Here is a 288,358-nt window from a genome sequence, read left to right on the forward strand (position 1 = left end):
ACCAAAGAACAAAAACAAAAACTTCAATTCCCAGCAATTACAACTGCTAGAGTTCTTCCTGTTTCCATCCCTATCTTAATCTCTGTACTTTGGGCGACTAGAATTCCAAAGAGGAAATGTATCACTGCTATTTTCCCATGTTTCTCTTCCCAGTATTTTCTGTGAACTGCTGTCTGAATTATTACAGAAAAATGAGAAAGAAGGCTAATTGACTATTTTGGCTATCTGAAAAAGCAGTACCCTCTATGGTAGAAAGATAACTGTCCAAATTTCTGGCATGGCACAGATTATGGATCTCTTAGTCAGGAGAAGTAGTCAGGAGAAGCCAGTGGAAGAAGGAACAAAGCAGTTTCTCACCTTTTCTTCAGTGATTTTGCTTCATAAGGAAAAGCCTGAGCATGCTGAGGCCATTTTTCTCAATTCAGCTCTCTCTGTCTTATATATAATCAGCAGAAATTGTGTCCAGATTCTGGAACTTAGTTTTTGAGTTTTTAGCACTATGATTTTTCTTTTTTTTTTTGGTCTTTCAATGAGAAATTATGTGCTACTAGCCAGATACCATTTTTACAGAATTGTTTAGTTGTGTTTTTTCCTTTTCTTAAAACAAGCTAGAAACTTCAGTACAAATAGTTTCAGACATCTCACAAACAACTAGGCGATTTTAGAATATTTAAAAAGCATTCTCCCTATTTACATCAGTATTTAAAAAAGTAAATAAATTAGATCGGGGAAAATGTATTTTAAACTGCTTCACGATTATCATGCAAAGAAGGAACCATGAGAATGAGGAACAAAAATAAAAATATCCCTGGATAAAATCCACATGTACAGAAGATGATTCAGATGTTATAAATAACTCATATGAGGTTAAGCAAACATGCAATATTTATGTATCATTCTCTGAAGAAAGGGCTACTTTATTAATCCTCAAGTTCCTCAGCATATTAATAATAAAAGTTTGGAATATATTATCAACAAGTCTGACTGCGTGCCCAAAGAAGACTCAGATTATTTTAAGGTGAGTTTGCTTCTTTTTCATCTGATTCATCATCCATAACCTAAAACCAAAAACAAAAAGAATTTAAGAAACAAGAAAAAGATTGCTATTTTCCTGATTTTAATATTACTTGCTTACCTGAAATACTCTATAAAAATGCATGGCAATCCAATAAGAATAAATCTATCTACAGCCTCAAAGCACAAGGTTTGAATCATAACTTAGTATCCTAACAACATAAAAGCAAATTAAATATTTGCAAATTAATTAAAATACTAGTTTCTTTTTCATGTCTCAAAAGAAGCTTCTAGTCGCAGTCTCAGTTGCAGCTGGACAGAGAAGACTATACATGATTAACTTGTATTCTCTAGCCATAAGACTAATGTAACTGACTTTTTGTCGTTCCCCCCCCCCCCCCTGCAAAGCATCTTTATCTACTTAAATATATTCTGTGGAGCTATACCAAACTGTTATTTTAAAAATGAGTCCCTAGGGCCGACCCTGTGGCGCACTCGGGAGAGCGCGGCAATGCTCCCGCTGCGGGTTTGGATCCTATATAGGAATGGCCGGTGCACTCACTGGCTGAGTGCCGGTCACGGAAAAGACAAAAAAAAAAAAAAAAAGAATCCCTAAAAAAAGAAACAAAATGTTATACTAGCAACATAACTATTTTGGTCTTATTCAGATAAAAGATCATTTTAAACCTTAAAACAATGTGAAGACTTTCAGTTAAGAGCCATTACTAATGAACACTTGAAGAAAAAATTGAAAGATCAGTATCTTTCCATGAGTTAATGTATTACTCAGATAATAAAGACCAACTCTTTTGGAGAGGAAATGAGTTACATAAACCTAAGAATGTTTTTACTCTTCACCACACCTACTACAATTAAATGTCAATTCAAGATTATAATCTGAAGGCCAATTCATCACCCCACCCTGGACAAGTGAGTAAAAATGTTCCTTTGTCAATCCATTTAAGTGTCAAATAATGCAATTTTTTAAAAAGGCATATATGGGATAATGAAAGAAAAATAAGTTTTTTTTAAAAAATCTAGAAGAATCTGGTTCTGATCTGAGACAATCAATGGAAAAACAATTTTTTCACAGTTTCTCTTTTGGGTTGAGTAAAAATGAATATTTACTTCCAAGGAATTAATATTTTATATCCAATCTCAGCAACAACCAATCCAAAGAATTTTGTCAATCAATTCCTATTCTAGGCAGACTTATTCCTAAATTTGGAACATATTTACCAATAAGTATTTACCAAAAACTTATTTAATACAGAGTATGTATAGGACAGTTGTAAGACAAAGGGCTAGTAGTTACAGAGAAATACAAAGACCTAGACAAGATCTCAAGTCACTAAGAAGTGAGCTTATGCATAAACATAAAGCTAAAACAGACACACAAAAGGAAGTTTTAGACCAGTCAAAGCAGAGCATAGTTAATTCCAAGTGGGAGACTGATAAGGACTTCAAAGAGGAGATGGAATGTATGGGACCAAAAGGATAGTTTTTAATACTATCCAGGGATCAAAGTATTGGGAAAGAGCCCTCAAGAATTCCCTGAAATGTTCTTTGAAATTTCTAATTTCCACACATTCTTTCCCTCCTTGATAATCTTTCTCTATAAGGCCTCTTGGTTGAGAATCACTGCAGTGAGAGTCACTATTACTGCTGGGAAGGTGCTATGTTATATATTCCTCAGGTATGTTGGCAGAAAAAATTTTGACACCATGCTATACAGATAAAGCTCTAAAACCCTACTCAGTAATCTGTTTTACTGTACAACAAAGTATGATTTCTGATGAGCTTCTTGCCTGCACATTTAAGAACAAGAAGCGGATTAATCTGACATAGTGGTGCTCTTCCAATAAGAACTTCAAAATCTCATCTATAAAAAACTGCATGATGTTTTTTTGTTTGTTTGTTTTGTTTGTTTTTTTGTCATTTTTTCGTGACCGGCACTCAGCCAGTGAGTGCACCAGTCATTCTTATATAGGATCCGAACCCGCGGCGGGAGCGTTGCCGCGCTCCCAGCGCAGCACTCTACCAAGTGCGCCACGGGCTCGGCCCAAAACTGCATGATGTTTTAAGTCCCCTTTTCACAATTTTTCTATGATCAGAGCGGCAGTATGCCCTCTAGGACTCAGTTTCCTTATGTACAAAATGGAAATGATTTACTCAATGCACTGTGTTATGAGATGATTAAATGAGGTAATATTTGTAAAAATCCCTGGCACACCATAGGTACTCACAACACTAAAGTTACATCGATAAAAATTGCAACAAAAAGATCTAGCCATTGAAGAAAAAGTCAGGTCATGAATTTCTATTCTTTTCAAATATTTACCTTAATATTACATCTAAACTGTCATATTATATTGGCATACCTGTTCTACGCCTTCTACTTCTGGAATATAAAACTGCAGCATGTTCTGAATTCCATTTTTCAGAGTAATAATTGAACTGGGGCAACTTGTACAAGAACCTTGGAGTTTCAGCTGTACGATGCCATCTTCAAAACCTTTATAGATTACATCTCCTCCATCTTCCTGAACAGTTGGCCTGTGGTCACAGAATATTTGTGATGTATTTTAAAAGAACAGAAGTTTTTACTGAAAAGATTAAATACAGGTCAGAGCTTAGATTTTATATTGGTAAAAGTCACAAAGTTAGAGCTACTTTTACAATAGAGAACGATAACTATGGCTAATAATTACTTGTAATTTTAATTTATTTTACTTTCAGAAAAAATATCAAAATTCATTTATACAAATTTTTACTCTTCTTATTACATTTTATTTGCTTATTAATAATCTTTTTAAGTATTTAGATTTCAAATTTCCTAATAATTATTGTGATTACCTAAAGATACATTCCTTCACTTCTTTTGAGTAAAAGAAGATGGAGATTGACACATGTTGGCTTCTTTTTTTTTTTCAGGTAAACCTTTCATTGAAATAGGACATTAAAATACAGAAAAATGCATAAATCATGTATATACAATTAAATAAATAAATTTTCACAAAGTGAACATACATTTGTATTACCACACAGACTAAGAAATAGAAACCAAGCACCCCAGAAGTCTCCCTTGTGCTTCCTTCTAATTATTCCCCACAATCAAAGGTAACCACTATCCTAATTTCTATCACCACTGATTAGCTTTGCCTGTTTTTGAACTTTATAATTTATAAATGTGAATTCTACTTAGAAATCCCATATTATTTATTCTTTTGCATCTGGCTTCTTTTGCTTTTTGTGAGATTCATCAATGTTGCTGAATATAGTAATAGCTCATTCAATCTCACTGCTGCATAGTATTCCACTAAGTAAATATGCCAGAATCGATTTATCCATTCTATTGTTAATGAACATTTGGGTTAATACCAAGTTTTGGCTTTTACAAATAGTGTAGCTATGAAATTTTCTTGTAAATGTCTTTTGGTACACATATATCTTACTACTGGGGATATACCTGAGAGTGAAACTGCTGAACTATGAGTACGAATATGTTCAGATTAATAGATACTGCCAAATAGTTTTCCAAAGTTGTATAAATTTATATTCCCATCAGCAGTGTATGAGAGTTCCTGTTTCTCCACATGCTCACCAATAATTGGTGTTGTCAATCTTAATGGTTTTAACCATTCCAATGGATTTTTACTGATATTTCATTGTGGTTTAAATTTGAATATCCATAATGACTAATGAGTTTAAGTACTTTTTCCATATGTTCAGTGGCTATTTGGTTATTGCCTTTTGTGAAGTGCCTTCTCCAGTCTCTATTTGACTGTCTTTTTCTTACTAATTTGTAGGAGTCCTTTATATATTTTGTCATATATGCACTGAGCTTTGCCTTTTCACTGCAAATGGTATCTTTTGATGAAAAGAAAAGCATAATTTTACTGTATTCCTATTTATATGTATTTTCCTTGATTTTTAAAATCTGTTTTCTTGTGTCCTGTTGAAAAAAATACTTGCTACCCAAAACTCATGCAGATATTCTCTTATTTCAAACTTGCTATGTGATTTGTTGACCCAAAGGTCTTTTTGAAGAGCACTGCTTAGTTTCCACATATGTGGAGATTTTGTAGTTAACTTTCAGTAAGTGACATCTAGCTTAATCCCACTATAATCAGAAATATTCTCAATTATTTCAGTTCTTGAAATCTGTTTAGGGTTACTTTATGATCTAGCACATGGTCTATTCTAGTACCTGTTCCATGCACATTTAAAAAGAATAAATATTGTTCTTGTTGAACGCAACATTCTATATACATCAATTTAGTCAAGTTTGTTAATTATGTGTTAAGACTCTCCCATCTTTCCTGATTATTTTAGGTGCTTGTTCTACATGTTACTGAGAGTGATGTGTTAAGTCTCCAACCATGATTGTAGATTTTCTATTTCTTTTAGTTTTGCCAAATATTCTTCATTTATTCCACCCCCACCATCTTTTATATATTTGTCATGTATTGTAATTCAGGACATATTTAAAACTGTCTAGGACACTGTAAAACCTTTATTGCCATGTGCTATATGTCTCCTATGCTTTTTCCCTGTATTTTGCACACTCTCGTCTCTCTGTGCTTCAATCTGGATATTTTCTACTGGCTCACATTCTTCTTTTCAACTGTGCCCAATCTGATGAGTTTTATGAGATTAGTACATTAAACTAATCTAATGAGTTTTTAAGTTGAGTTATTATGCTTTTTAGTTCCCAAACTATTATAATTTTTTTAAATAGATTCCAGTTCTCTGATAAAATTTTTCTTATCATCTATTTTCATGAACATTTTAATCACTCCAATATCTAGGTACTTTGGATTGATTGAACTGTATACCCCAAAGTCCATATATTAGAAGCTTAATTCCCACTCTGTTGAAGGTGGGAAATCCTGTTATGGTCATTGAAAGGTGGGCCTTGAAGAGGTGATTAACTGATGGTTTAATGGTGGTCATAGGTGTGGTTCTGACAGCTTTAAAAGGAGAGCACATGAGGAGCTATCTCTCTCTCTCTGCTCCACCATTTTCTGCCATGTGTGACCCCTGCATTGCTATAAAGGCACCACCAATAATACCCTCAGCAGATGTGTTCCCTGGACTTTGGACTTTCCCACCTCTGAAACCATAAGCAATAAATTTTGTTTTCTTACAAATTACCCAGGTCCACGTACTTGGTTATAAGCAACAGAAACGGACTAATATACTAGGTTACCTGTGAATCTATTTTATTTTTCTCTTGGTACACTTTCTAGGTATGCCTAGTAATTTTTGACTGAATGACAAAGAATATATGAAACACTTAAGTGACAGGATTATACTACATCAGAAAGGATTCATCCTATCTTCTGGCAACAGCTCACTCTACTCTGGAATTAAGCTGACTCAATTTTGGACTCCAGTTTTGTAAGCCTGGTCTACCTCTGGTTTGCCCCTCTTTCAAGGGTATAGTTCTCCAGGGAGCCCAACCAAGAGCTTGGATGTTTCTCAAGGCCCAACCTCACTGATAGATCCTAAACTCCAATTTTTGCCCCTCATTCCAGCACCATAAGACTGCCAAAACTCTGCTCTCTTTTCCAACTGCTCTATTTTTTTTTTTACTTCTTAAGACTCTTCCCCTACACAGCTAATAAGGAAGTGCCTTATGGGGAGAACCTCTGAGTGTTAGGCTTACTTTTCTTTCTTTCTTAATTAATTAATTTTAATTGACAAAAAAATTATATATATTTATTGTACAGAACATGTTTGAAACATGTATACTTTGTGGAATAGCTAAATTGAGCTAATAAATATATACATTACCTCACATACTTATTTTTTGTGGTGAGAACCCTTAAAATCTACTCTCTTAGCAATTTTCAAGAATATAATACATTGTTATTAACTCTATAGGCTTGCTTTTCTTAACTTCCTGCTCTCTGGGATCTTGACCCTTTAGATCAAGATTTAACTGGTAACCCAGAATTTTAATTTTTGTCTTCCCATCTAAACAAATTTTCTGAAAGCTCAATGGTTTCTGATTCTTAGCAGCTGCCCTCTGCCCAGCTTCTCATACCCTAGATTTACACCACGAATCAGCAAATGCCCAAAGGGAAACCTCAGTGAACTTCCCTTTTCTCCAGGATCTTGACACCTCAAATCTTGGTTGCTTTGGCAGCTAATGCCTTCAAACAGATTTTTTAAATTGTATTTTACCTAGCTTTTTCTGGGAGTTTTCAGCAGGACTACTGATCTGCTACAAACAAAAGTAGAAGCCTGCTGTTATCCACTCATTTAAATTTATTCTTTATGGGCAATAACCTGAAAATAGGAACTTCTCTCTATACAATCCTCCCAAACACTTTTATTACTTTCTAAGAAATTTGGTATTATAGCAATATCAAACCTAAATGGCGACTGTGAAAGATAAATTTCTTCATTGCCAATGTTTAAATAAACTTTTAAATATTTGAGTAAATGGAGAGAAGATACAGACTTTAAATTCAATTATCATGTTTACCTTTTGTGGTTTACATTAACTTGTACTTATTTTAGAACTCTACTATAATTTCATGGACAACTGAAAGTATATTGTTATAATGAAAATTGTTTCTGCTGCACTTGATTTCAGGCAGAAAGAGGAGTACATACCGTATTCTAGTATCTAACAATTCCTTAATCATTGCCACCACTTCATCATCATCTTCAGATCCTAGAAACAGTTACAAATAAAAGAATATCAATAGTAGAAATCTTATAACCATGCAAATACAAGTATTAAAACACGATGATTTTAACTTCATGGCTCACTAAAACATAAAAGCATGGAACATGTAACTTGGTATGGTGCTACATTTTCAGGAAATGGAAAGCAAAGCATTCATTTGATTCTCTGAAGAAAAATTAAAGAATACCGATCAACTCAACATTTAGTGATAAAGGTTAAGTACACTGATATATTTTGATCTACTGATCATGGTAAGGTTTGAAATTTTTGGCCAGTAAATTTGTAAACTTTCATAGTTCTCAAGGATTGAAAAGTAGCAGGGAGGGAAAAGAAAAGCAGCAAAGAAAGGAGACTGAATTTTGATGGAAACTTTTTGAGACAAAAAGGCACACTGACTCTGTAAGTTAAGTTATATCTTTAGATTCACGATTTAGTGATTTTCAAAAAGACAACCATACTAAATATAGATGTCAGCCTTCCAGAAATTTCTGAAATGTTCTACAAATCTTCTAAAGAAAAAGTTGTTTTTCATTTTGTTTTGTTTTTGTTTTACTTTGTAATGTTACATACTGATCTTCACCAAAGGCCTTGTATGAGATTTTAGAGGTTTTTTTTTTTTGAGAAATTACCTTTGGGACAACCAAAAATGCAGAGAATTCTAATTACACCATAAAAAATACTAGATTTCTGGAAACCCCATAAATAACAACTACTAATATTAAATTAACTTTGAGTTTTTTAATAAAAGAAATAAAACACTATAAAGCTAAAGCTCTCTTTGTTTAGCAAACCTAAGCTCCATTCCCCATCATCCCTTATATAGACAACCACTATCATGAATTTAGTGTATATTTTTCTAGTGTGTGTTTACATTTATATGTGTGAATTTATACAAATGAGATCATAGTATACAAAGTCTTCTATACTTTGCTTTTTTCTATTCAATATGTCTTGGACATCTTTCCATATCAGCATGTACAGATATGTCTCATTTTTTAATTTAGGTACACAGTAATTTTTATATAGATTTGTCTTTGGCCAGTTTCTTGTTATTTCAGTTATTTATAGTTTGCTGCTACTTCCAACAATCCTCAACATACTTGCTTGTATAGATACATACATATCAGTGTCTACGAGATAAATCTATTGATGGAATGGGTCAACAGGCTTGTATATTTTTAATTTTGGTAAATGTAGTCAAATTGTTCTCAAAAAGTTATATCAATTTTATGTACATATCCATCAAGAACACATATGTTTCATATGTTTTAAAAATTTGCATAAATGGTTATTTGTAATGTATGTACACTTCAATCGTCCTTTTTAACTTAATGCTTTCTTTTACGTCTTTTCATGTTGATACCTCCCAATGTACTTCATTCTTTTCTGCTGATATAGTTAAAATATACTCCAATAAACATGCTCCCACATGTTGCCTTGGGCACATTTGTAAGACACTTTCAGGATATATACCTAGAAGTGGAACTGTATCATCCAAAGATGATTATACAAAGGTATGTACATATATAAATATTCAGTTTTTACAATAAATTCTTGTTTAAATTGGCCAATTATTAGAACTAATGAGAGTGTCAAACAGAACTGATAAATATACCCACCCCCCAAATTTAGAAAATATAATTTTGAAATAGATACAAGTAGCATGGTGTAGTGCTTAAGTTAAAAGCTTGAATTCTACAGCAGACGTTCATATCTATCTCTGCAATTTAGTAGCTGCCTGATTTTGTGCAAATTACTCAACCTCTCACTGCCTTGGTTTTCTAATGTGTGAAATGGAATAAAAGTACCAACCCCATAATGTTATTTTAAGAATTAAATGAGTTTAGAATTATAAAGTCCTTAGAACCATACCTGGAATATAGCAGTCAGTATATTTAAGTGCTTACTAAACAAAATTAAGTACCATTTATGACAGCAATAAAACCTATATGGTACCTAGAACTAACGAAAATACGTGAGCTCATTCCAAGAAAAGAACATAGAAGACCCAAATAAATGGAAAGATTTTTTTTGGATGAAAAGAATGAATTTTAAAGAAATGCCAATTCTCCCAAATTTAATCTATAAATTCTATGCAATTTCAGCCAAAATCTCAATAGGGTTTTTAACAGACTTTACAAGATGATCATAAAATTTGCAAAAAAGAATAAAGGGACTAGACCACCAGAAAGTTTTTGAAAAATAAAAGTGAAAAACTTTCTCTTCCAGATATTGTTGTTATTACTAATTGTTATAAAGGTACTGTAATTAAAACAATACATATTATTGGAGCAGGAAGCAGTGGGGGGTGGGGAACCAAACAAACAAAACAGATCTTAGAAAAAGACCCAATGTATAACATTAAAAATTCATGAGGAAAGAATGAACTGGGACAATTGATTACCTATGTTGACAAAGATGAAATTAGGTTTCTATTTTATACAGCAAATTATATAATTTGTTTTATAAGAAAAACAAATCCCATAGTGATTAAGTATCTAAATATAAAAAAATAAAGCTTTAAAAAAATAAAAATACATATACATATATACACATATACATACACATGACAATATTTTTATGACATCTGAAAAATTTCATCAACAACAAATATAATAGTGTTAGCTAACACTTACTGAGCTTCATGTACAGTTACTTTTCCAAGTGCTTTACACTAAATAACTTATTAAAACAAGGTACAAGTTCAAAACACAAAGGAAAAGATTAAGAAATGTTACTACATTAAAATGAAAATTTTCTGTATAACAAAAGACACCATAAGCAAAGTGAAAAGATAAGCCATGGTTAGGGAGAAGTTATTTGCTATAAATATACCTAACAAAGGATTAATAGCAAGAGTGCTTTTTTTTTAAAACCTGCTTAAATCAATGTAAAAAAGACAGGGCTGGCCAGTTAGTTCACTTCAGAGAGCAGGTGCTGATAACACCAAGGTCAATTGTTCAGATCCCTGTACCAGCCAGCTGCCAAAAAAATTAATATAAGAGAGAGAGAGAGAGAGACAGAGAGAGAGAGAGAGAGAGAGAGAGAGAGGAGAGAGAGAGAGAGAGAGAGGAGAAAGAGACAGAGACAGAGAGAGAGGAGAGACAGACAGACAGAGACAGAGAGAGAGAGGGAGGGAAGAAGGGAGGGAGGGAGGGAGAAAGGAACGAAGGAAAGAAAGAAGGTAGATATATTATTCGGTTTTTAAAAGTTGGGCAAAAAAATGAACAGAAAATTTACTGACAAGGAAAGAGCCATTGAACCAAAGAAAACCTTCAGGTTTAGTATTAATCAAGGAAATGTAATTGAAACAAGATACTGTGGACCTGAACCCCTTCCCCCACCCTTGAATATTAACTGACTAGCTTTTCTGCTTCTGTAATTAGCTTGCACAAGGTTTTACAAGCCCCTGTGGGTGGGACTTCCTAAACCGCCCAAAGTACACCCAGTTCCAGGAAGGGACTATGCTCACCCGATTCCAGGAACAGCATGACCAGTTCCTTATCTTTGGACACCAAGGGAGGAAAGAGGGGGGAAGGGAAGAGTAGACCATTGGTCAATACCTCAGTCCCTCCTTTGCCCGCCAAAAGCTAAAACCCAATGGTTTTAAAAATTGCTTAAAGTGGCCAATAAACGGCATACAACCCATCCTGTTACCAAAGTCTGCCTATCAAACCGTATAAAAGATGCTTGAGTTAAGAGCTCGGGGCCGTTTCTGTCCTGAAGACGGAGCAACCCCAGCATGCTGGAAATAAAAAACCTCTTGCTTGATTGCAGCGATCTCTGTCTCCTGGTGTTTGTGAGATGAGCCTTCCCAACAAGTAAGATTCGCGCTTTCGGGCCAGTCTTACAATACCATTTGAAACCCAACATACTGGTTTATAAAAAAAAAAAAAAACGTAAGAAACACTAAGTGATGACAAGAATATAAGAAAGTTGAAATTCTTATATGAGAGTACTTTTAAAAGTTTGTGGAAAGATTCATACTATCTTGCAATTCTGTTTTTCCACAACTTTTTGAAGTACCCTTATATACTGCTAGCATGTGTGTAAATTAGAACTTATGATACAGCAATTTCACTTCTAGGAACATACTCTAAAGAAACTCCCCACATATACACAAAAAGACCTGTACAAGGACACCTACTGCAGGAACGTTTGTGATAGAAATTGGTACAAACAATTCACTTGAACATAAGTAAAGGCACAAATTAACTAGCGATAGTTTATTAATATAATGGAATACTATCGAACACTTAAAATGAATAAACCAGAACTATATTTTTTTTAAATGAATATATTTCAAAAATATATACTCAGCTAAAAAGGCAATCTGCAGTATAATACAAGTTAAAGTTTAAGAACAAAAACCAATACTATATATTCTCTGCAGAGACTTACATGTGTAATAAAAATATAAAAACAAAACAAGTTCATGCTTCTTTAATAAACATCAAAGACGTTGATTCTGCATCTTTGGAAGTACAAAGGGAAAAAGGATAGGGATATAAAGTCTTTAACTGTTAATATTTTCTTTAAAAATGGATCTAAAGCAACTATGGCAAAAAGTTAACATTTGTGGAGTTTCAAGATGGCGGCGGCTGCGGCGGCTGGCGCGGAGTAGCTGAGGTGGAAAAGGTGGCCACTGGGCCTCAGGCAGCCGGGAAACTTGTGGACCTTCCTCTGGCCATCTCTTAAGGGAGGACTGCTGCTGCTGACCGGTCGTGGGGGCTCAACGCCACTTTGCCCCCGGCAGGAGAGGCTGCCTCATTTACAGGCAACAGCTTTGAAGTGTGGAGCAGGAAAAGAACTGATTCTTAGCTGCAAAAGCGAGTCTTGAAACAGGGAACACGGCGCCAGGGCTGCTGTGGATGCAGCCAGGATCCCGGAGGCTGGGGCCGCACTGAAGGCGGCCAGCTGCCCTATTCAGGATTCGAGGTTTCAGGCCGGCATTAAAGAAGATTCCTGGGAGCGCCCGAGCGGCGCCGCGACTGAACAGCCCGAGGCGGCAGCGCCAAGAACACGGAAGGCAACAAACCAGAGACAGAGCGAGTGCCCGACCTGGCACAGCACTGTGAGTGATCCCTGGCACAGCTCTGTTCGGGGGGTGGTTGCCCACCCGGCTCCCGCCTGCACCACCAGGCCACTCACTGCCCCAGTGCTGCCTCCATTTTCCCAGGTGCGGGCAGCTCCGCCCTGTTCGGCCATCACTGAGCCCATTTGCTTGGCCTGGCGCGGGGCTTTCCGGACCCTGCGGGCCGGCCTCCTCTCCCACTCCCTCCGCGGTTCTCTGGCGGGGCTAGGGGTGTGGGGCGTCCCGACCAGTGTTGGGAGGGCTAGGAAATACGGGCGGGCCGACTGTCACTCCACCGCACCCTGGACTCCGGCCCGGTAAACTTCCCATTACTGGGAGGCAGATACCATCTCTGCGAACACCAGTTTGGAAAAAAGCCTAACGAATTTCTGGTTGGGAATAGTGTGGTAGGAGAGTTCCCAGGTCCGCTTGAACCTGTCGGAGAGCAGGCTGCAGGTGGGCACTAGACTCGGTTTATACCGGGGGGATACAAAGGTGAACAAGACCCGAGAAAGATCTACACAGTGCTACAAAGGCACCCAGAGAGACCGGTCGTCTGTGCCTAGCAGAAACCTGGTAGACTTCCTGGGCGAGGCGGTGCTGAGCAGGGTCTTGAAGGCCCAGCTGATAGACGAGGGGTGCAGAAGACACACCCCAGCCCAGCACAGTGTGCACAGAGGGGGGAGACGTGCGGCCAGGGAGGCGGAGACTCGACAGAAACCACACACCCGGTGGGGTCGCCACTGCACGATCTAACAGCCTGGGCCAGAGCACACGGAACGGGGAGAAGTCCTGTACAGAAAGTGAAAGCTCAACAGAGATCACACACCCTGTGGGGCGTGATCCACCAGCCCAGCAGAGTACAAGCTGACCAGAAAGGTGGATCCCCGGAGAAGCCCAAGACCCGAGGCAACCACACACACAAGACACTAGAGGCCAACTGAGCTGTCACGGCGGGAGCCATACCAAATTGGCAACCACAGCAACATCCTAGTTAGTCATTAGTCTCAAACCGGTGGACTGTGAAACCCCCTGCCACAATGAATAAACACCAAAAAAAAGACACCAGAAATACAAAAAATCAAGAAAGTACACCACCAAAAGTTAATAAATCTCATACTCTAGATCCTATAGAACAAGAAGCTCTTGAAATAACTGACAAGGAATTTCGAGTGATAATTCTAAGGAAACTGAATGAGATACAAGAAAACTCAGCTAGACATCATGATGAAATGAGGAAAAGTATACAGGATCTGAAAGAGGAAATATACAAGGAAATCAATGTCCTGAAAAAAAATGTAGCAGAACTTGCTGAACTGAAGAAGTTATTCAGCGAAATAAAAAACACAACGGAGAGTTTAACCAGCAGGCTTGTCGAAGTTGAAGAGAGAACCTCTGAACTTGAAGATGGGCTGTTTGAAATAACACAAGCAGACAAAAAGAAAGAAAAAAGAATCAAGGACATGGAAGAAAATCTGAGAGAGATATCAGACAACCTCAAGCGCTCAAATATCCGAGTCATGGGTATTCCAGAAGGGGAGGAAAATGGAGATTCCATTGAAAACATATTCAACAAAATAGTGGCAGAAAACTTCCCAGGTATAGGAAAAATCACAGATCTTCAGATCCAGGAAGCTCAACGATCTCCAAATGTATTCAACCCAAAAAGGCCTTCTCCAAGACATGTCATAGTCAAATTGGCAAAACTCAGAGACAAAGAGAGAATCTTAAAAGCTGCAAGAGAGAAGCGTCAAATCACCTATAAGGGAGCCCCAATCAGGTTAACATCAGACTTCTCATCACAAACCCTAAAAGCTAGAAAGGAATGGGATGATATTTTCAAAATACTAAAAGACAAAGATTGCCAGCCAAGAATACTCTACCCTGCAAGGCTATCCTTCCGAAATGAGGGGCAAATAGTATATTTCTCAGACAAACAAAAACTGCGGGAGTTCACTACCACAAGACCACCCTTACAAGAAATCCTCAAGGGAGTACTGGGTTTGGTTCCTGAAAAATAACTACCACTGCCATAAAAACCTAAGAAAAATCTAAACCCGCTAGTACAATAAAAATGGCATTCATGAAGAGAAAACAAGCTAACAAAAACACTATCTACAACCTAAGGAACCAACAAACAAAGAAACCAAACAGTAAATCAGAAAGCAAGGAACAAAAGACACCTAAGACAACCAAACAACCAATAAAATGCTAGGAATAAATCAACACCTTTCAATAACAACTCTTAATGTTAAAGGCTTAAATTCCCCAATTAAAAGACACAGACTGGCTGACTGGATCAAAAAGCAGGACCCAACTATATGCTGCCTACAAGAGACCCACCTCACCCATAAAGATTCACACAGACTAAGAGTGAAAGGATGGAAAAAGATTTACCATGCAAACAGAAAAGAAAAACGAGCTGGAGTGGCTATTCTTATATCTGACAAAATAGACTTTAAACTAAAAACCATAAAAAGAGACAATGAGGGACACTACTTAATGATAAAAGGACTGATCCATCAAGAAGACATAACAATCATAAATATGTACGCACCCAATGTTGGAGCAGCCAGATTTATAAAACAAACTCTATTAGACCTAAAGAAGGAAATAGACACTAATACCATAATAGCAGGGGACCTGAACACTCCACTGTCAATATTAGACAGATCATCTAGGCAAAGAATCAGCAGAGAAACACAAGATCTAAACAAGACTCTAGACCAATTGGAATTGGCAGATATCTACAGAACATTCCACCCAACAACCTCAGAATATTCATTCTTCTCATCAGCACATGGATCATTCTCCAGGATAGATCACATATTAGGTCACAAATCAAGTCTCAATAAATTCAAAAAAATTGGAATTATCCCATGTATCTTCTCAGACCACAATGGATTAAAACTAGAAATTAATAACAAACAAAACTCTGGAAACTATACAAACACATGGAAATTAAACAGCATTCTACTTAATGACATATGGGTCCAAGAAGAAATCAAGCAGGAAATCAAAAAGTTTATTGAAACTAATGAAAACAATGATACATCATACCAAAACCTGTGGGATACTGCAAAAGCAGTATTGAGGGGAAAATTTATTGCATTAAATGCTCACTTCAGAAGAATGGAAAGATGGCAAGTAAACAACCTAACACTTCACCTTAAAGAACTAGAAAAACAAGAACAATCCAATCCTAAAGTTAGCAGACGGAAAGAAATCATTAAGATCAGAGCAGAACTGAATGAAATTGAAAACCAAAAAACAATTCAAAAGATCAACGAATCAAAAAGTTGGTTTTTTGAAAAGATAAATAAAATTGACAAACCATTAGCATGGCTAACAAAAAAAAGAAGAGAGAAGACTCAAATAACAAAAATTAGAAATGAAAAAGGCGATATTACAACTGATTCATCTGAAATACAAGGAATCATTCGAGACTACTATAAACAACTATACGCCAACAAATTTGAAAATCTGGAGGAAATGGATAAATTTCTGGACACACACAAGCTCCCAAAACTGAACCGTGAAGACGTAGAAAATTTGAACAGACCAATAACAATAAAGGAGATTGAAGCTGTTATCAGAAGGCTCCCAACAAAGAAAAGCCCAGGACCAGATGGATTCACAGCAGAATTTTACCAAACATTCAAAGAGGAATTGACACCGATTCTTTACAAACTATTCCAAAAGATTGAAACGGACGCAAATCTCCCAAACTCATTCTATGAAGCAAACATCATCCTGATACCAAAACCAGGTAAAGATATAACCAAAAAAGAAAACTACAGGCCGATATCCTTGATGAATATAGATGCAAAAATCCTCACTAAAATACTAGCAAACAGAATACAGCAACACATACGAAAAATTATTCATCACGATCAAGTGGGATTCATCCCAGGGATGCAAGGTTGGTTCAACATACGCAAATCAATAAATGTTGTACACCATATTAATAAACTCAAACACAAGGACCATATGATCATCTCTATAGATGCTGAAAAAGCATTTGATAAAGTTCAGCACTCATTCATGACAAAGACCCTCTATAAGTTAGGTATAGAGGGAAAGTATCTCAACATAATTAAAGCCATATATGCCAAACCCACTGCCAGTATCATCCTGAATGGGGAAAAGCTGAAAGCTTTTCCTTTAAGAACAGGCACTAGACAAGGATGCCCACTCTCACCACTCCTATTCAACATAGTGTTGGAAGTACTAGCCAGAGCAATCAGAGAAGAGAAGGAAATAAAGGGCATCCAGATTGGAAAAGATGAAGTCAAACTGTCCCTGTTTGCAGATGACATGATCCTATATATCGAACAGCCTAAAACCTCTGCAAAAAAACTGTTGGAATTGATAAATGATTTCAGCACAGTAGCAGGATACAAAATCAACACACAAAAATCAGTAGCATTTCTTTTCTCCAATAGTGAACATGCAGAAGGAGAAATCAAGAAAGCCTGCCCATTTACAATAGCCACCAAAAAAATAAAATACTTAGGAATTGAGTTAACCAAGGAGGTAAAAAATCTCTATAATGAGAACTACAAACCACTGCTGAGAGAAATTAGAGAGGATACAAGAAGATGGAAAGATATTCCATGCTCTTGGATTGGAAGAATCAACATAGTGAAAATGTCCATACTACCCAAAGTGATATACAAATTCAATGCAATCCCCATCAAAATTCCAAAGACATTTTTCTCAGAAATGGAAAAAACTATTCAGACATTTATATGGAACAATAAAAGACCACGCATAGCCAAAGCCATGCTGAGCAAAAAAAATAAAGCTGGAGGCATAATACTACCTGACTTTAAGCTATACTACAAAGCTATAATAACCAAAACAGTATGGTACTGGCATAAAAACAGACACACTGACCAATGGAATAGAATAGAGAATCCAGAAATCAACCCACACACTTACTGCCATCTGATCTTTGACAAAGGCACCAAGCCTATTCACTGGGGAAGGGACTGCCTCTTCAGCAAGTGGTGCTGGGATAACTGGATATCGATATGCAGGAGATTGAAACTAGATCCATACCTCTCACCGTATACTAAAATCAACTCAAAATGGATTAAGGATTTAAATATACACCCTGAGACAATAAAACTTCTTATAGAAAACATAGGAGAAACACTTCAGGAAATAGGACTGGGCACAGACTTCATGAATACGACCCCACAAGCACAGGCAACCAAAGGAAAAATAAACAAATGGGATTATATCAAACTAAAAAGCTTCTGCACAGCAAAAGAAACAATTAAAAGAGTTAAAAGACAACCAACAGAGTGGGAGAAAATATTTGCAAAATATACATCTGACAAAGGATTAATATCCAGAATATATAAGGAACTCAAACAACTTTACAAGAAGAAAACAAGCAACCCAATTAAAAAATGGGCAAAAGAGCTAAGTAGGCATTTCTCTAAGGAAGATATCCAAATGGCCAACAGACATATGAAAAAATGCTCAACATCACTCAGCATCCGGGAAATGCAAATCAAAACCACATTGAGATACCATCTAACCCCAGTTAGGATGGCTAAAATCCAAAAGACTATGAATGATAAATGCTGGCGAGGCTGCGGAGAAAAAGGAACTCTCATACATTGTTGGTGGGACTGCAAAATGGTGCAGCCTCTATGGAAAATGGTATGGAGGTTCCTTAAACAATTGCAAATAGATCTACCATACGACCCAGCCATCCCACTGTTGGGAATATACCCAGAGGAATGGAAATCATCAAGTCGAAGGTATACCTGTTCCCCAATGTTCATCGCAGCACTCTTTACAATAGCCAAGAGTTGGAACCAGCCCAAATGCCCATCATCAGATGAGTGGATACGGAAAATGTGGTACATCTACACAATGGAATACTACTCAGCTATAAAAACGAATGAAATACTGCCATTTGCAACAACATGGATGGACCTTGAGAGAATTATATTAAGTGAAACAAGTCAGGCACAGAAAGAGAAATACCACATGTTCTCACTTATTGGAGGGAGCTAAAAATTAATATATAAATTCACACACACACATACACACACACACACACACAAACCGGGGGGGGGGGGGGGAGAAGATATAACAACCACAATTATTTGAAGTTGATACAACAAGCAAACAGAAAGGACATTGTTGGGGGGGAGGGGGGAGGGAGAAGGGAGGGAGGTTTTGGTGATGGGGAGCAATAATCAGCTACAATGTATATCGACAAAATAAAATTAAAAAAAAAAAATTAAAAAAAAAAAAAAAAAAAAAGTTAACATTTGTTAAACCTGAGTGGAGAGCAAATGGGTAGGCATTATCTTATTTTTTGCATGCTTAAAAATTTTTATAATTGAAATTTTACTTTTGTATAATAGATTCAATTTATGCACTAGTTTTCAACATTGATGGATACATAGCATATATAAAGTTTAGTCCTTCTGAAATTGATTCCAGAGCTAAATATATTAAATGATTTTAAAAATCTGTATTCTTATGACTTCTGAAATCAAGGCAAATGTGAAGAAAGTGGAAAAGAAAAGTAAAAAAAAAAAAAAAAAAAAAGACAAATATTAATTACTCAACACAACATGTTACCTGCTTCTCCTGAAGATGTTTCCTCAGTAACTAGGGGTAAGCCAGATGCAAAAAAGTCCATAATCGTTGCATAAATATCTGGTTTCAGTAAATTCCAGTCTAATTCTTCATTTTCCTATAAACATTTGAAGAAAAATGCTATATTCCCAGCCAAGGGCAAATATAAACAGAACACTATCTTGTATCTTTCAAAAATATTTTCCTGTATACATCCTATACTACGCAACATCACCCATTACTGGAGAGTACATGTCAGATCCAGCTTTTAAAGTCAAAAAAAGGATATAACTACTTATATACAGGACATCACACAACTATTCTAAAAATTCAACTTACATGTACTATTTAAAGAGTATTGAAGAAATTCAATGCTGCAACTGCAGAACCATGACTACTCTGCAATGGGACTTGTGGACTACCAACAAGACTGGTATCCTTAAGAACAATTCAATAACTGTTTCACCTGTATATCTAGCCAACTAGTTGTTTCCATAAATAAAAAGACAGGATTACCAAATGCCCAGATAGTACTAACATCTAGAAAGAGAAAGGCAACATGTTTTAGTTTGTTAAAGGAAAGCTCTTTAGGAGGAAAACTACTCCATACAGTCTATTTAGACTCTCAGGATTCTGCTAGTCTATGCTTAAATACTATTAAAAATTGAGTCAATATGGATAAAAGGGACTATTTTTGTCATGGATAAAGAAGCAATTTAGAGACAGCACACCAAAGGTAAGATAAACTGGGCACTGCTATGGATATGAGTTAAACTAGTGAGATGTTTTAGTGATTGGGAAAGGAAACTAGTTCTAGTTAGTATTCTAATAAATTATTTGGAAGATGGATCAGAAAGCCATCTCAGATCTTCAGTAAACAGTGGGCTCTACTAAGTAGGGATATAATGGTCATAAAAAGAAGAAAAGTATTCTGAAGCTATCTGAATGAGATAAAAGGAATCATATAAACTGCAAATACACACATACATTTAGAAAAAAATAACACAAATGATGCATAATAGAAGCTTATGAATTCTCAATTACAAATCTGAAAGGGAAACAGGCAATCACTGAAGACATCAAGTAAATGTGATAATCCATGATGAGAAAGGTTACTGAAAGCAAACAAATCAAATTCACTATTCTATCTATTAAATATCAATGTGTACCTTAACTTGGAACATTATCTATTGATTATGTCATTTTGCTTAAAAAAAAAAAATAGTGGTGCTAGAGCAATTTCAAAAAGGGTAACTAAGTAATGAAGGGAAAGGGAAATAAAAGATGACTCACCAAATCAAATCAAGAAAAAAAGGAAAAGAAAGAAAAAATAAAGCCCTATGAAATATAATTATATTTTTCATCTATAAAAATGTTTATATAGTAAAGGCTATATTAAAAGAATTAAATAACAACTTTTAAAAATAAATAATTTCCCATATATAAAATAAAGACAAGAATACCTAGTTGTAAGAATTAAATTAGATAATATATGTAAAGCACTAGTGCTATATCTGACATCTTGGATATATTAAATAAATGTTTGTCCCTTTGTCCCTTTAAAAAATATGAAGGAAAGAAAACTGAAGAATAACAAAGATAGGCCAGAAGTCCACAAATTGATGAAGACTGAGGATCAGTTAACATAAATTTACTCACCACAACCCTACATTCGGGGAAAACTACTTGAAGCCTGATAATTCAGTTTAGAAAACTTTACAACATTGTGTCCTTCTACAAAAATTTCTTAAGAATGCCTACTACATGCTAGGTATTCTTCTAGGTGAGCTTAACAAGATGGGCACTCTTTATCTTCACGTAGTTTACATTCTAGTGCAGGAAAGACAGGTAATAAAAAATAGACAAGTGGGTGGAGCAAGATGGCTGACTAGAAGACCCTACAGTTTGTCTCTCCCACAAAGACTGACAAAACAATGAAAAAAACAACTACGTCTGGGTGAAAATAACTAAAGAAGAGCATATAAATGCTAGTAAGCACAGAAACTCAGGATAGTCATATAGAGGACAAAGGGAAACACCCACCCTCCACTACTTCATCGCCCAGCAAAGAGCAGCAGGGAACCAGGAGGAACTTCTCCCTGCAGGGAAAAGGTAAGCAAAAGGAACCCAGCAGCCCTAATCAATACCTTGGACACCTACCACGCTTACCACTGGGAACCCTGGTAGTCTTCACAGGCACTAAGCCCACCTAACGGAGCTACCTAGAGTCCACACAGTTGTACTCCCACAGAGGAGCCGACACTGTGCCCCCCCTTCTGTGGGCTATGTGGATATTCTTACATCTTAGAACTGGAAATGCTACTTCAAGGTGTCTTATTCTGGGGGTGAGTGACACCCTTTAATCCCAGAGGCTAGGCCACCACTGAATCAACTTCCCCAAGCAGCTGTTACACCCTACCCTGAAGGGCTAAGCAGTGGTGGAACTATTCCACCCACCCCTCCCAGTTAAAGGAATGCCCCTCCCCTCTCAGGCCAGAGCTGAAGCTGTAAAGTTGCTTACTCCCTCTGGGGGAATCTTTAACTACCCCTTCCATTCGTGGCTGTGTCCCATCCTCCTGGGAGTGAGCTAAAACTATGAATGGTGCCCTGGAGAACTGCTGTCTTGACTAAGAAGCTGCTTGGCCAAGAAGCTGTTTGGCCAGCTGAGCAGCTGAGCATCCTAGGGCTGAGCTGATGTACTACCCTGAGTCCCAAGGAAACAGAGCAGTGGCTGAGCTGAGACACCCTACCCTACTGACTGAAAAACTCTAGTACCCTGCTTCCTTGCAACTGAACTATTCCCCTAGAGAATGAGCTACTAAGACATTTCTTACCCCAGGGAGTGGAGTCAGCATTATGCTGCATCCTGTCCACCAAGTGACAGCTGTACCCCACTCTGGGATCTTGCAGCCACTGTACCAGACCTCGAAGAGATACAAATATTGCCGAGTCCCACAGTTTCAGGGACTAGAGTCACCACTACACAATACCTCACCCCCTGAAAACTGAGTGACAACTGAGGCTCATTTGTTATGTTCCAGAATCGGTGAGGTTGATCACAGCTGAAGAAACAGCCCACAGACTAAACCACTGCATCTACACAGAACCAGAATCACCACACCCTATTCAACAAGCATACTGCAACCCAATTGCAGTTGAAAGACTCTGTCTATGACAGACACTCTGTAAAGTTTGGAAGAGGTGATTGTTCTACCAGATATCATTGTTCTATCATATATCAATGAAGGGCCACAAGAAACATGAAAAAGCAAGGAAATATGACAACACCAAAAGAACACAATAACACACCAGTGATGAATTGACAAACTGCAAAAAAGAATTAAAAATAATGATGTTAAGAAAACTCAACAAGATAGAAGAGAATACAGATAAGGAATCTGATTAAATCAGAAAAATAATTTATGTTATGAATGAGAAATTTAACAAAGAGAGATAAATGTAAAAAAGAGTCAAACAGAAATCCTGTAGCTGAAGAATTCAATGAGTGAAATAAAAAATACAATAGAGAGCTTCAACAGCAGACTAAAACAAGGAGAAGACAAGATCTCTGAACTTGAAGACAGGTCATTTGAAATTACCCAGTCAGAGAAATAAAAAGAAATGAGAATAAAAAAGAGTAAAGAAAATGTACAGGAACTATGGAATATCATTATACAAACAAACATTCAAATATGGGCTTACCCAAAGGAGAAGAAAAGGAAAAAGGCATTGAAAACCTATTTAATGAAATAATAGCTGAACACATCCCAAGTCTTGGAAGAGATATGCTCATACAGATCCAGGAGGCTCAAATGTCCCCAAATATATTCAACTAAAAAGATCCTCTCCAGGGGACATTGCAGTCAAAATGTCAAAAGTTAAGACAAAGAGAGAATTCTAAAAACAGCAAGAGAAAAGTGTCATGTCACATATAAGGAAATCCCCATTAGACTATAACAGCATATTTCTCATCAGAAACATTACAGGCCAGGAGAATATAGGATGATATATTCGAGGTACTGAAAGAAAAAATTCCCAGCCAAGAATACTATATCCAGCAAAGCTATCCTTCAGGAATGAAAAATAAATAAAGTCTTTCACAGACAAGCAAAAACTGAGGGAATTCATAACAACTAAACCAACTTGAGAAACAATTAACAGAGACCTGCAGCTTGAAGCAAAAGGAAAATAACCACCATCAAGAAAACATGCAAAAGGATAAAACTCACTGGTAAAGCAGGTACACAAATGGGAAAGAAAAAGGAATCAAACATTACCACTATAGAAAATCACCAAACTACAATGATAAACAATAAGAGAGAAAGAAGCAAAAACATAAAAGACAACCAAAAAACTGAACAAAATGAGAGGAATAAGTCCTCACCTACCAATAATAACCCTGAATGTAAGTGGATTAAATTCTCAAGTAAAAGATACAGACTGAGAGAATGGATAAAAAAATGAGACCCAACTATACAGTGCCTTCAAGAAACCCACTTCTCTTGTAAAGATACACATAGACTGAAAGTGCAGGGATGAAAAACATATCCCATGCAAATGGAAAGCAAAACTGAGCAGGAATAGCTAAACTTATATCAGAGAAAACAGACTCTAAGTCAAAAACCATAAAAAGAGACAAGCATAAAAAGAGACATCATTATATATGTGTTAAAGGGGTCAATTCATCAAGAGGATATAACAATTGTAAATATATATGCACCCAACAGTGGAGCATCCAGATATCTAAAGCAAATGTTATTAGATCTAAAGGGAGAGATAGACTATAATAAAATAATAGCTGGAGACTTTAACACCCTACTGTGAGCACTGCACAGATTATCTAGATAGAAAACCAAAAAAGAAACACTGGATTTAAACTGCACTATAGACCAAATAGATCTTACAGACATTTATAGAACACTGCATTCAACAGCTATAAAGTACACATTCTTCTCATCACTACAAGGAACATTTTCCAGGATCAGCCATATGTTAGGCCACAAAACAAGTCTCAACAAAATTTTAAAAACTGAAATTATATCAAGTATTTTCTCTGATAACAATGAAATAAAACTAGAGATCGATAGCAATAGAAACTTTCAAAACAAATACATGGAGATTGAACAACATGCTCTTGAATGACCAATGGGTCATAGAAGAAATTAGAAAGGAAATTTAAATATTTATTGAAAGAAATGAAAACTGAAATATAACACAGCAAAACCTATTTGATATAGCCAAAGCAGTACTAAGAGGGAAGTTTACAGCAATAAGTGCTTACTTCAAAAACATAGAAAGATCTCAAATAAACAATCTAAAAATGCATCAAAAGGAACTAGAGAAGAAAGATTAAACCAAACCCAAAATTAGCAAAAGGAAAGAAATAATAAAGATCAGAGGAAAAACAAACAAAATTGAGGCAAAAACAAAAAAAAAGATCAAAAAAATAAAATGTTGGTTTTTAAAAAGAATAAACAAAATTGACAAGCTATTAGCTAAACTAAGAAAAAAAGAGAAAAGACTCAAGCAAAATCTGAAATAAAAATGTATACAATTGATACTACAGAAATACGAAAGACAATTAGGGATTTTTATGAACAACTATATGCCAACAAATTAGAACACCTAGAGGAGGTGGATAAATTCCTGGACACATGCAATCTACCAAGATCAAACCAAGAGGAAACAAAAAGCCTGAACAGACCAATTATGAGTAATGAGATTCAATCAGTAATAAAAAGTCTCCCATTAAAGAAAAACTCAGGACTGATGGCTTCACTGCCAAAGTCTTCCAACATTTAAAGAATTAATAGCAATTCTCCTCAAACTCTTCCAAAACATAGAAGAGGGAATTCTTCCAAACTCATTCTATGAGGCCAGCATTACCCTGATAGCAAAACCACACAAGGATACACACACAAAAATAAAAATAAACTTCAGGCAAATACCCCTGAATCCCTGATGAACACAGATGCAAAAATCCTCAACAAAATACTAGCAAACCTAATCCAGCAGCATATTAAAAAGATCATTCACCATGATCAAGTGGGATTTATCCCAGGGATACATGGTTCGTTCAACATACACAAATCAAGAAATATGATACAACACATGAACAGAATGAAGGACAAAAACCATATGATCATCTCAACTGATGCAGAAAAAGGATTTGACAAAATACAACATCCCCTTCACGACAAAAACCCTCAACAAATTAGGCACAGAAGGAATGTGCCTCAACATGATAAAGGCCACATATGTCAAACCCACAGCTAACACCATACTGAACAGGGTAAAGCTGAAAGCTAAAAAAAAAAAAAAAAAAAAAAAAAAGCTGAAAGCTTTACCTCTACGAACAGGAACCAAAAAAGGATGCCCACTCTCAGCACTCAGATTCAACATACTACTGGAAGTCCTAGCCAGAGCAATTAGGCAAGAGAAATAAATAAGGGGCGTCCAAATGGGAATACAAGATATTGATGAAAGAAATTGAAGAGGATGCTAAAAAATGAAGACATGCTCATAGGTGGGAAGAATTAATATTGTCAAAATGACCATCCTACCCAAAGCAATCCACAGATTTGATGAAACCTTTATCAAAATACCAATAACATTCTTTACAGAAATAGATAAAACAATCCTAAAATTTGTATGGAACCACAAAAGACTGAATAGCCAAAGAAACCCTAAGCAAAAACAACAAAGCTGGAGGCATTATACTACCTGACTTCGAAATATACTACAAAGCTACAGTAACCAAAACACTACCGTACTGGCATAAAAACAGATATACAGACCAATGAAACAAAATACAGAACCCAAAAATAAAACCATGTACTTACAGCCAAATCTATCTGATTTTTGACAAAGGCACCAAGAATATGCATTGAGGAAAGGACAATTTCTTCAATAAATGGTGCTGGGAAAACTGGATAACTATATACAGAAGAATGAAATTAGACCCCTGTCTCTTATCATATACAAAAATCAACTCAAATGAATTAAAGATTTAAATGTAAAACCCCAAACCATGAAACTACTAGAAGAAAACATAAGGGAAAATCTACAGGACACTGGGCTAGGCAAAGACTTTATGAAGAGGACCTCAAAAGCACAGGCAACAAAAGCAAAAATAGGCAGCTGGGGTTATATGAAACTAAAAAGCTTCTGAACAACAAAAGAAACAATCAACAAGAGTGAAGAGACAACTTACAGAATAGGAGAAAATATTTGCAAACTATGCCTCCAAAAAGGGATTAATATCTAGAATATACAAGGAACTCAAACAACTCAACAGCAAAAAAAACAATTTCTGATCCAAAAGTGGGTAAATGAGCCGAATAGACATTTCTTGCAAGAAAACATACAAATGGCCAACGGTTGTCAGAAAAAATGCTCAACATCACTAATCATCAGGAAAAAGCAAATCAAAATCACAATGAGATGTCATGTCACTCCAGTTAGAATGCCTACTATCAAAAAGACCAAAAATAACAAATGCTGACAAGGATGTGGAGAAAGGGGAACTCTTATACACTGTTGGTGGGAAAATCAATTGTACAGTCATTATGGAAAACACTATGGAGGTTTCTCCAACAATTACAGATAGATCGACCATACAAACAAATGCATAGTTTTAATTAGCTAGAAGAGAGGATTCTGAATGTTCCCAACACAAAAAAATGATAAATGTTTGAGGTAATGGAAAAAAATCAGTGGTTGCCAGGGTTTCAGAAGAGAAGGCGGGAGAGAGAGATGAACAGGGAAGCACAGAGAATTTTTAGGGCAGCAAACTATTCTGTATGATACCATAATGGTGAATACACAACATTACATATTTGGCAAAACCCACAGAACTGTACAACACAAAGAGAGAACCATAATGTAAAATTAACCCATTGTTTCATAACTGAAACAAATGTGCCACACTAATATAACACGTTAATAATAGGAGAGACTGTGTTTGTATGTGGGAGGAGGGTATGGAAACTATCTGTACTTTCTGATCAATCCCTCTATAGACATAAAACTGCTATAAAAAAAATAAAACTGCAGTAGGAAAAAAATATGATTAAGTGGTAAGTGTAATGAAGAAAATAAAACAGGTTAATGAGCTCCTAGAGGGTATGTCACTTTAACTAAGATGGTCAAGAAAAGGCTTTCTGAGAATTTAGAATTAACATTCTCAACAACAGGTAAAAACATTTTACAATTAGAATATCTGCAAGAATATCCATAGCCACTGGGATTGCCACCAAGGAGGAAAAACATATTTCTCTTCATTACATAAGTAGCTATAGGAGAATACTAGGCTAGATGTAACACATTACTAAGCCAGTGAGTCTACTTTTAAGGCACATCAAAAACTCAAAGTAATCCTTTCAAATTGCATAAAGGGAGTTCAATGAATACAATACTTTTGATTTTGACACAGTAGTGGGCAAATGATTAAGTTCAGTAGATATACAACAATTAACATATCTAAAAGGATACATAGTTCATTTCCCATTAATCTAGTGGATTTAAAAATGGAACAGCTTTTTCTAGCAGATAGCACCTTGACCGTTGGAATGGGTAGCATATTTATCTTGATTCTGTGATATTTAGAGGTTAAACAAGTGCTGCAGAACTGCACAGTCCACTATTATCTGTGAAGCTCTGAAGTATAATTGCAGGACGGTGGAATTTATATATATACATACATATGTAAATAATTTGTTATACATATCTTTATATATCTCAACAGAATAAATGAATATATATCTCCTTTCAAAGTAGACACTTACATCATGGCATATGATATATATACATAATGTGTTTTTACAAAATAAATACATGTATAATTTGTTCATTTATAATATTTACTTACTTCCCTTTTTACTCTATCAATTTAAAGTAAAAATTAATAAAAATAATACTTGGAGGCCTAAATTCTAGTCCTGCCAAGGTGAGTCTTGCTGTAGACCAGCTATATAATCGTGGACACTACATTTAACCTTCTGAAGCTCAAGTTCTCTTTTGAAAAATGAGGGAACTGAACTATAGTTAATTTCAACTTGAAAATTTTTTAAATAATTAACTTCAGAAATGTGAGAAGTAAGCTACATTTGAGATTTTTAATAACAGTATGTGCAAAATATATTAAGAATGAAAATTCTGCAGAGGAGCATTGGACTCAGAAAACACTAAAAAGTACTTCAAGTCTTATTTTACATAATCCTATGTTTACCTTTGTGACAGTGATGAAATCTGGTCCAAAGAAGACACTTTTTACTCCTTCAATCCTAAATAACTGTCTATGAATAAAGGAAAAAATAAGAGATAATAAGATGTCTTATCATGGAAAAGTTTAAACATATACAAAGAGTAGAGAGTAAAGTAAAAGAACTTCTATGTACCCATCACCAGCTTCAACAATTACTAACTCATGGCCATTTTGTTTCATTTTCGCACCCCACAATCCAGCACTATACCGCTCCTAGGTATTGACCAAAGAAAACTGAAAACATATGCTCCACAAAGAATTGTACATGAATCTTTATAGCAGCTTCATTTATCATAGCCACAAAAAAATCTGGAAATGTCCATCAACCGGTGAATGAATAAACAGACTATGGTATATCCATACAATGTAGTATGACTTGACAATAAAGAGGAATGAAATACTGATACATACTAAAATGAGGATGACTCTCAAAAGCCTTCCTGAAGTAAGATACACTAGTATTTATTTATTCATTCAATAATTACTCATTCCTTCAACAAATATTTGAACACCTACTGAGTGCCAGGCACTATACTAAGCACTAGAGATACAATGATAAGCAAGGAAGACTGGTCTCTATCCTCAGAAAGCTTATTTTAGCTTATAGCAAAAATATTCCCTAATAAAACAACAAAGAAAACAAGACTAGTTTTGCTTGACTGAAAATAATAAATTCTATGAATCCAGAAAAAAGGCTATTTTCAAAATACTAATTTGAAGAGGGCTTTTGCTGTGCAGAAGCTTTTCAGTTTGATATAATCCCATTTACTTATCTTTTCTTTTGTTGCTTGTGCTTTTGGAGTCTTATTCATAACGTCTTTGACCAGTGCTACTTCCTGAAGTGTTTTCCCCTATGTTTTCCTTTAGTAGCTTTATAGTTTCACGTATTATACTTAACTCTTTAATCCATTTTGAGTTGATTTTGGTATTTGGCAAAAAGTGCAGGTCTAGTTTCATTCTTCTGCATACAGATGTCCAATTTTCCCAGCACCACTTACTGAAAAGGCAGTCTTTTCCTCAACTTACGTTCTTGTTGCCTTTGTTAAAAATCAGTTGGCTATAAGCATGTAGGTTGACTTCTGGGTTCTCTACTCTGTTCCATTGTCTGAGTGTCTATTTTTATGCCTATTTCATGCTGTTGTGGTTACTATAGCTTTGTAGCATAATTAGAAGTCAGGTAGTGTTACGATTCTGGCTTTATTTTTTTTGCTCAGGATTGCTTTGGCTATTTGGGGTCTTAGCTTGTTCCATATGAATGTTAGGATTATGAAAAGACAACCTACAGAACAGGAGAAAATATATGCAAACTATATATCAAACAAAGGAATAATATCCAGAATATACAAGGAACTCAAACAACTACACACTAAAAAATACAAATAACCCAATTAAAAAATGGGCAAAGGAGGTGGATAGACATTTTCTGAAGGAAGACATACAAATGGCCAACAGATACTTAAAAAAATGCTCAACATCACTAATCTGGGAAATATAAACTAAAATCATGCTGAGATATCATCTCACCCCAGTTAGACAGGCTATAATCAAAAAGACTAAGAATAACAAATGCTGATGAGGATGCAGAACTCTTCTACACTGTTGGTGGGACTGTAAATTAGTATAGTCACCATGGAAAACAGTATGGAGGTTTCTCCAACAATTACAGATAGATCGACCACACAATCCAGCAATCCCACTCGCTGGTATATACTCAAAGGAACAGAAATCATCATGTCAAAAGGATATATGCACTCCCATGCTCATCATAGCTCTATTAACAACAGCCAAGATTTTGAACCAACCTAAATATCCATCAACGGATGACCAGTGCTGTAGATTGGATGCCCTCCCCAACCTCACTGAAGCTTAAATCCCCACTGTAACTGCTGGGAGCGGGAAATCCTATTACGGTAATTGAAAGGTGGGGCCCTGAAGAGGTGATTACATTATAGGACCATACTGTAGTGAATGGATTAATAATGGTGGTCAGGGACATGGTTCAGGGGGCTTTAAAATGAGAGTGAATACGGAGGTTAGTCTTTCTCTCTGCTTCACCATTTTTGCCATGTGAGACACCCAGATCATTGTTGCAACCACTAAGACCCTCACCAGATGTGTTCCCTAGACTTGGAATTCCTACCCTATGAAAATGTAAGCAATAAATTTTGTTTTCTTTATAAATTACCCAGTTCCAAGTATTTTGTTATAAGCAACATAAATGGACGAATACAACTGGATAAGGAAAATGTAGTGTATACACACACACACACAATGGAATACTACTCAGCCATAGAAAAGAATGAAACTCTGCCATTCACAGCAACACAGATGAGCGTGGAGAAAATTATGTCAAGTGAAAGAAGCCAGGCACAGAGGGAGAAATGTCACACGTCCTCATTCATAAGTGGGAACTAAGAGAGAAAGAAGGAAAGAAAGACCACAGTGGTGTGTTTGACTTGCAGAGGGAGAGAACAGACCTGAGGTTAAAATACACTAAAAATGCAATAGCTAAATAAGGCTGTCTTAACCCCAAAGTTGGTTATTTATGTTTCTTGGTAAAAGCAAATGAAAACAATAACATACCTAGCCAGAGGGGAGCGAAATGCTGCAGCTGGAGTGGGAAAATCCATAGTTCTTGTCTCAAGAACTGGTTTTCCTGGTATAAACTTTAAACTGTTTGGATTTGGGGTATCCTGTGTTTGAATAAACATACATCTCACTAAAAAAGAAAAAGAAGAAAGAGTGTTATTCTAGAAAAAACAGTAATTAACAAGTTCATGGACTATGAAGTGCTCCTTTTCAGAGAACCAGAAGTAAGAAAAATTGGAAAAAAAGAAAACTGGACATTATTGTCCAAGCTGACAAAATAAGAATTTATAAGGACAAGAAATATATTTAGCATAACTGCATAGAATTTTATATTAATACTCTGATTATTTAGTTATGTTATTCAACAGATTTCAGCAATATCCTACACTTAAGAAGGAAGACACATCATAATTTAGGAGTCTTATATGTACAAGTATTCTATTTTGTGACTTGGTACCAATGGCTAACATATTCATAATCTTAGACCATTATTGCTATGATATTAATAGAGTAAAATGTCACATTCACTTTCTTTCAAAGTGCTACCATTCTTTTAAAGACAATAAAGGTAGCAATTTATAATAATAATAATAAAAAATATTTATTATTTGCTTATTACAGGGTCAAGTGCTTTAAATGTATTTATGCCTTTAACAATCCTATAAAGAAGGTATTATTATTATTCCCGTTCTACAAATGAAGAAACTTAGGCTAGGAGATGTTGAATAACTTGCCTGATGGTACAGTTGGTAACATTATAAAATATCGCATACGTGGGAATCTATGTGAATTACTTTCTGGAATATTTAAAAATATCTTTACAGGCTCTTTTCCTATATGTTTCTTCTAGAACCATGATTAGATTGAGAATGAATTCATTAAAGCAATAAAGAGCGAACAGATTCTTTAATTTCCTACTTTGCTGGTATGACAACAACTTGCCGGACAAAAGGATAGCATTGGTGTTTTAACAGTTTTAAATCTATTAAACAGACTCTGATTATTTATTACAAAAATAAACCTTCTGAGCAAAAAAAAATTCTCCATCTTTAAGCAGTATATTTAAATAGGATGACAACAGCATATTATAAAAACTAAAATTTACTAAGTACACATCATGTGCTGGGCATAGTGCTAAGCACAATACATGTATTGCACCATTTAATCCTTACATCCTCCCAAGGAGGTACTGCTTTTATCCTATTTTATAAACGAGGAAACTAAAGCTAAAGGTCACTCAGTTTGTACGTGACAGAGCCAGGATTCAAGTGTGGACAATTTCCTAGTGCTTACTCTTAACCACTGTGCATACTGCCAGTCCTTATTTATTATTGCTAAGTATAGCAGGAAAATACATTTAAGATCAGTCTTCCTATCCTGTCATCATCTTCATACCACATATTTTAAGAGAGATAATAAAATATCAAAAAGCAACAGTTTTATTTTAAATCTGAAAGAGATTAAGTTTGGCAAAACATATGGCTGGTACGGAACTGCTTTTCTTAACCATTAGGGAGAAGGTTCTAATTCAACAGCTAAGTCGTTTTTGCACCTCGCCATGCAATTGCAACTTATAGATGTTAAACCACTTCCTGGGTGAAGTAGAAATTGAAACTAAACTCTCATACATTCTGCTTAAGCTACTGTCCTAATTAAACATTAGCTGATGACTTGGTGACCAGGCAAATCCTAAAAAAGGGAAAAATAAAAAATGATAACCTCAATGTCCAAGCACTTCATTTAAAATATTTATACCTCCAACCAAGACATTCTTCTGTAAATCTGTGTTTTAATTTTTCAAATGAAACATTTAAGAAAGGGCTGCCACCACTTTCTGTAAATAAAGCACACCAAGGTTCTTTTAACCCTGGTCTGAACCAATCAGTTCTTGCAGCCTTTCTTAACAATTTATTGATAACCAAAATCTCTATACACACTAGGCATATTTGAAAAATTAAATCTGGCTTTATTCTACTCAAGCCATTTGAGTAAAACTACGTCTACAGAAAGAAAAATTTTTAGAAATACTCGAAGGTAAAAGCTATAAATGTTTTTTTTTTTTTTTTTTTTTTTTGTCTTTTTCGTGACCGGCACTCAGCCAGTGAGTGCACCGGCCAGTCCTATATAGGATCCAAACCCGCGGCTCCCAGCGCCGCACTCTCCCGAGTGCGCTACGGGCTCGGCCCTATAAATGTTTTTTAAAAAGTCTTTTAAGAGCGTATAATCTATCTATATTCTCTGAAATAGAAATTATGAAAATATTATCATCACACAACTTTTCTCCTTTGACAATGAACAAAGCTATTTCAAAAGACTAATTTGAATAAACATTTACCAAAATCTTTCCAATTATAGTCTAAATTGGGTTTCATTAGGTATTTCAAAAATGACTCCCCAGGTCCATCAGCCAGAAAGATGTTCCAGAAAGTGTCATGAGAGTTACAACAGGACAGAGAGACTGCAATATAGTATTTTTTCCTCATATATATACTAATAGGTATCTAAACAAGTAGGCATAGGCTCCTCAAAAATATAGATTAGTGGTGCTTAAAATCAATATCCACGACTAAAATCAGTGGGTTTCCAATTTGAAAAGCCTAGATGACCTCATAATTCAGTGCTACAATGTTTAAAAGTCTAATTAAAGTGGTTTGATCTGCTAAGTTCTGCAATATTTATGACTATTCAATGACTCAAGGAGACAGGCAAGCCCACAGGAAAGCACTCCTCTTCTTGCCCCAGTCTACAGAACAGGTAAGGTCTCTACCCTGATTCAAGTCATGCTCTTAGCCAAAGTCAAGCACCTTCTAAACAAGAAGCTGTGAAGGAACGGGAGACAGACTGAATCCATACGCTCACAACTTCATAACCACATAGAGGTATGCATTTACAAACATATACACACACATGTGCGCACACACACACTCCTCCCATCAAGCGTCCGTAACTACATTACAGTGGTCACATTTCAAATTCTTTTCAAATCCTATCTTCATACTATTTCCAATATTAAAGAAAATCAAAGTATGTAATATCAACAAGATTGTCAATAAAACCATAGTAATTAATTTTGATGAAATAAAAAAAAGTACATTTAAACTCCTACGTTCTAAGGTCTGGATGAAAGCCAGAAGTTTATTGATTTTAGGGGTATTCTTATCCAAATAAGGAAAGCAGTAGTTTAAAATACATATGATTCTTTGAAACACAAACCCATTTATAACTTCTCTTTACAAAATTTTCATTTCAGAAATCATTTCTTGAGCAACTCTTATGTTCCAGGGGATGCGTTACACAAGATACTGAGATTTCATAGATCTATTGGACAATGTCCTCACAAATAACTAAGGTGTGGTATTACGACAGAAAAAAACCCAGTATGTTCTTCTTATGAGCTTCTGAATAGAAAAGTTACAAATTCTCCTCTTTTATGATCCACTAGTCCCACTAGTTTCAGAAACATAATTTGCTCTAAAAGAGATAAACTTTTACCTGTGTTACATAAGGCTGCAGGTAGTGGGAAAAGTGGTCTTCGTACAAATTGATGTAAAGGCTGTTTCTTAATGGTGTACGGATTCATCATATGACAGAATCTGCACTTAAAAACAAATAATAAATGGGATTTTAAGAGATCTAATCTTTTAAAGTCAATCTCTACTTCTCATATATAAAAAAAAGACATATGTAAAATCTAAACATAACCAGCAATAATTATACAGATAATTACAGAGTTGACTTTTCATTTTCCATCTACATTATTTCCTCTTACTTAGGCAAGCAATATCTACAAATGATTCAGAAACAGGTACAGCTCAAATGGAAATTCATAGCCTTGATAACCAGGTGTATGCAGGACAGAGTAACATCCAGGTATAAGAAACAGAAATGTATCTATGTTAGTGATTTATAACCTGGAGTCCCAGACTCTTTCTTATGCATGAAGGAGGCAAAGAACTATAAGCTTTTACTTCTTCTTTTAAAAAATTTTAAAACTAGGTAATAGAGTCACATGGTTCAAAATTGATAAGGACAAAAATTATACACAGTGAAAAGTCTCCCTCATCTTCTATCCCCTACAACCATGTTTCTCTCTCTAGAGAAAACCTATACTACCTGTTTTGAAAAGTATTTCAATACTTCAAAAAATTTAATAGAAGTTCAGATCTATACCAAGCAGCCACACACAAAAAAATTAAAAATAAATAAATTTTTAAAATCTAATAGAAAGTACACTATTGTCCTCCACACTGCTAAAACAGCCAATCATGTTTACATGCTTTTTGACTGGAAACATATTAACCCAGTGTTGTAATTTTACTATGATAGAGAAGCATTAATTGGCTATTTCATGGCTTTGACAGATTAAAAACAAAGGAGAAAGGAAACAAATATTACCGGAAAAGGAAATAAAAGGAGATTTGAGTAGTGAAAAATCTTAGAACCCTATCGCAAGTTACTTTAAGATCCAGTTTACTTTAAAGTATTGCTATCCATTACAACTGTCATTTCACAGGAGCCACTGAGGAATTTTAAGCACAGGAGACACTTTTGTGATCACACACGATAACTTAAAAAAAAAATTCTATGATTATTTTCCACCTAAAATAGGAAGTAACAGACTTCACATCACATTCTTTTCTTACAAAACCACAATTCTGCATGTCAAAGAGTGAGAACCAATTAAGTGGAAAACAGATTACCTAAAATTTTTCCTGACTTCAGTAATCTTTAAATGTGATTTATAAGCAAAAATCTACTTCACTGGGACACTGTAGGACTGTAAGCCATATAAAGTTTCTTAGATGCTACTGGAGAGAATAAAGGACCGCCCCGGAGGATTCAGGAGAATTAAGTAATCACTAGTGACATCGTTAGAAACAGCATTGAATGGGGATTCAAGGAATCTGTGAAGCCCTGACTGCCATTCCCCATACCAGAGTTGGTCACAGTAAGGTCTGTGACCACTTTAAGTTCTGTGACTCTATTACAGCACTCATGACTTTATTGTTATTTGCTAATGTCTTTCTTACTAGGCCGCAAACTTGTTAAGAGGAGAGACTTTCATTTCCATGTCCCCATCTGCTAGCACTGTGGCCTCAGTTTCTCATCTCTACAACAAGGCTAATATTCGCAGCTACTGGTCATAAAGACTGGGATGATGGGTCCAGATAATCCTGTAAAGTGCTTAAATCAGTGCCAGGCCAGGCAGTAAATGCTCAATAAATGATGGCTACTACCATTATTATCATGGAATAGTTGCCCAATAATTATTAAATGAATGAAGTTCAAGATTTGGGGTGAAAACACCTTTTTCTATAGCTCACTGTCTAAATCTCCCTGTGAATATTCTGGAATTTGGTAATACATTGGAAAACCAGTATTCTTACCCTTTCAGCCCAGGGAAAAGGCAGCAGGGTGGATAAATAAGATGCATATTTTGACAGAGAGATAGGTTTAAAGTTTAAAATAAAAGTATGAATTAAGTTAATTATTCAAGGAAGACATCTACTCAAACATATCAGGGGGAAAAGGGGAGTAACTAACCAAAAAATCTTTCTGCTAACTTAATATTTTTAGAAAATGCATTTAAACGTCAACAGCCCCATTAACACTAAAACCTCTAATATGCAAGATACCAAACTCTGCTAGGCCTTTTTTTTCCTCCAGAAGTAAAATCAGGGTCCGAGACCTCCATAAAGTCCCCTAACTAATGTTGACAGGTGACAATGGGAGGAAAGACTCAAAGGCATGCCTCAGGTAAGAAGGAAAGACAAGGGAACGCAGTAGTCTAAAGGGGGCGGGGCGGGGGGGTACTTAGGAGTCTGGATTCTCCTTGAAGTTCCATCCCTGAGAAGCTGTGTGACCTTGCACACGTCAGGTCCCCTTTGGGGGCCTCACTGGGAAAATGAGGAAATAAGACAAAGCATTTTCTTCCCTTCTGTGTGAAGTTCTGATTTTGTGTTTAATAGAGGAGGGAATGCAAGTGGTGAAAGGGCTAGGGGCCCCACGATTTAAAACCAGCTCCTCCGGTCTGTCTCTAGAACCGGTCCCTGCGACCTTCCGGACCGCAGGAATGCAGGCTCCGGGTCTCAGAGCCTGGCAGGAGGCTCCACTGAGTCCGTCAGAACTAGAGGCACCGAGTTGCCTTTCCGACAGCTTCAGGGATAACCCCAACTGCGGTGATGCGGCGGACCCAAGGGCTCCATCAGATGCACCGCCCCCGTCCGTCCTTAAGAGAAGGTCGGCGAGGCGGCAACCTCTCCTCTGGCTAAGCCCAGCGGCACCCCTATTCGGAGTTCCAGGCTCGTCACCTACCGCCTGCGCAGCCCCACGGCAGCAGCCGCAGCTCCCCAGCCCCTCCGGGCCGCCGCCGCCATCTTAGTCGGAGAGTGCGCAAGCGCCAACAGTTCTCGCCCCTTCGCAGAGCCTCCGGAGCCTCGCGCAGGCGCAGGCTGGCCGGAAGCTGAGCAGGCCCTGGGAAGAGCGCCCTCTAGCGGCCGTGGGCGACGCTGCTGTAGATCAGGGTCACGGGCTTGCGCCGCGCTATTTGCAACCATTGCTTACTTACTGCGTCAGCCTGAACGAGGGGGACCGGCGGAGGGGGAAATAATAATAATAATAATAAAATAAATAAAACAAATCTTTGCTATGCTTGCGCAGGCGCCCTCAGTAAGGCACTCAGCATTCCGTACGCTTGCACGGAGCCGTTCTTTACTTTTTCGTTTAGCTGGGGGTTCCTCGCTGGCTCTAGTCCTGCGTTTAGAAAGTTGTTCCCCACCCTTGAACCTGCTCCGTTTCCTCTGTGGGACCCTGCTCGCCCTCCAGGCCAGGTCAGGGACTGGTCCCCTAAACTTTCCGGAACATTCCCTCCGTAGGGTTCTTGCCTTTCTCCTACCCTTCTCCCATGGGACTGATGTGGCTCTGTCTTAATCCTTCCTTCAGGCTGGGCTTGTGGGCCACAGCTCGGACCAACCCGCACAGAGGACGCGCCTAGTTTACCGAGCCAAGTATAAAAGCCCATCAATTACTCTTTCAGAACCTTCCTAGGGTACTCGGCTTTCTGTAGGACAGAGGCTCTCGAAATGTGGAGGGGCAGGGCGGGAGGCAAAAAAAAGGGGGGAAACACATTAGAAATGCAAAGTCCCGGGCCTCACCTGGACCTACGGAGTCAGAATCTCGATAGGTGAGGCCCCAGTGATCTGTTTTAGCAAGCCCTCCAAGTGACCTTGATGCGGAATAGAGTTTGAGAACCACCGCCCTCGGAGATACACACAGGAGTACAGTACTGGTGTCTAGACCGGAAACAGCACACCTGTTGAACAGGTGGAGGCCACAGGAAAGACAACGCTAGTGGTTTCTAAGGCACGGAATTTGGTATATATACCATCTTAATTAAGGAAGGGGAAGGTGAGAAGGGCAGCTATAGGGAAACACATGATGTTTAGGAAAGGTAAATGGGCCTTTAGGCGAATAGATGTGAGATTTGACAGTTTTGTGAGAATGTCTGTTTAGGTAACTTCTAAATCCTGGTGCTGACTTCTCTCCAGTGATAGGAATTAATCTTTCCTGGTTGCAAAACTTCTGGGGAGGGGGTTTATGACAGCTGAATTCTTTCTGGGAGGCTTTGCTTTTAGGCAGAAAAGGGAAGTTCAGAGGAAAAACAAAAAAACCTCTTCACAGACATTCTCACAACCAAATTCTTACCATCTCCTTGGGTCATATTTTTCTGTGAATTACCATATACGTACATGAATAAAAATCGTTTTTTTCTCTTGCTTATCTGTCTTTTGTCAATTTAATTCACAGGTCCCAATTAATTCTAAAAGGGTAGAAGAAAAGTTTTTCCTCCCTAACACTGTATTAATCTTTCCTCCTCCTTCCCATAGCAGAAAAGGCATCTTTCTTACCCAAAGTCTGCTCTCCATCCACCCCACTCCCACTCCCTGCCATTCCTAGGGACTTTGCCACATTTCCTTTTGTAAAAAAATAAACTTTTTTTTTTTTTTTTTAATGATGAGTGGTAAGGGGATCTTTTTTTTTTTTTTTTGACTGGTAAGGGGATCACAACCCTCGGCACGGTGTGGCACCACACTCAGCCAGTGAGTGCACCAGCCATCCCTATAGAGGAGCAGAACCAATGGCCTCAGGGTTACCAGCGCTGCACTCTCCGGAGTGAGCCACGGGGCGGGCCTAGGGGACCTTAATCTTTGACTTGGTGTTGCCAGCACCACACTCTCCCAAGTGAGCTAACCAGCCATCCCTGTATGGGATCCAAACCTGTGGCCTTGAAAAATAAACTTTTTATTTTAGAGTATTTTTAGATTTACAGAAGAGTTGCAAAGATGGTATCGATTGTTTGAATCTTCCCTACCCATTTTCCCCTATTAATAGTGTTGGGGCTCAGAGGCTGATATCCCAAAATATGGTGCTTTGACATGCTGGGCTTAAGAAGAAACCTGACCTCCCTCCCTCCCCCCAGCCCCTGCCCTGTCTCAATTCTCTCTCTCCAAAGCATGGAATAAGGGAAGCTGTTCCCTTATCTGTCTCAAGTCCAGACCCTCCACAGAAGAAAATTTTTTCTGTTCCTTTCCCTGAGTTTTCATTAATTAAATCATACTGCAGGAAGAAAGACTGAAGTTTGCCAGCACACCTGGACAGACTTTTAACACAGACAGTTGTCTTCTATTTCAGTCCCATTCAGTATTTCAAAGAGAATCATTTGCTGATCATTGTCTGCTCTACATGCCCAATAGACTTTGTCCCAGGCCATTGTATGTTCTCCTGGCCCATTGTATTTCCCTAAGAATCGTTTACTCCTACACCCCATCTTCCCTTCCCCTATGAAGAAAGGTAAATAAGCATCGTATCCCATTGGGCAATTGGTTAATATACTCCTGCAATCACCCCCTGCTATGCATGTTAAAATAGAATCTAAATTCTTTTCTCTTATTAGTCTGCATTTTGTCACTTGATTTTCAGCAAACCTTCAGGGGGTGAAGGGGAAATTTTCCTTTGGCCCTACAATATCTCCTTACATTACCATGGTACATTTGCCACAACTAAGGAACCAGCATTACTATTTATTACAGCTAAGGAACCAACATTAAACTCCACAGTTATTTGGACTTCACTATTTTCCCCTCATGCACTTTTTCTGCTCCAGAATCTTTTCTGGGATATACAGTATTATGGTTAGTCTCCATGTTTCCCAGTCTCTCCTGGCCTGTCAGTTTCTCAGATGTTCGTTGTTTTCAATGACTGAGTTTTGAGGAGTATTGGTTAGGTATTTTGTAGAGTGTCCCTCAATGGGGATTTGTCTGATGTTATTCTCTTGGTTTGAATGGGGATGTGAGTTTGGGGGCAGGGAAGACCACAGAAGCGAAGTGCCCTTCTTATCACATCAAGGGTACAGACTATCAACATGAGTTATCACTGTTGATGTTGACCATGATCAAGTGGCTGAGGTGATATTTGTCAGTTTTATCCACTGTAAAGTTATTCCCCTATCCCCTTTCCATGTGCTACTCTTTGGAAGCACAGTCCACATTCAAGGTGTGTAGAATTAAACTCCATTCCCGGCAGGGAAGGCAGGGAGATCTAAATTAATTGAAATTCTGTGTGAGATTTGTCTTTTCTTCCCCACTTATTTAATCATTTTAATCATGGGCTCATGAATATTTACTTTATACTTTGTGTTATAATCTAACACTACAGTATTTTATTGTTCAAATTGTTCTAGCTTTGACCATTGTTCTAGCTTCGACCAGTTCTTTCAGGTTAGCTCATGTCCCTGTGACTTTTATTTTTTTTGGTGGTTGGCCAGTGTAGGGATCTGAAATTGTGGGGTTTTTTTTAGAAAAAGCACTTCTTTCTGGTACCACACTACAAGATGCTCCTGTATCATCTTGTATACATTCTGCTCTAGCCCTAGAATCAGCCATCTCTCCATGGAACCCTGGTTCTATGCATTAGAAAATGGTATTTAGAGGGCTGGCCCGTGGCTCACTTGGGAGAGTGTGGTGCTGATAACACCAAGGCCACCGGTTCGGATCCCTATGTAAGGATAGCCAGTTAGCTCACTTGAGAGAGTGTGGTGCTGACAACACCAAGTCAAGGGTTGATATCCCCTTACCAGTCATCTTTAAAAAAAAAAAAGAACATGGTACTTAGAAACTAAGAACTGAGTGCTAGGTGTGCTCGTTGTCCATTTACTTTTCATTCTCTCACTCCCTTTTCTTCATCTGCTCTGTCTCTCCAGATAGTTTCTCTTTGGTTGCTAAAGCATTCAAATATGCTCAAGTGTTTCCCCCATTAATCCTTCATCCATGTCCCCTACTGGCAAGCTCCCGTTTTCCCTTTCCAATTCTGTTCAAGCTCTCATATGGCTGCATTTTATATTAATTTGAAAATGTTACGTGAAAGATTTAGAAATTATCAAAATAAAAAATAAATGCAAACATTAAAAAATATCAGGTAAAAAAAATTGTCAGGTAAAGCACAATCTCAAAGCTGGTGGGCTGAGGTAATCGTGCCATTACCATACAGTGGTGCCACTATAGCTGTATTAGTTTCCTATTTCTACTGTAACAAATTACCACAAATTTAATTGCTTAAGACAAAAATTTTTTCTCTTACAGTCTGGAAGTCAGAAGTTTGAGATCATTTTCACTGGGCTAAAGTCAAGGTATCAACAGTGCTGGTTCCTTCTAGAGGTTCTAAGAGGAGAATCCATTTCCTTGTCTTTTTCAGCTTCTAGTGGCTACGTATATTCCTTGGCTTCCTCTACCTTTAACGTGCATCACTTGGAGAGGAAATAGGCAGGCTCTTCCTCACAGTATGAATTTTTTAAATTCTTAGGTTCATTTTCTTCTAAGACTTCTCTTTATATTATTGCTGGTCTCTCTCAAGAATATTAAAAATATACTACTAGGCTTTGTACTAAGTGAAAGATGCCTATAGATCCCTCTAACCCTAGGAAGATCTGATTCAAGAAGTAACACAAAGTGTAAATTATTTAATTAGGTTCATTTTAATAAAGTGTATAGGAGTTTACAACTCAAACAATTATTCATAAAAACTATCAGATACATAAGATCGATCACACTAAGAGTGCAATAACATAAATCCAACAGTCTGGAAATGAGAGGTATTGCAAAAACTAAGATTGACTTTATAGATGTTTTTCCCTTCCTTTCCCTTGTTGACAGCCCTTGAGATTGTATGCACATTATTTTCTGAAGCATGATGGCCTCAACACTCCTTACAGCTGGGTAGAACCTCCTCAGTCAACTCAAATAGTCAGAAGAGGGAGTTCACCTCTTCTCCATAGAACAAACGATGCTAAATGTTCCCTCATTCAAAGTAACATCTTGCAGGCCTTGTGGTGTTCTGGTCACTATTGCCCTCCCAATGCCACACATGAGCCTTTAGGACAAGCTCTCCTGAGTTTCATCTTTGTGGATGAGAAGATGTTTACTGGAGAATGAGGCTAAAGCAATGGTCCATTTCCCCCACCTTTGTTGAGAACTCCAGTTCCAACTTTGAGAGATTTTGGCAAAGGGGATCAAATTAACTTATGCCAAATACCTATGGTCATTTCTCAGTATTCTTTGGATGCCTTTATTTGGAGTGCTTGAATTAACAACATGGAAGAAAATATGACGATATGTGTGCATGCATGCATGCACACACAGACACACACACTCCATTCACACCCCTCAAACAGGAATCTTTGGTAGACTCAGAGACTACAACTGTCTTGCCATTTCAGAGTGCAAAGGCTGCACTGTCTCCCCTTACTCCCAAACTCTAGCCCATCCTACTTTAACTGACATTGATAAAAACCACTTATGCAGTATATATGGTTCTATTACAATGCAATACAGGTAACATTGACTTGATTTCAAGAACATTGTTACTATAAACTCAAAAATGGGGTCACACATACTTAATTAGTGATTGCTGGGATACAAGTCAGACTAAATTTATGGAATTACAAGTTATGGGAATACTGGACTAAGCCATGTATGGTTAACATTTAGCCATTTTTATCAGCTATTCTAGAGTCCCTTCACACACAAACTCGCCCTTACATTCTAGGCACTCTGGGCCTGTGTGTAAAATCAAGGTGGAGAGCTGCCTCTGTGTTGTGTCTCCAGAGAGCAAGGTTGGGGTCCTGCCAACCTTCCTTCATCCTTTCTTCTAGTCCATAAGAAATGGGCAATTGAGCCATTTCATTCATATTTGGTGTGATGGTCACAGGCTGGGCTGAAACTTAAGGAGGCAAATAAAAGTTAACATGATCATTCACCTTTACCTTTCACCATCCACATATTAGTGTGGTCAAAAAAGGGGAATGTGAAGTGAAGAAATGGGAACAAGAACAAGGGTGGTGACTCAGGAAGACTTTCAGGAACAGAACAAAAGCAATTCCCAACTTGATACTACTTTTTACCCTCAAGCCTTTTGAAACTCTTCTCTTCCTTTAGTAAAATTTTCAATAACAAGTTTGCAAGTGTGCTGGTGATTAAAACAAAACAAAACAAAACAAAACAAAAAAACTAGTATTAGTTGACAAAGGCAATGGAAAAACAATTTACATGATTCCCTTTAAAGTTTTCAATGTTTACTCCTTCAAGTAGGACAGGAAGCTAGAAATCAGGAGTGGTTGTGGACATTAACAAGGTGCTTCTCTCTCTTTAGAGGATGCAGTCTGCAGTCTTTTCTGCAGCTTTCCTATGTACCTTTCATCAAAATAGTTTGGGTTCCAAAATTCTCAGATAAAACCACATCTGTGTGACCAGCAGCCATTTCAGAGTTGACAGGTGGTATGTGTTCTCCAACTTCAACTCCAAACACACAGCAAAGAAGAACATCTTTGTTTATTAAAGGGACCCAAATGACCATCTTAAGCTGTATCCTTCCTGCTGAGTGAATTGGATCTCACCTTTCTTTAATTTCCTATAATTAAATTTCCTATTTGATTTACTGTTTTGACTATTTTTCTTTTGGGAAGCAAATAGAGAATTTCTATTGTCAGATCACTCAGGTGATTATACTTAAATCTGCTACTTTCCGTACACATCGGTGAAATGTCCACCAAATAGTTGAAAACACTGATGTACGTGTATTCTAAAACTTAACTAAATAAATAATGGGCCAATAAGATATCGGTATCTTTCTTGAAAGTTCAGAAAGAGATCTTGGTTGCCAGCTCAAACTCGGACCCAACATGGCCCTGTAAACACAGACACAGCAGCCTACACATATGAGATTTTCAACTCAACAATAAGTGGGCCCAAAATAAAATAGGGTTTATGATCTAGATTCCTTTAGGTCCTGCCCAGCATCTGCTTCAGCATCAAATTTTATTCACTCCATTTCCTAATCTAACCAAGGATTTGGAACCAAAGGGTTATACGTGAGCCCAAGAAACTATGTTAATTTTTTTTCACCACACATTAAGATAACTTCATTAATTCAATAGTGTCTATCAGTCATTTAATGTGGATTCTTTAGGAATTCATCAGTACATGTTGTGGTTCAATGCTTTATGCCTAAATATATTCTGGCTCATTGCTTTTCACTGAAATGAAAGGTCACAAGTTCCTGTCTTCCCTATCAAATGTGTAAAGTAAATAACACACAACACAAATTAAAACTAGAAAGTGCAGTATTTTGTTGACTATATATTTTCTTTTTCTCTTTTATGTTAACCTGTTGCAATATAGTTGTTGGAAACATGCATTTCTACTAATTCATAGCACCCCAAGCACTCGTGATTCTCCTTAAAACAAAATTTTCCAGGTTTCCAGATTCAGGATGATCTCTGGCAAGAATATCTTATCTTTAAATAATACATTTACCCAACATGATCCAAAGAACACCATTAGACAGGAAATAAAACCCTACTATAGTACAAGTTGGTAGAATTCACCAGGTATTAGCTAACAATTAATACACAAATCAAAACTTTTTCATGCATCACTGAATAAGATAAAAACAAAAGAAATTTGCATGTGTTTACAGTCATTTTCCTATTCAAAGAAGGTATGCAGAGTCTCCACTCATCATAGGTCTCCAGAGAGAATAAAAAGAGGGTTACAAGCCCATGTTTGACAAATTATTCAACTGCTTAAAATTTTATTCTGATTTGTACCTTGAGAATTAAAATGGTCTCTTGATTAGGAGGGAGTGATCAAACCCAAGGGAAAAATATTTTTCAGGGCTGTTATAGAGGTAATCCTGAATACAGTTGAGTATTCCTTTTCTGAAATGCTTGGGACCAGAAGTATTTCAGATTTCAGATTTTTTCAGATTTTGGAATATTTGCAGAATACATTACCAGTTGAGCATCCCTAATACAGTTCAGCATCATGTCTGGGCTCAGAAAGTTTCAGATTTTGGAGCATTTAGGATTTTGGATTTTCAGATTAGGAATGCTCAACCTATATTTGAAAAAGTGAAGCACAATGACCTCCCACTTTTAAGAGTTTTTAACCTGGGGTGAAAATTCTCTCTGAATACTCCTTAGCCTCTTAGCTCATTCCTTTGAAGGTTTCACTTCATAATGACCATGGATAGAGTTTAGAGTGCAAAGATCCATGTGCATTAGCCAAAACTATTATTCATCTGGAAAGATGATTTTGCATCCACTGTTGCACAGAAAAATCAGAAATGATAACTGGGAGAATGTGAATTCTTAGAATGAACATTTAGCATGTGAAAGACATAGGTTTCTGGCACAGTTGAGACCTCAGTTGGCAACTACTGCTAGTAGTCCTGACACAGTGCCAATTATTTAAGCTATTTTTTAACCTGGACATCTGAAATAGGTAGAGGCTAACCAAAAAAAGAAAAATTAGAAATGGTTGAAAAGTAGCTCTTTATATTTTACTGCTAAGTTCTCTAACTTTAAATTTAAAGAATATCACACCTAATCAACAGCAGTAGAGCTTGACATTTAGGCTTTATTCTTGGAAGAATTTCAAATAATTCTTAAATCATTAATCAGGTTTGGTAAACAACTCTCTGAACTTCTCCAGCTAATGGAGAAATCACTAACTTTTACTAGAAGTCATAGGAAGATTTCAAATTGAAACTTGATGCAGCAACTCTTTCTATTAAGTTGGACTTCCTCAGGAGAAATCTCCCCATTGAGATGCAGGGTTTATTTTAAGGCACTAATAATAAAGCATATGAAAAAAGCTAGGAATGAGTCAGATCTTTCCAGAAATAAAAGACATTTTCAAAAATGCAAGTCAGTCACCTGTCTGGCCTACTTCAACATCTAAAGAGGATACAGAATTTAAAGGTTTTCATGGCTAGCTGATTCAGCTCTTTTCCTTTCTCCTAGACAAACTCATTTACATGTCTCAGATTTATATTTCCTCAGTTGGCAATAGAGAGAGATGACGAAGATCTAGGGAAAAAACAAAAAGCAAGCAAACATAGTCTGTAGCCTAGTCTCATGATTAATGGGTTCCATAATGATGGCATTGAGTCCATATATCCAGTGGTTGGAACTGAAACGAGGGGCTCTTTTCTCTTGTTGTGAAGTGAAAATGTACAAAAACAATTTTTCACAACCAGGTAAAAGGAATTTGTTAATAGCAAAAAGCAAATTTTGGAGGAAAAAAATCTACTCTGAAACCTGTTTAAGTAGTATTTCCCTACACCTTGCAATGAATTCAATTCTGCCATGAGAAAAAAACTGAAACAAAACAAAAAAACAAACAGGACTCAAGTCAGTTAGGTCAGCAGATAAACACCAGTAAATGAGTGATTTGATAATGGAGTGGGCATGATGGGACAGGATTTACCTAAAAGAAAAATGCTTCCTGTGCACACACACACACATGCACACACATACCTGTGCACTTGTACTAATTTAAAAAGTGTGGATGTGGGGAAGGCCCTGCCAACACAATTAGACATGAGCAGTTATCCCATCTGCGTTCACATCTACACAGGAAAGGATCTGATGCACATTACACACCCACAGACATGCATGCACGAGGGCCAGCCTGGCTTGCACAGACTCAGAAACAGATCCAGAGAATCCTCGTAGAGCTGCTGGTTCTACAGGAATGGTTTGTAGCTGCAGGATTATATTTCTTGATGTGCAGGACTTTTATCTTGCTCTTTCCCCTTTTCAAAAGTATTAAGCCAAGTCCTAGAGGGACTATTTTGATTCTTCAATGGACATGACTCAGAAATGGAGCAGCAGGAATTAAAACTAGCAATAATACAGCCCCTCTGGGACTGGGGTAAACTATTCTTGAGTTTAAAACAGTTTCTCAGAAAAAAAAAAAAAAAAAAAGCAGAGTTCTGGGTGGAGGTGGAAGGCCTCTATGAAGGAAATGGAAATGCATGAAAGTCCAGAAATCAATATTAACAACAGCAAAAATGAGCATAACTTAAAGGGGATTCAACTAAATATCACTACAACTGAGTTTGTTGAATGAAATAATTCAGCTCTGATGCAGGGAACTGAAAGGTAATAATTGATAATATTTCTTCTTGGGAAGGCTCAGCAGGGAATGGGGTGTGGTGAGTATTGGGGGTGGGGTGGAGACAGAGGCCTAAGGCTCAGGTATTGCACCTAAGGTTTCTGCTTGCCTGATTTTGAAGGAAAGGGTGCCAAAGCAAAAGGATCAGCAGGTGGCAGCTCTGCAGTCCTGGAGGAAAGGGATGTGATGGAAACAGAGCCAGCTATTGACTGCTTGTTGGTTTGTGAAACAATCTTGTAGGCAGCAATGGGCTGGGCTTCTGGACTTGGCTCATCTTCTGGGCTATAGTGACGGGAATATTTGGATAAGGACTGGGGGCAGAATGGTTTGCCAGTCATGGGGCCTGAGACAGCTTCTTTCTGGGGCGGAGGTCCTTTGTTTCTGTCACTAGGATGGCCCCCAGATTCCAGGGAGGAACCCCTGGGGGAGACGCTGTCAAGATGGTCTGCCATTTGTACAGAAGGGGAAGGGAAGTTAGACTGTTGCACAAAACCAACCATGGAATACTGAGCTTGGACAGAGGTGTACACTGCTCTATCAAGGCCTGAGAGCAGAGGGACATCACCCGTCTGACCTAGGAGACTGGCCTGAGCAGGCAACTCTTGGGAGGTACTCTGGACAACTGTTAACTCCTCCATGCTTTTCTTCTTAGTAAAAGGAGCTCTCAAGAATACGTCTGCCTCCTCTGGTTGGGAAGGAGCCACATTGCCCTTGGAGACAAATGGAGCTTTGGAGAAAATGTCCATGTCATTAGCTGGAACCCTTGAGCTCCTGAAGGGGGCTGTGGTAAAAACATCTGGCTCACCAAGCCCATCAGCAGCTGGTTGTGTGAGGGCTTGGAACTGGTTCTTTCTTCTACCTTGCACTGCCTTTGCTTGCTCAGTAGAGACTTCAGGCAGAGCAGATGGAACAGTTCCTCCCAGCTTCCCCTGGGGGGGCTTGCAGCTCTCGTCCTCTTCTTCAGACTCCAAAAGAAGAGGTCGAGACCCACTGCAGTCTAGCATGTCTCCCTCAAGGTCAGTCCCTTCCTCTTCACTGCTGTGGAATGAGCTGTTGCTTGAAGGGCCATCTCTGGCCAAATAGTCGGATTCTAAATTGTTCTGAGTCTTTGTGCCAGGTATTCTGGAGGGGTGTGGATACAGGGGTAGGCCTTTAATACCAGTCGATTCTTTAAAGTGCTCTACAGTTATTACAGGACAAGGACTGGGCTCTCTCTGGAGACCTAGAAAAGCATAAAATGCAGAATTAATGTGTAGGTCAGTTCAACTCTTTTGGGAACATTTAATAGTCAAACCGCGGCAGAAACATTGTGGGACCAAATAATAAATGTTGAAAATGGAAAAGGAAAAACAGAAAAATAAAAGTCAGGCAAGGAAAGTGCACACAAACTAGAACACAACCAATCACTGTCTCACAGTTTGGAATATGATAGGCACAAGGTGCAGGAAAGGAGATGAAGACGTTAGGCACACAGACATTCTGCAGGACTACATGATGCTCCTACTCGTGGGCCAGGCACCGACACCTGCTCTACCTGGCACTGGATCATCATGGGATGGAAACAAATGCAGTTACTCATCTCCACATATACCATGACAGTTTCGGAATATCCTGAAACACTGTCTGGGGATGAACTCAGTTCAGTATCTGGCATGTGGTCATCTGCTCCACATGCAGAGGGACAGACCCTCTGAAAAGAAGCAGAATGTGGCTGCTTGATAAATGCACATTTACCTGATGATTTACATCACCAGCCCTACTCAAAGAGCACAAGTGTGCCCAAAACACAAACACTGAAGGCACTTTCTAAGGAATGGATACAGAATCAAAATTGTACTAAATAAATCACCTTCAGCTGGAGCTGCCCTGGAATTTTGTTTTCTGTCTTCTAAGTGGGCAAAGATCTCTGCTTAAATGAATCTGTCTTAAAGTTCTTTAAGCAGAAGGAGTAAAATGCATGGGTAGTTATATAAATATTAGCAAACTCCAATATACTAGTCTATTTCTGTCTAGGTAGAGGTGCCTCAGGGTGCTCTGGCTTTTAAAATCAAATAGACAATTATCAGAATACAAGACAGCTTACCTTCCAAGAAATATTAGCAGGTTAGAAGTATGTCATTGGGCACATGTTAGCAAAAGGGCAGGAAAAAGGCATATGTAACTAAGCAAGAAGAATCCAGAGAAAGGGTGGTTGAGGGTAAAGGTATCATTTCACCCTGGGCTCAATAAAGAGATACCACTGGAGTTCCCCAACCCACCGGGATAAGAATGTTAGGTACAATGATTTGGAGCCACAGAAGACTCAGAACCACTGTACAGATGGAACTCAAACACCCCTCCCCACACTGACCCTCTCCCCTCCTATGTAAACCACAAGCTAGCAGAAATTTCTGTGAAATATTATCCCATTAAAGTTTCTGCTTTAATTAAGCACACATAACACAGAAGAGGCATCAAAATCAGTTTATTGGGAAACCAGTAACTTAGCGACAATACATTTTAAAGAGAATGTAGAGAGAGGTCTGAACATTTTATAAGATACTGTACAAAAAAACTATGTTTCTCTGAATCCTATAACTTTTTAGCTTCTTTTTAAACAGTTCTGACTTTAAATTCTGTTTTCAGAAACAATCAAAAGCTGTTTTCCCCCCATTTTTACTTCCCTTTCTAACAGTTTGAATGCAGTCAATGAATTAGAAATTAGAATTTTAAGTTAAATTTTGTACTGGTGCCAAATGGTTTTCTGAATAGTATTTGAAGAATATAATTTTGGAGAGAATAAATTTGTCCCTGCATTACAACTTTAATATGTGAAGCTACATGGTGATGCAAAAGCATTAGTCAGCTTACAGGAAATGAATGAGACACCTTCTCCCTTGCAATGTATGTGGAAAGACATAATTCTAATTTCTCAGGTAAGTATATTGATATTAGATCTGTCTCAGTGATACCCAGATGATGGTTTCTGGGAGGAAATTCAAATAAAAGACAGCAAAGAAGTTTCCCAAAATAAAATTTGTCAAGCCTTAAAGAGGTACAAGAAGCCCCTAAAACTTGAACCATTTTCCTCACATAGCATCAGTTGGACAAAGTTTTCAGTTGCCAAAAACTGCACAATTTCTCATCTTCCAAAACTACCCTGAAATTTGATGTTATTAAAGCTGGTTCTGCAGTAGAGCACAATATCTCTTTGGAAACACGGAAAACTTAGTCAAGCCAGTGACTAACTCTGGCATCATACAGATCAATAATCAAAATGGACCCTAGTTTGACTGGAGTCAGTGTTTTTTGGCAATTTAAATTGAATTCAGTCAAACCAATTTGTGTGCAGAGACTGCCAATAAAGAACTATCTATTGAACCAGGGCACTTTGAATGCCTGCAGTGCTAGACTACATTTTGAGAACTGTGAAGTCCTGGGGGTGGAGCGGGGGGTGGGGGTTTGCCCATATCCAGAGTTGGACAGGATGGAAGAACATGCCTAATCCATCAAAACTCTGTTAAAAAGTGTTATTACCTTTCAACTCTGAGCATATTCTATAACGTTCACAGTGAGTAGTGGGAAAACCATCCTTAAAATTCCAATAATTTTTAAAAATTAACAAACACGATCACAAAAACACCATAACACATCAAGTTTAAAGGGAAAACTAGTCTCTTGTCCTTCAAAATAAAGACCAGAGCTATTTCCTATCTCTCTTTCAGAATCAATATGCTTTGTAGGACTGGAAAAGTACTTAAAGGGTTCTTCTGAGAAGGTCAAATCTCTCAACGTTTCCATTCTTTTTAGAGAAGGTGAAGCATAGCTGAGGCAGAGAGCAACAACCCTGGCACTCTAAAGGTCAAAGAAATGCCAGAGAATATGGTGGAAGGCTAAACATCCACATTCCCTTAGGGAATTCTGGTGGTGGTAGCACAAGAAACAAGGTAGTCAGGAAAAGGACAGATTCCAAATAACTGTAAATAAAAGGTAGACATTAAGTCTTGTTAGCAATAAAGATCTTTTTTGTGGATATGTTCTTACAGGGAAAGCATGTGTTTTCAGGGTGAATAGTCCTTGTATATGAACAAAGCCTTATACCAACAAGAAAATACGTTTGAAGCAGCCTGCCTACTAGTAATGAAGAATGTACACCAGTTTCCCTGGCCCAGTTCTTTTGGTAACCAATGGCAAGCATAGCAGATACCCTGGGACCACAGAGCGCAATAAAGCTAGCCTATTGTTCTGCAGGGGCTTAATCCCATGGCCTGCCCTCATAGTCTGCACAATGGTCTTACTTTTTGATGGAGCTTAAAGGAGGGTTTTGTTACAATTCTCTCAAACTGGGTCATGTCTCCTTCTACTTTGGTTTAGCACATCAAATTAAGCAAGAAGTCAGAACATACTCCTTTTTCTTGCTCTGATGTAGTACTGTATGCCAGGTTAAGCACACTCTTTGACACTTCCACCAGGGGTAACTCCATATTTAGGCTCCAAATTATGTAGATTTCACTAAGAACTCATGTGCTTTAGAAAGTTGAAAGAAGTCTCAGAAAACACTTGACCTGGCAACTATTCTCTCTCTTAACTTCCAAAGCAACCAAAAGGGCCAACGATTTGGGATGAGTTTACCCTGGAAATTTTAACTGATTGACATAGTGAGAGTCTTTAGAGTGCTCTCTAAAGAATCAAAATCCAAAGATTTAAATTTCAGGCTGGATATTTCTTAATGCAATATATCATGAACAACCAGAATTTTATTTTCCCCTATACTATAAACAAATAACAGTTACAAGGAGTATCAAAGACATAATTCTTGCCAAGAACTGAAAATGAAGACTTGGAGAATTCAAAAGACATCTCATATAGTTAATGAACAGAAAGCAAAATAACCCTTCATAAGAACTTTGGAAATGCAGCACCAATTGAAATTTAAAGTCTTGGAATCAAATCAGGGAATTAAGAGATGTACACCAAACTAATAATTTCCATAACCTTTTGGCTCAGATAAAATTAAACATTTGGTTCTGTTCTATCATATGTTGGGGAGCTGTATTAAAACCCACGTCTGGGAAATAAGGGACTTGACGGGAGCCAACACTGGCTAGTGATGCTGTGCCTCTCAAGCCGATGAGGGAATTAAATGAGAGAGATTTCCCACGGGGCATAAAATTATTCTTGCCAACATAAAATGTTTAATTAAATTGGCCTGAATATATTAAAGATTAAATCAGAGGAGGGTAGCTGCAAATCTGTGCTCCATTTTACAACCCCATGTCTGGTCATATAAAATGTTTTATTCTTCTTGACTCCAAGGGGTTTTGTTCTCCAGGGTAGCCATGACTCTTAAAATACCCTCAGTGTTTTTCTCAGGTGTCCACTTTTCTTGTGCACTGGTACACACTGGTCACTCAACAGTGTGTTTAAATCCGTTCTGCAATAGTGGGTTTTCAGCTCAGGAAAACAGCAGCTATTTTAATATTTACATCTCTAAACATCATGCTCTCATTTGAACAGATAAAAGTCTTTATTCCCCTGTACGTTTACATAAGAAATTTGTTTACAGACTTGTTTTTTATACAATCCTTGCGTAGCAATGTTCAAATTTCACATTTTTACTGCATAAGATAGTTTCATGTACATCTGTTTGCTTTGTCTTCTTGGGGAGGACAGGTTAAAGACCTATGGTAAATATACAACTACATGACAAAGGAGTGTGTAACGGGGCAGTGTAGAATTCTCACAGGAAAAGAGTAAATTCAGGACACTACATCAAAGTGGGAACCAAGAAAGTGTCTTCCATTCTAGCAACTACCACCATTCGTTACTTTGTTTGCATAGGTTAGCATTACACAAGAAGCCTCCCTCTCCTATTTTAGTGAACGGAAACACAGTAGAAACAAAATACTATCTCGTTACAGATTATTTGAAATGGAGGCCATCTGGGATTCATTCTGATTCAAGAAATCCAGACACATCTAACTTCAGGAACATTACTAGCATGAAAAAGAAAAAGGCTAAACTATGTGTTGGTAAAATTATAGTCTCTAGAGAGGAACAGAAGATAGCTTTTCAATATCCTGAGTGTTTGGGTACAGATCCCATTGTAAATATCCTGTTCTGCTGGATAGCCTCTAACTGGTTTAATTCAGTACCATTGGGCAATCCTGTCATTTTAAATCCCAAAACTTGAAGTAGTGGCTACAGGACTTTGATAATCTTATAGACTGAGAAGTTTAAGGACTCCTGGAGATCACAGAAAAACCTCATCACGGGAGACCTTATTTCGGCCCAAGCTATCTGCAGCATGCATCTGTTCAGCTGAATGGCAAATCTCTCCACACCTCTGGGCCTGTTGGCCTCAAAGGACCCCTCATTCCCACAGCACTGCTGAAGGCAGAACTGGTCCTGGCCTGGGGGAAGGTTATGTTGGTTTGAATTAAAATGATCAATGACCTGTCAGGAGAGTAGGAAATAAATATTAAAAAACAAAACTAATATTACATCTTGAGAAAAATCACTTCTTTTCTTGGGTTTGTTTGCTACAATTATTAGCAACTTCTCTAATTCTAATTCAGGAAGAGCCAAGTCCAATATCAAATGACACTGAACAAAGTGACAACCTCTTTCAGAGGTATTTTAAAACCCACATCTTCAATTTTCTAAACCACATGAAAGACTAGAGAATCACAGAAGTTCCCTTATTCAGAATATTTTAAAAATGAAGTATGATTGTGTTCATTTTCTATTATATGGCCCTCTCTGAGAATTTTTTGTGGATTATTCTTTTTTATTATCTTCAGTAGCAACCACTTTTCATCTTATGGTGGTCATTTTGCTTTCTGAAAATAGCTAAATGTTACTCAGAACCAAGAGTGGTAGAAAAGTAGATCAAGAAAGAGAATATACTTTCAGATGCTAAAAGTGATACCATTTAGATAATACTACTGATTTTCTTACACCTTATTACCTTCCTTGATGTTATTTCTAAGGAGAGGGGTTTCAAATGATGATGGCAGCATCATTAGAATAAGTATTAACTTCCCAAGTAAAAGCACATGCCTTTGAAGGGAACAAAATTCAATCAGATGTCAAAATTCTGATATGTCTGGTACATAAGTCATTAGTTGTAATAATTATAATTATGTTTATAAGTGTTCATTTAAACCTTATCTCCCCTGAGGCCTGTATTTTTAAAAACACTGGGACTTGAATTTGGTTATCTCATTATTTGAATGCTGTAAAGGGAAAAAAAATTTGTGATGTTTTCTGGTAGAGGTACTACTCTTACACAGTTGGATTGGAATAAAATCGAATAAAAAAACATATGCTATAGTATTTGCCCATTTTTTAATGGCAGATCTCTGATTATATTTAAAAAGAATCAGTCTTCTGACATTGTTTTATTGGAATAGGTGGCGGGGGGGTGCATGTGTGTATAATATTAAAAAAGGAAAATCTATATCCCAAACTTTGTGATTTAGGCTTCTATTCAGATAACCAAGAAAGAGCAACCCAGGTGAGTAAAAGCCTATTACAATTCTCTAAAATGTAAATACTGCTATAGTAATAGCAGAAACGACAGAAGATAACTGAAGAACATCAGAATTACATAAATCCTTCATAGTCCTTCTAAACATAATAATATATACTTAGGATCCTATACTTCTATAATCTTAAAGACCATCTAGTCCAAACCCATTGTTGTGTAAGTGAGAAACAGCAGCTCTGAGAGGTGAAGCGCCTGCTGATCGTCACTCAGCCAGTGACCGGCAAGGATCAGGATGAGATCCCAGGTGGCCTGTCCTGCCCAGCCCTCTTCTCCCTCAATCCAGCTCAGATCCTACACATATAAAATGAAGTGGATGGACAAGTGGAAGGTCTCTAAGGTCCCTCCTGTATCTCAGTCTATGGTTCCACAAGTCAATCAATTACTAATGCACATGCTCATCTTAAAAACTTTTTTAGTTCAGGGATGATGCTTTAAACTAAGGAAGGCCCCATTGACCAAACCACTCACATATATTCCTTACATAGAAGGAGGAGGCCCTACTCTTAAGGATAACCCAAGATAATTTCTTGTGATCACGTTCTCTCAGGCTTCTAGTATTGTCTCTGGCTTTTAGTCTGTTCATTTTCATTAGCTGTCTCTGATGAGTTTATTGAGCCAAATGACTAGATAATATACCTCAAGGTAATTATGGGTAATGCATGAAAGGAACAATTTAGAGACACTTAATTTTTAAACTGTACTCTTCATGGTTTTAATTAAACTGAGAAACTAGATATTTCATTATATTTCTAACACATGTATTAAAAAATCAAATATGAAAACATAGAACTAAAACATTATTCTTATTTAAAAATAAACATTTCCTTCGTTAGTTTACACATTCTATGTCTAGGAAAGAGAATACAATTCTGATATGCAGCAATTTTCCTGTCCATAAAGGGGTAAACTCTATTTTCATTGCTACCCAATCATGGAGAGCTCTTCATAGATATCTTTCTTTATCCTCAGCTTGTGCTTCTCTTGATTTTGGAAATGATCTGTTTTCATAATAGAGACCTCTTCTTTTTTTTTTTTTTTAAAGATGATCAGTAAGAGGATCTTACCCCTTGACTTGGTGTTGCCAGCACCACGATCTCCGAAGTGAGCCAACCGGCCATCTCTATATAGGGATACGAACCCATGGCCTTGGTTTTATCAGCACCACACTCTCCCAAGTGAGCCACAGGCCGGCCCTAATAAAGACCTCTTCTTAGCTCATCTAGTTTCAGCCAGCACAGGAAGAATTTAAAGTCAGAAGGAAGACTGAGAGAGTCAGTCTTTCCCTCCGATGTCTTTCAAAGGCTGCTCTCACATTACTGCAGTCATTACTTGTTCTACAGAATGCAGTGTTTTGCAAGCTGTTGTTACTGTTCAACTTTCTTTCTTTTTTCCCCCTTAAAGTGCAAATGTGAGGAATAAGAAACAAAAGTACTAAATAAACAAGCAAATGGACTTGAAATTTTATTTGTACAAATCTGGTCAACTAAGAGTTCCCCTTTTGATCGTGGATTAGGGGCACTAGAGGAAGAGAATGATGGGGTTCTCTGTGCCTACCTCTTTTCAAAAGGGTGATTTTATAAAAGTGCTTTCCATGTAAGGAAAAAGATGTACTTTAATGAGTAAATACATATGCAGAGGGTGAACATGAGGCATGTCGCCATGTCAGTGCAGGGGCTTTTATTTATTTTATGAACAATATTCTAAGGTTAGTGAAGAACTATGCTTTGCTTTGTTTTTTAAATCAAGGAAGCCAAGGAAAACCAACTAACATATTCCATTGGCTGCAGCCTTCAATTTAAACATCAGAGAGGAAAAAAAAATTTGTGCCCAGCTTGTCAACACACTTATTTCTGATTATCTGAAAATAAACAACATGCTTATTCTACAGAGACAGAGGACCTGCTGAAAGCTTACAGCAACACACAAGTCTACTCAAAATGATTCCATATGTTACACGGTAGGAACATGTGTAAATACAAGGGAAAGAGATCAAAACCCTGTACAGACACCTGATATTGGACTTGAAACGCCAAGTGGAAACAGAACTACTCAGCGTCTTCATTTATACACAATTTACAATATTTGATTCAAAATAAAAATCACAAGAAAAATACATCTGTTTCTGCTACAATTCCTTCCCCTCCCCCATCTACCCCCCCAGTGAAAAGTCTAATAAAAGATTTCATATTACCACCATTGTCTTGTTTTGGTCTAATTCTGAGATCCTGGTTTGGGATAGTTTAACATGAAAAGGAATGGCAATACTTGGGATTTATATAATGACACATTTCATCCAAGAATCTCAACTACTTGCAGTCATGTCTCCAGATCTGAGAAATCACGGTTCAATGGAAGCCAGAAAGCTGGACAAATATTGAACAGGTTGCGTGGGGTAAAATCCCTTGGCTAAGTCTATGATCACACAAGGTCAAAGTTGGTTGGCTAGAGCTGGGCTCAATTTCTCTTCCCAAACATATACTATCAGTCAGTCAGTTTTACTCTCTCTTAAATCACGCACCTATCTCCAGGCTATTGCCTAGAGTTAAGACCAACTGGAAATGCCATGTCCTCAGGATAATGCATCAGGATAAAAAGCCAAAACAGGGAAACATTCATCAGCATCTGACCAAAGGAGACAAGGTTTGAGAGGACTGACTTGGGAGGCCATTCCTAGCAAGAATGAGACAAAGGTGTCAATTCACTGATTTCAGTTACAGTTAAGCTTTTGGTGGAGTCGATTCCAGCAGAGGTGAAGCTCATGGCATCTAGCACTTGATTTAAGATAATGCTATTGAAGAAGGGTAATGAGAAAACACAGCAAACTAACAGGGATGAACTGGCCAAGGAATACCTGGAGGGCCAAAGTGATTTTCTTTCCTTATCATTTCTACAGGAGAAGGCAAGGGGTAGGAGAAAAGAGCTAGAGGGCCTCTTATTTGCAGATATTTTTTTAAAAATCGTTTTTCTCATAACTCCGTAATGAAAATGTTTATCACGATATGAAGGTTACAGAACTGCATCTGCTACTGGGTCACGGCTACAGGTCTATGAGCTGATCCACCAGCAGTAAAGACCTGGCTAGGTTGGGAAGACTGGACTCAGAGCTCCCACTGCTGTTTCTAGAGTGCCCACCTGGAAGTGGAGAGATAGGAGTTCAGTACAAAACACAGAGGCTTAAGGTTTAGATGTGCAGAGCAAGCAAAGGAGAAAAAAAACAAACAAAAAAACCTAGAAAAGCAACATTTTACATTTGCAAAACTCTTACGTGTTGATTTTTAAACATATAAATTAGCTATCCACCACCTCCCACCAAAAGTTCAGCCACTCTATACACACCATAGTATAGACACATAGTGTAGGATACCTTGCAAAGAGGTCGCTATTTTCAAATCAAAACGTATTTTGCCTGAGAATTGCTGGCTGTCCACTAACTTCCTGATAACATCAAGCCATCTCCCTGATAAAGTAAAAATCAGTAATATTTGTTTTGGGGAGAAATTCATTATTAAGACACTGCAATATGAACAAGCTTTAAAAAAATAGATTGTCCTATGGCAATTCAGTGTTTTATGGCATGTTCAAATGATTTTAACCCATTAAAGAGGAAAAAGAATGCTCCATAAATATTCAAAAGATGTGGATGATACCAAAGCATCACTGTTAATCTCTTTGGAAAAAATATTTATTGTAGATTGTTCTAATCATGATAAAAAATGTTAAATGCTTTTGATATATACCTTCAGGTTTCCACTGACTAAAGGTCACTTTATTTTTGGCTTGATACTTTGTAAAAACTAGCTTTTAGTCAAACTATTAAATACATCTCTCTAAATAAACCCCACGGTCAAGCTTTAAGATACCTGTACCAGTATCTCTATCTCGAACTATATTGGTCCAGCCTACAATGACTGTCATTACCCTCAATGTCCTCCATTAAATGTTGATTTTTTTTATCCCCCTTGAAGATTAGGTACATTACTATTTCAAAGAGAGTTGATGTCAAGCTCTTCTCTTCTTCCCGTCCTTTTTCTTACCTTGTGGGTTTTTGGTTATCAATACAGGAATAGGGTCAAACTCATCTTCTGCCACCTTGTCCGAGCCCTCAGGGACATCAAAACCTGAGATGAGATTACTATCTTCTGCAGCTTAATACAGAATGCACATACACAAGCAGAAACAACGGAGAGAGATTAGCAAATGAGAGACCATGTCAGAGGCACCAAGTTCCCAGTTGTACAACCACTGTTGTTTTTACAGGTGAAAGTACTTATTTTTCTGAGTTGAAGTAAAAGTAACAAAACTGGAAAATACAGGTATACAGAAAAAAATTCTTTAGAGTTGGCCATGTTAAGACTCTCATAAATGATTAGGGAGAAGGGTTATTGGAAGAATTCTCTCTACCATTTATAAGACCATTAACTGTATGTATCTTTTCAATGTCACTAATTCACAAAGGCACAGGAATTAGTCATTTGTTCTCTTTATCAACAGAAAAGAGGCCTAAGATTATTTGAAAAACTCAAAATCAGGGGTGGGGAAAAGCAGAAGAGAATTAATGGCTCTTTGAGAAATAATCACTATCTATAGGGCAAACAAACTACTTTTGAAAGGACTCACTGCTCTGTGACTGGGGAAAAAAAGTTTCCAACAAATTCAGCTGCTTCAGGGAATACTGGGGCACAAGATCACATGCACTGAGACCTAAAGCAGAAGTCTGTTAGAATATTCTTCTCCATTCTAAATAAAGCTACTCTACCAGCAACTGCTAGCCAAGCACCTATTTTGCAAATGATGTTTCTCTGTAATTACACATTGCTGCTGACACCCTCCTGCCAAACATAATTGTTTAAATACATAACTTTCCTCTACATACTCTATAAGAACATATCATTTTAATACTATCAGGAGTGAAAACAAAAACTCAGCTATTACCACTGCAAACCATGGACTAATCATTTTTAGTCATCTCAGGGAGGCTTCCTTCTTGGATTTCCTTCAGAAATTCCTTCTCTGTGCATTTTCTCCTTCCAGAAAACCATTTTTACTACTCAAGTACAGAAAGTTTAGTAAATGCCTATGCACAGTAAGCCAGGCATTGTGCCTATCACTCCCACAAACTACTCACTGAATAGAACTCAACTTAAGCTACCTCTGTCCAGAAGAATTTCAAATCAGTATTAACTCAAGACCAAGAAATGAAATGGTAGATTACAAAGAGAAACCCAGCAATCAGTAATGACTTGAAGGTGAACTAAAATTCAAAACTTTTACAAGTTCAACCTTGGAGGACTGACTTTTGAGAAATGATGCCTGTTTCTTTTATTTTTTTTTAATTTAAAAAAATTATTTTTATGCCTGTTCCTTTATTGCAGTCATCACTATTCAAAAACATTGAATCAGATGTGATGAAATAAGTTTAAGCTCTAAGGCCAAAAAGCATCATAATAATAATTATAGTAATTCAGTAGATGATCAGCTCAGTCATCTACTAGAGCTGACTGCAAAGGTACATAGCTCTCAAAGGTAATGTGGAATATCTGCATTCTAGGTTCTTGCCAGAAAGCAACACCTTCACCAATCTGTTGTCTAGATCTTATTAAATATTCATACTGAGAGGTATTATAACAGTGGCTAAGAGAACAAACTTAAGTTTTCTATATAAGGAGATAGTTTAAAAATTTCACTAGCAAAGACTTATGAGAAGGAAAACTCTCAGGACTTGTTCAGTTCTTCTCTAAAGATACAGGTGGGCCTGAGAAGGAAAAAGCATTTACCTTTATGGGCTGGAGCAGAGACTGCTATAGGAGCAAACTCTTCCAGAAGGTCAGTAGTAGGGTTAGAAAGCAGAGAGCAATCAAGCAGGGAATCTTCCCCAGTAAGAGAATCTGAGTCCAGATTAACAGCATCCCAGGTCAGTGATGGCATTAAATGGCACATGCAACAATATCAAGAGATTAGATCTCAGCCTTTAAGTTATTGCATTTACATGTTATACATACAAGCCAAGATGGAAGAAAGAATACCAAAAGAAACACGTTAAGCCCTCTGGTTTTCCATTTATAGAAACAAGTATTTCTAGATTCTTCTTAATATATAAATATAGGAGAATTTTTGCTCAGAGGTTGCTGGTTAAACAAGTCTGTGATTCAAATGCCAATGTAACTTCAACAACTCAGTTCTCAGCAAATGTCACTTGGGAAAAAGGACTTTGCAATTAAATGAGTTTCACTTAAACATTCCCTAAATATTCATGGGAGAAAGTTACTATAGGATGAGGTAACTACTGATTAGGAGAGGGCTGGCTGACACTGCCTTGTTATTAGCAGAATGAGAAAAGATTAAACAGTACCTTCTAGAACTCAACCAGATTCCCATTCAAAATGCCTCTTACTAGTATTCTTTAAATCTGAATTGCTGACATGATTTTAATTTCAGTAAAAAAACAGAAGACAAAATTCAGAAATCAAGCATTTTAACATAGGAATTGTTTTCTGGGAAAGCTTTCTAGGAGAAAACATCCAAGTGAGGACAATGAAAAGGAACCATATTGTTTAGGGGGGGGGTAATTTTTTTCTTCACCTGGATGTGTTTACCCTCACATTTCCTAGATTTCTAATTGTTTCCCAGATACTTTTATCGAGGTAATTACAGACTAAAAAAAAGGAGGATATCAAATCTATATAAATGGGCAGCTAAGGAATTCTACTAAGACTGAATTTTGAAATTAAGGTGAAAGCAATGCTGGGTCCAGGGAAGATTTCAATTTTGCCTACAGCAAATCACCTATATATGACTAAAGCACTGTACTGGGAACAGTATGTCCACCTACAAAAGATAAGCTCCATGGATATCACTGACAATGTTAGACAGGAAAGACTGCTCAGCAACCTGGAGGAGTTACAGTTCAGGAGGTGGAGAGGGCTGGCGGGTTAGCTCAGTTGGTTAGAGAGCAGCGTTATAACACCGAGGTTAAGGGTTTGGATCCCCATACCTGCTAGCCACCAAAACAAAACAAAACCAAAGAAACAAACAAAAAAGGAGGTGGAGGAAACCTGCCACCAGGGAAAAGAATCTTGAATAAAGAAATACTGTAACCAGAGCAAACCCAGGGATCATTCTACAGGGAACATGGCTCCAAAAGGTACTCAGTTCTTTAGTAAGGAAACATATCACTCAACAGCTAGAAGCTGGAGCTGTAGGAACAATTCAGAGCATTCACTCTAGGAAGAACTAAGTAGGCTGAAAAATAAGCCCAGAATCAACCACCAGAGATGGAAAGACTGGCTTCGAGGGCTCACCACATGGACCAATCACTGCAGCTGTAGAGACTCCTGACTAACCTGTGCGGTTTGAGGTCACAGATTCCGTCTGAGATGGGAGGCGTTGGGGAACCGGGGGCTCCAGTCCTGGTATAAGACTTTCAACAGCAACATCAGCTTTTTCTTTTGTAACAAAGCATTAGAAAGGAGAGGAAAGAGTAAGGGAAAGGGAGTCAGAAGGATCCTTAGGACATTCTATAAAGGCTTTCTTCTACAGATTTCTAAACTGCAAGTCTCAGGCAAGACAGCACAATGTTGCTTTATTTCTGCTGGTCTGAGTGTCTGGGCTTCACTGATGGAGCACACATGTGCAAGGTGAAACACTGTGGCCAGTCTCGGGGATTATCAATTCTTTTAGATAAACGCAGAGGGCAAGCCACTCGGCAAATGCTTCCATGTCAGAAGAGATGAGCTGAAAGGCACCTTAATTTCTTCCAGTAATTTTGCTTTTTTCTAAGCAAAACTTGGGGGTAAACATCCTCTGTGCCATGCAAAGGGCACTAATACACTCAAGCCCCGTCCCATGATGTAGCTGGGAGGTATTCTGCACTATGTGACATCTCTCAGCTGCAGGCCTCTCTCTCTCTGTAAGGTCATGGCATTTCTGAATTCTGGGACTTTTTGCCCAAAGGTATTTCTATGTCTCTAATGACTGCATCTTCCTGGAGTTCAGGGGTCTTGGACATTTTGTAGGTCTTGCCTGCCTTGCTGTCACAGCACAGGAAAATGCAAGACCAAGCCCCTGTGCCTTGGCTTCTATTCATGAGGCTTAACCAGTAGGCAATGTGTTCTCTCAGTTACTCTGTTACTGATACTTGGCACAGACAAGAGCTTTCTAAAGAAGAATTTGCTAAATTCCATTAAGGTCAGTAAAGGTATTAGAAACCAACTTTTTTCATGAAGCTTTTGTAAATAAAGGTGAATTTTTCCACATTCCTCCTCATTCATAAGAAATTCACTCTAGAAATCTCAGGATATCAAGAAAGGAAAAATAATCGTGTTGTACCCCTGGGAAGAAGAGAAAAACACTTCATTTGGAGTGATAAGTGAGATTAAATAGCCTTGGCTTCTAGGTTAGAACAAGGCATAGCTCCAAACCAGGAGGCTTCGTGGCATATCCACTCCTTACCAGGGCTATTCACTAGGGATCTGTTAACTAGGTACTTATTCTGGAAACAGACACACATACCACGCATGACTGAAGAAACAGAGATGATGACTTTACCAATTACAGCATCGGAAGTGCTACCAAAAGGATCTGTCATAGGCAAGAGGTCAGGGAGCAGAAGAGAAGTGTCAGGAGATTTGAGTCCCTCAATTAGTTTTTCTAGGTTGTACAGAGAAGTAAAGAAAATAAAAATGCAATGAGATATTAAAGCAAGTAGATCATTCACTGTTTTCTATGCAAACACCTTTTAGGCATCAATATTTCATATAGATTCACCATAAAAATATATATTATCAATATCTTGTTAACAATAGGCTTTCAAAATTTGCAGTTTAGAAGTGATTATTTCCCCAAGTGAAGTAGTCACTTTGAAAGGCATTCAAGATGCTGGCCCTAGCTTTCTTTGTCTGCTTGTTTTACACATAATAAAATTCACCAATCTTAAGTGTACAATTTGATTAGTTTTGACAAACATACACATTGACGTGATCACCACTGAAATAATATAGAACATTTCCAACACCCCAAAAAGTTCCTCTGTGTCTCTCTACAGTCAATGTCTTCCTCTTTCCCCAGACTTTGGTAACAATGGATGTTTTCTATCCCTATAATTTTGCCTTTTCTAGTATTTCCTATGAATGGAACCATACAGCAGCATATAGCCTTTTGTGTCTGGTTTCCTTCATTTGTTCTGTTTTATTGCTGCATAGTGTTCCATTATATGAATGTACCACATTTTGTTGATCCATTCACCAGTTAATGAATATTTGTTTGCTTCCAATTTTTAGCTATTAAAAATAAAGCTGCTATAAACATTTGCATATTGTCTTTGTGTATTCATTTCCCCTCCTGGGCTTAGTTGTGAAACTCTCTTTTTTCTTCTGTTACTGTATTTAGAAACAGTTTATAACTCACCAAGAGAATCAATTCAATCACACCTAAGTTAACTTCAACAATCACTTATTGTCTGCCAACTGTACACCTGTGACATGCTGGTACTCTTATTATTCTACAGTCAAATCTCACAAAATTCACATAAGCCTGAAGATGGATTACTGTTGATGCCTTTTATCTAGGAAATAAAAGCACATCAGAAGCTACTAGACTTGGTAACTTAGTGTGTGACAATATGTATACATTAAGATTTCTTCCAGGCTGGCCGGTTAGGTCAGTTGGTGAGAGCACAGCCTTATAACACCAAGGTCATGGGTTGGGATCCCTATACCAACCAGCCACACCCCCCCACACCCAAAAATATTTCTTCCGAAACAATTCCTTTAACCCTGATCCATCAACAACCCTCTATTTAACTTTAACCTACCCTGGTAGAGCATTAACTTGAAACAAAATAACAAATCATGGAATCTCACAGGAAGAAGGGAATTTAGATCTCATATCTCCTGTTACTTATGAGGAAACTTAGGTCACATAAATTATATGACTTGCCCAGTTAAAGGCATGTCAACAATATTTTTTCTATCACAGAAATAAAATGCTATTAAGATAAAAGTGTAATCAAAATGTTTGAAAAAAAGTGACAAAGTTCAAGTATGTGTATGTAACTTTTTAATGGATTTGTATTCTTCTAAGCTATTGGGAATTGAGATAAGCAATAAATAAATTGATATTCATTGAAGAAAGGAACCAAATTTTAGGTGATCTGTAATAAAGGTGATCTATAACTACACAGGTCAAGCAAAAGAATGGATTTTAGTGTCTTGGCAAGATCATTTGCTTTGGTACAATTAACACTCTGCAGAAAAAGATTTTTACTATGGAGCCATCTTTGAAGTATATGAAATGTAGATAATTTTTAACAAATGACAATATGCTACATTTCTCATTTATATCTGGTTTATATTGAAGAAAGGAAGGAAGAAAAAGGAAGCTTCTCAATAGCAGGGGGTAAAAAACCTAGCGGTTTTTGGTGCTAACCAAGTATACAAGTGTAATTACACCGGCATTAACCTAGCACTGTACATGACATTTTCTAACAAGAAATGACGTTAAAAATATCTTTGACAATTTTTAGCATAGCGGTAAAGATGGTTTTCCTAAAAAGTCTAACTTTTCATTGTTCTGAATACTAGTTTTTGTTTTATTCCCCCTACCAGCAAAGCCTTTTATTTAAAAAAAAAAAAAGTAATTACAGATGACCCTGGAGCAATTCCTGAAATTTCTGACATTATCTCCTCATCTGGAAGGTGGAAATACACCCCCTCCCCGCACACTTTTTTGTCTTGGTCACTCAAGTGCCATCTCTCCTAAGCCTTTTCCCACCTTCCCTGACACATTAGGAACCTTCTGGAGTAGTCTGCACTCACTTCTCTTGCAGCCCTTACAATATGACTGAAGGCACGGAATGTGTCTTCTTAACCTCTGTATCCCCATTTCTTGGTTTCCTCTCATACTCCCTGCCACATCTATGCCTTCTGGCTTGATTGGGGAGGTGGAGAGAATAGGAAGTGAGCCAGAAAAAGTCAGTACTTGAACAAGAATCTAATTCTTTTATGAGCCATTAGCAAAATCCATGTGAGAGGATAAAGAAGTACATGTGTGTGCATGTGTATTGTGTGGTGAGATGGTATGGGGTAAATTGTCAAATTTAGGAAGATTTATTTTCTGCCCAAACCTTGAAGTAACAGGCTAATTTACATGGTTATTGCTGCTTGGGAATATCGAAATAGTGGGAATGTGGGAGGGAGGAGCAGGGAACAGAATAATACCAGGCAGAAAACTAGGATTGAGAGTACAGACCACAGTCTATGTAAGGCAGACAGCATGCACAAAGAAGCTGCTTTGACTCCCAGGACTCTTGCAGTTACTCAGTGGCTAGCACCCAGGTGCCATCTTAACAACAGTTATCACATTTGTAGAGTTTAATGTCATACATTTTCATTCATTATTTGTTTTTAAAAACCCTGGGTTTATGAATACTAATAAAGTTGAGGAGAATGGAGATCAGAGACTATGAGAATGTGTGACTTGCCCAAAGTCACAAATAAGACATGGTAGAGCCTGGACTTCTTGAAGTTCTCTTCACATGTTGCCTACAGGGTCTACCTATCTCCATCAACACAAGAGGATGGGTCTTCATGTAGACATGGTCTCAGGTACAATGGTAAAGTTGTCAAAGACATGCTGGCACTGGAAGGAACCTCAGATCTTACGCAATTTAGCCTTGTCATTTATAGATAAAGAAACCAGCTCCAGGGCCAGCCCTGTGGCTCACTCGGCAGAGTGTGGTGCTCGTAGTGCCAAGGCTGCGGGTTCGGATCCTATATAGGGATGGCCGGTGCGCTCACTGGCTGAGTGTGGTGCAGACAACACTGTGCCGAGGGTCGCAATCCCCTTACTGGTCAAAAAAAAAAAAAAAAAAAAAAACAGCTCCAGAAAGGTGAAGTAACTTGCCCAAGATCTTACATCAAGAAGCAACAGAGCTAGCTAATACTAGGACCCAGATATTCTACTACACTAGAGACTCATTCTTCTGGTTTAACTAAGGCTTTGATTGCTTTAAAATGTAGACTCTTGGAAGAGGTCACCTCTAAAGCTATTATTGGTCATTTTTGTTTACTGTAAATGAAGAACTTAAGAACAGGATGTCAAGGAAGGCTCAAGAAAGGCTACAAGATGCTGATAGTCTAGAAATCCTGGAGCCTGGAGGCCTCCCATCTGCATCAAGGGCTGGCCCTGATATCCTTCACTTTATAAATTCTGTCCTTTCTCTTTCATAGAAACACACTGAGGCAAAGTATCATGATGGATCATGGGTAAGAAAAGGGCAGAAATGAGGATAGTGAATTAAGGAAAGTGTTCTGGAAATGTTCTTTAAGATCCAAAACCTCCGTCAAGATCCACATCAGAATATTTTGACTTATTGATAAATAATGAACAAAACCATTTTTTATTCTGCATGAATCATGGGAAATAGCTTCTCTGGATGCAAAGCAAAACCCATCTTATGAAATGTACAAAGACTCACACTCTTATTCTCAATTATTCAAAGTGACAGACCAACGAAACCCAAAATTATTCATAAGTTGCATTTCAGCAATGATTTCATCCTCCTGAGAAACATTTTACAAGAGTTGTTCTACCTCTGTATTAGAATCACAAGCCTATGACCTCATCATATTTCAGTACATGTGAAAAGCACAGTGGACAATTCTGGATAGAAAAAGATGGTACAGTTTGTGTCAGCTCCTAGGCTGACTGATATTTTTAGACCTGACTCTAGACTCTATATGAAGAGAGAATGAAGACAGACAGACAGAGAGAGAGAGAGAGAGAGAGAGAGAGAGAGAGAGAGAGAGAGAGAAAGAGACTCTGTGTGTGTGTGTGGTGGGAGGATATCCGGATTTGGGGAGGGTATATTTTATTTACTTATTTTATCTTTTATTGTGATACTGTACATTTTGGGGACTTTAGCAAGGGTCTGTAAAATCCTGAAAAATAAATAAGTAACATGAAAGAGTAAAAGAGCCTGAATTTAAGTTACCTAACTTTTCTAAGCATCAGTTTCCTCACCTGTAAACAGAGGATTAAAAACTACTTTAAAGGGCTGTTAGGATTAAATGCTATCTTATCAGAATTAATGTGTGTGTGTGTGTGTGTGTGTGTGTGTGTGTAAATAACAGTACCTGGTACATAAAAGGAGATTAACTTTTTAAGTAAGAGGACTAGATGAATGAGGGGTCACCAAGCCACGGATGCCTGTTATTACGGTAGTGAATACCGGTGATCCAGATTTTGCTCAAATGTCTTGGTATGAGAACAGAATAAGCAGAACTCCTAGAATAAAGTGCCGTGTGGGGAAGAGGCAGCACAGTTTAATAGAGAGGAAGAAAAGGCAGGAAAACTGGGTTCTGCACTAAGCTTGTGTTGTATTTGGGCAAATCTCTTATTCTTTCTGGGTCTAAGTTTGCTCATTGAAAAAAATGAAGATAAACTTAAAGACCCTAAGTATCACTCAAAGCCAATCATCCAACATAAAGGGAAAAATGCAAGTAGAAACTGGCTGCTTAGGGGATGAACTTGAGAGATGAAACTGAAGATCAGAACTGGTAATAACTGCAGAGAAAGGCACTTGGAGGGTACGTCGGCAGAAGGACACAGGCAGGAGGTAAGATGACTGGCCCCAAGGAAGCAGGTTTTGTAAAACACGGAGAGCTGACTCAACATGCTGTTCAACATGCAAACTCAGCCCAGAAAGGCACAGCCAGGAGACTAGGGTGAGAAGTTGGGGGAAGAGCTAAGCTCACAACCTGCAGGGAAAAAAAATCTTGTAAGCTTTTTCCCTTATTACAAAAGTAGTACATGTTCATTGTGGAAAATTTGGGAAATACAGACAAACCAAGGGATAAAAGTAAAACTACACATAATCCCACTTCTAGAGATATCCACTATTAAGAGTTTTTAAATGAATATCTTCCACTTTTTTCCTACGAATTCTGATTGTTCCAACAAATAGTTAAGCATATCCATGTTTTCTTAGAATAATTTTTAAGCAACAGAGTTTGTTAAGTAAAAGAGAAAGTAAAACCTTCGAAGGTCTTTGTTATAAACTGCCAAACTGTCCTCCCCAAAAGTTGTACTAATTGATATTCCTACTAGTAGGGTATATGGGTATCCATTTTCCTACACCTTTACCAAGCCTTCATCTTTACCAATTTGATAGTGGAAATTGTAGCATCTCATTATTTTATAGTTGGCACTTTTTGGACTCATCATGATGATAAACTTTTTAAAAATATATTTACTGGTAACATATTTTCTTTTATGGAACTGTCTGTTCATATTTTTTTATTGGTGATGTTTCCTTACCACATTCCTATTGCTACACTTGGTTCTTTCTCAGGTCTCTAGGGGAACCAGATAAAAAAAGTCAGGGTAAGAACTTGGAGAACTGCTGAAATCAAGGTTAAAGGACTGGAAAGTAGATCCCTGAAGAAAAATAGATGCAGAATTATTTAGCCTGGATAATGGAAACCGAGAGTTCTTTTAAAATTAAGGGGAGAGGTGAGAGAAAGGGGGTATTCTCCTCTGTACACCTCCTCCTCTCCTCTTAAACATAACTCAATTGGCAATGGGGACTGGGGAGGAGAAGAGGAAAGGAAAGAGTTGCTAAAGTTTGAGTCAGGAATGAATCCATTTCAGATTCTTCTCTTACACCTCCCTTTTCAAGACTTAGTCATTAAAAATATCAACCACAAGACAAAGCAATAAATCCTTCACAGATCAGTCTAAAACCACTTCCTGACATGAGATTGGGATATACTGCAAATTGTGACCTTTCTCTTTTAAAACATCAAAAGAAAGGGTAGATATCTACTTATACAGCCTAATAAAATCAAGGGCTTACTCAAGGCCCATTCCGACCCTAATTAGGAGTACGAACAGGAGGAATAGAAGAGCCTGAACTAACGAACGTGTAAGAGCTTCATATGAGCCCCACCAAAGATGATGTGGCTGCTCCAGCTTTGCGGCTTTGGAAATTTATGTCTTGTCGGACTTGGGGAGCAAGTCCTGGAATCTTATGATGAGAGAGGATTTTTTTAAAATCTAGGCACTCTAAATGATTCCTATCACTGAGAAAACAGACACAAAACCATCTGTGACATCTGCAAGTTGGAAGCAAAAGTCAAACACCGTGCCCCAAGTTCCTTTTGGAGAATTACATCTTCAGGAAGATAAACTTTCCAGAGTAAAAACACATACTATGATCGACCTTGTGCTTTTCAGTATCAAAAGACAGCAGTTGGAAATGAGGAAGATGCCAGGCAACTAGCTGTGAGAGGAATGCCCATCTTGACAACAAACTACTAAGAAAACACTGCTCCTCTTGCCTTACTTTGTGTGATGATGGAGTGCCATAAACCAAGAAGCACCTCTTTTAAAAAAAAAAAAAAAAGTCTCTAATGCTAGGAAGCAGCACTTACAGGGCAACTAAGGCATTATTGCTTAGTCTTATAAAAAACTGATGTCAAGAGATCAGTATTGAAGAATTGTTATAAAAATTATTTCCCCAAATCCTTGTGCATTGCTGATGGGAATGCAAAATGGTGCAGCCTCTATGGTGGTTCCTCAAAAAGTTAAAAATGGAATTAACATATGGTCCAGCAGTTCCACTTCTGGGCATATATCCATAATAATTGAAAGCAGGACCTCAAAGAGATATTTGTACATTCCTGTTCATAGCAACATTATTCACAATAGCTACAAGTGTCTCACTGGATAAAAGGATAAACAAAATGTGGTATACACATCAATAGAATATTATTCAGCCTTATAAAAAAAAGGAAATTCTGACATATGCTACACCATGGGTGAACCTTGAAGACACTGTGTAAAATGAAATAAACCAGTCATAAAAGGATAAATACTGAATGATTCCACTTATATGAGGTAGCTAGAGTAGTCATATTCATAGAGACAGAAAGTAGAATGGTGGTGGCCAAGGGCTGGGGGAAGAGGGAAATAGAGAGTTATTGTTTCATGAGCCCAGAGTTTCAGTTTTGCAAGATAAAAAAAGTTGTGTGGCTGGATGGTGGTTATGGTTGGAAAACAATGTGAATATACTTAATGCCACTGAACTGTACCTAAAAATGACTAAAATAGTAAATTTTATTATGTATATTTTACTACAATTTAAATAATTTAAAAATCTTTCCTCAATTTCCAGAGAAAATTTCTGAATCTTCTCTACTATATTTTAAAACTTCGAGACTACTTATAGCTTATCTGTTCCCTAAAGCAAACAGAAGGCAAAATAAATTAACAGGCAACACATAAGCATCAATGTAGTACTCTGAGACTCACTAGCCATGCTTCATTTGGAGCTTTGAGAGCATACAAATGCTCATGGCTGTGATTTTCGTATTCCATACTTTCTAAAAAAATTTCTTTCATGGAGCTTTGGAATATAAAAATATTCCTTAAAACAAACCAACCCGGGCTGAGCCTGTGGCGCACTCGGGAGAGTGCGGCACTGGGAGTGCAGGCAGCGACGCTCTCGCCGCGGGTTCGGATCCTATATGGGACTAGCCAGTGCACTCACTGGCTGAGTGCCGGCCACGAAAAAGACAAAAAAAAAAAAAAAAAAAAAAAAAAACCCATAATTATCCAGTACCCCTGTCAAACCCATAGTTTGACAATCACTGTATCCAGGAAATCTATTTTAATGGTTCTCAGTTGTGCAAAAGTTAAGATTATAAAAGCAAATTTAATTTGAACACAAGAAAAGGATCACCTTATGATACCTAGGACTGCCTGACTGAGAACAAGGATACAAAACCAAAGTTGTAACAGCATTTCTCATCTTTATAGTAATTTAAAATTCACACAGCAATTTCAAACACATAATTTCATCTGAAACTCATGGCCATGGCATAAGGTAGGTTTTAGTATAGCCAATTAAGGATGAAAACACAGAATTTAATTGATATGACCCAAATTACCTCACTACTAAGTGCTAGAACCCAGGTCTTACAAGTTCAATTCTATTTTTATATTTCCCTTAACCTTAAATTTAGCTCTCTAGTCAAAGGCTTTATTGATCCAGGAACTATACCAAAGACAAAAGCAGCATCCATTACTTGGGGGATGTGGGCAATGAAAAAGAACATGTGGCCTAGGACAGACAGAACAGCACTAAGGCTTCACTTCGTCACCAACAAAATGAGTATGTTACTTGACATACTTACCACCTGCCACTCACTAGTGTGTGTCAGATCAAAGGAAATTATACGTGAAAACATTTTAAAAGTATAAAATAAAAATGTTAAGTCACTGAGAAACATGGCCTTTATTTGATTCCTTTCTTCCTTTTCCTTTAACCACCCTATACTGAATCATTCCTCAGTGATTTTGAGCTAATTCTGGGTCCAACAAACTATAAAGTTACACAATACTGCCTGATCATGGCAAGTATTTGCTTCCCCTTAGAAGGGTCAAAAAATTGCCTAACAAAATAAAAATGTCTTGGTACCCTACCTGCAGTCTGTACTAGCAAGTAAAGGATATGAACACTATTATGTTTTCCAATCTTGAGGCAACCAATCAAACACCTTTAACATTTTGAGACAGAAGAAAAACCAAGCCAATCCTATGAGTTCAAGCTCATGAATTGGCAAGAGTAAGAATGGGAAAAAAGGAAAAACTGTCAGAAGCAAAACTACCACCAGCTGCTGCTAAGGAGTTAGATCTATTTGCCTTTACAAAGAGACTGACAGACAAGAGAAAGGGCAGCTTTCGTTCCCCATGCCACTTCCCCTCCAAAGAGAAGTATGGGAGGGGAGCAGGAAGGGAAATCTTTGGTCTTCATGAACTCCAAATGGAGAGCGTCCAATTATTGTTTCAAAAGCTGTTTCAATCAGAACATGCTAACCATTTCTTATTTTTTAGACAGCTTGCTTAAAAATAAGATATGACAGACTGAAAGTGATATTCAGTCATACCTACTTCACTGGTGAAGAGTCAAGCCCAGAAGGTTTCCAGGTAGTGGCAGAGCTTAGATGGGGAACCCTGCTCTCCTGACTCACATTCCTTATCAACCTGTATGATGTATTTTTATATTATAAAATAAAAGTACATTATAGAAACACAGGAACTGGACAGGAAGCTACCCATAATTCCATCATCACACCATAACCACTATTCCTATTTTGTTCCTTTTATCATGTGCTTACAGGTCCCCCCCCGCCACACACACACATTGTTATAATCATATTGGACTAATGTTCTTTCCAATACACAAGCCCCTCACATTATTGCTAACACAATCAAAGATGAATAATTGAATACCAATATGGTATGGAATACAATTTAGTATAATCTGAACTGATTTTATTATCTTTGCTAAGGGCCAGTACTCTTCAACACAAATATTCTACTCTTACTGAGACCCAGCGAAAACATACAATAGCCACCTATTATTAGGGCTTAGATCTTTTTCATGGAGTGTTTAAAACAGAACTCTCCACAGGCCCTGGAACCTAACAATCAAGCTGCTTAACCTCAGATCAGTTCTGTTTACCTACCTGGTGCATCAGGTACTTGAAGAGGAATGAAAGGATCAGATACACTTAGAAGTGGGAGGCCAGAATCAACAGTCTGCCCACCCTTTCTTTTTTCAGCTGGAGTTGGTTGGAGAGGAAGAAGGCGTCAGGAGAGAAAAAGAGAAAAGCAGAAAACATCAGGTAAACTAGATGAATTTACCATCTATTAACCCGACAGCTCAAATTATAGAGTAAGTTAAACTTAGAGGCAGAATGAAGAGGGATGAGTGAATATAAGATAGTGTAACTGCAACGTATCTATGAAATGTACAGTCTGGTTCTTGTAACATATTAGGAGATGCAATTAATGAGAAAACCAAGATATTCATATATCTGAAATTCCACATTCCACTTCTTCCTTGGATACTACAGCCTACAGTTATCTCCTTCATTTTTTTTTTTTTTTTTTTTTTTTTTGGCAGCTGCCTGGTATGGGGATCCAAACCCTTGACTTTGGTATTACAACACCACGCTGTAACCAGCTGAGCTAATCGGCTAGCCTACAGTGATTTCTTTCTTTTTTTTTTTTTTTTAGGGTCATAAGTTTTCCATTTTATTTTTTTTGTTTTTAATTTTTTTAAATTTTATTTTGTCAATATACATTGTGAATGATTATTGTTGCTCCTTACCAAAACCTCCCTCCCTCCTCCCTCTCCTCCCTCCCCCCCAACAATGTCCTTTCTGTTTGCTTGTCATATCAACTTCAAGTAATTGTAGTTGTTATATCTACTCCCCACCCCCCGGTTTTCTTTTTGTGGGTGTGTGTGTGAATTTATATATTAATTTTTAGCTCCCACCAATAAGTGAGAACATGTGGTATTTCTCTGTGCCTGACTCGTTTCACTTAATATAATTCTCTCAAGGTCCATCCATGTTGTTGCAAATGGCAGTATTTCATTCGTTTTTATAGCTGAGTAGTATTCCACTGTGTAGATATACCACATTTTCCGTATCCACTCATCTGATGATGGACATTTGGGCTGGTTCCAACTCTTGGCTATTGTAAAGAGTGCTGCGATGAACATTGGGGAACAGGTATACCTTCGACTTGATGATTTCCATTCCTCTGGGTATATTCCCAGCAGTGGGATAGCTGGGTCATATGGTAGATCTATCTGCAATTGTTTGAGGAACCTCCATACCATTTTCCATAGAGGCTGCACCATTTTGCAGTCCCACCAACAATGTATGAGAGTTCTTTTTTCTCCGCAACCTCACCAGCATTTATCGTTCAGAGTCTTTTGGATTTTAGCCATCCTAACTGGGGTGAGATGGTATCTCAGTGTGGTTTGATTTGCATTTCCCGGATGCTGAGTGATGTTGAGCATTTTTTCATATGTCTGTTGGCCATTTGTATATCTTCCTTAGAGAAATGCCTACTTAGCTCTTTTGCCCATTTTTTAATTGGGTTGCTTGTTTTCTTCTTGTAAAGTTGTTTGAGTTCCTTATATATTCTGGATATTAATCCTTTGTCAGATGTATATTTTGCAAATATTTTCTCCCACTCTGTTGGTTGTCTTTTAACTCTGTTAATTGTTTCTTTTGCTGTGCAGAAGCTTTTTAGTTTGATATAATCCCATTTTTCTATTTTTCCCTTGGTTGCCCGTGCTTTTGGGGTCGTATTCATGAAGTCTGTGTCCAGTCCTATTTCCTGAAGTGTTTCTCCTATGTTTTCTTTAAGAAGTTTTATTGTTTCAGGGTGTATATTTAAATCCTTAATCCATTTTGAGTTGATTTTAGTATATGGTGAGAGGTATGGGTCTAGTTTCATTCTCCTGCATATGGATATCCAGTTATCCCAGCACCATTTGCTGAAGAGGCAGTCCCTTCCCCAGTGAATAGGCTTGGTGCCTTTCTCAAAGATCAGATGGCAGTAAGTGTGTGGGTTGATTTCTGGATTCTCTATTCTATTCCATTGGTCAGTGTGTCCTGGGCTTTTCTTTGTTGGGAGCCTTCTGATAACAGCTTCAATCTCCTTTATTGTTATTGGTCTGTTCAAATTTTCTACGTCTTCATGGTTCAGTTTTGGGAGCTTGTGTGTGTCCAGAAATTTATCCATTTCCTCCAGATTTTCAAATTTGTTGGCGTATAGTTGTTTATAGTAGTCTCAAATGATTCCTTGTATTTCAGATGAATCAGCTGTAATATCGCCTTTTTCATTTCTAATTTTTGTTATTTGAATCTTCTCTCTTCTTTTTTTTGCTAGCCATGCTAATGGTTTGTCAATTTTATTTATCTTTTCCAAAAACCAACTTTTTGATTCATTGATCTTTTGTATTGTTTTTTGGGTTCCAATTTCATTAAGTTCTGCTCTGATCTTAATGATTTCTTTCCATCTGGTAACTTTAGGTTTGGATTGTTCTTGTTTTTCTAGTTCTTTAAGGTGAAGTGTTAGGTTGTTCACTTGCCATCTTTCCATTCTTCTGAGGTGAGCATTTAATGCAATAAATTTCCCCCTTAATACTGCTTTTGCAGTATCCCACAGGTTTTGGTATGATGTATCATTATTTTCATTATTTTCAATAAATTTTTTTATTTCCTGCTTGATTTCTTCTTGGACCCATATTTCATTAAGTAGAATGCTGTTTAATTTCCATGTGTTTGTATAGTTTCCAGAGTTTCGTTTGTTATTAATTTCTAGTTTTAATCCATTGTGGTCTGAGAAAATACATGGGATAATTCCAATTTTTTTGAATTTATTAAGACTTGATTTGTGACCTAATATGTGATCTGTCCTGGAGAATGACCCATGTGCTGATGAGAAGAATGAATATTCTGAGGTTGTTGGATGGAATGTTCTGTAGATATCTGCCAATTCCAATTGGTCTAGAGTATTGTTTAGATCTTGTGTTTCTCTACTGATTCTTTGCCTAGATGATATGTCTAATATTGACATTGGGGTGTTCAGGTCCCCTGCTATTATGGTATTAGTGTCTATTCCCCTCTTTAGGTCTAATAGAGTTTGTTTTATAAATCTGGCTGCTCCAACACTGGGTGTGTACATATTTATGACTTTTATGTCTGCTTGATGCATCAGTCCTTTTATCATTAAGTAGTGTCCCTCATTGTCTCTTTTTATGGTTTTCAATTTAAAGTCTATTTTGTCAGCTATAAGAATAGCCACTCCAGCTCGTTTTTATTTTCTGTTTGCATGGTAAATCTTTTTCCATCCTTTCACTCTTAGTCTATGTGAATGTTTATGGGCGAGGTGGGTCTTTTGTAGGAAGCATATACTTGGGTCCTCCTTTTTAATTCAGTCAGCCAGTCTGTGTCTTTTGATTGGGGAATTTAAGCCTTTTACATTAAGAGTTGTTATTGAAAGGTGTTGATTTATTCCTCGCATTTTATTGGTTGTTTGGTTGTCTTAGGTGTCTTTTGTTCCTTGCTTTCTGATTTACTGTTTGGTTTCTGTGTTTGTTGGTTCCTTAGGTTGTAGATAGCGTTTCTGTTTGTTTGTTTTCTCTTCATGAATGCCATTTTTATTATACTAGTGGGTTTTGATTTTTCTTGGGTTTTTATGGCAGTGGTAGTTATTTTTCAGGAACCAAACCCAGTACTCCCTTGAGGATTTCTTGTAAGGGTGGTCGTGTGGTAGTGAACTCCTGCAGTTTTTGTTTGTCTGAGAAATATACTATTTGCCCTTCATTTCGGAAGGATAGCCTTGCAGGGTAGAGTATTCTTCGCTGGCAATCCTTGTCTTTTAGTATTTTGAATATATCATCCCATTCCTTTCTAGCTTTTAGGTTTTGTGATGAAAAATCTGATGTTAGCCTGATTGGGGCTCCCTTATAGGTGATTTGATGCTTCTCTCTTGCAGCTTTTAAGATTCTCTCTTTGTCTCTGAGTTTTGCCAATTTGACTATGACATGTCTTGGAGAAGGCCTTTTTGGGTTGAATACGTTTGGAGATCGTTGAGCTTCCTGGATCTGAAGATCTCTGATTTTTCCTATACCTGGGAAGTTTTCTGCCACTATTTTGTTGAATATGTTTTCAATGCAATCTCCATTTTCCTCCCCTTCTGGAACACCCATGACTCGGATATTTGAGCGCTTAAGGTTGTCTGATATCTCTCTCAGATTTTCTTCCATGTCCTTGATTCTTTTTTCTTTCTTTTTGTCTGCTTGTGTTATTTCAAACAGCCCATCTTCAAGTTCAGAGGTTCTCTCTTCAACTTCGACAAGCCTGCTGGTTAAACTCTCCGTTGTGTTTTTTATTTCGCTGAATAACTTCTTCAGTTCAGCAAGTTCTGCTACATTTTTTTTCAGGACATTGATTTCCTTGTACATTTCCTCTTACAGATCCTGTATACTTTTCCTCATTTCATCATAATGTCTAGCTGTGTTTTCTTGTATCTCATTCAGTTTCCTTAGAATTATCACTCGAAATTCCTTGTCAGTCATTTCAAGGGCTTCTTGTTCTATAGGATCTAGAGTTTGAGATTTATTAACTTTTGGTAGTGTACTTTCTTGATTTTTTGTATTTCTGGTATCTTTTTTTTGATGTTTATTCATTGTGGCAGGGGGTTTCACAGTCCACCGGTTTGAGACTATTGACTGACTAAGATGTTGCTGTGGTTGCCAATTTCGTATGGCTACCTCCGTGACTGCTCAGTTGGCCTCTAGTGCCTTGTGTGTGTGGTTGCCTCAGGTCTTGGGCCTCTCCGGGGAACCACCTCTCTGGTCAGCTTGGACTCTGCTGGGCTGCTGGATCATGGGGCAGTACCACAGGGTGTGTGGTCTCTGCTGACCTTCCACTTCCCGTGCAGGACTTCTCCCTGTTCCGTGCGCTCTGGCCCGTGCTGCTGGATCACTCAGTGGCAGCCCCACTACTTATAAGACCTTCCGTGCTCGCTCTGCTCAGCTCGGCTCCTCCTCCTCGTCGTCCTCATTGTTTCCAAGATGCAGCCCACCATGCCTCTCTTCAACAGCAGGTGTTTCCCTAACGACGCGAAACGCTTTACCTCAAGCCCCTGAAGAGCCCGGGTGGCGTTTCTCAGTTTTCCATTTTAAAAGAACCACAAAGTCCTCAGCATAATGAATTTTAAAAGACCCATACTAAGGAACAAACAATACTAAATTGCAGAACACTAGGGATAAGGAAAAAAATTCTATAAACTTCTTCATCGGATTGGCCAGTTAGCTCAGATGGTTAGAGCACCGTCTTATAACACCAAGGGCATAGGTTCAGAGCCCCATACTGGCCAGCGGACCATGTCCTTTACAGTGATTTCTTTTGGAATTCCTATAGGAATTACTGTCCAGATCACACATTCTGAAACATACACAAACACTGCCTATTTTGTAATCTAGTACATGTGTACAGGTACTTCCTATGTATCCATTACCCTCTTGAAGTCCATTAGGGACTAAGTTGTATTGTATCACCATAATGTCTAATATAGTGCTAGGCAGACACACGGGAAGAGGCAGAAATAGACTTCTTGCCTATTACAAGGTTATATAAGCCCTCACCTCTGGACCATATCTAACATATTAATGGCATTCATTCTGTATTTGGCAAATTACGGACTTAAAGAAATTTATACACCCTCTGGAATATCAGAGCTTGAAGAGATCTTAGAATTTTCTACCACAATTTCCTTATTTTCCAGAAAAAAAAAAAATGAACCCCAAACGTTAAGAGATTAGCCAGAGATCCACCAGCAGAACTAGTATCACAACCCACCTCTCTCAGTTCTTACTTGATTATTCTTAACATGCATTTTAGTATTAGTTGTTCATTAATTAAAATCTCATTTTGCTTTCAAAAAGTGGGTTTTGAAAAAACATTTTATTTTGAAGTAATTACAGAATCACAGGAAGTTGCTGTACATAGAGTCCTGTGAACCATCTAACCAGCTTCCCCCAGTGGTGTTATACAGAAGTGTAATATAATGTCACTGACACTGGCACAATACTGTTACCTCACCTAGTCAGTTTTCACCTAATCATGTGTGATTACATGCACACATGTGTGTGTATAATTGTTTTTTCCTCACTCAGTGCCCATGTCACCCACATGTCTGTCTCCATCACCGCCCTCACAGTACTGCAGGTAGGAGCACCCACTGCAGCCCTCTGCTCTGTTCTCTTTCCACCCCACCCCACTCACATTTGTCTCCTTTCATATCTCTTACTGTCTATCCCTCTGGACATGTCTTTTTCAATGCCCCCGAAATCCCTATTTCTCTCCTCCACCCAAGAGCCCAGTCCCTGGTGCCTCTGCCCCTCCCCTCCTCTCCTTTCCCCAGTAGCCAGCTTCTCTTGCACAGACTCCACCACTGTCACCACAGCCACCTCTGATGTCCTTAGTGCCCCCTCCTCAGGGCCAGCAAGACGCACTTTGAGATGCATGACAACATGAAAGGTGGGATTGCTGGAGAGACCAGCAGCCCTCCTAATCCCCAGAACCTAGCCACCTTCCTCCCCTGGGCACCCTGGCTTCAAAGACATATAGTGCCTGCTTCCATCCCAGAGGTCCCCAAAATGTAGGAATCCTGCACCTCAGGCCCAGATGAAGAGGAGGCAGTACATGTAGCACCTACCCTTTCTCAGGCATGCAGAAGTCCCCACTCCCAGCTCAACCAGATGTGCAGGAGGCAGTGGCAACAGGAACAGACTGGGGTGTCAATGCCCAGATGTGGCAGATGGGAAGGGGGAGGCACAGTGGTGTCCTCTCAGTGGGTAGCCTGGTGGCTCCACCTAGACTGCCCAGCAGAGGAAAGAGTGGCAGGGGTGTAGGGGGCCCAGGAGGCACTGCAAGCCTACCACCTGACTACCACCCTCCCCCCTGCACAGCCATGTCCTACCCAGTGATCAGTCAGCCCTACTTTGCCAGCAGCTGCTACCAGACTCAGCTCAGTGACTGGCACACGAGGCTCACGGGCTATGAGTGCCTACCCTCTGCCTCTCCAGGCCTGCCCTGGGAAGGGGGTGGGAAGGGGGTGGGAAGGAAGCTCACCTCCAACCCCCTCTGACAGCCTACCAACCCCACTCCCACGTCCCTTCCTTGGACTCCAAATTCCCACTCTCTACCCTCACCCCTTTTCTTGGACCCCCAATACTCCCTGGGATCCTGACCACACACCTTCCAACACTCAATTTCACTTTGCACTCTCGATTTTCCTTGTTGTGGCCCCTAAGTCCCCCTTCAAACTCTATTTCCCCATCTCTAAACCACTCCCTCCTCAGACTGCTAATTCCCTCTGGGAACTTCCCTTCTTCCAATTTGTGTGTACAGTTCTTTGCAACTTGATTCTATGTATAGATTAGTACCAGCACCATTACAATCATAATACGGAACTATTCTTTCAAACAAAAGACCTCCCTGATTCTCTTTTATGGTCACACCCACCCCTTACTCCTGTTCCTTTGGAAACTTACTAACTTGTTCTCAATCTCTATAATTTTGTTATTACAGTGGGTTTATAACTAAGTTTCATTCAAGGTAGAAGAAGGAAGAGAAAGGTAAAATAATGCTTTTAAGTCTCTGAAATATTTTTAAATGAGACACAATATATTTGAAAGAAAAAAGCAAATTATAAAACTGAATATACAGTTGTCATATTTGAAAAAGGAATATATGAAGAAATAAGGTTCTAGATATAAATACTGTAAAATGTCAACAAATACTATTCTCTCAGAGTGGGGTTATGAGTTCTTTTTTCTTACTTTTTTGGGCTTTCATTCATTTCTCCAAAGTTTTATAAATGAATGTGTGTAACATCAATAGGAAAATATCTTAAAGAGGTACAATGTCAAGTTTCAAATGTTTGCCTGGTCCTCTTCCAACGCATAGACAGTTCATCAACATTTTTGCAGCTTTTACCATAAAAGTGTTTAAGATAACCATTGTGTCATCCTCCCTAACACATTACCAAATTTCCTGCTTAGTTCTTCCTTTCATCAGTCAGGTTTAAACTCAGTAAACTGAACTCAATTAGAAAATTTGAAGAAAATGGTGCCATCCTGTTCATACAAATTAGGGCAAATGAGTCTCTGGGATCTAGATATAATTTTCTTTAATTTGTAAAGGATAAAGGTGTTGCATGAAAAAGAATGTTCACACCACAAATAAGAAACAAGGAAAATACCAAATGTTCATAGAAAAATGCTGGAAAAACTGAGGAAAACATGAAGACATTTTATAACATTTATAAATGCTCAGTGTCACTGATCTACGAGATTCCTCAGACGTGGTTACAACTATAGCCTCCCGGCTGGGCTGCCTGGGTACAAATCTCTATTCTGTCATTTCTAACTGTGCCCTTGGGCAGGTAGGCTGTTGTGAAGATCTCTTGAGATAATATGCGAAAAAGCACTTACCTAGTGGGGTTAGCATGTATCACGTGTATAATACACATTCACTATTATTATTGTCAAAACTTTATTCAAATATGTGTTTGTGGCTGAGCCTTTAAGTCCCTTAAAAAAATATACTGCCATTTGCAGCCTTCAAAATAAATATAAACCGGGTGGTGGAGGGAAGCAAAAACAAAATAGACCTTTGTAAAAAAAAAAAGAAACAATTCTTACAGACAAACAATGAAACATAACTATATGTGGTAAATGAGAATTAGGCATTAAAACTGGGGCTGGTAGGGTGGTGGTGGATGGAAAATAATTAGGAACTTTTGTTGTTATTTATTATCAGTGGATCCAAGCTCCTAAGCTTTGGCAAAAAGCAACCATTCTTACGCATTCAACCTATCTGTACTGAGCCAAACATTGTGCTAAATGCTGGGATTCAGCAGCAAAGAAGACTGTCCTAGAGTTTGTTCCATGACCCTCTTTCCAGGGAAACTATATCCTACCCAGGACCATGGCTGGTAATCATTTTAATGCTCTATGTCAAGGATAATGGTTGATGCTTTATACATTTGGTATTTTTGGTATATCAAACTTCAAGCACCATGAATTGGTCTTTGAACATTTTAAAACCTGACCAAAATATCAATAAACTTAAAATTTACACAGACCAGACAAAGCTAAAAATAACACACAAAAAATTTTAACTACTTAATATTAAAAAGCATAACTCCCAAATAACCCCATAATAATAACAATGAGAACATCATATGAAGACTTATGAGATATGATTAAAGCTCCATTAAACTCCAGTTTTTTCTTACTAGGGAAACACACCCTTATTAGAAAGCACTCTCACTAAACAGTGAAATCCTCAAAGGTTGGGGTAGGGCAACTGGAGGGAGGAGGAGAAAAGAGGATACTGGAAAATCTACATGTGAAAAAGCCTTTCTCGAGAATGCAATTAGCCTTCCTCCCCTCTCCAATGATTGAAAATGACTGTTATATTGAGAGAAAAACTCATGGCTCAAATACTTTATTTTTTTAAAAAAGAATTGAAAAAAATTTTACTACACGTTCCTCTTGATGTCACCAAAGCAAAACTAAGAAAAACAGGGAAATGCAACCAAAAAGATAAAAACAAAGGCTAAAGAATAAGAAGATGGAAAAAACAGTAGATTTTCAAAATCTAAGAGTTATCTTTGAAAAGATAATAAAATAGCAAACCTCTAGCTAGAGTTACCAAGAAAAAGGCAACACAAATACATACAATTAAAATAGCAGATGATTTTCCCAGAAAAGATAATTACTAAATTTGCCTCATTAAGAGGCCTAAAACCTGAGAGGAGACTCTGGAGCCAAAGGGTCAATGTACCAGCTCTGCCACTCGCTAGCAGGTGACCCTGGAAAAGAGAGTCTCTGTGCCTCAGTCACCTCAACTGTAACCAATGTGGGGATGAAATACCAACCTCAAAGCATTATTGAGAGTGTTAGGTGAGACTGTATTCATACAGCACAAATGACAAAGTGGGGAAAAGGCTCACAATACATGACATATAAAGTGCTCTTACACTTACAAATGAATAAGAAAAAAATGAACACAACACCAAAAAAGGCAAAGGACATGAATAATACAAATCCCCAAAGAAATTAAAAATGGCCAGTAAACAATGACCTCTGTCTATAGCCGCTGGGCCGGGCTAGGTGGGGAAATGACAGGGAAAATTACTCCCATTCACTGTTGATAAAAAATAAATTTGTATCACTTTCTTGGAGGGCAACATGGAAATATGTATCAAAAGTCTTAATATACATATCTTTTGATCCAGCATATAATCTCCTATAAGTTATCTTAAAGAAGCTGTAATAAAAATAAACAAAAATTTAGCTTCCAAAATGTTTATATAGTGAAAAATTGACAACAACCTAAATATTCGCAAAATAAACAAATATTCTGACTCTTCCATGAAAAATCATATTGTTGATTAATATTTATTGACATGGAAAACTACGAATTCCCACAGAACATTCACAAAAAGAATAACAAACTGGGTCACAGAAAGCCCTTCAGTAAAAACTTCTTGCAAAGACTTCATACACTATACTGTTCACAATGAAATTAAAACATATACTAGGCAAAATAAAATTAAAAAAAAAAAATCTCATAAAAAAAAAAAAAAAAAACATATACTAGGTAACTCCTGGTTAAAGAAGAAATTGAAACTTCAATTTAAAAATATCCAGAAAACAATGAGAATAGAGAGCATTACATATCAAATATTACAGAATGGCAGCCAAAGTTAAAATCAGAAATAAATTGATGAGTTTACAAAAACTACTAACATGCCTAAAGAAAGCAGACCGAAAGAATACATAAAGTTAAAAGTGGAAATTAATCAGTATAATTAAAAAGATTAAATTTAGAAGCCTATCAAACTCTATATACTACAAAGAATACATCCAAAAGCTCACATCCATTGCTGAAGTATTCACAATAGTAAAACACGAATCAAGTTAATGTTTAAAAAAGATGTATTTTTTATATACATGTATATAAAGGAATATACATGTATATAAAGGATATATGTATATAAAGGATATATGTATATAAAGGAATTTAATGCAGTTATTTAAAAAATTACATTCTATAAGCTTCTTTAATGATGTGGGGAAAACATGCCACATTTACTAAGTGAAAAACCTAGGTTTTAAAATATGACTGTAAAGATGTACATCAGAGTCTTAAGCTGAGGCCTAAAATCGTACAAAATTGTGGTCTTGTGTATTTTGGTGAGGGAGATCTATAATGTTCATTAGATTCACAGATATTTGTGGCCCTTTGAGATTGTGGGGAGTTTTAACTTTCTCTATAACTTACTTTTATATAATAAATATGTTTACCTTCTATTAATTAAGGGGAAAAATTAGTCTCTTATCATTGCTTCTAAAATTTTTTTTTAAAAAGGTTACATTTAAAAAAATACCTCCCTCTCCCCAAAAGTGCATGTGTGCAACGCGCACACACACACATACGCACAGAACTTAGTACAGACTCAGATATAGGACAGAACATTTAATTCTTAGAACTTTTCAAGTCATCGCAAAGAGCCTAAGCAATTACAAGAGATTAACAGATGCTATTTCTCAAATTTAGAAATATCTGCGTAAGACATGTCAGTGGACTAGAGAGAACAAGTCCAGGATATTACTGCCAGATCATCCTGCCACTTTAATTCAAAGTGATTCTAGATCTTTCTCTATCCCTTTTTGATTGGAAAGCTTTTGAATAAAGGAAAATATAAGTTGCTGCCAGAATTTAGGGCTCATTGGCATGCTAGAGTTATCTATGGATTGGAAAACAGGGTGAAGGTAACTACAGTGAGCCTCGTGTTTCAGGGTTTGGCCATACTAACCTGTTCCAGCAGAAAATGAGGAAGTGGCAAAAGCTTCACCTTGGGTTGATTGAAAGCCTGGGATCAAACTCTCAGCTGAGCCTCCAAGTTTCTCAGGATGTTTGCCTGGAAAGAAAAAACACGACTCAGTTCATTCTAGCAAAATCCTGTGACCACCCCCCACACGGTAGAGGTAAAGGGCACCCTCTGCACTGACTTCTAGACTTGACTCTTTACTGCATTATGGCAATACCTCAGCTATTCAAAAGTCTTCATTCAGTCATTGCAATAACTGAGAACAGCCAAGAAAAGGAAGGAAACTGTTAAGAATACAAAGAGATAGAACATCAGTTTTGCAAGATGAAATGAGTTCTGGAGATTGGATGCCCAACAGTGTGAATGTACTTAACACTAATGAACTGTAAACTTAAAATGGTTAAGATAGTAATTTTTGTTATGTTTATTTTACCACAATTAAATTTTTTTTTTTAATTGGGGGCTGGCTGGTTAGCTCTGGTGGTTACAGCGCAGTGTTGTAACACCAAGGCCAAGGATTCGGATCCTTGGACCAGCCAAGCCACCCCCCAAAAAAAGAAAAAAAAAGAAAATACTGTTTTTACAAAGAAATAAAACAAAAACAATAACAAAACAAAACAAAAAATAAAAATAAATAAATTAAAATAACAGAAAAGAGAGAACACAGAGCTAAAGCCCTACAGTTCAAGCACATTACTCAGAGAAGCCTCCAGCCCTCACATGTAACCTATTTACATTTATATAATTCTAATGGACTTCACAATCTGTTTTCTATGTTGGATGCAGTTTAGGGAGAAGTGGTGGAGAGGGCAGCAGTGAGATGTTATGAAGGACAGTAGCTTAACATGAAAGCTGACAGCTGAACAACAAGAAGAGAGACAAAAAATTATTAAAAATAGGAGAATTAAAAAACTCAGGGGCTAGATAATCAGGCACAAGAATACTACAGTTTTCAAAAGTCCATAGAGGTATTTCTGTTTACAGACCAGAACAATAACTGGCACAGATAACAATGAAACTGAGTTGTCAAAGAAAGTTTAATCCTATGCCCTTTCTTCCGTTTGAAAAGGTAGAAAATTAATATCGATTTTTAAAAGAGTTCTGTAGAACAACAGTTAAAATTAAAATTTTTGGTCAGAAGTGCTTATCATTCACTTGGTTCTAATCAGTCCTTTACTCTGTGCTCTTGTCTACATTGAGGGTACCCTTTTTGAACTGCATTTTATAGAATCTTTCCAGGATATATCTGTTGTTTGCCAAAATGTGTGCATGTACCTGTGCCTCTGTGTGTGTGTGTGTGTGTCCTGCCTTCCAAATTAGACTGTTCTTTGGACAGAACTATATCTTCTATTTAATTTCCTTTCTGTGGCTAGTCAACAGTAATACAGAACACTGATCATAGTGAAAGATTCAGTGTCCATATGAGGACATATTTTCATGGACAAGAAGTGACCACTTCCTGGGACAATCAACTCACTTAACATGAGCGAACCATCACACTTCTCCAAAGAAGGACCGTGCTCAACACCATCATCCTGATCCATGCTACTAAATCTTTCCTAAAAGCTTCTTCCCTAACATTTACACTCTCCTTGCTGCCACCCACAACAGGTCAGGATTTCCTAAAGATGAAAAGACTTCAGCTCTGGTAAAAATAAAAATCGATTTGTATGCATACTCTAAAATCAAAGGCCTACACCTACATTTTCACACAGATACCCCTCTAGAGCTAAGATTCATTCTAACTTCTGGTTATTTCTCAGTACAGAGAATTTACAGTCAAGAATCACAAAAAAGACACAACTTACCTTCCCCCAGCTTGGCAAAGTCCTTGTTTAGCAGCTCTTCAGCTGTGAGTTTGGAGAAATTGTCATCATCAAAGGGATTCCATGTAGAACCTTCTGAAGGATTATAAACGTTTTGTTGGGAGGTCCGAGGAGAGCCTGATGGAGTGGTGGTGGCAGACCTAGGTAGGTTCCCACCCCCGCGAAATAAAGACATGTAAAAACTGAACAAAACAGAAAAGGTCAACCTATTTTTGTTTCAGGATGAAATTATTTTCTGAGTCAAACATTCATTTTCCAGATTGTCTTCCTAAAAGGACTTTCCACGGCAACTGAACAGTTTCCGCAGACATCCCTTCCACTTGTGAAATGAATGTCTCCTTTCCTTCATGACTCACTACCTCCCACTCCTTCTTTAATCTCTCTTGCCTAGTTTTTTCGGTCTCATCTACAAGGACTTTCAGTTCAGGATCAGAAAGCAACCTATTCCTAGGCTTGTTCATTCTGTTGGTGACCATCATAACACCCATAATAACTGATCCCTGGAGGGCTGTGATTGAGACCTATTTAGACTGCTTCCTATCTTTCAAGATCTAGTATGCCCAGAATTAAGGGCCACCATTACAATTAAGGAGAAATAAAGATACTACCATTATTTTGTTCTTCTAGGTATCATTACCTCATTTTCTCCTAAAGTCTTTCTTGACTTAATTTCAAGATTTTTAACTTTAGGGTGCATGGTTCCAAGAAAGTTGAGGGTCTGAAATTGCACTTACTCAACTGGTAGTCATCAAAATCTACTTTATGTCAGGCACAGCACCAGTCACTGGGTTTACAAAGGTTTCCTAAGACATAGCCCTTCTCTCGCAGAACTCAGGCTAGGTCAGCCAAACATACAACTAATTAATGATAATATAATGTGATATATACTCAAAAAGAGGTCCACAAAAAATGATATATCAGAGGAAGGGTGAAAAAAGGTGACCTCTGGCATGGATCTTGACAAATGAACATTTCCTAGGTGGACAAGGAGGAGAGCAGCAGTCCCAGGAGAGGGCACAGGATGAACAAAGGGTTCATCCAGCTGTGTGATACAACAGGCCGTGTTGTGTTAACCAGTGGACTCAGACATCATCCTACAGGCAATGGGGAGCCAATGAAAGATGTTCAGCACAGAGAGACTGGGTCAGATCAAGAGTTTAGAAAACACTCTGTACAGCATGGAACAGATGAGAGATTGGAAACAGTGGGCCAAGCAGGAAGTTATTTCTTAGGATTAGTATGGTACATGCACCACCACAGGCAAATTCACAGTTTCTTGTTAAACACAGACACACACTATTTCATATATATATGTATATATATATGAGCATGGAGATCTCTCTCTCTCTCTCTCTCTCTCTCTCTCTCTCTCTCTCTCTCTCTCTCTCTCTCTCTCTCTCCATGCTTATGCAAAGAACCACATAATAATGGCCTAGGGCAGACCTTGTCCACACAGGTAAGAAGAACAAAGGAGAAGCACCACATACTTGGACTTATTGAGACTGGCCTCAGCTGCAGCTGCCTGAAGCAGCTGGGTTGATTTGCTGGCAGGGACCCCAAAGACTGCACTGTGAGTTACGTCACTGAGAATCCTCCTGTGCCCAGAACGTTGGGTTTTGGGGGATGATGGAGGAGTGAGAGATCCAAGTTTCTGACCCTGGATGTTAGGAGGTGGGGTTGTCTGAACTTTTGGCTGTTGTCTTACTGGGGCTTGAATCTGCTAGGAAGAGAGATGGAAAGTGTTTCATTAAAAAAAAAAAAAAAAACAAGCAAACAGAAAGGACATTGTTGGCGGGGAGGGAGGAGAGGGAGAAGGGAGGGAGGTTTTGGTAAGGGGCAACAATAATCAACCACAATGTATATCGACAAAATAAAATTTAAAAAAAAAAAAAAAAAGGAAAAGGGAAAACAAAACAAACAGACAAGCATAACAAAAAATGGCCATGTAAAGCTAACATGGAACTCAAATAGCTAAGTTTATCAACAACACCCAGAAAGAAAAAAACCAGACTTTGATGATCTGAGCTGCAACTTTCAGACTGATACAAACATGGTATTTGCCTAGTACTTACACACAAATTTCAATCTTCATCAACAATAATATACAGGGTAGACATATGTAATTCAGACCAGTTCATAAGACTGGAGAAGTTATTCTTGGCTCTAAAGATCTAGACTGTATCTTAAAGGTTCACTTTTTTTTTTTTTTTTTTGGTGGCTGGCTGGTGTGGGGATCTGAACTCTTGACCGTGCCTACTGTTATAACACCATGCTCTAACTAACTGAGTAACTGGCCAGCCTACTTTCTGCTTCTGAGGATACCTAGGAATTCATTCAGAATGCTCCCCAAAAGCATGCAGTAGATCTTATTAAAATAGTTGGAAGCCAATGAAGACACACCTCCAGCTAAAACACACTTAAGCTGAATGATTTCTGCCAAACAATCCCTGTCCCTTTGCTGCAACTGGTACTACAAGTCAAGAGTGAGATAGAATTCTACTGTGATTAATAAATGGCAGTGCTTATTTGTTTGTTAAGGTTCTTCATTTCATTGATGGGATGGGTCTGTAAGATCCTACGTCTGTGGCAACCCTTGAGAAAATGTACAATGTTGGTTTAGTGAGATTAATTTGCTCCAATCTTCAGTTTGAAAATGGCATTGAAGAACTGAAGAATATAAGGAGGAAGAGAAAAAAAGTTCTTGATGATAACTGAGCTAATAATATAAGGATTCCTGAGATGTGGGCCATTTTCAGAACACAGGTCAAACTGCCACCACAGAACAACAAACAGGTTGGAACATCCTTGTGACCACATGCGTAAGTCACCTATATTAAGGAAAATGAACAAAAAACATTAAGAAAGCCACCTAATCCCTTTTCTTAATTCTATCACTCTAGAGATAAAATGACTTAGGAAATTAAATGCCCTGGGATTTAACTATCCCTTCCCTCCAGTCCCTCATCTCAGATTAGCATTGGCCCTCCATATTGCAGCTCAGTTCCCATATTCTGTGTCTACGAAGGCAGGCCCTAAGAGAGTTTAGGGAAACCTGAGCATCTGGTTACTTGGATCAGGATGCTTATAGCTTGGGATACTTACTGTCCTCATATTGTCTCCAGGACTTGGAAACTTTATTGAGGCAGACTATGTACATGTGGCAGTATACCCATTTCACAACAGGCTGACTGATACAACATAAGGTTCTAATATCAATCAAACTGAGGTTAGAAGCTCCGTAGAGGGAGAAGCAGAGTGCTCTGTACAGAAGACCGGAGCTCCAGCTTATAACTTCCTTCAAGGGTCCAGAGTTGTGCCTGTAATGGCGTGTTGAACGCCAGCATACACAGGGGCCTGAGGGTTTTGAGGACAAAACTGGATTGACTTATTTCATAAGTCACATTACTCTGAAAAGAGTACTTAACTGTTGAGTCCCTTCATTTTGAAGAGTCATACTGCCTGGGGAACACTTTTCCCTCCTCTTCTCTATTCTCCATATGTGGCACACTGAAGAACAGATACCTCTACCAGGAGGGTAACCTACCCTATTACAGCAATCTACTAACAGAGTGGATCCAAACCATTCAGGTACTTCTCACAACAACCCTGTCAGGCAGACAGTTTTATTTTCATTTAGAATCAAAGAATGTGAGAGTTAAAAAGGACCTTAGGGAAAACAGATTCCAACTCCCTCACTTTAGAGGAGATGAGACCACAGCCATTGAGGCTAAGAGCTTATCTGAGGTCACAAGGTTGACTGGAAGCAGAATCCATGTCTCCTGACTGCCACTTGGGGGTCTTTTCTGCACCACAATTCCTCCTCATCCAAAGACAGGTTTAGGAAGGGGGAGGAGGGAAAGACAAACCACCAGAGAAGGAAAAAAAGAGGTAGACTCAGATGTCTATTTTGCTGAAGATTTTTTATAAAAACAAAATACGTAATTATACAATAAGTAGAATCACATCCAAAAATGTAAGAACACAGAGAAGAGATTCCCATTCCACCACTCTAATACAACTATTGTTATGTTTTTGGTGCCTTATATTTAAGTCTTTTTCCAAATAAACAAACTTTTTCCATAATTTCACAGCTCTTTTAACATTACCTAATGAGCATTTTTTTTTTAGCTGTTGTAAAGACTTTATAACCATGGTATTTAATGGCTGCACAGTTGGGTTCCTGAACAATTTAGGATGTTTCCATTCTTTGGACTATTATGTTAGTAAGACTACAATAAACATTTAGGGTATATGCCCATTTTCCCTTTGCCAATTATTGCTTTAAGATGGCTGCAGGGTATTCTTTACAGTCACTCACCTGCATCTCTAGATAAGCCCTGCCAAGAGTCAGCAGAGACAGGGATGGGTCAAAGCTGGGAAGCTCAATGGCAACTGGCCGAAGCACAATCTGCTCCTATTCTCTCTCTGTCCCCTAAATCAACTAACCCAGAACAAAATGCTCAAAATATTTTTTCATCCAGAGAACATAGCGAAGGTTCATAATTTATTCCCAAGAGAGTGGACAATTTTGTCCAGGGAAAGAAGAAAGGAACCTCACAATAAGGTATAGGCAGGAGCAGATGATCATTTCATCACCCTGGGTGAGCAGTTATTGTTATTATCCTCAAACACAGATCAGGATTCTTTGGTTCTTGCCCCAGCTCTGCTGTCAGTCTGTAAGTCTTGGGCAATCACTTTCTAGTTTGGGCCTCAGTTTCCAATGAGGGGACTAGACTGGACAATTAAGATCCCTTCTAGCTATATCATGTAATAATTTTTTAAAAACTTTTTCCATTAACAAGAAGAACTTTATCTCTTGGTTAAAAATATAGACAGTAGCTGTCTACCACATGCCTGCAGGAAGGCTGAGTTGTTTCAGAAACAAAGGTGTAAAGACAGTGAACACACACTTAGCTGAGACTTAAAGAAGACAATCTATTTACGGCACTGCTTCCTTTCGAAGGGATGTAGGTTTTCTGGTTTAAGATGGGCGACAAAATGCTATTAGAAATCAATCCTCAGAAAGATGGTTTCTTAATTTTCCTTCGTTCATCTAGTAGTTGGACTTCCCTGGGAATAAGAGAGTAGCTGTGACACTCCATTGGCTGGGTATGCAAAGTGCCTTCTATCGCTATAAAATTTTCTATTACTATCTCTTAGAAAAATCTGAGTACAAAATAAAGGTCATTTATTAAAGGCCAAAGCACAATGTGCCTGAGCATGCTGAAACTGTAGAGGCCAATCAGAAGAGGGGTTCTGATGCTGTACTCTGCCAAAACCTAAAAGCAGACATGCCCAATTTCTAAATTGACAAGATGGTTCAAATGATTGGATGCTCAGATGCTCTGGTGCCCAGAGAGATCAGGCCGTGGTAAATGGTCCCAGGCAAGCAGGCCCTTGAAGGGTGCTGTGTGGTAGACTTAAATGATGTGACTAGTAATGTCATTCAAGACAAAAAATAAACACAACTCTGTCGGGGCTCAGAGTAAAGGTGGAGGCCCACATAAACCTCTAGAGACTGGAAAAGGGACAATGGATCAAACTGCTCCTTGAAGAAGGGAAAGAGATTAGCTCTAATCTTACCTAGGTCTTTCACTGTTCAACAGTGGCAATGACAGAGACAATGAACAGCTCTTTCTGCCAGTCTAATTTCAGAGTGATAAATAAGAATGTTCTTCTTCATCATAGCCTAGAATTTTTTTTAAAAACCTCTGCTTTCTATAGAATACCTCATACTGTTCCTGAATATATCAAGAAAGGATGCAACATTTTAATCACTAGGGTGGGTAAGCAACCTAGCCCTAGTTCAGAGGCCCTCTTATCAGCTGCAGCCACCTCTTTCCTGTCCCTTCCTGAGCCCTCACTGCACGCTCCTCTTCTGCTCTTATGCTCTGAGGCCCAGGTGATTCTTACCGCTGGCTCTTGGGCAGGGGATGGCTGTGAGGCTGCAGGTGGCTGCGCCTGGGGCTGCTGTACTGCTGCCACAGCAGTCTTTTGCTGTAAGGCAGCCTGCTGAGTCATCAGCTGCTGTTGATGCAGGGCTGTGGCCAGCTGTTGCTGCTGCTGCTGCTGCTGCTGCTGCTGCTGCTGCTGCTGCTGCTGTTGCTGCTGCTGCTGCTGCTGGTAGAAGTTCTGTATCAGCTGCTGTTGAGAGCCTCCTTGGGACACCACAGGAAACTGAGCAATCGCTGGTTGCTGGGTTGCTGGATGTACTGCCTGAAACTGAGCAGGAGAAAGTGGTGAGAAATGAGGAGGTGAGTAAGAACCTGTCCCAGAACCACACTCACAAAAGATGAATATCTCAATATCCAGGAAGACCAGTGCTGAAGCCAAAGGCAAGGGCAGGTATAAGTCTTTCAGCTAGGCCTGAAGACTCATGGTAGGAACCTCAGGGCATTAAAATAAACACAGCAGTACCTTACACTGCCTGGCTCTAGCCACTGGGCTACCTCCTGCACTACTGGCCTTATAAATAGGTTTCTTGGCCTTGCCTGAGGGAAGTTATCTGACTAAACATCATGTGACTCCACAAGCTGGAGTGTAACAGAAGTTAATAAATGGTCTCCCAACCAGAAGCAATCCCTCTCATTAAGGGATCTGAAGTAGCCAAGATTACAATGTTTCCCTAGATGAACAGGAAGAAGCAATGATGACATTGGAAAGAATAACCTAAATGTTAACCCATCTATTATGATTCAACTCAAGGCTTTCTGAAAATTACTCGCCTTTCCCAGTAGTTCTATCTTTGTTAAACTCTGCCATCTTTAAATATTCAAAATATTCAGTATACCCTATGACACTTCTTATATGTCTCTTTAATCCCCAATGCTAGGGACTATGTGCTAGGCACACAAACAGAGCTCAAAATAAGGGGCTGCTGATAAACAAAAGTCAAGATCTCATCTTGGTATATCCCAAATACTGTTATTTAGTTATTGAGTTAATTGGGAGGATTATTTGACTATGGGAGCAAAATTAAAGGGTTAGCAAAGAAGCTAATATCAAAAATAGCTGCTTATTTTTAACAGCAAAATGCTGGAAACAACCCAAATGTCAATCAACAGACTGATTAAATAAACTATGATATATCCTGAAGGATATATCAAGTGTAACATTCTCAAGCTGTAGATAGGAATGAGGGATACCTTTATATATGGGTTGGAGGGAGGAAAAGAATTTTGCAGATTTAACTTTGAAACTATGTAAATGTTTTACATATTCACAAAATTAAACCAAAATTTAAAAATCAATAACTAAAAATCAAAAGCAAAATGAAAGAAATGAATCTTTGTAGCAGATTCAAGAAATGAATCTTGAAATTGGTAGCTAAACTCCCCAGAAAATAATGTGCTAAACTTTTTTTTTTTTTTTTTAACTGTATGGGGATCCAAACCCTTGACTTTGGTGTTATCAAGCACTATGTTCTAACCAAGTGAGCTAACTGGCCAGCCCCTGCGAAACTTTCTAAGAGTAAAAAGGGCAAAGAAGTCTTAAATTGTGTTCAGTATCATATTGGTAATATTATCCTGAAACTATAAATAAATTAATTAACTATGTTAATACTGTTAGAAATCAAGATTTTCAGATGAGAAAACTACAACCAAATCCAAGAAGTTAAACAAAAATCCTGTAATTACAAATCTGAATCAGGAATATAAATCTGAATTCATAATGCATATTCTCTAAAGAACAAAACAAAACAAAACAAATTTTCTAACTATCCACTGAAAAGGCCTAGAAACAACAACCAACCCATTAGCAAGTGACCCAACCCATTAGCACCAAAACTGCAGTTTCTAAATATTTTCTTAAAAAGAAACATAGAAATGGATGATTCCAGGTCAAGAACAGAATGATCCTGGAAGAGCTTGTTAATAAAAACTACTGGGGTCACAACCAAAGGACCCAGGAACCAATCTGAAGAGATTTGCTATGTCCCTTCCAAACTCATGTTGAAATATAATTTCCATTGTGACTGTACTGAGAGGCAGGACACTTAAGAGGTGATTAAATCCCTCTGCCCTCTTGAATGGATTAATGCTGTAATAACAGGTGCAGGTTAGTGTTAGTTATCGAGAGAAAAGGCTCCTGATAAGTTTGGCCTCTTTCCTCTGTCTCACACACACAAGTTTCCTTGCCACGTGATGCCTTCTGCCATGTTATGGTGCAACAAGAAGCCCCTCACCAGATGCAACCTTAGCCCCTCAATCTTGAACTTCCCACCTTTCAGAACCATGGGTCAATAAAGCTCTTTTCTTTATAAATTACCCAGTCTGTGGTATTCTATTACAGCAGCAGAAAATGGACTATGACAAACTTTCACTGGCCAAAGTTAGAACAATTTTAGCATCAAAATAAATAAATTTTTAAAAACTGTAATATATTGAAAGATATCAAATATGTTAAAATCCATAAATTCATAATGATACTAAACAAAAGTTCACTGTTCACCTCTAGATGACAGTACGGAACAAATTCATTATTCTGAAAACTGGTAAACAAAGGGAAAGAAGCAAGCATTTTTCTTGCCTTTTCTGTGCAAACAGTACCTCGGGGTAACTAAATAGCTGATGAGAAAAGTTCATCATAGCAAAACTGCAGCCCCTAAATGAAGACAGAATGCTAAAATATCGTTTTGCCATCCCTGACAAATTAACAGATTTAGGAAATCATCAGCAATGGCTGTGAAGCTAATGGGGAACATTAAACAAACAGATCAGACAGATAACCTAAACACATTGCCTGATCTTAATAAAAGAGAGGAAAATTAGACATTATAGGCCTCCTGATGTTATACAACAGGAAGAACAAAGAACTGTCAAGCTGAGTCAAATATAGAGCAAGCCTCAAGAAATTACCAGTTTACACAAAGGATGGAGGAACATATCAAATGACACCACTGGGATGCAATCAGCTAAATCTAGCATGTGGAAAATTCAACAGGACATATAACCCATTTTCTTCAAAAAAATTAATGGCAAAGGGGAAAAAAGGAGGGAGGGAACCTATGGGTAAAAAAGGACTTCAAAGATATATCAGTCATTGTAAAATGAATTGTGATCATAGTAAAAACTATGAAAAATATATATGAAAAGATAATGGAAAACAATATATACTGACTAAATACTTTATGTGGACCTCATTTGGATCCTGACCAAAGCAAGCCAATTTGAATTATGAGATGAGAAATAGTTAAACACTATTGAATATGTGATGATAATAAGAAATTACTGTTACTTTTTCCCCAGTATGATAACGGTGTCATACTTATGTTAGAAATAGAAGGGGAAAAAAAGTCCTTAAAAAATAGTTCCTTCACTGAGGTTCATCAACCAAGTGATCAATTCCCCACGGCCTGAGAAGAACAGTGAAAGGAGTCCAAGTAATCAATCCACTTCTCGATGCTCTAGCATCTACATCTATGAGAAACAATGATGTAATGGTTAGTGGCTTTCTATCTTCCCAGTGCTTCCCAAAGAACATACCTTTACCTAGTGGGTCTTTTCACAGTCGTGACTCAGATATGCAAAGCAAGGGTCACACTTTGACCATCTTACCTGTTGAGTCTGCACCTGCTGTTGCTGCTGCTGGTAAAACGTGCCTGCTGGCTGCTGTGGTTGTGGTGGTGGCTGCTGTGGCTGCTGCTGCTTAAGAAAGAGTTGCTGCTGGTGCTGGGGTGTGGCCTGGGCCTGAGTGGGCAGACCCTGGGCCTGAGTGGAAGGCATCTGCTGTGGGGTAGGCGGAGCCTGTGGCTGCTTGGGCTGAGATTGCAGCAGAGGCTGGGTGGGTGGGGCTTGGGTTTTTGGTTGGGGCACGCTGGCTAAAAGGCCAGGTTGATTGCTGGGTCCTGCAAAGAGTATAAAGAGTAAGAGTGAGTTCAAAACTCTTTCAGACAAAAACAGCTATCTGTCTTGTCAAAGCAATGAAGAGGGGGGTGATAACTGGGCAAATTATCCCAAATCCATGTGCTCCCCACTGTCTTTCCACATGCTCTGTCCCACCTGGAATGTGTTTCCATCTTCTTGCTAAGCCATATGCTTCAAATTTTTCAAAACAAGGTTCAATACTTGCCTCCTTCAGAAAGTCTTCCCTTATCCATCATCCCATTTAGTCAATTACTCCTTTAGTCAGCACCCTGAGTATCTACATATTCAAGTGGCCTTTGATGCTACTGTACATAAACACAATCCTTGCACTTGCTGGCATGCTGCATGGCAAAAGCATTCTTCCATGTTTTACGTGTAGCTTACACAACCTCTCAGTCTGGATGCCTGGCTACAAGTAGATGGCCACAAATTCACCAAAGGCAGCTTCCTGGTAGGGGAAGTAATGGCTGTGTTCAGTTATTTCATATTTTGGATCAATCCTCTTTATAAAATAAAGCTCACTCATCTCATTAGAAACAGAATACCAAAACATGGAGGGGCGATAGATACAAGAGTGCTTCAAGAGACAAAGCATTAAAGAAGCAATATTCCTCTGTGAGTGTCAAAAAGAGGTGAGTCATTTCTTTAAAGGCAAAGAGAGCTATGTGAGTTAAAGAGGTAGGTAAGAGATAAATGGACCACACCACAAAATCAGGGCCAAGGATAGAAAAAATAGAGACAACGGGCTTCAGGGGTCATGGAGATCCATCCCAAAATTCAACGAGAGGTTTTCCCTTTTGCCAGCCACTTGCCATACAATTTCAACTGTAGCTTACCTCCTATTCTTCAAGGAAGCAAAACCAGGCTTTCTAAGACATCTCTATTGTCTAGGACACCAAAGAGGTATATCAAGTTTCAAATCAATCTACACTAGTTACTGACCTGCAGCCTGAAGAGGGGGCTGAACCGTGGCCCTCTTCCGAGGTGTCAGGGCTGGCTGGATTGGAAGGATTCCTGGGTTTGGCTGAGTCTGTCCAGCTTTAGGCCTCTGGCGGGGTGCAATTGAAGTCTCTGTGGTAGGAATGGGATCTGTCAGTCTAGAAAAGGAAAAGAAAGAAAAAGATTCATGTTAAAGGGAAAATGGAAAAGAGGTGGGCAGAGCACATGATGCTTGCTGTCAACATTCATCCAAACCTCCCAGATCTGTTTAGTCAACACTTCCCAAAGGATGGTCCCCAGGATGTTACAGTGTTACTAAATGTTCTGAAAAAAGGCACTTGGTAGGCAAATATGTTTTTAACACTGATCAAAATATACTGATCAGATTCCTTTCTAGCAGAGCCTTTCACGTGTGAGTGTGCACGGAAAATCTCAAAAAGAATGCTATGTAGAATGCAGTGTTCCTCAGGTTTATTTGATCTTGGGACCCTTTTACCCAATAACCTCTAGATTTTCACAGAATACATTTTGGGTAATGACGCAAAGAGGAGTTTGAGGCAGGTTGTTTTCAGACACAGAGGAAACTCAAATTTGGTTAGAATCAGCTATGAAAATGGTATCTCTACAATAAAAAGCATGCAAATGAGTGAATCCAACATGGACACTAGAAGGAATAAGTAAATAATTCAAGACAAAGGATTTTTAAATGGGGAGTGTGAAAGGAATTCCATTTCCTCCAATACTCATATTCTCTTTTTTCCACAGTAATACAATTTTTAGTTGGGCATATAGGATCACCCTCTTTTGCAACCAGGCATGGCCATCTGTCTAAGTTCTAGCCTTACATGGGCTGTCAGCAGTTTATTGCGTGGCAGTTTCTAGAAAACTTAAGAAATAACTGGTTCATGCCCTTTGTCTCTTTTCTTCTTTGGCTATTTCTTGATCCTTCTGCTTGGAACAAGGATGCTGCCATACTGATACATGAGGTCATGGCTATACTGTAGAGATGGGAGAAGGGTAAGCTTGAAGAAACGTAGGTCCCTATGGGCTTTGTGGAGCAGAACTGTCATACCAGCCCTGGACTACTTACCTCCAGACTTTGTTTACTTGAGAAAGAAAAAAAAAACTTCTATCTCCTATAAGCCAGTGTCAGTCATTTTGGACTTCCTGTAACTTACAGCCAAATCTAATCCAAACTAATACAGGGAGGACTGCTGTGTTCTCTGCTTGCTCTTTGCAATGGTGCAAAAGCCCAGATACTAACTTCCATTCACGTATAACAGCCCAGGCAGCTGGCTACTACCTAACTCAGATCAGTTGACTGTCCTCTGAAACTGCACTTTAGGGAGTATAACTGAGGTTAAGGCCAAGTAGCTGGCCCCATGTCGTAACCCCAACATATGTCCAAGCTGGACCCAGAAACTTTTCACTGGCATCCTGTTAGAGGGATGCTCTTGTGCTGGGTGGAGAACTGGTAATACAAAAGCTATCACATTTGGGGAGGCTGTAACCTGGGGAAGGGAGGTTAAAAGAAAAAGTGGGACAGATGTTGGAATAGAGGACAAAGATGTAAGAAAGAAAAGGCCAAGGGTGAGGGAGGTGAACAGTCTCCTGTAGAAATCCAAATGCAGGAACCTCCAATTGTCTCTTTCTGGGGAAAGCATCTTAGAAACAAAGGGATTTGAAGTAAAAGAAGATTATATTTGAGTTCTAGCTCCCCATTAACTGATTGTGTGATAATGGGCATGCCATTTAACCTCTTTATATCTTGGGTCCTCCATGTGTAAAATGGAGAAACATACAAATGCCTATATCATAAGGCAGATGTGAACATCAAATGTTATCAGTAACTGCGAAACCATTCTATAAATTGTAGTGTCCAAAATGTTAGTTTGTATAGACCTGAATGCCTGTGCTTTGTGGGAATGGGGAAAGGGGTCCTTGCTTAGCCTCTGTATATACCAGGTTTGGGCCTAATACAAGGAGGCCATAAACCCAAAGAGTAAGCTAATTAAATCAGCTCCAAAACCAATTCTCAAAGAGGTGAGCATGGCAGAATTACTGTAAGAAATCGACAGACAACAAAGCAACAAGTTTTGCTTGTTTGTTAAGAAAGTTTGCTAAGTTTGTTAAAAAACAAAGTCTCGTTACTTTAAGCCACATCTGGAATAACTATGTACACAGCAGGCATTCTATAAATATTCAAGAATTTTTTTAAATATAGAAGTTATTTTACTGTTCTATTAAAATTCCTATCTAGGTACTTAGTTGACACAGTTTGCTGCTAACGTTTCCTCGCCATTTGAGGGTGATAGAAAAAAGAGGGGTATAAACATCTCCTGGGCTACATCCAGAATGTGACATTTGAAATGTGGAAGCTATGAAAATGTGCCTTGTAGACCTTCATCTACATGGGATGTAAAAGACCAATGGTCCAGCAGCTGCGCTCCCCAAATCCACTGCCCTGTTTGCCTTGAGGCCACACTTCCTGTAGGTTGCTCCCATCCCTCATATCCCAGCCACAGAAATTCCTGGAATATAGGGGATTTTTCTGCTGTTAGACTTTGGTGCGAAGACTCCCTGACATCTTTGGCGAGCCTTACTTAAACTGTGTGGCAGTTACTTCCACCCATCCTTCTTTCCCTCTCTCTGGGTCAGACTTGCATCTCCTATTGATGGCTCTCCCAGCCTTTCCTGGCTCCCTCCCTGTTTCCTCTCACATAGGCATTTCCCCAAATAATATCTTTGCTTGGCTAATCCTCTCTTGGCATCTACTTCCCAGAAGACCCTAGGTTGCCCAGAATGTGTTTAGCTATGACCCACAGGGTCTTCTGCTGTTCATGAACCTAGTGCTTTGACTTGTACTTTCCTAATGTGGCTGGAGCCATAGAAAGTCAGAAAGAAAGGGAAGTGGAGGATTAGAGTGGTGAGCTAGGATAACCAAATGCCAGGACACATGTTTAGGACTCTCTTACAGTGGCAACATTTAAAGTCTGTGGTTGACTCATCTCTGAAGGCCGCATCAAAGGAAACAGCTGTAGAGTTCTTGATTATCTTTTGAATGCAGATGACGGTATTTCATTATACTCCTCTTTGCATTCCCAAAGAACAGCTTCTGCCTGGGGGAGTCAGAGCTTACTTTCCTGATCTGGGCAGCCTCCAATCAAGGCAAAAATAAGAATCAAGAAACACAAGGCATCCTCCCCTGCTGATGCAGCAACCTGAGGACACTAAGGTATTTCTTACCTGGCCTTTGGCTGGGTCTTTTTTGCAGCTGCTTCACTGGCTTTCACTGGTTCAGGAAGCTTTGCAGGAATAGGAGAGTTCTACAGAATTGAAAGAAAAGAAAAAAAAGGACATCACAAATTCCTCTTTAAAAGAATAACCAGCCTAACTGGGGCTGATGGAAATACATTTTGGGATCTTCGGGAGTGGCTTTCAGGCCTGGATCTCTGTCTAGTAGAGGAAAGGGAAGTTAAGCAAATGCGTATCAGATTCAGCCACGGTCAGGGAAGCAACAGAAAAGAAGAGAGAGCTGCCTGCACGCAGCACACTCTCACTGATTATTCTCCATCTCTGTGTCAGGCTAAGTTCACTGTGACTTGATTTCAGTATCTTTCTCCTCCTACAGCACAGTTCAGGTATGATGTTACGAAAGGAATGGGAATGAGATTTCTATCACTTATATTATATACAAACTCCCAGCCAGATCTTGGAGAAGTTAGAGCTGACTAATGTGCCAACCAGGGTGCATTCAGTCTTCTAGTTAAGAATGCTGGGAGGAAACTACAGCAACCCAGAATGTTTGGCTGCCAAGCCAGCACCCCTTCCCAAAAGTGTGCAGCACTACTCAATTCTGCACCATCTATCTCATATCACCTCTTGAGGGAGGACCAGCTAGCTGCTGCCAGTCATGAAACAACTGCTCACCAAATGACATGGGACTTACAAAGTCTACTTTTGTAAAACTAGTTACCAATTCGAATGCTTCCAATTATATTTCACATTATTTAACTTTATGAATGGGAAAGTGGGCCTGCAAAAGAAAACACAGTCATGTGATGCTACTGTATAGTATCACTTGTTTCAACCTGGAAAACCTGACAAAATACTAGTTGTAAAACTGGCTTTTGAGGAGGGTACTCTCATTTCCTTCATGTGTTCAGGTGGGGGGAATTTCTGCTAAAAACATTGTTTGAGCTTCTCCTCCACCCTTCAAGCATTCCTCTCCCAGCCAAGAGTAACTTATCTGACTGATACGACTGGGAGAAAAAGTGAGCTCAACTGGTTTGCCCCTACCCTCCCTTAGTCACATAAGAACCTGTCCCACAGGAATCAGGCTGTGACACCTCAGTCATGTGGATCTAATGTTAGGGAGCCTGACCGGTCAAGCTCTGTCCTCTGACACAACCCTATTAGTAATAAAGTCAATATTCTGAGCTCTGCTTGAATGAGTCCTGCAACTGATTCCAAACGTGGGAGTAAAAGATAAGTATTATTTAACAGCACTCTTAAGCGCAAGTAGTGACATTGAAACTTCATTTCTGGAGAAACTAGGAAGAAAATTTCAGATTGGAATCTATTTATTATAGCGCTGGTTAGTGAAATATACAAGAGAATTGGATCACAATGTGACATGAAAAATATGCCAAGATTGTAAAAAGGGTGTTTGTAAGCATTTTACACTGAAAACTGAGTGTGGAATTTAGGATTACTAGGTGTAGAAAACATTTTATGGCCTGATGTGTGTGGGGAGGGTAGAGAAAAAGGAGTGTGAGTTACAGATGCCAAGCTCAGAAGCAAAATCAAGAAAGCTCCACTGCGAGGAAGGAAAACAGGGACAAGGAACTTAAGTTCCAAAAGGCATAGGTGCAAGTCCAGCGCCTTGCCTCAGGAAAGCAGCCTGCCTAACCACCTCTAAATACAATAGGCATGTGACACTTGGTGAACTGTGAAAGCTGGCAAGACATGAAGTTGGTCAATCTTCACCCCAAATTTTCAACTCAATCCGTAGGGTATATCTTTTTTTCAGTGTAGTTGCCTCAGTTTTATAATTAAATGCCATGGGGAAATGGAATTCTCTTTATAACAATTGCTTCACAGTTAGCTTTGCTTGAATGCCCTCTAGTAGATAAAGCAAAGGATATCTGCATTCATTTAAACAGCTGATTAGTACCCCAGGAATTCAAAATGGCAATTTGATAATGTTTACTTCCCCTAAAAAGCACCACTCACGTACCTGTACATTTGGGATCGGGCATTCTTTCTTGAGTAGTTTAAATGAGAAGTAGGAGACCTGGTAAATATCTGGCCTTTTGTCAGGGTCTGGTTCCAACATATACCCTAAGACAAACATACGTGAACATATTTAATAACAGCCTAACAGTTACTACATTAGCTAGGAAGCATAATTTTTCCTCTCTCTACTACCAAAGTTTTGTTGTTTTTTAATTTTTTTCTCAAAAAAGTCAGACAGAACAATTATCCTTTTTCCTCCCCTCTCAGAAAGGGGAAGCTCTAATTTTCCTAAATATTTAATATCCACAAGGAAATAAAGTATTTGAATTTGTAAACAAGATACTTGAAGTTCATATTCTGTGCCTTGCACAACAGATACTCAGGCTCTCAATGTGAAAGTTAGCACCTTCATATTCTATACCCAGGAGGTTACACGGTCTTATTTCTGGCTTCCTTGGTTCATACTATCTTGCTAAACAAATGATTATTCTTAACAATTATAACCAAAACCCAAACTTCATGAATTTAATTATTCTTTGCCTAGAGATACTAGCTGGTTGCCAGTTTTAAAAGACATTACAAAGTAACATACACATATCTACTTTTACTGTGATCTATAGATCACCTGTCTATTTGCAGGTCTTTTAAGCTTCTTGCCATCTCTGAAGCTGGAAAAATCCTCAAGAAAAAAAAAATCCTTAAGAAAACACAAACCCACACATATATATACAAATGACAATGCAAGGCAGTTTATTGCTTTAGTAATAAAATGAACGATTTGGACACCAAGTTCGGAAAAGATCAGTGAGCTTGCAGCTTTGTGAGGCCTTGCATGAGGACTTAAGCTAGTCCTTGAGGGCAGTCAGTGGGAAAGCAGAGAAAAAGACATTCCAGGTGAGAGAATACCCTCAGCAAAGAAAGACTTGAAGAAAGGCAAGAGGAACCAGAAGGACAGGGTTGAGAGAGAATGGGTGAGTGAGATGGAACCAAATACGAAGGACCTTAAATGCCATGCTGAGAATCTGGGCCCTACTTTGAGAACACTGGCAAGCCGCTGAAGTTCTCAGCAGGAACATGAGAGGGTGATGTTTTTATAAGATTATTCTTGAGGTAAGGGTATGTTGGATAGATTGAAGACAGAAGAGAGAAGGTTGTGGCCAATATAGTACAGGCATTAGCTGGCAGGGTCAATATATACTATGGTGACAGTGATGAGAATAAAGAGAATGAACTGCAAACAGGAGAAACTCCAAAAAGAGAATTAATGCAGCTTACGAAATGGCTAATTCTTCACTCTCTCTTGCTAGCTAGATCCAGAAGAAAATCTTAAATTTCATTTATCTAAGCTTGAATGGTGATACCATGAGAAAAACTGAAAAGAAGATGGGGCACTTCGTATTGGGAGTAAGTGAAGCAGGGAGGTGGTGCAATGATGATAAATTTTATTTTAGACCTGTGAGTTTAAGGTGACAGTAGAATCTTCAAATAGTTTGTAAACTGAAATAGTTTGGGTAGGATGTCAATGTTATAGACATTCATAAAGAGTTGTTTTTCCCAGTGTGAATTTACTGCACAAATGTTAAAAAAAAAAAAAAATTACCAAAAAAATCCTGTCTAAAATCATATTTGGCCATTTTCCCATAGTTCCTTCAAATCTCACTTACATAGCTCCAATTCTAGTATAGGTATAATGCTTTAACTCTGAAAACAATCCAACAATCACTAAATGCCATTCTTTACATACCTTTTTTGATAAGTGGAAGAAGCTGATTGATAAAACTGGCAGAATGGATTGGGCAGTCACTTAAAAGCTGTGACTATGTTAATTTGGGTAAGTTACCTATACTTTCTCAGCTTCAATTTCCTCATTTGCATAAGAGGGATAGATAATTATGCTTAATATATAAAGAGTTTTAAGAATTAAATGAGGTACAAGTAGAACCCAACAAATGTCAGAGGCTCCTCCCCACATTTGTTGCTTCTATTTTTTCCAGTGTATCCCCACCCAGTACCCAAACTGGGTTGCTCAGGATTTATAACGTATAATGGTTAAAACTCAGATGCCAAATATCTTGACCAATATGGAAAGATGATAAAAATCTTCTGTTTCTTTAGAATTTTAGTACAGGGGCTTGCACAAAGATTACTTATTCTATTATCTGGTTAATGAATGTTAGTACATATGCTTGCTATGATGATTTGAAAGAGTGGGGAATCTTAAGATTATTTTAAACAAAGCACTGAGTTTAGATGCTGGTTATCAAAATCCAGTGATTAACCTAAATGAGGGGAAAAACCTGGTTCCATGGAATTATATAGTCTTAATTATGTATTCATTCCAGCCAATGCACTGCAATCAATTTCACTTGAGCTGCTTCCAGTTTTGCAAAGACGAATTTCTTTTCTTTTTTTTTAAAGATGAATTTTTTATCGCTTGGTATGAGTCAGCTGAATTCCTTTTGGTACCAGAGCTTTCATACAGACTGCAATAGAACACAGCAGTACTATACGGCTCAAAGCACAGTTAGGATTTCTGCCCGTGCGGCTGGCTTAGGTGTGAAACAGAGTTTAGATTTCCAGCAAAAAGATCTACCACTCTAACTAGACAGTTACATTATCTTGAAATTCCCAACCATTATCAACTAATTCTTTATGTATGCATCAAATCCATTGCTCCTTGAATCTAATCCAATTCATTCTTAGTGTTAGAGATAAAACATGTAACTAGAAACTTGCAATACTTACTAATTAGGCAGTGCATATCTTGAGAATATCGAGAGTTATCAGGAATTGTGAAATTTCCATCACAAATTGCCACCTGACTCTCCCCAAATGGCAAAGTGAAGTAGCATAATTTATACAACAAACATCCAAGAGCCTAAAAAAATAAAGAAAGCAAACTGCTACTAGTAGTTTATTTACACAACTGCAAATGGATCTAGTGAGAGATACCGGCCCCATCCACATTTACTAACAGATAAAAACTACATATTATTAATCTCTTAGAAACTTAAATTTAGAACCCAATGACAATATCAGCCGAATTATAGTATTTCTACCATTATTATCAAATCATGCTCTACTAAAGAACAAGTAGTTTACCTGTTTTTCTCTTAAGAACTAGTAATATATTTGTGAAAACCACCTGAATAATTTTCACAGAGCTCTAGAGTAATATTCTTTGTCATGCTTTAAGAAGCAGTGGCTGGTCCACTCACATCAAGCAAGAACAACCCTGAGGGATAAGTAAACAGTGACATGGTACAGCAGCCATTGTGCTATAGAACTGTCTGCATTAAACTTGGGAGTTTACAATCAAGACTGCTGATATCTGAGGTATGGATAGGTTAGTTGACACCTACCCAAATATCTGCCTTCGTAGTGATGATTTTGCCACTGTACAGGTTGACCATTTCTGGTGCTCGATAGGACAGTGTTGTGTATCTACAATCAAGAGATTCATTTTTTGTTAAATATGTCAATGCTATAATTAAAAGCCAGGAGCAGCAGAAATACTTTTATTTTTAGATTAATAGAATCCAATTTCCTGGGAGCAATCTGCAGAAGAGAGTAGAAAATATTAGTGCAGATAAAATGAAAGGCTGTCCTTGATACAATTATATCATCACACCATGGCCCTCTAGCAGCAGTCCTTCTAATCTAAGGTCATGTGGGGACCCAGACACTAATGCACTAAATAAACTCCAAAAACAACTTTTCATGGGTCCTCAAATGATAAAATTTTCTATAAATCCTTGTCTGATATATTTTGCTGATTTGTTTTTTAAAATAGTAAACCCTTTGAATGTGGCTCAACATATTTAAAGCACATGCAGTACTGGCTGTGAACCTTAGAAAGTGGGCCCTGCGCTGGGGTGGGAGGTTGATGGGATCAAGAGCCCTTGCTCTTTGCTCCTGGAATAGGGCTGAAACAACAGCTTTTTTCTTATCTCTGGCTCAAGAAAAGAGTCGTGTAAAGCACATCCGCAAAGTGAGTGTCTTGGTGTTACCAAGCACGTGATTTGTGCTGTCTGTCTCTAGATCCCAGATGGGACTGGTGTAGATGTCCATCACGGCCTTGGACCAGAATTCTTCTTCCCCAGGCTTGGCTGCCTGGGGTGATGCACGAAAGGAGAGAGAGGATCAGGATATAAGTGTGCAGGCTAGACTACTGATTTATTAGTAGTAACAGTAAGTGCTGTTGCCTGTGAAAAACTCAACACGGTGGACAAGAGGGGAAAATGGGTCAGGCTTTTACTGGAGTCACAAATCTAAAGAAGCTTTTTCTCATAGAAGTCAGTGATTCAATATCTGTAGACTTCAGTAATCCTACTCACCATTAATTCCGCCAGGCTGCAGGTGGACTCCTTATAAGCAGGAAGGAAGCAGCAATTAAGGTTTCAGTAAAATGCACATCTGTCTGACTGACAATGTCATGGTTGTGATCACACTTAAAAACATCACAGTACTTTTATGGTGTGTACATCACCAAGCTTTTTAGGGGCTATAAGCTTTTTATGATGTCATAAAATATCTATATACAATGATAAGAAATTGATAAAGTACTATGTAGATTGCTTGTGATCAATGCTTGTGAACACCCTCCTTATCCTTCACTTAAAGTCAAACAACCCAACTGTGAATATGATGCTCTCAGGTGAAGGACAACTGACTAGAACCATTCTCTCCCCGCCCTGACCTTCTCATCCATAAACTGAAAGTAGACTTGTTAATGGACAAAACTCCAAGAAAGGAGGAAAAGCTTACTTCTTAATCTCATCTTCTACTGCATTGACTCCCTCAGTTTGTGGATTCTGGAATTTGTTGGTGGCGCTTCCGAAATCACACAAGACATAGTGGCCTCGGTCATGTAAGAGGATATTTTCAACCTGAAAAACATTCCCCAACCACCCATTCAAGATATCATTTAGTAATGCATGTGAAAATTTGGTTTCACAGTCACATAAATAAAATGTTTTATTTCAGACAATCTCATTAATGTGCACAAGGAAGTTATTCCCCTTCAAGTATCTCAACAGGGGGCATCCCGAGTGGAATAAAATGAAATGCACAGTAACAGGGTAAAATGAGGGTGGTGAAGAAACTCCATAGTGGGGGAAGTCCCATTTTTCTAGGTTTCCAGAGACACTTCTCACTTCTGCAGAAACAGTCCTCATACTTTCATGCCTCTGTTCCTTCGTTATTGCTCTTCTTTCATTCAAGGATGCTCCCCATGATCCCCACCTCTTTTCCAACTATCAAAATCCCAGTCACTTTTCAAAACCCAATTCAAATGCCACCTCCTTTTTGAAGGTTTCCTCAGGCCCCCACTGAGACCAATATCACTCCCCCATTTTCTTTCAGTATTTCATTCTTCCATGATGCTGATTACTTCACTTGGACCTATGAGTACATATATCAATGTCTTTACTACACTAGGTTATGATTTTAAGAATTAATATTTTTTAATATTTTACTTAAGTGATAAAATGCCTGAGGCAGTTTCCCTGTTCAAATATTATCCTAATTTTTTAAATGAATTCTTTGGGCAGTGAGTTAGAAGTTCTAGGTAGCAGGGAGCTTACAAAGACCAAAAACTAAAGAAATCCCTGTTATCAAAAAAGTCTACCAATGAAGTAACAACTCCAAAATAGTGGGCACTATGTACTCGAGATGTACTAATTAATTTTTAGTACAGGTGAATTGAGCTGACTGGTATGCTGGTGGACAGACCTGGCTATGCGTGGGCAGTAAAATGGTAGCCAAAAAATCTTGTTAGGCCAATAAGACTGAAGTCTCCATTGTCTTTTGTCTTCAGCCTTCCAAAGACTGATCACCTTTGGAAAACAAAGGCAAGAGTAGACTATAAGCTCCTTAAAGACAAGCATCATCTCTTAACCATATCTGTAGTCTTCTCTACCCAGTGCCTAACATAGTGCTTGGTACAGAAAATGTTTGTTGAATGGAACAAACCAAAAAAATAGAAACACTCAGAAAACTCTGTGTGTGTGTGTGTCTGCACGTGAAAGAGCACTGCTCTTTCAGATGCAAGACCAGGAGCCAGCCAATACCCAGGCCCTACTACTATTACCGATTCTTTAAAAAATATTTGGTCAATTACAATTATCTCTTCTTCCATGCTTTTAATTCTTTTAAAAATTACATTAACATTTTATAGTCTTTATCTGCTAAGTCCAACATCTGATGTCTCTGCTGCAAAACAATTCTGCAGTTTATTATTTCTTATTCCTACTGAACTTCACTCATGGTATTATAGTGAGGGGTTTTGCTCTTGTTATTAACTCATATTCACTGGAAGTTCATCTGTAGGAAGTCTTTGAGACCTGGGTTTAAAGTCTGTTCTTTCAGAGTGGATTTGCTGGTGCACCTGGGGGCACTACAAACCTGGAATCATTTTAATCTAAAATTTTTACCTTGGGATTCTCAGGCAGTGTGAACTATGGCCATCAACCTGAGCAGATATGCTCTTATGATTAAGAATTCTTAATCAAAGAATTATGAATTAAGAATGATTAGGAGGGATTTGGTCCCTTGAGATAAGACTAACGCAGAAAAATATTCCCACCTTCTAAATCTTTTTAAAAAGCTCATCAGTTTAATCTATTTATACAAAGTGAAATAGTCGAGTTATCTTCAGCATATACTCACGTTAGGAATCTAAAATAATTGCAACAAAGCAACACAAATGTCTTCAATCTAATTTAGAGGTTATAAAAATAACAGCCATCACTTACTGAGCTTTTACTATTGCTAGTTCTACTGTACTCAGCACTTTACATGGATTATCCCATTAAATGCTCATAACGACATCATTACTATCCCTGTTTTATGGGCACAGAGTAAGTCACTTGCTAAATGTCACACAGCTAATAGGTGGTAGATCTGGCAGTGAACCTAAGAGGACAAGTAATTACATTTCTACCAGGGGAGGAAGCAGCTTAGAAGCAGAGCAATTACTCAAGGCCCCCCAACCCCACTCTCCAACTGCAGTTGGGGTGGTGACTTTATACTTGCCCAGAGCATTGGATACAAGCTTAGTTCTTTATGTTCAGAAATACCCTTATAAAAGACATCTAGTCAATGAGGAGCCAAGTGTATAAACACTCACCAGGCTGGTTTGTCCAATGTCTCCTAAGCATTCCTCATGTCGCCTAATTTGTCCTTTTATTCAATTGCTTACTCTCCACTAGTCAAATCCTAGTTGGTATTAAAGACCTTGCTCAATTCCTAACTCCTCAGTAAAACCTTCCACGACCAACTACAAAATCTACAGAACTTACTGGAGAAAGGGTAGGCAAAGGCCTTCAGGCCAAATCAAGCCATGCCCGTTGGTTACTTATTGTATACTCCACGGTTGCTTTTGAGTTTCAACAGCAGAGTTGAGAAGTTGTGACAGAGACTGTATGGCCAACAAGCCTAAAATATTTAGTATCTGGCCCTTTGCAGAAAAAGTTTGCCCCAAAGTCCAGGGTTTGATCCCTGTACTGGTCAATCACCAAGAAAAAAAGAAAAGAAAAGAAAAGAAAAGTTTGCCAACCTTTGGTCTATAACAATCACTGATAATCATTTAGAATTCTGCAATATTTCTTCTAATGTGGGTTGGTATTTTACTTCTTACATATTCATGCTTGCCTTGCCAAGTAGAGTACAAAAGCTTTGAGGGCAGGACACTGTAGTATGCCTGTGTATCTCCCATGACACCTAGTCTGGTACTGTACACACACCAGTGACCCTTAAATGTTGCTGATGAAATTACTTATTCAGTGTCATTCAGAAACAATCTCCCTCCCTGACCTCGTGCAGCTTACAGGGCTCATGTGATACCATGTATGTGTGCACTCCCTTTCCCAGTCAGTTTCTGTACTTCTAATGCTGGAATGTACATGTAGAAAACTTAAAAGTTAATTCACATCAAAACACAAACAAGGTAGGTATAGGAACTAAATCACTGTTGGGGAGAAGCAAAAAGACAAAGGAGAGGATAAAATAGACAGAGGAGAGAACAAAGATGAGGCACATTGTTGGCCTGATAAGAACAGTAACCCCTGCTCTAGATACTCTGCAAGTTTGCTGGGAGGATCAAACACGATTAGGAAGGTGAAATCACTTGGCTCAGCCACTGTAGCAGGTGCTGCATTCTCCACCCCCCTCAGTCTATCCCTGTGGTTTGTAACTCCTGTGAAATCCTCCAAGGCCAAGCTGGCCGCTGTTGCTGCCCTCCGTCACCACCACCACCACCAAAGCACTTAACACAAAGAATAGTGCGTGGCAACGACACTGGGCTTAGGGAACAGAAGACCTCAGAGACTATATAAGATGTTTGACCTTGGCCAAGGCTTTAGGCCTCTTTTGCTTGATTTCTCATTTGCAAAGAGAAGCTGATAATATTTCCATCACTGTTGGTAGGAAGCAAGGAAGAGAATGTATGTGAAAGCAAACTGTAAATCTCCCTATACAAATGTAAGATTGTCATTAGCATTCATTTATGAAAGAAACACGTTTGAACTCCTACTACATGCCAAGCACTTTTCTAGGTTCTAGGGATATAATGCTAGGGATATAATGCTGTAGATAAAACAAAGTTCATACTCATGAATCTTAGAGTCCAACTGAGGATAGTGAGAAAATAATTATAATTGGCTGGTAATGATAAATGTTATGAAAAAAAGCCAGCAGGTTAATATACATAAGGTGAAGAAAGATACTATTTTAAACAGCACAGTCAGGGAGGGTCTTTGATGTGCAAAGCAGAGATCTGAATGAAGGAGCAGCCATGGACCACCTGGGGGAAGAGCATTCCAAGCAGAAAACAGTCAGCACAAAGGCCCTGAGGTGGGAGTGTGCTTAAAGTGACAGAGGCATTGAGGATGCCACTGTGTCTGGACCAGCACTATGCTTGGCACTGATAACGCAAAGAAAGCTGAAAACATGGGACGAGACAGATTATAAGCAAGCGCTGTCAGGGAAGGGGAGATGAGATACTGCGAGGGCCATAGAGGAAGTAAAGGAATTAGATAAGTGGAATTAATAACAGGAACAAAGCACAGAGGCAAGTGTGATAATAACAATGCTGGTATAAGTAGCTAACAGTACTTACTAAGTGCCAGACACTGCTCCATGCACTTTTACCTATAACATTTCATGTAATCCTTACAAAACCTTATTGGCCCCCTTAACAGATGAGAAAAGGGAGGCCAGAGGAGTCACTTAATTTACCTGAGGTAACAAGGCTGGAGGGGCAGGATTTGGGCTCAGGCTGCCTGACTGCTCAGACCACACCCTCACCTACTGCACTAATGTGCTTTATGCGCCTAAGGAGCATGAACAGTTTAGACTGGCAAAAAAGAAGGGAGCAGAAGGAGCAAGGACCGCAGAAGCAGATGGAGGCAGACTGGGGACAGCCACTCAGGAGCCATTCAGCATTTTTAACAGATCAGCAGCACATGAAAACAGCCATTTTAGGAAGATTAGCTTGGCAAAAGAAGAGGGAGAACAAGAGAAGAAAGACAGTGAGGGCAGGTGCAATGGTCTACGTGTGAGATGACTGGGGCTGGGTCTAGGGTAAGGCCAGTAGGGACAGAAAGGGGTGGGTGGGGACAGATGAAACAAGATTAGTAAAGTAGAGGAACAAGTGGATACTGATACACCATTTTCTGAAAGCCTCTGAGAATTTGCATAGTGACTTTGTTTTTGGCAAAGTCCTTAGGATGTAAGGCTAAGATTGGTTATCATTGCTCACAATCCTCAAATCTTTCAGTTCTTTAAGAGTTTGATGCTGCCCACCATATTTCCCAACCTATCAATTTCAGGGGACTATTCAAGTTGTCACTCCCAAACTCCAATTACAGCTTTAGCTAAAAGATCTGGAAAGTCACCTCCTTTTGACCTCTGCATCTCAATATTATTCCAAACAGGTATGATATTTAGGCATTTCAGTCAGAGAATGTATTACTACTGGAAAACCTGTACTGAAAACTACATGAAAAACATGAATACAGATTTTCAAACCTGTGTTTCTAAAAATGGGACAAGAATCTTCATCCTATTATACTTCATGAGGTCAAAATCTCTTTTCTGACAAAAAAGGAAACATCTATGACTTTTTCATCATGAATGTGCTTGTTAAGCCTTAACGCTTTCTTACCCTTTCTTAAGTGCTTGGACAGATAGCATGCTATGCTGTAACAAAACAAAATAAATGAAATCCCCAAAATAGTAGTGAAAAACCTTGGTCTTAACTCTGGTTTGATCACTTAATTAGCTGTGCAGGTTATACAGCCTTTCTGTGCTAAGGTTTCCTCACTGGTAAAGGAGAGGGCTGGCTTGGGTGACATTCCCAGATCTATGACCCCATGATCTGCAATAATGATCTTTATCTTTCTTCAGAGAGATGAAAATAATAAATGGGGGAAATAATTGAAGGGTTTAAATAATGTATTTGAGGAGAGCCCTTCAATATAGAACAGTACTTCTGTTATGGTTATTTTTAGAATATAAGCTATGTAAGGATAGGGGCTGCTTTCGGCTTATTTCCTCTATGTATTTGGAAAGAAAGGCCTTATATGTGGTAGGCAGAGCAAGAGGAGCTTTCCTCAGTTCTGCACATGAGCGAGCAGACCCAGACACAGGGGCTCAACGAGGCCCATGTCAGGCCTGGCCCATGCTCTTTCCCATGTCCCACATTCACTATTCACAGTGCTGCCTCCTCACCAAATGGAAATCCTGCTCACAGAGAAGCAACCAGCACTTCCTCTGGCCAACAGGAAAATGAACTTCTTGGCCTGGCTACCACTAGGACTGCGGTGGCTGGTTCCAGCAGTGACATGGAGCTCAGAGTGGCTGAAACCATGTAATGCAATGACAGGGCCAGGGGAAACAGGAGGTATGGGGAGCAGCAGGTGAATGTCACTGCCCACCATGCAGGTACTAGTAGAAATCAACACACTCTTATGTGCTAAATGAAAGCATCTAGATGGCACTAAGTGTAAGATTTGGGGAGTTTTAGAAAGCTTCAATCAAAACCACCAGGATACGAGTAAAAACAATGGCACCACAATTGAGGTCTCCTTCCACAAGTCCTTATTTTTGTTCCCTATTTCCAAGGTAGAGTAGAAAGGGAAACATAGCCAGTCTCCTGAACCATCATGAGCAAACAGCAGCAAACCCCAGCATTGCACTGCTTCCCCCTAGGAGCGCTGACAGCAGGCTGGGGAACAGAGCAGGGCCACCTCTTGCTTATGCAGCTGCCTCCCCCTGGGACTCCAGCTTGCTCCACACTCCCCTGCTGAAATACCTTGCAGCTGTTCAGTGCAGTGAAGGAAGAGTCTGAGCCCTGCTGCCTTAGTCCTACCATAGACCTGCCCTATGTACCCCAGCAAGACACTGAGCTCTGCACCTCAGGTCCCATCACTGTGTAATCCTGACCAAATGCCTCTCAGTAGCACTATGAACATCACAGGACATTACTACCATGGAAATATGTGAACTGGGTAGGTATTATTTACTGGTATGAAATTATTATCACTTAGGCTTCACTTAATCCAATAAATGTTTAAAAAGTAAAATAAAGGAAGACTTTCTTTAAGAACACGGGAATAGCACTCTCTTAAAGGGTCCTCTATGGCTCTCTCTGCCTCCCTCTTGCTCTCACCTCTGTGCCCTTTCAAGCATTTGCTGTGTAGGGAAGTGCCTAGAGACTGGCATGCTCTCTCATTCAACCTTACCACAACCCTAACAAAGCAGGCATGTGATCTCCACTTTACAGATGAGGAAGCTGGAGCTCAGAGAGGCTAAGTGAATTGAGGAGCAAGCCACAGAGCCTGGGAAGGAGGAGCTAGGAAGAACACGCTGTCACAGAGGACAAGAAAGGAGACAGTCACAAAGTAGCCAGAAGCCATGGGAAGAATAAGACAGGGACTGAAAAATGTCCTTTGCATCTGACAACATGGAGGAAGCTGCCTATGCTCATTTCTCACCACACTTACAATTCTGTCACTATCAGTCATACAGTGCTGCAGAATCACAGTTCAATGAAATCCAGCCCTATTTGACATGGGGGCAAGAACAGGGCTATGGAGAGGCCCAAGGCCCAAGGCCACACGGGTCACAGAAGCAGTGCCCACCAGCCACACTTCTCCCCTATTCCTGTACCCCTCACAAACTCTTCTCCAAAGCAGACAGTAGGGATAGAGGTCAGGTTCTTAAGTTTTGGTACCACTGTCTATTTTGAAATACATGCTAACAGTATTTAACCAAGAATTTCACTCATTGTTAAAGGCAGCTAGGAATAAAGTATCAATATGTATTCAGAGTGGTGGCTGCAGTCACTCTAGCCTTACCTGTAACTGGCTATGCACTGGCCTTTACCTCCTTCTCTCCATGTGTAAGAACTCTGCTGTTCCCTTCTATAGGCAGCCCTTTGGCTCTGCTCTCTGCCTGGAATGTTCTTTATCATCTCTGTGACTACCCAAATCCCATCAGTCATCTGAAACTACATTTTTCCAGAAAATTCCAACCACCATTATTTGATCCCACTATTTGACCATACATTAAGCTACTTGATTCTCTTCTATTTATCAACTTCTTCTATACAGTTTTGTATTTCACCTATTTCTGTTTCAAGTCTATTTCATTTATATCTGTTTACCAATAACACTTTCAACATCTTGATGGTAGGAACCATGTTATATCTTTACCATCACCACAGAATTATGTACTTGTACTATGCTAGGCTCATAATAAATATTTACCAAGATACGTTCTCCTTTTTCTACTCAGAAAAAAGACTGACTATGGGCAGAGGTACACTGGAGAAGGCTACCTTAGGCTTTTGGAGGTATATACCTATCTTCCTATAACCTAACTACCTTAGTACAGAAATGCCAGTATGCACCACTTCATTCCCACTAGGATGGCTAAAATAAAAAAGGACAATAACAAGCGTTGATAAGAATGTAGAGAAATTGGAACCCTCATATATTGCTGATAGATGTAAAATAGTGTAGCCACTTTGGAAAACAGTTTGAAGGCTCCTCAGGAAGTTAAAGAGTTACCATATGACCCAGCAATTCCACCCCTAGATATATGCCTAAGTGAATTCAAAACATACGTCCACACAAAAACTGGTATACAAATGTTCATAGCAGCATTATTCCTAATAGCCAAAAAGTGGAAACAACTCAAATGTCCATTAATGAATAAAGGGATAAACAAAATGTGGTACATCCATACAATGGAATATTATGCAGCCATGAAAATTAAGTACTGATATAAGCTAAACGTGGACAAACCTTGAAAATATTATGTTAAGTAAAAAAAGTCAGACACAAGAAGTCACATATTATATGACCCCATTTATATGAAATGTCCAAAACATTAAAATACATGGAGACAGAAAGTAGATTAGTGGTTGCCAGGGGCTAGTGTAAGTGGAAGAAATGATTGCTAACAGATACAATGTTTCTTTTGGGAATGATGAAATATTCTAGAATTAGATAATGCTGTTGGTTGCAAAGCTTTGTAAATGTACTAAAAACTACTGAATTTTACAATTTCTTTTCATTATACCTGTGTTTCAAGAAACTTGCTACATGGCAAATAACTTAGGTGAATTTTATGGTATGTGAATTATATCTAGAAATGTAAGTATGCTGCTGTGATCTTCAAACTTTAGAGTATACAAAAACCAGCTAGGGTGCTTATTAAGATATGAATTCCTGGGCCTTCCTGACATCATCGCCAAAATTCTAGCCCAACAGATTCCAATGGAAACTAGTATTCTGCATTTAATAAGCACACTAGGGGATACTGATCCAAGTTATTTGCCATGTAGCAAGTTTCTTGAAATACAGGTATTATGAAAAGAAATTGTAATTTACAATCAGAAGAGCTGTATTCGAATTGTGGTAGTGCTCCTTCCTAGTTATATGTCCCTGGGCAAATCATATAAACTCTCTGCTCCTCAGTTTCCATAACTATAAAATATAATGAAGAATGTCTTTCTCCAAAGACTCAGAGTACATAAAGTATAGTAAAGTACATGGCATATAGTTGGTGCTCAATAAATGCTAAGCTGAATCCTAACCAGGTGCCAACTCCATTCAACAAACATTGTCAAGTGACAAAAATATGAAAGGCACGGTGCAAGGTGATGGTAATTAGTAGGCAAATTTTTAAAATAATTAATGGATTTTGCAAAATATGAAATAGACTTTAAAAATGAAGCATTTTTGTTTACAAACTATTTAAATTAGCATATTACTTTTTATGACCTTGGAAAAGTGAATTTGGGGGTATATCAGGAAAAATTAAAAAAACATGGGTTCAGGCATTTGATAATTATAAAGAATTTCCAGAGGCTAGTTAAGTAATAAAATAGATACCTGTACTGTACTTTTCCTCTGTATTTTCTTCCTCCAGGCAGAGTGTAAGCTTAGAATTAAGGGACCATGCCTTAAAATGCTCTCACATCCCCGGGGCAGACAGAAAATACTCAGTAAGAACGCACTTAATGAAACAGTGTGGTCTGTTACCTTCAGGTCACGGTGGATAATAGGAGTTTTGCATTGATGCAGACGGGCAACAGCTTCACAGGTATCACAAAATATCTGAAGCACTTCATTCTCTGTAAAACCTGTTTGCAGGCGCTGGTTCATCAGGTTTACCACCTGGCCTCCTGAGAGGGGTGCAGAGCAAAGGAGAGGTTATAAACATTCAGACTTGTCACTTAGACCAAGAAAATGAATGGCTGTCCAAAGAGAAGCAGCCTAAACGAAGGTAACAGAATTGTCCAAGCCAGGATTAAAACCCAGGATTTATTTTCTTACAATCCAGTCCCTTCTCAAACACGTCAAAAACAGTTTCTTAATTTTATAAAGCACCCCAGCCATGAACTGCCCTCTTTATGTCTTCATGATTGGTAGTAGAACTGAAAATATGGTCCTGCTGTAGTTGCCAGGTTACACTGACCCTGTTATGTATGAGATGAGACCACAGGCTCAACCTGCCTTATCTTCTAGTAAGAACCAGATGGCACAATAGACCCAGTGGGCAGGAAGAGGATAGCTTTAGAGTCTGTACTCTAGAAACAGGTTGGTCTCTCTGTCTTTATTACTTACTGCTTGGCCTGTGGAAATGCTATACCAACATTTAATCTCTATGACCAAAAGATTGATAGCCTCACTTACAAAATTATCCAGTTCCCTGGGATGTTCCTACTTCCTGGTCCCTAAAGATTTTACTATCCAAAAAAGAAAGCGCAGGAGGAAACAAACTGTCATTTTTAAATTTGATAGCATTTTACAAAATCAGGTTAACAGTTAACACAATGAAAGTAGAAAATACTGGTTAATTTGGGGGGATTTTTTGGATTAACACATATTTAATTTATGGACAGTATTTAACGGCAGGAAAAACGTTAGTGGAACTAAGGGTGGTTACAAAACAGGGCATAAAACAGTAAGACAATGACCCTAGCTTGTAAGTGACAGCTTCTTAGGCCAAAAAACCTAAACCTCCAAACTATGGTTGTATGAAATGCAGAAGACTCTGAATAAATTCATGTTAGTCTGGATTTCCCAAGATAAATGTTATTTGAAACTTTAAGCTTTCAACTACTTAACTCCACTGTTAATAGCAGCATCATTTGCATACAGCCTTCTTAATAATTACAGCTCTAGAGCAAGGATGGAAAGGTCATTTCCATTAGACAAAAAGGATTCTTTTATCCCATTACACAAAGACGGTGATGTGAGTGTGAAAGAGAACACACGAGTGAGGGAGTGGGGAAGCTGCTTTATTTCTTGAGTCCATCTGGAGTTGGGTCTTTATTATGTATCTTCATCATTTGTTTCAAAGCATCACAAAGAACACATTGATTCTCAATCTCTTATTTTTTCATTTATATACAGTCACCAAACCTTCCTAAACTTAACAAAAATGGAGTTTTATATTATCCATCACTTTCAATTGTTTCTGCCACTCCTCCTAGCCATTATAAGAATAACCAAGAGTTGACAGCAGACTCTATATCTTTTACCCTTTTAGTTTTCCCATCTGTAAAACCAGAACATACTTTAGGGTGCAGTGCACATTAAATGAAATGACCCCCATGCCCTTGATGATCAAAATGCTAGAGAAATGAGAGCTTAAGGGTATGGTTCATATACATACCTCTACAGAAGTCCATCAGAATGAGAACTTCCCATACATCACCGCTACTCACATTGTTGATACTAGAATCAATGTAACCCACAATGTTCTTGTGCCCTGACAGGTCCCTCTGTAAACAAGAGTTGAGAAATATATCATCAATCACAGATGCCAATAGGGACAGAATTAGCCAGTCAGATCCACTAGCACAGATAATTTAAATACACAGAGACGACACTACCAGCATTGAGAAGACTAAGGAACAGGATGATGAACAGGTTTTCCAGGGGTCTCTGAGATTCACGACCATATCTTCAATAGCAATTCCATAACCTTACTAAACCACAGCACTCTCCAGAACCTAAATTCTGGAGTAAAATGCACACACAGTGCCTACTTGCTCACTACATCAGTGCTCCACGTAAGCCAGAAGCAAAGACTCCTCTCTCCAGAAACACTGCAAAGGGGTAAAGAGGAGAGTGATGGCATGAACTATTTAAATATGTGAAGTTTTAATTCAGAAAAATAAAATTAAAGTTTTTCTTGATCATAGGAGCAAAAGTGAATTTAACTTGACTTTTAAATGGTTGATACTGTTTTTCTCCCTTTAGGAAATATGAAGAGAATGACTGCTTTACAAAGTTTTGAAGGGACCACAATAGTACCCAGACCTAAGCACTTTGCTCATAACTAAACTTTTCAAGCCAACAAACTGGGGTATAAGATGGGGCATGTTTCCAGCTCTTTAGCTGGAATTCCATGTGATCTCTCAGGGCTACTTGTGGAATTCATTCATCCAGCAAATATTTATTGAGCACTTTCCAGGTGTTGGGACCCATTTAGGCACTGGAAATTGCTTCACACCTTGGTATAGCCATTTCAATGTCCATAGAGGCAAATCTTCCTAATGCTGACTTTCAAAATCCAAGGTTATTAAGAACTAAGTTGGAGGAGGAAAAAGTGAGCAAGGTTGGCACAAGATTTTTACACAAATACAAGGTAAGATTTCTTTTAACTAGTTTTACTAAATTATTTTACTTTTGTTTTAAAATGTCAGGGGGAAGGAGTGGAAAATACGTAGTTCTATGAGAGCCACCATACAGGGTTGGCAGTTTGGACCATAAGAACAGAAACTACCATCACCCAACTGGAGATTCAGCTGTTTAAAGTGATAAAGTCTCTTTTAATCTGAAATTACATACCAAAATAAGAAGCTGTCTCACAGTATCAAGTAAACAACCTGAACCCTGAGCATCAAAGTCAAAACTCATTAGAATTTTCCTGAGTGACAAATTAAGAACAACTATTGCCTCAGAAATGGTAGACAAAAGGAGGTAAACCCTCAAAAAATATAAACAAAGGGGACCACTGGAGTTGGAAGTCACTGGAGACTCAGTGAATGTAGTTTGGAAGAAGGGATGGGATGGAGGTAAGAATGGAACTGGACTTGCAAAGAAAGTTGAGCAAGTAGACCCAGTAACTACAGATTACTCTTTCAGAACATTAGTGCTTAAGAAAGGAGCAGCATTGAGAGAAGGAGTTTTTAGGCTGAAAGAAAATTGAGCACCAAAGAGTAACGGGGGCCAGGAGAATAAAGCTTTGAGATACTGGAGAGGACTAGGAAAATTGATGGAACAAAGTCATTTAGGTAAAAGGGGGGGGGGTGTTAAGAGTACTGTTAAAGGGACTGGTCTTAGAGTGACATTTTTTTTTTCCAGGCAAGCAGGAAGTAGACATGGATGTGCACACTGGTTTAAGGCTAAAGAAAAAAGGAATTTGAGTGAGTTCAGATCCATTGCTTTATTTTGGTAGAAAGCAAAGCCATCTTCGATGTGTACAGAAATGAGAAGCTTGATAAGAAAAATAAAAGGCTTAGAACCATATGCTTTGGATAACAGATAAGGGAGATGATGAGGCTGTAAGCAGTCTCTAGAATTCACATTTTTCCAAAACAAAAAGCGATTTCAGGGTTTATGTTTTAGAGGCCTATTCTACCCTCTGCTTTTCTGTGCCATCATTAACCAACCCTTCTAGAACTTGTTTGCATTTACACAGTCCTGGGAGTAGGAAGGACTAGAGAGAAGTTCTTTACATCCCAAATAAAGCAGATCCTGTCCTCCATATGTCCGCAAAAAGGAATGAGAGACTACTGTCTCTACATTTAACCATGAAAAAGAATCAGCTACACTACCTCTGAGTTTGTCTCACCCCAAGTGGAATAATAAAGCATCTGGAAGGGAAAAAAAATTTTTTTTTGGTAGAGCCAAGAGAAGGTCAACAGCTATTAGAGGACCAAAACTGGATAATTAACATCTCCAGATGGCACCCTAGAACAGTTTGCCAAGATGTTTGTTAAACAGTTCAAGTCCAAATTCCTGTTCATTTTGTCTCCTGCAGAGATCCTGAGATATCTCCAAGCAGAAAAGATCCCTCTCTTTGGTGGGAGACAATGGCATTTACCTTTAATAATCTGATGATCCAGCCACATCTCAGATTTTAGAGTAAAACTCCACTAGTTTATAACTCTGATGGAGAAGATCTGTTTGAATGGCTGTGAAATGTAGAAAAGGTCAAGAGAAAAATCTTACTGCAAATTGAGAGTGACTTGCCCTTAGGGTATACTGGCAGCAGCTCCTGCCCAATTCACAGCAGCAACAGGCAAGAAGTACCCAAGCTTTCCTCTGGCTTTAGTTAAAAGACCAGCCCCAGGCTTGCAGTACAAAAGGGGACATAGAGATATGGGATGGAACCCACAGGGGGAGCACCTCAAACCGCATGCTTATTCAGGAAAAGGGAAGATGTGGGGAAGATGCTATTATTTGGAGAATTGTGATAAAAGTCTATATGATAAATATAAGTCAAGACCTGATTTTCAGGACAGTGGGGAATGTTCAGTTAACTACAGATCAGATCAGTTCCTACTACATGATTTAAGCAGTGATAAGTCTAAAGAGTTTGTGTTGTCATTTTAAACTTTATTTTTTAATTAACATTAAATAACATTAATAAAGAGCTGGTAAACTGTTATTAGAAGATTGCTTCATTAAATAGGTATTTAAAATGGCTTGTAGTTAGCTTATAACTTTTATATTTAACTGCTTGAAGCACTGAAAAAAGCCTTTTTCATAATACACGCGAAAGCTACCATTTTTGAAAACCAGGCCTTCAACCCAGAGCCTATAGATTTGGGGTCCTAATTAACGGTGCTTGTAGCGCAGAACAGTATACTATCCCTAGCCACAAAATTCCTGTGACAGGAAGTTCTTAGTTAAGGCCTTCTGTGGAAAATTGAGTACTCAATTCCCAAGTATATATATGAAAACCTTTACATTTATGTCCAAGAAAACAGACAGCATTCTAAGTAGCATATAAATAACATGTAATTCACCTCAAAATTGTAAAAAGGAGCATTGTATACAAACCAATTTTCCTATATATCATTTGCTCAGTCTACCCTTCCTTGGAATTTCAGCATGATATGTGATGCTGATAGTGCTTGCATTTGCAGACTGTAAGTTGCCAAAGAACTATTTTCACCTGCTTTGACCATCCTTTCAAATATTCAATACTTTCTGATTTTATGACTCAGAGCACTATTGCTGCCTACTTCTGGAATCACGCTATAGTTCAACAGATCCTCTTAAGCAAATTCCTGCTTCTTTTTAACTTAAATATGAAGGAAAGCAGTTCTAAGGCCTGGAATTAGTTTATTTCTCCTAAAGTTGCTTTGTAATAGTCTTCTGCTTTACTATTCCCTTCCCTCTTCTCTCTGTAACCCTAAATTTCCTTTATAACTCTCTTGAAGAGGAGTTACTCACAGGCAAACAAAAACTATCAAGTAGTGCAGTAGTGAAAAATAAAAACAAAAACACTTTGAGATCTAGGCTGGCCCTGGAGTTCTATTGGAGTCCCTTTTGAGCTTCTGCTACGTACGAAGTCCCAGATATTTTTCTCTTCCCTATGCCCACATTTATTTTCCCTTTCCCAAGTTTTACTCATTAGTTAATCCTGTACTTACTGAATAGATCTTTAAAGTCATCTAGAGTCTGATTCTAGAGCAGTGCTGCTCAAACTTTAACAGGCATATAAATCACCTAGGGATCCTGTTAAAAAGCAGATTCTAATCTAGAAGCCCTGGGACAGAACCTACGGTTCTAAGTTTCTAACAAGTGTGTACCGATGCTACTGGTCAGGGGAACTTAAAGGAGCAAGGATCTAGAGCAGTGTTACTCAAAGTATGGTACAAACATCTGCTAGTTAGTAATCTGTTGCCAGTCCAGAGATAAGGAAATAAGGAGCTTGCTTTGGGACATAAATTAATCAAATCACTAAGCTAATTTTTTGTTTGTTTATTTGTTAGGAAGATTTTACCTGTGAGAGAAGCAGATCATTGATTTACATTCTGACATAAAATCCTGTGAGTAGCTCCTGTGAGTAGCATCCACACATTTATAGCCCACTGATTTTTTACAAGGGAGCCAAGATAACTCAATGAGCAAAGAATGATCTTTTCAAAAAGTGGTGCTGGGACAAGTGGATATCCACATGCAAAAGAATGAATTTGGACCCCTACTTCACACCATGTACAAAAATTAATTCAAAATCAATCAAAAACCTAAAAATTCCTCAAAGAAAACATGTGCAATTCTTTGTGACCTTGGATAAGGCAATCAGTTCTTAGATGCGATACCCAAAACACAAGCAATCAAGAAAAAAGTAAACAAGTTACACTTCATCAAAATTAAAAACATTTGTGTTTCTTTTTTCTTTTTTTTTTAAAGATGACCGGTAAGGGGATCTTAACCCTTGACTTGGTGTTGTCAGCACCATGCTCACCTTGTGAGCCAACTGGCTATCCCTATATGGGATCCGAACCCGTGGCCTTAGTGTTACCAGCACCACACTCTCCCGAGTGAGCCAGTGGCTGGCCCAAAACATTTGTGTTTCAAATAATACTACTAAGAAAGTCAAAAGCCATCAACACACAGAATGGGAAATATTTACAAGTCATACATCTGATAAGAATTTAGTATTCATAATATGTAAAGAACCTTACAACTCAACAACAAAAAAGACAAACAACTCAATGTAAAAATTGGCAAAGAACCTGAATAGACAGACATTTTCCCAAAGAACATATACAAATGGCTGATAAGCACAGGAAGAGATGCTCAACATCATCAATCGTTAAGGAAATGCACATCAAAACCACAATGAGATACCACTTCACACCCACTAGGATGGCTATAATCAAAAACAAATAATAAAAAAAAATTAAAAAAAAAAAAAAATAAATAAAAAAAAAAAAAAAAAAAAAAAAAAAAAAAAAACAAATAATAAAAAAAATTGGTGAAGATGTGGAAATTGGAACCCTCATACATTGCTAGTAGCAAAATAAAATGATGTAGCTGACAAAACAATTTGACAATTTCTCAAAAAGTACTTACCATATGACCCAGATATTTCACTCCTGTATGTATACCCAAGAAGTGAAATTATGATGTCCACACAAAAATTTGTACATAAATGTTCATAACAGCATTATTCATAATAGCCAAAAAAGTGAAAACAACCCACATGTCAATCAACTGATGAATGGATAAATAAAATGCGGTATATTCATACAATGGAATATCATACAGCCATTATGAGAAATGAAGTAGTGATACATGCTACAAAAAAGATGAACCTTGAAAGCATTATGCTAAGTGAAAGAAGTGAGACACTAGCGGTCCCATATTATATGAGTCCATGTATATGAAATGTCCAGAATATGCAACAGAAAGTGGATGAGTGCTACCAGGGACTGGGGAGAGGTGGAGAAAGGGGGAATGGGGAATGACTGCTAACAGGTCGAAAGTTTCCTCTTGGGGTGATGAAAAAAGTGTTCTGCAATTAGACAGCGGTGATGGTTGTACAACCTTGTGAATATACTAAAAATCATTGGACCATATGCTTTAAAAGAGTGAATTTATGGTATGTGAATTTTATCTCAATTTATGCACTCAAAAAAAGTAAACAAGAAGCAGGGGTATGGGGGGATACAATTTTTTAAAAAGTAAACACACAGAGGGAGAAAAGCAAAAGAAAAAAGATCCTTTGAGTAGCACTGACATAGAATAACCAGGAGCCCATATCTCAATACCTACTACAGCCTTTTGACAAGCTGTTTTCTTAGAATAATACCACTTCCTTAGGCCCTCAGCCTATCTATAGCCCTCACTATAGGACAGTTAGTTCTTCCTTATATCCAACTGGAAACTTCCACCTCCTAATTTTCTAGATTGTCCTCTCTAGAGCAAAATTAGCAAGTCTAGTCTATTTTTTCACTTTCTAAACAGATCAAATAGTATTATTTAGACTGAATCTTCTCATCTCTGTGTTAAACATCCCCACTTTCTTCAACATGGTTTTAAAACCATGTTGGCTGCACTCACATTTATGTACTTTGCTTTGCCATATTCTTTTTATAAGAATGGCCCCAGGAAATAAATGAAACACTCCAGGCCTGGTATGACACGTGCAGAGTAGACAAGCATTATCACCTTCTATAATTCTATTAATGTAGATAAAAATTACATTCTTTTTCTTTTGGCAGCCACATCATACTGTAAGTTCATATTGAATCAATCAGCCATTTAAACACCTAAGTCTTTTTCAACTCATGCTGCTTTTACTCTCTGTCTCCCAAGAACTATGCTTGTAAAGTTGATTAAAATAAAATAAAAACCAAAGTATATGACCTGACCTTGTTATTTCATCTCATTAGAATCATCCATTGCTCCAATTTGTAAGGATCATTTGGATCCTGCTTCTACCACCCGATGTAATTGTTATATCTTCTAACTTTATGTTAGGTACACAAATGATGTGTTTCTTCTATTTCTTTAACCAAGTTATTCATTAAGAGTAAAGTAGTATAAAGCTAATGGTAACCCACAGTGCTTTTTTCTTAGAAAGTTTCCTCCAGATTAATATCAAACTATTGATCAGAAACCTTTATAACCAGTAGAATAACACCTAACTGTATTAGCATCCAGCCTAGACAATCCATCTTGCTCACATATCTCTGATGAGCATCCTTATCCAAACAACTGGCCAAAATCCACACATACTGGATCTACTGCACCACTACCCCCAGCTCCCTACCCAGGAACCTTCCCAAAGGTGGACATGATGTTAATATGACATGACTCGTTCTTACTAAACCTGAAGGATCTTTGGTTCTCTGCTTACTTATCCAAGTGACTACAAAATAACTTAAAATTTTATTTTATTTTTTCAATGGGTAATATATTAACATTCAAATAGTACAAAATATTAGACAATTATTTCCCACTCAAGTTCCCATCCCTATAAGGAACTACTTATATTCTCTCTCTCTCTCTAACATCCCTCCACTGTTTCTTTCAGGCAAATTCAAATAATATGATGTATTATGTACATATAACACAAAAACTTTCTTATACAAAAGAGAACATCAAAACATTTAAAAAAATAATCTGTTCCAGATTCTTGTCCCAGATCAATTCAGAGCTCCCTAACTGTACAAAATCTACCTTCCTCCCCTTTTGGAATATTAAAATATTTGCCTGCCTTGAATGGTCTGATATCTCTTCTGCTGTAAGCAAGTCTTCAAACATCACCAGTGGCAGCTCAGTGTCCTCATTATTAGCAGATCAATGAGGAGGTAATCCATCTGGGCCAGAAGATGTGAACACAGAACAGCACTTGACATTTCTTGAACTATAGTTCTTTCCTGTTACTGTTCTTATTCCTTTAAGTCTGAAGATAATTATTCTTTTCCTGCCTTCAGGCAACGGGATCAGACAGAAGTCCAAACCCACCTTCCAACTGTCCATCAGAAACCAGAATCTCTTTGGTTCTATCAGAGCGCACATCCCAGATGTATCAAAAGATTACTCTAATAAATGATAGAAAGCATTTATCAAAGTAAAATGTGAAACCACTCTAATGAAACCACTAATGGTTCTCCTTTCGTTTGGGTGCAACAGGCACATCCTTTCTCCTCTGTAAATACAGAGAGGAATCTGCTTCTTTGATTACTAACACACACAAGCCTTGGCACGTTAAAAAGCATATTACATCTTCCAATTCCTCTCACAATTCTTAAAATCTCTGAGAGAGGTAGGGCTGGAGTTGTGGCTTCTACTAGACAGAAGTCTGAGCCTGGGGGAGGTTAAAAACATCACATAGGACATCATATTAAAAAATATTAGGAAATTAAAAAAACAGCTCTACAAGCATAAATTGACAACCTAAATGAAGGAACCAATTCCTAACAATATAAACTATCACAACTTACCCAGTATGAAACGGATAATTCAAACAGCCCAATAACAATTAAGGAAATGAAATTTGTCATTTAAAAACTCCCAAAAAAGATATTTCCAGGCCCAGATAGCTTTACAGAGAATTCTGCCAAATGCTTAAAGAAGGATGAACACCAATCCTATACAGTCTCTTCCAGGAAACAGAAGAGGAGGGAATATTTCCCAATTTATGTTATGAAGCTATTGTCGACCTCATAACAAAACTAGAGAAAGACAGTTAAGAAAAAACCAAAAACTACACACCATTATCCTTCATAAATGTAGATGCAAAGATCCTTACCAAAATATTATTAAATAGAATTCAACGACATACAAAATAATTATAGACCATGACCAAATGGATTATTATAGGGATGCAAAACTAGTTCAATATTTGAAAAAAAAAAATCAGTATAATTCACCATCTTAACAGGCTAAAGAAGAAAAATCACATGATTGTATCAATCAATGCAGAAAAGCATTTGACAAAATTCAACATTCATGATAAAATCTCTTAGAAAAATAGGAATGGAGGGGAAACATCCTCAAATTTATTTAAAAACCATACAAAAACTACAGCTAATCTTAACTTAATGTTAAAAGACTGAATGCTTTCCTCCTGAGATTAGGAACAAGGCAAGGATGTCCACTCACCATTCTTATTCAACATAGCAAGGTTTAGCCAGTGCAATAAGACCAGAAAAGGAAATAAAGGGAGTACAGATCAGAAAGAAAGAAATAAAACTGTCCTTCCTTGCAGATAACCTGACAGTCTATGCAGAAAATCCTGAATAATCTACAAAAATATTCCCACGTCCAGTAGGCAAGTTCAGCAAGGTGACAGGATACAAGATAAACATACAAAAACCAATTATATTTCCACATACTAGCAATAAATTCAAGGACATAAAAATTTTAAAATACAGTATCATTTATAACCACTCAAAAAAAAAAAAAAAACAGACACCTACGAACAATACTAAGAACATGTACAAGTGTACAAGATTGGTGTACTAAAAACTACACAACACTGATAAAAGAAATCAAAGATGTAAATAAATGGAGAGACATACCATGTTCACTTATTTAGAGACTACACTTGGAAAAGATTTCAATTCTTCCCAAATTTCTGTACAGGTTTAATGCAATTCCTATCAAGATTGCAGAAAGACTTGTAGATACTCATATATAAGATTATTCTAAAATTTATACAAAAGGCAAAAAGAACTAGAATAGTTAAAACAATTATGAAAAAAAAGTGGGAGGAATCAGTCTGATTTCAAGACTTATTACATAACTACCACTAATCAAGGCTGTGTGGTATGGGTGGAGACACATAGGTTAACAGAACAGGATAGAAAAGGATCTGCAAATGAACCATCACAACTAAGTCCAACTGATTTTTTAAAAAATATTCAATGAAGGAAAGATAGCCTTTTAAACAAATGGTGCTAAACATCCATAAGCAAAGAAATAAACCTCAATCTAAGTCTCTCACCTTATACAAAAATTAACTCAAAATGGATCATGGATCGAAATGTAAAATGTAAAACTACAAAATTTTTAGAAAAAAAATAGAAGAAAATCTTCAGATTTGAGGGCTAGGCAAAGAGTTCTTACACTTGACATCAAAAGCACATCCATAAAAAGAAAAACTGGTAATCTGAACTTCATCAAAATTAAAAACAAAACAAAAACAGGCCTTACAATTTAAAAAGTCATAAATAAAACAGTTCTAGAGGATGGCTGGAATATAAAACTGAGGAAATCTGCTGGAATGTAGAGCAAAATGACAAAGAAATGAAAAACAGGAGAAAATAAGAAAATTAGAAAATCAGTGCAGGAGAGCCAATATCCATATAACAGAAATTTCAGACAAAGGGAAGAGAGAAAAGAGAAACATTAAATACGACAAACTAAAAGTCCCCAGAATGCAAGGATATGAGTTTCTAGATTAAAAAGGACCACCAAAAACCTAACACAATAAATAATAACTGCACACTTCAAGGTGTATCAAGAAATTTCAGAACACTGGAAATGGAGAAAATGTATGAATTTCTGAGAGGGAAAAATGGGTCACACCTATAGAACCAGGCATTAGAATGATTCCAGATTCCCCAACAGCAACACTGAAAGCTAAAATATAGTAGAGTAACGCTTTACAATTTTTGAATGAAATGATTTCCAATCCAGAATTTGTACTCGAACTATCACATGTCTGAGCATAGAGTAAAGATACTTCCAGACCTCCAAGTTCTCCAAAAATTGCCTACCATGCACCAGGAAGCTACTGGATCTAACAAAAAAGAGAGGCAAAGGAAATGCCTACGGAAATCCCAAGATAAGACTGTAAATTAGAGAGCAACCAGCCTAGATTCCATCACATCCAAAGACTGAGGGAGAAATCTTCAAATACTAAATGCATCTAAAGCTATTCAAAAAATGGTCTGCACAACTTAGGGAGAGTTTGGGATTACACTGTTGTAAAGTACACAGAAAACTCAAACCAAAAGAAGAAAAAAAAGACTATTACTAATTCTAGTGAAAACAGTTGTATGGGAAAGGCATAGTAATCACAGTCCTTTAGAGATTTGGCAGGAATAGACTCTTCTTACAAATTAATTTAAAAACTAATACTAATATAACCAACATACTGCCAAAACTTACTGGTATTTTAGAAGAATGGGAGATGAGAATAACGCAAGTATTTGTGAAGAAGGGCATGCAGGGGATGACAGAGAGCTAATCTTTACTTCCAATCGGAGATTGCTATGGTTTAAATGTGTCCCCCAAATTTCACGTGTTGGAAACAATCCTCAAATTCATGTTAATGGCATTTGGATGTGGGACCTTTGGTAGGTAATGAGGATTAGATAAGGTCATCAGGGTGGTACCCCCATAATGGGACTGGTGGCTTTATAAGAGGAGGAAGAGAGACCTGAGCAGGCATGCTCTTGTCCTCTTACCATGTGACACCCTCTGCCATGTTATGACATAGCACAAGGCCCTCACCAAAAGATGACCAGATGTGACCACCTGATCCTGGACTTCCCAGCCTCCAGAACTGTGAGCTGAATAAACTTTTTAAAAAAATTACCCAGTCTCCTGGGCCGAGCCCGTGGCGCACTTGGTAGAGTGCGGCGCTGGGAGCGCTGCAACGCTCCCGCCACGGGTTCGGATCCTATATAGGACTGGCCGAGTGCCGGTCATGAAAAGGACAAAAAAAAATTACCCAGTCTCAAGTATTCTATTATAGCAATAGAAAATAGACCAAGACAGAGATAATGCCTAAAATGAGGAAAAAATCAAGAACTAGTGATACTAGTATGTTATATTAGTGTGTTATTTAGAAATCCATTAAAAGAATCAACTAAGGTGGTTGCCTCTAGATCCTTTATTTATTTTTTAAACTTTATTAATTTTTTTCACTTCTATCAAAAGAGCTGTGTTTTTTCTGTTGTTGTTGGTTTTGTTTTGTTTATCATTACACAATGTAAACATTTTTTGTGACCCTTTACCAATTTCTCCTCTGGGACCTTTAAATGGCATAGGAGAACCCTTTGGGGAACTGCCTGATGTTTTTGGTAACAAGCTTTAGTTCACCTATTTGAATATTTAAGCTTTGAAAAAATATAAACTAAATAAAAAACAAAACTGTCATAACTACATGACTAGACCAGAATTTGAGCCCATGTAATTTAACTCCTAATCAGTTCCATTAATTTGTGAGCTCCAAATGGGCCTGTGCTTCTTAGTTCCACCACTGTGATACTGCTTAGCACAAAGTAAGCCCTCAACCATGTTTCTAAATGAGTGGGAGGAAGTGAAAGAATGGGATTACTTCTGTATGACAAGGGCAGAGGAAACAGCAGAAGCAAAGACAGGAAACACAGTGAGCAAGAGCTGAGCAAGCATGGGACAAGGAGGGAGGAGAAGGAATAATGACAAGCACCCCAAAAACCCACTGGGCGTATGAAGCAAGATCCAGTGAGAGCTGTGGGGCAGGGGAGCAGGAAGACAGATCCACGTGGTCTTGACTGTATGTCTACAAGCCTCAGGAGTGGTTTGTTTTGTAAGGGAGGCAGTTTTCCCAAATAGTTTCAGCCTTCTGGAATCAAAAGTAGTACCAGGCTCTCTAAAATCCTGAGTTCTTCTTTCAGTAGTCCAACTGCAGCACAACTAGTTACTCTAAGCAGCCACTGAAAGGGCATCAGCACAAAGGGTGGATGGAGCAAGCAAAGCCTGGTGGAAGCCCTACAATGCCCCCCACCCATTTTTTGGATCTGTTTTTGCTTTTTACAAAAGCATTAAAATCCAGAGCACAAAAGAACCATATATTCGCTATTACCATTATTCATATATTCATTTCACCCAAAGTTTATTAAGTATTTACGCTATGTCAAGCAGCATGTTGGAGTATAGTTTCTATTTTTAAATAAATTACTTTCTGGTAGCAGAACTACTTACAACATAACAATGTAATTGGTATAAAAAGTACCGTGGAAACTCAAAGGAATAAAAGACTGTATATTTAAAGTTTTTATTATGTAAATTATCAAACAGAGGTAGAAGTAAAAGACTACTCCACCAAACTACCATAAACCTGTCACTCTGCTTTGATCATCCTCATCTCATGGTCAATCTTGTTTCTTTTCTAAACCCACTCATTGTTTTTGAGACATCACATTATTTCATCCGTAAATATTTCAGCATGTATCTCTAACACAGAGAGACTCTTTCTTTAAACAATATGAATCTGAATCTTGAAAAATGAGCAAGTTTATAGGGCCGGCCCGTGGCTCACTTGGGAGAATGTGGCGCTGATAGCACCAAGGCCGCGCGGGTTTGGATCCCTATATAGGGATGGCCGGTTAGCTCACTGCAGAGAGTGTGGTGCCGACAACACCAAGTCAAGGGTTAAGATCCCCTTACTGGTCATCTTTTAAAAAAAGAAAAGAAAATCGAGTAATTTTTTGAAAATTCAGGTATATTAAACATAAAATAAAATGCACAGATCTTAAGGTATTCAACTGACTTCCAACAATTGTATATCCCTGGTAACCACTATCTAAAACAACACACAGAACATTTCCATGGCCCAGAAAGTTCCCATATGCCCCTTTCTAGTCAATTTTCCACACCCCTAACCACTTTCTGATTTCTATCTCTGTTGGCAATTTTGCCTATTCTTGGACTTCTATAAATAGAATCAGAGTATTTATGAGGTTCTAGGGTGCCTAGGTTTCTAGGCCAAAAGAAGGGGGGAAAGTACTCCAGCTGGAATGTAAAAATACAAAGTTGTGTAAGGATGTGTTCATGGAATGCTGAAGAGCTAAGGAGGGTTGAAAACTGGGATTGGGGACTGGCAACTAACAGAAAAAAAGACTAGAAGAGGAGGCTCACTGGAAAGTTAGGGTTTCCAATTTAATTGCCACAATTAATTTCTGGGAACCAAGTTGTTATATAAGCTTTTCTTTGACCTAAAAATTGGCCAGTTCTCTCAATATGCTCCTTTCTCCTCAACTTTCCAGTTGAAAGTGACCAAGGCAGGAGCAGTGTCCTATATCCCATGGCTATTCACTCCCATCTTGTCCAGGGGCTTCTCAGCCATCTTAGGGAAGGGAACAAGCCCCCCTTAGCTTTCTTACAAGAGGGCACAGTCTCTGCACCCATTTTAAACAAGCAGTCCCAAGTCCAAGCGGGAGACTTACCATTATCTGGATTTCTCTCTTGCACACCTGGAGATCATGCTCATTGTTGACAAACATGCGTTTCAAGGCACATTTCATCCCATTGCTTGTCCTCACCAGAAACACAATAGCAAATCCACCTGTGAGAGAAACACAGACAAGCTCTTTTGAGTCACATTCAAAAAGTCAACCAGATGACATTGGTGGCTGCAGGCTGCTGTTGTCACTGTTAATGGTATTGATGCCACCATCAGCCAGCCCTTAAGGCTAGCATGGCCTAGAAGGCATTCTCAAAAGTCAGAGATATTACTTGCGGCATTGGGTGGCAAGAGTCAGAAAAATTATTCCTAAACATGTATCTCAGGATAAAAGAAGAATAGTTAATTATCTTCCAAAGAACCTACAAATAAACAGATGAATGAACAAAAGAAGAAAAAAAGACATTCCAACCACTGTCCTAGGCATTTTCATGCTCTTGTTTAATTCTTACCACAACCTTATGAGGCCAAGTGTTATTTTTTCCCTTTAAAATAACAATTATTAGCTGAAGAAAACAGAGGCTTAGAGATTTGATTCAAACCAAGAACTTTTTAAAAAAACATAAGTCCAGCCCTCCTTCCCTCATACCAAAGAGGTTAGGAAATTATTTCAATAATTGCTATTATAAATAGTTGTAAATTAATTTCAAGAATCTCTTCTTCTCATCCTTCTTCACTCCATCCCGCAATTCAAGTAGACCTTGATGATTCCTCCTGCCCTCCCTACTGCATGGGCTATTGAGATGATACAAGATATGGGCATATGAAAGTGCTATTCTACACAGCAGACACTAGGCAAGTATGATTCATTTGGGGGCAGATGTTTTAACATCCGCACTAACCTTTCTCTGAAAGTTCACAGTTCATTAACAGAAATTTATAAAACTCTGAAAGGAATTCTCAAATGCTCTAAATTTGTTACATTGTTGTGTTCCACAAGTTCTTAGAACTTACCTCAACATCACTCCCAAAGCACTGTATAAAGTGTTCAATGACATTGTTAAGAGAGGTTAACTAGATTAGTTGTAGCAAACTGTCAAAGTTGAAGGCTTTGAAATAAGCACAGTTATACTGGACACACAGTCCATCTGCCTGCCTCCTACACCTCCACCATTTAGCTTGAATATCCTGTCCACTGACCAGGGGCAGCAAAAAAACCTGCTAGGCTAGTCTCTGCACAGAGGTGGTCACAAATTGGAGAAAGGTGAACACAGAGGAAAATACAGGAGCTTGAGTTGAAGTTATAACGTAGTACTGATGCTAGCAGCCATGTGCAAAATTGATACAGATCAGTAAGCAGCCATTATAGAGAACACAGGCCTCTGAGAAATAAGACTCAGGTCCTGACTGTGCCATTCTAATTCCCTGAGGCTCAGCAGCACTTCAATACCTGTCTATGGATATCCATGGCATTTCCTATGGTGTTTTTACAATAATTATTCTTTTGGAAGTTAGCTTGAATAGGTTTCTGTTCCTTGCCAGCAAAAAGAGCCTTAATCATATAGCAGTATTACATGTTTTCATAAAAGACACACATAATTTTGTAAAAAAAATTTTTTTTGAATGGTCTTAGGTGTTCTAAATGTTCATTGTGATGATTTACCAGACACTACATGTTTGTATATTTCCTGTCACTATGTTCTTCTTCAGTATTCAGATAAACACTAAAATTTTCCATGAAGTCTTTAACTGTCATCTCTTTAATCTTTCTACCTCAATAACATTTTCCATTTTCTTGTAATACTTTAAGTTACACTTATACTGCTCAATTATTAATTTTATTCTAGAATTTTGAGTATTTACTTAAAAAAACCTAGCATTGAAAATTAGACATCTTACACACACACACATACACACACACACAAATTCCTCAATGCTTAGATGCACACTTTTTACAGTTTAATTTTTAGGGTATCAGAATTTGTCTTGTAATAAATATGTACATTTATTATAGTGGTATTTATCTCTTTTTTCCCCCAAAATAGCCCATGATACATCTTATAATTAGAAATGGGGGAAATGGTAGTATAAATTATAAAATTTCTACGTATATTCATAACTGTTTTGTAAATAATACAAGTAGGTATTCATTTTATAGATTCTTTTAAAAATCATAGAACTGGGCTGGCTGGTTGGCTCAGTTGGTTAGAGCGCAGTGTTATTAACACAAATGTCAAGGGTTCAGATCACCATACCAGCCAGCTGCCAAAAAAAAAAAAAAAATCATAGAGCTACAGACTTTGCACCAGTAGCACTCCTAGACAGCATTAAATCAAAGCATTTTGCTCTAAGGGTAGAGAAAGCAAGTGAGGCTTAGGAGTCCCATGAGTTGTTATGGGCAGAACCTGGAGCAGTGTTACTCTCCTACCTGTCCAAAAAATGTTCCTTCCACTTCACTTATCACAGAAAAAACCATGTAAAACACCATTAGATAATGAGACATCTAATAGAGCCATGAAACAAGTTGGGAATGGGTATTTCCACAATTCTGTGATACCTGGCACTACTAAAGGACAAGGTAGTCCTTTTAGAAGCAGGTTGATGATGCTGCAAATTGAGATAACTACCACCAGATGGAAATAGTGTAGTTTTCTCTGCCAGGTGGCAAGATGACCTTTCCAGCTGGGCAGGAAGAAATGGGTCAGTCTCCTACCACACAATCCAGCAAGTATAACTGGCTGAGAGCCAGCCCAGATTCTCAAAGCCTATGACCATGATAAATCTAAAAGCAAAGCAATGGATCACTGCCTAACATAGACAGAAACACATTATTAAGCATCTACACCTATAAAAGGGCTTATTTGCAGGTGAAAAGCATTTAAATCATGAAATCAAAATCCAAGCCTAATAGGATTCATCAGTCTAAAACATTGGCCACTATCACTGTGTAGTTGACCAAATGAAGATGTAAACTACTAGGTTAGAAGGTAGAGAGGAGATGGCACCACTCAAGATATTTCTCGAGCACAGGTCCATGTCCACCACACGGATCAGGGTAACGAGACTCTCAGCCAGAGCTAGAGGGTTCAGGCTGTTACAGAAGACTATCAACAGAGATGCTTATTTCAGATGGAGTTGCATCCCAAGATCCTGATTAAATGGAAAAATCTAAAGCTGAGTTGGGGATGATGGTTTGGACAGAATTAAGAAAATTTAACATTTCTGTACCAGTCTCTCTGCCTAGTAGTATTTTTCGAAAAACAAAGATAATTTCATCCACAAGTTATTGAATCACAAAGGGAAAAAAGATCTAGTCTATTATTTGAAGTAAGTAAGTGAAAACAGACAAGGCAATTTTGACACAGACACACTTTATGTAGGGATTTTTAAAAATCCTATTAAATATGTAGGGATTTCTTTTACTTCCACAAAGAAACATGCTTTCTCCCATTTTCCCTAAAATATATAGCACTGTTGGTTTAACTTTATCTGCCTAATTTTTAACGGAGATCTGGATAGGTATTTACAATTCACCATGTTTCAAGATTTTGTCTGTTTGGTTCCCTTCTGGATCATCAGTGCCTAACACACAGCAGGCACTCAATAGTAAATTAACTTTCCTCTTAATTGTTTCTAAAGAACAGAAAAGAATACAGAAAGTGGTGGAGACTATAAGAAACTAATGTGTATGGTCCATGTAAAGAGACAGCTACTATACAACTTAGGTAATTGTTACCATGTGGGAATATGGATCCAGTTTTGTTAGACCTGCAAATTTCTAAAGATAAGCTGGAAACCCAAAACTTTATGTGAAATCTCCAGATTTAAACACTGGTAACAAGTCACATTTTAAATTAATGCTGGAGAGGCCAACACTGTAAAGGCTAAAGAAAATATCTAAAGCCTTTAGAGAATCTGAGCCTCCAGTCTTCTACCTCTGATCTAGTCTAACCCCTTCATTTTACTGATGGCCAAGGAGGGGAAGTGACACACCCCGTGTTCCACAAAGTTAGAAGATGACTTGCAAATAAATTCCAAAATACATATAAGAGCTCATACATTGGTGTGAAGCTACATGACTACACCAGTTGTCGGGTTAAGGTAATAGCTATGCTAGTTGTATGGCTAGGGCAATTTCATAACTAAAGCCAAAATGTTTCATTATACTAAGTTTCCGTTTGTATTGTCAGGGCTAAGGGCTCACAGACCCTTCAAACCCATTGTACAGACTGGGTCACTGGACCCCTCAACACGCAGGTCCACGCTAGGTAATTGGGAAAGATCCTAGGAGCCGTTGGCAGACAACATGAGCTCAGTCTGCAACAGCAGCAGCAGCAGCAGCAGCAGCAGCAGCAGCAGCTTACAGAAGCCTCCAGCAGCAGTGGTGGTGGCCTCCCAGAGGGTCCCGGAGGCCCTGGCAGCTACAGCTTGCAGCAACAGCCTCCAGCAGCCGTAGCAGCCTCTCCGCAGCCCTCCCCCCAGGGACATCCTGTGGATCAGGGGGGCCTGTGGACTAGAGCCACTCGTCCTTTATACTCAAGTCCAATAACCCAGGACACCTGGGCACACATGCACAATTACATTAGACAACCAAAGAACACCTGGGCACACGTACATATTAACATCAAACGCTTGGCAAGATTCTGAACATCTAGGGGCCCTGACAATTTTCCTATATTTCCCCAACAATTGGTTATCCCAGTTCTTGCTTTTTTCCCCTAAAGAGTTTATGGACTATTTCCCCAACCCAACATTTGTATATGACTTATTTTAAAAGAATTTCAAAATAAATTATTTCATTTGTGTTTTCACAATAACTGAATGAGGTAGGTGAGCAACCTATAGTAACCATTTTCCCAATAGAAAAGTGATGCAGAGAGATTACGTTCCTTTCACAGGAACAATTGAAGCTAGTTAGTGGTACAGTTTGGACTAGATCTATTGCCTTTTTAAATTTTTCTTTTTGACAAAACTCAAGTACATCAACCACTTTGTGCTCTTATTTCACTAGGAGCAAAGTAATTGCCACTGCAACTCACTGACTCAAATGTTTTATGAAGATTAATCAGTTATTAAAATAGATGCTTTAATTTATTATTATAAAGAACCCTTTTTCCTCCTGAACAAATACTTATTTTTAAATTAAGTTCATTTTCATTTGTTTTGATAGATTTTGGTTTTTTATACAAATTCAGTTTACAATTCAGCGACCTAAAAGTAACTTTTCTTCATCTTTCCAGAGCGGATACTCTTTATTTGTTCCTACTTAAGGTTTTTTGTGTTAGAGAATGTGTAAAGTAAGGCAAATCATAACTAAAGCCAAAATGTTTCATTATTTTAGTTACACTGTTTCCATTTATGTTGTCAGAGCTAGGGCTCAGACCCTCCAAACCCATTGTACAGACTGGATCACCAGACTCCTCACACGCAGGTCCATGCTAGGTAATTGGGAAAGAGTCCAGGAGCTGTTGGCAGATGACATGAGCTCAGTCCTCAGCTTCCTCAGCGGCAGCAGCTTACAGGTCCGGCAGCTTACAGGTCCAGCAGTGGCAGTAGCCTTGCAAGGTGTCCTGGGGGCACTAGCAGCAGCAGCATCCAGCAGCAGTAGTAGCCTCCCCATGTCCCCCACAGCAGGGCATCCCAGGGATGGGAGGCACCGTGGATCAGAGTCACTTATCCTTATACTTAAGTCCATAACCCAGGACACCTGGGTGCACATGTGCAATTACATGAGACAATAACCAAAGAACACCTGAGGGCATATGCCTGTTTACATCAAATGCTTGGCAAGATTCTGAACATCTGAGGTGCCCTGACCATTTTTCCTCTATTTTCCCAACAGAATGATACTGATATTCACTTTTGATATCTTCTCCCAGATGGAGGTAGCTCCATTGATGTGACATTCCTGGCTTCTTCACATCCCCTCTCCCTTTAATTCACTCTATCCTGGAAAGGGAGAGTGACTTATCTGATCTGTAAATTTGGGAAGAATAAGCCCAGCTCTCCTCTTCTTTGTCTTAGGAGCAAGATCTCCTCCAGGCTGGATAGTTGGCATGACTGATGACCAGCATCTCCATGAAGGGAGGAAAGTGTACATTTTCCCATATTTGGCCCTAACAGACCTAAAGTCACTTCCTCTGTTAGTAATAAAAATGATACATTGGCTTCAGAAAAAAAATTAATTTTTCTTTTTAAATCAACTTTACTCATACATACAATACAAACCTCCCATTTAAGTGTACACTTTGATGAGTTTTCACAACTACATAAATTCTTGTAACCACCACCACTATCGGGTTAGGGCCATTGTCAGAATCCTGCCAACTGGCCAATTGTATTGCTAAGTGACTATGCCAATTGTATGGCTAGGCAATTCATAACTAAAGCCAAAATGTTTCATTATTTTATTTACACTAAGTTTTCCATTTGTATTGTCAGGGCTAGGGGTTAGCGCCCTGTCGGGAAAATACAGGAAAATGATCAGGGCCCCTCAGATGTTCAGAATCTTGCCAAGCATTTGATATAAACAGGCACGTGCGCCCAGGTGTTCCTTGGTTATTGTCCAATGTAATTGTGCATGTGCACCCAGGTGTCCTAGGTTATGACTTAAGTATAAAGGACCAGTGGCTCTGATCCACAGTGCCCCCCTCCCCCAGGGGTCCCATGCGGCAGCTGTTACTACTGTTAGAGACTGTTGCTGCCAAGGTCACCGGGACCCTCCAAGAGGCTGCTGCCACCACCAGAACTGTAACCTGCTGGACCTGTAAGCTGCTGCTGCCCTTGCTGAGGCCTGAGCTCACGTTATCTGCCAACAGCTCCCGGGATCTTTCCCAATTACCTAGCGTGGGACCTGCGTGTGAGGGGTCTGGTGACCCAGTCTATACAATGGGTTTGAAAGGTCTGAGCCCTAGCCCTGACAATACATAAAATAACGAAACATTCTGGCATTAATTATGATTTGTCTTACTCCACAAAGGGTCTGAGCCCTAGCCTGGACAATACAAATGGAAACTTAGTATAACTAAAATAATGAAACATCTTGGCTTTAGTTACAAATGGCTGTAACTCAACAACCAGCATAGTCATGTAGCTTTATAGGCCCACAGACCTTTCAAACCTGTTATACAGACTGAGTCACCAGACCTCACACGCAGGTCCATGCTAGACGATTGAGAAAAGATCCCAGGAGCCGTTGGCAGACAACACAAGCTCAGTCCTCACCTTCTTCAGCAGTAGAAGCTTACAGATCCAGTGGCGGCCACCATGAGGACGGTGGACACCGTGGATCAGAGCCACTAGTCCTTTATACTTAAGTCTGATAACCCAGGACACCTGGGTGCCCACATGCATCTACATCAGACAATAGCCAAGGAACACCTGGGCACATGTACATATTAACATCAAATGCTCAGCAAGATTCTGAATATCTGAGGGGCCCTGACCATTTTCCTATGTTTTCCCTACAGCCACAATCAATCCATCACTGCAAACAGTTCTTCATGCTCCTTTGTAGACAATATCCACACCCTGCCCCACCCCACGTAACTTCTGATCTGCTTTCTGTCCCTATAGTTCGGTTTTGATTGCTCTAGAATAAATGGAATCATATAGTATATACTCTTTAGCATCTAGCTAGTTTCTTTCACTTAGCATAATATTTGAGATTCATCCTCATTGTTACATGTATCAGCAGTTTGGGGGCTTTTAAAAATTTTTTTTGACAACTTATTCCATCATATATATATTTCAAAATTAGTTTATCCATTCACCTGTTGAAGGATATTTGAATTGTTTCTAGCTATTGGCTATTATGAGTTGAACATTCATATAAAAATATTTTCTATGGACCTAGGTAATTATTTCTCTTAGGTAAATACCTAGGAATGGAATTGTTGGGTCACATCGTAAGTATATATTCAGCTTTATAAGAAACTGCCAATAGTACAACAGCGGTTGTACCATTTTACCCTCCCAATAGCCACACACGTGAGAGTTCTGGTTGTTTCACATCCTCACCAACACCTGGTATCATAGGTCTTTCTCATTTTAGCCATTCTAGTGGATGTGTAGTGATATCTCATTGTGTTTTTAATTTGCATTTCCCTATAGATCCTTCATTTAAACGCCTATAATTAGTTACTTCCCATCACTTTCCTGATAAAAGGCTTTAATAACCATAGGATCATGGACCAATGAAATTATTGAGATAACTTGGACTCCTACCTCTCATATAAGCAAAGATTATAGAAATCCCTAGTTCTCTGCTGGGAGAAGAAGGTCAGTGAGAATTTATAACACACAGAGGGGGACTATATAATCTTTAAAATCTCTTTCAGTTCTGACATCAATGAGAGATCATGGTCTTCAACTAAAACTTTTTTAAAACAAAGATAAAACCTCTTGAGGAGCCTCACCATGATATTTGACATCAGCAATGGAGCTTTGGAAGAAGTATGTAGTACCTCGTCTGGTTCCGTATCAAAAACTGAATTGTGCTAGATGGTACCTGGATGTTTTGAATGAATCAGGACACCAGTGAATTCCACTTAGCAAGGAAAAATAAGGAATAGGGAAGGTAAGGTGAGTGGGAAGAGAAGAAAAGAAAAACACCAAACTGATTATTATCTGAGTTGTGATGGGAAACAGCTGGGCAGACAATGAGACTGATTAGACCAGGCATATGAGACAAAGCAGCCCATCATGGTGCTGAGACAGGATTTCTGGATTTGCTGTCAAAGAGGTATTGCTAGATATTTTTAAATCGGTCCTAGATTCTAGGCACTATAATCCACCACCTGCCTATTTCCTACAGCTAAAAGGAAACTTCACTTCCTAACTTAAGTCCCATTTACACCTTTGGGAATAGCTTCCACTTGTCTGAGATAAAAAGAAGACACGAAATAAAGGAGCCAGAGTATACCAAAATAAGAAAAACTTCATCCAAGCCTATTATCTGCTCTTTGTCTTCCACTTTTCTGCCCTATAAACTTTTTGTTTCTCTTTTAAAATAAGGATAAACTCAATGAGTGCTGCTTACTTAATGCAGCTTCTCTTTGAATTACCTGAGAGGAGAAAATGAGCATAAAATAAAACAGCCTGCTGAAGCTTTTCTAAAGAATCAGAGAACCCAGTTAAATTAGAATTTATCCAGGAGGGGGGGAGGAGGGGAGGGAGGAGGGAGGGAGGTTTTGGTGATGGGCAACAATAATCAGCCACAATGTATATCGACAAAATAAAATTAAAAAAAAAAAAAGAAAGAAAGAATTTATCCAGGAGATGTAAACAGAAGAGCAACACTGAATAAGTTACTAGATACCTCTGGCCTTTATTTCCTCAACTGCAGAAATTAAGACCAAATTAGTGGTTTTTAAACTAGGTTCCTCCAAGCCGTAGGATTACAGAAGGCATTTCAGTGGCAGCACAAGGAAAAACGGACTCCACTTACAGGTAAGACTCTGCACACAACTTCCTTCAAACAAGGCAGCTTCACTGTTTAATAGTAATTCTGGAAAAGATGCTTTAGAGGTGAAAACAAATTACTCAAGGAACATTCTGTAGATCTATGTAAAAGTATTTTATAAAGGCAAAAGGCCTTCACCACTGCAAGTCATGCAAACAGCCCTTACTCACATTCCCACTGTAGGCATAAATGTGTACAGGCAGCTTCTGGAGAGGGGGCTACACGACTACATCCACTTTACCTGAGACAATGCAGTATTCCTTTAGAGTCTGATAGGTTAGGTTCAAACCCTGGCTCAGGCAAGCTACAATCTCCCTGAGGCCATCCTCTCACCTGTCACGGGCAGCTAAGATCTCTCTCATAGCTTTGGGGAGGATTAAATGATAGGCAAAGCACCTAGCACATAGGAAGTATGTGATGAGTACAGGTGTTCCCTCCTTTCCCCTCCCAGCCCAAAAAACACCTCTTTGTATTTGAATGATAGTTTACTAAACCTGGAATATCTGGAATATCTTCTTGGTATCAAGGGCAAAAACCCAAATCCTAAAGGGGCCAGACAGATTATATAAAGAGTATAACAAGTCCAAGTATAACAAAATGTATAGATGGAGTATGATGACACAGACTTATGTCAGGGAGATCACAAGGAGGAATGGTGGGGACTGTGGCAAACCACTCATGAGGGAACCCCCCCCTCAATGCCAAACAATTGTTGCCATGGAGGAATGTGGGCTGAGGGTAGCCAAGTCTTTTGATTTTCAAGAGAAGCTGGATTTTTAGGTGAAATCTGATTTTCAAATCCAGGCAACAAACTTTAAAAAATCTCTTAAACCATGTGCAGGTTAAGGAAAACATATCTCTAGGATAGGACTGAACTAGATAGCCCTGCTTCAATCTTTACAAGAGACTGTGGAGTAAGGAGGCCATGTATTACAACCTCCACTTGACTGACTAGGAAACTGAGGCACAGAGAAAAGCCCTGGTGGCCTCCCTAATACTGTCATCTAGTGATAGAGCCGGGGCCAGAATCCAGGCATGCCAGTTCCTGGTCCTTTCTCTCAAGCTGCCGTCCCCTCCCTTCAGCAGCAGACCATGCAGGAACATCTCCACTCACAGGGAATGGATAAAAGTCATAGTGAAAGGCAAGGGGGGGCTGCCCAAAGCTCTGCCTTTCTAGCTGATCAGGTAGGAGAGAGTCCTCTCTGCAGTGAGAACTTGGGTGCACTGTCTGCATTGTTCGTGAGCTCCCACCAGGGAGTTATGATCAAGAGGCTAACCAGCACCCATCCACAATGTATTCACATTGAAGACAACTTTGACAGAAGTTTCAGAAGGAACAAAAATTCTCAAAACTCTAGAACAGATGGCAAGGAGCAGAGCAAAGAGGAGAAAAGGTCAATCTGAAGCATGTGTCAACACTGATTTCAGTGGGGGTTTGAGGTTTGTTTGGTTTTTTTTTTTAACATCAACCTCTCTTCCTTTGCCTCAAATTAAAAATCACCATGTGCCGGCTCCTTCTGGGGAACATGTCAAAGCAGTCCTTTCCCCAGACAGAAAGAACACCCAGATGGGGGATGACTTGAGGTATTCAACTCCCTCTCTCCCCAGTTGGGCTGTGTGCACAAAAGCAGAGACTGGCAAACATTGGCAGTGGTACAAAAACATCAACAGAACCAAGTCAAGGCTGCAGCCCAGGATGAATGCATAATGCCAGCAATTGGTTTTTCCTCTCCAGGACTATGATGACTGGGGAGCTTCTTTAGCTCGGGGGATTCACTTTAGAGGTTTGGCAAGACTCTCCTCTTCTCTCCCTGCAATTAAAAAAAAAAAAATTCCAGGAAAGGCACCTGCCTGCCTGGAACAAAGGAGAAGGATAAGAAACCAAGTTGGTTCATACACACCAAAGGCTTATGAATTACTGCACACAGAGCCAGAGCACATTGAGCCTGGCCTGCCAACAGCTAAGGCTGATAAAAAGAGGGTCTTTCACTGAGCTACCTGGTCCCACCTTTGCTGTACTGTTGCCATAGAGTTAGCTATCTGGCGAAAGTAGAGAGAAATGGTGAGAGACATCAGTAGGGCCATATTCTTTGTTCATTAAAATCCACAGAACTGCTTCCTTAAGTCAGATCGAGCCATTTTCTGTTCTCCACACTGCAGCCAAGGTGATCTTTTAAAAACAAAAACTGAGGGCTAACCGGTTAGTTCACTCAGTTACAGCATGATGCTGATAACACCAAGGTCAAGGGTTCAGATCGCCATAACAGCCAGCTGCCAAAAAAATAAAATAAAATAGAAATTGAATATCATTCACCTATTTGAAATTCCTCAGTGGCTTCTCACTGCTTTTAGAGAATAAAACTCCAAATGCTGACCACAGCCTTCAAGGCCCTAGGTGATGTGATCTTTCTCCAGCCTCATTCATACATAGCCTTCCACTGCTCACTCTGTTCCAGCCACAGAGCCTTCTTTCCTACTCAGAGTTGCTTATGCTGCAACCTGCCTAAGGATCTTTCCACATGTTTCTCTCTTTGCTCTTTTCATCCCATTCTTGGCCTGATCTACTCCTACCAACCATCTTTCAGGTTTCAGACTAAATGTTACTTCCTTGGCTAAGCTTTCCTGATTACCCTGGCCCCCAATCCCTTCTGATTAGGTTACATCCCTTGTTATTCACAGCATCCTCCACTTTTCCTTGAGGACATATCATGAGTATAATTACATACTTACATGGGTTGTTCCCACTTAATGCCTCCTTCCCTTGTACTCTGTAAACTGCACAAGGGCAGGGCTGATGACTAGTTCACTGTGGCATCTCTTTCGCCCAGCACAGAGCCTGCTACATAGCAGGTACTCAAGTGTTTGTTATACAACGTGTTTGCCTAGTACCATAAAAGATACAAAAAAACAACAAAACAAAGCAACAATAACAGCAACAACACACTGCCTAGTCCCAGATTTTCAGAAGGTTAGAACCCAGTATGGGACAGACAGGACATATATTGAAAGAACACCCTCTATGTGATAAGGTAGTCTACCCCCACAGAGAAAACCCTGCGCTGCTCAACCTGGCACAACTGAGAGCAGCGTGAGATGAGAGCTGACTGAAGCCTTCACCCCGGGGCAATATGCTCAAGGTGCAGCTTTACAGGGAGCTTCACAGAAATCTCCATGCTGGCACAATAACAAACACTTGTTCTATGCACAATCCCTTCTTTCAGAAATAACACTTGTGCTAGAAATGAAAATCCTCTTCAGTTGAAAAGGGAAAGAATCAAATAACCCCATGCTCAATCCTAAACCAACCCTCACCTGAAGGAGTGGAGAGCCTCTTGGGGATGAATTGTGCTCACCCTGCTAAGCCACCGGGGCCGCAATCTTCTAATAAGTGGTGTACAAATAGAGCAGCTGAGGTCAGCCAGAGGAACAGCATCAGAACCTGGATGCAACAGATCCCCATGCTCTGGCTCTAATCATCTCCACCAGGACTCCACGTGTATTATTGGTCCACATTTGCCAAAGGAGAATGGAGGATTCAGCAAAGCAAAATTTTGGCTGCCATTCTCTCAGCCAACAGTTGGGAAACTGTTAATTCCAGAGTATTCCAGTTTAACTTGATGTTTCAAAGCTAAGTCTTCCACACTTAATGCTTTTGTAATAAGATCAGGGTAAATAGCTCTGAATCCTGAACCAGAAAGAGCACTTTCTAGAGTGGTGATTTGAGCTCAGGTTATGGAACATGCTCTGGCACCAAAGGTACATAAAATAAAAGTTTTCAACTCTTTAGGTTTCATTAGAACTGGTCTCTAGACATAACTACTTTTTCTAAGCCATCCTACTCTGCCCCAACTCTCTAGTTCAAAAAGGAGATGAGCTCTCATCCTGGAAAGCAGGCTGACATTTTCTCAGCTCCCAACTGTTAATTACAGAGCATTCCAATTTAGCTCCATCTAGAGCCTTTCCTCTCTGAGGTTCAGGTTGTCTGACCATATTACTGCTAGTCACAAGCCCCTGGGTCATGGTCCTTCACCCAGGACTATGCACCAGCTTATCACCTCCCCACTCCAACTTGCACCATCACCCGAGTGGATTTCATTGTCTTAATTCTATCCCCTAAACTCAGAGTCCATCCCTTCCACTCCATCCCAGATGCTCCTTCCTTAGCTCACACCCTCCCTCTTTTCTTTACTAGATGAACTAAAATAGAGTCCTAAGTCTCTGTGCCTCAGATCTCTTTCTAAAAAAACTCATATCAAATAATTCCTCTTAAAAGCATTCATTAGTCCCACCAAGCCAGAGGAAAGTCCAAATTCCTTAATGCAGTAGTATTCAAGAAGCTTTATATTTTTCCCCATTTTATTAAAGAGAATTTCAAAAACAGTAAAGTTGAAAAGATCATACTGCAAACACCCACATACCTACCACCTAGTGTCTGCAATTGTTAACATTTTGCTATATTTGCTTGATCATCCATCTATCCAAACATCAACTCATCTTATTTTTGATGCATTTCCAGGTCAATTGCAGACCTCAGTGCACTTTACCCTAAATACTTTGGCATGCATATCTTTAATGTTCAGGCTTGTGGTTCTTTTGGGGGTTGGGAGTAAATAAAATTTATTTACAGTGAAATGTACAAATTTTAAGTATATTACTGGATGAGTTTTAATAAATGCATACACTTATGTAAACCAAACCGCCATCAAAATATTAAACTTTTCCATCTGACAGAAAGTCTCTTAAGGTCCCTTTCCAGACAACTCCACCCACATTCCTCCAGAGGCAACCACTGTTTTGATTTATTTCATTTATTACCAGTTTTGCCTACTTTAGAACTTCATATAAATGAAATCATACAATATGCAGCTTTCTGTGTATGGGTATTGTACTCTTCATGATAGTTATATTGTTAAGTGTATCAGTAGTCTGTTAACTTTTTATCGCTGACTAGTATTCCATTATTTGAAAAAACCTGTTTGTACTTTCTCTTACAATGGACATTTGGGTTATCTGAAATTTGGGCTATTATGAAAAAAGCTCTGTTAGAATTCCTGTACAAGTATTTTCATGTCATGTTTTTATTGCTCTTGGGTAAATACCTAAGAGTAGAAGTGCTGGGCCACGGGGGAGATACATATTAAATATATATATATACTGCCAGTTCTTTTTTCAAAGTAGTTGTACCATTTTATACTCCCACCAATAACTGAAGGCAGTTCCAGACCCTTTGTAATTTGAATAATGCCCTCTTCTCACCCAGCCTTGTCTCCCAATACTCTCTCCTCCCACCTCTCCTCCTCCCCCACTTCCCACCTCTCCTCTTCCCCCACCGCCAAACTTTCAGAACTTTAACTTTTTTGCTAATTTATCTCTAGGAGGTTTACACATGCTATCCCCTTTCCTGGAATATCCTGTCCCAATCTTTTGCTTGATAAAAGGAATTTAAGACTGTTAAAATAATAACTGGGATATGTTAATCTCTCCACTAGACAGACCAAGGCAAAGAGGGAACCACTCTTTTCTGCCTTGGTAGAATTGATACTTGTTATTTCTACACCCATTTAAGGACTTTGAATATTGTAAACCCATAAGGACAACATTCTAGATTGTTCTCTGGGTGGAACACCTGAAAAAATGAGCCACCAAAGAAAACAAAAATGGCAAGAAGGGCTTATTTCAGTTGGAATCCTCAGGACTAGCATAGTGCTTAGCATGTGGTAGGTGATTATAGATGTTTGATCAATTAACAGCAAATCCAATCATATTGTTTCTCTACTTATAATTCTCCTCTAGCGCTAAGCCACCTACAAGATTAAATCCCAACTTTAACATGGAGTAACAGTCCCACCATAATAATCCAGAGCCCACAGTGAATTCCTGATAGTGCCTGGACAGTGTCCTCTGATCTTCAGTTCTTTTTGCATATATTGTCAATTGGAATGCCTGTCCCCTCTTTATCTAGTAAACTGTAGCTTGAAGTCCAAATGTAGCTCAAACCAGGACTTCTGTGTGAACTTTCAACCAACAGAATGCCCACCCTGATTTTTTTTACCCTGATTATATCCCACTTATCTGTATACCAGTCTTTCTCACTGGGCCTATATTCTCTCAGAGGGTAAGGATTTTATTTTTATTCATTGCAGGAAACACATTGGTCTAGTTTGCCATATTCTTCACCTGATGCTGAAATAACAATTAGATACATTATATCAAGTGACCCCCCTTTCCCTGGCCACAGCTAACTGGACTAGGTGTGGACAGCTGGCATACATTCTCCCTTAAGAATCTGAAGTGACAACCCAAAAGCTATAATCAGATGGTGCTACAGAACCACATAGACTAGGCTGGTGGCTACTATCAGCCATGTGCATGCTCACAAATAAGCAAGAAGAGTGTTCTGCAAAAAAGATAAAAGAATGAAGTAGACACTTGGAAGAAGATGCAATCTGAAACTATGAGGCTCCAAAAGGAGAGAGACAGACAGACAACAGAAGAGTAACCTGATAACTTTCCAATACTCACAAGCTTCACTACTAGCTTCACTCCCTGGGTTCTGGGAGGTGCCTCTATATCTATCCAATAAATTTGTTTTACTTAATCTAATTTGAATTAAATTTCTATTCCTTATACCCCATGACCCTAAGACACCTTGCTTGCACCAATATGTATGTAGAATATATAAGCTCTAATACAGTTTTAATAATTTTAACAATTATAGGTTCCTTTAACACAAAGTATCCAGAACAGAATATTAAAACAGAGTTTTAAAAATCACTCTTGGTAAGTTAGAATTTTTAAGTTAAACACAAGATTTACATTAAAATAGAACTCGCATTAACATATGAAGAGCTAAGGAGGAAAAATTGTCAAAAAATGTATTTAGGAAAGGACAGGAACAGGGAAATTGAATAGGGGGACATGTCTGCGTCCTCACCTTCCTTGAGCTCACAGATCAGGGTCAGGGAGTAGAGGAAACAAGGTCCCCAGCACTCAGAGCACTCATCATCTGGGGATGCTGAGAAGATGGTTTTTACCTGAGATTATCAGAAAGCAATCACAGGGAAGAGGATTTAGCCCTGAAATTGGAAGAAACACACAGGCTGGAGTTTTTCTTAGAAAAAATAAAAGCTCAGCCACAGACAAAACTGGGGAGGTGTGTCAAGAAAGCGAATCTCCAAAAAGGACCAGGAGCCCACCAGCCCCAACCAATGAACTGAAGTACATCAAGGAAAAACTTCTTCTGCCTTTGGTGTAAAACCAGGGCCAGGTTTAGGGTGATGGGAGTATGGCACTTGCCTTTGCCACAAAAAGACAGAGTATTAATTTCTTCCTTTTGTCTAAGGCTGCAGGAAGGCTGAGCACAGCACTGTTACTGATCTTGTCTTTATTTTAAATTCTGATAATCTGTCCACAATTCATTTTTATTTTTAAAATATTGCATACAAATATTCTTTATCTTGATTACTGACTTTTGGGTGCCCCCTTCAAGTTGGCACTTGAGGCAAATGGCTCACTCTTGTCTTGGCCCTGTGTGAAAACTGTTGCCTGCACAGTAGAGAAGTCTGCCTAGGCATCGCCCTCCACGTTGTCCTTCCGCTTTGTTCCATGAAAGATCTGAGAGACCAAGACATTCCTCAGGGGGGGAAACAGAAACTTAGTGAGTGACTCCAAAGAAAGAGGGGACTGGGAACAGGAAAAGAACCAGAACTGTGGAGTCAGTTTCTGGCTCTCAGTGGGAGCGCTGGCAATGCAGTAAGCTCCAGGGATGGCCCATTCCCAAGCCCTCTTGGGCACAGCTGAGATCAGACTTGACTCAGGCTCCAAACAAAACATAAAGACACCAAGCTTCACTGAAGCATTAACAGCTTAGAAACCAAATGAATATAAACTCATCAACTAGATTGATAATAAATGAGTACTAGAACAAAACAAAACAGAGACAGAATTTGGGTTAAGGAGGAAGGCCAATATTCCAATAACCAGTCTTGGGGGCCTCATCAAAGGATTCAAGAAAAAGGCCACAAGGTCCATGCAGAGCAACCAGAAGCCTAGGAAAAAAATATCTGAAGCTTAATTAGGAATATGTTCACTCATTCAGGAGCCACGACAGGGCACCAGGAAAAACCAAGATGTCACAGGGCTTAGATGAGGTTTATACCAAACTAGGAAGGGAGGTAGATTTGAAGAACAGAGGATCCCACCTGACCTGGAAGGAAGAGGAGGACAATTCTACCTAAGTATCTAGTACTATTGTTAAGACAATATGTCAAATAAAGTTGAGGAAAGGGAAAGAATGAGAGTTGAATATTCTATAAGCCGTATCAGCAAGCAGTCTGAGTTAGGCAGATACCCTTCTGGTAGAAATATCGGTTGGTAAAAAAAAAAAAAAAAAGAAATATCGGTTGGTATGCGCCTGGAAAGCAGTATGTATGAAAAGCCCAGTAGCTCCTCTGGCCCCCAAATACTACTTCTAGGACTCTGTCTTAAGAAAATAATTTGAAATATCCACAAAATATGTACAAAAATATCCAAGACCAAAAAAAAAAAAACAAAAAAAAACTTTAAGCATGAAAAATGGAAACTATTTAAATATCTAATAAGAGATTTGGTTAAAAAAAAAAAATTAAAGTTTGTCCATACAAAAGAACAGTATATAGTGGGTAAAACATTTAACATTTTAAATGTTAAAATGCTCACAGTACATTAGATATAAAGAACAAGATATAAAACTCTAAGTTTATTAAGAACACAGCTATGTAAAAATTCATGTGTATAGCAAAAAGACTAGAAGAAAATGTAAGAAAATGCTGACTGAAACATACAAGAAAAAATCTTAGACTGATTTACCTGTGGATGACGGGATTCTAGATGTTTATTTTCTTCCTTATCCTTCTCTCTATTTTTGACCATATATCTTTTTTTAATTATAAAAAACTTTTTTGGTTGTTAGTTTTTAAAGAAAAACCTACTCTCCAAACCTGGGGAGGCTTGTTAAGAAGTTGAGTCTCCAAAAAGGACCATGAGCACACCAGCACCGATCAATGAACTAAATTACTCGAGGGGAAAACTTCGTCTGTCTTTGGTATAAAACTAGGATGGGGACTAGGGTAAGTGGAGTGAGGCACTTGCCCAGGGCACAACATTCAGAGAAGTGCCAAAAAAACTTAGCAATCAAAATAAATACTATTTTACTGCAATATTTCCAAAAACTCAAAATTAAGGCAAAAAATCCACGATAAATTTCAAATTTTTAAATAAAGACAGGGTCAGTATTGATTTTTCCTTTTTCCTTAGGGTCCAATATGGCTGGGCACAGCACTATTAATGATCCTGTCTTAATTTCAAATTCTGATATTTTGTTCGTTGTGGAGTTTTTGCATTAATTTGTTTCTACGCTTACTGTAATCTGGACTGGCTAATTTCCTGGAAAATGTTTCCATCCCTCCACCATGGTCAGGGCAGTGAGGCAGACCAATTCCTTTCTGGTCTGATGGCAGCACTAAGCAGGAACAAAAGAAGAACGAGAATAGCCCGGAGAGAGGAATAATCTGATCTACAGAGCCCCACGCACTCTCCCAGGTTCTGCTAGACCACAACTCCTACAGTGTCCTCCTTACCCTCCACTAGCTCAATATCTCTCCACAGTGACTTCCTGGGATTAAAACAGAAAAACCCTTTCCATTAAAAAAATGTACAATATACAATGACTGATATCCCCCTCCAACCATAAGAGGAACATTATGAGTCTTTAACAGAATACTATTTTTAAATATTTATATGTTGACAATTATGCTCGAGTTTTAATGAAGGTATAAACAAATGATATGCACACTAACATTCAAAAAGCAAGTGAATCAAAGTGAATTATAATAACCATGCTTATGAGAAGTTTATCAAGGCCTAGGTCCACCCGGTAACATTTCTGTACATTACTAGAAAACAACGGCCTCCAGAGCCTCATTTCTATAAGATCAAGTCAATGATCACAGAAGCATGACCACCCTAGACAGCACCTGAACAAATGCTCTGGTAATAGCACAATCTGAATATAAGGGGGGAAGAAACATACACACAATATAATGCTCCACAGAAATGAGGCCACATGGCCTATTCCCTGCCAGACCTTCACATCTTCCAGCTACTTTATAGCACATCTGTTTAGGACACATCTTAAAAATAGCACTGAGATTCAGCTCTGTACCACGTACTTTCACATGCATTATCTAACTGCATCCTCATGACAGCCCTGTGAGGCAAGTATTATTATATCCATCTTGCTGATGGGGAACCAACCGCAGGTTCTTCTGCCCAAAACCTGGACATGTCCCCAATGCTCTCAGCCTGTGCCTAGCAGGCTCATTTCCTAAAGTCTACCTATAAAACATGCTTCCAAAGGATCCTCCAGCACATTCTACTGTGATTTTCTCATCATCTACCAAAGACTCAAGTCTCATTTGACCAAGAAGGAAAATGAGACACAGCAAGGCAAGGAGTTCACTGCACTTTCCACTGTCTGACCTCTGGCCCCCACATACTGAGGGTGGGCTACTGTGCCTCCCCAAGGAACTATGCTACTCTGAATAATTTATGCCCCCACTGTAAGGGAGAAATGGTGCCTTAACACTTCTCCTCTTGTGTACTGCTCTAGGTTAAACTCCTCACACCCCATACCCCATAACAAGGAGAGCTGACTAGCCATATGGGAGAGTGCCAAGTAACTACTGGTGCACTGGCTTTCAGCACATCATCTTCTACCTTCCAGCACAGTGGAGGAGATATGATTTCTCAGACCAGACTGTGGGAGGGATTTCAGCTACAAAGCTTGAGTTACATTCCTTCCTTCTTGGTCCTAACCTCTCTTCTCTTGCCCTTTGCATTTGCTCTAACAGCAAGCAGGGTGCAGTCTACTGTCTTTCTGTGCCAAAAAAGAGACCAGGTACTGGCAAGACCTCTCCTTATCCCTACCACATTTGTTTCCACAGGAAGAAGGATGGACCCAGACCAAGATGCAGCATATCTCCACAAAGCCTAGCACTGTAGGTCAGGGAGGGAGTGGGATGGTGAAGATCAGGACTTATTCTTAAATTCGACTTCTTTTCACTGACCCTGGGTATCCCTTTCATCTTCATCTTCACTAAGGCACCCTAAAAAAATTCAGGCTCCTGAGGCAATGTGGTCTGCAGTGGAGGGGAAGGCCAGAGTTGGAGAGGAGGAAGGAGTAGAATTCCCTGCATTCCCTACCCTCCTCCCCCACTAGGGCTGTAAAAGGGAACACGCCACCTCACTTCTCAGCTTTCAAGCAGTAATTAATTATTGCAAGTCAAGAGTTTTGGATGAAGTGAGATACAGTTAGCATTAGACAAAATCAGATCACAAACACATCCCAATAGGGTTACATTAGTAATAGTGTGTGATGAGGGTGTGGGAAGTGTTTTCAGTAAAATTTTCAACAGAGAGATGGCTTTAGGCTTCTCTCTGAATGCTGAATATGAAGAGATGCTGACTCTGCTCAGAGCCTGCTTCATTGCAATTAGTGATTCCATTCTAAGGAAACCTGAGAACGCAATGTTACTGAGCACATCGATTACCTGGCTCAGACTAGAGTTCAAATGCAACGAGATCCTGTTTCCAGGTACATCACCTTCTCCCTATCTCCTACTGATCTCTACGGCACAGCCAGCCACTTTTGTATCTAAAATTGTTTCCGGGGTCAAAAACATCACTTTAAAACTCTCAACACTGAATGAGACTTCTACTCCTCCCTTTCCACCACCCCATCTATCAACAGTTCTCAACTTCTAAAAAGTCCTGAATTCACCCAGTGTCCCCCAACTTTCACACCCCTCCCTCAAGAGTGTAAGTTCCCTGTATCAGGCCTGGCCTGGCATCCATCCCTCCTCCTATCTCTAGGGCCCATCACTCCCCCTTTACGGAGTTCACTCCAGAAACTGTCCCCCTCTCTTGTATTTTCAAATGCTCTTCTCTACTGCCTCTCTCCTATCAGTGTTTAAAAGTGCTCCAGATCTTAAAAAGAAAAAAGAAAAAAATCTCATCACCCCTTTCTTGAACCAACTAGCTAGTACCCCTTTCCTCTCTTTCACAACCAGATATTTTAAACTGCCTATACTCCCCCTCCCCACCCCTAACTCTACCTTCCAGTTATTCAGAAACCTCTTGTAAAGTGGCATCTGCCCTCTCCAAGGCCCAGGACCTCTCTGTGGCTTAAACCAGCAGACACTTTTCAGATACATCTCAGCACTTTTCATGGGTGACATGCTTCAATCAAACACTATTTCCTTTGGGCTTCCAAAGGAAAGGATATTAGGTGCTCAGTTTTCCCCCTACATTTCTGTCCACTTCTTGATCTCTTTTAGAGTTCCTCATCCTCTTCTTGTTCCTTAAATGCTAGTGTTTCCTCAAGTCTCAGTCCTGAGTCATCTCTATTTACATTACAAATGCTCCCTGGGTATTTCACCCATTAAACATTTAAGCATCCTTTAATTTCATCCATAATATTGACAACTCTCTCCAGATGTCCAGACCTATATATTTGATTTGCTCAATTAACCTGATGGACATTTCCACTTGTAATTTTCACAGGTGCCCCCAAACTCAACATATAGAAATTGAAATCAAGCCCCAGACATGCCTTCCGTACACAGTTCCCAAGCCTCCTTTCCTGTGTTCCCTATTCCTGTGAATGTGACCAACACCTACCTCATTTCCTATCTTCAATGACTCCCTCTCCCCAATATCCAACTTATTACCAAATCTTAATGGTTTTTCTCCATCTCTTTCAAATATGCTTACTTCTGCCCATACTCACTGCCATTGGCTTATTTCAAATCCTCTTAATTTTTCTCCTAGAACATTGCAATTTCTTGGTGCACTCCCAAAACAGAAACCTTTGGGGGAGTCTGACCAACTGAGTGATTCACCTTTCTGTGGACATTCCCTCTCCCCCACCAGTCATGTTTGTACTAAATAATATCCTCACCCCATCCTTGCCAGAGTTGATGCAACCACCATGGACATCTAACCCAAGGCAATTCAGATCCTCTCTCCTGGAAAAGTGGAATTTGGTATAAGTCTGGGTAGGCAACTTGAACTATGGAAAGCATAAATGGGAGCAGTACATCAATTATACTGAGCCATATCAATGGGTGAACAGAGAAAGTCCATCTTCAGAGAAAGAGAAGACCAAAGCAGGAGCAGGAAAAAAGAAGATGAGAAAGAGACAAAAAGAGAAATTCCTGCTAGCTTTCTTCTTCCTAATTTCAGACCCTTGCCAAGTGTCAGCAGTACTCTTACTCCTAGGTTCCATGAGAGATATCTCCCCCCTTATCTTTTCCACATTTCCCTTTTATTTCGGCTACTTTAAGTAGATACTGTTATGTGCCCACAGACAGTCTTGATTAATACATTTGAATCAACTCATTTCCCCTCACTGGGTCTCAGCTTCCCCATCTATAAAACTAGAAGACCAAATCAGAAAAACTCTATGAAGGCTTTACACATTACTGTCCTACATTTTTCAGGCAGAGTATGTATCTTTTTTCTATATTCAGTCTATGTGCAAAATAATGATCAGTTCCTGCCCAAGGACAGCCAGATGCATATAAAGGATTACATTTTTTTAATAATCAAATTTTTAGAAGATGCTGTCTATGGCCATACCACCTTGAAAGTACCCAGTCTCATCTGATCTTAGAAGCTAAGCAGGGTCAGGCCTAGTTAGTACTTGGATGGGAGACTGACTGGGAATACCGGTTGCTGTAGGATTCAAAAAATTAAAAATTAAAAAAAAAAGATAGTGAGTTAACAAATAAATTAATAAAAACAATTTATTATTAACCCCAAAAGTGTTTTATTCATGTTAATTTTCAACCTGTTTACCATAAATGTATATTTTTATATTACTTTCTTTTTTAAAGCCTTGAATTAAATATCTTTCTGCAATTTAGCGGATCTCATTTGGTACTCTTCAGGTGAGCTAGTCTATTTTCAAATGGGCCATTTTCAAACATATTTACAGAATACTTTTCACTATTCATTCTTACTGCAGGAAAAAAATAGATTCACCTTACAAAGCCACACTGAATATAATGCACTAAGTGTTTTTTCAAAAAAAACCAAAATCTTTTGTCCTCTCAATAGACTCTAGTGAATTTATTAGCCACATATTAAGTATCCAATATACAAAGTACATATTACATCACTGATAAAGTACTTAGTAAATAGCTAAATGTTGATAAAGAGTCTGATTCAGCAGGCCTGAGTGGGGCCCTGGGATCTATTTTTTTAAAAGCCTCCAGACAACACAGATCATCTGCCAGTTTGGGGAACTGCTGCCCCAGTATGAGATATTTCAGATCTCTCTGAAATAAAAAGTAAAAACTGCAGTATACTGAGAACACATTGAATAGAATCAGAGTATCTCTCCATATTAAAAATCTATGTGTTTGTGTGACTAAATTAAATAAACCCTACCAAAGGTTTGGGGGTGGGAGAGGTGGTGATCCTGCTGGCTCTGTATGCCTGGGGAAGGAAGCTAATGACTTTGCAAATTCTTGTTCTCCTAAAAAGACCTGCTGTTAAGCTGATTTAACATTGTCTCCCCCCACAACCACACTTGACTAGCTTAAAAAAAAAAAAGACTTGCCACTGGGGAAAAATATCATAACACACATTTTAAATGGCTATTCACGATCCTACAGAGAAAGCTCTTTGCCAGATGTCTGCTCAAACTAAAATTTGAATGTTAGGAATTTCAGGAGAAAGACAAAGGTTAGCCCATAGTTGTTTTACAAACAGGGTCCAACAAGAAATTACAGACAAAGGAAAGAGAAGAGGCAGACTCAGTCATGGAGATAAAATGTTCTGCTCACTGTCTTTGCAAACTTACAGAAAAGAATGCTGATGTCTAGCGTCTCAAAACTCTTCTGTGGGGCCCTAAGGACTTGCAGCTAGAAGGTAATCCACCAATGAGAGCCCCACATAACCCCCACAGGGTTTTATCCATGACTGTGCAGTTACACACCTGCCATAATCATGTGTGACTGACACTGCCACAAAACTCCCGGCAACATTTCAAACAAATTGCTATAGACAGAACAATGAGCCAGGAGTAAGAAGACCCAATTCTGATCCAACTTCTACAAACGACAAGTTATGACCCTGAGCAAGCCAGTACATTTCTCTGGGCCTGTTTCCTTATCTATAAAATAAAAGTGTGGCACTGGATTAAAGAGACAGAAAAATCCCTGACCTTTGCAGCTGGGTATCTGACACATTTTGGTGATTCTTTAGGAATATGAAACACACCAAACAACCTCCTGAATTCTATACAGGAATCTGAATTAACTAGTTCTTCAAAAGACAACACTGCTTTTATACTGAGCAGCAGAAGGAAATAAATTTTTAAAAAGTAGCTCTCTGGTAGGTGGGGAATAGGGGCACGAATTGGCAAAACATTACTTCCTTGGGGATGTTCACTCTACTGCTCCAATCACTCTCTGGTTTTCCTGAGATAGGCACATTTTCAAAACCTGAAGACAAAGAGATCTTCTATAAAAGATTTTCTAAAAGAGTGTTTAGAAAGTTTGATATCTACAGTACAAGCAGTGTGTAGATAACCTCCTGGGTCTCAGCCTCATGGCTGACAGTCCAAAGACCCCTTTCAGCCTTAGCGCAATATCCAGTCGAAGGTCCAAAGACACATTCTCTTCCTGCCACCTTCTTGATGTAAGTATGATTTTTTTCATCTCATTCTTGGCCCCAAGTCGTTTCAGAGGCAATTTATCAGTAACCCGGAGCATGATGGTTTGTGTTTCAATTATAAGTTGCTTAGTCCCATTTTTTCAAGATATAAATCTTCTTCCATAATACAAAACACCCACTTTAAAAAAAAAACGGATTTTTCGTTCTTTTCTCCTGAATGGAAAAAAATGCCTCAGTTGGTTTTGCAGGTAGACCTGGGGTCTCAACCATATTCAGATGGCCATCTTCACCTGACCACCCCTGCCTAATACTGGAGCCTCTTCTACAGAATAATTAACCTTCTACACTGCTCTCTATGCAAACAGGTAACATCTGCTTAGGAGCCCTCAAAGGCTGCTTCATCGCCCTCCCCCCACAACCTACCAACCTCCTTCAAGAAAGGCAGTTGATGTTTCTAGTGTAGTTTACCTAACAAACACACACACACCCACTGTTCCCTTAACAATCCAGCACCCTCCTTGAAAAACACAATCAGGGAATCCTAACCAGGCAGGCATGACTCCTAAGCAGATGGCAGGCCTCATAATTAGGTCATTATGTAATACCTCTTTTCTAACCAGCTTCTCTACACTTCACTCTGAGGCTCTGGGTTGATGAGCTTTATACTGTGGTTACTTTAATATAATTTGCTCTTGGGAACATGGTAACACCATGTTTTGATAAAAGAAAAGAAACAGGGTGAGATAATGTAGAAGAAATAAGTCAGAAGGTTGCTTTTAGCTTCAGTTTTGAGTAGTCCAGGCTTGTACTGGTAACTTTTTCCCTGGGTGCCTTGGTTTCCCAACTTGTCACACAGACTCAGGCCAATCCCCAGATGCACTAGTTTTGTTACAGGACTCATGTATAAATGTTACATCACATGATTTGATTCCTAAGGGATACTACATTACATTTAGGTGTCACGTCAGTTCGCAGCAACGTGCCATTGAGCTAAAGACTGCACAAGGAAGTGTCCAAATGCAAAGAGGCAGCAGCTGCTCGTAGTAAGACCCCAGGTCAGCATCAAATCAGGTTTCATCTTTCATCTCCCTCAACCTCCAACCCCAGGCACTCAGAGACCTCATTTTACCCCCCAAGAAACCTAAAGCCTTCCACCCCACTCCCAAAGCAGTTTCCCCACTCTGCTCTTGCTTCTCCTGCAGTTACCCACACTCTAAAAAAATCACTGTTCCCTTCACTCAACATCTAAACTGCCATTCTTACTAATTTGTTAGTATTTAGAGAGCCCTGGGTCTCATACCTGATATCTGTATGGATAATCTACAGTTTACAAAAGTCATCCACATATATGTTCTCATTTCCTCATTACAATAAACCTAAATTATCAGTTTGTAGGTTCAAAAACAGAGGCCCAGATAAGTGTTATTTTTTTTTAAAAAAAGGTACATAAAAATTCAAGCTATAATTTAGGATTAAAAGAGATTATTCTATTAAAAGGAGAGATTAGTGGTCTCCAGTTGACATAATATATAATGGGAGATATTAATGAGCTGGAAGTCCATCCCTCCATGCCACTCCTGGCTCCCTAAGGACCTCTCCTTAACATCTATGCTTTGGTTACCCTGAATTTTCCAAATTCTAACACTGGCCTGGTACAATGGCTGTGAGGGCCCCTGGTTCCAAGGGGCTCCAGCTATATGCATCCCTCTCCCCCTGCATGCAGGTTTTTATGATGTTTCCATAAAACAGCCTTCTATATTATTTATTTTTATCAAATGGCACATCTGATCTGTAGAGCAAGGTTTACTATTGCTGGGACTACCTCAATACAGTATGTGGGAGAATATTTTGTAAAGAGCTCAATCTGGATTCTCCAACAGAATCAATGAAAGAACTGCTACCAAAAAGGCAACCTCTGACTTTCAAACAACTTCCGTTGCCTTTTTTAGAAAAGGTAGAATCAGTCTCGAGAGACATATAAACAATGTGCTCATATGGTTCACACAAAGTCAGTCTTCTTCATAGACTGATCACAAAGCCATTAGTAGTGTTGGCTGGGATCAAAGAACAGAGTACAGATGAGAAATCAGGGTTTTCACTGAATCCCTAGGTCAGAGTCGGGAGTAGAGATGTGTTAGATTGGATAGGAGAAGAATAGCCCTTAGACCAAGCAACAAGTTAGCACTAGGTGGAGATGGTTCAAAGTCAGGAAATAAACCAGAGTCCAGACAAGCAGCAGAGTGTATACTGAACAAAGCTGAAAATTCAATCCTTGGAGATTGGTGCCTGCCTTCACTGTAATTCTCAGACTGCAATACCTGATGCTACCCTCTCTAGAGTCCTGTCCCAAGTCCTACATCTCTCCTACATTGTTAAAGCCAAGCCTTGAGTTCTAAAACCTCCTGAAAATTTAAGAGTCACTTACTCAAAAAGTATGTTTACAACAGATCAAAACTTTACACATGATGCGGCATGCAGTACAACAAACACACTGTTCTAGGATTTAATTTCTAACAACAAAACTTAACTTCTGTAAGCCTGTTATTATCCACATTTTGCAGATGTTGAAACTTTCTCCCCCACGGTCACTGAGAAGCACTAAAAAGTGTGTGTGTGTGTGTGTGTGTGTGTGTGTGTGTGTGTGTGTGTGTGTGTGTGTGTGTGTGTGTGTGTGTGTGTGTGTGTGTGTGTGTGTGTGTGTGTGTGTGTGTGTGTGTGTGTGTGTGTGTGTGTGTGTGTGTGTGTGTGTGTGTGTGTGTGTGTGTGTGTGTGTGTGTGTGTGTGTGTGTGTGTGTGTGTGTGTGTAAGGGGCCTAGCACAGTGGTAGGCAAACAACACGTCCCTCCCAGCATGATCCTCTTCCTGATTGGTGGGAGATGCTCCCTGCCCTCTGCACATCACTGTCCTGAGGGGTATGGGAAAAACTCTGAAAAATACACAGTCTAAAAAAAACACTGTGGGATGAACTGAGATTGTGAACTCATTAAAAAGTATAGCAAAGAGATCAGGGTGACCACCAGTGGGGCAGGCTTTGTCCAAGCACTGCATTTCAAAAATAATCATTGTGCAGCTTTTCAGGCCTTTTCCAGGTAAGATGCTTAAAAAATAACTGAGAACAAAGCAGTCAACTGAAAAGCTGTGGGCCTGTGAACCTAAGGCAAAGTGGGTGGTTGAATACCAAGCTGGTAATGAGGCAGAAAGGCAGGCAGGAGACTTCTGGCATGGGGAAGCCATGGGCCTTGCAGGCGACTTACCACAGTGTTAAGAGGAACATTTTACACAGCTTGGGGGATCTCAAAGAGGGCCTGGCAATGATAATATTCAAAGTACTTAAAAATACAAAAGAAGTGGGGAAACCTAGTTACAATTGTGGCTTTGCATTAAACAACTATGTGACCTTAGACAAAAAACTCCTCAAAGGCAGGAAAAGTATTTTCTGAATCACCTAGAACAACAGCCAATGCTAGGTAAGTACTAAATGAAGGACTGTCTGCCTTCTGAGCTTTTTGGGCCTCAGTTTCCTCTCATACATCACAAAGGGTTGGAAATATTATCTCTAGGGTTACTCAAGGGCTTACATTTATTCCATTGTTCCTTACACGTAGACAGTTTCTCAATCCTAAAAGTATATCAGGAAAAGCTTTTAAAGATAAATGTCCCAGTCCCCCATCTGAAACCCACTAAGATTCAAGATCTTTAGGGTGGCAAGTTTGTTTGTTTGTTTGTTTTTAAATCCAACAGACAGCTGGTGGTGAGAACCAATGCACGATGCCTTTTTAAAAAAAATTTATTTATTTATTAACATATATATATTTTTTACATTCTAAGATGTTGCAGAGCAGTTGGGGGGAGGGGGAGAGTGGAAAGGGGAGGGAAATAGGGTAGGAGGAAGTATAAGTGGGGGTCACGGTCAAGGCATGCAGAATCCTCGTCATTCTAGCAGGGGAGACCAGGGGGCTTCCAGAGGTGGCTTGGTTGCTACTGGGCTGCATGGAGATGCCAGGGGAGGGTGGCTGAAGCCCTCAGCACTCCCACTGCCCTGGCTCAGGATCCCAGGGTTTTTCTGGTAGCGACTCCATGGTCGTCACTGGGCTGGTTTCAGATGTCAGGAGGCGTGGCTGAGGCCCTCAACCCACCACCCGGCTCAGGAGCCTGGGGTGCTACCAGCTGTAGCCTGATGGTCATCACTGGGTTGGTTACAGATGTTGGCGGCGTGGCTGAGGCCATAGGACCCCTACAGCCCCAACTCAGGAGCCTAGAGCACTTCCAGAAGCAGCCTGGTAGTCATCAGTAGGCTGGGTGTGATCATTGCGGGGGCTTGGCTGAGGCCCACGGCCCTCTCCTGACCCTGGCGTGGGAGCCCAGATGGCTTCCAGTCCTTCTAGGTTTTATAGGCATTCTTTGGTGGCATTAGACCTTTACTGGTTAATATCAAATGTTGTCTCTGATCTGGGTGTTTTGTGTTTTCTTTCAGTTCTGTGTTGGATTATCTGCCGTTCCCACCACTTAAATTCTGCACTGGAACTAATTTATTGTCCTTTGCTTACTTCTAAAAGGGGAGAACTTCCCCTGGGGACCAGCACTTGAGCCCTGTAGTTGAGCTAAATTGCTGCTTTGCTGCTGATTCCCTGGGGAAGAATTTTTGTGCAGCTCAGGTTTTAACTGTTGACCTTGTATGTACTTCCAGGTCTTGTGAGGTCCAGTTACACTTGGGTTGGGCGGAAACTCTTGTCTGTGCCTGAGTCTTTTCAGTAAACTGCACTCCCTGCAGTTCTATATTCCTGACCAGTCTCCACTGAGTGGTCCTGTGCTGACTGAAGGACAGATCAGCTATCCATTCTGTGCCCCATTGTTCTCCTCATGGGCCCTTCTCCCCCACCACATGTACTCCAAGCACTTCCCATGGGACAGGCCATGCACAGGTCCCTTCTGATGACTCACTGGCCTCCGAGTGGCTCCTTTTTTCTGTTGTCTCTGGCTCCTTGCTCCTATGTGGGTCCCCAGGAACCCAGTTAGTGGTCTTGCTGGCCTGGGGGCCACCAAGGTCCTCTTCTCCCCTGCCCCCTCCAACCAACTTCATATGAAGGGCAAAGCTGCAGCTTTTGCCAGCTCTTGCTCAGTGTGCTCACCAGCTCCAGCCTTGAAGCAGCCAATACTCGAAACGGTGGGAGCAGTCCTTTCTCTCATCGTGGTTTCTCCTGCCTTCATGAACTCCATAGGTCTCTCCTCCTCTTCCCCTGAGCTCTAGCGGCCCCAGTTTGGCTATCACTGCTTTTTAATAGTTTCAAATTGTTTGATTTGTGGGAGGGAGTGACACTGGGGACCATCTATTCCACCATCTTGACCACAAACCACACCAGGCTTTTGAATGCAGCTATCTTTATTAAACAGGGAAGTTGGAGCTGAGTCTTTCTTCCATATCTCCTGCCTTTCTCTCAAACCAGCAGCCTTCATTTCCTAAAAGCAAACCTGCCTCATTTCTAGGGAGCAAGGCTTTGGAGTTAGATTAGGGTTCAAATCCCAATGCAAACACTCTGTAGTAATGTGACCTCAGCAACCATCACTTACTTCACAGAGGTGTTATGAAGATAACATGAGATAGCATCATAAAGCACCTAGCAAATATGCAAACACAGAAGCACTCAACAAATGCTTATCCCCATCTCCCCTCACCCCTTCTTTCCTAAGTCATGGGTGTCTGACATTAAATGCAGCCCTCAGAAAAACTCTGGTTATGGGAACTCTTGCTGATATATGATATGCTCCACTCGTCATGGACATGTTTCCCATCCCTATATTAAGAAGGAAGAGTAAACCCCTCCTCTTCTTAACTAATTACTCTCTAGATGCTATAATTAATGGTTTGTTATCAGCATAGATGGCTTCAGGTGATGGAAGTATCCAGAAATCATACCCTCTGAATAGTTAAAGCAGGCCTAGTCTTGGGTGCCTGCGGCATCTGAGTGTATCTGAAACCATCCCTGGGTGCAGAGCTAACTGTGTAATTTTGTTACTCCTTGGTTCTTACATTTGTTTTATACTTGCTACCACAGCTACATGCTTCCCCCCCACCCCCCATGCAGTTTTTTACGATGTTTCCATTAAACAGCCTTCTATATTATTTATTTTTATCAAATGGCACATCTGATCTGTGGAGCAAGGTTTACTATTGCTGGGACTACCTCAATACAGTATATGGGAGAATATTTTGTAAAGAGCTCAATCTGGATTCTCCAACATAATAAATGAAAGAACTGCTACCAAAAAGGCAACCTCTGACTTTCAAACAACTTCCGTTGCCTTTTTTAGAAAAGGTAGAATCAGTCTCGAGAGACATATAAACAATGTGCTCATATGGTTCACACAAAGTCAGTCTTCTTCACAGCCTGATCACAAAGCCATTAGTAGTGTTGGCTGGGGTCAAAGGACAGAGAACAGATGAGAAATCAGGGTTTTCACTGAGTCCCTCAGTCAGAGTCAGGAGCAGAGATGTGATAGATTGGACAGAAGTTGAATAGTCCTTAGACCAGGCAACAAGTTAGCACTAGGTGGAGATGGTTCAAATTCAGAAAATAAACCAAATAGACTCTAGACAAGCAGCGGAGTATACACTGAAGAAAACTGAAAATACAATTATTGGACTCTGAAACTGGGTAGGAGTCAAACACTGAGGTGGAGTCAAAACCTAGAAAGATCGGCAGGAAGAAGCCTTAGGGGCTATGAACAGAATAGATGCTATACTGCAACTAAAAGAAGGTAGAGGACTGTTGGGTCCGAGAAGCTGAAATTAGTGTCCTGAAAACAAAGAGAAATCCTTACACAGACCTACCTCAACTGTTCAGGTACACATAACTACGTGGAGTAGATAGTTCAGACAAAGGGAAGTTAGCAGCCCCTACTTTGTTTCAAGGTAGCTTCCAATTTATCTCCACAGAATAAAGCCAAGCAGGATGATAAACAGAAAACATTGTCCAACTGGTTCTGATAAAATAATCTACAGAAGCTAGCTCTGCCAGGCCAGGGGAATAATTCAAAAGACCTCTGTATGGCTCTGCTCAGTGTGTACAAGGAAGCCACACATGAAGCCACGATGGAAGCCACATATGAAAACAAGCTAGGATCTTCACCCACCATTCTGTGAGCTGAACTAAAAACAAGGCTCTGTCCTCGTATGCCAGCACCATGCCATTCTCTGCAGTCTCCATGCTGGACGAGGCACATTAACTTCCCAGTCACTTTAGTGAACATCATAAAGGAGAAAAAGAGGCAGACTGGAACCTGCTCCCAAAACAGCCAGGTTTAACTGGCATTATCACAAAGCTCTATCAGTAGTAGCAGAAATGCTACAGATTAAAGCAAAGGACATCAGGGACTTTGGTGAGCAAAGGTGCTTGAGAACAGGAGAGAGGCACGTGTTCCAAGAAGGCTATACAGAGACACTGTTGTATGATCAGAGTCTGTATACCCACCCCCAGAATGCCATTTTGCAGTGCCTATCCTTCCTGGAGGACAGAGCCAGAGCAGGAGTGATTCAGCATAAGCCATCCCCACTAACCTTGTACACAGCCTACTTAATATAGCAGGCTTAAATGTCTCAGTACTTTAACGGGCAACACTAAGATTCTGCACACTGCAGATTTGGGGCAAATCAGTGACAATTTTTAGGTTTGCAGAATTTCTCTAGTTAGGAATTACAATACCTAACTGACCTTGGCTCAACACCACCTATTAACTAGAAAAATCTCAATTTCTCCAAAGCTCCATTTTCACAGTTGTAAAACAGGAATCATTATATCTATCCTAACAATCTTAAACCTAGTAGGAAGATCAAATGAGATAAAGCATAAAGGGGATTTAACGTAGCATAAAAATGTGACATCTCCTCCAATCCCCCCTCCTACCTCCCAAAAAACACACTTTTGTTAGATAAGACATGAAACAATGAGAAAGAAAATAAGCCTGCATATAATACCTGCTATGGAAAAATGAATGATAATTGGAAATGGTAGAAAAAGGTTTTTTGGAACAGATTTCAGATGGATTCTGAAGGACTGGTAAGATTTGAAAAGGCAAATCCATTTTGTATATCCAGATTGTACGCAGAATTTACTTAAACTGTAGTTAGAATATCTATAGTTAAGGAGTTAAAATTATAAATATCATGCAGTCATTCTCAATGACTTTGAAAAATACATAGATTTAAGGCATAAAATGGATAAGGAACTCAATTCAAAAGGTCACAGGAGCAAAGCAGAAAATGAAGCCCAGGTTAGCACCCTATGTTACCAGGATCAATTGGAGAATGAAATAATTAGAAATCAATCAAAACCAGTAAGGTGTACTAATCATCCACAACACCAATTTGCTCCCACCTAAGAGGTTTATCATATGCCACCAAGGTATGGAACTATCATTCCTACAACCCACAGTGAACCAGGGCAGGAGAAATAAGACTATGTTTCAGGAAGAAGTATCTGTAAATGACTTATATATCACTTTATTCTGGAGCCACAGGGGTTAGAGTTGGTTCTCTACTTCAAACCACAAAGGCCAGTCTAACGGACAGTCTAATGTAGCTTAAATTGGAAAGTTGGGGCAAGATGTCACCAAGGGATCTGCTGACAATTTTCCTAACATTTTTGTTAATAACTTCTAGTTACCATGTCCTGGTTCTTCTATTCCACATGGGGGTCAATAAGAGAAGACAGGGAAGTAAGGCAGAGGAACCAAGTGACCTATGGAATCCACAAACTGCAACAAAAGGAAAACTATCTCTCCAAATTCGCAGTTTCTCCAATCTCTAGACTAGAATACAATTCTCAAGAAATGTTCTACCAGGATATTCCACTCAGCTAATGGACTGATCTCCTGTCATGCCAGTGTTTCTCACTGGGTACTGCCTAAACCCACTTCAAGATCTATAATCCCACTGCTTCATAACAGAGGTCAGTTTTGCCCCCTAGAGGTCATCTGGCAATATCTGGAGACATATTTGGTTGTCACAACTTGGGAGACAAGGGGTCCTACTGGCATCAAGTGGGTAGAAGCCAGGGATGCTAACTTCCCACAATGCACAGGACAGCCCCCTGCAACAAAGAATTATCCAGCCCTAAATATCAATAGTGTCAAGGTTGGAAAACCCTGCTGTAGGCCAAGATCTATCACACACATATCTCAGTATCACGTAAAGCCATACCTGATGACAAGCAGGTGGTAACTATTTATAAGAATATATACCTTTTTAAAAAAGCCATCCTAGAATTTCTACGACACGTATCATAAATAGGTACATAAAAGTGTTTTTAAGGATTAAAGGCACTTCTGAACCTCCATGGGGACAGACTTGACAGAATCCACTTAATCTCTAGAAGTTTGTATTTAATTGTTGACAGCCTATGTACTGCTCTCTAAAGAAGTGGAACACTGGATTCATGAAGTGGTGTGAATAAGAACAAGACTGTGAACTGTGTTTACAATGAAAAACATGAACAAGTAAATTGTGACACTATTTGATTAATTATGAACATACAGATACTTAACTAATAACTTGCTAACAGTAACAGCTTCATTCACAGCACATCACTGAAGAATGAGTTGTTTTGAGTTTTTCAGCTGACCCTTTCAAAGAATGCCAACCTATTTTGATTTTAATTATTCTGATGAATGCTGTTTTCAAATATGTTATACCTATCCTGAAAGTATAAGCCAATGAAATTTAGCCAGAAAACAAAAGAGAGAAATACTGAAAATGTTCAGATAAAATTCTCATTACTTACAGATAATGTAATTGTCTACGTGGAAAATCCAAGACAATCAGCTAAAAAATAACTAATGAGAGTTAAGAAAGCTAGTTATAAAATCAACATTTCATATAAATAAAGCTATAAATATCTTTCCAAAATTAAAAAGGCTGACAATCCAAGAGTTTGGCGAGAATGTAGGGCAACAAAAAGTTTCGTACAACTCTGGCAGGAATGTAAAATTGTACAACTTTGTAAGGAACTAGTAAGGAACTATTTTTCCAAAGTTAAACATACACCAACTAGCATTACCACCCAGCAATTCCACTCCTAGAGAAATGAAACAAATGTTCACACAAAGGCTTGGACAAGAAGATTAACAGCCAAAAGTGAAAAAATTCAATGGTCCTTCAAAAGATGAGTGCGTAAAAAAATTGTGGGATATCTATACAATGGAATATTAACTAGCAACAGGTGGTATGAACTACCTCCACACTAATAAAACCATCATGGATGAATCTCAAAAAACATAATGTGTAACAGCAGCCAGAGAGAAGAAACAAGTACATACTAAACACCCTAATTAAAATGTAGAGATTGTCAGACTGGATGACAAATAAAGATCCCACTATATGTTGCCTATAAGAAACTCACTTTAAAAAAATATGAACAGGTTAAAGTAAAAGGTTGGAAAAAGACATGCCATGCTAACATTAATCAAAAGAAAGTTGGAATGACTATATTAATATCAAAATAGCTTTCAGAGCAAAGAATATAACAAGGTCATTTCATAATGATAAAAGGGTCAATTCATCAAGAGGACGTAACAATCCTAAATGTCTATGCACAGAGCTTCAAAATACATGAAGCAAAAACTAAAACTGCAACAAGAAATAGACAAATATATAATAGTAGAAGATTCCCCTTTCTCAATAATTGATAGACTAAGTAAACAAAAAATCAGTAAGGATATAGAAGACTTGAACAACACTATCAACTAACTTGATCCAACTGCCATTCACAGAACATTCCACTTAAGAGCAAAATACACATTCTTTTCAAGTGCCCAAGATGTAGTATATTCAAGGCCATAAAACAATTCTCAATAAATTTAAATCCTACAAAGCATGTCTTTGACTATAATGATCTTAAATGGAATTAAATTAGAAATCAGTAACAGATCTCTGGGGAAATGCTCAAATATTTGGAAACTAAATAAAACACTTTTTTCTTTGCTCAATTAAACTGTATAAATAAATTAAATAAACAAACAAACAAACAAACAAACACTTCTAAATAACTCATGGGTCAAAGATGAAATCAAAGGGAAATTGGAAGGGCTGGCCTGTTAGCTCAGCTGGATACAGCATGGTGTTATAATACCAAAGTCAAGGGTTTGGATCCCTGTATTGGGCCAGCTGCCAAAACACACACACACACACAAACACACACACACACACACACACACACACACACAAAAGGGAAATTAGAAAGTATTTTGAACTGAATGAATATGAAAACATAACATGCTACTAAAATTTCAATGGGTTTCTTCTGGTTTTGGATGAAATTATTCTAAATTTAATCTAGGGTAAAAAAAATAGATGCACTGGAATAGAATAGTCAAGATGGGGGGTTGGGTGGGGGAATGAGGACATGTGGGAGAAGCTAGTCTTACCAGATATTAAAATTTAAAAATATATAATTTAGATACAAAAGTATAAAATGTTATTGTTATAAGAACAGAGAGGGAAATGCAAAGACCTCAGGAACATGTAAGACATTAATATATGTAGGAATTATCCAATAAAAATTGTTGGGACTGCTAACTAATCATTTAGGGAAAAAATTCAAGTCAATTCCCCATATCACCCAAATACCAAAACAAACTCTAGATCCACTAACACTTTCAGTTAGGGGTCACAAACTCAAACGTCCATCAAGATCACGTAGGTAAAACAAAAATGTTCTGCCCTGTTTGCAAGTTTTGTATTAAAGACTGAATTAATAAACATTAATTTAAAAGAATTACACACCAAATACTGCCAGGAATACAGTGAAATGCACACTTTATAAAGGTGGTAGAAGTTCAATTTTACAATATACATTGGAAGCCTTCAGAAAGTACACATCCATTGATCCAACAATTCTTCTGGGACTTTATCCTAATGAAATGTAGAGGTATGTATACTTAAAGATGCTTTATGCAGTGCTAATAACCAAAGTTGGAAACCTAAATATCCAACAATACGAAGTTGACTAACTAGATTATGGTATATCCATGCAGGCTTAAAAATGAACATCTATCTATACTCAATGATATGGGAAAATGTTTACAACATATTGTTGAGTGAAAAAAGCAGGCTTCACAATGTGACCATAGTTAATACTGTACATTTAAAAATGGTTGAGGGTAAATTTTTTATTGTTTTTTTTAACACAAAATTTTTTTTAAAAAATTTTTACAAAGAAAAAGCAGGCTTCAACTTCTCATACCTAAATTTGGTATAAATATACACTAATATACAGTTTGTGTTTTACATGGTATGTAAATATATTTTGTTGTATATTTATATATAAATACATAGAAAAATGCTGGAAAACTAAATACTAACATACTAAAAATAGTTACATCTATGAGTGATAAGATATGAGCTGTTTTTTATATTTTTTATTTTATGTTTCTGAATATTTACAATTAACATGATTTAGCTGCAGTGAAAGTTTTCAAAATAAGCTATTATTCACACCTGGTTATTCCAAATTGTACACTGGATAAAATTCCACCTTTTATCGTCAACAGGAGAAGTCATTACAAATACTAATTACCTTGTTGTACTCAACACTGGGATGCTCCCAGGAGCTACTGCAGTGTGTAATGCTACTTCCCTCACCCATTAAGTAGCTCCAGACTGCAATGCTTTAGCTTTTACACTTATGTCTTTTACCTCAGTGGCTCTTGTCATTTTTCACTATTATCAAGATGGTGTCTTTCTCCATTTTAATTTATTGCTTTACATTTAGTAGTAAACCAAAAGTTTAAGAACTCATTAACAAAAAAGAAAGAATAAAAAGACTGAGGGAAGGCATAGGGTCTCTCCTAAGGTACAAGTTACAATGGGCTTCTGTGAGAAATTTCTGCCACCCAAATATTTTTCTTTGGGAAAGGGAAGGGAGTGGTATATTTCTAAATTCACAGCTATGTTTTATTTAGCACAGCCATTCAACTCTTCTCCACCAAGACACACATGCCCAACGATATCACAAATAGGGCATCCACTCATGGCCATTCAAGGAGCTCACATGAGGGCTCTAGCTCGAGCAGGAGGATCCCACAGGCTGTGTGTGACTCCTGAGGGTGAGAGCTGTACCTCACACCATTCTCTGGCACTCAAGAAAATTTATCAAAATTTGAGGGAGAAACATGTTATAGTGGGGATAACCTTAGTTTTATTTATATGAATGCATTGCAAAATAAATGATTTAAAATTTTGTGCTTTATACTTAACAACATGCATAGAGGTATATGGTGACACCACAGTGGAGAGCCATGTTTTCAGGGTTACTACTGCCAGGAATGTGACCACTGAAGAAATGAGACTTTACCATGTCCCATTACTATGGCACCTCACCTCATTGATGTCTCATAAACATAAGTCACCAGCTTTCCCAAAAGGACCCTCTTGAGGCCAGCAACTCAAAAATGCTGAGAAACTGTGCTCTAAAGAAAGAAGGGCAAGGTAACTTGTCAAACAAGGAAAGTAAGGAGGTGGGGGAGAGCAGTTTCCCTGAACCAATACTGACCCAAAGAAACCAACCTTCTTTGTTTCAATATGCCATCCAACCTCTAGTTCAACTAAAAAGCTGAATGGCACTGTGACCAAGAACCAGCAGCAGAGACATGTCCACTGTGAAGGCCAGCAAAGTAAGTAGCACATAGACAGTAGCATGTGGCTTACTTAATGTTCCTGGTCCTAGAATCTGTTAGCCAAAGGGTAGTCTCACTACTCTGCCTCACCACCCTACTCTCAGCTTCTGGTTGAGCCATATGCTCAAAAGATAGATTCCTATCCTTGTGTGGAGGCTGCACATTCTCACCTGTGTGCCTTTACTCACAACATCCCTACCAACCTATCATTCAAGGCTCATTTTCCCACCCGATTTTCCTTACGTATTCTTTGCTTCACTCATCTCTCCTGTCTTTAACTTCTATAGCACCTAATTATAAGAACTGGCAACTAATTATATACCACTTGGTATTTTTAAAATTTCTTCATATTATATATAATATTGGACTCTCCCACATATTAAAAACTAGCTTCTGTAACTCATACAACTGCAGCCTTAGCACAGGACAGGATATGTAACTGGGTTCAATAGACAGTTATCTGCTTAGATGGATGGGCCTGGTAGCCAGGAGCAATGCTTTTTCACAAGTCATTCAACATAGAGACAGTTTACTCCGACTCCAGCTGACAGCATCTTAGAAGCAAAGACAAGGAATCAAAGGGTCAAAGATAGAACAGAGCCATAGGTCAAAGACCCAATGGGTGCCTGTGACCAGAATAAACTGGTGGATCCATCTTGGGCCCTACGTGACCAAACCAGGAGCCCAAAGGTTACAAGTGACAGCTGATCACAAATCTCAAGAGTGTGACTAAAGTTTAATTAACATATACAAAGACAAAATCCAACGAGCATAGGTAGTGGGTTAAAAAAAAAATGTGGCTGACCTGCCTAATAGACTGAATTTCTCTTGGCTTCCCTTTAGCTCCAAGGGGTATAGTCTGTATTCACTTCGAGCATCCCAGTTTGTTGCCTCAAAAGATATGATGCACGCTAACATTAGCGAGTGAAAGTTTGATGAGGAACAGGATATTTATACAGTCACAAAGTACCACCCCAAGAAATACTTATTAATTACCAAGTAAAATAGTAACTTCATAGTGGAGAAGCCTAGTAGATACCACTTCACTAGGTGATTAAAGTCAATCACCAGTGATGGAACAAACAGACATCATGTGGCTCTTGATATGATGCACTGAAAAGGATATATCACTATGGTATTCCAGCAAAAAACACATTCCCTGAATCCAAGCATGGGAAACAACAGACTCGCTCAAATCAAGGGACATCTTATAAAAAGGAACCAGCCTGCAGTATATAAAAATATCAAGGTCATTAAAGACAAAGCAAGATTAAGGAGCTGTTCCAGATTAAAGGAGATTTAAAAGATATCACAACTAAATACAATGTTTGATCCTGGATTAGATCCTAGACTGGGGGAAATGTTTTTCTTTTGCTATAAAGAACATTAATAAGAGAACTGGTAAAATATGACTAATTAGATAACAGTCTTATATCAAAGTTAATATCCTGATTTTGACAACTGTACTGTGTTTTTTATTTATTTATTTATTTTTAGGAAATTTGCACTGAAGTATTTAGGAGTGAAGGAATATTACATATTATGTAACTGACTTTCAAACAGTTCAGAAAAAAATATGTGATTATAGATTGAACAATAAAGCAAATGTAGCAAAATATTAGCCTGTGGTGAATCTGGGTGTAGAGTATATGAGATTTTTTTGTATTATTTTTCAACTGTTTATATAACTCTGAAATTATTTCAAAATAATAAATTTAACTTAAAAAAGAAAAAAAAAAGAAGACAAGATGAGTGACAGAACAGGCCTCTGAAAACCTTCTGACCATGGAGACTCAGGGTTCCAAGACTGGCCTTCCTCCTTTGATGTGGGCTGCAATGACAAATGTGATATGCAAGGACTTTGGAGCTGTGAAGATCTGGGTTCTAATCACTGTGCCTCACATAAACTAAGCACACTAAAAAAGATGATATTATTTCAAATTTTAAAAAAAAAAGAAAAAAATATGGAAGGCTTCCCCATTTATTTTACAGAGCAAGTAAGTACCAAAACACTGGCTTTCAATATAAGAAAAAAGAAAACTATAGATTATCCCATTACAAATAAAGATGCAGAGTTTCTCAATAAAATTGAATCTGGCAGTATATTAGAAGAATAACAGACCATGGCGAGATCAGGTTGGTTCAGAAAGGTTAAGGATGGCCGAGCCCGTGGTGCACTGGGAGAGTGCGGCGCTGGGAGCGCAGCGCCGCTCCCGCCGCAGGTTCGGATCCTACATAGGAATGGCCAGTGCACTCACTGGCTGAGCGCCGGTCACGAAAAGAGAAAGGTTAAGGATGGATGAATATCAAGAAATCCATTAAAATAATTATTCGGTTATGGAAGTTGAAAAAGAAAAAAAATTATAATTAATAAAGAGGCATTTTCAATATTTGAACTGCTTTTCCTGACTTTTAAATGTTTATTTTTCAAGTGGGAATATTTGTAACTTTTCTGATTATAAAAGAAATTACATTTATTATAAAAATTTTCAAATAATGCAAAAGTGAGTAGAATAGAAAGTTTCCTGAAGTCCACAACAACGTGGAATCCTTCCAGCTTGTAAAAGCATATTTATAGGTAGGTAGGTAGGTATCGAGCCAGTGAACAAAAGAGAAAGAGGACAGAGAAAACCCCATTCTGAGAACAAAAGGCAGGCTCTGCCCCCACCAATTACTCTATTAGCATTGGGGGCTCTCACAAAACATACCACTGATTCAAGAGTCCATAATGTAGTCTCCCTTTCCATTACCCCCCTTCCTTCTAAACCAGCCATCAATCCAGATGGTAGCAAATCCACCTGTGAGTCACTTCAGAGAAGCTCTCATCACATATAGGTCCTTGCCACTCAGACACTATCCATACTCAGCTATCAAGAGATCTGTGTAGAAAGGAGGATAAAAAATTAAAGATTTTAAAAGAGAGAACATTTAGGTATAAAACTTAAAAGATGGGGAAATTAAAGAATTAAGGAGATGTCATGCAGACTAAAATCATCATCATCATCTGCTCTAGGGACTCTATACAGTGAAAAAAGCCCATTGTTTAGAGTACACTTGTGTTTAAATTCTCTGGTGGTTCAGGAGTTGAAAGCAGTTTTCAGAACTCAGACAACGGACAACATCATTCAAGTCATGGAGAGAACTGGGAGCCTCATTCACTGAGGCTGTTTTCTATGTGTGGCTGGAAAATAAGGCATTTTCCAATAATAACAGGCACAGAACCCCTCCCAGTTCCAAATAACTTGCCCAGCAAAACGCAAGGATCCTTCTGAAACCAGGGAAGTTAGAGACTCTGATCTCATCCCTTCAGTACAACCAGAGCTCAGGGTTACAGTAACCTGACTCCCCAGTATTAGTTTGACCAACTTCATAAAAACAAAAGCTGCTTCTGATGCACTTCAGTACACAGCCACCTCACCAGAGAAACAAATATTAAAAATTAATCAGGCTAGCCAGCACCATTCAATGCCAGGCAGCTCTAAATACAAAACGGAGCTCTGAGTGGACTTACAGTGAATGCTCATCTTTTGTGTTGTCCTGACTTCTAATTTAGCCTATTTCTTCTCCTGGTCATGTCTATTTCTGGCTGGTCAGCTCTGCTTTTGGCCTCACTGCTTTTGTGGTTCCTCTACTCTCCACTGCTCCTCTCCTTCCCCAGGGCTCACCACCTCCAAATGCAAGTTGCTAACTCACCCTCTTCTTTTCTTGCCCCGCTATAGCATCTGTGGACAAAATTCACATACCAGCAAGTTTTCAGCCATCACTTCTATTCTGAAGTAGATATCGAGGGAACACGCGAGCTGACACAGGAGTGAGATTTCACTAGATGGAGAAGAAAGAGAGGGACACTCCAGGCTAAGGCAGAGACTAAAAAAAAAAAAACATGCTGAGGAAGACTGGGGAGGTGGCAAGTGGCCCAGCGTGGATGCTGCTTAAGGTCCAATACATCTCTAGTTTTGGCGCTGCCTCTCCCAGCTGTACACCAGACTTTCCACAGGGGTTCCTTAAGATACCTCAAACTGAACATATTCTGGCCATAACCTTTCTCCTCCTATACTCCAACCTTTGGCTAACAGAGCCACCATGGATTCAGTCAGTCAAGCTCAAAACCGCAGTCATCTCAGACTCTCCCTTCTTTGTCCAAACATGTAGTATTTTCAACAAAGCAAAGCATCGGTGCTACTCCAAAATGGTCCTGAATCCCTTCCCTACTCTCAATTCCTACTACCACTCATTTTAGCCTTTTCTTTCACCTGGACTTTTATAGAACCTCAGTGTATGCCACACAAACTCCCACTCTTTCCTAGGAGTCAGCTCAGTCATCGTGTCACTATAAAGCCTTCCACAACCCCAGCAGTTTGTCCCCTCTTTTCTTTGCTTTTATACTGCTTTGTACCTATCTTTACTAGTAAAAAAAAAACAGCACACAGAATGATAATTATTTAAAACATGTCTGTTTCCTCCACTCAACAAATTCCTCAAAAGTAGGCACCTATTTTGTAACTTCCTAAGCATCTCATGTGGTATCTGAATATAGCATTTCACAATAAAATATGATGAAATAAATGAAAACCCTAACCATCTGCCCTGCTCCAGCTTCTCCTTCATCAAGTTTTCCTTCTTATGCTTTTTTCCTAACTTTTTATTTTGAATTATTTTTAATTAATTATAGGATTAATTAATTAAAATTAATTTTATCTTGAATTAATTAATATTAGTTTTATTTTACATTAATTATAGATTCACAGGAAGTTGCAAAAATAGAGCAGGGAGGACCCATGTACCTTTCGTCCAGTTTCCCCCAACGGTAATATCTTACACATAACTATAGCACAATATCAAAACCAGGAAACTGGCACAATCCACAGAACTTATTAAGATTTCACCAATTTTACATTCACTCGTATGTATGTGTATTTGTAGGTATAGTTATATGGAAATTTATCACATGTATAGATTCATGTAACCACCACCACAATCAAGATACAGAATCATTCTATCACACAAAGATCCCTTATGCTGCCTTTGAAGAGTCACACTCTTCTTCCTCCCCTACCTTTTCCCCAATCCCTCCACTGTCCCTAATTTCTAGCAACCATTACTATGTTTTCCATTTCTTTAACAGACACTTATCAATGTCCCACTGCTTACAGAATAAAGTTCATCAATCTCATTCTGTGGCATTCACAGCCTTCAGGATGTGGTCTAGATCTACTGTTCCAACCCATTCTTCACCTCCACCCCCATGAACTCACTACTGCAGTTGCACATGACAACTCACTGCCACAGGAACATGCTTTGCACTACCCTGCCTTGGTATCTTTGTTTGTGTTGTCCCTATGCCTATCATATTCTCTCCCTGCTTGTTCATTCAGAAAAACCATCTTTTATGGCTCAGCTCAAAGGTCATATTTATAAAAAGTTGTTTCCTGAACTCCACCATCCCCAAGCAATTGGTTTTTCCTTTCTCTGTAATCCCACTTGTACAGCACTCAAATCACAAAATTATTGCGTGTCCATGTCTTCCCCACTTGACCACAATCCAACTTAACACAGAGATATGTATTATTGACTTTTGTCTTCACAAGATCCGCGGTTTGGTTCAACAGACTTTCATAAATCCTTCTTTTATGCTATCTATTGCTAGCTGTACTTAGTGCTAGAGTTGCAGATAAAATATGCTCCGAAGGAACTTACAGGCTGGTACCTCAAATCCTGACTCACTGAGGATATACAGCAGAAACTTCCTGAATGAATGAATGAACCCTAAAAATCTGCAGGTCACTTGAAAACATTTTAAGACTCAGTGACCTAGAGTAGACATACATCATCCATGTTCCTGATGCTGCTGAGTGACACTAGAAGCCACCAATCATTGATCATTTAATAAATGCTTACCAAGTGATGACTACATGCTATGCACTTTTCTAGATTCTAGGGATACAACAGTGAACAAAACTGACAAAAATCCCTGCCCTCATGGAGCCTGCACACAAGCAAGGAGTCAGGCCATAAAATACAGACATAAATTTAAAAGTAGGTTAGACTGTGATAAGTGCTATGAAGAAAAATAAAGCAAGAGGGGTGATAGGGAGTATGTATGTAGGGAGAGAGGGTGGACAAGTTTAAATCAATGGTCAGGAAAGTACTCCCTGAGAAGGTGACATTTGAACAAAATCATAAAGGAGGTGAGGGAGCACACCATGGAGCTATTTGGAGGAAAACTGTCCCACGCAGAGGGAAAAGCAGGCAGGAGCACACCTGGCATATTCAAGGACTAACAAGAAGGCTGGAGTAGATGAATGTTAGGAAATGAGCTCAGAAAGATGGAGGGTTGTGTGTGTGGAGAGGGAGGATCATGTAGGGTCTTGTAGAACACAGGAAGGCCTTTGCCTTGATCTTTGCCTTGATTACCTCTTTATCCTTTACTATCTGTCTTTCCTTCCCATGATTATTGGGTTACTATCTCCCACTCCAACAAGCCCCCTAAATGGCATTCAGGGATAAAATAATTTATCAAATACAGATAAAGACTACTGCCAACTACCTGGATGCAAAACCTAATGAACATGGACATCAAAAGGTGGGAATGTATCATCAAAGACTTCTATATCACACTTAGACTAAACCAACCAGTTCTAACTCAGTAATTCGCCTCCCATCCCCAGTCAAAAGAGTAATACAGGAGAAACTCTCTCTTCTCCAATCCAATCAAGTAGGCCACTGGTTGGAATCATCAGAGGTACAGCAATCATACAGATTAGCTATGACCCCTCAACTTGCTGTGAGCAATTGTGTTTTACAGCAGGGATGAGGAAGAACCTGATGATCTCATCAGATGGAGTCAGTTAAGAGAAGCATCTTATAGGATGTCCTGGTAAGATGGCAAAAGGAGGACAATGTCTCTTGCCCCCAAGTTCTTTTAAAATAAAGGAACACAAAAATAGAGAAAATCCTGCATTTGAGCTAGGCCATCCCATTTGCCTAGAACTTCAAGGAATTTCTGCTAGATTTAGTCAAAATGGAGCAGGGCCAAAGAAGGCCTGGCAAGTTTAAATGAAGAAGCAGTGTGTTCTGACAATGAATGCAGGTAGCACCAGCAGAACACGAAAGAGGGGTAGGGCAGCAGGCACAGAAATACTACATCAGCCAAGGCACACACCAAAGGCCTCCCCCAGAGTCTTGAGTGGACATTAGCCCACGGAACTCCTTGCCCAGGCCACCATGTCCAACTGAGGGAGTGGCACCAAAGGGCTGGGTCTTGGCATGGGCAATGTAAATTCAGTCAACCTGAAATTTCCTCTAGTTCTCTATCTGAAGAAGTCAGATAGAGACTCACAGTTATGTCTGTAAGAATTCATCTTCCATGAATAACTGTGGTTAACAGTTAAGTTTTGTGTATTACATAACAGCTAGAGGAGAGACTTTTGAATGTTTTCACCACAAAATGATAAATGCATGATGTGATTGATACATTAACTACCCTGACCTGATTATTATATAAAACACATATGTATCAAAATATCAGATGATACCCCATAAGAATGTACAATTACAATGTGTAAGTTAGAATTTTTTTTAAAAAGTAATTTATCTCTCATGAGATTATGGTGATGGTTGCAAAACTCTATAAAACTATGTTCAGACTGTTCAAAATAAGATATAAGGAATCAATGCAGCTATGATACTTAAGCAAGCAGTTATTTAAAAAGGTATTTCTGAACTAGGAAAGGCTGAATGGAAACTAAAACTTCGAATGCTGACTTAAATAATAATGGAGGAAAGGAATAGCAAATTAAGGACTATAAAATCAAATTAGTAAAATAAAACAAACTCCTCAAGAATTCAGAGAAACATCAGAAGACAAAAATGAGGTCGGGAACAAGTTTAACAGTATGAGACAGAGAAAGACCACAGCAAGTTAAAAGCTTGGGTTGAACAACAACAAAAAAAACCAGTCACAACTAATAAACAAATTCAGCAAAGCTACAGGATATAAAACCAACACACAAAAATCAGTGTGCTTCTATATACTGACAATGCACAATCTGAAAAGAAAATTATGAAAATCGTTCCATTTAAAATAGCATCAAAAAGAATAAAATGCTCAGGAATAAACTAGGGAGATAAAAGACACTAAAAATGACAAAACAATGTTGAAAAAAATTAGAGACTCATATAAAAGGAAAGACACCCTGTGTACATGGTTTGGAAGACTTATTGTTAAGACATCAATACTACCCAAAGCAATCTACAGATTCAATGCAATCCCTATTGAAATCCCAAAAAATAAAAAATTCATCCTAAAATTCATATGAAATCTCAGGGGACTCTGGCCAAAGTAATCTTGAAAAAGTAAGTCACACACTTTCTGATTTCAAAACTTATTACAAGGCCACAGTGATCAAAACAGTGTGGCACTGGCAAAAACACAGACGTATAAACCAATGGAACAGAATAGAGCCTAGAAATAAATCCTGACATATATGGTCAAATGATTTTTCAACAAGGGTCCCAAGTCCATTCAAATGGGAAAGAACAATCTCTTCAACAAATGATGTTGGAAAAACTGAATATCCATATGCAAAAAAAAATGAGAACCCTTCCCTTACTACTATATAAAAATTAACTCAAAATGGATCAAAGATCTAAACATAAGAGCCTAAACTATAAAACTCTCAGAAAAAAACATACAGGAAAAACTTCAATGACATTAAATTTGGTAGCAATTTCTTGGATATGATACCAAAGGCACAGGCAACAAATGCAAAACTATACAAATGGAACTACAACAAAATTATAAACTTTTGAGCATCAAAGGAAACTATCAACAGAATGAAAAGGCAATCCACAAATGGGAGAAAGTATTTACAAACCATATGTCTGATAAGGAGTTAGTATCCAGGATATATAAAGTACTCCTACAATTCAGTAACAAAAAACAACTCTATTTGAAAAACGAGCAATGGAATTGAATATGCATTTTTCCAAAGAAGATATACAAATAGCTAATAATAACAGGCACAGGAAAATATGCTCAACATCACTAGTTATTAGGGAAATGTAAATGAAAACAACATGAGATATCACTTCACACTATTATAAAAAAAGAAAACAGAAAATAACAAGTGTTGGTGAGGATGTGGAGTAACTGGAACCCTTGTGCACTGCTGATGGGAATGTAAAATGGTACAGCTGTTATGGAAATGGTATGCCAGTTCCTCAAAAAACTAAACACAGAGCTACCATAAGATCCAGCAATTCCACTTCTTGGTATATACCCAAAAGAATTGAATGCAAGGTCTTGAAGAGATATTTGTCCACTCACGTTCATAGCAGCATTATTCACAACAGCCAAAAGGCACAAGCAATCCAAGCATCCATTGACTGAATAACTGGATAAACAAAATTGGTATATACATATAATAGAATACTATTCAGCCTTAAAAAGGAAGAAATTTTGACACACACTATAACATGGATAACCTTGAAGATATTGGGCTAAGTGAAACAAGCCAAAAAGGGGAAATACCGTATGACTCTATTTACAAGAGGTACTTAAGTAACCAAATTCATATAGAAGGTAGAAGGGTGACTGCCAGGAGGTCGGAGAAGAGAGGAATGGATAATTACAGTTTAATGGATACAGAGTTTCAGTTGCGGAAAGTGAAAAACTTCTGGAGATGGATGGTGGTGATTGTTGCACAACAATGTGAATGTACTTAACGTTACAGAACTGCACACGCAAAAATGGTTAAAATGGTAAATTTTACATTATGGTTTTTTGTTTTTAATACAATAAAAAGAAAGTCTTGGGCTTAGGGTCAGCAATCCTTCTAGCTATAAGTAGAGAACATTGTGGCCTCGGGCAAGTTGCTCAACCTATCTAAGAAGTAAAATGAGGTAATAATAGTACTTACTTCCTATGGCTCTTTGAGAAAATTCCAGTAAGGTACTTACCACATAAACACTGACAGTCAGCTCTATTATTATTATTATGAAGATGATTATGAGGATGACACAGCGGACTCCAGAAGTTTCACCAGAAAAGGACCATAAATGTATTTTTGAATCATCATCTAGGGAAGGATGCTTTCATTTTGTTTGATATTTTATTGATAATATCTTTCCATTATCTCCCCTACAGCCCTTGCCCCCTTCACCATTCAACCCTGAATTACATGCTGTATAATTTTTACACAGCAAGTTTCAATGCTGCCTAAGTAGACAGGCCATTCCTTGGAAAAATCAAGAACTGGTAGATTCTGATCAAGGCAGAAGATAGGACCCAGTTTATAAAAAGCAACTCAGTGATGACCTCCAAGCTAGTCAAAGACTTCAAAGGCTCTGTGCCCTCCACTCTCCTATGATGTCAACTTTACAGATTTGCCGATGTTTTGGCCAATGTTAAAGTGCTATTTGGAGAAATGCTGATTAGGCTTCTGGACCTTTAGAAGTATGTATTACAATCCCAGAGGAAATCAGCATTTCGACAAAGTAATTTAGCAATGTATAAAGGCCAAGCTCTAGCTCTGGGGAGAGACCAGGAAAATCAGTGGGCCTGGGTAATTCAAGGTTTTAGGAGGCCCATCCCCTCCCACAATCCAATGGCCTACTTTAAGACAGTTACTCTTAGGGCCGGCCTATGGCTCACTTGGGAGAGTGTGGTGTTGATAACACCAAGGCCAAGGGTTTGGATCCCTATAGAGGGATGGCCAGTTAGCTCACTTGGGAGAGCGTGGCGCTGACAACACCAAGTCAAGAGTTAAGATCCCCTTACTGGTCATCTTTAAAAAAAAAAAAAAAAGATACGTACTCTTGTCAAGGAAGATGAGATGCAAGCATTGGAATGTGTAGGCTTTGTGTAGCCCCAACAGCTCCTAGAATCATACCACAAATCATGTGGCTGGTGATCAAGACCCCAGGGAGGGGGAAGATCGTCTCAAGGATATAGCACTGTGACAGAATAAGAAATATATATTTGATCTCTGCCCCCAATTCCTGACACAGAGCATCTAAACTCTTATAATTTCCCAAGTGATAGGAGTGATGGAAGCATCTTTTGTTATAATATCTGGTCTTAGTTCCTAGTTCCTGACACTGACACAAAGTCTTCTACAACCATGGTTGAAGTCACTGGAGTGGTAAGAGCCTTTCTGTATGCTAACAAAATGGCTGGTGGTTGGTTAGGGTCCTTAGATAGCTTTAAAATGGGGGTTGGTTGCCAGAGGAACCAACCATGTGATTAGTGGGTTAGAACTTTTGGCCCTACCTCCCTTACCTCTGGGCAACAGAGAGGGACTAGAAACTGAATTCAATGACCAAAGGCCAATGATTTATCAATCAAGGCTACATAACAAAATCTGCCTACAAATCTTAAACAAAGGTGTCTGGAGAGCTTCCAGGTTGGTGAACACATGGAGCGCTGGGAGGGTGGCATGCTCGGAGGGCATGGAAGCTCCACACCCTTACCCTATGTACCTCTTCATCTGATTGTTCATTTATATCCTTTATAATAAAACCGGTAAACATAAATAAAGTATTTCCTTGAGTGCTGTGAACCATTCTAGCAAATTATCAAGCATGAAGAAGGGGTCATGGAAAGCCCTGATTAGTGTATCCAAGCTGGTCAGAAGTACCAGAGGCCCAGGACTTGCAACTGACATCTGAAGCAGGAGCAGTCTTGTGGGATTGAGCCCTTAATCTGTAGGGTCTAAAGCTATCTCAAGATAGATAGTGTCAGAACTGAACTGAATTCTCCAGTTCAGTGCCAGATTGTGCCCAGAGAACTGAAGAATGTGAGTAGAGGAAATGGTTTTCCTTTTACGCACCATCACCAGCTGAATCAGCTCAGAAGACAAGCAACAAAAAGTCACTCAATGAACGTTAAAATTACTAAAATATATACTTTTGTTTCATTTACAGTCCATGATGGGGAGAGAGAAATACCAAAGGAAAGCAAAGTCCCAAGGAGAAAACAGGTTGAAAACATATGGCAAGGAAGGATGAAAGAAGAACAAGGCTCACGGAAGGAAGACAAAACAAGTTTAATAGGGACGAGGTGGGGTCTAGCAATTCTCGTGAGAGAGACCTGGTCAAGCCACCACAGTCCTTCCCTGTGGAGCTGGCATTTCAAGCTAAGAGCTTCCTGGAGGGTGGCAGCAACAGTGCAGATGGCCCACGGGAGGATTCAGTCATGCCACTCTCCACAGACTTTGTCTCCTCCTCTCTCAGCCTTTCCTGTACTCCCAATACCTTGTCTCCTTCACCACTGGAGTGGGTTGAATGGTGGTCCCCAAAAAGATATGTCCATGTCCTAACTCAAAAACCTTTCAATGAAACCTTATGTGGAAAATAGGTCTTTGCAAATATAATTAAGGATCTCGAGATGAGATCATCCCAGATTATCCTGGCAGGCCCTAAATCCAATGACACACATCCTGAGAAGAGACACTCAGAGGAGAGACACAAAAAGGAGACGGCCATGTGAAGACAGAGGCAGAGATTGGAGTGATGCAGCCACAGCCAACCAGAAGCTGGGAGAGGCAAGGGATGATTCCCCTCTAGAGCCCTTGGAGGTCGCACAGTCCTGTCAACACCTTGATTTCAGACTTCTGGCCTCCAAAACTGTGAGAAGATAAATTTCTGTTGTTGTAAGCCACCAAGTTTGTGGTCATTTGTCACTGTGGCCCTAGGAAACTAATGTGATCCCAAACACAGAGGGGGAAAAAACACTTTGCTGTACTCTTCCCACATGGGCACCATCAAAAATCTTCTTTCTGGGGAATCTTCACTTACACAGTTGACCAAGGAAATTTCATGGCCATTGGTATTGTGCTCTCCATGTGGACTTCGACCTCAGCTTAGCTCACCACTCAGAACTTCATGGAGAAGCCCTGCAGTGCAGGATGACAGTTCAGTCTTGCAGGGTACCCAGCCCACCTCATGTCACTTGGGCTCTGATCCTTACAAGGGACACAGGGGATGGGAGGCAGGGTATGTGATTTTGCTTTTTAACCAAACTGAGTGGAAATACCATTGTCCCATCTATATGGCTCAAAAGGTAAGACAGATCACCATGGAGGATGTTGTAAGAATCAGCCTGGGGAGTTTCTAAAGGAACCTGAAATGCAGGATTTCTGCAGCAGACCAGGACACACCACCCTTCACTCCTCCTCTCTCCTGGGTCTTTCTTTCTCTTCATTTATTTTTTTCTGTGTCTTTTAAACTATGAATTTGCTCTTATATGAAAGGAACTACACTCACATACAAAGAAAGTGGCAACCAAGAAACTGTGACAGTAAATCCTATCGCACTGACTACATCTCTCATACTTTCAGCTAAATTCAATTCCAGGACTTGAAAACTTATTGGTGAGAGGTTCAATAATGTCTCCACTAGACTGTAAGCTCCAGGAGGCCAGGGCCTAAACGTGTTTTGCTCATCATAATTTATGGAGTGCTTTCAACAGTGTCCTCATGAGAAGGGATTAAAATATATTTGCTGGTTTCAAGATGGCGGCTGCTGCGGTGGCTGGCGCGGAGTAGCTGAGGTGGAAAAGGTGGCCACTGGGCCTCAGGGAGTCGGGAAACTTGTGGACCTTCCTCTGGCCATCTCTTAAGGGAGGACTGCTGCTGCTGGCCGGTCGTGGGGGCTCAACGCCACTTTGCCCCCGGCAGGAGAGGCTGCCTCATTTACAGGCAACAGCTTTGAAGTGTGGAGCAGGAAAAGAACTGATTCTTAGCTGCAAAAGCGAGTCTTGAAACAGGGAACACGGCGCCAGGGCTGCTGTGGATGCAGCCAGGATCCCGGAGGCTGGGGCCGCACTGAAGGCGGCCAGCTGCCCTATTCAGGATTCGAGGTTTCAGGCCGGCATTAAAGAAGATTCCTGGGAGCGCCCGAGCGGCGCCGCGACTGAACAGCCCCGAGGCGGCAGCGCCGAGAACACGGAAGGCAAAAAACCAGAGACAGAGCGAGCGCCAGACCTGGCACAGCACTGTGAGTGATCCCTGGCACAGCTCTGTTCGGGGGGTGGATGCCCACGCGGCTCCCGCCTGCACCACCAGGCCACTCACTGCCCCGGTGCTGCCTCCATTTTCCCAGGTGCGGGCAGCTCCGCCCTGCTCGGCCATCACTGAGCCCATTTGCTTGGCCTGGCGCGGGGCTTTCCGGACCCTGCGGGCCGGCCTCCTCTCCCACTCCCTCCGCGGTTCTCTGGCGGGGCTGGGGGTGTGGGGCGTCCCGACCAGTGTTGGGAGGGCTAGGAAGTACGGGCGGGCCGACTGTCACTCCACCACACCCTGGACTCCGGCCCCGGTAAACTTCCTGTTACTGGGAGGCAGATACCATCTCTGCGACCACCAGTTTGGAAAAAAGCCTAACGAATTTCTGGTTGGGAATAGTGTGGCAGGAGAGTTCCCAGGTCCGCTTGAACCTGCCGGAGAGCAGGCTGCAGGCGGGCACTAGACTCGGTTTATACCGGGGGGATACAAAGGTGAACAAGACCCGAGAAAGATCTACACAGTGCTACAAAGGCACCCAGAGAGACCGGTCGTCTGTGCCTAGCAGAAACCTGGTAGACTTCCTGGGCGAGGCGGTGCTGAGCAGGGTCTTGAAGGCCCAGCTGATAGACGAGGGGTGCAGAAGACACACCCCAGCCCAGCACAGTGTGCACAGAGGGGGTAGACGTGCGGCCAGGGAGGCGGAGACTCGACAGAAACCACACATCCGGTGGGGTCGCCACTGCACGATCTAACAGCCTGGGCCAGAGCACGCGGAACGGGGAGAAGTCCTGTACAGAAAGTGAAAGCTCAACAGAGATCACACACCCTGTGGTACGTGATCCACCAGCCCAGCAGAGTCCAAGCTGACCAGAAAGGTGGATCCCCGGAGAAGCCCAAGACCCGAGGCAACCACACACACAAGACACTAGAGGCCAACTGAGCAGTCACGGCGGGAGCCATACCAAATTGGCAACCACAGCAACATCCTAGTTAGTCATTAGTCTCAAACCGGTGGACTGTGAAACCCCCTGCCACAATGAATAAACACCAAAAAAAAGACACCAGAAATACAAAAAATCAAGAAAGTACACCACCAAAAGTTAATAAATCCCAAACTCTAGATCCTATAGAACAAGAAGCCCTTGAAATAACTGACAAGGAATTTCAAGTGATAATTCTAAGGAAACTGAATGAGATACAAGAAAACTCAGCTAGACATCATGATGAAATGAGGAAAAGTATACAGGATCTGAAAGAGGAAATATACAAGGAAATCAATGTCCTGAAAAAAAATGTAGCAGAACTTGCTGAACTGAAGAAGTTATTCAGCGAAATAAAAAACACAACGGAGAGTTTAACCAGCAGGCTTGTCGAAGTTGAAGAGAGAACCTCTGAACTTGAAGATGGGCTGTTTGAAATAACACAAGCAGACAAAAAGAAAGAAAAAAGAATCAAGGACATGGAAGAAAATCTGAGAGAGATATCAGACAACCTCAAGCGTTCAAATATCCGAGTCATGGGTATTCCAGAAGGGGAGGAAAATGGAGATTCCATTGAAAACATATTCAACAAAATAGTGGCAGAAAACTTCCCAGGTATAGGAAAAATCACAGATCTTCAGATCCAGGAAGCTCAACGATCTCCAAACGTATTCAACCCAAAAAGGCCTTCTCCAAGACATGTCATAGTCAAATTGGCAAAACTCAGAGACAAAGAGAGAATCTTAAAAGCTGCAAGAGAGAAGCGTCAAATCACCTATAAGGGAGCCCCAATCAGGTTAACATCAGACTTTTCATCACAAACCCTAAAAGCTAGAAAGGAATGGGATGATATTTTCAAAATACTAAAAGACAAGGATTGCCAGCCAAGAATACTCTACCCTGCAAGGCTATCCTTCCGAAATGAGGGGCAAATAGTATATTTCTCAGACAAACAAAAACTGCGGGAGTTCACTACCACAAGACCACCCTTACAAGAAATCCTCAAGGGAGTACTGGGTTTGGTTCCTGAAAAATAACTACCACTGCCATAAAAACCTAAGAAAAATCTAAACCCGCTAGTACAATAAAAATGGCATTCATGAAGAGAAAACAAGCTAACAAAAACACTATCTACAACCTAAGGAACCAACAAACAAAGAAACCAAACAGTAAATCAGAAAGCAAGGAACAAAAGACACCTAAGACAACCAAACAACCAATAAAATGCTAGGAATAAATCAACACCTTTCAATAACAACTCTTAATGTTAAAGGCTTAAATTCCCAATTAAAAGACACAGACTGGCTGACTGGATCAAAAAGCAGGACCCAACTATATGCTGCCTACAAGAGACCCACCTCACCCATAAAGATTCACACAGACTAAGAGTGAAAGGATGGAAAAAGATTTACCATGCAAACAGAAAAGAAAAACGAGCTGGAGTGGCTATTCTTATATCTGACAAAATAGACTTTAAACTAAAAACCATAAAAAGAGACAATGAGGGACACTACTTAATGATAAAAGGACTGATCCATCAAGAAGACATAACAATCATAAATATGTACGCACCCAATGTTGGAGCAGCCAGATTTATAAAACAAACTCTATTAGACCTAAAGAAGGAAATAGACACTAATACCATAATAGCAGGGGACCTGAACACTCCACTGTCAATATTAGACAGATCATCTAGGCAAAGAATCAGTAGAGAAACACAAGATCTAAACAAGACTCTAGACCAATTGGAATTGGCAGATATCTACAGAACATTCCACCCAACAACCTCAGAATATTCATTCTTCTCATCAGCACATGGATCATTCTCAAGGATAGATCACATATTAGGTCACAAATCAAGTCTCAATAAATTCAAAAAAAATTGGAATTATCCCATGTATCTTCTCAGACCACAATGGATTAAAACTAGAAATTAATAACAAACAAAACTCTGGAAACTATACAAACACATGGAAATTAAACAGCATTCTACTTAATGACATATGGGTCCAAGAAGAAATCAAGCAGGAAATCAAAAAGTTTATTGAAACTAATGAAAACAATGATACATCATACCAAAACCTGTGGGATACTGCAAAAGCAGTATTGAGGGGAAAATTTATTGCATTAAATGCTCACTTCAGAAGAATGGAAAGATGGCAAGTGAACAACCTAACACTTCACCTTAAAGAACTAGAAAAACAAGAACAATCCAATCCTAAAGTTAGCAGACGGAAAGAAATCATTAAGATCAGAGCAGAACTGAATGAAATTGAAAACCAAAAAACAATTCAAAAGATCAACGAATCAAAAAGTTGGTTTTTTGAAAAGATAAATAAAATTGACAAACCATTAGCATGGCTAACAAAAAAAAGATGAGAGAAGATTCAAATAACAAAAATTAGAAATGAAAAAGGCGATATTACAACTGATTCATCTGAAATACAAGGAATCATTCGAGACTACTATAAACAACTATACGCGAACAAATTTGAAAATCTGCAGGAAATGGATAAATTTCTGGACACACACAAGCTCCCAAAACTGAACCGTGAAGACGTAGAAAATTTGAACAGACCAATAACAATAAAGGAGATTGAAGCTGTTATCAGAAGGCTCCCAACAAAGAAAAGCCCAGGACCAGATGGATTCACAGCAGAATTTTACCAAACATTCAAAGAGGAATTGACACCGATTCTTTACAAACTATTCCAAAAGATTGAAACGGACGCAAATCTCCCAAACTCATTCTATGAAGCAAACATCATCCTGATACCAAAACCAGGTAAAGATATAACCAAAAAAGAAAACTACAGGCCGATATCCTTGATGAATATAGATGCAAAAATCCTCACTAAAATACTAGCAAACAGAATACAGCAACACATACGAAAAATTATTCATCACGATCAAGTGGGATTCATCCCAGGGATGCAAGGTTGGTTCAACATACGCAAATCAATAAATGTGATACACCATATTAATAAACTCAAACACCAGGACCATATGATCATCTCTATAGATGCTGAAAAAGCATTTGATAAAGTTCAGCACTCATTCATGACAAAGACCCTCTATATGTTAGGTATAGAGGGAAAGTATCTCAACATAATTAAAGCCATATATGACAAACCCACTGCCAATATCATCCTGAATGGGGAAAAGCTGAAAGCTTTTCCTTTAAGAACAGGCACTAGACAAGGATGCCCACTCTCACCACTCCTATTCAACATAGTGTTGGAAGTACTAGCCAGAGCAATCAGAGAAGAGAAGGAAATAAAGGGCATCCAGATTGGAAAAGATGAAGTCAAACTGTCCCTGTTTGCAGATGACATGATCCTATATATCGAACAGCCTAAAACCTCTACAAAAAAACTGTTGGAATTGATAAATGATTTCAGCACAGTAGCAGGATACAAAATCAACACACAAAAATCAGTAGCATTTCTTTTCTCCAATAGTGAACATGCAGAAGGAGAAATCAAGAAAGCCTGCCCATTTACAATAGCCACCAAAAAAATAAAATACTTAGGAATTGAGTTAACCAAGGAGGTGAAAAATCTCTATAATGAGAACTACAAACCACTACTGAGAGAAATTAGAGAGGATACAAGAAGATGGAAAGATATTCCATGCTCTTGGATTGGAAGAATCAACATAGTGAAAATGTCCATACTACCCAAAGTGATATACAAATTCAATGCAATCCCCATCAAAATTCCAAAGACATTTTTCTCAGAAATGGAAAAAACTATCCAGACATTTATATGGAACAATAAAAGACCACGAATAGCCAAAGCAATGCTCAGCAAAAAAAATAAAGCTGGAGGCATAACACTACCTGACTTTAAGCTATACTACAAAGCTATAATAACCAAAACAGTATGGTACTGGCATAAAAACAGACACACTGACCAATGGAATAGAATAGAGAATCCAGAAATCAACCCACACACTTACTGCCATCTGATCTTTGACAAAGGCACCAAGCCTATTCACTGGGGAAGGGACTGCCTCTTCAGCAAGTGGTGCTGGGATAACTGGATATCGATATGCAGGAGAATGAAACTAGATCCATACCTCTCACCGTATACTAAAATCAACTCAAAATGGATTAAGGATTTAAATATACACCCTGAGACAATAAAACTTCTTAAAGAAAACATAGGAGAAACACTTCAGGAAATAGGACTGGGCACAGACTTCATGAATACGACCCCAAAAGCACAGGCAACCAAAGGAAAAATAAACAAATGGGATTATATCAAACTAAAAAGCTTCTGCACAGCAAAAGAAACAATTAAAAGAGTTAAAAGACAACCAACAGAGTGGGAGAAAATATTTGCAAAATATACATCTGACAAAGGATTAATATCCAGAATATATAAGGAACTCAAACAACTTTACAAGAAGAAAACAAGCAACCCAATTAAAAAATGGGCAAAAGAGCTAAGTAGGCATTTCTCTAAGGAAGATATCCAAATGGCCAACAGACATATGAAAAAATGCTCAACATCACTCAGCATCCGGGAAATGCAAATCAAAACCACATTGAGATACCATCTAACCCCAGTTAGGATGGCTAAAATCCAAAAGACTATGAACGATAAATGCTGGCGAGGCTGCGGAGAAAAAGGAACTCTCATACATTGTTGGTGGGACTGCAAAATGGTGCAGCCTCTATGGAAAATGGTATGGAGGTTCCTTAAACAATTGCAAATAGATCTACCATACGACCCAGCCATCCCACTGTTGGGAATATACCCAGAGGAATGGAAATCATCAAGTCGAAGGTATACCTGTTCCCCAATGTTCATCGCAGCACTCTTTACAATAGCCAAGAGTTGGAACCAGCCCAAATGCCCATCATCAGATGAGTGGATACGGAAAATGTGGTACATCTACACAACGGAATACTACTCAGCTATAAAAACGAATGAAATACTGCCATTTGCAACAACATGGATGGACCTTGAGAGAATTATATTAAGTGAAACAAGTCAGGCACAGAAAGAGAAATACCACATGTTCTCACTTATTGGACGGAGCTAAAAATTAATATATAAATTCACACACACACATACACACACACACACACAAACCGGGGGGGGGGGGGGGGGAAGAAGATATAACAACCACAATTATTTGAAGTTGATACAACAAGCAAACAGAAAGGACACTGTTGGGGGGGAAGGGGGGAGGAAGAAGGGAGGGAGGTTTTGGTGATGGGGAGCAATAATCAGCTACAATGTATATCGACATAATAAAATTAAAAAAAATAATAATAATAAAAAAAAATAATTAAAAAAAAAAAAAAAAAAAGAAGGTCTTCCTTCCCTCATGGTTATAATAGATATTTATCTTTCTAATTATATTGCATTTATATACATATAAATACATACATACATACATATATAGTAATCCCTTTTATCAAAATTATTTTTCAGATTTACTTTACACTGTATAACATATCTTTTGAATTTTGAATTATGTGTATATATTGCATTTACAAATAAAAAATAGAAAACTGGGGGGAAAAACCTACCAGATTCAATTTTCAAATAAAGCAAAATTTTAAAGGAAAAAAAAAAAAAAAATATATATATATATATATATATATATATATATATATTTGCTGAATGATCAGTCTTTATCAAAGGTGAAATACTCACATGATAAATTTTGTTAGATACAGTCGTCCTTTTGTATCCAAGGGGGATTGGTTCCAGGACCTCTCTCAGATACCAAAATCTGTGGATGCTCAAGTCCCTGATGTAAAATAGCATAGTATTTGCATACAGCCTATGTACATCCTCCTGTATACTTTAAATCATCTCTGGATTACTTATTATACCTAATACAATGTAAATGCCATGTAAATAGTTGTTATGCTGCATTGTTTAGTGACTAATGACATGATAAAAGTCTGTACATGTTCAGTACAGGCACAATTTTTTATTTTAATATTTTCAATCTGCAGTTGGTCAAATCCATGGATGTGTAACCCACAGATATGGAAGGCCAATGGTATATATTTCACCATAGCAAAAAAAAATTTTTTTTAAATAATACAGTGTGATACCACTTCACACCTATTAGGGTGGCTATTATAAAAGAAAGAAAGAAAATAACAAGTGTAAGGATGTGGAGAAATCGGAACCCTCCTACCTGGCTGGTGAGAATGTAAAACGTTTCAGCTGCTGCTGAAAATAGTCTGGCAGTTCCTCAAAAAACTAAACACATAGTTACCATATGACCCAACAATTCTACTCCTCAGTATATACCCAAAAGAACTGAAAACAGGTGTTCAAACAAAAATTTGTGTACAAATGTTCATAGACGCATTATTCACAACAGCCAAAGGTAGAAACAACACAACATCGATGGATGAATAGCTAAACAAATTGTGGTATATCTATACAATGGAGTAGTATGCAGCCATAAAAAGAGATGAAGTACTGATACATGCTACAACATGGATGGACCTTAAAAACGTTATGCTAAGTGAAAGAAGCCAGACATAAGAGACAATCACATATTGAATGATTCCATTTATATAAAATATCCAGAATAGATAAATCCACAGAGGCAGAAGGTACACAGGTGGTTGCCAGGAGCTGGGGCAGGAGGAAATAAGGAGCAACTGCTTAATGGGTTCCAGTTTCCTTCTGGGGTGATACCAATGTTTTGGAGCTAGACAGAGGTGGTGGTTGTATGACATTGTTAACGTACTAAATGCCACCTAACTGTTCACTTTAAAATGGCTAACTACGTTATGTGAATCACGCCTCAATTTTAAAAGACAAATGAAAAGAAAAAGGTGAAATAAACCTAATCTTGACATCTAACCACAGAGTTCAGAGCAAAGTAAACATATAAAACAATTTTTTCAACAATAAGTAAACACCAGAGTAGTGCTGGTAGGGCCCAGGATCTAAGTCAGGGTTTCTCAACTTGGGCCCTATTGCCAGATAATTCCGTTGTAAGGGGCTATCTTGTGCACTTCAGGGTGTTTAGCAGCATTCCTGGCCTCTACCCATTTGATACCAGTAGCACCCCTCCCCCAGTTGTGATAACCAAAAATGTCTCTAGACATTATCAAATGTCCCCTGTGGGGCAAAAGAGCCCCCTATTGAGACCCACTGGTCTAAATGGAAAAAGGGCTCTCCTAGCAATTACTAAGAACTTGTTTTTTTTCAGTCACCTGTCAATCTGCCAGTGTGACTCACCATTTCCTGCCAACCCTACCAGCCACAAAAGACCTATCTGTGAACTTCTGGCACCTGGTTATATTGTCCTTTCTTCTAATCCCAAGTTCCCCCAAACCACCCACAAGTGCCTGAACATGCTGCTTTCTGCTTACTATTTCTACCAGGCCAGATTATCCAGTACCCCTTATCCTGTCCCCAGTGCATTGCACCATGGCTCCATTAACACCCATATTAGACAGAAGGATGTCCTGAAGGTAGAGGTCAAGGAAAAAGCAAACCTACCAGTTTTACAAGTAGAACAGGCCTCCCTGTGCCTAGGCCTTCATTCTCCAACCTCAATAAACAACAATAGAAGTCCAAACTATCACCCCACCCCCAAACAGGGTAACAGATGAAACAAGAGGTTGAAATCCCCTACACTTAGAAGATAGCATTGAATTTTCAAGAAATTCAATTATCTCTAACCTTGGGGAACACAACCAATTCAGGCTTAGCTGTTTTGACATTAATCTTTCAGAAAGCACCAAAAGCTTGAGAGGAAAAATGGATTCTAATCCCATTTGAACCTAGCTGTGGAACCTTGGACAGCCCACTTAATCCTCGGGGCATAGTTTTCTCATTTGCAAGATATGCGTGGGTTAGGCTATTTTAAATCTAAGTTTAATGCATTAATTCAATACCTACTTCCTAAGTACCTACTTATTAAGAGCATATAAAAAGATAGGTGGGAGACTAGCCATACCCTGAAGGAGTCCAAGTTGGGTCAGGAGTGGGTGGGGCATAGCTGAAAAAACAGAGATAAATCATTATAGTAAGATGCAATAAATACTAAAAGGATATGTGCTAAGCATTCCTGAGTATATAAGAGCATCTGGAACAACTAATCGCACACAGAAGGAGTCAACACATATTCCCAGCAGCACCCTGCACCTGTGTAGGTGTAAAGTGAAGAGTTTTGAAGTATTAGGGGTATGGAAGAGGCAGCATTTAATGTACACTTCTCTGCTAAACATTCTGGCTCATGAACAACTGGAAAGAATATAGAAGATACCATTTTTAACTCACATATTGCGCTTTTTTGCTGACACAGTCAGAACTTCTCCTTTACGTAGAGGCTGCAGAGAAAAATTCCAGGAAGTGGTCCTTCCTTACTCAGCAACCTCTGAGGTGAAGAGCTTCCACAAGAGTTAAATGTTAGTCCAGCGTGACAAAAGTGAACCAAGAGGCAACCAATCTGACCAAAAGGGCCTAAAAGTTAAAGGTGAGCAGAAACTCCCAGCAATAAAATACAAAAAGCAAATTCAAAATCAGGTACCAGCTGGCCAGTTAGCTCAATTGGTCAGGGTGCGGTGCTGATAACAGCGAAGTCCAGGGTTCGACCCCTGTACCAGCCAGCTGCCAACACACACACACACACACACACACACACACACACACACACACACACACACACACACACACACACACACACACACACACACACACACACACGATGCCTCTACAATGACCATGCAAGGTCTTTTTCTTCTCAAAGCCAAGACCCAAATATAAATATTTATAAATATATGTAAATGTAAACAAATACATATAATGCTTAATATATAAGTAAAAGGAAAATTAAATCCTTTTAATAATAAGAGAAAACACAAAGCTGTCAAATAACCGCCATAAATTATATGTACATACAATAAAAACAACTTAGCTCCATAATACGGCCAAAAGATAAATCATCCAAATTGCTCTGGCCTGTTTCTGCACCAGCCAACATGGCTTGCATCAATCACTAGCCCTCTGATGTCATATTTTCCTATACCTCAGTACCCCCGGGCAGAAGGTCAGGATTTTCCTTGCTCTCCTAAGTTGATTCCAGACCATTACTCCTCCGCCCTCCTGTAAAAATTCCTGCTCCTTTGAGCTCATGCCACCTGGCTACTCTGGCTTCCACTCTGCCTTGCCTTTGTACCTCCTCCCTCCTACTCATTCCCCAACATTCAGTGAAGCCTTTGGCATCCTGGTTTCCTCCCCACCACAACTCCTGCCATCATCCTGGGCTGTCTCAACATCCACAAGGATGGTTTATTCCTAAACTGCAGCCTCTATATTTCTTCACTACAATGACCTTTGGTCCTCTAGACCACCTACATCCATGGCCACACCCCCAACCTTGTCAACACAAATCTTAATTGTTAATCTTTCACTTTCTGACACACCCTCAAAGCCTTCCGGGTCTCTCATGCCTTTACTCTGGCCTAATTTGTTCTTCAAATTCATCCAGTCCTCTAAGCTCTGACTCTTCTATTTTCTCCAAATGAATAAATCAATCAACCTACTCCGTGAACAGTCTTGTCTCCCCACTCTGGCCCCACGATTGACCATCTGGACTGCTCTTTGATTCCTCTGCACCCCTGACCTCCCATCACACCTACCCAACCTTGGATCAATGCTAAGTCCACCTCCTCTGCTCTTAACCCCAGGTTCCTGAATTCTACAAGAAAAAAGAAAAATCACACTGCCTTGCAAAACTCCATCACTATCAACTCATGGTCTTTACCCTGGCCTGCATTCCCCTCAATAACTGACCCAAGCCCTCGGGAGTCTTCCTCAGCCCCATACTCCCTACTACCCTCAGCAGACAACCTTGTCTCCTTATTCCAGAAAACTGAGGGCATCTGCCACAACTGACTTCAAATTTCTATCTGCCTATACCTCCGCCAGCCTTGCCACTACAAACATCTATATCCATACTGAGTCACTTATCTCCTCCTGTCTCAGAGGATGAAATTTCCTCCTCCTTCTTCAAGCTTCAGACTTGATCTCATTCATTCATTCACCCATTTAATCAAGAAATATTTACTGCATGCCTACTCTGTGACAGCCATGGTTCTAAGCCTGTGAACAAAACAGACAAGCTCATGAAGCTTACGTTGCAAAGAGCGAGACATTTTAAAAAATAATAATTATTTAGCATAGTAGAGCAGGGAAGAAGAATAGAGAGCACTGGGAAAAGAGAGAGTTGGCAATTTTTAATATAACAGGGAAGGACTCTCCAAGAAGGTGGCATTTAAGCAAAACAAGTGAAGGAGTGCAAGCTCTGGTACTACCTAGAGGAAGCACATTACACAGGCAGAGGGAACCACAAGTACAAAAGCCCTGAGAGGGAAGCATAAACCTGCCCTACTTTAAGGAACCGCAAGGAAACCAGTGTAGACAAAGTATAATAAACAAAGAGGAGAAGAGTAAAGTAAGACAGTAGAGAGGTAACTGTGGCCCAGAGCACAGCACTTTCTGGACCACATCAGAATTTACAGTTTTACTTTGAGTGAGATGGTGAGTCACTCGATTCTGAGCAGAGGAGTGACATGAAATGATCTACATCTTAAAGGATCACTCTGGCTGTAGACTGAGGAGGGTCAAGCACCAGCAGAAAGACAAGTAAAGAAACACCTGCCATAATCCAGGCCAAGGATAGCCTGGCCCAGGGAGACAGCAGTAGATGCAGTAAGAAGTGGTTGGATTTTGCTGATTATGAATGTAGAGCAAACAAGATTTTCTGATAAAGTAGATGAGAGGTAAGATGTTTTTGGCCTGGGACTGCAGAAGGACCCCAACTGGCTGACTGGAGAAATGTTCTTAGCCTGATTATCAGTTTTTTGTTTGTTTTTGGCGGCTGGCCTGTACAGGGATTCAAAGCTGTGACCTTGGTGTTATAAGGCTGTGCTCTAACCAACTGAGTTAACTGGCCAGCCCTGGCCTGAGTATCTGAAAGAACAGAGCTGAAATTTTAAAAAATGAATAAGATTCCATCTCCTCTGGAACCTAGCTCCATTAGGAACTGCCCTCACTCTTGTTTTAATCAATCTCAATCTCTCTCCTCTGTCTCTCTCTCTGTCCTAGTGCCTTCCCATCAGCCTATGCTCAAGCATCTGCCAATCTCTAGCTATCATACAATCTCTCCCTTTCTTTTCATATTCAGACTTCTTGAAGAAACAGTCTAGACTTGGTGCTGACACTCATCAACTCACAGTAATTTATAATTTTATTTCCATCACTTCTCTGAAACTGCTCTTATGGAAGCTGATGCCACCCCACTGCCCAATCCAGAGGACCTTTTCCAGTCTTTATCATACCTGACCTCTCTGGGACATCTGATCCTCTTCTTTACTCCAACTTTTTAACTCGGTAGAGTCCCATGTCAGCTAAACACTGCAGTCTACTGATTCTCCTCACACCTCTCCGGATATTCCTTTTCTGTCTCCTTTAAGGGCTTTCCTTACTAAGCTATCCCTTATATGCTGTTAAATCTCAATTCCATCCTCAGCCCATTGCTCTAGTGATTTTCAAACTTGAGTAAAAGTATCCCTGCATGGACAGTTTCAAACACCTCAATTTCATGATACTCAACTTCCCTAAGTACTCTTCCCTAAAAATGATTTGCCCAAGTTCCCCAAAGCCCTTAACACACTTATAAAATAAAACTTTAAAAAGGCACACCCTTCATCCAACTCTCACTGTGGTGCATTCTCCAGGATGTAAAAAAACACCAGAGCTCTGTGTATAAACTCATAGTACTTCCTGCATTTCTCTGACATATATATTTCCGTTAAGGATGAAGCATGGTGTTAGAAATGCGATGTTTTAGGGCCGAGCCCGTGGCGCACTTGGTAGAAATGCGATGTTTTGGTCTATGTTGGGATGTTCTAAATTCAGGTAAATAGGAGAGTGGGATGGTAGGAGTAAAGACAATTTTGACAACCTCACGTGAGATGAACAGAAGCCCAAGCAGAAGGCCAGCTGAACCCTCAGTCAACCCACAGAACCAAAAAAAATAATACACTGTTATTGATATAGGCCACAGAGTTTTAGGATGGTTTATTACACAGCAGCAGATAACCAAAACACACCCCAAACACACTACAAACTGATCATGGCCAACAATGGACTCATTACCTTCCCACATTCTATCTGCATTTTCCCTCTCTTCCTGTTGACACAGCTCAGTTAATGCCACTTCCATCTCATGTACTAGGCACTCAAACTGAAAACCTGGAATCACTCTTGATCCCACACCTCTCCTTAATTCTCTAAATCCAATCAGGCACTAGATCCTCAAGCTATGGCCTCCTAAATATTCCTCATCTGCACTCTTCTCTGCTCCTAGTTCCACTCTGCCACTCAGACCCTCAAAGCCTTTAACCCAGACCATGGCAACAGCCTCCTAAATGCTCTGCCTCCAGATTCAGCTCCCTCAGGTCACCACCACAAATATAACTACACTGCTTTTCTGATTATGCCAGCCCTTCTGAAAACTGAATGGCTCCCACATTGCTCAAAGATAAGCTTCAGATTCACAGGCTCTCTCTGATCTAGGCCCTACCTTTCTCCTCAGGCATTTTCAAGTATGACTGCCAACAAAAATCATAAAGGAAAAGACTGACATATTTGACTGTAAAAAAATTTTAAATATCAACAAAGAATCCACCATTAATGCCCTAACAGGAATATGAGCAAAAGAACATAATCTGACTTTTGGTCTTAGATTGTTTTAGTACAAATATCGAAGGACAAAGTCTTCAATTGAATACATTTGAGAGACAAATTATTCAACAGATCTTTCAAGTCTTCCAGCCCCCAACACCAAATACCATTCAAAGAGTCTCCAGCAGGGCCCTTATTGAGATATAAATAAACCCAGCACTGAACAGTGAATTATAATCCTGGAAACCTCTCGTATCGTTTCAATAAATAGAAACTGGTGACTGAAACTATAACAGTGCCTAGAACACTTCTTTACATCAAATGTGTGGAGAAGAGACTGAGGAGGGTGGAATGGAAGACTTAAGTAAGGGAAGGAACAGTAAACAAAAAGAAAATCAAAAGAAGTGGTTAAGTCCCTGAGCACTCATACCCAACTTTTCAAAAAAATGGTTAATAACACATTTAATTAATAATAAATACCAATGGTTTTTGTTATGTTTCTGTTATGTCTTCAGAACTCAACCCTTCTAGAATATGAGAAATAAAAAACTGGTTTCTGTGCCAACAAGAGATATAAAGCTCATGCACATCAGCCCATGTACTTTCATCACAGAAAAACCCTCAAACTCTAAGAGCCTCCTTATTGTTACGCACAGTTCTAACAAGCATAGTCATCCTGTGTCCAAGTCCACAGCACATTAAAAGCCACAAATTAGAGGAGTGGTGCTAACTCAGGAAGGCACACAAATAGCAGCAAGAAGTGGCAGCTGAGTTTCAGAACAAAGGAACCAGAAAATACTGAAATTCAAAAAGGAAGCAACCCAGGGCCATCTTGTTCAGGAGCAAACTTACCCACATCAAACAAACATCCTAAATGACCTATAACAAAACAGTAACATTCTGATAACAATGCATTTGAAAAATAAAAGAACCATAAGATGTTAGAGGTGGAAAGTAACTTCACCATCACCTAGTCCTCATCTTACACACATGGAACCTGGTGGACAGAGTTGGAAGCAATTTGCTCAGAGTACAGGGCATGGTAGTTACTAGACAGGTTCAGATAAGAAGTACTTTCCACTTACATGATGCTGCCTCTGTGGCATATGCTCTAGAAGACTGGAAATATACAATGAATGTATTTCAGAAAAAGCCCTATCCAAAACAGTAAAACTTCAAAAACTGATAAACCCTCAGAGGCCAGGAAAACCTGTTTTGCAATGATGAGTCATCTCGAATGGGCTCTCCATATGACCAGGCCATTCTTTCATTTATCCTTTGTCATCCCTTTTTTCCATAAAAGGAACTCCTCCACATACATCCTTTTCACACTCTTCTTAAACCTCAAGTTCAACTCCTTGCCACAGTACTCAATAGGAAACAGAAATCATGAGGCAAGAACTCCTTCAACTTCCCAAACCTTACCATCGTCTCTTCCTCTGTACCCACTCCTTCTCTTCTTCCTTCCAGGTCAGTAAATGAGGTGCCCTTTCTCCTGTCCAACATCATCTCCTCCACCTGCATTCACCAGCTCATCTGTGACCACCCAACACCTCCTTGGCCCTACTCCATCAATAATCCCCCTGCTACTCCAACCTCTTCCTCTCTACTGTCTGCATCTTCTCTGCTTAATATACTCAAGACTCTTCCACCATTATGAAAAATAACAAATTATTAACAAATAATAATTGTTATTAACAAATAGCAACAAATTTCACCCTGACTCAGCATCTGCCTCACTTCTCATTCACTCACCATTTCACTGCCACCTGGACTACAATCCATAGCTCCACTTAAACTGCTCTAACAAAGCTCATAAAAACTCTCCATATTTCCAAAACCAATGAACACTCTCTGTCCTTATCGTGATCTTTGTGAAGTGTTAACGCCCTGAAGTATCCACTCCTTCCTTCTTTCAATTTACCTTAGCATTCATTTTCATCACCTCACTCTCTCCTGATTCTCCTTTTTATCTTTGATCATTCCTTCTGCCTCCTTCATGTGTATTCATTCAACTACTTTTCACTGAGCTCTAAAGATGTGCAGGCAATATTCTAGGAACTGGAGATTCAGCAGTGAACAAATCAGACAAGGTCCCTGCTTCATGGAGGTGAAATTCTTAGTGGGGGGAGATAAATAATAAGCAAGAAAATCAGTTGATACATGCTATATGGTGAAAAACAAAACAGGATTGGTTCCTGATATTGGGCAGTCAAGGAAGGCCTCTTAAGGTGAGATTTAAGTGAGATCTGAATGTCAAAGAAACCAGTCACGGGAAGATAAGGAAGAAGAACATTCCAGGCAAAGAGACAAGCCAAGCCTAAGACACTAAAGAGGAAATAATGTTATATTCATATATCAAAAGAGATAAGTAAGAATCACTGTGATTGAGGTGAAGAGAGATACAAGCTTTTGCAGGGCTTTGCAGGTCAGAGTGAGGTGTGTGGATTTTATTCCAGGTGTGCTCCTCTTCCTCCACCTGTCCCTTACACACTGATGTTCCCAGAGAATCTACCCACAGGCCCCCTCTCTTTTCCTCCACACAGTCTACTTGTGAGATCTTACTCCATTTCAGTTTTCATTTATATCATATGGTTATATGACAACTTCCACTCAAACTTTTCTCTAAAATGTAGGCCAGTCCTATCCAACAGCATCCTGAACTACATCCACACTTGGATTTTCATTGGCACTTCACACTAAAAAGTCCCAAACTAAAATTATTCTCTCTCCCTCAAACACCGTTCTTTCTTTTTTTTTATTGACACCATTATCTAGCCACTTAAGCCAGAAACCCAAAATCTATCCTAACTTTCTCTCACCTCCAGCACCTAATTACTAACACTGAATTTTCTAAGTTTAAGGAAAAAATACATTAAAAAGGTGAGTAGAAAGAAAGAAATGGAATCTTTCACCTCCAAAATAATACCACCTCCCAATATGGCTCATACATAGGCCAAGGTTAACAATCCATCTTAGAAATGCTGTCAGTCCCAGCTATACAGGTCTAACCCTTCAATTTAATCAATTCCACCCCACACTCCCTCCCAAAGGTCTCAGCAGAAACTATAGAACTTAAAAACCATGTGTCCGTTAGAAGAGACCTTCACAATCACTCAGTGATCTCCTTACTTATATAAAGAAAGACAAGCTCATATAGGGGAAGTAATGTGCCCAAGATCATTAAGGAGACCAGATGATCTTCCCTTACCTCATACTGTTGCTCATTCATATTCTAGGAGTTAACTCTAGAAGCAGGAATTGAATCTGACTTGGACATCACTCCATATCACCTTAAAAATCACACCATAATTGCGAGGTAAGTAGATAGCCACTTAAACAATCCATTTTATGTTATATTGATTCTAAAACTATGATTTTAAAAGAGAAAGAAATATTTCATCTTCTGAGAAAGTCTCTATTATCTTTTTCAACTAAATTCTCATCATTGGTCAGAGAGCCACCTAGAGCTGACCTTTTAACAAGGTCACAGAGTGCACAGTGCAAACCACCAGGCAGGATTTGCTGTTGATCCCTCTTTTTACTCGTCCTCACTGAAACTAGCAAGAACAGGGAGAAATAAGTGCCTACCTGCGTTCTCAGTTACACACAGTGATCAATTTCAGGTACCACCTCTCTAGATTAATTTTATAACTGAGCTGCTACTGCCATACATATCAGCCTTTAAAAAACCATATCCTCTCTGATAAATATTAGAGTTTCATGTCCTCTCCACATCCTAACCCCTTAGGTCTACAATGTGCCTCTTAAGATGGTGTACCACCAATCTCCATCCTTTCCTGGCTGGACTTGGCACCAATCTATGCATTTTCAAATTATATATCCTCTTCCTATTTATTCACTGCCCCCATGCTCACTACCCCAAAAATAGGCTAAAAAATCACTGTCCTGATCTACTGCAGGCCAACACCCATCATAAACTAGAAAATGAATATATGTCTTGCTTAAAGATGAATTTCAGTATTATCTGAGTTTTTCATGATTGATCTAATCTTCTCCATCTTTACAGTATAGCATTTAAATAGTTTTAGAGCTTCTTTATATAGTTAAAATATTTATACCTTATATCTCTACTTTTGAGATGGACAGTACCAGGTACCCATAATTTAATCCAATCAATAATGAGAGATTCACAAGACATTCCAAAAGATGTTCTACTTTGCTTTGGATTTTGTTATTTCTCAACTTTACTGAAGCCCTAGAAGTTTCAATAGTTCTTACTGTAAGAAGCTAAATGAGGTTCTCAAACATAGATCTTATATTATTGGAATAGGGATAAGGGAGATCTGTATATCTCTAATCTGTATGGTCTCTCCTGTCTGCCCAGTGAGTTTGAATCAGTACTGATTTATTCTAATATTCAGTCAGTTAATGTATTCTCCAGTACTCACTGTTGCATTGTTCAAATTTAACAGGCCTGAATTGCATACAAAATAAACCTAAGGCCTATACCCTCCCCCCACCAAGAACTAATTATCTAACACTAGAAAGTAGATTCAAATAAAAAAGATAAATAGCAAGATAAAACTTTGAGGCTATAGGCCCAAAACAGTCAACACAGCCAGCAAGAATGACAGGAATCCAGAGGGAGTTGTGGTGAGTACCTAAATTAGGTAGGATAAAAGTTAGGTAGGATTAGGTAGGTGGGTGGGGAAAGGGAAGGGAGGGCATCCCAGGTGCAAGGAACACTATGAGTACAGCATTGGAAAGAATTAAAACCACTGTACAAGGGAGCTGAGGACGGCCAAGCTGGGATGAAGCAGAAGCTTGGAGCATTAGCACACAAGAATCTGTAGTTGGAAAGGCAGCTGGGGCCAAGCGTTGGACGGGCAACAGGGGAAGGAGGTAGAGAAGTCCATCATACTAATAGCAATTTGATAGGTTAGGGGAAATTTAACACACAGGCAGCTTTCGAGAAGGGAGAAGAAAAAAAAATTAAACCACAATATTTCTCTTTCTCTTCTTCCTATTCGTCACCTGGGGGTTTAAGCATATTCTGATATATATATATATCCTTCTCCAAAATTCTAGCTCCACCAGGCTATACACACAGCAAAACAAATACTGCCTAATAAAAACAAAACTCATGCATCCAAATATTAACAGTTACCATTTACAGACTGCTAACTAACTATATGCCAGGCCAGGCACTATGCTAAGTGCTTTGCAGATATCATTTCATCTACTCCTTATAACAACCCACATTTTTGCATTTTATGTGAGAAGACTAGATCTCAGTAAATTGCCCAATATCCCAGGGACAGAAGACAGCCCACCTCTAATTCTCACGCTTTTAAATCACCACACATGGTGCTAACCTTGAAAGTCTTCACCTAAGGAGAACATCACAACACTCCCTTTATTTCGGGGGGGCGGGCAGGGGACAAAAAACAATACTGGATATCAGGTTTTCCCTAATCATTGCTGAGTTACACCTTCTGGTCAAGCCATGAGTTTTCCACAGCTGCAAGGCCTAATGGAATTATTTCTTCAAATGCCACCCTCCTGTCTGTCTGTTCCCAACCCCCCCCAAGATTCTCAGGCTTCTAAAAATAGAAGAGGACAAAGGCCTGAGAACAGGGTTGGGCTACCCCCAGAGGAAATTAAACAGTCTAACAAACCTGTGAGATAACCAGCAACTTCCTGAACCAACTAAATTCACTGACCAGAGAAAATGATGAGTCAAGGTACTAGCAGGAGACCTGCCCCCTTGGCAAATGCTGCTCAAGCCGCAGTCCTCCAGGAAGGGCCCAACCTGTGATGCCTTAGTCCCATTCCTTCCTCCTGTAACCACAGGTAATAAAGTCACCATTTTGTTCTCAAATTCACACTCAAAACCAAAATGACAATAACCTTTCTCTTACCCTAAAGGTCCCAATACAAAAGCTATAAGCATACCTGAAAACAGGCACCAAACAAATTACATAGCTTTATACTGCTTTCTCCAGGATTCAAGTCCTCGATGAAAGACATCATTATTTAAGATCATTATAATTACAAATGATAATCTAGAAAATGCTATGCCTAGCCTTCTATTATAATAATATAGGGATGTCATAAGCTCTTTGGCCCAATAATCTCTCAGCTTTTCAGAAACTATAAAGAACAAAGCTTCGATTGGCACTGCCCTCCACTGTCTGCCAAAGTTAACACAGAACCCAAGGAGAAAATTGACCAGCTCAAGCTGATTCACCCTCAGCAGACCTCAAATGAAACTCCAAGTTTCAGGAACTTGCCATCTGCCAAGGTGGAAGTCCCAGTCAAAACGACTCCTCTTCCTAACAATTATCTGTAACTCAACAGAAAAACTGGAATCACTGAAAGTATACTTAATAAACTAAATAATAATAAAGATAATAGACTAACAATAATAAAAATGACAAAGGAGAGAGAAAGGAGATAACAAAATGCTCTAGCCAGTATCAACTTAATGCACTAATATTCATTATTCCTGAGTGATTCAAACTCACATAGAATGAAAAGGCTTCTGTGGGTTTAGGTATAAACACAGAACATCTGATTTATCTATGTAGGCAATTTTGTTCATCGAAAAAGACCGCAACACTTACTTCAACTTTAATAAGAGAAGACTAAAACATATACAAACATGCTGAACTAGATATGTTCCCTAAAACAGGCAATCTTGCCCCACAGGTGACATTTTAGCAATGTCTGGAGACATTTTTCATTGTCACAATGAGGGGTGTGTGTGTGTTATTCTGGCATCCAGTGGGCAGAGATCAAGGACGCCACTAAACATCCTATAGTGCACAGGACAGTCCCCCACAACAAAGAATTATCCAACCCAAAATGTCAGTAGTGCCAAGGTGGCACAACATGATGTGTTGACCAGTGTTGGGAGAGAGAGGAGTCAGGGGTAGCTCAGAAGGGCCTAACTTGCTGTATGACTTTAGGCAAATCATTTAATGTTTAAATTCACTTTCTGGGAATCAACAAACTAGCGATCTTTCTTAATCTATTATGGTTAAAAATCTTTATATCATTTTCTGCATAAAATAACTATTTACAGAATAAACCAGGAAACCAAAGAAGGTAGAATGTCAAATCTTCATAGGCCCTGGTCGAAGAGAGTTGTAATTATACTCAACCACTTACTGAATATGGATTTGGAGCTTTAAAAAATTCTCCCAATGTTCCCATATCTGAGTGCAATGGTTTGAATGTTTGTGTCCCCCCAAATTCATATGTTGAATCCTAATCACCAAGGTGATGGTATTAGAAGGTAGGGCCTTTGGGAGGTGAGCAGGTCTTGAGGGAGGAGCCTTCATGAATGGAATTAATCCCTTATAAAAGAGGCCCCAGAGAGCTGCCTTGCCCCTTCTACCATATGAGAACACATGAAGAAGCCAGCAGTCTGCAATTCAGAAGAGGTCCCTCACCAGAACCTGACCATGTCGGCGCCTTGATCTTGGACTTCCCAGACTCCAGAACTCTGGGAAATAAATTTCTGTTGTTTATAAGCTCCCGGTTTATAGTATTTTGTTATAGCAGTTTAAACAGACAGTTTAAAGAGACACTGAGCAACCCCAAAATGTTCTTTTTTTTAAATTTATTAATATTATCTTTTTACATTCTATGATGTTGTTGTGGAGCATTTGGGAGAGAGGGGGAGAGAAAAAGGGGGACAACAGAAATAGGGTGGGAGGACGGAGGAGGAGGAGCAGGGTTGAGGCCTGTGGCACCCCTCTCATTCCTGCAGGGAAGACTAGGGGGCTTCCAGTGGTGTCTTGTTCATTGCTGGACTTGTTGCAGGTGTCGAGGAGGCATGGCCAAGGCCCAGGATCCCCCACTGCCTCAGCTCAGGAGAGCCCAGGGTACTTCCTGTGGCAGCTCAGTGGTTGTCGCTGGGCTGGTTGTGGGTGTGGGGGGGTATGGCTGAGGCCCTTGGTCCCCCACTGCCCTGGCTCAGGAGAGGCCGGGTTGCTCCCTGTGGTGGCTCAGTGGTTGTTGCTGGGCTGACTGTGGGTGTCGGGGACATAGCCAACGCCCTTGGCCCTCCTCTGCCCTGGCTCGGGAAAGCCCAGTGCACTTCCTGCAGCCACTCAGTGGTCATCACTGGGCTGGTTGCGGGTGTTGGGGGGGCGTGGCCAAGGCCCTTAGCACCCCACTGCCCCAGCTCAGGAGAGCCTGGGGCACTTCTGGCAGCGGAGCAACCCCAAAATGTTGTGGAAGCATTTCCTGACTTAAAAAGCTCAAAGGGACATTTAATTGGGAAGGATTATTAAAGGTCAAGAGTCTTATAAAAAAGATATTGGCAATCCTTTGTACAAGGAAGAATTTTTAGGAAGGATCCTGCACTTGCAGCTAGGGGCTTTGGATTCAAGTTCTTTCACTCTCTTTCTTGTCAATATGGCTTTGGGGAAGTCATTTAACCTCTGTCAGCCACTGCTTCCTCATGTGTACAGCTCGAGTAATAACCACCTTTCCTACCTCTGTAGGGATGCCGTGATCATGAAATGACAGGATGTAGGTAGAATGCTATTGTGCATAAAAGATAGCTTACACTGCCAGTGAAGAGCAGCAAGGTTTACTGAGTATCTCATACATTCTCAGGTATGTCTGAAATGCTATCGCAAACAGAGAAGGAATGGAAAAATTGGCTCCTGGCCTCCTAGTTGACATGATATGACCAACACATGAGAAACAAATGAACCCCACTAGACAATATCTATTGCAATGCTGGGGTGTGTGGTGTAGTCTCTAAATTCTAGAAGAGTTGAAGGAAGGTGATCAGTAAGGACTGAAATGGTTATGAAAGATTTCATGAAGATGGATTGTTCTTAACTGAGTCTTTCCTCTGGAACCCCTCCTTCGAGGAACTTTATTTTAGAGAACATATATCATTCAGCATGTCTGTATATGTTCTAGTCTTCTCTTAGTAAAGTTAAAGTCATATTGCAATATTTTTGGTTTTTTGAAGAACAAAAAGGGGTTGAGAACCACTGTGCTAAACCAAACAGGGGTATAGAAGACAATACACTGGGGTATAAAGAGAAAATATGAGGGGTCTTCAAAAAGTTCATGGAAAGATTAGTATTATCTTTTGATTCTATTTTTCCACAAACTTTTTGAAGTACCCTCATATAAGACCCTCTATTCATACTTTTCATCTTTAAAAAATCAGATCTTTTGAGTAAAAAGTCAACCCACAGAATGTGAGAAAATGTTTGCAAATCATCTATATGATAAGAGATTAATATCCAGAATATATAGAGAACTGCTAAAACTCAACAACAAAAAGACAAACAACCCAATTCAAAAATGGGCAAAGGACTTAAGACATTTCTCCAAAGAAGATATACAAACGGCTAATAAACACATGAAAAGATGCTTAACATCATGAGTCATTAGGGAAATGCTGCAATGAGATATTACCTCACATCCATTAGGATGGCTACTATCACAAGACAGAAAATAACAAGTGTTGGCAAGGATGGGGAATTTTGGAACCCTTGTGCACTGTTGGTGGGAATGTAAAATTAGTACAGGTGCTGCAAAAAACAATATGGCAGTTCCTCAAAAAATTAAAAATATAATTGTGATATCATCCAGCAATTCCACTTGAGCATATACCCCAAAAACTAAATGCAGGGTCTTGAAGAGATGTGCATACATCAATGTTCATAACAGTACTAGTCACAATATCTGAAAGGTAGAAGCAACCCAAGTGTTCATCAATAAATGAATGGATAAGTAAAATGTGGTATTTGATCCTTAAAAAAGAAGGAAATTCTGACACATGCTACAACACAGATGAACCTTGAGGACATTATGCTAAGTGAAGGAAGCCAGTCACAAAAAGATAAATATTGTACAATTCCACTTATATGAGATACTTAAGAGTATCTAAGTATATTATTTAGAGTAGTCAAAATCATAGAGACAGAAAGTAGAATGGTGGTTGCCAGAGGCTAGAGGGAGGGGCTAATGGGGAGTTACTGTTTAATGGGTACAGAGTTTCAGTTTTACGAGATGAAAAGAGTTACGGAGATGGATGGTGATGGTGGCTGCACATTACGAATGAATTTAAAACCACAGAACTGTACACTTAAAATGGTTAAAATGGTAGATTTTATATTATGATGGTAAATTTTATGTTACATGCATTTTATCACAATAGAAAATTGGAAAAAAATAAGATTTTACCTTCATTAATATAAAACAGACAACTCAACACTAGTTCTGCCATTCAGTCCATATGTCAGTCACGTTTCTCATATTTGAGGGTTGATATGGATATCCTTTTAACACAGATATTCTGCAGTTCATGTGTCTTCAGTTAAGTGGATTTACCCATTACATTGTTTTAAATGAATTAACCCTCAGAAAACAAACACGAGGCTTAAAAAGATTTCTGTAAAGGAACCTTGGATTAAAGATAATGCGAGCGTAAATGAACAAGAGAATGGCTGAGCTGTCATTTCTATTCCTGGTATACTCTCCATCAGTCACATTACAATGAGGAAACAATTGCAACCTAGTAAGGTATGACAAGAAGTTCACCAAAACTTCACTGAGATTATTTAAAACACAAATTTGCATCCACTATCATCCATGGTCAACTTCAACCTATTACATACTATGCCTTCAGATATTGATAGCAGGACATGAATATAACATATATAAACAAGCATATTTGAGGATACTTCAAAAAGTTCATGGAAAAATAGAATTAAGAGGTAATATGAATCTTGCCATGAACTTTTTGAAGTACCTTGTATATACAAAGAGATTGCATGCCTTTTTAACTGATAGTGCTATTCTATCCAAAAAATTTAGAGACTGTTCTAAACCCAACACTGCCCAAAAGAACTTTTGGGGATGATGAAATATTCTTGTGTTGTCCAAAACTGTAAGCACTAGCCACATGTGGTTATTAAGCAACTGAAATGTGGCTAGTGCATCTGAAGAATTAAATCGTCATTTTATTTAATTTTAGATTATTTAAATTTAAACAGCCATATGGGGCTGGTGGCTACTTTATTGAACAGCACTGCCCTGGGCTACTAACAGATTACTGCTCTCTCAAAACATACAGCTCCCCAGCAAGCAGTACATTTTCCTGCTTTTGTACTTTGGCCATGTTATTCTCTCTGCCTAGAATGTTCTCCCAACCTTGTCTATCTAACAATAAGTTCTCATTTTTGAAGACACAGTTCAAATGTCACCTTTCTTTAGCTTATCCTGATGATACCCCAACCCACAAAATTAATTGTTCCCTCAGGTCTGTTCCCTATCTCTTCCACATCCCTCTATATGGCACTTTCAGCTATTTCTCACTGTCTGAAGTTCTGATGGTGAGTTCCTCAAAGCAGAGCCATGTCTTACCCATCTCTGTATGATGCCTGGCACATAGTGAGTGTGCAGTAACATTTACTGAAGTAGGCAGTGAATGAACTGAAAACCGTGATTTCCCAAATTTATAATGCAGTGCTCCTTCCACCACACCAAATATGGCTCCAGAAAAGTAGACTGGAGTTGCAGTTTTGTTTTCTCACAGTGCTAGATGCTACTTCAATAGATAATACTGTTTCCATTATTACCATTTTTTTGTCTCTTTCAGACACAAATGTCACAGTTGTCTCTTGAGTAGGCTCAGAAGGCATTCATCCTCCTAAGAGTGAGAGATGAAGGTAGATGGTGGTACTAGCCCCTTTCTGAAGTGTCAGCTACCAAACACTGCAAGTTAAAATGATGGCTCTGATGAAGTAATATTTTTTCGTGTGTGTTTTATTAATATTTATCAAGCCTTTCTTGTTTACTCTGCATGCTGTTTTAGCTATCGAGATACAAGTGCATACCTCCCCCCATACCCTCCCACTCAAAACCCATACGAAATAGTTGTTCTCTCTTCATCAACTCTCATTAAATGAGCTTGACTCTGTTAGAAAGACCAAAGGAAAGGCTGTGACCATGACAATTGCTTATTCTGGACTTCATTTCTGAATTCTAGATTTGGCTATATTTAGCAAAGCTATAACCATCATCATGCCCAAAGCCAGGAAGACACCATTCACAAACCACCCCCTGAAAATCTGCAGTTGCCTCTTAAAAACCAGACTTCCCAGCAGGCAAAGACATCTGAAGTAGAAGGGATCAAATTGGTGTTTGCAGCAAGAGAAAGCCCCAGGTATTTATTACTAATCTCCCTGCGTGGCACTCAAGGCTCTTCATAAACTTATTTCTTCCTTTTCTCTCCAACATACCTTCCATTCTGGCCCAACATCCTCATTATCTCCCCTGTTCATTCCTGTCTGTAACATTGGTCATCTCACTCCCCAACCTGATTCTGCTTCAAGCTTCTTGCCTCTTCACTGAAACTTCTGAGACCACTCCTATCACAGGCACTAGTGGCTCCCTTTTCTCACAATTAGCACAGGCAAAGTAGGGGAGCAGTACATACTTGATAGTTCTCATTAGCCCTAGATCTGTATTCCTTCAGCGCAGATGAGAAAATTGTTCTGAGGAGTCACTTGCTCCACCTTATACAGAATTGATACAGCCCTGGAATGTAGTCTTGGACACAACAGGTATTCAACAAACAATTATTATCTAAAGCTTAAATATAAGACCCTATATAGCTAAAGAAATATGATAAAAGCACAGCTTCTCAGTACTTCTTTGAGCATTGCTCCTATTCTCCCATTAAGCTCATTCTGGAAGTTTAAACCAAACCTTCCCTCGACGTCATATGCCTATTAACTCAGACATGATTTAGCATCTCATCACGGCATGTTTGCTGAGAAAGCGAGAGAGAAAATATCCTCCCCAGCACCCAGCCTAGAGATAGCCATATCCCTCTAAACTCATGACATAGAGCCTTCACTTCCCCCCAGACAAGCCCCTGCTGTACTAGTTAGTGAAACCAGGCTAGCAAGGCTGATGCTACTGATGGAGAGATGACAGGCCAGCATTCTCCTGTCTTGCCCACCACCTGCTCCTTGGCATTCTTGCAATTCCTCACTATAAAGCACAGACCATTACCCACATTAGGGAAAAAGATTGTCAGTGGGATGTGGTGGTAATCAGGTCTGTGTTTGCAGCCCCCCATACCACCCCTCCCTAAACTGCCTGGCCACTGCCCTGGGCGCTCAGTGTACAACTCTCTTTGTCCTTAGAAAACTCTGGCTGGGAATGGGGACTCACAAAGAGGGTCCAGGGGAGAAACGTGGCTATCCAAAACATCTGTTGATCCTTTTAGGAGCTGGTAAGGCCTCTGCAAAGAACATCCGGCTCTGCCCATCCACAATGGGGGAAAGGGATTGTTTCAAATTGCTGCGACCAAACTAGCCTTCACACTGCTCTCCACTCCCCCTTAACTATATATATATATGATGTAATGCTGCTGATAAATAATGGCTACCATTAATTTATTGGACATCTGAAAAACATTAAATACTTAATATACATTGCCTCATTTAATCTTCAAGACCACCCCATGGGGCAGTGGTTCTCAAACTTTAGCTTCCATCAGAATCTCTCCAGGAACTTGTTAAAGCCCTACACCTACAGTCTATGAAGTGAGGCCTGAGAATCTGCAATCCTAACAAGCTTCCAGGTGATGACAATATTCCCAATCCAGGCCCCACACTTTGAGAACCCCTGCCATAGGGAAACAGATTCAAAAGAGGTTTGGAATGTCTCGCACAGCTAGTAAAGAACAGATCCAGAATTTGAACCTCAATCTGTCTGACTCTATAGACAGTGCTGGTAACCATGCTACTGCATTTCTGAAGGTATGCCTTGTCTTCTCAAATTCATTGGCAGCTCCTTAAAGGCAGACATCACACTTCAGACCTCCCTCATCCCTCTCAGAACTTAGAACAAGCCTTTGAACTTGGTCGATGCTACATAAATACTTGATGTCCTGGCTCCTACATATCTACACATTTCTAAGAGCCACAAATTCAAACTCAATTATAGCCAAAGAGCACAAAGAGGGCAGCATTGCCAGACCCAGTTTTACGTGATACTCTCTCTTGCTACTCTGAGTCTGTGCCCATGATTCCACCACACCAGCTAACTTCCTTCAGAAAATGATTCTTGGCTCCCTAAGATTGGGGGCCACTGCACCCTAAGCTTATCTCCGTGATGGCACTTATCACTATTATAATTGGCTATTTTCTATCTCACAAAGTAGTATGTAAACTCCAGCATCTACTTTAATATCATATTTCCAGAACCTAGCACAGTGACTGGCACATCATAGGTATGCAATAACTGTTTGCTGAATGAAAAAATTAATGAATAAATGCAGAGCTACAAGCTCTAAGCTCCACTTAAAAATATCACAATATGTGGTGTGCAGTTCTCTGGGTTGAATTCCAGGGAAGAGGAGGGCAGCCTAGACAACAAAGACCAATTTTTGTCTTTTCTCTTCCCCATCACTCTTTCCAGACTGGGAGAACAGGCACTTCTCAGAGCAACACCATCTATGATGAGACAACATCCTAGCAGAACAAAACGCTCCTGGGCTACAAGGTCAGCAGAGGCCATTCAGAGGGGAAGCAGCTCTGTATCCCTCATTCCTCCTAATTTCTCTCTCACACACACTCCTTCTCCACTTCTACACCCTACTGCAGTCATAGGCTTTGGCACAGGGATGAAAGGCACAGATCAGACTCAAGGGTGCGGATCTGGCAGCAGGCACAGAAGCATCTCCTATGCTGCACCAAAGCCCACAAGGAAGGATCCAGATGGACAGTGACTCAGGCCCCAGATAAAGTTCAGCTACAGCAGTACTGAGAATGAAAAAGGGCAATAATTTCACAAAGACACTACTTGTCAGATTATATTTTTAAAAATTGTATTTTTAAAGTACCAGCTTCAACCCTATCTCCAGAAAATTGGGCCCTGCTGAATCCAGTGCTTACACAAGCTGAGAGCCAAACACAGCTTCTTCCTCTTCCCAACCCACTCACCAGCCTGCAACACTCACCATGACAGGCATTTCCCAGGCTCAGATCAAGACCCTTGCTTCAATCTTAGCTTGCAAAAGGTTCTTTTTAAAGGGACCTCTGAGATTTCTCTCTTCCCCAACTGATAAACTGTTCACCACCACCACCATGTTGCAAGGATAGGGGCCTCCCCCTTCCCTCAACCCTTCTTGGTCTATAACACAACCTACAGCAGGATGACCCCATCCAATTAGTTTGAATTGCTTCATGCCAAGGAAATTGCTGCTTTTATTAAAAATAAAAGCATATAAGCAGGCGATGGGCTGTGAAAAGTATGAGTCTGCCATAATTATGAAGGTCGAGATTAAGGTTACCAAAAGAGACATGCAGATTTCCCAAAAGCCTGAGGATAAAGATATATATCTACATGAGTACAGATATACAGATGAACACACACAGAAAATATTTATACAGCAGATCTAAATAATATCCTCTTCAATAAAGGAAAAATAAAATCAGAGCCACTCTCAAGTAATTCTTCTTTTGGTTAAAAAATAAATAAAAACTAAAATGGAAGGAAAAGAGGTCTACTAGACTGAATTCAAAATAACCATATTCATTTCATATAATTTCTGTTATCTTAGCTATATCCTGGGGACCTGATTACAGTTGGGTCCAAAAACAAACCTAGTCAAACCCACTAACAAACTGCTTTCGGAAAAAACATTTCCATCCTCTGAAAATCCTCTCTTCCTTCCAGTGCCTGCTCATGGAAGTGGGAAAGTTGGGTAGGAGAAGGAGAAACCCCTCTCTCTTTTTAAAGGTTGCTCTCTTCCCCACCCTTCGGCCTTTCCATCAATATTTCAAGTTTTAGTAGGATGACAAGCCCACTTCCCTGCATTTGATATAAAGCTTTATAGTTTCACACATACGTTCTCTCCTCTGATCCTCATAATTCGATGAGGGGAGGAGGGTGCCTCTTAAACGTTTTAAAAAAAAAAGCCACTGAGGTAAACAATTTCGGCAACCTCCACCCCATAAGCTCTGTCACTTTCAAATCTCAATTTTAAATCTTTCAAGGACAATGACTCACAGGGCAAGTGAAGGGGGAAGGGAGGGTCAATTCGTCAAAACCCATTCATACATTCAACAGCTAGAAACTAGGGTCTTGCCGCATCGGTACTAGATTTTAATTTATGGCGCACTGAGTCCCAGCGTACCTTCGGCCAGCACCTCATCCACAGTGACCTGCTGTCGCCCGATGCCAAAGACCCTTCCGATGTAGCCACTGCCCAGGCCCGAGGTGCTGCCCCCTCCTCCGCTGGAGCCGGAGCCCAGGCCAGAGCTGCCCTGCTCTCGCCGGGAGTCGAAAAACTTCTTCATCTTGCAAATAGGAAGCAGCAAAGCAAAATACTGATGGTTTCTGGAATTTTTCTTTTTTTTTAAGAAAAGAGATCCAAAGATTTCTTCTCGGATTTCAGCTCGGAGAGGAGCCACCCGAATCCGGCCGTGGGGGTGGGGGCTGAGGGAGGATGCCTATAGGAATATGCGTGTCAATCGCGCGGTGGGTCCCCTCCTCCTCCAGAGAGCGATTCGTGTAAGTTTAAACCTGTGATGACAGAGGAAGAGAGAGAGGATGAATCAGTAACACTTAAAAATTCAACTGCTGAGTCCTAGGGGGAGCAAAAGCCATCATCCTGAGGAAACGCTTCATGCATTTTACTGGCGAGAAAACCCCTCGGGCTGAAAACGCGTCCCCGGCCTCAGAACCCGGGACCCCCGTGCCCAGGGCTCGGAGAAAGGAAGGATTCGGGCCGCCTTGGGTAGCGCCGACCCTGCCGGGAACTGCCTCCCCGTCCTCCCGGTCTCCCCGCCGCCCCGCGAGGCAGCATCCCAGCAGCACCCACTTGAGACGGCTCGGCGGCCGGCGCCCAGCTACCAGCCCCGCAACATTGTCACGGCCGCCGGGCCTGCCTGCGACGCGGAGAGGAGGCGGCGCTGAGGCGAGAGCCGGGGCAGCGTTAGGCGCCCGCCCGCCCGCCAGCTGATCCCCGGAGCGCCCGGCGGAGACTGACCCGCCGCCCCTCCCCCGCGCGCGCTCCCGCCGGCTCCATCCACCCAACCAGGAAGTGAACCGCCGCCGGAAGTGCCTCCCGGGGCGGCACGGCGAGGGCCTGGGGGCCTCTCGTGCGGCCACCGCTCTGTCGCGACAGAGGAGAAGGAGTCGACAGCGAGAAGGGGGCCCAGGAGAAGGGGGTTTCAGTGCAGAGAGAGTTTTAGGAAAGAACGTGGATATCGCCCGTTCGCAGGGCACCCTGAAAAAGGTAGTTCTGAGCAGCCCGGCGGCTGGACTACAACTCCCAGGATGCCCCTGGAGGAGCGGGCGAGGCAGCAGCCGTGGCCTCCGCGGCCTCGAAGGCAACGTAGTGGATTGGTGCATATGTGGGGATTCGGTTATTTAAACACATCCGGTGAAGAAACTGCAAGAGACTAGGTTTCCCCCTGCTGCATGTTCCACCCTTCTAGGGCCATCTTATTCGCGGTCTGGCATCCTGGCACAAGGGATTCTGGGGGTTGTGGTTTCCAAGTGGATCGAGACTGACACCTGAAGGACGCGACTTAACCGCTTAGTCCCGAGTGGGTCCTGCGTAGCTTCCAGACGTCACCTGGGCAGAAGGTGGAAGGGAGAGGGGGGTGGTCGGGAACGTTGTGCTGGCAGTTGGTTCAGGCCACACCGGAACGCCAGTCCTAAGATAAATAAAACCGAAGCCATTCCGCTTACAACCTCCAAAACTGCTTTTGCTCCCAGATGTTATCGAGAGCCGGCTCAGCGGTCAGCTCTGAGCTAGGCGCTGCGAGAACGATCAGTAAGGCACTGTCTCGTCCGGGAATCTACAGCCGAGGTTCAAACCGAGAAACTGCTGAAGGGTGTGTGCAGGGCAGATCCGAGGGTATCAGGAGACCCGGCCGGTTGGCTCGACCTCAAACTTTGGGGCTGGTCAGCCGACGGTGACCCTTAATTCTTCCACTTTTGCTGACGCTATGGGTGGGCCTGATCGTCGCTAACACCCTCCCACACAAGAACCCTGGGCGGACCTGTTATTTCTTTTTCACTTAAAGATTCTTTCACTGTTGCTTATTTTACCCTGCTATTCTCTGAGTGCCGAGGGTGGGGGTAGACTGTCAGTTGCATCTGCCAAAAGCGGAAGATTTGGAAGGCTGGTTGGTACCCTTCTCCCTCCCTAGGTTTCCTGATAGATGATGCTGAATGTAGTGCCAAATCCCTGCAAAAACAAACCCCCCCAAAATCTATGATTTTTCTAACGCCTGAATACAGATTATTTCTCACCTCTGCCTGTTCTCCCCACTCCCTAATGCTGTGGCAGTCCTCTTGGCTTGTAATTCGTCCCAGAATTTTTTCAGCAGGCATTTGAGGAGAGTAGGGAACGGAAGGGTGCTCTAGGAAAAAATGACTCTTGTTTTCTGTAATCTGAATATTGGGCTGATCCTTGCCTGGGCTAGCAGTGGCTATTGCTGCTGCCGCTTTTTTCAAGTAGTGTTATTGTAATTAAACTCCCTGTGTACAGATAGCATCTTTTCTTCCGGAAAGAGTCAACATTGTTACCTCAGTTCACATTTTCATGCAGCCACCTCCGGGGTGAAATGCAGCACCTGCTGAAACATTCCCCCAAAGCAAGCCCACGGAGGCATGTTCTCTGCACTTTCCTTAAAAGGCTAGATTTTCGTCTAAGGAAGTTTGGAATAGATCTTAAAATAGATGGGAAAGCTCATCTGGAATTAGATTCATTGACCCCCATCTTTCTCAGCACCTAAGAATCTTGACAGACTTTTATAAAGAAGAAGCTCTATTAAGGTCCTAGAATCTGTTACTATATCAGTTTTTACTCTTCTAGACTTTCCTGGTATCAGACTATGTTGTGAGGCTGCCACTCAGAAAAGGAACCAGAACATCCAATTGAGAAAAAGGGGGTTTTATTGGCCAGCTGGCAACAGTCCCTCCAAGAAAGTCTCAGAAGGGAGCAGCCCTGAGTTTAAGTTTAAGGGGTCTTTTAAATGCACATAGTCACACAGGCAAAAAATAATATAGTCACACACTTATAGTTATCATATAGTTACACACATACATATACCCTCCTGGCATGAGAAGGGGGTTTGGGGAGGCCTAGCACAAACTGATAACAGAAGCTGAAAGAAGCCAGTTAATCACTCAGGGGCATGAGGTGGGGGTTTGGGGAGGCCTAGTGCAAGCTGATAACAGAAGCTGAAAGAAGCCAGTTAATCACTTAGGGATGGCAAAAACTTTCACAGGGCAGTTTCCTCCTTAGGTTGTCTAGATACATCTGGATACAGCTCTTGGCTTTATCAGTCAGGGACAGCACAGGCAGGAAACAGCAAAGGCAGGCAGAATTTAAAGTTTTTCTAAGTACAGGGCAATTTTTAACCTTCAATTTTCACCACAGGTTTGGGGGGGCTTTCAAACAAGAACAATTTTTAAACAGTAAAAATGGCATAAGCTAAATCAATCTACCTCGTCACAACTAAGCCAGGTTTACACAAATCTGAAATCTTGTTTCAGAGATACAAAACTTTCCAATAGGATTAGGTAGCTAACATGTATTTATTGAACATCTATGTGGATGGTTTGATCAGAATCTAAGGGTGGAGGTTTAAAAAACAGAAGACTAGATTCCTTGCCTTTCATTCTCTCGGAGGCTAATAGCTATAATGACAAATTCACAATTTTTCTTGCTTTACATATATTACTTAATCTTCACAACAACCCTATGTAATAAAGTACTATTATTATACTAATTTTATAGGTGGGAAACTGAAGCAGAGATGAGTGACTTGCCCACAGTCACACTGATAGTAACTGGCAAAGCCAGGATCCAAAAACAGACATTTTGGCTTCAGAGCCCAGTGCTTAACTGGCTACATTAAACTGTCTACTTAGAGCAAACATGAACTGATTAAAAGACTTGAGAATAGTTAGAAACATACCTGCAAGCAGCATAGGACCAGGAGACAGGACACCCTAGTCCACTTAGATCTCTGGGACTATTTTCTCAGCCATAAAACCAAACAGAGCTCTCTTACAATTCTTAGTAATTCTCTAGTTCCTGAGTACAAAATAATCACAGATCAGCCGCTATAACCTCAAAATTTCTACCACACTTACTTTCTATGTATTTTATCCCACCCTACCTTGCATTCCTATTCAAAGTTTCATGTGCATTGTCACCTCAACCAAGTACTTCAAAGCCAGGGAACAGTCTTCTCCTTATCTCCTTGAACATCCAATACAATAGTTTATGTAGAATGTGTTCTTCCAGTACTTAAATAAACTAAATAACCGACTTCAAATTAAATGACACGAAAGAGAGCAATCCAATTAAGGTAGAAAGATTGATTTTAAGTATTCTAGATTAGGTTAGTTTTTGTACTAGATCTAGGAGACAATGTAGATAAATACACAATTAAAGGGAAGGGGGAATGAAACTGACATTTACTATGAATCTTCCATATGTCAATTACTGTATTGAGCACTTTATTATTTATCTTTATTTTATTATTATTTACTATTATATAGTATATATTATTTATTTATTATCTTGTTTACTCCTCTTGGCTGCATCCCTACAAAATAGATACTATATTTTAATATATCAAAGTAGATATTATTATACTATTATCCTGAATTTTATAGATGAACAATGAAGATTTTGTCAGTAGCACAGGGATGTGCTAGGTTTGGAGGAAATGATTCTACCTGTACTGTGGCTAAATCATGTTACAATAAACACAGTTATGGAAAAGATATGCCGCATCTTTAGAGGAAATCAAAGGGAAGGGGACCAACATTAATTAAGGACCTTAACTAAGTCAGGCCACTGTGTTGGGCATTTAATCATATCATTTAACCTTCATCAGTGGGGTGTGTATTACTTCTATTTTATCAGTGTGGAAACAGGCTGATGGGGTTCAAGTATGTCAACTATTGCTATGCACATCCTGCAAAGGGCAGAGCCAAAATCAGACCAGACTGACCTCAAAACCCACGTCATTATCACTACATCACAGAGGCATTCTATGTTGTGATCTTTTGGCCCAGTGTAACTTGTTAGAAATGCAAATTCCTGGGTCCCATCTAGATCTACTGAGAAGGAGGGAGGGACAGAGGCAGCAATGTCTTTTCACAAACTAGGTAATTACAACACACATTCAAGTTTGAGAAGCACTGTTGAGCAGAAGGAATTTGTAATAACCATTTCACTTCTTTAAAAGGAAGAGTTCTTGGTTTTGTTTTTGTTTTCTAATTAGAAATGTAATTATATGCTCATTGAAGAAAGTATAAAGAAGATAATCAGCTGTAATTCTACCACTCAGAGGTAACTGCTATTGATGTTTTGATCAATTTCCTTTTAGCATTTTTTCCATATATAAATACATTTTTACCATATAAGATCACATTGTATATTTAGTACATTTATTATATTTATTCATTTCATAGTTCCGTTTCATTATGTATTCTCTGAAAACATTATTTAGACGGCTGCTTAGTAATCAGTCCTTAACTGTCAAATATTTATTGTTTCATTTAAAAATTTTTTGCTGTTATGTGTATATATGATTAGAATGAACATCCTTTTGTGTGCTTCTTTGATGTTTTTTTCCTAAGGCTATATTTTTATAAATGGAATAACTGGGTCAAAAGGTATGAATGTTTTTACAGCTAGAGAGCCAAAGTACCCTCCAGGGAAGTTAAACTGATTTGCTCTCCACTCGCTGATTTAAATATTTATTAAACTCCTACAAAGTGCTAAATACTGGAAAGGTTATTAGAGTGAACAAAATATATACAACCTTGCCTTCAAGGAGTTTTTGGTCTTAGAGGGCATCAAATCTTAAGTATTCCCATGCCCTTGCCAACATTGAGTTTGTGGAGTTTAAAAGGAAATTCATCCCATTTAGTTAGGTAGAGATGGTGCTTATTGTTGTCATTGCTCAAATTAGTGAGGTTGTACACTTTTTCGTGTTCATTTATTTATTCATCAGTTTTATTAAGCACCTATTACATGCCAACACTATGCTAGGAACTGGAAATATAATGATAAAGTAGACATGTTCCTTCCTTTACCGAGTTTATAATCTAGTAATTATAAGATATGTATGTTTCTTCATTTTTAAATCATATCCTTTTTCCATTGGAGCATTTGTTTTTAAGAATTGATTTGAAAATGCTCTTTTATTTATTCAATGAGTATATGATCAGCTTCTACCGCATACTAGATACTGTCTTAGGCACAGGAAATATGGTGAGAAGCAAGATAAACAAGGTTGCTCCTCCCAGAGAGCTTACGTTGAGCTCAGGGCAAGAACACAATAAGTAAACTAACAAGTCAAGAAGAATGTCAGGTAGTGATGACTGCTATGCAGATAATTATACTAGAGTAATGTGATAGTGTCTGGGTGACAACTTTAGATCGGATGTTCAACTCTTTATATATTAATGACATTAATTTTTAAAAATTGTCACATAAATGGAAAACCTTTTTCCCAGTTTGATGTTAACCTTTTTTTAAATGAAGGGTTGTTTTTAAAACTTTTTTTCCTGGTTGCGGTAATACATAAAATCATTTTATAAAATCTGGAAATATAGAAGAGCAGAAAGAAGAAAATAAAACTCAATTGACCTCATTACTCATAAGTAAACCCTATCAACAATTAAATGGATATCCTTCCCGCCTTTTTCATTTCATTATGTATATATTACGTGTGTGTGTGTGTGTGTGTGTGTGTGCGCGCGTGTAGGTTTAGTTGATAGAGAAGATACTGTATTACAACCTGCATTTTCCACTATATGCAAGGAGCTCTGTCAGGTACTGGGAGTAAAAAAACATGATAAAATTATAAGCAAAAATAGGATGATACTTGTCTATTTTAAAAATCATAGGGTTTTTTGGTTGTTTGTTGAACCAGGGTGGGGGCTGGGGGTGGAAGCAGTATAATTAGGACATAAATGTCAATCAAATATTCACACACACAAATACATGTAAAATTTGAAGGTAGAGATTTTATCTCATTAACCACTGTATCCCCAGCACATACAACAGTGCTGGGAAATCTAGTTTATTTTCATTCATTTTTATTTTGCATTCTCTCACAAGTATAAAAATATTCTCTGTATTTGTGATTATGTCCATTTCTTGTGGCTAATTTTGTGTATATGTGTTTTCTCCCATTTTATTTTGATTAGACCAGCTAATTGTTTGCCTGTGTTTTCCACAAAAATGCTATTAGATTCTCTAATTCATTATTTTCTGCTTTTGTTTATATTTTGTTTTTCCTTTAGCCTTACTTTGGTTTATTTTGTTATGTTTCTAATTATTCAGATAAATAGTTACTTGCTTTTTCTTTCTTGTGTCAAAATAAAACCATTTAAAGCTAAGAATTTCACTCTCAATTAATATACCTTTCACATGTCACGGAAGTTTTCATTTTTCTCTATTCATTATTCCATTTAGTTTCTAAGTACTCTAATTACATTTCACATTTTTTAGTTTCTCTTTTTCCCAAGAATTATTTAAAGTCATGTTTACCTTTTTGTCTTAATTTTGTTTATTTACTTTTTAAGAGCTGAAAACAACATGAACCAGTTATTAGGAGTATAGGCTCTGAAATCAAACTAGTAGGTTTTAACGCCAGCTCCGTTGTTTACTAACTGTATTACTTGGAGTCCAGTCAGAAAAACAGAAACCACAGTAAGTATTTCAAAAAGAGGATATTTAATACAATGAATTGGTTACACAGGTATTAGAAGACTGAAAGAGGAAAAACTGAGAAGCTAAGGTAACCAGCAATTAACCGCAGGAAGAAGTTACCACCTTTAGGGCTGGGAGAAGGAAAGGAAAAAGCCAAGCAACTAGAACCTCAGAGTTCAGGGAGAGGTCCTGTAGAGCCGGGGCTCCAACCCTTGAGGGGAAGCATTACACAGCTGGTGCTTGGACCTCAGAGGAGGAGCAGGTCCCCGGCCTCACCCCTGCTGAAGAATGCTCTGAGGGGGTGAAGCAAGATTTTAAATTCTGCATTTTCGTTTCCTTATAGACATCTCTTGCCTCATCTAATTTCCTTTGATTCTTATTTATCTTACTGACAGCTCCACCTTTTCATCTCAGTCTGTATTTTTCATCTATTATCTCTTTCTTAGTGTTCACTGTTCTTGAATTTTTATTGCAAATATAAAGTAGATGCTTTTTTTCAGAAATTTTCTTCAGTAATCATGTTCAAAAGGGTAGCATTCTGCATCTTGAACGCTGTGTTTTCCTTTCATATGCTATAGACTCTTTTCATAAACCTATGAGGTGGTTGTATTTTTTTTTCCTGTTTACTTATCTTTAGATGAGCAATGTTATGAGTCTTAATCTTATTCTGAGACATGTAAGGAATTTTAATGGGTTGTTTGGAGAAGCTAAAGGATATCTAGTCAGATTCCTTCTTAAATTGGATCTCAGCCTTTTCATTTTGAAAATCTATTGCATTGACTGGAATAGGTACATTAAAGAATTGAGCTAAGACATACTTGTTATCACTGATATAAAATATAGATTGGGATTCCAGAAATGGTAAGGAGGAGCAGTATAAATGTTCCTGGCCCATCCTTAGTGAGATATGTATTCTTGAGATCTTTTTTTCCATTAGTGGTAGCCTCTTAGTTGGATACCCTCTAGTCACAGACACATTTTGACCTTAGTGGTGTGGTCTGTGTCTAGGGAACAACAGGAAACTAGACCTCGTCTACACAGGGACCAAATCTAGGACTGTGGTCTCAGTACTTCAAGGACTGTTTGCTTGAGCAAACAATCATTAAACACCAAAGTAAGGATGTCCTACTAGAATTCTTATTCTGACTCTTCAGAACCATGCTACTCAAAGTGTTGGTTTACAGACTAGGCCAGTCCTTGAACTGTTTGTTAGATAAATATAGAAATTGAGAATAAACATTTATCATATGTAAACTACATATAATTTACAGTTCAATTGAGATATTTTGGGAGTGAAAGGGAAGACTATTAATAATTATGCCAGGATAACAAGCATTAACTGGACAGTCCAGGCAAACTGAAACATATGGTCACCTCATCCTTAGACTTCACTAGTGGTGGAGCCCTGTGGGCACACCTACTAAATGACCACCTGCACCTCTTCTCTCCTGAGTGTAATACTGTATACCCTAATTTCCAAATCCCAGGCCAAAGACACTTCTTTGTCCAAGCGGAGGCCTTTGCCAGTGACTGTCTTTCCCTAGAGGGTATTTTTGAGGGCCAGGCACCGGTTCTCAGCTCCATGGGGAGTCTTAAAATATGACTCATGGTCATGACCATTGAACTACTGAATGCAGCATTGACTCCAGTTCATCAGAAAGTTCAGAGTTTAGTGCTTCTCTGCAAACATTTTCCAAATAGTTCTTTTTGCTGGTGGACTTGATATAACAAGAAGGCAGAGATTAGGCCTCAGTAGAAATCTATAGTCTTTGATGAGTGGATACGGAAAATGTGGTACATCTACACAATGGAATACTACTCAGCTATAAAAACGAATGAAATACTGCCATTTGCAACAACATGGATGGACCTTGAGAGAATTATATTAAGTGAAACAAGTCAGGCACAGAAAGAGAAATACCACATGTTCTCACTTATTGGTGGGAGCTAAAAATTAATATATAAATTCACACACACACACACACACACACACACACACACACACACACACACAAACCGGGGGGGGGGGGAAGAAGATATAACAACCACAATTATTTGAAGTTGATACGACAAGCAAACAGAAAGGACATTGTTGGGGGGGAGGGGGTAGGGAAAAGGGAGGGAGGTCTTGGTGATGGGGAGCAATAATCAGCTACAATGTATATCGACAAAATAAAATTTAAAAAAAAAAAAAAAGGAGGATATCTGACTGAGGGGCAAATCTTCGATAAAGTTCTATAAGCTTAACTAGGAGTCAATAAAGTGATCTGGCTTACAAAAGAAAAGCAAAGGCAAACTTCAGTCATAGTAAAAGAACAATGTTAGAAACTCTATACTGTCCAGATTATACCCAGAATATTGAATTTTTCATAAGTAGCAAGTACTCATGTAATTTTTTTAATAAAAAAAGGAAAATGTCTGATGAAGCCTGAAATCTGCATGATAAAGTATCATCTGCTAAAATAAATACTTATTTTCCAACTTTCAAAAAAAAAAAAAGAAATCTATAGTCTTTTAGCTGGACTCTGCTGGAAGCAACTATGAAATATCATACATTACCTGTGAATTATTACAGTGCTCTTCATATGTTTTTGCTGACATAATCACTAAATTAATTTTTAAAAACCTGTATTCTCTTGTACATTTTTAAATTGACATATGAAGATTTTCATCATATGTAAATAATTACAAAGCATATAATTTCTGGCATTTTATAAATACTGTCATTATAAAATAAAACATATCACTTTTAAATGTATGGAATGGATTCAGTAGAATAGAAATACCATCATCCATTTAAAAACACTTAAATTCTTCTCCAATAGAAATTTCACATTGTTCCTTTTTCTTCTACAACATATATTTCTACTGCCCCCAAGATTTTATTCTAAAGTAATATAATTTTATGCTGGAAATTCTTTAGTTGATTGTATCATTATAATTCTCCACAACAAAGTTTGGATATACATGTAAATTTAGGATTTAATTTCCTGTGAATATAGGGCTCCTGATGTTAGAAGTTTTCTTCTGGATTGACTTATCATGGTAATTATTGCTTTTGTAAAATTGATTAAAACAACATAAATATAATAATAATTTTGATAAATTGACAAAACGTGAAAATATATTGGAAATCATTTCTTCATGAGATAAATTGGGCTTTTAAGAACCTAATTCATTAATTCTATCAATTCTATGCCTATTTTCTTATTTTTATAGTATGTAATAAGCATTGGGAAAACTTGTTCTATACATAAATGGATGGGACTTGAAAAAGTTTCCTTTAACAATATACTTATTTCTTTGCACTCCAGAGATATAAGCAAAAAAATTTAAAGATACTATTCTCAAAAATGGTTTTTAATAATGTATCAACTTTGTCTTGATTGATCCTTTTTAAATTCTATCAAAAGCAAAAAAATGAAACCACTAATTTCAGAAATTCATTACCCAGTCAGTGAAGCTATTCATTTTCTCAGTTTATAGGATATGTATCAAAAAGTTTTTACTAAGATTTAGCAAATAACTGATATTATTTCCCTTAAAGGCACCTTGTTTAACCTTATAATTCTCAGAAAAGGTTGAGAAAATAAAAATAATGTTAATTTCAAAGTACCTTTGCAAATGCCCACAGTGTCTGACTTAACAATGGTTCACTTATGATTTTTCAACTTCACAATGGTTTACTTTCAGCACAGTATTCAATAAATTACATAAATGCTCAACACTTTATTCTAAAAACTTTGTGTTACATGATTTTGCCCGACTGTGAGCTAATGCAAATGTTCTGAGCATATTTAAGGTAGACTAGGCTATGATGTTTGGTAGGTTAGGTATATTAAATGCATTTTTGACTTACAATATTTTCAATTTACAATGGGTTTATCAGGATGTAACCCCTTTGTAAATTGAGGAGAATCTGTAGAATATTTCTTGGTAAAATGCTATTCTTGTAATACATTTAAATGTAATATGTTTAATGTAATACATTTAAATGTATTTTTGTCAAAACTGAGTAGGAAATGCATTTAAGTGCATTTTTTAAAATGTAATACATTTAACTCCCTTCTGGTCAAGATGGCAGAATAGACAGTCCCCAGCATCACTCTCTCCCACAAATCAACCAATTTACAACTATAAAAAAGCAACAGCAGCCAAGCTGGGGCCACTAGAGCTCAGGGGAAGAGGAGGAGAGACCTACCGAGTGCATGAAGGCAGGAGAAGCCACGATGAGAGAGAGAAAAAACCTCTTTGACTATTTCGAGCCCTGGCCATGTCCAGCCTGGAGCTGCTGAGCACACAGAGCAGGAGCCGGCAAAAGCTGCAGCTGTGCCCTTCGGATGAAGTTGCTTGGAGGCAACAGGAGAAGAGGGCCTTGGTAGCCCCCAGACCAGCAAGACCACTAATAGGGTTCCTGTGGACCCACATAGGAGCAAGGAGCCACAACAATTGAAAAAAAGCCACTCAGAGGCTGGTGAGTCACTGCAAGGGACTGGCACATAGCCTGTCCCGTGGGAAGTGTTTGCAGCTCTGGTGGCAGGGGAGACGGGCCCACTGGGGGAACATTGGGGCACAGTAAGGATAGCTGATCTGCTCCCCAATCAGCATAGGACCACTCAGAGGAGACTGTTCAGGAATATAAAATTGCATGGGGTGCAGTTTGATGAAAAAACTCAGGCCCAGACCAGAGTTTCTAAACAACCCAGGTGCACCAGATTTCACTAGACCAGGAAGTACCTATAAAGTCAACCATTAAAACCTGAGCTGCACAATAAGCCTTCCCTAGGGAATCAGCAGCAAAGCAGCAATTTAGCCAAACCACACCACTCAGGTACTGGTCCCCACAGGAAGTTCCCCCATTTCAGAAGTAAGCAAAGGACAACAAATGAGTTCTAGTGCAGAGTTTAAGTGGTGGGAACAGCAAATAATCCAACACAGAACTGAAAGAAAAAAAAAGTACCCACAACCAGAGACAAAATTTGATATTAACTAGTAAAGGTCTCATTTCACCAAAGAATACCTATAACACTTAGAAGGACCGGAAGTCCCCTGGGCTACCAAGCCAGAAAGGCAGGAGGGCCAGGGGCCTCAGCAATGCCCCCTGACACCTGCAACCAGTCCTGAGGGTGGGGGATGAAGACCTCGGTCACACCCCCCTGACATGCGCAGCCACCCCAGCGATGACCACCAAGCTGCCACAGAAAGCACCCTGGGCTCTCCCTAGCCAGGGCAGTGAGGGGCCAATGGCCTCAGCCACACCCTCCCGACACTGACAACTGCAACCAGCCCAGCGACAACTACTCAAGAAGGGCCCCAGGTTCCCAAGCTGGAGTGGTAGGGGGCGAGGGCTTTTGCCACACCCCTCTGCTATCTGCACACAGCCCAGCAATGACCAAGCCACCGCTGGAAGCCCCCTGTTGGGAATGAGGGGGGTGCCACAGGCCTCAATCCTGCCCCTCCTTCTACTGCCTTCTTCCATCTCCTTTCCTTTCCCTTTCTCTTCTCCCCTCACCAACTGCTCTGCAACAACATTCTAGAATGTAAAAAAATAATATTAATAAAAATTACATTTTATTTTTAAATAAATGTAATACATTTAAATGTATTTTTGTCAAAACTGAGTAGGTGGAGATTTTACTTATTTAATTTATGAAAATGTCATATAATCCAGTTAGTAAAGTCAATCCTATTTATCAAACCAACCAGGTAAATCAGACTTACTTTGTGGAAAAAAGTCTAACTTCTTTTTTTTTTTCTAACTTCATTTTCAATACAAATATGTGTTCATATATGTTTCAAAAGAGATTATAAACCATTGAGAAATAAATTATGGGTAGCATCTAGCAACCATATTAAAGACAAGATTACAATAATATAGATCTCATGTAATTGGCTTTTCCATTTTATGTTATAAAATAGGATGAAAAGAATATGCTATTTATTATTTGGAAATGATGCACTAAAATGTGTTGCTAAAGTTACAAATAGATCATTTATTAAGCAAGGAATAGGATAAAAGGCATTGTATACTTTTGTTAATATGTGTGGCATGTATCAAATACCAGTATTTGGCTTTTCAGAATAGTTAAACAAGAGTCATGTATGAAAGTCAGAAATAACCCCATTAATTGTTTAGATATCATGTTCAAACTTCCCTTGTATATTTGATAAAAAAGAAAGTTATAATCTGCTACAAGCTAACTGACCTAGCAGCTAGTGTGTACTTTCATTTTTTTATTTTTAAAAGGAGATAAAAAAGACTAAACATTAAATTGGATAAAATAAGATGAAGTTTGACTGTAGCTGGAATAAATATTTCGTTGTTTAATTTATAAAATAGATTTTAACTTAATTCACACTGAATTTTAAAGAAAATAAGTGACATTGTCATCAAAAATTGTATAAACTAGTACCAGAAATCACTCAAATTGCATTTAAAAGAATCAGTGTCATGAGTTTGTCCTGTTATTCAGTTCAAAAATGCTTTTCTTTCCAGCTAACAATGTGTCCTAGGGATGAGTATCAAGAGTTGCTGAAAGGAATTGCATATGTTTAAAAAGCTGCTGATAGCTTTTAATATATCCTACTCATACTCTCTTTGCTTTTCCCTCATGGGACTCCCCCTAAAGTGTCATGCATTCTTTGACAATAGTTGGGGGGGTAGAAGAGGCAGTCATTAAATAAAGATTGTCATTACTCTCCCAGACTTGACACATTCCCAACATGAGCAAAACATTCCATTTCTACACCTCAGCTTCACCCTTAAAAGAAATAAATATAAGACACCAAGCCTTAAAGCATGTTTTTGGTAACTTGATTAGTAATTAAAAGATGCTTCCCAGAAACCAATGTTTCCTATGGTCCTTTTGTTTGGCTATCTGGAAGGTTTTGCACAGTGAGGTAAGCGGGTGACAGGAATGCCTTCCCTTTGTAAAGTGAGTGAAGGGCTGTTATGGGAGGTAAAGTGGGAAAGGAGAGTCTGCACACTACTTTACCACAAGCAGGTCAATTTTAGGACACAATTCATATGAAAATGGAGTAATCTCGAGTTAACTCCCTTAAAATTATGTGCCCACGTCCCCCTTGGTTTACAGTGTATGCAGTCCCCTGTTGGAAGAATGATGGATTACTACACAGTGATGAATCTAATTCACAGAACATCCCCACATTTTTTTCCTGAATCCTTAGCCATCCCTTAGGTCCCCAGCTTGCCCTAAAAGTCACTTACTGTGTGCACAGATTTTTCCTAAAAAGTTAAAAAATAACAGGTGGTGGTTCTAGAAACATAAAATGTCTCTCATCATAAATACTAAGAAATGCTAGATAAAATATATTTTTAAAAGTCTTCAATGTGTAGCTGAGCTTCCAAGAAAGAAAGGGAAATTTGCAGGGGACAGAAAGGAAGCAGGTACTAAAAGATGAGAGAAAAGACTTCAATTACCATTGCAAATGCTGGGAGTAGTGGAAGTGGGGAGAAAGTCTCCATAAGTAAAAACTTGGATTTTAAGGCATATGTTAGGAATAAAGCACCTGGTTCTGGGCCTGCTGCAGACAGGGAATTGGAACAGAAACCTCTGTGTGAAGCTGGAACTCTCAAAGGTCAGCACCCTCAGTGGAAGGGTAGATAGAAGAAAATCTATACACCAGACCAGGGAGGTGACAAGAAAATATGTATTTCTTTGCCTGTACTCTGGGTAAGGAAAAAAATTTTCACTGAGTCATTGAAAACCCAGACCTGCATTTCACATTGCTTTTGGCTTTGACATTACACACTCCTTGTAGTCTGGGAACCCCTAATTAAGAACTTAACATAAAAATTGATTCTGGAAGAATGGAAAACCCTGAGGCACTTACAGGAGCAAGTGCAAAACCACTCTAGAGGGATGCTCCTTCAAACAAGGTCACATGAGGTTCTCATGGAATAAAACAAATCCAGGTTTAAAAAAAAAGGAGTTTATAATAAAAGAGCATAAAACACAAGAAAGAAATCCTCCATGAGCTCAGTCAAGAAAAAACGAGGATTAGAGCCCTAAAATCCTGAAATAGACTGACAATCTAGAAGACAATATAAAATGAGTACTGTTTAAAATCATTAGACATGAAAGAAGAAATCAAAACCCTAAGATTAAGAAAAAGATCTTATGAAGAATCAACAGATAGATATGGAGAACAAAAGAGAATTTTTTTTCTTGCTGCTGGCCAGTTGGGGGATCCGAATCATGTTGTTGGTGTTGTAAGGCTGTGCTCTACCAAAGAGAAATTTTAGAAATGAAAGACATAATCATTAAAATGTAAAGGAAATGGTTTAAACAACAGGTTAGACACAATTGAAGAGAAAGAACCAATTAATCAGAAGATAAATCTTAGGATATACCCAGAAGGTAGCAAAAAAAAAAAAAAAGAGATAAAGAGATGGAAAATATGAATGAAAAGTTGAGACATGGAAGATAGGAACATACTTAAAATAGAAAGGGGTGGGAGAGGTAACATTGAAACGGCTGAGAATTTCCAGGACTGATAAAAGCTGTAAATTTTCAGATACCAGAAGCACAATTAGTTCTAAAAAGTATAAATAAAAGTAAGTCCACATATAGCTACAGTTAGTGACAAAAACACAGAGGAAGATTTAAGAACTCAAAGAAATGAAATACAAATTGCTCACAAAGAAACAACAATTAGAAGTCTTCTCAGGACAATACAAGCCAGAAAACAATAGAATAATATCTTCAAAGTGAGAAAGAAAATATATAAAAATAAATCTAGAATTCGGTACTCAGTTAAGCATACTTCAAGGAAAAAGCATGAAATGAAGAAAGCTTCAGACAAAAAAAAAAAGTCTGAGAAAATTTTTTTTCATAGACCTTCCCTAAAAGTTAAACCAGTAAACATTGCATTTCCAAAATAAGAAAACGAAAATCAGAGGAAGAATGGGATGCAAGACGCTATTATTAAAAGAAAAAGAGGGTTAGGCAAAGCCTTTGTAGATAGGCACAGATGACAAAAGGAAAAAAAATAGATTAATCAGATTTTATCAAAATTAAGAACTTCTTCAAAAGACAGTTAAGAGAACAAAAAGATGACCCACAGAATGTAAGAAAAATATTTGCAAATCATATATCTAAGAAGGGTCTTGTATCCAGAATACGTAAAGAACAGTTACAACTCAGAAATATAAACCAAAAAAATCCTAATTTTGAAATGTACAAAGTATCTCAATAGACATTTCTGCAAAGAAGTTACACAAATTGTCAAAAAACATGAACAGATGCTCAATAACATTAATTATCAGGAAAATGCAAATCAAAACCACCGTGAGATACCACTTCACACTCATTAGGATGACTATAATAAAAAAGACAAGACAATAACAAGCATTGGCAAGGATGTGGAGAAATTGGAACCCTCCTACACTCCTGGTAGGACTGTAAAATAAGGGCTGGATGACGACAGTATGACAGTTCCTCAAAAGGTTAAACATAGTATTACCATATGACCCAGCAATTCCACTCCTAGTTATATACCAAAAAGAAATAAAAAAGCATATGTCTACACAAAAACTTGTAGATGAGTGTTCATAACAGCAGTATTCATAATAGCCCCAAAGTGGAAACAACCTGAATATACATCAGCTGATAAATGGATAAATTAAAATGTGGTATGTCCATACAATGGAATATTATTCAACCATAAAAAAAATGAAGTACTGATACAGGCTACAACATGTATGAACCTTTAAAGCATTAAGCTAAGTAAAAGAAGCCAGTCACAAAGGACCACAATGATTCTATTTATATGAAATATCCAAAATAAGCAAATCTACAGAGTCAGAAAGTAGATTAGTGGTTGCCTAGCATAGGGGTGGCAGGGAGGGTGGGGAGGAAATGAAGAGTAACTGCAAATGGGTACAGGATTTCTTTTTTGGAATGATAAACTGTTCTAAAATTGATTGTGGTGATGGTTGAACAACTCTGAATATACTAAAAACTATTGTACACTTTAAATGGGTGAACTCTGCAGTATGTAAATACCTCAATAAAGCTGTTGAAAAAAAAGAGAGAAAGAAAAGTCCCATGAAAGTGTTACAGACTAAGATTTAGTCTAATTTACAAAGTCCTCTGGCCTATCCTTAGAGAAATGGATGGGATATTCTGTGATGTGATGTTTAGAGATGCTGTGGCAACATTTATATAAACACCTATCTTTCTTTTGTCTCTTGGTTTTTTCCTTTTGTCCTCTCCACATAGCATATTATCCTTTTTTGTTTTATCAGTTATCTATTAACCCAGCAACGTGGAGAACAAAGCACCTGAAGATGCATTCTTGTTGCTTGCATGTCTGTGGGAGCTGAGCCATTACTCTGATCTTGATGGGACTTGCTCATGCATCTGCAATCAGCTGTTGATCTTGGCTGGACTCTCTCACATGTTAGGGGTTAGCTGGATATTGTCAGACTAGGATAATCTCTGCTTTCCTCCACGTGTCTCTTACCTCACTCCAGTAGGCTAGCTGGAGCAAGTTCTCATGCTGATGTAGAGATGCACTAGTGAGCTAGCAGAAATGCACAGGTGCTTTCCAAGCCCCTGCTTATCTCAGGTTTGGAACCCACAGTCAAAGAGGGAGGGGGCTACAATACCATGAGGCAAAGGTGTGGAGACAGGCAACCCTGAATTTGTGCCATTAATACAATCCATGGTTGTGTAACATGTATAAATTCATGTTTATCAGTTTAATAAGCTCTAGGTAGTTTATTTCATATTGTGAGTTCAGTCATTCTCCCCTCAAAGTGAGATTTTGTTCTATTTCTATTTGTTGTTACAGAAGTAGAAGAAATGAGTCAGAAAATATAGACAAGAAAAATTGACATTAAAAAGTATGATAATGTCCTTTACCTAGAGACAGTCACTCTTGATGTATATTCTTCCAGATATTTCTCTCCTTCTCTCTCTATACGCATATATACACACACATTTGATGTATATTCTTCCAGATCTCTCTCTCTCTTTCTAAATACACACACACACCCACACCCACACACACACACCCCCCACACACAAGGAGTCTTCAAAAAGTTCATGGAAAGATTAATACTACCTTTTAATTCCATTTTCCATGAACTTTTTGAAGTACCCTCATACATACACACATATACACATATGTATGTAATGAGAAACATATATATATATACACATACACATATGTATGTGTATAATGAGAAAAATTAGCACAGTCATTTGATCTCAATAAAAAGTCATGCTATCTTCACTAAGTGAATCATTAGGCAGTATATGCATGTATTGAAACAACACACTGTATGTACAAATAAATGTTAAAATAGGTGCAAATTTGTACACAAACATGTACAAATAAATGTTTTTAAAAAGTCATGTTCCACTGAATGATATGTAGAACTCACCTTCTACACATGGAAAATCATTGTCTTCAGATGCAGTCTTCTTATACTGTATATAACTTCAACCTCTTGAATGAAATGCATATGCTTCTGCAGCAGGCTTGTCTTCTCATTTTCTTGTGGTCAGTGATAGTCCCACATGCCCTGTGGAACGGCAAACGTCAATACACAAATGTTATAAATTAATCGTACATTTTCTAGACTATTATGGGGTAATCCTGCTAATGACGCCAACTGTGGCACTACGGCAAGGCTGGTGTCCTGCTCACAGAGTCAATTCTGGAGCCAGGGGCTCTAAATCCAGTTCCTGATGCCAATTATAAAGCTAGGTGACCATGCCAGTTGTCAGGCTCTTTTACTTGCTGGTAATCCTGCATGACTGGGCTGACTGCTGAGCTAGGGCTGGGTCTGAAGCTCCCAGACCCCTCAAGCCCATTCACAGACTAGGTCACAAACACTTCACATGCCAGGCTGGGTCTCCAGACCCCACACATGCAAAGCTGGGTCAGCAGACCCCTTCACGCGGGTCTGTGAGCTAGGTAACTGGTCAAAAGGTCCTTGGAGCCATAGGTCAGAAAGCATGGCTATGCCGGGTGGACACCCGAGACAGAAACCTGCCCGCGTGCTTCACTAAAACTAACTCTCTCTCTCTCTCTCTCTCTCCCCGTAGAACACAAGAACAGCAACAAAACTAAAAAGACACATTGGCGTGCATGCGCACTAACCACACACACACACACACACACACACACACACACACACACACACACAATTTGCTTACAAAGGATGCTGAACCACACCCAACTGGACCCGAGGCGAGGGCCCTGACCAAACTATTCTATTTTCCCACAAGTATTTATTTTTTAATTAATCATGCACTTTCTTTCCTTTGAGCTTTTTTTGTCAGAGGGTTTATTACACAATATTAAAGTACAGCCAAGCAATAAAATAAATAAAGAATTATAAATTGTCGCCATATGGTAAATGACAAAACCACTGTAACAAGAGTTCCAGTCTACTTTCTGTATAATCTATTGCAGGAGTGTTCAGCCTCTATTTCCTGCACATAGTTCGCATAGTCTATCCTAGAATTTCCCAAGTTTCTCACTGACTCTGTTGACTGGTGGTCTGGCAGGCCTGGCCCTACTGTCTCCTATACCAAATAGTCATCAGGTGCAGCCACATCTCCCAACACCACCTAAGGTCATAAATAGTTCACTGTCCTTGCTTTATTTTATCAGTAAGTGCCCATTGGGCTGTCTTTGAAAGGAAATTAATAGTTACCTAGTCTCCAGAAAAGATTGGGGAAAAAGATACAGATTATTACTGGTTATATTCCAGTTTTAACCATGTCACAGTGGGAACCTTGTTTGCTGCACATGTGTCTCACACACTAGAGACAGAGCAGAAGCTGAAATACAAAGTGGAGATTTACCAAACTTATTCCAACATATTGTAGTACAACTATTAGTAATAATATGTAGCTTAAAAAAATGACAAATGAGACAAATGCTAAAATGATTGGCAACTAGACCACAGAAAACACAAAGCACTGTCACCCTAATTATAGAGTTACAGGAATTAAGACAATGTGGTGTGGGTGCAGGAATAGAGAAATAGATCACTATCAGAATAGAGAGATCAGAAACCGACCTACAAATAAATGGAAACCAGATATATGATAGATCTCTGGGGAAAAGACTAAATGGTATTGAGAAATTTGGTTAGCTACACGGAAAAAATAAAAGTGGACCCTTACCTTAGGCCAATCATAAAAATCAATTCAGAATGGACTTACATGTGAAGGGCAAATGTTTTAAATATTTAGAAAAAGGAATGAGTAGAATACCATTATGACCTTGGGGTGGGGAAGGATTCCTTAAAAGATACACAAAGTACAAACGTTAAAGGAAAAAAATTGATAAATTTGAGGGGCTGGCCCGTGACTCACTTAGGAGAGCGTGGTGCTGACAACACCAAGTCAAGGGTTAAGATCCCCTTACCGGACATCTTTTAAAGCAAAGAAAAAAATTTTTTGGATAAATTTGAGACTACATTAAAATCAATAACTTTTCTTCATAAAAAGACATCAGAGGGCTGAGTTGGTTAGAGCATGATGCTGATAACACCAAGGTCCAGGGTTCAATTCCTGTACTGGCCAGCTACAAAAAAAAAAAAAAAAAAATCAAAATCATAAAGTAAGTAGAAAGACAGGCTACAGACTTAACTAAAATATCTGCAACTTAAGTAACAAAAAAGTTTAGTATTCAGAATATGTAAAGAGTTTCTATGAATCAATGAGACAACACAATAGGAAAAGGCAAAAAAGACATGATAAAGACATTCACAGAGCAAAAAATATAACTTATCAGTAAGTACACAAAAAGATCGTTGACCTCATTCATACCCAGGGAAATGCAGCACCAAACCGTAGTAAGGCATCACAGCTAAAATGTCAGAAACTGCCAGCTGTTGATGAAGACGTGGAGCAGCCAGAACTCATTCACTGCTGCTGGAAATGTAAACTGTACGACCAGTCTGTAAAACACTTTGATATTTTCTGTTAAAGGAACACAAACCTTGTTACTCGGTAATTCAATCCTTATGTATACACATCCTAGAGAAACTCGTGCATGTGTACCAGGAGTTGTGGAAAATGATCTTAAAGCATTATTTTTCATAGCAAACAAACAAAAATGATTGGAAGCAACCTATTGCTTATAGATTGGAGATAAACTGCGGAATATCATGATCCACAGTTATATGATCAACATAGCTGAATATAAAACATACTACTGAGTGAAAAACTGTCTCTAAGAAACACATAAGTGTATCTTTTTGTTTATATAAATATTACATTTCAAAAACAGCAAAACCAAACAATATTTTTGTGAATACATACATTTGTAGAAATAGCATAAAAACATGCTAGTGAATGATAAACACTACATTCAGAATAATGGTTACCCACAAGGAGAAAGAGAAGAAAACGGGTGTGAGAAGTAATTCATAAACGATTTAACGGTGTCAATCATGTTATCACTTTTTTTTTTAAATGGGAACATTTTAAGATTTGATAGAGCTGGTGGTTGATCTATGGAATTTAGCGTATTATTTTCTTTTTTAGTATAGTCAATTGATAAACATAATAAACAGTTTTTTCAAAGACAAAAAGAATGTAAAAATGTAAAGGAGAAGAGTGCTGACCTGCTATCCCCTCAATGGGAGCTGACTTCTGCACCAGCTTTCTCCTTCACTCAGCTGGTCCACTCTCTCCTATCCCTCTGGCCTAGTACCAAACAGGACTGTGGGCTAGAAGGGTCCCTCTGGGTTCTGCCTCCCTACAGACCATGGCACTGTGGGAGACATGAGGCTGGAATGAATCTGTCTCACCTGGATGTTCCTTGCCCTGCATGGTCCCCTAGTGTAGCCAGGGGAGCTTTGGAGTGAAGGGGTTAGGGAGGCAGAGCGTGGGTCCCTTCACACATTCCCCCAGTTGGCTTTCCACTGAGCTTCTTATCCATCCACGTCCCCTGTGTGCCCTTGGTGAACACTGCCTGGCACTGAGGATGTGTTCAAGATGTTTGTTGAATTGACCCAAGCCATTATCAGCACTTCACTGGCTGCTGGGAAGATGTGAAAATAGCAGCACAATGAAATGGTGTTTGCTAGTGTCTGTCATGCCCCCTACCTCACTCTGACAGCACTCTATGTCTCATTCCCAGGGAAATGTGGCCCATCTGCAGGAGGCTGACAGCAGGTACTCAGAATTTTTAGGATTTGGGTTTAATTTCTGAAAAGCAGGACAAAATGGGCTCTACTCCAATGAGAAATAAATTTTGCTGTCTTTTCCTGCCTTTTTAACATTTCAAGCCAAGTTCCTACACCCATTCACCGATATAAACTTTCTTGTTCAGAAAGTCATCTGAGCAACGTGAAAAAGCACCATCTCAGAGTTTCCTATTTTTATCCCTGTGTGTAATCAATGGGAACATACCGTGACTGAAATGGAGAATTATGAATTGATAAGAGCAAACTGCTGATGTTTACTTTTGTTCCTGGGCAAACCAACAAAGGAACACATATCTAATATGTAGAAATGCAATGGTCATTTCACAGGTCAACCTTTCTACAGAAGTACATGGTGATCTGTGTTTTAAAAATATGCTTTCAAGATTCAGATTGTTTACTCTAGGGAAAAGTTTTCACAGGGACTGATTTTCTAGAAACATTGAAGTATACTATCAATCCTTTCTCCTCTAAATTATTAAGCTATGACTAATACCTATTCTCTGCCATCCTCTTCCAATAAAAAACATGTTCTCCAACTTGATGGTACTATTGATAATTTTCTTTAAATCTCATTTCAAAAATTACACCACTCTAAAAACCAAGTTGTTCTTATTTTCCATAGTCTTCCTTTCCATTCCTAACTCCGTACAAAGGCATTCCTTTTATGTATTGGACTCACAGCACATAGTTTTGTATTCTCCCATTTCACTTAGGTGTATGGTAGGACTTCAAAATGAAATGGCATGTGAGTCTCATGACTGTATATTTATGCCGATAATACTCTATCACATATATATTCACATAAAGAAAAATAAAAATTTGTATATTTTTTAAGTATCCACGTGCATTTTACTGTATGTAAATATTACCTCAATTTAAAAAACATTTAGACCTTTAAAAGTTGTCTCCTTCAAACTAGTAGAGTTCTCAATCAAGGTAGAAAAGAGATTTACTCATATTTTAGGCCTAAAATTGAACAAAGGGGAGGTAACTAGACCAGTCAAAAAATCACAGAGACAGAAAGTGGAAAGGTGGTTACCAGGGGCTGGGGATAGCAGGGAATGGAGAGTTATTGTTTAATGGGAGTTTCGGTTGGGGAAGATGAAAAAGTTCTGGGATAAATGGTAATGATTTGCAACAATGTGAATAAATTCAATGCCCCTGAGCGGTACACTTGGCTAAATGGTAAATTTTATGTTATATATATTATTATATATATAATAGATATTATGTGCAAATATATATAACATAAAATTAAGTATTTTATATATATAACATAATATAATGTTATATAATTTACTATTTTATATATAAAATAATATATAATATAACAATATATATTATATGTAACATAATATATAATATGTGTTATATATATTAAAAAAGTAAATTTTATGTTATATATATTTTACCACAATTAAAACAAGTTTTAAAAAACTAAACAAAGTTAATTACCAAGTAATAACATTTGTTGTCTCAAATTCATTTTGAAATGTGACAAAATGTGAATGATAAATACATCAGTGTTAAAACGCACTGAGTTTCAGAATAAGAGGTTCAGAAACAAGTGAGTAAAGGAATTTCCACCTTAAAAGTAAATTAAAAATTAAACTTAGCAGATGTGGTTTGTAGGTTTATGAGAAATAAAGAAGTCTTTGAAATTGTGGGAGGCCCAGAATTTGTAATTAGTTAACTTAGTTCAAAGTCTCACATCTGGTGAATGACAGAGACATGTGAAAACCTAAGCAATTTCTTTTCCTTTTTTTTCTTTTTTTTTTTTTGTGGCTGGCCTGTGTGGAAATCTAAACTCTTGACCTTGGTGTTATAACACCACACTCTAACCAACTGAGCTAACCAGCCAGCCCTAAACCTAGGCAATTTCTACTAGACAGCAAAAAATAATTTAGGTTTTTAATTCTCTTATGATTTTGAATTTTTAAATATTGTGTTGTATTTGCATTTGTTTTACAATTTATTAAATATGTATTAGTTGCAATATTTTAAAAATTGTTTTTCTGCTTATAGAAGTATACACAATCTTTTTATAAATTTTTGAAAATTAAAATAAGTATGAAAATTAAAAAATCACTCATACTCCCACCTCTAACAGACAAAAGTTATTAATATTTTGGTCTATCTTCTTCCAGGTTGTTTCTTATATACATAGTTGAAATCATTATACATAAAATTTTCTGTCTACCTTTCTTCACTTAATATTATATCATGTCATTATTTTATTAAGGTTTCTTCATAAATACAGTTTTAAATGCTTTCAAGGTATTCTGTCTTAGGGCTACATCATAATTTTCTTAATCATTCCTTTATTGTTGGACATTGTTAGGGCTCAGAACACAATAGCTCAAAGTATGGCACTTTGGCATACTGAGTACTTTGAAATAAAGGACACTGGAAGGGCCTCAGAAGCAAAAAGTTCTCTCTGATCTTCTCCTGTCCTCCTTTCTTCATGCCCTATTTCTCCCCTGAAGCAGGTCATAGACACTGGAACTCATCTCCCCCAAAGCAAGCCATAAAACCTAGAAATGTCACTCTCTGACCTAGTCCCGTCTCCACTGTAGACCCTGTTTTGATACCTGCCCTATGCCTGGAGGAAGGAATGCTACACAGAGAAGCTGAGAAGAATCTAAACAAGCAGGCCTTGCTGAGTTCCCATCTCAATTTATTATGATTAGGTTAACCCTTTTTGTCCAATCGCATTTCTACATTGCTGTCCATTCTTTATTGAATCTAAGCAGAAAATGCTGTTTTCCCTGGGTCTCTGAGACTTCATTTCAAAGGCTCCCCTGTCACGTAATACTTTGATTAAATACATTTGTTATGCTTTTCTCTTGTTAAGCTGTCTTTCATTATAGGAGCATTGGCTGTGTACCTTGAAATGAGTGGGAAAAAGTTATGACATCTTTTCTCTCCTACAACATTTAGGCCATTTACATTTTTTGTTATGAATACTGTGGTAATCTGCTTCTTTGTATTTAAAGGCTTTGTCTACATTTCAAATTATTATTCAGAAGAGAGTTTTAGAAGTAGAATTACCAGGTAAAGAATATAAATATTTTTAAGACTCTTAGTTTATGTTGCTAAATTGCTTTTTCAGAAAGGCATTATAAATTTATACTTTCAAAAGAAATATGTTACTACTGAGTAAGAATAAGACCTAATATTCATTAGGCACTTAGTTTTCACCAAGTACTGAATTAATTACCAAATATGTGTTATCTTAACTTTAAAATTTTTTATATTATTGGTAAAAAAATATAGTTTTCTTTTGTTTTTATTTTTTGATTAATAGTGATACTGAATTATATTTAATTTTTAAGCCACTTGTATTATTTATAAATTGTTAGTTGTCTATTTTTCTGTTGTGAGCTATTGTCCTTATAAGTTTATATGAATTCTTTATATATTAATATATTAACGCTTTGTCACATCTGCTATAGCTATTTAACAAATTGTTTCTTGTTTTTAAATTTTCTTTATGATATTTTACATTTCTGTGTTAACTATTGAGTTTTGCTTTGTGATTCATCCTTGCTTTTGAAAATGTTTAATTTTACTTAATGGCTCAAAAATAATAAAGATCTATCTTACATGTTTATAGCAATTCACTGTTTGCATACACTATTTCAAGCTTTTGCAGTAGGAACAGCTAAACCAGATTCTTGTGCAAATGAGTTACTTTACATAACTTTAATTCCTTACATACAGTTTTTTTGAAGCTTAAAAAGTTCTTTCTCTGCAACCTATATTTCTATCCATATGGAATTGACTAAGTATATGGAACAAACAAAATAAAATGGAAACTATAAAGTCCTTAAAGTCACACTATATGACTATATTTGGTGACATTTAAAGAGATTAACGGCATTATTGAGGATAAAAGAGAAATACAATGCAGCAAATAAAGAACAGGCACTCATGTAAAATTAAACATATACATGCATAAGAAAATGTCTGGGGAGATCTTACCAAAATTCTGTTAGTATTCATTTCTGCATCATGGGACTACAGGTGCTTTTTATGATCTTCTTTTGCTTTTCTGATTTGTTACAATATTTTACATATGCATGTATCATTTTTACTAAAACAACCAAGTTATTTTTAAAAGCATGAACAAAAGTTTTCTACATGCAGAGGAACAATAGTATTTGCTTATTTTTTTCTTGTCTTTTAATTAAATGTTTGCACACACACAGACACAAATAATATCTTCCTTAGTATATGAACAATTTCCAAGAGGTACATACACTTCTATATATGGGTTAAATATACACACATATAATGAGAAATATATTTTCTAAGAAACTTGGGCCTGCTAAATACTGGATAAAAATTCCTAGTGAAAAGAACTGTTAGGTGAGCTATTCTTCTGATCGGTGGACCTTTCTACTGCATAACTTTCTGGATGATGTCATACAAACCTCCTCCTGCATCTGGGCCTCTTTCCAGTGGCTACATGTAGGAGCTTCCCGTTTTTGTTCTAAGTGAGTGATGTTTACTGGAACTGGAGGTCCACTAATAAGATCTCAGTTGATAGTTTTGTGGGGCAGGAAATGATTGTGAGATGGATTTGGCCAAAATCCTTTACTTTCTCCTTTGTCATTATCTTGTTTTGATAGATTGACTTAGTTTTGTTTTGATATTACCTCTTGTGATAGGAGGAATGAGATGGGCTGTCTTCTTTTCCCCCCTCCTTCTCTCCGTACCCCAACTCAGATCCTTATTTCAGGTCCTCCACACATACCTGCATGCTCATATCTACTACGGAGAATAGCTGGAGACAGTGCAGAACCTGTAGACAGTATAGCTGGGTAATATACTGCCCTGTTTTCTTGGATTTGGAATGTACTTACAAAAATACTTCAGTGTGAATAAAAGAAGCAAGAGGATTTGTCCAAGACTGCACAGCTGGTTACGGTAGAACAAAGTCGAAAATCTAGGTATCATATCTCTTAGTTCAGGGCCTCTGGCTTAAAACCCATAAACATTAACATTTTTTTGGAACTACGCATAAGAGCAACTTAGAGAATTCTGGTAAAAGAATGCTGTATAACAAGAGTTGATTACATTAAGAAGTTGTTTTTATGTTAAAGATCAGCTAAGTAAAATTAAAGAGAAAAGTACCTAGGACTGGTCAGTTAGCTCGGCTGATTAGAGCTTGATGTTGTAACACCAAGGTCAAGAGTTCAGATCCCCGCACCAGCCAGCCGTCATTAAAAACAAAAACAAAAAAAAAAAGAGTAAAGCGCCTAAATGTACTGAGTTCTTCCATCTCTGTGGATCCCCTTGATTATGATTTTGTGATCTTAGACATATCTACAGTTATTCTCAAAATATTTTAAGATGAAAAATTCTCAAGAGCAAGTGAATTGAAAATTTAAAGACTACTGTAAACCAGGCTGCACTTTAGAAGGTAGGGAGCTTGTTGCTAATTCAAACAAGGATGTGGTGTGATGACTCCTGAAAGGTTAGGAATCTCTTACGAATATCTATCCTACCATCAAATTGCCATTACCTGTGCCGGAATATACATGGGACACGGCTGTAAGTACCAGAAGGTTAAAGTTCCAAATAGTTCAAGTTATTCTGAAACTACAAGATTATGTTATGGATGTCATTTGGGTGTTCCACACTTTTTAGCAGAGTCTGAAGAATAACATCAAATAAAGAATAGGACCTATTGCTTCGGGCCACTGTCCGTGGGAAACAGAGAAAACACAGCTTTTCAATTCTCTTTTGTTTCTGACTTTCAAGGACATTTTACTCCACATGAAATGAGTCGGTGAGGAGGAATAGACAAAGGGAATGAACTTTGGTAAGAAAAGATGGAAGCCCAGGGTGGAATAATGAAATGTGGAGGAGCCTGGAAATGCTCCAAGTGAGTTCAAGCCCCCAGCTTTGAAGAAAGACATCTTAGGGTCCTGAGCAAACACTGTTATGGATCACCAACTGATTGTCAGTGATGTTTGGGCATCATCGAGAATAGGAGAGATACCAGAAGACTATTCTGATTTTCGAAAAGGGAAAGAGGGCAAAGTCAGAAAACCTTGTAAATAATTGTCTGTAACCTCATCTCAGGTAAGATTCTAGAATGGGTTACTAGAGAAACAGTTTCAGGCACTAATTGAAGAAGTAATGATTAAAACCCAGATGAATTCACTAAGAATAAGCTAGGACTGATTTCTCTCCTCTCCTCTTCACAGGTTTACTAGCCCAGGAGCTCAGGGAGTGGCCATACAGATAAAATATTTTGTCACCAGTTAGACATTTAATGAAGCTTTTTATGATATTCTTTTGAACAAGATGGATAAATATGAACTGGATTCTGGCACACTGGATGAATTAATAATCAGTTGATTATACACACAGGTGCTGACTAAGGAGTTGCTATCAAACTGCAAGGAAGTATATAGTGGTGAGTCCCAAGCCTGCGTCCTTCATTTGCCCCTCATAAATACTTTCACAATAAATATATAAAGGCATGCTCATCAAATTTATAGGTAACTTGAAATTGGGGATATGATGACTACTTGGATGACAGAATGAAAATCACTGTGTTGAATCTAAAATAATTAAATTTAAAAGTGATTAATTAATAGGAGGTCTAAAGAACTAAATACATGGGTAAGAATACATTATACTTTTCTAGCAGTAGCTAAAAGCCTTAGCCCAATTTGAGCCAGTAGTGTAATGTGATTGCCAAAAAAACTAAAAGATTTTAGGCTGTATCCAGTGATGTGGTGGTAAAAGTTTAACAACTGACTGGCTGCGGGGCTCGAGGGTGGGAAGGATGGGACTTGATTTCTAGCACTTGCCAATTTCTGTTGTGTAAATATGCCCACCATGGCCAGTTTCAATTTACCCTCTTGGTGTCACTGAATGTGGAGTTTGGAAGAGATGTGCAGTAGCATAATATTACATCATATTTCCACCACAGAAATACAATAGTTATGAATAACCCCAAGAGAAGAGAGAATAATAAAATGTAGTAAAATTATTAGGCAGAATGAGGTTTAAGTATTCACTACCTTTATTTTTAATATAATATATCTAATTGTAAGTTTACATAATTTAATTTTTAATTAGGACTACACTTAACAACTAGCTCAGAAAATTTAACCATCAACTCTTGCAAGTTTGTGCACAGGGGCTCCAGCCCATGGTAACCAGAAATGTGGTAACTGGTGCAAGGGAGGTGGTAACCCTGCTGTTCTCTGTAATTGTCAGGCCATGCTCAGATCACTTTATTCCAGAGCACATAATTGAAAGTCAAACTGTTCTGAGAGCAGAGCAGCCAGCGTGGCAGGAAACTAAAGTCATGAGTGTGGGGGACAGTGAAGAGGATCAGGGTATTTAGGCTAGAGCTGAAAAGACTTGCCTGTAGGGTGAGGGTGAGAGGGAACAGGTGAACACTTGTTTTCAAATATTTGAGGAACTACTGTGCAAGAAAGGGTTAGAGTTCTAATCTATGAGTAGAAAAAGATACAGGGAGACAGATTTCTGTTCAATATAAGAAAGAAATTAAAAAGTAATCCTCCAGAATAGGGGCAACAACCTTTAGAAACAGTGTAGAGATAGTTCAAGCATCAGAAGAGTGTGTGGGACTGGCTAATCTTGAAGATCTCCCAAGTCCATGATTTCCTGATTTTTTTTTTCTTTTGGCAGCTGTCCAGCATGGGGATCTGAACCCTTGTCCTTGGTGTTGTAACACCATGCTCTAACCAACTGAACTAATTGGCCAGTCCAATTTCCAGATTATTGATCCATTGCTCTTTCTAGGCACGTGTAAAGAGGCATTCCTATTCTCAGTTTTGCTCGGCTCTTCTCAGAAGGGTGTGGTGCAGTGTACACTTTAAATAAACTTTTTATGAAAGCAAGTTTCAAACATTAAAAAGTAGAAAGAATAAATAATGAAAATATCCCCAAGTTTCTACAAGTATCAATTTCATGTCTCATGTTTTATCATCTGTCCTCCCACCCATTTACCACTCCCCCACACCCTGGATTATTGTGAAACAAATCCCTGATAGCACATCATTGCATCCATAAATACTTCAGTATGTATCTCTAAAATACAGGAACACTTTGCAAATATACCCACGATATCTTTATCACACAAGAAACTAATATTGATTCTCTAATGTTATCGAATATCCAGTGTTTAAATTTTCTCATTGACCTCAAAAATTTTATTTGAATCTGCTTAAACGAGAATCTAACTAAGGTCCACACATTGCAATGGGCTAATATGTTATTAAGTCTCTTTTAGGCTGCAGGTTTCCCTTTTATTATTTTTCCCCCTTATAATTTGTTTGTTGAAAGTGCTGGGTCATTTGTCCTATAGAATTTCCCAGTCTGGATTTTTCACTACACTATTATGGTTTATTTAAAATGTTCCTCTCTCCCCTATATTTCCTTTGATCAGGTTCATGTTCAGTTCTTTAGGAAGGAATGTTTCATGTGTGGTACTGTGTCTTTCTCATTAGGAGGCAAATAATGTCTAGCTCTCTTCTTGTGATGTCACCAGCCACTGATGATAAGTGTCTAAATCTATTAATTTACTAGAGGTTTCAAATGGTGATATTTTAATTCTATTATCCCCTTTTCACTTATTAGCTGGGATACTTCTATAAACAGTATGAAGTAGAAAGAACTTCTATAAAGAGGGAATCCTCATCAACAATTTGGTTTCCCTGAAGTACAGATTGTACAGGAAATGTAAGATAAATGCTTCATTATTTACTAGTCTCAAAATAGTGAATTGGTTCCCTAGCATCTTCCAAAGGTGACCTATAAGGTGTTTTATTTTAGGTATCATTATGAACTCATGGACTTAAAAATATTTGATATGTTTCAATCCATTGTCATTATTTTTCTTATTAACATTCAACTTGTGCCACTTTGGCCAGTGGAAGTTTATTCAGGTTGGCTCTTGAGTCTTTTGTTGTTGTTGTTGTTAATAGTATTTTTTTTACATTCTAAGATGTTGTTGCAGAGCAGTTGTGGGGGGAGGGGGAGAGAGAAAGGGGGAGGGCAATAGGGTGGGAGGAGGAAGAAGGAGAGGGGGTGTGGTTGAGGCCTGTGACACCCTCCTCATTCCAGCAGGGGAGACCAGGGGCAGCTTCAATCATTGCTGGGCTGGATACAGATGTTAGGGGGTGTGACTGAATTCCTCGGCCCCTGACCATCCCAGCTTGAGTGCCCAGGGCACCTCCAGTGGTGGTTCAGTGGTTGTCACTGTGCTGGTTGTGGATGTCGGGTTTTTGAGTCTTTTTGACATGATCTAGTTATTTCCTTGATTTCTAGTATGACAAGATTCCTCATATTCCAAATTCAACTTATGTATTTTCTGCCCCAGATCACAGATTAACCATTTCTCCAAGTAGTCCTAGTTCCCTTTAAGGGAAAGTAAGATTTAGAGACCACACTCTGGGCTCTAGGCTTATCAGTTTACTGTGTTGATCAGGGTTTCTAGGCCTTTTCAGTAGAAAGAATTAGGAAATAATTTCTTCTCTTCTTCCTTCAAAAATACATCATGAGTTCACATGATATTTTCAAGTAGGACTACAAAATGTTTTCTTAACCTCATCAGTCTCACATTTATATTTTCATTCTCCTTTATCAAAAATCCCAATTCTTTTTTTGTTTGTTTGTTTTGTTTTGTTTTTTGCTTCTTGGCAGCTGGCTGGTACACCTTGACCTCGGAGTTATCAGTACCACACTCTAACCAATTGAGCCAACTGGACAGCCCAACATCCCAATTCTTAAAGACATCAGTACAATGACTTTTTGCTTTATTTCAAGATAAACATGCAACTCGCTTAGAATAACTCTTCTAACACTACTGTCAATAATATGTTTACAGAAATCCATTTAAGGTTGTTATGTAGTTCTTTTTGGTTTTAGGGTATATCATCATAATAAAAACCAAATTAAAGCCACTTGAAGTAGTTCCTTCCTTCTACCAACTCAGAGTATACATTTCCGTTCATTTGTTTCATTTTGATTTTGTTTTTTAGGGATTGCTTTTAAATCTTTTAAAAATTTTATTTTATAATTATGTAAAATGTTTATGAGGTTCCAAAGTCAAATCTACAATTCTAGGCACTTTAGGGAAGTGGGGATTCTATACTAGTTCCTCCACCCTATCCCTTCTTGTCCACAAAATCCTTTTTAAATAACAAAATTTTATGGCTTATTCTTTCATTTAAAAAAATAAGCAAATATTTTCATACGTTAATTCTCCCTTCTTAGATAAAACAGTAGCACACTACAGACACTTTTTTCTACTTTGTTTTGTTTTCACTAATCATATATTCTAAGGATCACTCCATATATTCCTTTCTTTTTTTACACTTGTGCAAGTACTCCAATTTGTGGACTGTGCATAATGTTATTTGGCTGTTAAACACATTTAATTAAAATTAAAATATAAGGAATTATAACTTTCAGCACAATCAGCTAAGATAAAATTCAGGCACTTCTCAAAATTTGTCCTCAGTCCCTCTCCTACCTGTTCAGTGGTTCTGTTCTGTGTATCCAGTTCCTATACCCTTACCCCTGGAGCACCCTCTCTAGCTGAACATATGTCCTATATTTTTCAAACAATTCTCAGGCATCTAAGATTAGCCCTTTTATTTTGTCCATTCCCTTAAAACTTTGTTCTTTTTTAGGTGATAGTGCATTCATTTAAAAATAATTCCTGCATAAGCTTTAGCCACCTAATGAGTCACGTCTCCTGGGTAACATGAGGCCTTGACCTCAAATGGCACTTATATCAGGGAATCACCGGTTGCTTTATTAAGCACCATGTTTGAATTTAGTATTAAGCACCATGTTTTAGTGCTTTAGAATTGTTTATAAAACAAGTAAAGAAACTAATAATCAGAATTTATCATGGGATCTCATGGGAAGAAACATCCTGAAATAACCAATAAATAACAATTATGAAAAATCATATACACTTGTTAATATTGGGGATGGAGGTTGCAGCAGCAGTTTTGCTTGCCTTTTAATATTCCTTATGTGGGTAACAGAAATACAAAGTTTACCAAAGACTCTGCCCAGGAGAATCACCACTTGCACCTTCATCTTCCTGGTACAATCTTTGCCCTGAAGAACAGGTGCCCCACAACAGGGTAAAGAGGGGAGTTTACTCTGGAGACAGGAGAAAGGAACTGGATTCAAAATTATAGGCTCAAAGTTAAAATATGAGCACTCTCAATAATTTCACACACACACACACACACACACACACACACACACACACACACACACACACACACACACACACACACACACACACACCCTGACCTATAGGCTATTTTATTAGAACTGGCCACGGAACCCTAGAAGCTGCCACTGAAACCCAGAGAGCTGGAGAACATAATTTGAAAAGATCTGGGACATGAGGTTCTGGAGTGACCCTCCTGAGCTGTCCAGACCTCACACTAGAGGGACAGAAGTTAGCAGCACTGGAGTAGCTGGCAGGCCTGGATCAACGCAGCGTCTGTGGCTGGGCTTCCTGGCATCTGACTTGAAGGGAAGTGGGATTACTTACTTACTATACAGTAACTCTTAATTTTCTTAAGAAAAATCCAGAATATTACCTCAGATGGAACCACAGTAAGGAGATCTAACATATGGGACTCTGAATTATGAAATGTAAATTTGGGCATGATGATTTGCGTTATTATGCAATTTACCACAACATTTATAAGGTCAAGGAATTTAGGCATAGAAATGTCTCTGAAAAACTAGTGCTTTAGGCCTCTGCACATTTGTATGTTGATATGGGTTGAACATTTATCTCCTCCAAATCTCTCGTGGAAGATTGGTCCTTAATGTGGCAGCACTGAAAGGTGAGGCCTTAGGAGGTGGTTGTATCATGAGGGCCCTGCCCTCATGAATGGATTAATCTATTAATGGGTTGTCATGGTTGCGGAGTGGTAGCTTTATAAGGAGAGCACAGGAAAGCTCTCCCTGCCCCCCACGCCCACCCCACCGTGTGATACCCTGTGTTGCCTTGGGACTCTGTAGGGAGTTCCCACCCCAAAGAAGGCCCTCATCAGATATGCCCTCTGGACGTTGGACTTCCCAGCCACCAAAACTGTAAGAAATAAATTTCATTTCTTTATAAATTACCCAGTTTCAGGTATTCTGTTGCTTTGCCTCCCATGGATGTCACCCCTGTTCCCCTGGGTGATGGAGCTGCCAAAGACTACTCAAAGCCCATCTTTTTTGAGCAGTGAGAAGCCAAAAAAAAGGGTTAATCTCCTAGAATCCTTATGATAGAGGCATTCCTTCCATTTGGGAAATTAATCACAAATTGGGGTTCTCTTCCTGCATTTATTCTCCAGACCAGAAAGTTACAGAAAGAGAACACAGGTGGGGTTTTTGCTAAGTACCTTTAACAAGTTTAACAATAGAAGCTGGTAACATGCAATTAAGTCAATCCACTAACAAAAGCTTGGTTTTAGCAAACATTCCTTCTCCCCACACAGCTTCCCAGTATCTTAACATATCAATCAGTAACTTGTCTGTCTTTGAACCAGCAGCCTTGCTGTGTTAGCACTCTTTATCTTACAACAGAGACTATATAGCCTGGGGAAATTTTCCTGTTTTTTGTAAGGTCAATATTTGAAACTGCAAGGCTTTGGAAAACCAGGACCTGTGAAGTACATTTGCTTTATGCATACTCTACAGTATTCTGTTAACAGCAACAGAAAACTGACTAATACCTATGTGCTATGGACTTAGCATAGAATTCTTTCCCTGTATCTTCTCATTCTAACAAACTCCTACTCATTTTTAAAGACTAAACTCAATGTTACTTCCTCCTCTATACTTCCACAACACTTAATATATGTCTCTTATAATAATACCATGTTGTATTATAATTACTTGTTTTATTGCCTGATTTCCACTAGACTGTGAGTTCTTTCGAGAGAGGAGCCAATTTTTCATACCTCAATTTCTGGCATAAAAGGCACTTGATATTTGTTAAGTGATCTCTGAGAAAACTAATCTAGCCCCACTAAGTATACAAAACTGAGGCCCAAAGAGTTTCTTTAAATTCAGTAATTCAACAAGTATATACTGAGTATTTATTATGTGTCTATCTCTATGTAAGGCTAAATGTCTTCATTGTATTTTAAATGTGATTCAGAGTATACTTAATTTCCATTTGTCCAGAATTCAAAAGATAAATACCAGCACCTTATGAATCCTGAAAGAAATATTTAATTATGTTCAGAATTTGTTTATATCAATTAATTTTATTATATTCTACATGAGCATCGCTCAGGAATACTATCTGCAGAATGCTAATGTGTGTGTGAGAGTGTGTGTGCATTCGTGTGTGTGGAGTGGGACGGGGGTAGGGACACGGGGAGTGTTGAATGCCTAATTTAATTTAGGAAGCACTAGATTATATTAAGTTAAATCATTTCTTCCCTGAACTTTCAACATAAGTTAAATCTCCAGGAAGAGCATCTAATATGCACTGTTTCCCAGATCCATTTCACTGGTGAACACCCTCCTTTTTTGTTCCCCCTATTAATATACTCCAGAAATGGAGTTCTGAAAAACACCAGAAAGTGGGTTGATGCAGTTCTTTGAAAAGTGCTCATCCATGTTTAGTGAGGACTTCAAAGGAAACACTGGCAGCAGGGGGAGAATAGAAGCTTTGGAGAAGGGGTAGAGGGGAGGGGAGGATTAGGGAGGTAGCAGGTCACTGTCTAGGGTCTGAGGAAGGGGAGAAGGGCCACAGGCAGGCATTTGAGGCATGGTTTGCACGCTGAGCTCTGGGAGGCATAAGCAGATGGGCAAGAGATAAAATGCGTCACATAGAGGGGAAAGCCCTTCTGTGGGAACATGCAGCATGGCTTCAGCTCTCCGTGGACTCCAGAGGACAGGGCACCATTCCTGCAGCTCTCCAAGGGCTGCCACACAGCCAGCCTCAGTGTCCATGGGGTCCATGGGAGTGGGAGAGGAAGTAAAAGAAGCAGGCACAAAGTAGGTGATGGTGGTTTCATCGACTGTGAACCGCCCGCCCCCCGAGGCTCCTGGACGTAATTGGGGGTGGTTTAACAAAGGGCAGTAGGGATGGAGAACAAAATTTGCACGGCCCAGTGCAAAATGAAAACGTGGGTCCCTTGTTTTAAAATTAAGACTTTCATGATTGCGACAGCAGTGCATTAAACCAAGGACCAGGCCCTTCTGAGTGCAGAGCCCTGTGCAACTGCACAGGCCATGCACCCATGAAGCTGGCCCTGCCAGAGAGTCATTGCTGGTCTCATAATCCCATTTGAATCCTCTGATTACCATGGCCTGGAAAAACCAGGTTACACGTGTGTTATAAGAAAGGCAGGTCTCCCTCTGTTTGCCAGTCACTGTGGTCTGAATGTTTGTGTCTCCCCCAACATTCATATGCTGAAACCTAGTCCCCAGTGCAATAGTATTAAGAGGGGGGCCTTTAGGAGGTGATTAGGTCCTAAAGTGAATAGGGTGAATGGGATTAGTCTTCTTGTAAAAGAGACCTGAGGGGGCCTGTTTGCCCTTCTGCCATGTGTAGACCCAGCAAGAAGGCACCCTGTGAAGCAGAGAGCAGCCCTCACCAGATGCCAAATTTGATGATGCCTTGATTTTGGTCCAGAACTGCAAAAAATAAATTTTTATTGTTTATAAATTACCAAGTCTATGATATCTTTGCCACAGCAGCCTGAATGGACTAAGACACCAGTCATTCTGGGTAGGCTTGCCTTTGTTATCAGATAAACCTAAGCACACATTACTTTTCAGGAATATATTTAATGCAAAAATCCAGGCACATCCAAGCTATTCCCATATATAGTTCTCACACCACAAACAACATCCATTCTTCTCATGCTGAGAATAAAGACAGATTTGCAGCTGCACTGCAGAAAAGTATAACCTTTGACTTTGTCCTGGGGTTAAATACCAGTATTTATTTGGTGCTGAGGCAGCAGTCAGCACCCGTGCTGATTTCTGTCAAAAATGAAAAACAGACTCAGGTGGAAAATACAGGCAAGCAATGTCAGTTGCTATTTTTGGAGATGAGGGAGGAAAAGAAAGTTGTGGAAAGTTTTGTAACAAACAATGTAGAACAGCAGACCATGAGTGTGAAATAAAACAACACCCACATGCTGTTCTTGACAGTGACTGGATGGAAGCGACTAAGAGAAGAAGAAAACATCTGGGGAGAGCCCGTATCCCCGTTAGAGGCCATCGGCTGGACTGAAAGCATGAGTTACCTTATCCTATAAGATTAATCTCCAGTCAGATGTTGGTCAATGGGTACAAAGTTACAGTTAGATAGGAGGAATAAGTTCTGGCATTCTATTGCAGGGCAAGGTGACTACTGTTAGTAATAATGTATTATGTTTCAAAATAGTGAAGAAAAGAGGAGACTTCAAATGTGCTCACCACAAAGAAATGATAAATATTTGAGGTGATGCATATACTAATTTCTGTGATTTGATCATTCCACATGTATGCATGTATTGAAATATCACTTTGTACCCCATAAATATATATGATTATTATCAATCAAAAATAAAACTAAAAAAAAAATTAATTTCCAACCAAACAACGATCCTACCTCTGAATTAATTCTAAGTCTTCATTTGGTAAAACAGTGACTGGATGGTGTCATAGTCCATTCGGTCCACTAACAGAGCACTATAGGCCGTGTGACTTACAAACAACAGATATTTATTTCTCACCATTCTGGAGGCTAGGAAGTCCAAGGTCAGGTGCTGGCAGATTTGGTGTCTGCTTTCTGGTTCACAGATGGCACCTTCCTGCTGTGTCTTCACATAGCTGAAGGGGTGAGGGAACTCTTCTGAGTCTGTTTTATAAAGGCACCAATTTCATTCATGAGGGCCCCTCCCTCATGACCTAATCCCCTCCCAAAGGCTCCATCTCCTAATATCATCACATTGGGGGTTAGGATTTCAACATATGAATTTTGGGGGTACACTTTCAGTCTACAGCAGATGGGAAGATGAAGACCAGATCTCCAGGTAGCCCCTACACACAGAAACTGACAGAGCTAAGGAACTACCCTTCAACTCCCTCCGTTTCCTTTGCTGTCCTCTTCCCCCATCTCTCCTGTCTGGCTACGATAAGGGCTACTGCGAGGCTAATGTCTCGAATCCTGCTCCCAGTGCCAATTTTCTAGCTCTTAATTCTGCTGGTGACGCCAATAGTAAAGCTAGGCGACCACGCCAGTTGTCGGGCTCTTTTACCTGCTGGTAATCCTGCACCAACTGGGCCGATGGTTGAGCTAGGGCTGGGTCTGGAGCTTCCAGACCCCTCAAGCCCATTCACAGACTGGGTCACAAACCCTTCACATGCCAGGCTGGGTCACCAGACCCCTTCACACAAGTCTTTGGAAGCTGCAGGTCTGGAAAACACTGTCCTTGGAAGCTGCAGGTCTGGAAAAACATGGCTGCGCAGGGCAGGCGTGGGAGTCAGTAAAGCACCAGCCAAAGCGGCACCACCCTGCAGGTGCACTCACTCCACCCACACACAATGTTTATGGAACCACCCTGAACCGGCTCCAGGCGAGGGGAGCCTGACCAAATTGTTCCATTTTCCCAACATCTCCCCATTGTTCTCCATAGAGAGCTCTGGTTTGCTGAGGAGGCCAGGCCTGAGTAGGGAAAGCCAGGAGGTGCAGAGAGTGGGAGGCTAGGGCAGCAGAGAAGGATGACCAGAGGGCCTGGGAGCAGAGGCTTCACCTATAGAGAGGACAGATCCTGGGGACAACTGAGTTGCAGGCTCTGACAAGGTGGGGCAGGGTGGGACTGAGGGATGGGCCGGAGTGAACTAGTATTGTCTCCATAATACAGATGATGGACCGAGGCTCAGGGAGTTAACAAGTGGTAGTGCTAGGATTCAATTCTAGTCTTTGTCACTCTAAGACTCATGTCCTTTCTGCCATATCAAGCTTTTTCCCTGCTTCTCAAGACTGTGATATATGCTACTAATTTGAAATGCTCTGCAAGGGGGTGGTGGGGGGGGGTGGTTTTGAGTTGAAATTTCAATTAGGAGGGGGAAGAAGATGTAGAAAAAAGAAACTAGATCTATCTTTATGATTTGGAATATTGATTAAAAGAGTCAAAAGGAAATAAGAGAATAAGGTACAAAAGGAGGGAAAAGATCTAAAGAACAAAGCCCAGAAAATACACTATACTAATATCTTAAAGAGCTCATGAATTGAAGGAAAGATTCTGGGGATGGGGGAACAACTAAGGATATAAGTTGCAAGTGAGGAGCAGCACTGGGACCAGCAGTGTGACTAAGTGGGGACTGGGTCTGAGTCCATCTTCATGTCATGGGGGGGGACACTGCACTGTGGCTAGAGTCACTCAGTAAGTTGATGGCAGAGCTGGGGCTCAACTTTGGTCTCCTGTCTATGGAATCCAGGGCTCTTTTCTCAACTTTGCTCACCTGAGAAAGGAGCTAAAAGTTCAAAGATGCGGGAAAACAGATGTGAAAAGTTAGAGAAAACCCACATAGTAAGAAATTTAGGCTTACCACTTGTGGTGGACTTGACATTCCTAAAAACCAAACAGCCCTGAGCAAAAAGAGGTGCAGGGCTGAAGTGCTGGGAATGAAAGATCTGAGACTGCAGCTCTGAGGTTTTCAAAGTAAGAACATCACAACCAAGAAAAGTCTATTTTTCAAATATGCACTGAGCTTTCAGTACATGGTGTACATGTACCAGGTGCAGAGAGAGCTACAAAAACTTTGGGGACAGTGACCTTCAGGGAATTTAGTAACCCTGGCAGGAAGGCAACGGTTCCAAAGACATCCCAGTGCAGCGTGTAACATCCACACAGCGGTGGTGGTTGCATTTGTACAGGGAAGTGAGCACAAGGGGGAATGAAAGGAGAGAAGGGAAACTGAAGAAAGGTGTAGAAAAGCAAAATAATGTTTAACATTATGATTTTGAAATGTGACCTATTAAAAAGGGTGGTTGGATACAATATCCAAATGGGAACACATCTTGTAAAACATTTGCCAAGGCTCATAATCTCTGAGTAAAAAATGTCACATTTCTTTTAAACTTGAAAAGAAATTAAAACGAATACATTCAAATGAAGAAAAAAAAGGTCCAAGCAGTACAAAAAGGTTTAAAATGAAGTTTTACTATTACCACCACCATCCGTACTCCTCTCCCCACTATTAACAATTTATTTATAACTCCAGAAAAGCATGTTATGGTTCTATAAAAATTATTGATAATGTGTCATACATGCACACAACACACGCTTTAAAAAATGCATACTCCTGGGTCATACCATACATACTCTGTGGCACTCTGTTACTTTGTCTGCAAAGTAATATGTCTCAGAGCTCAAGCCACCTTTTCAAAACCTCTGCAGAATAATACGTTGCATGGCTTTACCATAATTCATGTAACTAATTCACTACTGTTGGGAATTTAAGTTGTTTGAAGTTCTGGCTGTTGCAGGCAATGGGAATGAACATACTTGGCACAGCTTTTCTTGTCTAACCTGAAGTCAATGTTTGGCAGTGGAATTGCTGGGTCAAGGGGTATGTATTTTTTCCCCCTATTTTTTTTTTTTATTGTGTCATAATTTACCATCTTAATCATTTTTAAGTGTATAGTTCCGTGATATTTAGTACATTCACCTTGTGTGCAACCATTGCCACCATCCCTCTCTAGAACTCCTCATCTTTCCAAGCTGAAACTTAAACACTAACTCTGGGGCTGGCCGGTCAGCTCAGTTGGTTACAGCCTGGTGTTATAACACCAAGGCCAAGGGTTCAGATCCCTGTGCCAGCCAGCAGCCAAAAAACTTTTTAAAAAAACACTTAACTCCCCTTCTCCCCCCGGCAACCACCATTCTACTCTCTATCTCTATGATTTTAAATACTCAAAATACCTCAAATAACAGTATTTGTCTTTTTGTGACTGGCTTACTTCACTTAGCATAATATCCTCGGTGTTCATCTGTATTGCTGCTTATGTCACAATTTCCTTCCTTTTAAGGCTGAATAATATTACATTAAGTGGATAGGGGCATGCATTTTTAATATGTTGATAGACATTCTGAAATTTTTCTTCCAAAAAGTGGTACCAGGCTCCACGCCCACCGCGGGGTGTGGGTCCAACAGTTTCCCCCACCCTCACCATCCCACTTACTAGCAAACCTCTTTATGTTTGCCAGCTTGCTCGGAGGGAACGCCGTGGCATCCTCGCTTTCCTCGGCATGTCCGAGTAAGGCTGGCTATCTTTTCACAAGTTTATTGGCTACTTGGTTTCTTTTTCACTATTCCACCTGTTGATATCTTCACGCACCTTTTTCTTTGGGACTGTCTTTTTCTTAGTGATTTGTATGGGCTCTTAATAAATTAAGAAATTAGCCCTTTTAATATCTTATGTGGCAAATATTTGTTCCCAGTTTATTATCTTTTTCGCTGTACATAGATTTTTCTTCTTGCTATTTATTTTCACTTTTTGTTATGGAAAAATCAAACATATAAAAATACATATAAATATATAAATAAAATGAAATATATTAAAAAGTAAAAAGAAGAGTACCCCATGTACCCATTACCAAGTTTCATCCCAACCCCACCCCAAATTATTTTAAAGCTGATCTCAGACATCATCATTTCATCCACAAGTATTTCAGTGTATCTCTAAAGACAAATTTTTTAAAAACTTAACTATAATACTGTCATCACATGTGTGTGGTATTTCTCATATAAAAACTGCTGAATTCTATGCAAATTTATCAGTCATTTTCTATATAGTTTCTGAGTTTTGTGTCATGCTTAGTTAGCAAAGTCTTTATTACAAGATTATAAATGAATTCACCAATGTTTTTTTCTAGTATTTTTTTTTTTTATTCAAAAACCATTTATTTGGTTTAAAATTATTGCCCAGGACATGCAGAGTCCTTAAGTCCTGTTAAGAGGTAGAGTGACTTAATTAACAGAATTAATTCCTCTGCTCCCTTCCTCACCTATAAAACATCTCCTTCCAAAAAACACCCTTCCAGACCCAGTTCCAGTGTTCCCCTGTAAGCAGCCTTCCTTGACCTCACTACTTGGATCAGAGACTCCCTGGACTTCCCAGCCTCTGGGCTTCCTTTTTTTAAAAATTAAGAGTGTTAATGAATTATAATTCATATATCACAAAATTTACCCTTTTAATGTATATAATCCAACGGTTTTTAGTATATTCACAGTTGTGCAACCATTGCCAATATCTAATTTTAGAACTTTTTCATCACTACAAAAAGAAATCTCTTACCCTTTAAGTAGTGAGTTCCCACTTCCCTGTCCCCCCAGTCCCCAGCAACCACTAATCTACTTTCTGTCTCTGTGGGTTCCCAGGAATTTCAAATAAATGGAATCATACAATATGTGGCCTTTCGTGTCTGCCTTCTTTATTGCTAGTAATTTTATAGTTTCATTTTAGCATTTTATATCATATTCCTTCTGGAATTTCCTTTGATAAAAGAAGTGAGGTTTACAGCTTGATTTCCCCTCCAAAATTGTCTGGTCGTTGTCTCAACACTGTTTTTTTTTTTTTTTTTTTTTTAAAGATGACTGGTAAGGGGATCTCAACCCTTGGCTTGGTGTTGTCAGCACCACGCTCAGCCAGTGAGCCAACCAGCCATCCCTATATAGGATCCGAACCCATGGCCTTGGTGTTATCAGCACCACACCCTCCCGAGTGCACCACGGGCTCGGCCCCAACACTGTTTTTTGAATAATCCATCTTTCCTCTCACGGATCGGAAATGTCACCATGGGCTGCGCCCATGGCGCACTGGGGAGAGTGCGTCGCTGGGAGCGCAGCGACGCTCCCACCGCGGGTTCGGATCCTATATAGCAATGGCCGGTGCACTCACTGGCTGAGTACCGGTCACGACAAAGAAAAAAAAAAAAGAAATGTCACCATTATATTTACTAAGTTCTCATGTATGTTTTAGTTTAATTTCTGGATTCTCTATGTGATTCCATAGATCTATCTAAATCTTTGCTAGAGCTGATGGAGTTTGGATGTGTTGTCCCCTGCAGAACTTGTGGAAATTTGATCTCCAATGTGGCAGTGTTGGAAAGTGATTGAGTCATGGGGACCGATCCCTCATGAATGGATTAATGCTCTCCCTGGGGGAGGGGGGATTAATGAGTGAGTTCTCGCTTATTAGTTCCCACAAGAGCTCATTGCTTTAAAAGACCCTGGCACCTCCTCTCTCTCTCTCTTGCTTCCTCTCACCATGTGATCTGCCTGTACCGCTGGCTCCCTGCCGCTTTCCGCCATGAGTAGAAGCAGCCTGAGGCCCGTGCCAGATGCAGCTGTCCCAGAATCGTAAGCCAAATAAACCTCTTTCCTTATAAATTACCCAGTCTCAGGTATTTCTGTTATAGCAACACAAAACAGACTAAAACAAGAACAAAACTGTTTTTAATTCTTGTAACTTCAAAATGTATTAAATACCTAATCTGACTGACCTTCCTTCCCCAAAGTCTTTCTCTTTAGATTTTCTTCTTGGCTATTCTTTCTTATTTATTTCTACAGATGAACCTCATATTACCTTGTAAAATGATAAAAATAATATTTTTTATATTTTCATTGTGATCACGTTGAGTTTATAGATTAAATTTACCACGTAATAGTGATTTTGCATTTCCTTTCTATAGGTTCTGCCTATTTCTGGGTAAGTTCATTTTCAGATAAACTGGGGGTAATGTTGCTGTTTAAATGGGATCTTTTCTTTCATTCTGTTTTCTATTTATCAATTTTGTACCTTAATTATTCTAAAAGTAACTGACCACTTTACTAAATCCTCTTATGATATCTGTTAGCTTTTGCCACATTACAAACCACCCCAGAATTTAGTGACTTAAACCAAGAAATGTTATTTCTCAACTCTGCATCAGCTGGTGGCTTCTCTAGTCTGAGCCAACTTAGTTTACTTCTGCGAAAAACTGGCACCTCAACTGGCCTTGACAGATGAGCATGGCCTCACTCAGATGTCTGGCAGCTGGTTCTGCATCAGCTGGGACATCAGGGATTGCATGGCCACATGTTTCTCACCGTTCAACAGGCTAACCTAGGCTTATTCAGACTAGTGGTCTCAAAGTCTCTAAAAGTGATGAAAGAGGGCAAGTCCCAATGCACAAACTCTTTACAAGTTTCTGCTTACATTATGTTTGCTAATATCCCATTGTTCTAAAAAAAGTCATGGTTGAATTCAGCGAAGTGTGAAGAAATGTGCTCCATTCCTGAGAAGAATCTCAAAATATTGTAGCTGTTCATGCAATTTTCCCCAGCTTCCTAACTTTTTTTGGCCTATTCTTTTCAGGTTTCTAATTATTCTTTGATATCATTTACAATTTAATAAATCTTCCTTATTTTAAGAATTAACATTACTTCTTAAATTCTTTTCTGAAAATGATGTTGATGGGAGGGAAGGGGGGAAAAGGAGGAATGGGTAAAGGGACACGAAAATCAACCACATTGTATATTGATAGATTGAAATAAAGATAAATAAATACACACAAAAAAATTCTTTTCTTAATTGTACTAAGTAGGATTTCCAGAACATTATTAAAGTGTAATGTCTTCTCCTTTACGTTAACAGGAATTAAAGTATGATGTTGGATTTTCATAGCAGAAAAAAAAAATTCTAGCTATTCCTAAATTAGTAAGAATTTCTGGGCTTTGTTTTGATTTTGGTTTGTTTGTTAAATCAGGAATGGATGTTTGATTTTTCTAAATGGCATTTCAGTATCTATTGAGTTGATTATATTGTTTTTTCCCTTGATCTATGAATATAGTTGTATACTGATACGATTTCTAATAATGAGCCATACTTGGATTTCTGGAAGGAGCCTCACTTGGTTGAGGTGTTTTTTGTTATTGCTGGCATAGAAAAATTATGTTTGTGCAGATTTGCCTATTCTGGACATTATATAGAAATAGAATCATACAATATGTGGCTTTTTGTGTTTGACTTCTTTCACGTAGCATAACGTTTTCAACATTTCTTCATGTTGTGTCACATAACAGTATATCACCACTTTTTATGACTGAATAATATCCCATTGTATGGGTATACACACATAAAAGCTTTTGTGGCATCTACCAAGTTGATGTTCATATCACCTTTCTCCTTTATTTCACTTCTTTAGTGGGTTATATTCTATTCTGGTGTTTAAAGACCCTTCCACCCCTGGGATAAATCTGACTTGGCCATGATTATTATTCTTTTAATGAATTGCTAGATTTGATTTGCTAGTATTTTATTTAGAATGTTGACTCTTTTTTATAAAAGATTTTAGCCTGTATTTTCAATTTCTTTTGCTTTCCTCATTTAGTACTTATATAAGGGTATGCTAGCACAGGAATAGCTGTACAAGGTAGGAAATATTTGTTCCTTGAAAGTTTGATAGAACCTAACCATACAGTCATAGGATTTAGTCACTTTTAGGAAGTAGATCTTTGGCTACCATTTTAGTTTCTTCTATGGTTATCAATTTATCCAATTTTTCTCTTTCTTCTCAGGCCAGTCTAACACAAACATGTATGAAATAGCTTGATGACATTTCACAAAGCTACACCCAGGTCAAGAAACACAAAATTGCCAGTATTCTAGAAATCCCAAAGGTGATTCCTCCCAATCACTACTCCTTTTCATTCCAAAGTTAATTGTTACCTTAACTTCTATGATAATTATTTCCTTGCTTTTCGTTATAGTTTTACCTTCTAAGCATGCAACACTAAACACTATAGACTTTTTTGCCTGTATTTTATATAAATGAAATTATACAATATTTATTCTTATGAATCTGGCCTCTTCCACTCAACAGTATATTTTTAAGATTCACCCAAGTTGTTATATATAGCTGTTGTTATTCTTTTATTTTGCTGAATATTGTTTTCTTATGAATATTATTTTATGAATATACCACTCTTTGTTTATTCATTCTTCTGATGATAGACTTTAGGCCAGTTTTCAGTTTGAGATCATTACAAATAGAGCTGCTATAAACATTCTTGTATACATCTATTAGAGAACATGTGCACATATTTCTGTTGGGTATATTCCTATGAATTGTACTGCCAGATCATAAGTTATGTGTATCAATCCACACTTCTCCAGTAGCATATAAAAGTATCTGTTATCCACATCCTCACCAGCACTTAGTAGTATTGATATTTTTAATTTTAGCCATTCTGTTGGGATATGTAATGGTGTCTAGTTATAGCTTTTATTTTTATTTTCCTGATTATCTTTGTATATGTTTACCGTTCATTGGATGGCCTTTTTTTCCCCAGAAACATCAGTTCAAGTTTCTTACCCAGTTTTCCTTTGGTTGACTGCCTTTTCTTATTGGTTTCTAGGATTTCTTTATGTATTCCATGCAAGAGCTCTTTGTAGGCTACAGATATTGCAAATACCTTCTCCATATTCTGTATCTTTTAATGAATACAAGCTCTTAATATTAAATTTAAATGTTAAATTATTTTCAGATTTATCAGTCTTTTTCTTTATGATTATTTCTTTTTGTTTTCCATTCATAAATATTTTCTTATGTTTAATTAGGTTTTAATTTTAATGTACTCAAATGTATTGATCTTTTCTTTTAGATTAGTACTAAGTAGTTTTTCCCTGCCTTGAAATCATGCAACTCTTCTCTTATATTGTCTTCTAGAAGTTTTACCATTTTGCGTCTTACGTTTAAGTCAACGATACACATAGAATGATTTTTTGTCTCTGATGTTAGGTAGGGGTAAATTTTTCCCCTACACATAATGATCCAATTGTCCCAGAACCATTTATTGAAAAGACCATCTTTTCTTTCTTGCTTTACAGTGCCTCCTTTGTTATAAATAAAACATCCATACATGCATGGATCTCTTTCTGGATTTCCTATTCTATTCCATTTGTCAATTTGTCTATCCTTGTGCCAAAATTATTTACAATACATTGAAATATATAGTAGAGAAAATCCTCCCACTTTGTGCTTCTTCAAGATTGTATTGGTTATTCTTGGCCTTTTGCATTTTCAACTTATCAAATTTCACAGAAAGAATCTTGGTTGGATTTTGATTGGCTACCAAACCTTCAAAAAAACCTACTAGATCTTCTGAATAATAATTTGAATATTATTTCTTCATTTCGTAGGTTACTCATCAGCAAACATATATAGTGTGCCTGCCTTAGGTAAAATAACTGATCAAGTTCAAAGATAACTCTGATATGAGCTGAATCACTGACCCTCACAAAACATGTTGCTTTAGTAAATTGCCTTTTTATGAGAATAATCCCTGTGGGGGCATCTTAAGTTCCTTAAATTCCTTCCTCTCAATAAACCCAGGTGTGATTGTACTCTCTTCCCAGTCTTCAGAGGGCAACAGAAATTACTTCAGAATTAGAAATGAGAATGAGTAAAAGAATACAAATTATTTACAGGATAAGACTTTACAGATGAAAAATGTATCTACAAACTTTACTTATTCAAAATAGGCTTTCTATTCTTTCCTTCATTTCCTCTTTCCTCCCATCTTTCTTCTTCTTAGCTCCAACAATTTCTTCAAACCAACTGCCCAGATTGCTTTCCCTCTAGCCTGAATCTGTGTCCTCTTTGCTCTCATTGTTTTCTATCAGCAGAAGCACAAAGACTCTCTCTTCTAAGTACTAAAGGCATGCCTGACTTCTCAAGATGGTCTTCCCAAGTCTTTGAATATAAGATCTAGAGCCTTTGCATAATTAATAGTACATACCTGGGAAGCATTTCCCCAGAAAGCTACATGGCAACCTTGCAAGGTACTTCATAGTTCTGAACCCCATTTCAGAAAAACTGCCTGGAGTTCAAGGGCAGAGCTAGAATTTACAGTTCAAAGCTTTTGGGTGGTCTGTTATGCAATTAACCAACTCACTTTCTTATTAATAGTATCACAAATCATGCTGCAGTCCAGATGCACTTGTAAAGGAAGCACCAAGCACAGCTTTAACCATTTACTTTTTTGTGACATTTTCCGCCTTTTAACTAAAGCATGCTTCCTGCATAAGTTTTGAAAAATGTAGAAAATATAGATAATTTAAACATCAGTCATAATTTTATCAGTTAGGTAGTATCACTCTTATGATTTTGGCATATACTTCCAGGTATTTTTAATGTGCTACTGATATTATACTCAATTTTATTTTCTGCTTAAAATTATATTAAAAGCAAGTTTCCATGTCTTTATATTATTAATATCATTAAATGACTGTAAATGATCCTTTTGAATCATAAAGAAGTGAACAGTTTTCCTTTCATTAGATTGTAACTTGTTTCCAATTTCATCACAATTGTAAGTAACATTGATGTGGAAATCCTTGCTCATGACTCTTTATCTGTATTTCATGTTAATATCCATAGGCAAAATATGTATCTGATAAAGTTCTTGTATGCAAAATATATAAAGAACTCTTGCAAATCAATAATAAGATGAACAGCCCAATTTTTGTGAGTGTTTGTTTTTGGTGGCTAGCCAGGACAGGGTACTGGGATCTGAACCCTTGACTTGGTGTTTGTCAGGTCCACCGCTGGCCGACCCGAACAGCCCTAGCCTCGTTGCTTTCGGTGGGCGAGTGAATGGCCTGGGATTCCTCTTTCCCTCCTGTCCCCTTTGGAAGGAGACGGGGGAAGAGAGCCGTGAAGAGAGGTGAGCACACCCCTGGCCCCAAAAACAGCCCAGTCAAAGGACACTCAGACGCAGCAAGGGTTCTGTTGAGCAGTTCCGTTTATTATCACAAAAGCACTTGCTTTTAAAGGCAAATGGGGAAGGGAGGTTTTTTACATAATCCTATCAGCTTAAAGGTCAAGGGCATGCATCCTGTCTCAATGCCTAGCTATTGCAACCTTGAGCGCGGAAGCATGTATTTGGCCAATAAAGGCTAAGGCAAGGTTCCCGCAGACACCCCCACCCTACTTCCTCCTGGCGCCGTCTTAGGCTGCCACATTAATACACTCTTGTGGGCCCATAATGGCACTGCTTGTAATGTCATTTAAGGTGGCGTTAGTTTTTAAAGCCCGACAGGTGTTATCAGAACCACATTCTAATCAAGTGAGCTAACTGGTCAGCTCTACAACTCAATTTTTAAATGGGAAAAAAATGTGACAATTTACCAAAGAACATATATTTAAGTAAAATAAGCACATGAAAATACACTCAAAATTTAGTCATCCAGGAAATACAAATTAAAAAGACAATGAGGTGATACTACACATCCACTAGAACAGTTAAATTTCTTTTAACTAATAATACAAAGTGGTGGCAGTGATATAGATCAACTGGGATTCTCCTACATTGCCGGTGGGAATGAAAATGATACAGCTTCCTTGGAAAAGAGTTTATCAGTGTTTTATAAAGTTAAACTACACTTACTATAAAACCCAACAATTCCCCTCCTAGAAATGAAATAAAATTCCACTCCTAAGAGAAGTGAAAATATATCCACACAAAGACCTGTATGTGAATATTCATAGCACTTAATTCATAACAACCCAAAACTGAAAATAACCCAAATAAATAAACAATTGTGATGTGTCTATATAACGCAGTATCTCTCGGCCATAAAAACAAATGAGCTACTGATATATGCAACAACATAGATAAATTTCAAAAGCAGTATGCTAAGAAAAGAAGCCAGATATAGAAGACTACCTACTGCTGTATATAATTCCATTTATATGACATTCTAGAAAAGGCAAAACTATAGTCATAGAAAGTAGATTAGTGGTTTCCAGGGACTGGAAGTGGAGGGAAGAACTTGATTGCAAAAGGACATGAGGAAATTTGGGAAATGAAGGAAATGTTCAATTTCTTGATTGTAGTCGTGGTTATATGACTATACACATTTGTTAAAATGAATTAAACTGAACACAAAATGGTGATTTTTAGTATGTAAATTGTACCTCTATAAAACTGATTTAAAAAAATAAGGAATGATTCTGAGACTGTTTTTGCTTAGGCAGCTGACCTGAAGTAGAACCTGAGAACAGATTGGGGAATTCAGAAAGAGAAACAGGACTTGGGGAGAGCAGGGACACTATTGGTTTTGGAAGTGTTTGTGAGGTTGAGTTAATGAGGGCACAGAGAGAGAAAAGAGACACATTGAAATGAGAGGGAAAAACCCTAATGCAGTAAAAAGGAAAAATGAGAGCAAGAAATTAGGAAAAAGAAAAACTTGGTTTTTATACATAGGATTTTTTGTGTGTTGCCTATTCTCATCTCAATTTATTTATTCATTTTTCTTCTTTTTCCTTGTCCTGGAGGGTCTTTCACACCACGTGTGACTATTCTGTGCTTTTGAAGTCTTCTATTAAACAGACCACACACACATGCACACACATACACACACACACCCACTCCAACAAAACAACCAAATGAGAGCAATAGAAGGAAAAAGTAAACCAAGAGAGAAGAGAGTAAGGTTTGACCCCTGCCCTAAAGTGCATTAGTAGGGAGAATTCACTCTTGGTCCTTTACATTCTGTGGAAAGAAGCAACAGAAAATTACCAGGTTATTCACCCAGAGTTTAAACAGCTGAATAGGAAAATAGCTTTATTAGCTCCACTAGGACCTGGGCCAAGGAATTTTCTTGTAGGTTTGTTGTGAATAATTAAAGGTTAATAGTGGCATTTTTCTTTCAGCCTTGGGAAATCAGCCACACCAGTCATGATCCTAATTGGATATAACTGGGAATCTCCAGAAAGTTAAAGTAACAAATTTGCCATGGTTCTAGGCCTTGTAATATGTATCCACAAAAGGTAATGAGGCTGTGTTGTCATTTCTATCCTATGGATGAGGAAATTGAAATTCAGAAAAGCAGTGGGATCTACCCACGCCCTCATAAAGAAGAACCAAAGGACCAAAGTCAGGGACAAGATCTCCACTCTGGCATTTTGTTTTTAGATGTGCATAGAAGAAGGAGACAACAGTTTCTTGGGCTCTTGGAGCCTGGGTTTTGCACAAGTGATGAAGATGAGGCCTAAATCCTATCCACATTCTGTGGACCAGGTTTGCGAACCACTTCCACCATTCACTGCAGTGGCTCAGAGAAGACAAGAGGAGGACTCTTTGGAATCAATCAAGATCCTTGACAGAGCTGATGAACAGAGTGGCCTGGCTTCTACCCCAAATATATATCACGATTCTTCTCACTCTGACTGTACTCCACTTTACAGAACACCATGCAGCTAGAGGGTGGCAGGGCTGGGGAGTGGACCCAAATTCTACCTGACTCCACAGTCTTGCTTTCAACCATCATATTCTGCTACTTCCTATTTGCCTTGCGTTGAATGTCCTCCCAAAACTTAACCCCACTGTAACTGTTGAGGGTGGGAAGTCCTATTATGGTAATTGAAAGGTGTGGCCTTGAAGAGGTGATTAGATTGTAGGACTGTGCTGTAGAGAATGGATTAATAATGATGGTCAGGGGCATGGTTCTGGGGGCTTTAAAAGAAGAGCACATGAGAAATTCTCTCTCTCTGCTCTGCCATTTTCTGTCATGTGAGACCCCCCGGGTCACAGTCGCCACCACCAAGACTCCCACCAGATGTGTTTTCTGGACTTTGGACTTCCCAGCCTCCAAAACTGTAAGAAATAAATTTTATTTTCTTTATAAATCATCCAGTTTCAAGTATTTTGTTATAAGCAACTGAAACTAATATACTATTCTTTTCTAAAATCTCAGTATAGGCATTATTATGAGGTAAAGAAGAAAAAAGGAAGGAAAGAAGGTAAGGAGAGCCCCTCTATTTCCCTTTCTGTATAATTCCATGAAGAACCTCCATACTGCTTTTTCGGGGCAAGCACTGTTAGTGTAACACACTGTAAAGCTACATGACTATGCCAATTGTAGGGTTAGGCGATTGTCAGACTCCTGTTGACTTAGCCAATTGTATTGCTTAGGCTATTCATAACTAAAGCCAAAACATTTCATTATTTTAGTTAAGTTTTCCAGTTGTATTATCAGGACTAGGGCTCAGACCCTTCAAACCCATTGTACTTTGGTCTCACCAGACCCCTCACACACAGGTCCATGCTAGGTAACTGGGGAAGATCCCGGGAGCTGTCAGCAGATGACGTGAGCTCAGTCCTCAGCAAGGGCAGCAGCAGCAGTCACCTCTCGGGGCATCCCAGGGGCACTGACAACAACAGCTTGCAGCAACAGCCTCCAGCAGCAGTAGCAGCCTCCCTATGGCATCCCCCTGGGGGAATCCTGGGGGTGGGGGGCACTGTGGACCACAGCCACTCATCCTTTATGCTTAAATCCATAACCCAGGACACCTGGGTGCACATGCACAATTACATTAGACGATAACCAAGGAACACCTGGGTGCACGTGCATTTAAATCAAATGCTTGGCAAGATTCTGAACGTCTGAGGGACCCTGACCATTTTCCTATATTTTCCCTACACACGCTTTCTCTCCCACTCCTGTCACTCATTCTCCCCAAGAAAGAAGCCATTTACCTGAATGTAAAGACTGAGGAAGAGGTTACCATTACATTCAGTAGTGTGCTGGTAATTGTTTAAGAACTGGGTTTGGGGCAGGGCGAGGAGCCCTGACTTGTAGTATGTGCCAATTTCCGTGGTGTAAACACTCCTACCATAGATGCTTTCAAGCTGACAAAGTCAAGTCAAACAGTTCATGAAATTCCTGCAAATTTAACATTCAGCTCCAGCAAGCTGTTATGTGCTGGCTCCAGCAACACCAACACCCACATAACATGATTACATGGGTCTCAGCTCCCTGCTATTGACAGACCCAAGATCTCTGTCCCCCTTTCACGGGTTGCCCCTCCATCCCTCCATCGCTTCCACTTCTTCCCTCAGGCATCACCTCACTCCTCTCTCCTGAGGCACTTAACTCTCTGAAGAATTGAGAATTTTGAGTTTAGCCTTTCTCAAAAAGAAAGAAAGGAAGAGAGAGAAAAAAGAAAGAAAGAAAGAAAGGTTGTGTTTGAGCAGATTTTGCTCTCTACCAGGCAGGACAAATTTCACCTGATGAAAGAACACAAAGGCTGGACTACCTGCCTTCAACAGGAGAAGGGAAATTCTAACATAGAAAGAACTTTGCTTTCCACTCCTCTGTCCTCCACAAGAGAATGGGGGCAGAAATAGTCTTTATTTAGCCTGTATCTCTCTCTGTCCTAAATGAGTTCCCAATGACAGCAGTGCCTGGTGGGTGTCATCTCTTTTGGCTTTTGAAGATATCTGAGCCTGGATTCTGAGCACATTCCTGACCTCCCTCTTTTAGAGGCTCTTCTCCTTCAAGGTCTGCCTTCCTACAAACCCTGGCTCTTTCTTGCCTCAACTGGGCATGGGGTTGGGGGTCAGGGTGGAGAAGTGGGAGCATTGGGATTGGCAGCCCCACCAGAACCCCACGGAATGGAGAACTGACCTCCAAAGGAGGAGAGTTTACTGTTTCCAGAAGGGAGGAAGGATGTCATGAAGACCAGGCACCCACCACAGGACTTCAGGTATAAATGAGTCAATAGAATACAAGCACCTACTCCTGACAACAAAGCAAGAGAAGCATAAGAAGAGAGGACCCAGAGGCTTCAGTGAGGGAATTCAACTGACATCTCAGATAACTCTCGCCTTCCCCAGTGCCAGCATCAGGATGCAAACCCAGTGCAGCCAGCCTGCCATCCACAGCGTGTCCATTGCTGCACCCACTGCCACCCCTGTGGACACAGGTTCTATCAAGCATCAGGGCTGAAAGACTGGCTGGGCCCCCACTGAACTTCCTGTGTTCTCCATCCATACATGGGAGAGTGCTTATGTTGGGCCATATCCTGGAGCTGGGGCCTAATTAGTGGTGAAATGCCCTGGGAGGCAACCATGCTTCAGCATGAGCCCTGTGAATAGCCAGGCACCCAGGGCCGGAGGTGCCTGCTCCAGACCTGGGGTTCCAAGTTTTCTTCTTGGATTTCCTGGGGCTTGTCCACAGCGCCCCCTGCTGCCCACTTTTGGTTAACCTTGTGTCAATTCTGTTCATGGGGCTGGCTGGTTAGCTCAGTTGGTTGGAGCAAAATGTTACAACACCAAGGTCAAGAGTTCTGATCCCTGTACTGGCAAGCCACACACACACACACACACAGAAGAAAAAAAAAACAAAAAAAACCACTTTGTTCCTGAAACCTACTACAGAGTCCTCCCTCCAGGGTAACACAGTGAGGTCAAGTAATAGATGTAGAGATGCTTTGGAGAGCTTAAAAAAGAAGACTATGTAAAAACAATGGACAATTATTATGAAACCAAGATTGAGGAGGATAGAACTAAATGTCTTCCTGTTGGGAAAATATAAGAAAATGGTCAGGGCCCCTCAGATGTCCAGAATCTTGCCGAGCATTTGCTATGAATAGGTTGTGTGTGTGTGGAGTTAGTGCATACATATGGCTCGTGGCTTGGCTGGGGTTTACTGCCTTGGGCAGCCACCACAGAAGCAGCTGTGCTTTTCCAACCTGCGTCTTCCAAGGACCTGTTTGCCTGTTACCTAGTTCATAGACCTGTGTGTAAAGGGTCTGGTGATCCAGCTTGGCATGTGAGGGGTCTGGGGACCCAGCCTGGAGAGTGAAGGGTTTGTGACCCAGTCTGTGAATGGGCTTGAGGGGTCTGTGAGCTCCAGACCCAGTCCTAGCTCGACAACTGGCGTGGTTGTGTAGCTTTACACTTCCTCATCCTCAAAACTCACCTTATCTGTGTGTTCTTTCAGTATCATCCTGGTTCAATGGATGGAAATCAATCTATGATGTATCTGAGCCCCGCTAATATAACTGAGTGTAATTGTGCCTAAAACAAGACCCTGCCTCAAGTAGCTCATGGTTTAGAAGTGGGATAGGCAAATACAATTAAGTGTTATGAGTGCTATAATAGTACCAACTGTGTGTCAGATACTTTGCCTACTTCTTTAATTCTTACAACAATTTAAAAAGATTATACAGATGAGAAAATAGAGGCAAAGATCCAGGCTGTTGACAGAGGGTAAAAAAAGAAAGTAGAGGTACAGAGAGGCTTAAAACTCTCCCAAGGCCACATAGTTAGTATAAAGTCCCTGCCTGAATCTCTCCCTATCTGACTCCAAAATCTGTTTTGTCCCCCTATGTGCCTATGCACAGAGGGCAGGGGGAATGTGTATAGGGGTGGGGACAAGAAGATGGTTGCAGTAGACTCCAATGTTCTACCTCTTTCTTTTGTTTTGTGGCTGGCTGGTACACAGATCCAAACCCATGACCTTGGGGTTATAAGGTACCCTCTTTTCTTGATCACAGCACTCCCTCTTTTATCCAAGAGCTGCTTCCTGACAAATGGAGTACCTATTCTCCCTTCCTAGGTCAAGAAAGTTGGCCCAAGACCTGGCCAATCAATCATAGCTCTAACCCTCCAGTCATGGGCCAAGTGCTGGGCACCTGTCTCCAGCCAGACTAATCTTAGTCTTTCCAATAATTTTTATAAGCCAAGACTGGGAGAAAGAAGCCTCACTCTCCTCTGGGGTGACCAAACTGTGTGTAAGCCTGGAGCTCCCTTTGACCACAGTTTTCCCTAGTAAGAGAGACCAACTCATAACAAAAAGCCGTGTGTGTGTGTGTGTGTGTGTGTGTGTGTGTGTGTGTGTGTGTGTGTAGAGAGCTAACAGCATCATCTGAGTGTCTAGATCCAGCCATTCTTGAGGCTGACCCCATCTAATCCTTACTTAATGAGTTAATGCATCCTCTTTTAACTGAAGCTAGCTTGTGTGGGGTTTCTGTCCCTTAAAGAGTCCTGAGAAATACAATATTGAATTAAAAAGTCTTCCTAGATGAGGTGAACTGGGAAAGAAGGGATTCACCATAAACAGACAATGAGAAGAGAGGCAGATGCCAAGGACTAGAACAGCAGCTGTGCTTGGAGAGCTGCAGGCAGCTCAGTACGATTAGAGCTGAGACATGCAGGGGCTGGGGAGATGGGCAGGAGCCACACCAGGAAAGGCCTATTTGCCATGCTGAGACATTTGGTCTTTATCTGAGGGCAATGGGAAGTCGCCAAAGAGTTTTAAGCAGCAGTACAGCATGATCAAACTTGAGTTCGGACAATGGAATACTATTCAGCCATAAAAAAGAATGAAATCCTGTCATTTGCAGCAACATGGATAAAACTGGAGATCATCATATCAAGTGAAGTAAGCCAGGCACAGACAGACAAATACCACATGATCTCACTCATATGTGGAACATAAAAAAATAAAAAGTGGTTCTCGTAGCAGTAGAGAGTAGAATAGTGGTTGCCAGAGGCCGGGAAGGGAGGGCGGGTGGACGGAGGGGAAGAGGTAAGACACAGGTAGGTAGAAAAAAATAAGTTGTGGTGTTCTAGGCTGACTATAGCTAATAATATTGTATTGTATACTTCTTTCTAAATAGTTCAAAAAGAGGATCTTGAAAGTAATTACCACAAAGAAAAGATATATGTTTAGGTGATGGATACGCTATCTACCCTAAATGAATCATTGTATCATATATGCATATATTGAAACACTGCTCCACAAATACGTACAATTAAAAATAAATTTTATAAAAAGGAAAGAAAACCCAAAGAACAAAGACACCTTTGTGTTTCAGAAAGTCACTCAGGAGAATGCATGTGAGAGAGAACACATGGGGCAGCGTAACAGGAGGGGCTTAAGTGGCTGCCACAGGAATGCAGCTGAGAGGTCAAGGTGGGAGATGACTCCCAAGTTCTCAGAGTCGACATTGGCTGGAGGGGAGGGCGGGGACAAAAAGAGCTGCATTTTCTCATGTGGAGGTTAAAGTACGTGTGAGACATACAACTGGAATTGTCCAGTAGGCGTATTCAAAGAGATGCCTGAGTAAGAGATTATTTTTTAAAGTATTTTTGAGTCATTAACTCAACTATTTACTGCACGCCTACTACTGGCCAAGCACTGTGCATTTGAAGAATACCTTCAAAGCTCTGCTCCCTTGGGATTACACTCTGGAGACGACAAAACAGATAATAAACATCTAAACAAACAAAGAAACAAAGTAAATGCTGGGGAGACAATAAAGCGGCATCATGTGATAGAGAGGAGCTGGGGTGGGGCTCCATTCATCAGTGCAGGTGGTCCACTGGCCCAGGAGCTGAAGCCCTGAGGGTGGAGAAGGTGGCTGCAGATGAATAGCCTCAAATTCACATCCTTTTAGTATGAGCATGACCATGAAAAAGCATTCATCCGGTTTGCAAAGTTGGCCTCTTTGCCTAGCTGTGGCCTCGAGGCTGGCCATGAGGTGGCAGGAGGCTTCAGTGCAGAAAACTGGGGCTTGTGGTAAGGGAACTCCCACCAGGGCCCCTTTGTTCTCCTCCAGTGCCTTTCATCCCACATTCTCAAAGCCCATCCATGCATCCCTTTAATTGTCAGGCCTGGCACAGTGACATAAGCAGGCTGCATTTCATCATCCTGCATCATAAAAATGGGCAATAAAGGCCTGCATTTACAGGGCATTGGCCAATATTATTTTGTGAGTCAAGGGATCTGACTTTGAGTTGAACCAGAAATACCTGATATCCCGTCCTTTTATTTTCTGTAATTACCAGTCGCTGCATCTATCTGTTACCGCTGTTTCCTCTTTAACTCCACGTATCTAACTGGAAATTTAGCTTTTCTGGGCCGAGCCCGTGGCGCACTCGGTAGAGTGCTGCGCTGGGAGCACGGCGACGCTCCCGCCGCGGGTTCGGATCCTATATAAGGATGACCAGTGCACTCACTGGCTGAGTGCCGGTCACGAAAAAACGACAAAAAAAAAAAAAAAAAAAGAAATTTAGCTTTTCTGCAAGGACCCTGAAGTCATGTTGCGTCATCCCACCTATCCGAGGACTGCTACCCATGCCAATCAATGATTTTCCCCAGAACACTCTTTAAATTGAAGTGCTAGATAAAATTCAGAACTACACATTACAAGTTGTTTCCTTTTTAGGACCCTTGGTTTGATGGCACAAACTTCATAAAGTAAAGTTGAATTATTGTATTTTTAGCTTGCCCAGGCGGAGCTTTTCTATGTAGCTTTCTTTTTATAGAAAAGGGCTGGTTTTCTCAAAGACGGGGAAAGGTTCAGTTTGCCATTTGGGGATCTGACTGCATGGGGCACTGAGAGAATGCTGATAGCATTTTGGAAGCCTAGCCCATGTCATAAAAATCATATCCTTCTTGAGAAAGCATGTATACCAACTAAAGGAGATTGGCATGAAGTTATTGAGTTGGGCTTATACATAGAAAGATAAAAATGAGACAGCCTTAGGGACTTCTGGCTATGACTGTGTGAAGAGCCTGGTGAATCCTCTTGGCAAAAAACAAATGTTAAACTTGATAAAATTGCTAAAGAAAAAAAAAAAGAGAGCTCTGGGAATCAACCGGAGGCAGAAAACAAACTGTGAGAAGTGTTTATTGTTGAAAAATTGCTTCGCCCTTCAAATATGAACAGTGGAAGTCTACAGCTATATTAGTTATTTATTGCTGTGTAATGAAGTATTCTTAAACTTAAACAACAAACATTTATTATCTCACAGTTTCTGTGCCTCAGGAATTCAGGAGTGACTTAAATAGTGCCTCTGACTCAAGGTTTCTTATGGGGCTATGGGGCTATGGGGCTGCAGTCTTATCTGAAGACCCAACTAGGAGAGGATCTGCTTTCAAACTTGCTCATGTGCTAGTTGCTTCCTGTGCCTCTGTTGCTTGCTGGCTGTTGGCTGGAAGCCTCCCTCAGTTCCTCACCACATGAAGTTCCCCACAGGGCTGCCTCATGGCATAGCTCATCCCAGAGTGGATGACTGTATTAGTCAGGGTTCTCCAGAGAGACATAATCAATAGGATATGTTATAATTATATGAGAGGGATTTATTAGGGGAATTAGCACATGCAACTTGAAGAAACGTCCCACGATAGGCCGTCTATAAACTGGATGCCAGTAGCGTGGTTCAGTCCAAGTCCAAAAGCTTCAAAACCAGGGAAGCTGATGGGGTCCTTGGTGTGAGTTCTGGAACCCAAAAGCTGAAGAGTCTCAAGCTCCGATGTCCACGGACAGGAGAGAAAAGTGTATCCCAGCTCCAGAAGATCGAGAGAGAGAGAGCGTCACCTCTTTCCTCTGTCTTTTGTTCTGTCTGGAGCCCCAGCGGATTGGATGGTTCCCACCTACACTGAAGGTGGGTCTTTCACACCCAGGCCACTCAGACTCTCATACTAATCTCTGCTGGAAACACCCTCATGGATGCACCTGAAAAGATTGCTTTACCAGTTTTCTCAGCGTTCCTTCATCTAACCAGGTTGACACCTAGAATTAACCTTCACAATGACTCAAGAGAGCATGCCCAGCACCCAAGAAGAAAGCTGCAGTCTTTTTGTTTTCCAAAGATATGAATTTTATTAATTATGCAACTTTTTAAGAGAAGAGGTAGCAGTCTTATCTGTGTTCAGAAATACCAAAGGATTTAACAATTCTACACATAAGAAATAAAACTGAAAATTTTTAGAAAAACACATAAGAGAAAATGTTTATGACCTTGGGTTAGGCACAAATTTCTTCAGACACAAAAAGTATCATCCACTAAAGAGAAAATTGATTAACTGGACTTCAAGAAAATTAAATACTTTTGCACTTCAAAGGACACTGTCAAGAAAGTGAAAATACAAACCACAGAAGGAGAGAAAAATATTTACAAATCATATATCTGGTAAAAGTCTTGTATCCAGAATATATAAAGAACTCTTAACCCAACAGCAAAAAAGACAATCTAATTTTAAAATGTGTAAAGGATTTGGATAGATATTTCTCCAACGAATGTATACAAACGGTCAATAAGCTCAACATCATTAGTCTTTAGGGAAATGCACATCAAAAACACATTAGAGTCAACTTCACACCTGTTAGGATGACTAGAACAAAAAAAAAGGAAAAGGTAAAAGTTGACTAGCACGTGGAGAAATTGGAACCCTCGTACATTGCTGATAGGAATGTTAAATGATTGTTATCTGGAAAACAGTCTGGCAGTTTCTTAAGTTGAATATATTTACAACCTGACAATTCCAGTCCTATGTATGTACCCATGAGAAATGAAAACATATGTCTACACAAATACTCAAGTATTCATAGTGGCATTATTCATAATAGCCTCAAATTGTAAATAATCCAAGTGTCCATCAACCAGTGAATAGTCATCAGATATCTATATGATGAAGATTTCTTAGCAACAAAAAGGAACAAATTACCGATGCATGTCACAAAATGGATGAGCTTCAAAAACATTATGTAAGTGAAAGAAGAGCGTGGATTGTATGATTCCATTTCTATGACATTTCCAGAAAAGGCAGAAGCATAGAGACAGAAAGCAGATCAGTGGTCTCCTGGGGCTGATGGCCAGAGTGGGGACTGACTGCCAGTGGCAGGAGGGGATTCTTTGTGGTGACGGAAGTGTTCTGTAAAACTGAATTGTGGTGATGGTTGGACAACTGTAGAAATTATGGAAAATCAACAAACTGTTAAAACAAAAAACCAGGAAATAGACATAAGGAAGGCTTTGGATGAAGGTAACATTCTTTTTCGTGGCCTGGGTGGTGCAGCGCTTACTTGGGTGTGTTCACTTGATCATAATTTGTGCATATATACTCATATATATTATATATATGTAAATTTGTCAAACTTATGATTTGTGCCCTTTACTGTATATATATCATACTTTAATCTTTAAAAGTTAAAGTATAAAATTAATTCAGATAGCCTTTAAGTGATTAATTGATGAAAGAAAAATTAGGGTGAAGTTTAATGTATTGCAGATGCCTGGGCCTGATCTATGCTATTATAAGCAGCCAAGATCACTCACCCTACCAGTAAATTAACATTAACAAGTTTTCCACCCATATGTTTAGCCTTCTCTCAGGGGGTCATCTCACCATATTCTTTGTTTTATTTCTATACCTATCGACTCTTACCTGTTCTTAATCCTATAAGATAGGAGGATAGATGGATACTTCTTATATAAATTTTAAAAAATTGGTTAAAGTGTGGTAACACCTAGGTCCAGGGTTTGATCCCTGTACCAGCCAGCTGCCAAAAAAAAAAAAAAAAGTTGAGATATAATGTGCATACACTAGAGTGAATGAATCTTCCATACACAGTTCAGTGAATTTTTACACGTGTACAACTGGGTAACCACTATCTAGATTAACATAGAGACTATTTCCAATGCTCCAGAGGCTCCTTTGTGCCCTCTCTCAGTCAGTAGACCCCACCAAGCATAGCCACTGAGTTACCAAGATCCACCACATATAACATCCTGGCTTCTCTCACCATAGATTAACGTTGCCTGTTTTTGAACTTCATATAGAAGAATGCAGATAGCATGTACTCTTTTGTGTTTCACTTCTGTCATTCAGCGTTAGGCCTGTGAGATTCATGCTTGTCTCATTGCACCAGTAGTTCACTCTTTTTCATTACTGTGTTGTATTGCATGGTATGCCTATTTCACAATTTAGTTTTGATGGACTATGGGTTGTCTCTAGGTTTTGGCTTCACAGATAAAAGTGTACATGTGTTTTGGTGGATATAAGCACTCATTTCTGTTGTCACCTAATAATATTTTACACTAGATTGTAATAAAGTGCAGCATTGAGACCAGAGTAGGCTCATGACATTTGGACTTATAATTCCTTGTTTCTAGTATTCAAGGGTAATCCCAAAATGCAATAATGGGTAGTAAATTTGAAAATAGAAAATAATACTCATTTCACAAGTATGTACGAGGTCTAAATGAGAGGAAACCTGTGAAGACCCCAAAACAAATTGAAATTGGTCATGTCTCTTCTCAGCTAGCATGCAAACCTTCTTACTTCACTAGTGAGTCCAGCCTTCCGCTGAGCATTCATAACTACTAATGCTATTAGAGAATTGCGGATTAAGAACTATAAACTATTCATTGATAATGTAAAGGATCTACTGCAATTAATATTTTTTTCTATAGAATTCTAAGAGGAGAGAAGGGGAGGGACAGAGATAATGGATTTGATAATGACTCTGAGGTACTGGCCAGTCCTAGAGAAAATTGTTCTGTAGGCTGGGACCTCCTCCACCTATGCCCTTCTCTTCTTTAGAATATCTTGTTCCCTGCGACCCCTCCTCCAAAGCCTTGCCTCAGCACCAGATGCCCTGGACTCGTATTTCAGCCAATCTGCTTGTCTCGGGCAAGGCCTAAACTCTGAATCTGCCTGGATCCCTACATTGCATGCCCTTGGGGGCTGGCTTCCTACCAGGTAACAGTCAAGCTAAGAAGCTGACACAACCTATGTGATCCCTTCCATCCAGGATGTTTTAACAGGGGGTCTTCTAGGCAAGAAAGCTGGAATTAAAAGGAGTTATTTTAGTGCTGGAAAATCTGCCTAGGGAGATGCTCTGATAGGAACCACAGGGCTGTATGTATATCTAGGTAGGTCAGGCATAGCTCAGCGTGTTCTGCAACTCATAGCAGATGTTTGTTTTGGAAAGTCCCTTTGCTATTTGGCTTCTAGAGTGCTCTCTTGCTGTGGGACTCCTCTGTGGGAAGACATAACTCATCAATCACATTCCGCAAATGTCAATCTCCTGCCGTGTGACCCCCGGAGAACCTTGCTTCCCATCTATGTAGCAGAACGAGGACCCCCACATTTGCTGGATAAAAGCTTGAACTAGTAGGCAAAGTTCCTTCCAGCTGGTCAGAGTTCCCAAAAGCTACTGTTAGAAGATAAATTGCAATATAAATGTCACCCCCATCCTCTGGATATTGTCATTTCACCCTGCCTTCTCTTCCCTACAGTCTCTTAAGAAATTCTTGGGGGGATGTAATTCACCAGCCAGTAAGTAAATTATATTCAACTTTCTTGATTAGAAACTATTTGAACTATGTTTGAGAAATGCTTAGCCAGAACATAAGTCACTGGAAGAAGTCAGAGAATCACTCAGGTTCAGATCTGTAGAATTACTTGCACTTTCCAGAACCTGCCATGCCTTCCTTTGACTCCAGGGCTTTTTATACCTGTTGTTTCCTTTGCCTGAAATCCCCTCCTCTCTCATCAACCCTATCCATGACATATGCATACATACACAGCTGAATGGCTTCTGCTTGTCCTTCAGGTTTCTCCTTTGCAAAGCTTTTCCTGATATTCCAAGTCTAAGCTAGCTACCCTTCCCCTCTTTTTTATAGTTTTTTAATCATTGACTATTTCCTAGTCTTCACCAACTAGCAATAAGCTCTCTGGTTGTCATTACAGCCTCAGTGTGCCAGGTACCTAGTAAGGGATCAATAAATATTGCTGTAGTTGAACGAATAAATAGATCATTAGTGCTACTGTTGTGTTCTGACTCTCCTTCAGGTTGGGAATGAGCTCCCTCCCAAATGAACCAAGCAGACTAGAGACTATTTCCTGAGAATATTTCTGGTTCATGATTCACTTCAGAATGTTTCATATGCTCAGGACTTGGGCCTTGGGCGACTGGAGAGAGGGAAGCAACCAATCCTAATTGTAATCTCTGCCTTCAAGGAACTCCATCTTTCTGAGGATACAACTAGTGTTGGTCATCTCCTCTGTCACTTCTTTTCCCCTCGGTCCCTCTTCTTGCTCCAGCAGTGCCCTGGTGACCACTTTCATGCTGGCTTCTCCAGGTGTACATGCTCAAAGGCTCACGGGTGAAAGAGTAAGTACGGAGTAGCCATGGAACTTCAAGAAGTTTAGGGCAGCTGAAGCAAAGTGCATTCGGGATGGGGAGGTGTGAGGACGGTGACAGGAAGAGAGGAGGCTGGAGAGCTTGGCAGAGCCCAGAGCATGAAGAACCTTCCAAGCCTGCAAAGTTATTTATCCTGATGGCAAAGGGCAGCCATGAAAGGGTTTTGAGCAGGGGACAACTTGATCAGATTTATGTTTTTAAAAGTCTCCTCTTGCTGCAGTGTGGAAAATTGACCAGAGGAGGGCAAAGCTGGAGGCAGGAAGTACAGCTGGCAATTACACATTCTCAATCTGGCTGCACATGAAAATCACCAGGGGAACCTTGAAGACATACCTAGAGGTAGGACCCAGACATCACTCTTTTTTCTTCCAGCTCCCCAGTGATTCTCATGAGCAGCCAGGGTTGAGAAACACTGCATTAGAGGTACTGGAAGATGTTTGGTATGGTCAGAGTATAGAGAGACTCGGGGAAAGCCAGGAGGAACACAAGGGGAGAGAGCTGAGGTCCCTGTCCCTGTGGGTTGTGTCCAGCCTCTTCTGTTTTCTCTGATTCACACCAATGTTGGCTCAACTGATCTTGAAATTTGAATTCATGGTCAGTATTAAAAATATATAGACTTCACACAAAATAGCCAAATTTCTGGGGCTGGCCAGTTAGCTCAGGTGGGTAGATTGTTGTTATAACACCAAGGTCAAGGGTTCGGATCCCTGTACTGCCCAGCTGCCAAAACCAAACAAACAAACAATCCAGATTTCTGCTTCTCTAAGAAAGTTGGAAGGTCTGGCCACACTGGGTCTGCATGCCTCTGTGACAATAAACCAAGTACTGGCTGTCCACTCTAGCTACAGCATGTACCCGCCCCCCACCCCCTGGCCATCGCAGCCCACCACTCTGTCAATTCCATTGCAGCCAAGTGCCAGTTGCTGTTTCTCATCTCGCACCCAGCCTGCTTGTTCACTCAAGCCTAATCCCTATTGGGATTTGAGCTTAGAACTCAAGTGCTAGACTCTACAGTAGGTAGAAATGTTAAAGATTTTGTTTTCCATGGTGGGAGCACTGCAAACCCATTGGCAGGTGTCACACAGAGAAATAACATGATCAGATCTGAGGTGTTAAAAGGTCTCTCTGGATTGTTAAATTCCAAGTACAGGAATTATTTTACTAGGCAACGAGGGCAAATCAAGACCCCCTCAGCCTCCTCTGGCTCTTTTATAGAAAAACCTTTATTATATTCCTGTAATCGATTTTCCAAAAGAAAAAATATTTTCACCATTGATTTGTCAGAAATAACAGGTGAAACAGCAAGACAGGGTGAAAATAGAATTGAACTAGAAGGTGAAAGATTTGGATTTGAATCCTAAGTGACTTTGACATTGGTTCCCTTACCTATAAAATGGAAATAATAATATCGGACTCTCCTAAGTACCTCACAGGGTCATTGTGAAGATCATTTAAAAATATGTGATCAATGCTATATAAACTGCAAAGTGATTCATAGATGTAAAATATTGTGATCATCATTCGTTTACCAAACTCACACCATTTCTACTGTGTATCTGGCCTGTGCTAAGCCTGGGGATATGAAAATGAATGAGACAAGCCCTAAAGATCTATGGCCTACTGGAAGTAGCAGTGATGTAAAGTAATAATGATAGGTATAAACCCCAAAGAATTAAAAACAGAGATTCAAATACATGCTGTATGCTAATGTTCATGACAGCATTATTCACAATAGCCAGAAACAACCCAAGTGTCTATCAACAGATAAATGGGTAATCAAAATGTGGTATGTCCGCACAATGGAATATTATTCAGCCATAAAAATGAATGAAATTCCGACATGTACTACAACATTGATGAACTTTAAAAACATTATGCTAAGTGAAATAAGGTAGACACAAAAACACAAATATTATAGGATTCGACTTACATGAAATCTCTAGAATAGGCAAATTCATAGATATAGAGAGTAGATTAGAGATTATCGGGGGCTGGGGAGAAGTAGGAATGTGGACATACTGCTTAATGGGTACTGAGTTTCAGTTTGGGGTGGTGAAAAATTTTGGAAATAATGGTGATAGTTGCACAGCATTCTGAATTTAATTAATCCCACTGAATTGTACACTTTAAAATGGTTAGGTGGTCTGAGAGCAGTGGTGTTTACAACTAATTGATCACAACCAGTTACACATTTCTTTGTTCCCTCTCCGCTCCCACTGCTTCACCTGATTAGCCTTTAAAAAATGACTAAAATGGCAAATTTTTGTTATATATAATTAACCATAATAAAAAGTAGTAAAAAAAAATCGGTTAGAGTTCAACTACACACACTAGAAAAAGAACAATAGAATAAACCTAAAGAAAGCATAATGAAGGCAATAATAAAGATAAAAGCAGGTTTTACTGAAATGGAAAACAAAGAAGCAAAGAGAAATTCAACAAGCTGAAAGCTGATTTGGGGGGAGGGGAAAGCTAATAAAATAAACAAATGTAGTAATTATAATAAAACGTTCTAAGTGCTAAAAAGAGATGCCCACGTGAAGTGATATAAAGAAGCTCCTAATTGCAGGGGAAGGTAGAAGCTTCACAAAAGATGAGCTTTCTGAACTGTGGACTTGGGGGAGGACAGTAGGTGTTTTCTAGGGTATGGGGGTGGGGGTGTCTTGGCAGGGCATGTCTGCTGGGCAGAGGGACTCTTGTTCTAGTCACTATTGTACCGTCTTCCTAGCCCGGTGTCTCATACCCGGGTGCTTAAGCAATGCTTGCTGAATGAATACACATGTTCCCTCTCTTAGTTCTACAATGTGTCCTCTGTCTGACCATGGATTTTAAAGTATAAAATTTCCTATGCCCTTTACCTAAAACTTTGGATTTGTCCAGTTCCACATTGTAGTCTTTCATGACAAAGCAGTGTGATGCTATTTTTCTAAAGACCCTATCCCTATATTAGAAGCTCCCACCCTTTTCTCCATGGCTGAATAAAAAGCTAAAATTGATAGTGCCTGTTGAAAATAGAAATTCACGTGTAACAGTGGCTACCCAAGCACCTTAAGGATAGCTGTGAGGGTGGCATGTGCCCATCTTGTGCCCCGTCTTTTAGAACTTGGTGTTTGCTGTGAGCAGTTGAGGTGCCAGGAGAAGGTACCGCTGTGGCGTCAGGGCTGCAGCACATGGCTGTTCAGGTCGTCCACTGCACAAGAGCTCCTGGCAGAGCTGGGGAGGGCAGCTGAAATACAGCCTGTGTTCCACTTACCGAGCTGTGCACCGTAGGGCTTGTCCACCCACAGGAGAGAAGTCTTTTTCTAATTGGTACAGATACGTGTGGCACTATGGGGTAATTGCAGCCTTTTGTCCTCTGCTGTCATCACTATTACTGCCCTGCCTAGGGGAGAGTCAGTGTCTGAGAGTCCCCTGTCTGTCCCTTCAAGAGAGCTCCCTCAATTCTCTTCAGCTTCAAAGCATCTTTTCAGACGATCCTTTCAAGCCCTTTCTGGGGTAACTAACACATCACTGGCAATCCACAGGAGGAAATTTACCTTCTGCCAAGAAACCTGGGCTGTGTCACAAGGCAAAGAGGACCTCTGCTGCCACTAGATGGCAACCTTGCCCAGGTACTGGAAACAGACTTCACTGAGGACCAAACCTGGGAAACAGGAAGCTGGGATGCAGGGGCTGCCTGTGTGGAAAGGAGTTTAGCTGATCCCAGCTTCTTTAGTATGCCATTTGGAAGTACTTTATTGTCGGAGGCCGGCTCCGACGAGAACGAAAGTAACCTGAAAGTAGAAGACCGCTGGGAAATAAAGACAGAGAAAAGCGGGGATCGAGGGGGCTAAGAGCAGGGATGCTGCTCACTAGCAAGTTTATTCAAGTTACAATCTTATTTATATCCTTCTAGCTGAGGTCTACGTGAAGGAATGTAACAAACAAGGTTTTTGAAAAACAATACAGGTGGCCTTGGTATTTCTTTGTTCCCTGCTCTCACGTCAATGGCTCATAAACATCTGAGGAACATGACGTTTATGGCAAATACCAGATCTAATCTCAAGGTGTATTTCTAGGCAAGAAGCACACATACACTGACCTGTGCATGACCCTTAGCAAGGACACCATTATTCCAGATCTCCTTACTTGCTTGCAGGACATACAAGAGAGACCCTTTTCAAGGCCCTCTTTAGCTCCCCACAAGTTAGGCTAGGCCTGCACAGGTCCCCACACTTTATCATCCCATCATGCAATTTTATTACATGGAATACCGGTTGCACAGCACTGGTGAAGCTCACATAGAGTGTCTCTCGTTTCCTTGTTCACCCGTCTCTTTCAGTCTGCAGATGTTTGAAAAGACACAGATCAGGCCACAGGGACTCATCCGTTCCCTGACATCCATCTGGGAAATGCTAGGAGGCCTTCCTGATAACATAAGGGGTGCCAGTTTAATAAATTCTGACTCCAGGCAATCAATAGCTATTAATCATTTTAGCATTCTTCTTTTTTTCTTGGGGCACAATTCACATACACTTAAAGGCACAAATTTTAAGTGTACAGAGAGTTTTAATAAATGTATACACCAGTGTAAACACCCCAGTTAGGACCTAGAACGTTTCTGTCACACTGGTACGTTCTTTTGTCCACCTTCAACATCAATTGCCATGACCTGAAGAGAGGCTCAAAGCCCAGAGAAGCAGAAATGGGTTGAGGCAGGGAGTATGTGGCCTTAAGGACACTGTGCACTATAAGAGGCTAAACATGACTTTTAATTACCCACAGCCTTATGTTTTGTATTTTCCTGGTAAAATCAAGCAACCATTTATTTTAAAGAAGGAAGTGGCACTTTAAGAAACCAGCTCAAACCAGGCCAGTGGTGACCACTGAGCTGCCGCAGGAGGCGCCCCAGGCTCTCCCAAGCCATGGCAGCAGGGGGCTGAGGGTCTCAACCATGCCACCCCCATGCTCAACCAGCCCAGTGATGACCAGCAAGCCTCAGCAAGAAGGGCCTCTGGTTCCTGAGCTGGGGTGGTGGGGGGTCAAGGGCTATTGCCACACCCCCTGAAATCTGAGCCCAGCCCAGAAATAACCAAGCCACCACTGGAAGACCCCCAGTCTCCCCCGTGGGAATGTGAGAGGTGTCACAGGCCACAATCCCACCCCTCCTCCTTCCTCCTTCTTCCACCCCATTTCCTTCCCCTTTCCCTTCTACCCCCACCAACTGCTCCACAACAACTTCATGGATTGTAAAAAAATAATATTAGTAAAATTTAAAATAAATAAATAAATAACCAGCTCATTTTTACCTAGCATTTTAGTAATTTTATTTTCTTCCACATAGGTAAATTCATGAAATTCTCTAAAATATGTTTAGCTGTTGCTTTATGATTTGGTTCTTGATGCTCTTTTACTTTATAGTTGTTAGACCACAGCTGAGAAAATTATCAAAACTGTTCAGTGAGGCTAATTATCTATTTTGAAAATAATTTTTCCTGAAGAATCAATCAAAGCATTCTTCAACCAGTTTAATTCATTTGTCAGGTTACAGTACCTTTTATTACTGTACTAGAGAAACCATAATTTTTACTAAGAGATGATCTCTTTAATGCAAACTTTTTATGGAAGTAAAACATATGAAGTAATTCAAAAAGTTCACGGAAAGATTTGTATTATCTTTTAATTCTGTTTTTACATGAACTCTTTGAAGTACAATTGTACACACAGAAAAGCGCACGGCTCAATAAATTTGCACAAAGTGAACACACCACCCATGTAATCAGCACCTAGATCAAGTAACCCCAGAAATTCTCTAGTTGCTCCAAGGGTAACTATTATCCTGACTTTTAAAAATGTAGATGAATTGTATGTGCTTTTGAATTTTCCACAAATAGAATCATGTAACAGGTACTGTTTGGTGCCTGGCTTCCATCAATCAATGTTTCATTTGAGGAAAACATCCATGTTTTTGTGTGTACTTGTAGATTGATATTTCTCTTGCTGTATAGTGTTCCATCGTGTGAAGTCGTACCATGATTTGTTTATTCATGCCACTTTTGATGGACATATAAGTTATTTCCAGTTATTGGCTATTACACATAATGCTGCTATAAAAGTTTTTTTAAATATCTTTTGATGAATATTATAGACAAACTGCCAGGTTATAGGATGCACATTTGTTCAGCTTAAACTGATGCTGCCAAACTGATTTCCGGTGTGGTTATATCAATTTATACTCCCACCAGCAATGTATGAGAGTAGCAGTTGCTCCAATTTGACATTTGATATAACTAGTCTTTTGCATTTTAGCCATTCTGGTGTGTGCCGTGGTATCTCACCACGGCTTTAATTTGCATTTCCCTGATGGCTGATAAAGCTGAGCATTTTTTCTCTTGCTGTATTGGCTATTTTAATTCCTCTCTTGTAAAGTGCCTGTTTAAGTATTTTGACAATTTTATGCAAAAAAATTTCAAAATTTTAATTTTTCCTTTATTTTTAACTTTTCATTTTGAAGTAATTTTAGACTTCAGCAAAAAAAATGCAAAAAAATCCATTTTCTCTTTACCCAGCTCGATACCTCCATATCTTACATAACTCTGTAGTCTAATCATAAAAATTAAGAAATTAACATTTGTACTCATCTTCAGATGTTATTAAAATTTTATTAGTTGTTTCACTAAGGTGTTTTCCCAGACCAGGATTTGGACCAGGATTACACATTGTATTTAGTTGTCAGTCTTGTTAGTTTCCATTAATCTAAGCCAGTCCTTCAGTCTTTGTCTTTTACTTTCGAAGAGTACTGGCCAGTTATTTTATAAAATGCCCTCAATTTGTATTTGTCTAAAGGAAACCTTCGAGATCAAATTCAGGTTATGCATCTTTGCAAGAAGCGATGCTGTATCCTTAGTTCGTGATATCAGAAGGAACATGATACCAATATATCTTACAAGTAGTGCTGTTTACTTTGGTCACTTGATTAAGGTGGTGTCTGTCAGGTGTCTCCATTGTCAAACTACTATTTTTTCACCTGTGTATTTAATAAATATATAATGAGGTTTTGGGATCAGAGGCCATTACCCCAAAACATGTTGCTTTGACATGCTGGAATAAAGAAGCAGACTCAAGGTCTTTGTGACCTCCCCCTCAGCCACCCTCACCTCTCAGTCCTCTTTGTCTCTCCAAAGCACAGGATGAAGCTCTTCCCTCATCTGCCCCAAATACAGACCCACCAAGGAAGGCAAGTACCTCTGGTCCTTTTCCTGAGTTTTTGTTAACTTAACTCATATCATGAATATAAAGACTGAAGTCTGTCCACACACTTGGACAGACTTTTATCATAGACCATTGTCTTCTATTTTGGTCCCATTCAGTATTTTGTAGAGAATGATTTACCAGTCATTGTCTGCTCCACGGGCCAAAGAGACTTAGTGCCAGGCCATTTCATGTTCTCCAGGCCCATTGAGTCCCCCTAAAAATCATTTATTCCTACACCCTTTATCACCCCTTTCCC

At 39.1% G+C, this 288,358-nt stretch overlaps 2 protein-coding genes and 1 pseudogene across 13 annotated transcripts; 1 reads left to right on the forward strand and 2 right to left on the reverse strand.

Moving 5' to 3' along the window:
* Window positions 1-885: 885 nt before the first annotated feature.
* Window positions 886-37,666, reverse strand: NFU1 (NFU1 iron-sulfur cluster scaffold). Of its 2 annotated transcripts, none has more exons than XM_063078097.1 (8): window positions 37,570-37,666; window positions 34,747-34,847; window positions 31,249-31,384; window positions 28,630-28,696; window positions 19,404-19,518; window positions 7,642-7,702; window positions 3,396-3,570; window positions 886-1,058 (listed from the first exon to the last, which is right to left on the reverse strand). In XM_063078097.1, the coding sequence occupies exons 1-8, from the start codon at window positions 37,629-37,631 to the stop codon at window positions 1,014-1,016; spliced, it is 762 nt and encodes a 253-aa protein (XP_062934167.1). In that variant the 5' UTR covers window positions 37,632-37,666; the 3' UTR covers window positions 886-1,013. The 2 variants fall into 2 exon arrangements, with proteins under 2 accessions (XP_062934167.1, XP_062934168.1); XM_063078098.1 differs by having other exon boundaries at window positions 34,747-34,852; window positions 37,570-37,628.
* A 4,594-nt stretch (window positions 37,667-42,260) lies between these two features.
* Window positions 42,261-217,157, reverse strand: AAK1 (AP2 associated kinase 1). 11 transcript variants are annotated; one of them, XM_063078919.1, is made up of 22 exons: window positions 216,982-217,157; window positions 216,295-216,683; window positions 133,659-133,777; window positions 119,636-119,744; window positions 117,997-118,139; window positions 108,212-108,333; window positions 106,807-106,888; window positions 106,190-106,322; window positions 103,446-103,549; window positions 101,453-101,532; window positions 98,210-98,364; window positions 96,959-97,248; window positions 93,315-93,623; window positions 88,889-89,118; window positions 87,384-87,541; window positions 85,561-85,665; window positions 73,824-73,919; window positions 63,841-63,942; window positions 62,637-62,738; window positions 59,331-59,441; window positions 58,661-58,753; window positions 42,261-48,987 (listed from the first exon to the last, which is right to left on the reverse strand). In XM_063078919.1, the coding sequence occupies exons 2-22, from the start codon at window positions 216,455-216,457 to the stop codon at window positions 47,858-47,860; spliced, it is 3,936 nt and encodes a 1,311-aa protein (XP_062934989.1). In that variant the 5' UTR covers window positions 216,458-216,683; window positions 216,982-217,157; the 3' UTR covers window positions 42,261-47,857. The 11 variants fall into 11 exon arrangements, with proteins under 11 accessions (XP_062934989.1, XP_062934987.1, XP_062934988.1 ...); XM_063078917.1 differs by having other exon boundaries at window positions 63,805-63,942; XM_063078918.1 differs by having other exon boundaries at window positions 88,889-89,121.
* LOC134363483 (5S ribosomal RNA) lies at window positions 156,742-156,860 on the forward strand (annotated as a pseudogene).
* Window positions 217,158-288,358: the final 71,201 nt, after the last annotated feature.

The sequence above is a fragment of the Cynocephalus volans genome, chromosome 14 (assembly GCF_027409185.1).
Source record: "Cynocephalus volans isolate mCynVol1 chromosome 14, mCynVol1.pri, whole genome shotgun sequence".
NCBI lineage: Eukaryota > Metazoa > Chordata > Mammalia > Dermoptera > Cynocephalidae > Cynocephalus > Cynocephalus volans.

Coding starts and splice junctions, on each gene's coding strand:
- NFU1 (XM_063078097.1), bottom strand. CDS start 37,631: ATGGCGGCGGCGGCCCGGAGGGGCTGGGGAGCTGCGGCTGCTGCCGTG. Junction 34,848..37,569: donor GCCGTGGGGCTGCGCAGGCG/GTAGGTGACGAG, acceptor TTTTAAGTGCAG/ATTCTGTCATATGATGAATC. Junction 3,571..7,641: donor TTGTTAGATACTAGAATACG/GTATGTACTCCT, acceptor CTGTGACCACAG/GCCAACTGTTCAGGAAGATG.
- AAK1 (XM_063078916.1), bottom strand. CDS start 216,457: ATGAAGAAGTTTTTCGACTCCCGGCGAGAGCAGGGCAGCTCTGGCCTG. Junction 103,550..106,189: donor AGATATGCACTGCCTAATTA/GTAAGTATTGCA, acceptor TGTTTGTCTTAG/GGTATATGTTGGAACCAGAC. Junction 89,122..93,314: donor CCCCTGCCCAAGAGCCAGCG/GTAAGAATCACC, acceptor CTCTCTTCCTAG/CAGATTCAAGCCCCAGTAAG.